This window comes from Oenanthe melanoleuca, chromosome 1 (genome assembly GCF_029582105.1).
Source record: "Oenanthe melanoleuca isolate GR-GAL-2019-014 chromosome 1, OMel1.0, whole genome shotgun sequence".
NCBI classification, from domain to species: domain Eukaryota; kingdom Metazoa; phylum Chordata; class Aves; order Passeriformes; family Muscicapidae; genus Oenanthe; species Oenanthe melanoleuca.
In genome coordinates, this window is record NC_079333.1 from 20661275 (window position 1) to 20949632 (window position 288358).

At 41.1% G+C, this 288358-nt stretch overlaps 10 protein-coding genes across 23 annotated transcripts; 3 read left to right on the plus strand and 7 right to left on the minus strand.

The window, feature by feature from the left end:
• Positions 1 to 6215: 6215 nt before the first annotated feature.
• On the minus strand, positions 6216 to 7978 carry LOC130248241 (collagen alpha-1(I) chain-like). The gene is made up of 2 exons (XM_056481848.1): positions 6622 to 7978; positions 6216 to 6423 (listed from the first exon to the last, which is right to left on the minus strand). Exon 1 carries the CDS (start codon positions 7976 to 7978, stop codon positions 6749 to 6751), a length of 1230 nt encoding a protein of 409 aa, XP_056337823.1. The 3' UTR covers positions 6216 to 6423; positions 6622 to 6748.
• ATP1B1 (ATPase Na+/K+ transporting subunit beta 1) lies at positions 7375 to 21592 on the plus strand. The gene is made up of 6 exons (XM_056501271.1): positions 7375 to 7712; positions 10151 to 10279; positions 16788 to 16943; positions 17449 to 17633; positions 19490 to 19570; positions 20179 to 21592. Exons 1-6 carry the CDS (start codon positions 7613 to 7615, stop codon positions 20443 to 20445), a joined length of 918 nt encoding a protein of 305 aa, XP_056357246.1. The 5' UTR covers positions 7375 to 7612; the 3' UTR covers positions 20446 to 21592.
• Positions 21405 to 108436, minus strand: NME7 (NME/NM23 family member 7). The gene is made up of 12 exons (XM_056501258.1): positions 108309 to 108436; positions 91007 to 91114; positions 87486 to 87652; positions 82341 to 82451; positions 78614 to 78664; positions 76031 to 76238; positions 72619 to 72724; positions 59789 to 59853; positions 58925 to 58993; positions 55240 to 55341; positions 35074 to 35181; positions 21405 to 21668 (listed from the first exon to the last, which is right to left on the minus strand). The coding sequence occupies exons 1-12, from the start codon at positions 108309 to 108311 to the stop codon at positions 21636 to 21638; spliced, it is 1131 nt and encodes a 376-aa protein (XP_056357233.1). The 5' UTR covers positions 108312 to 108436; the 3' UTR covers positions 21405 to 21635.
• BLZF1 (basic leucine zipper nuclear factor 1) lies at positions 108401 to 116597 on the plus strand. Of its 2 annotated transcripts, XM_056501244.1 has the most exons (8): positions 108515 to 108584; positions 108769 to 108898; positions 109937 to 109993; positions 111297 to 111736; positions 112349 to 112548; positions 114086 to 114214; positions 114809 to 115025; positions 115206 to 116597. In XM_056501244.1, exons 3-8 carry the CDS (start codon positions 109975 to 109977, stop codon positions 115389 to 115391), a joined length of 1191 nt encoding a protein of 396 aa, XP_056357219.1. In that variant the 5' UTR covers positions 108515 to 108584; positions 108769 to 108898; positions 109937 to 109974; the 3' UTR covers positions 115392 to 116597. The 2 variants fall into 2 exon arrangements, with proteins under 2 accessions (XP_056357214.1, XP_056357219.1); XM_056501239.1 differs by lacking the exon at positions 108769 to 108898 and having other exon boundaries at positions 108401 to 108584.
• Positions 116598 to 117228: 631 nt separating this feature from the next.
• On the minus strand, positions 117229 to 130549 carry CCDC181 (coiled-coil domain containing 181). 3 transcript variants are annotated; one of them, XM_056501226.1, is made up of 6 exons: positions 130461 to 130549; positions 122926 to 123074; positions 121551 to 122420; positions 119416 to 119562; positions 118634 to 118788; positions 117229 to 118086 (listed from the first exon to the last, which is right to left on the minus strand). In XM_056501226.1, exons 2-6 carry the CDS (start codon positions 123049 to 123051, stop codon positions 117966 to 117968), a joined length of 1419 nt encoding a protein of 472 aa, XP_056357201.1. In that variant the 5' UTR covers positions 123052 to 123074; positions 130461 to 130549; the 3' UTR covers positions 117229 to 117965. The 3 variants fall into 3 exon arrangements, with proteins under 3 accessions (XP_056357201.1, XP_056357192.1, XP_056357182.1); XM_056501217.1 differs by lacking the exon at positions 130461 to 130549 and adding an exon at positions 127139 to 128066; XM_056501207.1 differs by lacking the exon at positions 130461 to 130549 and adding an exon at positions 124308 to 124481.
• On the minus strand, positions 128154 to 139571 carry SLC19A2 (solute carrier family 19 member 2). Its single transcript, XM_056501195.1, has 6 exons — positions 139311 to 139571; positions 138576 to 139181; positions 135431 to 135662; positions 131817 to 132009; positions 130863 to 131004; positions 128154 to 130629 (listed from the first exon to the last, which is right to left on the minus strand). The coding sequence occupies exons 1-6, from the start codon at positions 139494 to 139496 to the stop codon at positions 130504 to 130506; spliced, it is 1485 nt and encodes a 494-aa protein (XP_056357170.1). The 5' UTR covers positions 139497 to 139571; the 3' UTR covers positions 128154 to 130503.
• Positions 139572 to 145814: 6243 nt separating this feature from the next.
• On the minus strand, positions 145815 to 178766 carry F5 (coagulation factor V). Its single transcript, XM_056500078.1, has 25 exons — positions 178510 to 178766; positions 175386 to 175477; positions 174265 to 174387; positions 173031 to 173243; positions 170079 to 170222; positions 168949 to 169170; positions 168252 to 168417; positions 167280 to 167457; positions 166064 to 166166; positions 165484 to 165695; positions 164589 to 164739; positions 163705 to 163917; positions 160108 to 162010; positions 157910 to 158075; positions 156537 to 156773; positions 155855 to 156065; positions 154877 to 155056; positions 153706 to 153822; positions 153154 to 153225; positions 151996 to 152087; positions 150559 to 150714; positions 149589 to 149733; positions 149291 to 149439; positions 148354 to 148536; positions 145815 to 147585 (listed from the first exon to the last, which is right to left on the minus strand). The coding sequence occupies exons 1-25, from the start codon at positions 178668 to 178670 to the stop codon at positions 147397 to 147399; spliced, it is 5778 nt and encodes a 1925-aa protein (XP_056356053.1). The 5' UTR covers positions 178671 to 178766; the 3' UTR covers positions 145815 to 147396.
• Positions 178767 to 185483: 6717 nt separating this feature from the next.
• ATG3 (autophagy related 3) lies at positions 185484 to 206959 on the minus strand. Its single transcript, XM_056500094.1, has 12 exons — positions 206783 to 206959; positions 204031 to 204072; positions 200862 to 200911; positions 199582 to 199652; positions 197762 to 197869; positions 196119 to 196168; positions 194201 to 194282; positions 193655 to 193689; positions 192767 to 192922; positions 192007 to 192134; positions 187422 to 187490; positions 185484 to 185763 (listed from the first exon to the last, which is right to left on the minus strand). The coding sequence occupies exons 1-12, from the start codon at positions 206852 to 206854 to the stop codon at positions 185682 to 185684; spliced, it is 945 nt and encodes a 314-aa protein (XP_056356069.1). The 5' UTR covers positions 206855 to 206959; the 3' UTR covers positions 185484 to 185681.
• Positions 206960 to 207109: 150 nt separating this feature from the next.
• On the plus strand, positions 207110 to 217800 carry SLC35A5 (solute carrier family 35 member A5). Of its 10 annotated transcripts, none has more exons than XM_056500196.1 (7): positions 207110 to 207222; positions 208433 to 208631; positions 209362 to 209460; positions 210619 to 210755; positions 213940 to 214007; positions 215360 to 216023; positions 217428 to 217800. In XM_056500196.1, the coding sequence occupies exons 2-7, from the start codon at positions 208502 to 208504 to the stop codon at positions 217494 to 217496; spliced, it is 1167 nt and encodes a 388-aa protein (XP_056356171.1). In that variant the 5' UTR covers positions 207110 to 207222; positions 208433 to 208501; the 3' UTR covers positions 217497 to 217800. The 10 variants fall into 10 exon arrangements, with proteins under 10 accessions (XP_056356171.1, XP_056356190.1, XP_056356152.1 ...); XM_056500215.1 differs by having other exon boundaries at positions 208480 to 208631; XM_056500177.1 differs by having other exon boundaries at positions 207111 to 207227; positions 208480 to 208631; positions 215228 to 216023.
• A 4409-nt stretch (positions 217801 to 222209) lies between these two features.
• CCDC80 (coiled-coil domain containing 80) lies at positions 222210 to 242321 on the minus strand. 2 transcript variants are annotated; one of them, XM_056500116.1, is made up of 8 exons: positions 241631 to 242321; positions 239342 to 241242; positions 235055 to 235211; positions 231006 to 231142; positions 230219 to 230367; positions 226929 to 227032; positions 225262 to 225342; positions 222210 to 223256 (listed from the first exon to the last, which is right to left on the minus strand). In XM_056500116.1, exons 2-8 carry the CDS (start codon positions 241232 to 241234, stop codon positions 222910 to 222912), a joined length of 2868 nt encoding a protein of 955 aa, XP_056356091.1. In that variant the 5' UTR covers positions 241235 to 241242; positions 241631 to 242321; the 3' UTR covers positions 222210 to 222909. The 2 variants fall into 2 exon arrangements, with proteins under 2 accessions (XP_056356091.1, XP_056356081.1); XM_056500106.1 differs by having other exon boundaries at positions 239342 to 241247; positions 241631 to 242270.
• Between the last annotated feature and the right edge of the window lie 46037 nt (positions 242322 to 288358).

The window sequence follows — 288358 nt, forward strand, 5'->3', positions numbered from 1 at the left end:
TGGTAGTGACCACAGGTGGAGAAGACACACTGGATTAAATGGACTTCTGTTGTGTTCCAGGTGTTGTCAGTCTCATGTGCTTCCAGTCGCCAAAACTAGCTTGTAACAAAACTGGTTAGCTAAGACCATTTTGGTAAGGAGTGTTCATTTCTGAAGTGCTTTGAGTATCAGACAGTGTAGCTAATATTTGAATACCAATAGTGACTGCTTTTGCAAAAGGAAATATGGGTGGGGAGAAAAAGAAAATTCTATTCAGTTCCTGGTCCTGGTTGCCTGGGGAATTCTTTTAACATGCAGAAGAACAGATTTGCATGTTGGTATTTTGGGGTTGTTTCCCGTGAGAGAAAAAGTGCAACTCAAAAGTAGCTGACTTACAGGTCTTGTCACAATTATATCCTCCACGAATTTGTGTTATTCAGCTGATAAATAGGGTTTAAATGAGGGAAAAGCAAAGGTGTCGCCTTGTGTCAACAACAGCAGCATCACAGCACACGACCTGTCCTGCTGCTAGGGCAGGCACCGTGGAGCTGTTTGCTCATGGTGTTCACTTGCCTGTGGCCCTCACTTGTATCTTATTTAGCCAGCATTGAGAGTTTCTGAGAAATGCCTGAATCAGTTTGTGGGCACCAGAGACACAAGCGCCCAGATCCTGTCACAGTGTTGCAGGATGAATTCACATTGAAACAGTTCTGGGTGTCAAATATGTCCTGTGGCTATCTGAGCACAAAGACAAAGCAGATTTCCCAAGGTATACAAACATCTGAAAACATACACTGAGGCTCATCCAGCTTTTTTATCATTCACACAGTCAGGTTCTTAACTCCTACTAATTATAATAAAAAGTTATATGAGAATTATAATGAGAGAATTGCTTTTTAAGCACCTATTGGATGTGTCTGCTCCCTTTAGTCTTCATGATGATGCCTCTCAGGCTGTGTAGTGTGCTGCAGTCCACAGGACTGGCTAAAAGAGAAAAGGGAATTTCAGACTCCAAAGTGGTACCACAGCACCAAATTCACATGAGGGAAATTAAGGCAGACAGCTTCCATCACAGCTGCATGATATCTTTGGTCACAACTGTATGTTCAGGACTGTAGAGGGGTTCTCCAGTGAAAACATGTTTGTTCTTACATATCATGTGTCACTTCAAGTGAGGGTGCAGGGCTGGTCACTGCAGGATGTCCCTGTGGAACCAGACAATCCAAGCCAAATCAAAGTCCACCAAGAAGCCCACAGTGGGCAGCAGACTCTGCTTTGCAGAGACAGCCTCCTTCAGCTGGTAAGAAATCTTAGTGTGGACAGTGCTGGAGTTATCTTTAAAATTACCACATACATCTGTGAATAGTTTCAGGGAAAAGACCTCCCATGAGGAGGAGAAGAAAGGCAGGCATTGTAAATCATGTACCATCCCACTGATGTTTAGGAACAAGTAGAATCTTAATTTACCATTCCCATTGCCAGCTCCTGTGTGGTGCTGCTTAGATAAGTCTTGCTCCTGATGGCTAAAAATAGAAATGTTTTTCCACTCTGATTTTGTTTTTCTTTTTAGAAATTTTGTTTTTCTTTTTCTTTTCGAGAAGTCCTCAGAATAGTTTTGGAGTTTATTTAGTCCTCATTCTTTGCCTTGGTTTCCTGCTGGATGTCCTGGGCTGCTGGAGACAGCAGAACTCTAACTGGAGCAGACAAGGAGGCTGATGCCCAAACACAACCTCCATCAGAAAGCCCATACAGGGCTGATGGTCAGGACAAAGTGGAGAATGAGGTCCTGTGATCTTACTGCCTGAACCAAAAAGTGCTGGCAGCCTATTGTGATGCTGCACAGTGCTTTTATATCCAGTAGAGCCAAGTGGGGACAATTTTTTTTTTTACCAGCAGGGGTGAAGCCTTGCTGCATCAAGAGCTCATGTAGCTGCTGCCTGAGCTTGGTGGCTGCATACCAGGAAGCTGGCTACTGCTCCAATGTGGTTCCAGGTGCCCATTATCACAACACATTGCTCTTGATAGCTTCATAGCTAGTTCCTGGCTAATGCTGCTTCCCTGTGTAGTAATCACTTCCAGATATTCCAAGGACAACAAGGTAGATTTCATGCAAGGCAATATTTTTGTATTATTTTGTGTGATATCAGAGTAATTTTTTCTGTATCAGCCAAAAAGCAAAATTCTGGCAATATGATGTGACTTCTACTGCCTTCCCAAGTTGTCTTTGTCTCCATCATAGCAGTGTTGGCAGCCAGCAGTTTTCACTGTAGCCATCACCAGAAATCTATACTGTCCACTAGAAATATTTATCCCAGTTATCAAACACCAGGCACACATCACATTGTCTCTATTGCATCCCCCTTTTCTGTCTTCACCTGCCATCCAGTCCACCCCAAAAACCTTCCTTTGATCTGCACACAGACATCAGTTCAATGTGAAGTGAATCTTTTTCTTCTATCACTGAGCATTCAGGCCTTCTCCCACCAGGACTGACCAAAAGCCTGCACCAGCTGGTCATTGTGGCAAGGAAAAGTGGCTCAGCTCACCTGAGTTAAACCAAATCGGGACTGAAATGGTTCATTGATTTATTAAGGGCATGTAATTAATTGACAGTCCATTAACTATACATTCAGGGTCTATGTCAGCAGTTAAACCACTAGGTTAGACACTTAGAAAACACTTACAAATTCCTGCTGTTTGTTAAACACACTTTTGTAACTAACCCCAGACACATGGGCACCAACCCCTCTCTTGCTGGCACGGGGGTCACTTCTGGGAGCACAGTTCCCCCAATTATGTCCTGCTCCCACTGGAGCTGTGGCCACTCCAGCTCTGGAGGTGCCCACACTGCTCCCTACAATCAGCTGATGAACCTGCTGGAGGAAGGGACACCAGCAGGTCCCACCTGAGTGTGAGTCCTGCACCCCACGGGGTCAGGCCATGTGCTGGGTGCCTGCTGCTGGTGGTGTCACACGGACAGGGAACTGCTGCATCTGATCCCAGCAGAGGCTGTGATGTGCCAGACTGGATTCTGACAGTCTGAGGCCTCTCCCTGCTCTGTTACTGGCTTTAATTTTTCTTTTATTTCTTCTATTTTTCTTTTCTTTCCAACCAACTCATTCTTTGTCTCAAAATTGTCTTTGTCATTCCCTGGTTACCATTCAATCCAGCTGACAGATGCTGTCTTCTTCAGCATGATCAGCTGAGGTCTGGTATTTGTTTTCCTCTTCAGCAAAACAAGTTTGGGGCAAATGCCTCAGACACTTTTGGATTTTCCATCCATACATTTACTGTTTTATTGGCTGTTGTCTTACACCTCATTTTGCCAAGGGTGAGCTGTGGAAGCACCTCAACATAACTAAAACTGATATTAAGGAAAAGAATAATGTCATGTCTGAATTTGATGGAGATCATTTCTACATATATTTGCTCTCTCAGGGCCTACCAATTAATGGATCCTTGACCTTAGTTACCTCACCTTGCACAGCTATATGCAGTTAATGTGTTTACATTGTGCAGTCATTGTGCTCAGAGAACCAACTGCATATGTCTGTCAATCTAATCACTAGTGACCCCACACCTGAAAGAGGGACAAGGAAAGGAAGGAGGAAGACTTGAAAGACAGCTTTGTCCTGGGAGACAACATACCCTGCTTGAGCCAGCATTATGTGTAGCAGCCCCTGAGTGGGTATTTTTTCTCCTGAACCTCCCAGGCAGAAAATTGGAGGACAATCCCAAGGCAGCGTCCTGCAGGACCCAAAAGCTGGCGTGGGGACCAAACACAGGCACTGCTTTGCTGGGACCCTGAGGGCAGCTCTTGAGGGTCACTACTCTCCCCCTCAAGGCTCCCAGAGGACTATAAAATGGCTCTTTGCCACCTGGCATCTTGATGGCAGTCTGAGGGCTGTGTGCTGCTGTTCACTTCCCTGTCCTCTCTCACCTGTTGTGTGTGATGCAGGCTTGGTGCCAAGCAGTGGAGCAGCTGCCCTTTTCCAGCTCCTGGGCATGCCAGTCCAAGCAGGCCCATCCCCATGGGTTTGCAGTGGCTCATCACAGCACCATTCACAGCCACCTTCAGGGATGTTTCTGGATCACACATTGCCCAAAGTTTCTGTGTGTGACCATCAGCAACACTGTCACTTTTCCTCCCAGAAATGGCACTAAGGGGCAGAAATCAAGCCAGACAAATCCTTGCTTTGCTTTGCTCTGCACTGCCATTTCTCTTTTGCTGCTACATTAGAAATAATTGTCCACCCTCCCACACCATAGTGAGACACCTTTCCTCACTCTAGCTGCTTTCTTCCAGTCCCACAAGGCAGGAGATCAAATGGAAGCAGGAAATCTCTTGGATGGCTATGCTCAAGACAGTGAGATAAATGCTTAGCAACTTCTATCCTGTAGGTTCTTCCTTCCTAGGTGTCACTGCACAGCTTTCTCTAATCCTTCATCCTGCAGCTAATCTCCTGGACATGCATTGCTTTGCACATTTTGTTCTTGGCAGTTTCCAACATTGCCTCAGGCCCTTATCGCCTTAAAAAATCAGATCATACAGTGGTGGCCTTAGAGACTGCCTGATTGATATCTGAGCAGCCAAACAAACAGTAAATTTGAATAAAACTCGGCACCTCATTGCCTATTAGTTCTGCTGATCCTGAGAGGATGATTCACAGACATCGAGTAAAGTGCATGTCCTGAGCATGCACAGGACAGAATCCTCACTTCTGTACAAGGTGGGCAGGAATGGTTGGCCACCCTCACGAAGGGCATTTTGCCCATTCCACATCCTGCATGCCCCAGCCTGTGCAGTCACAGGGATTTGATGCTTCTGGCCACCACCAACCCAGCAGAACTTGTCTGTGTATGTATACAGAACTACAGATGCTTGCAGGAAGAGGAGAGAGTTTCCCAGTGATCCTTGAACAAACACTGATGAAGCCAGGAAGGAGCTCCTGTAGCTCAGCATCCACCAGCAGCACTGGAGCTCATAGAGATGGTGTGCATGTACTCAGAGCTACATCGTGGTTCTGCCTGGCCATTTATTGTGTAATTGTGATACAGTTCTTTAGATATTCTCTAGCTGCTTTCTCCAAACTCATTCTCTGTGGTCACAGGAAATAATGCTGTGGTAGAGAGTATCCCCATTCAAATCTTCCCTGATTTCAGTTTCACCTTGAGTCTCCCTGAATGTCCCACGCCTGTTTTGTTTTGGATGAAGGCAAGAAGGAGAGGGCTGCACTGCTGCTGCTGTATGTACCCTGAGCTAACTCATGTACTGTTTCCTCCACAGAGCAGATTAACTGGGTCCTGGCCCATGGATAACACGAGACACAGCATTGCAGGGCAGGCTGTCTGGTGAGCAGATTACATGCTTGGGTGACACAACCATGCACCCATACATAATTCCCAAACTGCTGTCCTTTGTAGGGCAGCATACCTGGGCTATAAATTGCACCAGGGCACTAGAAGGAAAGTTGGTTCAGTTCCTCAGTTGCCACTGCAGATTTGCAGCCCAGCAGATGAGAGGCACGACTATCTGGCAAGAGCAGCAACTGCACTGTGGTCTGGGGAGTCAAAAATGGGTGGTTTTCCTTCAGCAGTGCTTGTGTATTCATTGGATTGATTGTAATCACAGCTGCCTTAAGTTGTAACTGATACTGCCCTCCCTGCAGTGTAGATGATGTTCTCTTGGGTATCAGGTACTGCTGTCTGTGTTTGCTTTTGTTATCAACCACCATCACCAGGACTCTTTAAAAGACCAGCTCTGACCAGACACCAAGGAGAAAAGAGAGATTCCAATTATCCTCTTCCCTGTGGCTCTCCAGCTCTTTCCCATCACATAAACACCACTGGGAGCTGATTCTCCTAGCCCAGAAAATCTGTGTGGCACACCTGGCTCCCTTTGATCATGTATAATGTATCATGGTGCGTTCATCAAACCAGACACTCCCAATTAAACACACACAGAAGCTGTGTGCCTAGAAGACCGTGTATCTCTAACCCACAAGCCTCCATGGCTTTGAGAAGTCTGGTTGCACGTCTAAAGCTAAGGAAGCCATCCTCAGCCACTGCCATGAATGGTGGTGTGAGTTTGAGGGTATCCGGCCTGCCTGGACCTTGAGAGGCTCCAGCAAAGTGAGGCTGAGAGGCCTAAAAATCAGATCCCTCAGTTGCTTCAGGGACTGGTTCAGGGTTGTAGCCATGGATCACTTGGAGAAGAATGCCCCATTACAACTTGTCCCCTAAATGATAGCTTTAATGACTTAGGAAGGGTATTTGATGATGGTGGCCAGACCACTTCTTCTTGAGACCTGAGAAGAGCATATTGAGTTTGGGCATTCCTTGATTCCAGGCTAGGTCATTCTTGCAGGGAACCACCAGAATGTGCACCTGCTGCGTAGCACCGTGGAAAAGCTCATGTTATGTGCATTCCTCGTGATTCCAGACCTTAAGAAAAAAAAAAAAAAAATAGGAAGATGGAGGTAAAGTTCAGAGAATGTATCAGTGGTTTAAGGGTAAGAAAATCTGTAGAATACAATATTGCTGACAGGAAGTTCACAGGTAAACAAACCAAGTATGCTTGCCTGTACAGATTTAATTTAACTGTCCTTTAATGGTGCCGGAGGACCAAGGCACACTGGTTACCTGTGATCACAGAGGTGTCCCTGCAGAGAACCCCCAGCCCCAGTCGGCCTGGCCAGGGGTGCGCTGCCGGCTGCCGGGTGTCCCCCGACCCCGAGGCGGCAGCGGCGCTTGAGCAGCGCCCTGAAGGTCACCTCGCAAGGGCGGTGGCGGCGGTAGCGTGTGTGAGTCCCGTCCCTCCCGCCAGAGGGGCGGGCAGGGGCTCCCCGGGGGAAGCGGGACCTGCCGTCCCCCGGGGCGCGGGGCCGGGACGGGAGCGCGGTTCGCGCTCATTATTCCGCAGCCGCGTTACAGGGGAGCCCGCCGGGGCGCCAGGGGCAGGAGCAGGGGAGGGACCGCGCTCAGCAGCGCCCGGCCGATCGTCTCTGCTGGGGGGAGCGGGCGGGGCGGGAATACCGAGAATACCGGGAACGGGCGGGCACGTGTGCGGGCCGGCGCGCGCACAGGTGTGCGGGATCGCGCACGGCGCGCCCGCAGCTGCGGCCGGGCAAAGGACGCGCGCCCCCGCGGGCGGGCACACGCACGCACCTGCCCGGCCCGGCGGGTCTGAGCCCCGCCGAGCAGCGGGCAGCCCACACCGACCCAACCCAACCCTCGGGTGCCGGTGCCGGTGCCGGTGCCGGTGCCGCAGCCCCCCGCCCCCTCCCTCCCTGGCGCTACCGCCGCCGGCGCGCCCCCGCCCGCCCCGCCCCGCCCCGCAGCGCTCCCCGGCCCGCATTGGCGGCGGCGCGGCCGGGGCGGAGCCCGCGCTGTATATGAAGGGGCGCCGCGCGGGGAGCGCGGCTGCTCCGTGCCCCGTGCGCTCCGCCGCGCTCCCCCGCCGCTCCCGCGTCCCCCCGGCCGCTCCCCCGCTCTGCCCCGCCGGGCCGGCGCCGCCGGGGCGGGCGCACCCACCCGCACCTTCCGGGGCCGCTCCGCCCGGCCGGCTCCTGCCCGCTCCGCCCGCCCGGGGCTCTAGGTCTCCGCACGCCGCTCGCCCACCCCGCCGCTCGCCATGGCCCGCGGGAAGGCCAAGGACGGTGACGGCAACTGGAAGAAATTCATCTGGAACTCGGAGAAGAAGGAGCTGCTGGGCCGCACCGGGGGCAGCTGGTGTGAGTGCGGGGCCGGGGGGCGGCGATGCGGCGGGCGCTGCAGCACGGCCCCGGCGCTCCGCCTCCGCCGGCGGCGGGGGGGCTGGGGCCGGGGCGGGGGAGGCAGGGTCGGGGTCCCCCCGCTTTCTGCCCTCGGGGTCCGCGGGGGCCGCCGAGCGCGGCTCCAGGTGGGTCCGGGGGTGAGGCGGGGTCGGGCCGACCTTGTGGAGGGCGCCTCGTCCTTGGGTCTCCTTCCTTTCCCGGTGGCTGGACCGGCCCGGGAGCATCGCCGTCGGGGGATCTTGACCTCCTACCTCTCATCTGCCTTAGACCTTACAGAGGCTTTTTCTATTTTTCTGTTTTCTCTGGCTAAATGAAACTAAGCGAGTTTTACTCCGCTGAGAAAGAGCGATTGACTTTTAATATCTCCGCAAGAAGGAAATGGCTCTATGTGCATTCCTCATAAAAGCTTATGATATATTCATTGGGCGCTGTATTCATAGGATTTAGCTTGAAGAGGCTTTTAATTTCTTTACGCAAATAGACAGCCTTCCAGTTGCTGCCAACCACAGCTGGTGTTGCCACCCTTGCGATGTTGAATTCAGCTCCTATTGTAATGGATCGGCCGGAGTGCCACATCCAGAGCCGGCAGCTCTGGAAGGCGGACTAGAGCAGGCTTCTGCCGTATCTTTACGTGAGCAGAATGGGGTTGTGCGTGCGCATGGAGAGGTATTTTCTGCTCCTGAGGCACCAGGCAACTGCGCAGTGCTTCAAACGCGGAGGCTGAACCAGGTCCTTCTCCCAGAGTGCCCGTACCTATCTGCCTAGGACTGATTTCCATTTGCTGAGTCGATCTGCAGGCTGATGAGCACATTCTTCTGTTATAAGCCTACCTGTTGCAAGAAGCTTTTTCCTTCAACCCTGTGGTGCTCCATTTCTAGACCCACTGTGTATTTTCTGAGACCTTGGAGTGGTTTTGACCTTTAAGGTGTCTTTGGCGTTTAGAGCATCCTGGCTGGGAACCTGATTAAATAAGCTACCTCCCAGCGTTTGCCTTTTGATGTTAAAAAACTCAAAGGCATTACGCTGCAGACAACAGCATTAGTGTTTGGTTTGTTACAACAGCACCTCCCATGACCGTGCTCTGGAAAAAATTTCCACACGTCCCTGACGTCACAGCCATTTGCTTTACGCTGCCTGGATACCAAAGAGTGCTTTAACTCCTGGAGCACCAGTTACTGCACCCAGCTCTGCCCTCCAGCCCTGGCTCCCTCCGGTGCACACGAGGAGGAGGATGGAGCGCCTTTCTGACAGTGTCCCTCAGCCTCTGCTTCTCTGGGTGGCCCTTCTGTTTGCCTGTCTTTCATAGACTTAGAACAACCAGAACGGCCAGTTTTCATTGTGAGGCTTCTCTAATGATGTAGGTCGTTTTTTTTTTAATGATGGAGCTGGGGAGTGAGAAGGAATAATATTTCCACCCACTACTTACTCCCCTTCCCTGGTAGCTCCTCATTTCAAGTCCTTCAAATAAACTATGTCTGTCTAGTTTGCCATTAGGTGAGGACATTGTGAGATCAAGCAGGCTCGCTCTCAAGTTGTCTTTGGCCTCTGTGTGTCCCTGCAGCCCGACACGCAATACAGTTGCTTGGCATGGGCTGGGCTGGCCTACCCTTGTGGGTGGCCTGGTGGTGCATAGTACAGCATGTTACCCTGCAGTTAATCAGTTCAGATAATCCTTGCAAACTGGTAATACCCCGAGCTGGGCTGCATCTCCAGACTCTTCTCCATTCTTCTCACTCCCTCCACAAGGTTATTCAGGATGTTCCCTTTAATTGGTATGAGCAGTGCCAGAGTGCTTTGTAGGCACACAAAGCTGGTAAATGTGCAGTATTTTGACACCTTAGGAATACTTTCCTACATTTGAGATGGAGTACTTAAGTTCATTGGGCCTGAACTCTCTTGGTTTTCTTTTTTTGGAGGCGATGGCCTGGATTACTAGAAGAGATCAGGCTTTACAATGGCTTGTAAATGCGAATGAAACATTTACTGTTACTGCTCCTGGAAACAGCTTTGAGTCCCAGAGCTGTGTGGAATAGTATCCTTCAAGCACACATGCTGTGGGGTGCTTGGACCACTGACAGTGTCGAGTGTGAGGGGCTGGGGCAGCCAAGGGATCCTTGAAGGTGTGGGGGAGCGTGGTGTAGACTTATATTTTATAAGCCCAAACCCTGATTCAAGGATTTCTAAGTTTTCAGGGGTCATGTTTCCCTACCACCAAACAACTGGAGCGCCTTACATTTCCTATCTGCATCAGGGCATAATCTCACTGTTAAACAGATGTTGTTGCAACATCTGAATTTTCTATGCTGTGCTCTTCCTTGCAAGTGGCAAAGGTTGGAAGCATTGTCCTGAAACGTGAGGGCTTGATTTGATTCCTCTTTGTTTGTTTTCTCTTGCAGTTAAGATCCTCCTCTTCTATGTCATCTTCTACGGCTGCCTGGCAGGTATATTCATCGGGACCATCCAAGTGATGTTGCTCACTGTCAGTGAATTTGAGCCCAAATACCAGGATCGAGTGGCACCTCCAGGTAACTGAACAGGAGGCCCGTGTTTGACTTTGTGAAAGCTGTTCTGGGAAGGCGGGGTTGGTTACTCACCTCAACAAGGAGGATGAAATAAGCGTGTCGTTGCTGCAACACATATTTGCAGGGGGTGGGTATGTTCCCAGCCTTCTGCATTAACAGTACAGGGGCTTGAAGACAATCCTGCTAGAATTAAAGATTGCATCACACAAAAAATGTCTCCTCTCTGAGAGGAACTTGAACCTAGTTTGGTTTTCCCTTCCCCTAAGCTGAAGTGATTGGGTGAGGTCAAAAGGCTTCACTTCTGGGAACGGGCTGTGTGAGTAAGCTGGGTTCAGTTTTTCTTCAGAACCACTGTGTTCACATGGGTAAGTGAAGAGATAAAATGCTGGCTCTATCTGTGGAAGTGGCATGCACAAGAGGAAAGGGGACAGTGACCGAAGTACCCTGTACTCTAGAGCCACTGTGGCACTCGCTAGTGGGAATTGCAGCTGACTGGCGTGGGAGGTGAAGGGAGGGTGGCTCTGGTGTGTGAGCTGTCCTCCCAGGCAGAAGGGATCCCTGCTCAGCACGGTGGCTCGGCAGGAGCGAGCCGTGCCGCAGGTCGCGCTCCGCCTGCCCGGCTGCGCTATCCGCTCCCGGAGCGCTGGGGGAGCTGCGCCACTGCTGCTTCCCACATTGCCAGTGACCTTGAGGCTGCCTGGCACTGGGCATCCTAACGATCCGGCTCCAGTTGCTCTGTAAAACAGTTCAGAAGCTTTTAATAACAGTGATATTTAAGTGACAATTGTGAGGCTGATGGCTTGCAGCTACACAAGTTGGCCCTGGTGCTGCTCTGTGTCTTGCAGCCCCACTGTCTGTAATGCTGTGCTGTGAATCCCTGCCCTAAACACAGGCAATGTCACCGTCACCAAATGGTGTTACAGCTCAGCTAAATCACCTTTTCCAGATAACTCCTTTTCTACCAGCATGCTTTAAGCACAGAACAGAGGCTGGAACTGCTGTTAGTGTGTTCGGCTTCTTCATGTACCACCACCGTGGCTGGGGTAAATGCTGTCTTAAGCACTGAAAGCAGCAATTTTAGTCTCTGCAGTGGACCCTGACATTTGCAGGAAGGACTGTCACTGGTATTGCCCAGAACCATTGGCTGCATCTGAAAAGCCAACATGGCTAATGCTGGGGTAGCTGTTACTCAATAATGTGCTTTTCCCCTTCATGAAATAATTAGTGAAGGCGCTCATGGATCTGGGGTCTCACTCAGATAGTCCTGATGTTCAGCCAGATGTCACATAATTACCCATTCTAGATAAACTGTTTGCTTTCTATGAAACAGCAGTTTGATTCCAATTTCAAAGCAACTCTGGTAAAATTTCTGTGAGATATTTTAGCCTACAGAGGACTTATTAATATCTTAATTGCATACTGCACCAGGAATTTAATTTCAAGACACTCTTGTAGTGTGTACTGCAGAAATCAAAATGGAGGAACAATGAAAAGGTTGTCAGGATCTTTTGTAATGAGCTTTCAGGATGTGAACTGAAAACAAGGGGAACAAAATCCAACTCCATGAATGCTTGAAGTGGGGAGCCAGTAAACAAGCGTTTTGAACCAAACTGCAATGGCATATACATAAAACTTCAAAGAAATAATTAGTATATAGTGCTGGGTTCTTTGCAGAACATCACTTGACAGCTCTTCCTACAGATGTGGACAAGCTGGTGTAGGCTGGCACTTAGAACATTCCTTGTCCTCTAGCACAGCAGCCGTGAAACTAAGTCCAAAATAGCCCTTTAATGCAGGCTGCCAGAGACACTGACAGGTAGTGAGTGGCTGCACTTCTGTTTGGGGGGTCAGCAATCCCTGTGTTCCCTGGCTGTGCAGGATTCTCCCCAGTGCTGCAAGTACAGCTGCTCTTCTGGCAATGATCACATGTATGGTGAGCATCGAACTTTCTGTGATCTGAGACACCTGCAGATAATGAACCATATAAAATAGGATATTGGGCAATTCTAATTCCTGGTTCTTGTGGGAAAATTTGTGAGCCAAGCAAGTATACTAGCTGCTTGATAAAGCCCTGGATTTTCTAGGGAGTCAGAAAAGCTGGTTTTATTCTTGTTCCAGTGCTCTGTCCTTCTTGGGCAAGTCCCTGTTTTGTCAGCCTTGAATGTTTTGAGAAAGGGAAAACTAGACTTGCCTTCAGGATTTGCAAGAGCAAATGCTGTAGGGGCTGCTATAATATCGTTCTTGTTCTGAAATACAACAGATTTCATAACAGCAACAGAACCTACAGGGTGTTGTATTGAGTTATTGACATGGGTATAACATTGAAAGCCATAAAGTGCTATTTTTGTAGGCAAGTGTCATTAATATGGTAAATGGTTTCTGCATTGAACACAACAAGGAATGTTATACAGGGCTTCAGGGCAAGCTGAGTATTGTACCTTTCCATTACACTTTTTTTTTTTCTTTCTTTTGTCTTGTGGTGGGGGAAGGGACAGTGCAGTTCACCTGCCTGTCCAGCCCTGCCATTGCGACAGCCCCAGCTCCCAGTTCCACGTGTGCAGGCTCAGGCTCTGCTTTGAACACAGAGGACTTACCCTGCTAATAGGGAAGGATGAAGATATTGCCTCTTAAGAAGCATCCCTAAAAAATAATGCTTAATTCTGCCCCTCCCCACCCCAATACAAATTGGGCTGTGTATCCTGCCATCTTGTGGTGTGCATCCTGTGGAACAGCATTCTGTCAGGGCCTGGCTGAGGGGCAGAGCTCACTGCAGCCTGAGGCAAAGCCTTGCAAGTGGCTGCTGGAAGGAAGGATCCCTGCTCCAGCCAGGGGATTTCAGTCACTGCTGGGCAGTGAGTGCGTCATGGAAAAGGTTCTTTGGTGTGTGTTCCCCACTTGGACAGCAGCAGCAAGGTGGCAGGAGGCTTCAAAGGAGTGTGTGCTGTGAAGTTGCACTGCTTTGCTTCTCTCATCTCAGCAGCACCTGTGCTTGGGAAATCTCACTATCAGCCTCCAGGATGTTACAGCCAAGCAGCTTTTGCAGAAGATTTGCACCTGCTTTTTGCAATTTGGGGATGAGGTTGACTGGAAGCTTGGAAGGACATTGTTCAATATGGTGGCTTCTAAAATCTATCCTCATGTAGTGAGCTGGGGGAGGGTGTAGTGATCAATCAATTTGTTGTTTGTGTCACCTCAGGAGTGTTCATACTCATTTGGAACAAAGGTTACGTGGTACTTGGAAATGAGCATGGTGTGATGGAGTCAGGGTGGTTACTATGGCCTTATACAGCTGATCCTAATAACAGGCCTGACTTCCCACTTTTAGTTTCTTCCTCTTTACCCGTAGGACACTTCTCCTGAAGTCTTGCTATTGCAGCTTAGAGTGATAAAATCTTTGTGGAAAATTGTTTTTTAAATGAACTTGAATAAATGGGGATTTTAATCTGCAGTGGCATTTTGGAAGTGGAACTGTAGCTGAAAAAAATCCAAACCAAATGACTTTATGTGGGTCTTGTTGGTGTTTGATGTCCTTGTATAGTCACAGCCAACAGAAGGTGGTGTCCATTACCAACTTGAGGCATTGCTCATCATTTATATGGACAATGTCAGCCAAGTGAAGATGAGAGTCTTATTTCCTAACAAGGCATTCTGAAGTGCCTGTTGCAGCAATTTTCTAATTTGTCAGTATTTTAGCAATGAGTTACTTGATCCTTTCCTGTGAAAAGGACAGCATTGCCACGTGACACCATGGTGCATCACTGTTGTAATAGCTTGAGATGCAGAGCTGTGTCATACAGGTTATAGTCTGAGGATGGGGAGAGGGTTCTTAGACTGCTGGCTATGAAAGCACCTGTGGGTTTGTTTCTTTTCCCCCACAGGACTTGCTCATGAAGGGCCAGTCACACACTTCCTTGGGTGTCTAGCAATACATTCCAGGTAGTACTGCAAGGGCTCAGCTTTTAAACATTTTTCTTGTCCCTACTTAAGTTCCCAAGTGGGGATGAGAGAATGTTCCAGAAAGGTTAGTGTTCTGCAGAGGTTACCTTCTGCCATCCTACAACATGCTTGGTTTTCCACATGAGCTTGCTCAAGGTTTCAGTGGTAGTGCTGCTCTGCTAACAGCACTGCAGCTTTTAGTTTGGCTCTGGGATGTACAGAAGGAAATGAACAAAGTTTACATGGTACTTGGAAATGAGCATGATGTGATGGAGTAAGAGTGGTTACTATGGCCATACAACTGTTCCTAATAATAAGCCTGGTCTAATATGGTTCATCCAACCACCTGGAAGTGCTGCCAGTTAGGCAGAAAACAGCCCAGCTTTGGCCACAGGTTACCTGGCAGGAGCAGTGGTTCCTTTGTGCTGGCTGCTGGAACAGCTGCTTGGTGGTACTGCCTGGACTTTGTGGCAGTTCTGTGGAGATGGGCAAGGCAGGGATGCTTAGGGATGGGAGTCTGTTCTCAGCCAAGTCACTTGTCTGATGGGTGGAGGGTTGGCATTGGACTGTACCTGTCAGTGGCCAGGCTCTCTTAGAGAGAGAACAGGGATATCTTCTACTGGGTGGCTTTTACAAACCACTGGGTTTATTGCTGACCTTCATGTCACCTTTGCCAGGCCTGTGTGAGTGCTGCATGTTACCTTGGCCAAAACAAGAAACAGATGGGGAGGTCCTGAGCAAAACTGGCTTCACTTGCCTGACTGGAATTTAACAGGCCTGGCCATGTTTTCTTGATTTTTTTTTTTTTTTTTTTTTTTTTTTTTTGTATTTATTGAATGGCATTTGAATGGCACACCTGTAACTTGAACTCTGGAAAAGGCAGACCTAGGAGAGGACACAAGGCCTGGTCTGCTTCTGCTGCAATTCCAGACAGCCACTTCAGGTGACTGAGTCTATGCTTCCCAGCTGAGTGGTAACATGAGAAGAGCTTGGCAGGATGGGATTGGAGTCCCTTACTAAAATGGAAACTGGCATACTTATTCTATATATAACTGTTTGTGAAGCAAGAAAATGAGTAATTGCTCAGGTTGAAAGCCACTGACTTTGGAGGGTAGGATGCCATTCTGCTAGAGGAATAGCAAATTGCTTCTAAACTTGTAAATTCAACCCAGTCCATTTGTACCAGAGGGATTTTTGAGCAGTTGAAGCTGCTTCAGGAATAAAACTTGAAACACCCAAGCTCCTTTCTGGACTTCCCACAACCTTTGGTGACCAGGACCTGTGTTTAGGGGAACAAAGCTTATCTTTGTCCTAGGTTACAAATTCAAAGTTAGTGGGTAGTGGCAGGGGGATGGGGGAGTGGTGAGTTGGTTTGAGGAGGGACTGAGTAGAACCACTCAAGTGGCTTTGGAAAAATTGCTGGAGTCACAAGCTCTTGTGGTTTGGGGCCAGGCAGCTAAGCTGCCTGAGTTTTGCACCAGAGGAGCTTCTTGGCAATAGGCCTGTTCTGAAAGCTGTCAAAGCAAATGCTGCTCCCCTGCTCCTTTTCTTGATCTTGCTAAAATGAAGATGACAAGCTGAACTGAAGTCAAGACCTCAATAATTACAGTGGCTACCACAAAAGCAGCATGAACTCGGTTCCCATTACTTAAAAGAAAGTGTTAGTCATGCATCAATACTTTCAATTAAAATGTGACCTAAACATTTCATAGGAGCAACTATTTCCAAGTTCCACAACAAAGAGCAGAAGAGTCAGTGCTTTTCATTACCTGTAGGCATGTGTTGTTTATAGTCTTTTCTCTTCTCCATGCATTACTGTCATTATAGTCTAAATCTGAGCTGGTTATCACAGCCCAGAATCTGTAGAGTCTTTCAAACAACTCTTCTGTGTGGTGGCATTTCCTACTCACCTACTTGGTGATGAACTGCTGATAAGAGAGCTCAGAAGATGAGTTTTACAGTCAGAAATACCCAATTAGGCAGTGAAAAGAGAGGAGGCAGTGAGTGCTTAGGCAGCTGAATTTGCTAAGGGAGAAAATGTCTCCTGCCCTGCATCCTACAAGAGGGACACACAAAGGCCACGTGGATTCCAGCTGGCAGAGCATGACAGGACTTGGGAAACCTCTCTTGTCTTTTTTTGCAGGAGTTCACGAGTGGACAGCTGTGCTGTATCCTAAACACAGTGTTTGCAGACACTGAAGGCAGCCTGTTAGGGATACTTGTGTTCTATGTGGTTGGTCTCACACACAGCTTCCCTTCTGTCCGTGAGGAGGAGGCAGAAGTGCACAGTGGACCTGTGGCTGGCTGTTTTTCTTGAAGAAGCCTTGACTTGTAGTCTCACTTCTCCATTTTCTGATTTTTGTCTTTTTACCTGACACAAACACTGTGATAAATATTTAAGACTCTTGTTGGAAAGAGGAGAGCCTCTCCTCCAGTGAGCTTAAGCTGTTTTGTCAAAGTTAATAAGTCTGAAAAATAGAGATTATTATTATTAGGAGATATGTTCTTAGTATTGCCTGGAGGCTGTGCAGTTCTGAGGTGTACTTAGTGTTTTCTTCTGATTTGATTTTCTTAGGACTGACTCAAGTCCCCCAGGTTCAAAAGACAGAAATTGCCTTTACTGCCTCTGACCCCAGAAGTTATGAACCCTATGTGAGGAACCTTGATAATTTCTTAAGGGACTACAGTGCAGAGCAACAAACTGAGAACATCGTGTTTCAGGACTGTGGAGGTAAGTCTCAATTGTTTCCTACAGCTGAGGGCTCTGAGTGATGCCTGTCAGGTCCACCAGAAGCTGAGGTTGAGCAGTGGTGGTCTTGGCCTTCAGCTGTTCAGCAGCATGTTGGTTAACTAATTGCTCACTAATTCTGTTTGGGCCATATTTAGCAGCTTATTACTGTAGGGTTGGGAACCCCCACATTTCAGTTGGAGAACACTGCAGCTGAGTCTGAAGCTTATGGCACTGACCTTATTCTCTCTGAAAGCCACAGGGGTTTTACTGATAACTTTGCTAAAGCCAGTGCTGGTCCTCTTCATGCTATGCAGTCAAACATCTGGGAGGTGCTAACCTTTAATAGGTTATTTGTAATCATGTGAATGAGACTCTTGCCTCATAAAATCTCTGTATCAAACCTGAGGGGACCCTACTTGTAAAACTGTTCAGAAAAAATTAGTCTCTGAGCCAGGTGACTCTGGAAGAAATCTCATGGTTGTGTTTTCCTTCCCTGCCATGACAGACATACCTACTGAATACAAAGAGAGAGGACCATACAATGATGCCCAGGGCCAGAAGAAGGTCTGCAAATTCAAACGTGAATGGCTGGAAAATTGTTCTGGATTAAATGATCCCACCTATGGGTACAAGGATGGCAAACCATGCATCCTTGTCAAGCTCAACAGAATTATTGGCTTCAAACCTCAGGCAAGTATCTCTCTTCCCTTTCTAGCAGAAGCTGCTGATCAGGAGGAGGGGTTGGCTGCAGATTTGCTGTGCCTGTTTTTTGATCTCTGGAAAGAAATAAGTATTAAATCCTTTCTGCAGAGGATAAATTGTGAGACAGTTTGAACAATTTGCTTTAAAAATGCATTTGATTAAAAAGCAGTGAAAGTTGTGCACTGCAAATTGGTAACAAGTAGCAGTGAACCTCACAGTGCAACCTCCTGGTTATTTATCTGGTAGCTCCTGAGCCTGCTATTGGAGTTGCTATAAAGGGGTTTTTTCCAAATATAAATTCCATTTAAAATTCCTGTATGCTTCCATGGGACCATCCCAGACCAACTCTGTCTGTAGAAACATCAATACATTTTGTCATTCCCTGATCCACTCCATTTTTTATCTCAGGCAGTGTAGTCTTGTCTGCCTTGCTAAAACTGCTTAATTAAATGATGAAAGCTAATATTAAATACCAGAGTGAAACACAGGCTCTAAAGAGTAAACTACATTTGAAAGTCAGGCACAGCTGTAAGAAAGGTGAGGAGGTCTTTAGTTAATTTAATGTAATTTTCCAGAGGCTGTAGGATATCTCTGCCATCTGGTTGCTCTGTCCTTCACCCAAAAGCAAGTTTGTAGCAATGCTGAAGGGTGTTAATCTAGACATTCATGGTTTTTCCTTCTGTTTTTATCCCCAACACATGAAAATGCTAAAAATTTCTTTAAGAATTCAGTGGCAAAACACGTGCTGTTGAATAAGGTGATGTGCAAAACCTGCCACTCCATCTTGTGGATGGAGAGCAGTGCAAATGGTGTTCTATGCCACTTTCACTCCCATCTGCCAGGGCACTTGAGGATGAGAAATGGCACTAACAAGTCCTGAGGAATGCTTTCCTTCAAAGGGAGCTTGTCCTGTGCTAAAGAAATGAGCAAACTTTTGTTTTATCTGATGCGTGGTGGAAGCATTTTAGGAGAATATACTGTGGTGGCTGTGGGGTGACATGAGATGTGTGTGTTTGATGACTGGGAAAGAGAAGGGTTTGGTGTGTTCCTCCCTTTGTTTTGCCATGGAGCTCTGGAGACCTCCAGACTGCGTTAGACAGCAGGGTCTTGTCACGAAATGACTTTGCGTGTTTCATTTAGAAACAATGCATCCAGGCAGTATTTATTTTGGTTCCACACTCCAGCAGAGACCCCATGGTTCCTGCATTGGGAAAAGTGTTTGTAAAGCAGATCTGAAACTGCAATGTTGTCATGCAATACTGCTGCCCTTTAAAAGACCAAAGACCAGCTGGGTTAATGGTTGGACTATGAGAGTTGGCACTCACACCTTTCTCTGATATACCCAGAGCTTTTGTCCTTCCTTGTTGGTGGTGCTGAAGTTCAGCAGTGTCAGGGTGAGGCTGCCACATTTTGTTCTTCCCTGTGCATTTCCAGTCCTGATTGCACACACCTGGCAGGCAGGTGGCAAATCCTGCAACAGTGCAATCTTGCCACTGCCTGAGCTTGCAAAAACAAGTCCCACTAGCTACAGACACTCTGCCATGAAATGCTTTCCCCAGGGACACCATGGAACTAAACCCAGCCTGACCTGCTTGTATCCACAGCAGGTGAAGCTGAAGAACAGCCAGCAGTTCTGCTTGGGTCAAGTTCCCCTGCTTCCAGTTGTGTTACACTACTTGTCTGTCCCAAGAACCACTGAGAGCTGTTGCCTCTGATCTGTGCTTAGAAGGGATTCCAGTTAATGGTGTGTGTTCAGTACTGTTGATCTTTGTTGCTGCAAAGGTGCTCCAGTCTGCAGAGGAATGTCCAGTGTGTAACATCCCCTTGTTCTGCATCTCTTCTAGGCTCCAGTCAATGAAAGCCTCCCTCCTGAGGTTATGGCAAAATACAACCCAAATCTCATCCCCGTCCACTGCGTTGCCAAGGTAAGCTGAAATGCGACAGAGCAGAGTTGGGAAGCTGCAGGGGATGACTAAGCCTTTGTCCAGGTGTAGTTACCTCCCTGCCTGCCTTTGCATAGACAAATGGGGTAGTTCTTACTTGGGATATCTCACCCTCAGGAACAGAAGTTTCTCAAAGCCCCACTGATGATGAGTTAGTGCTGCTCTCACAGTGTGGGGTAAAACCAGGGCAAGATAGTTAAAGGTATCTTCAAAAGTAGCCACTTGGCTTCGAAGTGCTGTGCTGGAGCCAAAAAAAAAAAGGCCTCCAGGGAAGATATTTCATACTTGGCAGGTGTAAAGCAGCTGAGAAACAGCAAAGTTTTTGTAGCCAAAGTCTCTGCAACTGTACCACAGGAGGCTCTGGTGGTTTCTAACTGTGTAAAGTGGCTGAGGCTTTAAATGAAGCAGAGCCCTTGTCGTGGCTGGGAGATGCTGTTTGTGTGCTGACCAGGCAGCTCTTGTGCTGTCACGGTGGGGACCAGCGCTGAGCAAGCAGGAGGTCACCATCTGAAATCAGCTGCTGCTGCAGCCAAGGGCTGCCAAAGGCAGAGTTTGGTTGTCACTGGTTGTGCCTCCTGTTGCCCCTGCAGCGAGAGGAGGACGCAGACAAGATCGGCACGGTGGAGTACTATGGGATGGGCGGCTACCCCGGCTTCGGGCTGCAGTACTACCCCTACTACGGGAAGCTGCTGCAGCCGCGGTACCTGCAGCCGCTGGTGGCCGTGCAGTTCACCAACCTGACCTACGACATGGAGGTGCGCGTGGAGTGCAGGGCCTACGGGCAGAACATCGTCTACAGCGACAAGGACCGCTTCCAGGGACGCTTTGATATTAAATTCGACATAAAAAGCAGCTGATTGTAAGCACAACTCTCTTCCTCCCCCCTCCTCCTCCTAGCCATTTAAAAAGGTTAAAAAAAAAAAAAAAAGAACAAAAAAGAAAACCTACTAGTCTTGAACAAACTGTCATACGTATGGGACCTACACGTAATCTATATGCTTTACACTAGCTTTCTGCATTTACTAGGTTAGAATGTAAACAAAGTGTAGCAATAGCGACAAATATTTATTCTACTGTAAATGACAAAAGAAAACAAAATTGAGCCTTGGGACATGCCCATTTTTACTGTAAATTATGATTCCATAACTGACTTGTAGTAAGCAGTGTTTCTGGCCCCTAAGTATTGCTGCCTTGTGTATTTTATTTAGTGTACAGTACTATAGGTGCATACTCTGGTCATTTTTCAAGCCATGTATTGTATCTGTTTTCTACTTCTTGTGAGCAAAGACTTTTGCTGTCCAAGGTGTAAATACTCAATGGGACTAGAACTGGCATGAAACTTCTCATTATTTTGTTCCTTTTCAAAGAAAGGCCCACCTGTGAGACGATATTTAACAGCACTCCATAAGGCTTCTGGCTTTTCTGTGGTGTTAGGGTATTTTATTTGGAGGGGTGGCAGGGAAACTAACTTAAGTGAAGTTAAAGAGAATAGGTGATTGTGTACTGTGCTTTGTAGCGAATGCTGTCTCTCTCTCTCCACCTCTTCCCTTATCCTCCAGTATGTTGTGTGAGAGACTGGGTCAGGCTATCACTCTCCTCAGTGATAGGCATAACTCTTTGCTTTGTATATTTTCTTTTTTCTTTTTTTCTTTTTTTTTTTTTTTTTCCTGCTGAAGGCATCGCACACTGTGGTGCTAATGTCTTTATTGAATGTTTTAGCCATTTTCATGGTGGAAGAATTTTATATTTATGCAGTTGTACAATTTTATTTTTTCTGCAAGAAAGTGTAATGTATGAAATAAACCAAAGTCACATGTTTGAAAATAAATCTTTATTTTAAACTTTATAAAAGCAATGCAGTACCCCATAGAATGGTGTTAAATGTTGTCTAAAGTGCAAAACTCTATGTTCTAACATGTAATAATAGCCAGGAGTACAGTGCTCTTGTTGATCTTGTATTTCAGTCAGGTTGAAACATTGGACAAATAAATGAATGAACACACAGTTCTGTGTATGTGTTTGTTGCAGTGGGTGAGGATGGAGCCTGTTAATTGTCCAGAATCTTGAAGAAGTACTGCACCTATTACAAACAGAAAATGCATCTTTATCATTCTCAGACAATCTCAGCACAAGGGAGTTGAAACTCTTGAAGCATTTAAAATACAGAGCTGTTTGTTATCCATCAGTGCTGGTATCTATTAGTTATGTGTTTTCCCCTCTCCCTACCCCGGATGAGAGGCTGCTGCAGCAGCCAGAAAGCCACAAGAGTTTCAGGGCAGCCAGTTGCTCTGTGTTGCTGCTGGGCTGGTGGCCAGGGCAAAGGCTGGATAGGCTGAGCCTGCTGGGGCTGCTCAGATATGTCAAAACTGGCAGCTGGCTTTGTGCAGGAGTCAAGCTTGCTTTGTGCTGCACGAAGCAGATTACCAGGAAGAATTTCTCCATGTAAAGTGACAAAACAGGACTATTCTAGAGCAAGTGCATGATAAAGACTTCCTAATTGGAAAACACAATCCTGGAAAAGCAAGATGCTAAACCCTTTGCCATATGCTAGAAGGAAAAGTGTGGTTATGGTACACTGTGGTGGTTAGTGCACCCATTTAGCTGTTCCATTTTGTTCCCAAGGAGCAGGTGCCAGCAGAAATCACACCTTCAGCTCTTTGTTTTGCTGCTGTATGTTTATAGCAAAATTTAAAAAGCTGTGATAACAGCCCTAAAATACTCCCTAATAAAAGTTCCACCTGAAAAAAGAACTGCAGGAAAGTAGAGCCATTTTGGCTCCCAATTGATGGGTTCCTACTGCTACCATTTTGGGTGGGGAGTGGGGATGTTATTGCATGGCTCAAAGTTTGGTAGGATCAACTGCCCCTACAATTCAGTTCCTAGGTGAACAGTCTGACAATTTAAACAAACAAAACAACACAACAAGAACCCCAAACCAACCAACCAACAAACAAAAAAAATTCCCAATTTTTATTTGGATAAGACCCCACTACTGATTAGGTACTTCACCGCTTTTTAATTCTCTATGTGAGTGCAGAGTCCAAGCATGACCTATGAATAAGGATTCTGGCTTATTGCAGAGGTTGGGATGACCATTGTGGAAAACTTAAGGTGCTTGTGTTCGCTTCAGTGAGCAAAAGGGCTCATGTAACATACTCCTAGGAACTGCATATGAAATTAGACAAAACCAAACCTTTATCCAACATCCCCGCCCCACTCACTTTATCGTCCCACATCAATGAAAGCAGAATGGCTGCTCAGATCACTAATTAACCAGGCAGGAAGGGCAGTAGCTACCCCAGCCACATGCCCTGCAGCTGCCCACTGAAAAGACCCACCTGGTTCCAGGCTTCAGGACAACTCTGCTACCAAAGGACCACATCCCCACGCCCCCAAAAGAAACACCCTTCTCAAACGTGTCACCTTCCCCCATTAGAAATGCTGCTGTAATTTGTCAGACCTACTAGCAATACAGCACTAGAATTGCTAGAAGACTTCAGGATGGTTAAAAATATTCCCAAACAACAAAAGTCCAAGAAAACCTCACCCCACCCCACCACAAGTAGGTGTAGACTCTCGGCTGGGCATCCATTGGGCTCACCCAGTGGCACCAATGCTTTGGATACACAACTGCCTTGATATCAAAATGACCTTTCACAAGTGGCACTGACACAGCCTCACTGGGCTGGGGCTGGTCAACAGCCCTGGGGGAAGAGGGACTGCAGGCAGGGTAAGGGCCTCAAAACGTGACATTTCACCAACTCAAAAATGTGCACTGCCTTCAAGATTCTTTATTTTAATCTGTTCTATCCACTCTCCTCAGGAAGCCATCGCTTTCCTTACTGCCTAATAGGACATTACATTATAAACTGCCAGTCTGAACATGCTGTTCTTTCTGCCAGATTGACTCAGCATAGTTAAGTATAATTGTAGCCATTAAAGTGAATTTTACCTCCCTTCTTGTTATACGGGACACCTGCATTTCATAAGAGAGACACACAAAGCACTAGTGAAATAAAAAGCAGAGAGATACACACATATATTTAACAACACAAGCCTTTAAGGCTGTGTCTGCACAAACACTTGCACTAACACACACCAGCCATCGATTTTACAGCTCTGAGCACTGGCACTTCTGTTCCCAGCTTGGCCAGGTATCCAGCACAGGCCAGGCACAGCCCTCGGTGTGGGCAGGGAGCTGTGCCAAGAGCAAAGAAAAAGGCCAGGTGCAATGGAATCTGCTTCTTCCTAGATAATAACTCTGTGTCCAGCCTCAGCCTGGGGTGCTGATACAACTGCTGCCACCATAGGCCCCGTTTCCCTGCCATGGAGCAAGTCTAATTGAGCTGAGTCAACTCCCACCCCTGCCTGGGCTGCCTCAGCTGGAGCCCCATGGCCACCCCTGGGATTTAAGTACTGATCCACCCCTGCAGCACACACTGACACAGGTGAATGCTGGCCCTGCCCAATGCCTGCTCACTTGCCACTAGCAACAAAAGGATTTCTGCTATTTTAGTGTCCAAAGGCCCCTTGATTGTGTGCAACAAATTTTCCAGGCTGGGCTGAACAACCTCAGTTTACACATAACCTGTGCAAAACCTCCTCAATTAGCTTATATTGGATTGTTCAATATCCTCACATACTGTACTGGCAAGGCTCAGACATCAGAACAAGTACCACTACATTTCATATACACTGTGCAAAACCAGGTGCCTGTATGCTCTCTTTGTGTATAATTATCTTTATGTGGGTCAGCTGCACCCAGTTCCCAGTAAAACCAGTTAAGAGCTGGCATATCTGTGGTATGCAGACAAGATCCTTCTCTCTAAGAAGCTCACTCTCAGAAGCATGGCAGTGCTGGACAAGAACCACCAGAACTCAGTTACCCATCCCATGACCACAGGTATGGTGTTATGAGAAGAATCAAGACCTCAGAAGAATCAAGATTTCAGTACTACCAAGAGATTTTGGGCACCCCCACTTATGAGGAGACACCTTGAAGAACCCCCATTCTCAAAGCACCAGGTCCTTTCCCAGGGGGATGCAGGACTTGGTGACAACTTGCATCAAGCATCTGGATGAGGGTGAAATACTGCAAAATACTCTGTATTTTTGGAAATACAGTTCCTCTCTTTCCCAAGGTCTGATTATAGTCCAAAACACAGAAAGGGGAGCTGTGCCAGTACAAAACATTTGAACAAGCCTCACATTTGACCAAGGGCAAGGTCAGCCTCTCTGAACCAAGCACACCTCTGATCTTTAGAGGATCCAAGACAGAGCACAAATCTACACCGGGAGCTGATCTGAAACCAACCAAACACATTTCACATATGCCACCCAAATGCCTTTCTAATGATGCTAACATTCAGGTGCACTCACTGTCTCCCAGGGATGAGACAGATTTAATATAACATCAGTACTCCCCCTGCAGATCCCAGGAACCATCTACCTGCTTTGCAGCATGCAGCTCTGCCCTCCCTAGCTCCTGTTCAGGGACAAATAGCAATAATGCTCAGGAAGTAGCAACGGGTGAATAACTGTGACCTTCTGGCTCTGACCCCATAAACTGCTTCACTGAGGAGGAGCTGAGAGCTGCTTCAGTTTCATGAACTTTTGCTTCAGTCACACTCACTCCCCGTAAAACTCATGTTAATGAAGTTGGCTGCTCACTCTGAGCATTTCCACACATTACCACAAAGTTTCAGGAGCTAATACAGCAGGCAATAACAAAATCCAGTCTAATGCCCTGGCTGAGCAGAGGCAAGTGTCAGCTGAAAAAAGTGTGCCCTAAGAGCATGGAAAGGCCAGGCAAAATTGTAAAGAGGGAAGCAGATCAAGTGAGACAGCCAGTTTTTCAAGGGAGAGCAAAAGATCCTGGTATTAACAGAGGGCCCTGCGCAGGCACAAAGTGTGCTGAAGATTCCAAGTGTAAGGCACTTACAATTTAACATCCCTTCTCTCCAGAAAACACCACAAACAGCAGTGCTGATGGAAGGTGCCTGCTGAGCAGTTTTGGAGTCAGAGCTTTTGTCTACAGGCCAGACCCAGGCTCACCTTGGGCTGTAGCAGCGCTCCACACAGGTAGAACTACAGCCTCAAAGAGACCCTGGCTTTGAAAGGGTACCTCAACTCTCATTCCCCTTGCTCCACTGGGCTGGCAGATTTTGGTGAGACTCTGTTAGTCTCTTTCATGGCAGAAGCCAGGGGGCTGACAGGTGACACACTAGCAAGATAAGGGCTGGGTTCACAGATTCACTTCTCATCCATCACCAGAAAAGTGACAGTAATTTTCAGTCCTTCCTCATCTCTGCAGAACCAAAACTAGCAGTTGAGAGATGGAAGCCTTTCCCATCCCTGTATCCACTTAGAGCCTGTCAAGAATCTTGGTGCCCTCCACGCAGTTAGACAGACACTCACCAGCACCCTCTCCCCAAAACCACCACAACACTACTTCTACTTCTTATTTAGTTCTACTTCTTATTTAGTAGCATCTTTGGTCACCAACAGAACACATCAATGGCTTGGTAGAGCTACTGGAATGAAATAAAGTGTAAGATCCCATCCCCCATCAGATGTGATAAGCTCCAATATGATACTGCTTTTCTGAGGATTGCAAGCAACTCACTGTCTCTGCACTTCACACTTATCTTGAGGGACACTTGCTTGCCTGCCTCACAGACAGGAGTTGCTGTGGAGGTCTTGCAGGATGCCCTTGAAGCAGCAAGCTGAGGTGAGACAAGACACCATAAGCGCACCACAGGGGTCAGTGCAAGCTGCAAACATCACAAGCACAGGATAAAAACACTGGAAAGGGTCCCTGCTGCTCGTACCTGCAGTATCTGAGTAAAGCAGGTTTGGATGTGTTCATACAAGCCACAGGCCTTGCCAATGCTGAGCAAAGTCTCTCCAGCCTGCTCATGGAGCACTGACAGTCATGGTCCTCACGAGCTACAGGTTATGGCCAAGAGGGGAAGAAGTGATCATAGAAACAAGAACATGATTTCCAGCCCCATTATAGATTAAAGCGAGGATGGTAGCAGCAAACAAATAAATAAAGTAGAAGGCACCCAGCATTTAAAGGCATTCCTGAGCAACCCTGATGTTCAGCAGATTATTTGTGCAGGAGACCCAGTAGGCTACATATGGCAAGTGTTAAAATTACAAAGATGAGGGAGCAACAAAATATCCTAAAAGAAACTACCAATCAAAGGCACCACTAGCAAGGTGCGCTGACAGGAAACATTCCACCAAATTAATGGCAAAAATTCCCCAAGCCTAGTGCTCAAAGAACTTTCTGAGAGATGTCACTGAATCTAGAAAGCCTCATTTCCCTGTGGAATGGATCAGTGTTAAAGGGCCAAGAGTTTGTTTCAAGTCTCATCAGCTTTCAGTGATTTCAACACTGCTGCTGAGCACCGAACCATGTCCTGCCATGGCAGGACTGGACTCAACACCTCAGTGACCAAGTTACTGTTCAATGGCTGGACTAAGGCTGAGGAAGCCCACAGTTCCCAGTTTGTGGCTGGGGAGTCTTGGCACACTATCTCTCCCCAGCAGAACAGAAGTGGTACTAATATAGAAGGAAACTTGCCCACTTAGCAACTCTGAATACTTCAGAGAGAATTGCTTCTTGCTCAGAGACCTGCTGACATATGTGAGGGTATCTCAGGAATAGCTGTGGATGCATCATTTCTGTCAGTGCACTTAGGGGCTAAAGAATGCAGCTCTTACTGAAACCAGGAGATGCTGGGTGACTTCAAGGAGCCCTAGACTACAGCCAACGTCCTTTCAGGTGACCACTGCCATCCTGTTTTGTGTTTGTACAGCTGCAGCACAGGATAACACAGTGTCTAAGCCCACAGCTCTACAACAGCACAAAACCAGTAGTGGGATGAGACTATTAGCTATTATTAATCACGAAAGAAGAAGTAGTTTCTAGAGCTTGACAAACTCAATATATCCCATAGACAGGAAACATTATTCACATTTTTCTATCCATATTAACACATTTGGCTTTTTCCTCCCATGTTCCACATACATGAAAATATCTTTCTTAAATTCTCCTCTTAATCACTGCTGGTTGATGGTAGTCAGTGAAGGAAGCTGCACTGAGAAGGGAAGGGGTAAACCCTACATAGGAAGGGCCAGCAGAGCTAATGATTTATTTGACCTCTGAGAGAGAGGTGGGAGGTGCAACTGGCTGAGGTCAGTAACAGGAAACCACATAAAAATTTATGTGCATCTCACAGCATGTGTGTTACAGAACAACAGTACTTCTCCTATGCCCCAAAAAAGGTACAGGGCCCCTTGCTCCAGAAATGAAGGATATTCTGAGCTTCTATGTGGCTGTAAAATTACAGCATGCCCTTACTGATCTTGCTGTATAAGCTGTCCCCCTGGGCTTTTTTGTCTTCTTTGCTGTAGTTTGCCCGTGGTGCAGCTGAGTTGCAGCCCAACTGCTGCTCTGCTTCAGCTGGAGGAAAAGGAGAAATGGAAAAAGGACCTGGGCTTTTTTGGTTAAAAATGAGAGCGTGCTGAGGGTAAGAAAGAAGGCAGCAGCCTCAAAGACACAAACTGGGCCTCAGATGAGTTATCAAGAAATGTCACGCCTTCCCTCCACCTTGACCTCCCCTCCACAAAATTACTTTGCTCAGCGCAACACAAACACGTGCCAAAAGCCAGGCTCTGTTTATCACATAGGTTACCTTCAGGATCAGGTGAAACTTAAAGAGCTTTGGCAGCTGCTTGGTTCACACTCATTAACTTCTTCTCTCTGGCACTTATAAACCCCAGACTTGGCAGAACAAGGGGTTACTGGACATCGGATTTTACCCAGAAGTGGAAGCACAAGAGGCGAACTATTTCACAACTGTTTAAACAAGTTCCTGGTTTAGTTTGCCTGTCTAGCCCACAAGCATAATAATTATACAACCTGTGCACGAAATGAGGCTGCATGTGACTAATAATACAATAATCTTTAAAAGAGAAATCACCAATGTCTCCAATATCCATCCATCTATTACTGCTATTTTTAACTCTTAATTTCCTTCAGATAGGCCTAGGTGAAAGGATTACTCAGTTCTCTGTACAAGTCTATATACAGCATCAGGAAACATTGCAAGACAGCATTCCAGTGCTGGCTAACATGTTCTGATATGCGAAATCACCACCAAGTAAGATTAAGTTTTCCTACACTCCAAATTCTTTCCAACTTGTTCCCACAGCTGTTGGATAAAAAGTCTCAGAAAGTTTAAATGGAGAAGCACTTGAATCATTATCTGATAGATCTCCCCAGAAATCATCTTGTACCAGGAGAGACTGAAATTTCCAACTGACAGACAAAAATAGCTACTGCTTGGATGAAAACTTGAGAGAAAAAAGCGCTAAAGCCAACCTCACCCAAACCACTCAATTTTTATTACTTTTCACTGGAAGTGGTGAAAAGCATTTCACCCTGGATTAAGCAGCTCAGTATGGGCCTCTAATAAAATACTTTGCAAAATTGCTGTATGACTGAGTGAAACAATGGCTTCTCTATTACAGTACTTTAAAGACTCCTGAGGGAAATGCAGACGGCTGAAATGCCCTCAGTGAAAGGTTCATTGCCATGCTATGCACTTCTGCTGTGTAATGTTTTACAAACTGGGCTGCTCTGTGAATGGGGAGAGGTAGCTCTCGGCTGGCAGAGGCAGCTTGCCTAATACCAGTCAAGTTAATTGGTAACAAGCAATGCAGGAGACCTTTGTTCCAAGTGTGACACACACAAATTCCACACTAAGCACATTGACGCTTCTGAGAGTTACTCATTGACATGCTTTATTAAATTGCTTGGACTATACCTCAATGCACCAAAAAAGACTACTTTAAGAGAGCTACATCCTTCTGATGCCTTCTGTCCTAAACTGCTGCACTTTAATCTCAGCCCAGAGATCAGCTCATTTCTGTTACAGAAGCATTTCCAGGGTGGATGACAGTGAGCACCTTGCAGCACACCCACAGGTGCAGACAATGGCAGTGGGCAGCCAAGGAGGCAGCACACAGGAAAGGGCAAGTTGGCAGCAGAGTGCTTCTGTAACAGGAAGTGGTTATGGAAGCATGTGTTATTTTCCCCCCTTCAAAGTGAGTGCTCCCCTGTCTACTCTGAACAGCTTGCTAAAACACCACCCTTTCCTCAGCCTCCCTGAATAAATGGAAAGGGAAAGGAGACATAAGACATGCTTCTCCTGGCAGGATCTGGAATGCCAGACCAAGGACAGCTGGCCTCTAGCAGGTGGAATACACACTGCACCAAAAGCTTAGGAGTAGCACAGCTCTTAACACTCAGCAGAGCATTCAGTTTATACCAAGTCTGAGGAAAACAATCACGGTTTTCATTATCCACAGCACCAGCCTGGACAAAACACTTCTACTGAACTCGACCATCTGGTCACTGCTTACTGTAAGTATCACCTCCCATCTCCCCAAGGCTGGATTCAGGCAGCTGAACTTCCAGTGCCAGAGCTGTGGGAGCCTCTGTCCAGCAGATCACCATAGCTGATCTGACCCTAGGTGATTATTACTTGTTTGCCTTAACGCCCTAGGAGCAGTAAGCCAGTCTCACTGGTGCAAGGCTGAGCAAAGGAGCAAAGAGCCTCCAGCAGTCTGTTGCACAGTCTGCCAGTCCCCAGCCCTACACTTGAATACCACTGCACAGCAGAAATTCAAATAAGTGATAGGGAAAAAGCCAATCATCATGACAGCTCTCTCAGAAGACAGATGAAACCCCCACTTCTTTGATAACAGCAAAGTCATCCCCCTTTGATAGGTTATTTTCATGTCTGTGAGTGCCACAAATAGCTCTGAGGCAAGGGAGAAGGCCAGCAAACGATACTCGAGGAGGTCGTCGCTCCTGCCTGTCTGGAAAGCTGCCCATGCCGCTGAAAACTGACACGGCTCTCCGCGGTGCCGATGCCCAAGGGGGAGCCTGATGCACCCGGCAGCCATGCGGTGGCACACGCGGCGCCAGCGCTGGAGCGCCCCTGGGGACACAAGCCTGGGAACGCAGGTGGCACATCCCCCACTCGCACCAAATCTTGAGAGATCACCCCCCTCTGCAGCTCCACTCGTAGCCCGGCAGGCACACAAAGGCACGGGTGAGCACACACCCGCAGTAATTGTCACGATATTGTCCAAGGATTAGTCACCGTATTAACAGCGTCACCCACGGCAACATGGAGAGCAGCAGTTTCACCCAGAACTCAAGTTTTATCCATCCCACAGCAAATCCTTTTTCATGCATATCTCGCTGAGGGCAGCATGCTCTTGCTCTGTGTCTAAGCACACACACACAAACACATGTATGACTATTACGGACTTGGTAATCGTGCAAAGAAACCCCATGAGACAGACAGACTGCACCAACACCATGGCACAGGAACACAAAGCCAGAGTGGGTGGCTCAGCAGGCTGCACTGCAAGGGAGACCTTTCAGGTTCCCCCAGATGTGTGCATTCTATCATATCCAGAGTGATTTTCTGCACTGCCCTCATTGGTCATCCTGCCCTCACGGAACTGCTCTCATAAAAAAACAAAACCAAAACCTTGAACCGAACACTGTGAGCAACAAATTATAGGCAGAGTGTGACAAATCACAGAAATTCTGCTTTTGTCTACTTTTTAGGCTACCAGTGATTTTCTTTTTTTAATTATGTGGTTTCCTGCACAATCTGAAAGGTACTGAGCCACTTGAGACTCGGGGAACTGAGGTGTGTGTACAGCACCACCTCCTGTGGGAAGTTTTACTCACTGTAGTTTCAGTGATGTGAATAAGGCCTTCATGTCATTTGACTTCACTTCTTTAAAGAGGGACACACTGTGAAGTCTGGTAGCCACAATATCTTGCATCACTACTTTGTTTAAGACCTATTCCAGGAATGATCAATTTGAAGGAAACTTCCTTTGTCTAGAGAATGATGATTCATCAGATCCAATGGTTTTCAAGCTTCTATTTCAACAAGATATTTATCAGAAAAGTTCCTCAGGTCAAAGATGGTGAGTTGAGAAATAGAATCATCTTTCACCACATGTACATGACACATCTCTAGTCTGCTAAACAGAGCAGTTCCTTGGCATATAAAATATGCATGTTCCAGTCCTGGCTCTACCTGACTCAGAAGGAACATGAAAGCAGGTAAGTACTGTAATTACTTTCTCCAAATAGTACCTGCTTTATACAAAACCAAAAAAAACCAAACTTGACAAGAGGTAGAGCTGTACCTCCTTAGGATGTGGGAAACAAATGCAACTGCTTGCTCTGAATGAATGTGGTACACAACATCAGCAGCTGGTTGAACCTTCAATCATCAAACTGCATCATGTCACAAATACTCCATTGCTAAAAGTCTCCTTTCTCTACTCTTCCTCCTTTCTTTCCTCTTCTCATTAAAATGAGAAACTGATGACAAGGCTGAGGAAACAGACTGTTCTGAGCTATTTGTGTCTATCCATTGTCACTTGTAAAAATACATTTTGTACTGATAAGAGGACACACAAGTCTATGAAGTGAATAAATAAGTGCCTGACCCAGTAAGTCAAACAACTCATCTAAGAGATTGCAGGGCAATATTCACACTCCTGTATCACTAAACTAGGAATAAAAAGAGCACTGACAGCTCTACAAATAAAAACACACTGATTTTTTTACTGTGACCAGTCGCATTTAAGGCTCAACTGCATCTCCCCTCCCTTCTTGAGGCAAAGTGAGTTATTCATTAATTCTGATATTCTTTAGTCACTGCCTAAAATGTGAAGTAGTTTGTAGAACAAAGACAGGAGTTAAGGGTCATAGTGGTGGGAGCAATTGCTCGTATTTGCTCTTGGGGTTGGTTTGTTTGAGGGGGTTTTAAGATTAAAAGTGAACTTTCCTTTTTTCAGATCCATGGAAAAGAGGTCTAAGAGGAAAACATTGAAAAACTGTTGTACTACATTATTTAAGTATACTAAATATATACTTATTCTATAGTATAGTATAGTATAGTATAGTATAGTATACTATACTATACTATACTATACTATACTATACTATACTATATTCTAAACGAGGTGCACAAGTAGACCCTTAATTAGTCCTTGTCCAAGACAGTGTTGTCCTGTCTCCTTTCACCAAGTACTCCTTAGTCATGATTTCTGGGAGAAAGGTCATTTCTCTTCCTAGTGATAGTTGATTAAGTGCAAAACACCAAAGCCACCTAGAGCTTGGCTATTAACTTCAGGAAGCATTTTATCTAATCCTCAATTACCTATCTCATCTCCTCTAAGAAGTCTCCATTTGTGGACAATGAGACAGCAGCTGCCATTGCAAATGCCTCAAATTTCAGCTAGATCCTTAACTGGGTGATGAAAACTGCAGAGAAGGATGGAGAAATCTTAAGATAGTGGCAGTGTCTGGCACTGAAACACCAGAGTTCTCAGGAAGGCACCAGTATCTTCCCTTCTACAAGGGAACATGCTTCTGTTGAGCTTCCATAAACACTACGCATTTAAGGCCCATCATAGAATACTTGGTCAACCAGGGATCCGCCTTCCCATCTCCATTTAGTTCTGAAAGTTCAAAAGTCACAAAACAACACACAAACCAACCTATTCAGCTTTCTATACACAATGTCAACAGTAGCAGTTCCTCCACGTTTCCTCCAGGATCCCTCAGGCACTGCAGGCCCTGCGCACAGGACAAGCAGCCACAGCAGGAGTCAGGACTGTGGAAGGAACACCTAATAAGCTGCTTTAGCATTAGCTGTGTAAATACTCCACACACCAACCAACAAGTACAGCCAAGGCTTCCTTTGTACAAACCCACTGTGCTCAATTCAAAACATTCACTGCTTTATTTACTCACTAAACAACACTGAGCGATGTCCTTTACAACTGCTGCCTCAACCTGGGCTGTTACAGAAGAAACTACAGATTGATGAAGTCATATTCTGCACACAATTATGCCTACAGTAAAAAAAGATCTTAGATCCCTTTCCCAAAAAAATACAATCAATACATAATTGTTAAAATGATCAGACTACACCAGGAACTGCAAGGTGTGTACTCAGAGTAATACTAGATCAACAATTTCGGTTATGACTGAGCTACAGGATTCAAAGGACAAACACATGTAATGGAAACCCTTAAGAAAGAATGCCAGCCTCAATTTTTGTTTTGGAGAAGCAATTCTTGCCTCACTTATAGTAGCTCCAAACTAAATTTAAACAACCAGAAAAATCTGATTTGGACCAATGTGGAAATTCTGATGGAGTACTAAAATGTTCTTTAAGGTTTGGCCTGTTTAATTTTTCCCTTACAGGCTATGCCTTTTGTTCTGCTGCCATTGGAAAGCAATGGCTGAGGAACTTCAGGCATGCGGTGAAAAATACCTGTCTGCTTGTATAAGCCCTAAGGGAACAAACTAAAATTTGTCAATTTTCAGTGACATCTTGAAAACACTCAAGTTTATACTGGTTGCCACTCTCAGTGCTGAATTTCACTAGTCTGTGATAAACTAGATGGGATTTCCTAGCAAAAGCACTTTAACCACAGGTTATTTCATGGAAGGAGATGCTGATGAAGTTAGCTCTTCCTCACTCTCCCATGAAACCACCGTTTTGGCAATGTAAAATTATCTAAGTAGGACAACACCCGCTGCTTCATGATTCTGCTATACCTGACAGCAAAGCACTCACAGATACATACAGACAGCAAAAAATAAGCTGTGCATACACTGGAAAAGCATCTCCATTGACACACAGATCCATCCAAGATTACTCACCACTTCAATCCCTTCTATGGACCTTAGTTTTGAGGCACAGAATTAAGTGAATGAGCTTGTTCTGGTTTTCATAGTAAGTATTTCTGTCTTTACAAATTTCCTTAATTTAACATTTTCTAATTTTACTGGACTTTAATGAAGGCATACAAAACCAAAATCAGATAATAATTAGTAAGTGAATATAAAACACAGGAAATATCAACTGATGTGCGTAAGTATGACTGTCTACAAATAAAACTATAATAAATAAAATCCTTCCTATGTGGAGGATTTGAATCCCTAGTGCCTGTAATATTCCAAGCTCTATACAAGCTCACTCTAGTGACAATCTAGATCAGGAGTCAGGGTGATCATCCAAGAAAGGGCTAAGAAAGTGTGTGCAAAAGCACTGTCGGGTACTGATATTCAGACCCAAGGTACTGACATTCAATCTAAGAGAAGACTCTTGAGTTCCATTACATTGAATACTTCACTGTGCTATTTTCACTCAAGAAAACTGCAAGGATGAGTTTTTTTACAATATCAAAATTAACTGAGTCAAATGCCTTTAATAAACTCTCTTTGTGTCTAGTTGGTCTACAACACAGCTACTCCACATAGAAAACACTTACTGGCTTAAAAGAGTGTCAAGAGAAGCATTTCACTGTACAGCTTCCTGTGATACATGAGAATATGTTTGTCTAGCAAGCCTTACCTCTAAAAGTCCATCTTCAGGCAGGTCTGTGCAGTGAACAGCATTCTGAATCTTGTCCTTCCCAAAGACAGCACGCAGAGTTCCAGGTCGGAGGTGACGGGCTAATGCCTATTGAACACAAGCAAATCAGAAGGCCTTTGTGAACCACACTGTTTGTATCATGGATGCAAGAGAATCTTACAAAGTAAAATATTATTATGCTATTAAAATAGATGTAGTATATTAAAATATGTGTAGTACACTATAAAAGAAAACACAGATTGAAAGCAGGCCTCAGGAGAAGGACTTGGGGGTGTTAGATGACAAGGTTGACATGACCCAGCAACATGCCAATTGTATCCTGGGCTGCATCAAAAACAGCACAGCCAGCAGGGCAAGGAAGTGGATTCTCCTCCCCTGCTCCACTCTGGTGAGACCCCATCTGGAGTCCTGCATCCAGCTCTGAGGCCCCCAACAGAAGAAGAGCATGGACCTGTCGGAGTGAGTCCAGAGGAGGGCCATGAATGAAGCACCTCTCCTGTGAGACAGGCTGAGAGAGTTGGGGTTGTTCAGAAGGAAGTCTCCAGGGAAACCTTAGAGCAGCCTTCTGGTACCTAAAGGGGGCTACAACAGAGCTGGAGAGTGACCCTATTAGGACAGGTAGTGGTAGGGCAAGGGTGAATGGCTTTAAACTGAGAGCAGGTTTAGAAAAACATTAGGAAAGAATTCTTCATTTTGAGAATGGTGAGACACTGAGATAGGTTGCCCAGAGAATTTGTGGATGCCCCATTCTCAGAGGTGTTCAAGGACAGGTTAGATGGGGCTCTGAGCAACCTGGTCAAGTGGAAGATATCCCTGGCTATGGCAGTAGGGTTTGGAACTACTTGATCCTGAAAAATCTCTTCCAATCCAAACCATTCTATGATTCTAAAAAGAGAGAAATTCCAACCTGTACTACACACACAGACAACTGCTGAAAAAACATGACCAAGACTATGAATACTGGCTGGAAATTGGGTCAATCAAGCCATGTTGTATGGCATACAGGACCCTTCATATTGCAGATACACCTTATCTTGTATTAACAGTTAGCTCATGTTCAGACCTTTGCAGCTCTCAAGCTCAAGATGCTGTCTGTGAGCAGACACAAATGTGCTGCTTTGCAGATTGCATCCCTTAACATGGAGCTACTTGCTTCAGAACCTGACATTTGTTTGTGAAGTCCAGCTGCTGAACAACCTCTCAGTCTTCTCCTTTGACACTGACTAGTGCCAACATCTGATCCCCTCTAAGGATCAGTCCAGACTCTACATCTTCCTTTGTTCTTTGAAATTAACATTTCAATACTCTTCATCTACAATGCCAAATACCTCTTAGGACTCTGAGAGGCCTTTTTACTACAGCAGATATTCAGGTCCTGAGATAACATTCCTCCCCAACATCTTTACTGTGGTATTTCTATCATACCCCCGAGGACTGCCTTCATTGGCTCTCCCCTCCATTATACTCTTTCTTTCAAGCCACAATGAAGTGCTGCTGAACTCATCTGCACTATCACCTTGCACTGTTGTCTTTTAACCCCTTTCCTATGCCACCCATGCACTTGGCCTCTCTTCCTAACACCCCGGAGGCTCTTCTCCAAGATCTAGCTCATGCACAGGGAATCAACCCAGTTTTCCCTTCTTAAAACCCTTTCCCAGTTCTCCCACGAGTGCCTGTGAGGGGACAGATGGATGACAAGCTCACACTACAGCTACTGAACAAAGAAAAGAACTCCTTCCTTGCCAACAAAGCCTTCATCGGCCCCTCTCTGAACAGGCACTGGGTACATTAGGGTGTAATCGCTTTGGAAGTGGCCAGTGCAGTTTCACTGAGCCACTCCCGGATGTTTGTTTCAGTGTCACAGCTGGAGGTTACTGTTCCCACAACTGAGTCATCAAACTGGATTGTCCAAGGATTTCTTAACTTCCAGAGTCAAATGAGTTTGAATTGACTTATCAGTAGCTCTTAGCTGACCTGGAAAACCTTGTACAGGTACCAATGAGAACCAGTCCATGATGCACAGTCTCTTCTGGGATAGCAGTGAATATTTTAAGCGAGTCCCAAAAGACCTCACAAGAGCATTATCTGACTACAACATCCTTTGTCCACTTTTCAGCTTCATCCATTGTTTATGTCTCATTACCAAACTAAGACAATTGGACTTTAAGGGCAAGAACTTCTTATAGCTCAGCAAGTCCTAGATATTGTCCTGTCATAACAATTAACAATTATTATGACCTGTTACCCACCTGGAAGACAATTAAACTGCTTTAATGCTTGGAGTGTGTATAACCAAAACATGATATGAGGAGAAGTTTCAGTTCCTCATTGTTACTGTGTGTACATCACAGGTTATAAAAGATCTTTTGATAGCAATGTCAAGGACATTTGAATAAGACACACTCAACATCAAACGAATTTTGCTTCAGAGCAAAGTTCAAGAGTTTCACTTAAAAAAAAAAAAAAAAAAAACCCAAGGAGAAAAAAAAACCCTTTCTACATGGTCCTCATTAAAGGCTTGAGATAAGGAAGTCTGCTGGAGAAACAAAAGTCACATGCCAGTATAACTATGTGACACTTTAATCAAGCCTTCCTTCAAGCAGCTGTTGATTGCAGTAACAACTAGCTGTCAGGAAGCTGGTAATAGCACTAGAGCTTTCAATCATTTTAATGAAAGTTTGGGAATACTAGAAAAATTATTATGGCTATGAAACCTTTGGAAACAATTTAGAAACAACTCAAGTCTAAAAAGCTAAAGCCTGGTATTTTATATTCTGTTTACTTCCTATCTATCAAAAACCCTTTTGCTCAAAGTGTTCTGTCCTCCAACAGGTCCAGAAATGCTGCTTCTTATGAAAATTCCACAAGATTTTCCTTGACTCATCTTCTTCATCAAACCCTCTTTTTTTTTTCTTCACTCCTCTATCTGTTTTTCAAGAGCAGCTATCGTCTTCTGACTTACCATTTGTCCTAAGCAGTCATTTCTACTTCACAACTTCATGACAAAGATGTCATGTTTCATCCTGTGAACTCTCTCTCTCACTAACGTGGGCAAAAGCTCCTGCTGTTGCAGTGTGCAATCTCCTGTTCTTCCTTCCATTTTTCAATGCAGGTTGTTACACATTCTAGTGCCCTCCTGAAACTCAAAAGAGGGATGCATTCTGTTCTGCCCATGACTGCACTGGGCCAGAAATGCTCAAAGGTAGGTCCTTCAGCACTTTACACTGCTAGCACCTGATTAATAAGAATCTAAATAAGCCTTTCTTGCAATTAATTAACAAACAGGATGAGACAGTCTCTGCTTACATTTACAAAGCCAAAAAAACTACAATAATTGTCAATTCCGAGACAGTCTCTGCTTACATTTACAAAGCCAAAAAAACTACAATAATTGTCAATTCCAAAGTTTTACTATTCCACCGCTTTCTTATTACATTACTGAGGAATCATGAAGAAACAAGACCTCTATAAATGATGGAGATACAAAGAGCTGTACAGCTCATATATTGTGTACTTGTGTAATATAGCTGGAAATCTTAGGCATGTTTCAGGGACGAAGAGAGCTCATTATGGAACTTATTGCTCATATCAGGTATTAATACACACTCTTCTGGTCCATGACAGGAAGCTCACCAATCATTTTATTTATAAAGCCTCCTCTCTCACAACAGGGAGATACAAACAGTGGGCTTTGAGTTGGCTTCCCCATGCCCCATCCATCCCCTTTAAACCTTTTTCCTAAGCTTCTGGCTGAGCCTAGTTTCTGGAGGACACTTTTTCTGCAATGTTTTTGCAATGGAAAGGAGTTGAGAGTGGGATGATGGAGGAGTTAAGAGCAGCTACAGCTCTACGATATGCATGAGAGAAGACTGATGTGTGTGTGCTGGAGCTTTGTGTGCATGTGCAAACAGGGATGACACAAAACTGGCACCCCATACAAGAAGACACTGCCCATGGCAAAACAAACCAGGGCTTCTGTACCAAAAGGCTTCATCCTCTCTGGTTTTATTCAGCAGGTTATTTGATCACCCCTTACAGCTGGGCTTTGATCTACAGATAGCCCTTTGAAGATCCTTATCCCATGCAAGATACAGAAGCATAAATTTCATGTTTCTCTTTATCATGTAACTGTGTCCAATGCAACACTGCCTGCACGAAGTACTTAGCACATTTCTAATTTTTTCTATTTCTACATAAGTGAAAGGAAACAAAAGTGTCACCAATGCCAATAAAATGTCAAAATCAAACTGAAAAAATCATAAACATATTCATAAGCAAAGCTCATTAACTGCCTTTCCTCCAAAATTCTGGAGTTTTTTAATGGGCTGGATGGAAGTTATATAGAATAGTAACATGTATTCAAGCCAAAACTGCAGATTTCATGAAAATTTAGATAAACTGCAAATTTCAAGAAAATTTGGTCAGCTTTTTTTAAAGCTCTGTCCTGAATATTTAATTGGGTACTTAGAAAGGCCACTGAATGCATCGAAACTACAAAAAGGAATCTTTACAGCTTGAAATTTTGTTCTTCTTAAGCATGAACTAGAATGATGGAACCTTGAAAATTTACCAGCCCTCTTGAAGCAGAATAAAAGTAAGAGTTGATCAAACCCTCTCTAGCCACAGTGTGCTCACTGGGCAGGTTCCTTCTTTTAGTTTTGCTTTCAGATCAGCAGCATTCAGAGGAACTCTTAGGCTGCAACATACTGCACAGATTCCTCTACACCCTCAGTAAAACTGTTTTCCTATTCTAGCTGAGCCCTGGCTGTGTGCCTGCTCCTTGGTCTTCTTGGCACTGCTCATTCATCACTTTCTGAAGGCTTTGTGTTGACTTGGTCTCACCACCTCTGCCTTCCCCACCCTGCGCTCATGAAGCTTTTCCCTTCTGCAGCTCTCCATGCTCTGCTGCTGTCAGGAATGAGGTGGCCCCTCTCTCCCCTTGAGGGTGCCACCTAATCCAGAAGGCAGAGCCAGCCTCAGGCAAACATGCAAGTGCCTTTCTCCTTCTAAGGACCAGCTATGCCCTTGTCAAGAGAACAAAACACACATTAACTTTGAACAAATAAAATAATGTAAATTCCACCACTCACCTTGGAGTTTGTCTGGCTGACCTTTAGGTATTGGAAAAATTACTGCCTCATCCAAGCAAGGCACCTGAGCTTTCTCTGTAGTGCATAAAAACCACCTAAAACAACATCTGCAGCACAGCAATTATGGAAGCTAAGGAAGGGTAAGTGCCTCTCTCTCTATGCATCATCATAGCTCTTCAGGTGACTTTTATTTTCAGGGAATTTAGCACCAGTCATATCAAACACTGATGGCTGCAGTAGGGAGCTGGACAAAACACTCATTCCTACAAGCCATCAGCAAGAGGTAATACAATAAAAGCAGTACAGTCTTTTTCATACAAAAGAGGATACTAGATGAGCACCTCCTGCAATGATGATCAAAGCTACAAACTTAATTTAATATCTAGCATTTAATACTACTGTTACTGTGAGAACAACCTCAGATCAGTCCAAGAGATTCTTCACAAAAGTTCTCATCCAAAGACAAATGCTTAAGTGCCAAAGTGGAATCTGTGGTCACAGGTGACCTTGTGCACAATACCAAGAGAGCCAGCTTGCCTTAGCTTGCTTCACATGTTTTCTTTGCAGTTCATACTCCCTTCAAACTCTAGCCAACCACCTGTGACGTGTGTGCTCCCCAATTTGTTACCTCAGCTCTGCCCTGGCTTATGTTGCTCAGTTTCATGCAATAGGTCGCTTGGAAATCAACATCAGCTGCTGCAGAACAATTTTCTACCTCTCCAGCAATTCAAGGTCCAGTTCATCACCCCTAAATGCAGTACAAACCCTTATGTCTCTATTACAGAGAAAAATTACATAAGATGGTGTTGTTACCACTGTAAACTTCCTTTAACTGAGGAAGGGTTTTGCCTTGAAACCTGGGGACTGCCTGTAGAAAGGAACTTCATAAAACTTCTAAATACAAAATCAGCTCCATCTGAAAGAGCATGTAAGGGGCTTCCTTCACCTTATATTTCACAAACAGAAGTCACTTGTTGACAGTGACACACCTACTCTTTGCGTTCCCCAAGAGCTGCAGCAATGTCATGTACAAATACAGAGTCAGAATCAAAGGCCTTACACAGACTTTAAGGGAGTCAATGGTACCTGAAAGTGCTTTTGTACTTTCCATGTATCACCAAAAAACAAAACAAAAAACAAACAAAAAAACCAAAACAAAACAAAAAAAAAAAAAACAAAACAAAACAAAACAAAACAAAACAAAACAAAACAAAAAAAATCCAAAAAAACCCCAAAAAACTCCCAAAAAAACCCCAAAAAACAAACAAACAAACACAAAAAAACAACCCCCCAAAAAAAAATCAAGCCAAAACAATCCCCTTTAAACACACACATTAATCTCCCCTCACCTTTTAATCTTTATCACAAGACAAACTCAAGAACCCGGAAAAGCTGTATTCAAAGTCTTTATAATATTTAGCCTAACCATCTCTCCTCTTAACACTGTGTGCTTCACTTAGACTTCCAGGCTGTCTTCTTGCTGATGGCAGAATAGATCACTTGTCCATTCTGACAAGGTTCTCATACTTTTAACTGAGCCAAGTCTGTATGCACATAGTTCTGTACATGAAAGAGTGTGGCTGTAAAGGTTTGTTCAGCAAATGAATTGATCTGATCCAGGCAACAGCAGTCAAACTTCCAGTTGCAAGGCCTATAAAAAGTGCATCTGAGGCAGAACTCCTTCCAAAATCAAACAGTTTTGCAACAGTAGCAGCAACTTCTCAAACCACAGTTTATTGTATCAGGTAAGCTTACTCTTGTCTGAGTAAGCAATAATCCATTTTAAAGTCAGCCAAGCTCTGAACCACCAGTCTGAAGCCCTGTATCTTTAGAAGTTTTGTTAATGGACCTAAAATTATATTCCACACTCCAGCGCTGGCAGTTTTCCAGAAGCTCACAAGTCTGCACAAGTTGTTACACTGTCTCCTCCTCACCCTCCATCCCCTCAGGCACTTTGATTCTCTCTGTTTCACTCCCACACGTTCCCTTACCACTCCTCCTCCAAGGCAGCCCGAAGGTTCTGCACCAGCTCGCTGGGGGTTCTCTGCTGTGGGCAGCATGCGTGGCACATTTGCCAGCCTGAGATAGTATTTTCACTGGTCTTGGTGCTTCTGGTTGATGTTTAAGTGATTCTAATAAGTGCCCTGCTCAGAAAGTTTGTGTGCCATTGCCAATATGCTGAACTTGGGCAGCCACACGCCTAAGTGAAGTGTAAATTAGACTGGATGGTGAAACCTTGAAGATAATTGAGATACCAAATACAAGCTGGTCACAAAACAGCAATAAAGATAAAATATTCAGCTTGTCCCATTATCTTGTCCCATTTTCGGGGTGCAATAAGGGATATTTACATTACTTGACAAGCTGGAAAAAGGAAGCATTTAACAACTGAAAACCAACTAACCCCATAAAACATCAGAACATGCAGTGTAACTGTAAATTTCATTATTAAGTGCTTTAAGTTTTAAAGGTGAGATTGTCCTATTGATGCTTTTCAAGTGCCTCCCAAGGCACCCAGAATACTATGCATTTATTAATTCACCTGCAAAAGAAGGACAAAAACACACTAGGCTGCAAAAGATATTTTGGAATCGTATTAATTCAGATTAGCAAAATATGTGAAGAGCCTCCAGTAAAAGTCACTATGAAGCTGCAAGACATTACTTTTCATCTGCAGATATTTTGGCTCATTTTTCCCTAGTAAGAACCGGAATAATTACAAATTATCTTTTCCTCTGAATTTTTTTTAGATTAAATTCTACATTTGTGAAGAAGTCCAGGTATCGGAGCTTTACACTTTGCAAAGCAGAAAAAAATGCTTTGAAATTCCACTGAGACTTCTCAAGCTGAACCAATTTTGGACCATCCACTTCAACAGAAGATGGAGATGGATTGAAAGATAAAATTCAATGCTGCAAATCCCCAGAGATCCTTCTCATTTGATTCTTAGCATGGGAGAGACCTTCCCCTTCCCTAAAGCCTCTCCAGAGCAACCTTGGAGGCAGCAGTGCTGCCATCTTCCCACACAGTTGTGAGCAGCCCTGTTCTGATGGAAGGAATCACCCATTATTTGTGTTACAACTGTGTTTTAAAAGCTCCTCTGCTCTGTTCAGGACCACCTGTATTAGCTAATACATACTAACAGATAGTTCTTGGCCTGGAAAACTTACAGGAAGAGACATAAAGAACAGAAAATAGCAGAAAGGACCCTACTTTCTGGAGTGGGAAACCAAGACAGTGAGACAGTAATTTTCCAGGGGCACAAAAAAATATACATATTTCACAAGAATCAAAAGTTCAATGTCTAACTTTCAGCTCAGATCTTTAAAATCTCAGGTCAGTTCCTCAACTATTCTCTCTCCTTGATGTAATGCCTTGTAATTCCTGGGTAGCACTCTGACGATAAGCCACAGTCTGCCGAACTCAGACCATACCAGTCACCTGTGGGAACTTGAGAACTGCCATGTGAATATGAAGAACTACTGCCCACCCACCTTCCACCCTGACCACATTCTAGTCCTTTGATGTGGGAAGTCAGTTGAAGCAGAGAAAGGAAAAACTTATTAGGAATACTCAGGTGAAGTCCCACGCGCAAAGAAGCTGATAAAAATTCCGCTCAGGTGGCCCTGCAGCAGAACAGAAAATGTCAGCCTGAATTAAACAGACCAGCAAGCAGCACCCCAAATTATTCAGCAAGTTCTCAGAAATTGAATTAATAATATTATATCCAGCTTCTAAAATGCTTTTGTTTAGTTAACAGTGTCCCTAGGCAATGAGACCAGTGATACATACTGAAAACTATTGCTGGAGTTTTTCTCACAACTATGCTACGGCTGTCAGCAGTTGATGAGAGAAGGAAGAATAATAACAGTAATAACAACAATACCCATCATCATTATAAATGTGAAACCAGAGTACTTCTTTTTGTTACAGAAGAGAAAGCTTAGGACACAGTATTTGTTTTCATCCACTTTGAAGCCTTCATTAATGTAGTTCAAGCAGAAAGTAACTGCAGATAGAGAATGATAGAATAAGCAGTCTGGGAAGGGTACAAAAAAGATTGTTAATCCAAGTCCCAGACTGGCATAGGACACTCCAAGACACACCATGTGTCCAAAATCATTGCTCAAATGCTTCTTGAACTCTGCCAGGCTTGATGCTGTGACTACTTCCCTGGGGAGCCTGTTCCAGTGCCCAGCCAATCCCTGTGTGAAGAAAACTTTTTTCTAATACTTAACCTAAATGTCCACTGACACAACTTTAGGCCACTCCCTCAATTCCTGTCACTGATCACTGCAGAGATCAGTGCCCCTGCTCTCACCCTCACAAGAAGCTGTAACTGCACTGAGCTCTCCCCTCAGTCTCCTCCAGGCTGAACAGACCAAGTGCCCCCAGCCCCTCCTCACACGGCTCCCCCTCAAGGCCCTTCTCCATCTTCTATTGTGGCCCCAGAGCTGCCCCCAGCACTGGAGGTGAGGCTGCCCCAGCTCACAGCAGGGCAGGACAATCCCCTCCCTTGCCTGGCTGTGATGCTGTGCCTGATGCCCCCAGGACAGGGTTGGCCCTCCTGGCTCCAGGGCACTGCTGACTCAGGTTCAACTTCCTATCCACCAGGACCCCCATGTCCCTTTCCATGGTGCTGCTTTCCAGCATCTCATTCCCCAGTCTGTCTCTACATCCAGGGTTGCTCCATCCCAGGTGCAGAATCCAGCAGTTTCCCTTGTTGAACTTCATACAGCTGGTGATTGCCTAGCCTTCTCATTTATCAAGGTCTCTTTGTGGGGCTTCTGCCTTTGAGGGTGTCAACAGCTCCTCCCAGTTTTGCAGTATCTGCAGACTTGTTCAGTATCCCTTCCAGCCCTGCATCCATTTATGAAGATGTTGAAGAGCAGAGGGCCAAGGACGAAGCCTTGCAGAGCCTCATAAGTGACAGGCCACCATTCTGATGTCACTCACTGTAACCCTTTGTGTCCGACCTGTGAGCCAGCTGCTCACCCATCCCATTATATTTATCCAGCTACATGCTGGTCGCCTTGTCCAGAAGGAGAGAGACAGTGCCAAAAACTCAACCAAATCCAAAAAGATTACATCAACTGGCTTCCCTTGATCAACAGAGTGAGTCATAAAAAGAAATCAGGTTTGAGAAGTAGGACTTTCCTCTCACAAAGTCGTGCTAGTTGTGACCAATGACTGCATTGTCTTTCAGGTGTTTTTCAGTACCTCCAAGAATAATCTTCTCAGTAACTCCAATTTCTCTCATGTAACAGTTTATCATCAAGAGTCATGCACTTCTAGGAATTGACTAACCATTCATAGTCTGCTGACTGAAAAACATGAAACCTTCTGGGACAGTTGCAGCCAACTTCAGTATACTCACGATCACAATGTCATCATGGTTGTGTGGAGAAGTTAACTGTTCTACTGCCATTTTTCTACATGGTCATAACTTTCTCTATTGTACAATTTCATCAAGCAGCTTTGTGTGTTGACTCTTGCTTACTGCCGTTTACAGAGCTCTAGAAAAAGCTCCTGCAGCCTGTTCTACAACATTCTACCTTGATTTTCTTAAAAATTCTACCTTTATTATTTTCTTAATTTTTTAAAAATGAAATATCACTTTCATTACCTTACAACTTGAACTATTTGCAACAGCACAGCATAACCAACATGTTCCAACCAGAGGCTGGGACAAATTCTAGTGAAGGACAAGGTATCTACAGTTGACAAAAACCCAAATCAAGCATGTAAGCAAACATTCTTAATCTATTCAAATCAAAGATTCTACAAACACACAAGGTCACCGTGACCAGAATGCTAAGAAACTAAAGGAGAAAATAGTTGTTTAGTGCAGTAATAGTATAATTTTCTTTCCCAGACAGTGTGACCTCAGAACTTGTGATATCTTTTGGAAACACTGCTCCCTTTTCCAAGGAATAACTGAAGCTATAAGCAGTTTTTTGGATTTCTTTGTTATGAATATCTCTTTTCTGGTATTTTATATATTCAAAAACATAGCTGTTCAAGGTAAAAGAGTGATTTGCTGTCTGCTGTAACCAAACAGAACACAAGGGAAGCAAAGAAAACAACCACATAGACTGAAATTAACCCAGTGCCATCATATTCTCAGAGAGGCTCTTACCTTGCCTTTATGGACTGAATATATTAATTAATCTATTCTCAGAAACCTCAGCAGCTACAGCAGAACCTTAAATATAACAGTCCGAAGGAAAAAGAAGGGAGATAAAAATACTAAAAAAAATTGAAATAAAGGGAATCACCAACAAAGACAGACATCCTCTGACTGCATGAGGACACTACAACCCGAAAGTTCTAATGATCAGCTGTTTGTATAGCTGATAAAGACTGTTTTCATGAGGGGGTATACTCTTGTTTTTAACTGGTATTAAAACCCTCCCTCAGGCCAGGTAAATCACATTGTAATCCAGTGCAGCTGTGGGAAAGAAGCCCTGGAGAGAACCCTGCAGCCTGCCTTTGATCAACCTAACAGTGCAAAATTACATTGTATATTTGTCTATACTAGGCTGGTATCCACCATCAGCTGCTATGTTAAAAGCCTCCCTGTCTTAGGTTGCAATGCAAGATGTAACCAGAAGTATGTATTCCATCACCATCTCTGGAAACCAGATGGAGCAGTGATTCTTATCTCTTCCATGACCCATCCCTCATAACTCTGGGGGGATATCCTCTGTTAATGGGCCAGCTGTTAAAACCAGGTGGGGCAGTTTTTTTATCTTTTCCATGACCCATCCTCTGTTCAGGGAGATATCTTATGTTAATGGGCCATTGAGTCCCACTGCAAAATTCCCAGTCCCACTGATAAAATTACATCATCCCATTGTGAGATGCCCCACCCAGGCAGAGGAGCCAAGCATTTCTCACCTAGCTAAAACCTGAGATTTGGAACATCAGAGCAGCCTTTTTTCACTGGATTCCCAGAGGCCTATCTTCATTATCACTGGACCTTCGGAGGAAAACTACACCCTTCTACAGGGTGTGCTTCAACAGAACCACATCTGCCACTATAGGAGAACTGCAGCCACCATTTAGTGGGATTGCTACCAACACCCCGACTGATGGGGTGTCAGGTTGTATTCTGACCCTGTCAGTGTTTTGGTTTTTTGTATTACAGTATTTTTATTTTAATTTTCCTAGTAAATAACTGTTATTCCTATTCCCATATCTTTGCCTGAGAGCTCCTTAGTTTCAAAGTGATAATAATTTGGAGGGAGGGGGTTTACATTTTCCACTTCAAGAGAAGCTCCTGCCTTCCTTAGCAGACACCTGTCTTTCAAACCAAGAACAACCTCTTTTTCTACAGTAGTGGGAATCAAAACTTTTCCCTTTAATCCATCTAAGATACCTAAGCAGAAATACAATGAAGATACGATATTTGAAATGTATTGATTTTGTATTATTTAGACGCAAACCAAGCAAATGACAAAAGAAACTAGGTAAGCACTTCTAAAATTTTGTGTGGTCACTTTTAAAATAAAACACGAGCCATCAGTATGAGATACCAAATCTGGAACACCACCCTGAAGCATGGCATTTATTCAAAGCTTGGAGAGAACATTACCAGGAAGACGTGGAAGCATTCATTTTGCAGAACAAGACCTGCAGATGGACAGTTATTACCAAAACTCTGCACAGACAGAAAAACCTACCTCTTCAAGGCTGAATAGACAAATTTATGTAATTCACAGCATATATGAGAATCTTGTGTTCATCACAGCTGCTTAAAATAAACACTTCTTTAATAATATACACCTACTACTTTGGGATGCACTCAGTCTGAGTGCAAAGGGAGCCTTTATGATTTCTAAGCCAGTCTTTCAGTCTTCATTCCCACCTACCTACAGATACAATTAGTCTTTGTGATTTCAGATCAGATTAAATGTCATCATGTGTCTGCAGAGCTGAACAGTACCAAGTCCTTGACCAAAAAAGTTGATTTTTCTTAAAAAGTAAATACACTAGGTGCAGCTTAAACCCTTACCAAAACAGCTAGCCCTGTGACACTTTGCAGGGAAAGGCCCAAACATCCAGCTCCAGTTTATCCTAGTACATTAGCCATTCTGGAGAGTAACTAGGAGGTCTCCATGGTAGCTCAGCAAGTCAAGGAAGATCAGTAACCAGTGCTGTAAATGCTTTGTGGCACAGCCCTGCTTTCCTTTATTCTCTGGGCTCATGTTAAGCCTCACTCCTATTGCTAAAATAGGGCAAGTTATTCCAGCCTGGAACCAGGTGAGAGGTACCCTGAAAGAAACATTTCAAAATCAGAGACAGATTGACATAAGGGAAACGCAGGAATGCAGATGGGAATCCTGAAGCTTCTGAAGCTGATGCTACTTTCCAGGAGGAATACAGAATACTTGACAAAATACTGCTAACTTCCTGCAAATTTCCAGAAATCACAGTTAAAAACATGTCCTGTCATCAGGGGATACTAAAATACCATAGTGTCAGGTAGCAGAGGAAACTCCAAAAAACCCCTTACTACATAGGCTAGAGGTGCTTTGGTAGTCAATTAATTATAAGGAAAAGGCAGTGCAGCAACTGGAAATGAGATGCAAATCTATTTCAGTCCTCTCCTAGAGGGCACAAGCACCTTCTCCCCAGAGAATTTAAGCAGCAGACTCTCCAGTATCATGCCTCTGTGGTGGCAGTAGGCCTGCTAATAGACAATGCAGTATCTTTCATTAATTATTTTACCAAATTACTCGAATTTGGGACCACTGAACTCCAGCCCAGTGACCTCACATCCAGGATGTGTTTAGGCAGCAACAGTTGCATTGATAACACATTTAAGTTCAGTAGCTCTGGAGCTGCAGACAAGGAGCGGCAGATAAAAGCATGTTTTTTCCAACTGCAACTTTGCCAACATGCCTCAATCACACTGGATTTAAAGCAGAGTTAGGTCTTGAGGGCTCTGCCAATATTTAGTCTCCTGATGGAGGCTGTCAGTCACCACTAATAACAGCAAATTTTAATCAAGCCATCAAGAATCAAAGTGAGCCTACAAGCTCCAGCTCCACATGACACTAAACAGCCATCATTTGACAGCAACCTTGTGGCAACAAGAAGCCACATCTAAAGCAAGCCACTTGCAAGCAAAAGGCTCCTCCACTACAAAGCACACACACGTGATCAAAGCAAACAGGGCAGCAGGGTTAGGGTGGATGTCAAGGCCTGCCAGACTTCTGCAGTACTTATTCAGAAGCAAAAAAGACTTTAGGAGAACTTACTATGAACACTGAATTCATGCCTGTAAAAATTACTTCTTGTAATCTTGACTCTCAGCTGCTTCCAGGGCTACACAGAGCTTTGAGAGGAAGAACAATTATCAGTTTTGTCCCTGGTGCAGCCAGAGCAGACTCCATGTATTTTAAACCAGGGAAAGCAACTCACTGCCACAGGTGTGTTTGGCATCCACAGAGACACAGGCTTGTCTCTGACAAGAATTGTAATACTGTCAGAGGTAAATTTCAAATCATACACCAACATACCAACAGTCTAAAACAGTGGTGACAACTCCTAGTTGCAGTCACATTGCAGCTGTGGGTCATTAGAGCACAACTATCTTAGCACTTCCTTTCTTCTAGATCCCCTGCCTGTGCACAGACAGGTGACATGGAACAAGGCAGGAGAAGTCCTGAACCTACAAATACCTCGGGCTTTATGAATCAGCAGTGCCAGCTCAGAAAAAGGGGGCTGCACTAGAGGGAAGAATCCACCTCCACAGACAAAAACTATCCTGTCTCCCAACCAAGAGGCCTTGGCTGTGTCTAGAATACTTTTTCATTAGACCTGCAGAGACTAACACAGAAATTAAAAACTGAAAGGACAGAGTCAGATGATTGACCTCAAATAACATCTAAGCAATACAATCATGTCTTTCCCATTGCTGGCTCAGACAGCAGGATATTGCAACTGGTATTGATTGGTCTGCTTCCTACTCTAGCTGATAACAGTCTGCATCTGAAAGTTTTTATTTTTAAGACATGACTCAGACTATCTGAGCAGATAATCAATTATATTAAAATCTTCTTTGTTAAAGACTTAGATTAAAAATATCTTACTTCTCTTGAATGACATTATGTACTTTGTTGTCAACACTCTTATTAGGACTCACTAGGCTATAGGGAGAATCCACACTGAAATAGCTAGAAAGGTATTACCAGAAAACAAGTACTTGGAAGCTCAAAAATTGCCTTTATATTCCTTTACATCTTCCACTGAACTACTCTTTATATGATGCAATATGAAAATATTGTGCTGATAATGCAGCTCTGGGAATCAACATGAACATTTTAAGCCTCATATATACCTATTTTTCAGTGCCAGAGATTCACAGGAGGTCTATAAAAACAAAAATCTTACAGCAACAGTGCTCTTTGGCTCATACTGTTATCCTCATTTAACTGATGTGATTAACTGAGGCAGAAAGATATTGAACTTTTTGCCCAAGGTCACATAGTGAGGTCAGAAATGGAGCTAAAGCAGACTCCAGCTCTTCCAGTTCACTGCTTTGTTTTAAACCATCTAATCTCTCTTTCAGCTCTTTCTCGAAAAAGACTTGATACACTGTTACACCTAAAAGTGCAAATCCCCAGTGTAAAAAGAATGTAGGTTAGGATTTAAAGCAAGCCTATGAAAATGCCCTTTCAGGCCACAGGATGTAGAAATATTGCAGTACATCCCACCTTTAATAATATCTCACAACAGAAGGGACTTGAGTCACGTTTAGCGTACAGCCAATTCCAAATAAAAGCTCTTAGGATTTTTAAAAGTAATGCAGTCAGCCAGGAATATGTAGCTGACGTAGTAGACACCTGGAATCATGTATTATAACCAACTTTTTAATGTGCATGTGAGCAAAGTTAAAAAAAACCAAACCAAACCAACTAACCAAACAAAAAACCAACAACAAAAAAACCCACCCTAATTTCTACCGCATTTTTCAACCGTTTTATGGATACTAAGTAATCATCTTGACAACTCCGTGACAAATGTTAGCAAGCAGTTATTTCAACATAGAAGCTGCACAAAGATATGAAAACTAAAGCTGCAGCTTCAGACCTAAGTAATAACAAAAAGCCTCCAACTGCTTCAGAAGTCAAAAATATACAAACATTAGTGAAATTAAATATCATTGTCAGCAAAGTCAAGAAGTGACAGGATTCCCTGGCCACCATCCCCTTGTTCCAAGGTTTTCCATTACAGATTTTACATCCTGGTCCCTGATAAAGAAAGCCAAATCAATGCAGAATAGGTTGCTTTCATTTTCTTCCTTACTGAACTTACTTAAACAAGACTTTTCATTTCTTACAATGAAGGAGAAACACAACTTCATTTCTGTCAGACTTGTTGCAGTTAGTAACTTTTACTTCCAAGTAATAGTGTGTACTGAAAGTTCAAAAGACACATGTTCTGTAAGAATCAGATTTAGTTAATTTTTAAGTCCTCCTCCTAGCTTTGTAGAACAGTTACCTCTTTGCCATAGGTGTAATTTTTTCTTTCAATTTTTTGTCTTTTTTTCTTTCCTTTTTTTTTTCTTCTCTTTCTTTTCAACTGCACCAGTAGAAATAGAGTGAAATAGCACCAAGCAAAAAATGTGTAATTTAACAACCTACATAGCAAGATTTGATAGCATATTTTTAAAAAGGGCTTAAATGATTCAGACACACCAGAAAACCAGTGGGACCTGAAGTAATTTCAGAAACCCCATTCTTATTTGTAATTTTAATATCTGAACAAAAGTTTTCAGCTGCTCATATGTCAGATGTCACCATTTCAAACCTTATTGTTTTGTGTGCATAGCAGAGCCTGAGGATGCCTCCCCTCCCTGAAATGCTGCAGTCTTTTGTGACATTCAGAGACCTTTTTAACACTGCAAAGAAACATTTTCAAGATGGGCATCAGTATGACTGCTGGCCTTTTATAGAGGTGCTGCAAAAATAAGTAAACAGCTATTCATTTCAGTAGATGTGGAAAGAACCTTCCACTTCCAAGGCCCACATATTAGCCACAGAGGCAAACCAGGACAGAGAGGAAGAGACCCAGAGGGACACCAAGAGCAAGGCATACAAGTAGTCTGGGACCTGGCTAGACACTGACACTGGAAGACAAGAACAAGCATCACAACTGGAGTACAGAAAGGCCTGAGGTGAGACCACTAAGGACACAAAAGAATGAGCTGCACTCCAGGAGCTGAAGCCAAGTGTGATTAAAGAGGCTGACAGCTCACCAAGAGTACAGTGAGCCAGCCAGACACTGGGTAGAAAAGTGCCAGCGTACAAGAAGGATGCAAGGAGCAGGAAGACCTGCAGAATGGCATATATCCTACTGCATGTACCATCTACTGGGCACAAGTGTTCCATAAGCCAGAAATCTGCCACACTGAGCCCTTCAATCAGACCACAGTAAATTTGGGAACGAGCACGTTCAGCACAGCTCCTTCCAGAGAAGTATCTTTATCCCACCACCTGCTTTCCACATCTGATAGGGCTCTTCATAAATTACTACAAAGAGATTCAAACCAGGCTTTTGTTTAGTTGTCTTCCCTACTATCACAGAGGAGGTTTCAATAAAGTATTTATAAGCTGGTTTATCATGAAGGGTATTTTTGGCAGAGAGCTTTACTGACCTGAAGTGCTAACAAAAAATTACCCATTTATAGACAATAGCCCAAAGTTCCATTTCATTTTTAGCATTACACACTTGCTATAAATTGTTATCTTATTAAAGTCTAATCCTCAAAATAGAAGAATTCTAGTTCTTTCTTCAGCCCTAAATATCCTGCAAAACCAAGAACAGACTGAAAGGGCTGCTAATATTCACACCCAGTTTAGGTATCTGACATGCCACAAAGTAATTATTATATTTGTTATGTATTTAGGATGTAATTAACAGCACAGGTGATTGGGAAAGATCCTTTATATAAGTCAAATTCCAACACCCTTACTCACTTCAAATAGCACTTTGAAGCAATGACAGTGATTTCAATGGCAGATAGGGTGCCAATGTGACCCAAATGGGTCCATTTTTGTAGTGAACTTGGTCTTCTCCTGTGTTTATGAACAGACTGCACACACATCAGGATCTAGCACAAGTAAACAGACAATCTACAAAGAGATCCAGATCTCTCAATGATAATGCACTATTTGCATGACACTTAGATATTCCTTAACAACCAGAATATCAAGAACAAATTATCTTCATGGTCTGCATATAAACTCTTTAGCTAATGAAACTGTTGTTATGGTTTCTGCTACTCCTATTTCAAATATTGCAATGACAAAGTGAAGTTGTAAGCTTCTCTGACAATTCCAGTTGGGAATAACAAAAGCCAAGATACCTTAGCCCCTTTATCCTCCAGGACAAGCTACAAGTAGTACAAAGAGACAGACTAATTTCAGGCAATGATTCATCTTGAGAACAGCTGCAGTTACTGTACATAGGCTTTATGTGCTTGGAGAATCAATTAATTTGCATTTTTTACAGAAAACAGTGCACAGAAATATAATACAGGTGCCTGTCTTCCAAACATACCATTAGTGGAGCTGCTCTGAAGTCAGTGTCCACAACTTACAGCCTCTGCTTCCACTAGAAGCAGGCAGGTACTCATTTTCACTTCACAACTCAGACAGTTAACCATTACCAGGGAAACACAAACAGCATCACTAGGTCACTGAGGAGCAAGAGATCTGGCAGACAGGAAATTAGTTCCCTCCTTTGTGGTTTTCTTCTGTTACTCAGAAAAACCATCAGTTTATACATCCCTCAGCTCATCGACAGCTGCTTACACAAAGTGTGATAGTTATGACTGTTTTTCACGAGAGTAAGGAAAACCAATGAAATTCCCCTTATATAGGAACAGTTGTCTTTCATAAGGAAAAGCCACTGTGATGTTTGCAAGCACAGCTTGATTTCAATGTATCAGGTATTAAACAAGCAGACACATGAAAAGGATGTAATAAGCCCAAATAAAATTATGGCATCTTTGAATGTTTTAAAGACCAGAAACCTTAAACACTGAATTTGAAACAAAACTGAAACCACTGTACTGTGTACATTACTACTGATATACCATCCTGTAGTTAAAACTAAGTAAACAAGATGCTAGGCCAGTAAAGAAAAATTTGAATGTTACCAAACAAAACAGGCAATAAAGATTTAGATAATGCCTTTAACCTGCACTTTCTATAATGGAAACTCTGGATCTGAAGAAAAATATATCCTGAATAACTTGTTCTCTTCTTCAAACATTCATCTGTGTGATTCTTTTCCATGAAGACTGGTGAATTTCCCTCAAGTCTGCAACTAAAACATTAAATTATAACAAGGAAAACATACAAACCCTGACTTCAATGCCCGCATCTTGATATTTCACCTCTTTGTTCTTGTCTGTAGAGCAGCCTCCACTGTTTAACAAAAATCTGCAAACTTTCTGAGACAGCACTTATGCCAGTCTTCAAATGGCACACAGTATCACACGTGTAATTATCCACCTCAAGAAATGAAAAATTAAAGCTAGAAGTAAATAGAGAAGTATGAGTTCTCAGGTATGAGAACTTTGACACCCTTTTCTGCTTGTTTCCTTCTGAAAATCAAAGGAACCTATTCTCCTTTCAGTTTTATCCTAAGAAGATGTCACAGGCTGCAATGAATTAACATTTGATTACACTGGCACCCACCAGCATGATGAATAGTTAACACTTAACAGTTCCAGGGCTCTGAAGCCTTGTATTACTATATTTGTGATCTTTAATAGAGATTTTTGCCTAGATTTCGTTCCTTTCACATAAATGTCACCAGAGTACTTTATCATCTGGTTTAGGTAAGATCAGAAGGGTTGCTAAAGGATTTGCAAATTGGTCCACCAAGGCTGGCATCAGACCTCTGTAGTAAGGTAATACTGATATGTTTCTAATGAATGCAGCAGGCATGTGTCAGTCATACCACACTTTGACATTTTAATTCACTTAATACATCAACTTTTTAAGCTCTATTTATCACTCAAGAAAGTACTTACAGGGTCAGAAGGACCACAGAAGTCTCTGAACACTTTTGAAGGATCGAATTGTCTAATCTCCATTGCTATGCAAGGGCCTGAACACAACTCTGAAACCATCTCCTGGAAGAGAAAGAAAACAGAAAAAAAGTTGAACTCTTTGGGCTTTAGCAAGGGTTGTATTTCTCCCTGAAACTAGGCCCAAACTTACAGGACAAGAACAATTAAGAAATATTGTTGCATTTAGGAAAGTAAGGACACTATTGAAACAATTAGGATTCATCATTAAAAAATGTTTTCCATTGAGCTACTTGGTTTAGAAGGTGGAAATAGAGAAAAATTGGATATTCAGCTTCAACAGTATACTGAATAGCATATAACAGCATCCACAATACTTTAAATTCTTTTGTAGGTACATCCTTATTGATCTGTACCTAGATTTCATGGCAGTATCCCATAACTTGTCAAACTAGACTGAATCTCTGGAATGCACTTTGCTGGGTTTTCAGCCTGGAAAATCACACTATGTTCAGCCAGTTCCACAGGCAGCAATGTTCTTTGCAGAAGCAAAAGAACCCTACCAGAAGCACAGTACACAGCCTATATATATTTCCAAATATACACCCATTCAATGGCTTTAAGTCATTAAAACATCTCCTGGGCTTTTGGTTCTCACTGTCTTTTCCTATTACAGAAGCTGAAACACACAAGCCAACAGAATCTGTGCCTGTGGTACAACCTGTTAGGGAAAGGGTCTGGCAATATTCTTGTGATGTACTAATACCAGGATCTCAGTTACAGTGAAATCATCTGTTTCCCTGGAGTCTTCAGGAGAGTAAAGAGACATTGTGACTTCCATGTGGGTGATGAAGATGGGTTTTAGTTTTCATAGGCTTAAATTAACTCTGGGCATTAGGGCCAATTTGGAGTTTGTTAATTAGAGGTATAGGTTTCACAAGCAGAAAGAATCTATTTTGATGTTCTAGTCTGACTTCCTTTTTTAAATCATGCCCTTATAATTGCATACTTGTCTAGAAATCTGGGCAGACAAGTTTTAAAGAAATCAAGACAATTAAAAGAATCAAAACCAATAAAGAAAGATAAAAGGACAAAACATGCACAGAAAGTAAGGGAGGACAGGTAAGCACTAGCAAGGTTCTGTAATCATGCCCACCAGCCACAGGCAGATCAAAGATGAACCATGGAAAAGCATACAGAGTGGATGAAAGAGCAGAAGGAAAAGAAGAACTATGTCCTTCTCTTCCTTCTATGAATTGTGACAGAAAACAAATACACAATGACTCCGAGTCAATCAGCACTGTTCCAAAAAGCTGCTCCCACTGGCTTCCATACAGAGAACACGTGCCTAAGTTCCCCTCTGTGTATTTTATCCAGTGCCTTTATCATCAACTAGATCCTAGGAAATTCAGGTAGTAGTATTCCTTAAGGACCTGAAAAGAGTGTAGACTAGCCTCATGCTCTACAACATAAATAAGCATTTTAATTCCAAAAACTGTATTATCACCAACAGACCCTCTGTTCAAAACAGGTCAAAGAGCCACGTATTTAATTCTGCTAAGAAACAGTAAATTGCCACAAAGTCACTACTCTGAAGAATTTAATTAAATTCTGTCATCTAAACAACTGTTAACAAGAAAACAGAGGAAAAAATGGGCTTTTAACTTGAATCAAGTCTGCAATTCCTGCAAACTGTGGTTATTCTTGTTCCTCCCTGTTTTATTTTTTCTGTCTCAGCATGGACATCCCAGCAGCAACAGGGAACAACATGACAAAGTTACTACTGATGTCTTCATTACTGCACAGAGCTGGGACCTGAAGTCCAGCTGCCATCAGGTACAGCACAGAGGCAGGTGGTTCTGTGTCAGATAAGCCTGATCTACTTACACAGCCTCATCAAGTCCAGAGCTGAGTCTAAGTAGCAGATAGTGTTTGTCTGCTGAGCATGAAAATTAAGCAACAGTATGTAAAATCCCATGTCCGAGATAGCAACAAAACTAAAATTTTGGGCAGTTGTACAGCTTTCTCTTTTCACAAAGTACTTTATATACAATTTTAAAGTCAAACCTTTATCTGACTGACAAGGAATAACCAGAAGAAATGGATGTACAATTTTTTTAAAAGGATTTCTGGATGCCAGTATCTTCTGTGCTGAGTTATTTTGGAATGATAAATAAAATTTAGATCAAAACAGATGGTTCTGAGTCACATATAGAAGAGGTCATATTCTTTCCCCAATATCCTATTTCGTAACATACTTTACTGTTTGGACTGCACTGACAATATCTGTTGCTGTTCCCATGTGTAACTTCTCTAGAACCCTTCACCATCATGATTAACGTTTCCATGTTTCCTGTTTCTCAGATATCCTGAGTGCATGAAAATATTAATTTGATTTCTTTTCAACTGAGTCAATCCAGCACATATAACTTGCAGGACAGAGCCCTAGATTCTCACTTTACTTGACATCACCTAAATGTATTTTATTTATTGACTTGCCTTGTTTAAATGTCAACTTCCCTTCTGAGTAACTCTCCAATTAAATTATATAATTATAATTTGAGACTTGTTAGAGGGTTAGAGATCAAGAGCTGCAGAAAATGGTAGAGAATTTCCCATTTTGTTCAAACCAGAGACTTTTGCAGCACTACAGGACTCCCGAGGCCCTGAAATACTGGTCAGATACTACTATTTTTAAAATCTGCCACATACCTACAAGTATGCCTGTCCAATCTCCCTTTGGTACTCATCAAAAATGATGTTCAGAGGAGGCCTTGTGAGTATTCCCCAATTTAAGAGTGAACTAACAGTACTTCTAACCCATTTAAAGACAAATCTACAAACCCAGTTGAAGTAAGTTAGACTGAACAATCAAAAAGGAGGAAAAAAAGAATAAAAATTTCATTTTCAGAGTAATATTAGTAAATATTTAGAAAACTAACAATAATGTAACCATTTAAAAATTAAGGATAATTTGCAACATAATGGCATGGCAGTAAAGCTAAACTCATTACTATGAATAAATTACATAGCAAAGTAAAAATTAGTATGATTAAAATGAACCAAAATCCTCTGAGAGAAGGTGATCCAGAAATACAAGCTCATCTTCATGTATTCCCATTGTTCTATATGCAGTCAGGAAGTTTTATGTGACAGTACAACAAAGCACTATACTGTAGAGAGTCTCAGATGTCCACTGGGATTACAGTATATCTTAAACTTTTTCAATTTTCTGAATATTAACAAAAGTAAGATGAATAAACTCTAGAATAGTTCAAGATGTCACTAGGAAAGCCTCCAATACAGCAGCTTCATTGTAAAAAAAGACAGAAATCTTTATTTTGGTCCAAGCCTCAACTGTAATATCCAATCAAAGGAAGATGCAGGTGTGATACATTCTCATAGACCAACATCAACAAAATAACTTCTCTGGGGGAAGCTGGGGACACAACTCTGTTGAATTTTACAAATTCCTTGGCTGAACAATTTTCATGAAAGGCTCTCCTCTATTATGACACACATAATGCAATTCTCACAATTAATTAATTTATTTGAAAATAAAACAGAACTATTCAATACCAGGTTCATAAAAGAAACCACATCACAATCCCAGCAATAAGAAATGTGGTAATTTCCTCACTTGAGCATATTTCATTTTCAAACAGATTCTTGTTAAATTCATGCTTACCAGGTATTCAGGAACGACACCTTTGTAAATCTCATAAAATTCTTCCACATTTGTACGCTCCATGTTGAACTAAGAAAACCAAAAACCAGTCTGAATTAAACAACAGGAATACACAGACATCCCTTCTTAACCAGCAAACATTCAGAATCCACTAAGTTTTACAAGGTAAAAGGAATGGCTTCACTCCTGCAATATGAAGCTTGTCAGCAGCTTAGTCAGTGACACTGGCAACATAGCACACAGTATCTTTTTCCAGATCAAATACAAGTAGACAATGCAGTGTTGGCTGATCCCACTAAGAAAGGTGCTATTCTTCATTTGTGATGGGGATTTGAGTGATAGGACAATGTCAGATCTTGAGATTTCCACCAGAATTGAAGGGCAGGAATCTTGAGAACAATCTCTGTGCCAAATCCCTTTAACTGCTGAGGGTGTTCAGGGTGTCAAAATCCCTTAAGTACCTTTAAAAGCATTCCCTATAATTAATACTAAATATATATTTTTAAAAAAATAAGGAAGAATACTAACAATAGTTTCATTAATCTTAGCTAGTACATCTTGTAAAGATATCTCAAATTGCTTCAGAAGAGGCAGATACCATTATCTCTCCTCCTAACTACAGGGAAACTCAGATACAGGCAAGTGAAGTGTCTTGGCTCAGGGTCACCAAGCAAACAGAAACAGATTAGCTGATCAATCAGATACTAAAACACAAATGTCAAAAGGAAAATGCTGATCCCAAAACATTGTTACAGTCTGCACAAGGGTTTTATACTGCAGGAGGACATCTGTGCACTGCTACGATGTGCATACAGCACTACTCCAACTACTATTTATCACAAAAACACACAAAAGGAAACCTACCATCTGCAATGCTGAGATCTCAAATCCTTCCTTGAGGATGGTTTTTATAATCTTTCCAGCAAGCCCTGAAGAAACATGGAAAATAAAGTATTCAATTTTAAAAAGCAGTATTTACAAGTGAAAAAAAGGTATCATGCCAATATACTGCTTATTCTCAAACTGAAAAAACAGTGTTTGTGTAATGCAGTTAGAGGAAGCAGAAAGCAGAGTTCACACACACTATGTGTTCTATATGAGGTTACATGTTGATTGTTTCAAGTAACTAAATTCCATGCAGCTGTTGAAAATTATTTCTACCAAAAAAAGGTAACTAGTGAAGCCTTTCCTTTTCTCAGATCAACTGCAAAACACCCAGTTGCTGCAAGACCAAGATTTATATTTTTAATGAAGACCCACTGGCAATACTGATGCTTAATCAGTCATCAATTCAGAGCATCAGCTGTCTTTTTCTTTTTGCAGGTCCTACTTTAAGCCAGAAACAATGCAGAGTGATAACAAATGTTGCCAATAAAATAATACAGGAGTTCATGTTTTCTATAGGGAAAAAAAAACAAAACAACAGTGCAAAATAATATACTTCTTTGAAGTTTACAGCTCACAAATATGCTATTACTGATGATACTGCTTGCTTATTCTCTTCTGAACACATCATCAGAAACTGAATTCAGAACTGTTTGTAAAACAAAACACTGAACTTCAGAAAAAAAGAACCACTGATTTTTCACTGAATATTTTAGATTTGCCTGTCAGGCCATTCTGAAGATTATGTCAGCCAAGTACAGTACTCTGTGTGAGTGAATTTCACAGAATCATTGTTTTTTATAGAACACAAATGCCTTTCCTCTAGTACAATTTGTGAGAAACCACAAATTTCTGGACATTTATCAAGAAAATAATTTATCATAGAAGAATACCCTGTAATGAATGACCACAGCAGGATGTGACTCCTGGCCATTAGAACCTTTTATTAAGTAGTTTTTAAATTTAGGATATTTAGCACTACATAAATTTAGGAGATAAGATAAAACAAAGCTAGTATGGAAGTTATAGCATGCTTGAGACACAACCTACTAATATCTGTGGAACAGGTACCACATTAAAAGGTCAATGGAAGCTCTGGGTAAATGAGACTGACAGTTGCTTTCAAAAATTGCGCTTACAAATGAAAATTAAAAAACCATGTCCCTGAAGTATTTTCTACCATATTTTCACACTAAAGTTTATGTAGAAAAGCCTTCCTTCTATAAAACACTGCATATTTCTTCCAAAAACCTTCCACCTACTAAAGGGAAAAACTTGAGATTTGGATGCATACTTAGTCCATGCAGCTCTTTGCGTTTACAGAACAGAGAAACAAGCGGAGGCAAATACAGTTCCTGTCCCACTATGATGTTCCACCATGTTTTGGTGAAAGTTTCCATTTAACACTGCTGTGAATCCGGGGAAAAAAAAAATCCCCATTTTTTAAGATAAAAAAAAAAAATATTGCAACAGCAAAATGAAGGGACTTGGACAGGTTTTCCCAGGAAATGCAAGACCACATCAGAGAGAGAAACCAGAGCTCTGGTTTCTTTTTGTCCAACCTGCTGGAAAGGCTGAGCAGCTCATATGCTTCCACACAGGTTCCACTGAGGCAGTGAGCCTTTAGTCTTGTTTTCAAAGATGAATGGGCAGCTTGTAAAGAGATCAAGTGACAGCCTGAGAATCTTTCAGGAAATGAATAAGTAAATGGAAGAAATAAATGAATTTGATTAATTAACTAATTACACATGTGACACAGCATAAACGTTTCCTCATTCTCAATCTTCAAAGACAACATTCTGGTCAACTGCTTCACCAGAAACCAGCAAAGATGAAGAAAGGGCATGGCAGATAAATGGTTACTGTCACTTACAGGGAAAAAGCTATGAGAAAGGTAAGGGACAGCTGCTTTGCCTGACAGATGTCCATTTTACAACTTTATCAATCAAGAATGAGCTACTTGCATAGGCACTCTTAGCCAGCAAGCACTTAATTAAAATACATCAAGTTATGGGGTATTATGGAAATCTTTTGTCTTCAGCAGTTTTACAACCTACAAGCAAAATCCATGTTTTAGAGAAGCAAAATGGGACTCTATTCAGCTTTCTGGGCTGTTTCTCTATTGAAGTCACTAAGACCTATCTTTTCTGCAGAGAGGAGATAGTCTCCTTTAATGACAGAAATTCAAGTAGGAAGGTATTTTGCATAAAGGACTTTAATGCAAGGCTCCTTTAATAATTGTGATAAATCTATCAAGATTTTCCTCTACATTGTATTTCTGAGTTCACTTTCACTCATCAGAGCAGTAGAGCACATAATTGTTCCAGACAGACTGCCAATGTCTGCAACACCCAAAAGGCTTAACCAAAGGATTTACTGGCACCATTCAGACAGACAGACACCTCATCCACAAAATTCAAAGTGCCTTGAGGAAGAAGGGCCATGAGATTTAACTTGTGTTTGAAACGCAGGATGTTAACTCTACTTCCCAGATGTGGGAATTGAGGCAGAGGAGCATATGCAAGTTGCCAGTGGTGGTGCAGATCCACAGATCCAGTGACTTGCCCTCCCTTGTCCCAGTTTAGGTAATACACGTATCATTTCTCCTAGGGATACTTTCCTTCCAAATTCTACCTGAACCAAAATAGAAACAAAAAAGCACAAAAGCAATCCCCAAGCAACAGAAGAGTGGAAGCTCAAGGCTCAGTTTGGGATATGTTTGAGGCTTTCAGGCAGTTGCATGACTGAACTGGGACATATCCTCTTCTTTGGGGGCAATAAGGCTCAGGAAAAGATGAACTCATTAGAGTGCCATTTTAGCAGTTTTCAACAATGCTTTTCAACTTTAAAATCCAAATCTGTAGTGAAAAAACAACTTTCTAAGGACTCTTCAAAAAGGGTCAGTGAATGTTTAAAATGTGATTACAGTAAGAACCTAAATCAAAGTCGCAGATTAGGCACCAGTTATGACGAATTTTCAGTCACAAAGCACAAAAGAATCCCAAGCATTACTAATACAACCAAGCGATTTAACACTAATCCAAGCAAAAAGAGTGAAACAAAGGGAGCACAGGCATAAATTTTATGTCTGCTGGGCAGCCTTTTGTTACTACATACCTAGTACAGGACATGATACTTTTTCAATATAGACAGAGATAATTTTCCAATATATTTTAAGCATAAAATGATAAAGTACCACAACTTCCTCAGTTCATTAATATTATATGACTTGTTGCTTTACAACATACATTATTTGAAAATTGTCCTTCATTAAGAAACAGAAAGTAGCAGGGAAGACATCAGACTGAAAAATCCAACAACTGTTTGCAGAATCAGGCATTGGGATAAAATAAAACAGTTTAATGAAAGTCACTTTTAACCTAATAGTACTTTAATCAATGAGCCATAGCAACTGTGCTACTGGGACCTTTCAGTCCCAGCGCACTACAAACCACCAGCCCTAAGAATAGGAATGTTACATTCTCTTCCCTTCCTTCTTGGCCTGTTTCCTAATTTAACCATTCCTCTGTTAAAAGCTCATTAGGCAAGATAGCAGACTGCTTGAAAAGCAAGGCAAGAACTAGATTCCTCATCTCAGCCTCCATATGCTATTTTTTAAATCCTTCCAATAATTAAAAATAATTCCTCTTAAACAACAGGGGTTTTTTTGACAGGAATACAAAAACTGCCATGACTGATCAGATTGATGATCCATCTCATCCAGTAACATATTTCTAAAAGCAACCTGCACTGGGTGCTTAACATATCACTAACTATAAGTAGCAATTTAATTTCATGTCTTTTTCTGACATTTTGAAATGCAATTTTACTCCATAGTATAATGAAATAATCTGATTCTTTACTGCCAAGTGATAAGGTCCTATTTCAAAACTCCAGATAATCACAATCAGACCTGACTCCAAGCAAAGTCTTTTTTGAACTCTAGAAGATGGAAAAGTAGGATTCAGAGTTGGGTCCTCCTACAATGTTTTTCAGTTGAAGTTCTTGCTAATCTTTGTTTCAGACAACATTGAAAAACACTGGGCAGTAAATGACCGATGTCCTTCTCAAAAAGTGTACTTCCTCCTATCAGTTGGTCAACCTATACCCTGAAGAACAAGGTTTCTCTCTCTCTTCTTTTTCTACTTAGGAATAACACAATTCTAGGCATTTTACTGTGCAGCATAAATACACCATTTCTAGACTCCCCGAAAGTTTGGTCATGGTGATAATCTATAAATACTGGTCTCCCAGCCCCACTGTGTACTGTATGAAAAAGGCTATGGAGCCATTTTTGCACCTGTGCTCTGGCACAGCGAGGGAATGACAGAGGGTCTCCTGAGGGACGACCTGGGCCAGCAAAGGAGAGGGGGACCTCAAAAGTCACCCAGGCTAGTGATGAGGAAAAGAAAAGACCAGTGGATACTGATGGGAGAGAGAGGAGTATGTGAGGAGTATAGTGAAAGAGTCCAGGATTTTCCATTATTCCTCATTTCTGTCTAGGTACTGTAGTAAAAGGAGAACCTTGAGAAGTTTGAAGGGCAGCTTTATAGACATTTATTGAGAGACAAAAGATATCATGGCTTACTGGAAAATAGAAGTCAGGATTGTACTAGCACAAGAAAAATTATGCAGATAGTAAATCTCAGGGGGCCTTGGAACCAAAATGACCGAGTGTGTGACACAGCTGAGAACGGGAACTGACAGATTCAAAGGGGGTGAAAGGTTCAAAGGCTTAATTCCAGCTGCAACTTTCTGAACTGCTATGAACAAGGCAAGACCACACATGTGAATGCCAGGCAGGGCATTAGAAGCACAGAATGATTAAAATCCAAAGGGAAAAAAAGGTATTCTGGGAATTCTAGCATGGGAACAGATGGGAAGAGTCACACTTAGCATTCGGATACAAAGGCCCATAGAGAAATTCAAGGCAAAGATCACGGCCAGCAATTTGGGTGGGAGTATGAGCCATTGGAGAAGAGAATTTGAAGAAAGCAATATTATGAAGAAAGATCAATATCTGTCCAACAGCTATACTGAACTCAAACTGATGGCTGCATATCTACAGAAAAACCCCAAAACACATAAAATCTTTGTTTTCTTTCTTTATTCTTGTGTTAAGAGAAAGCTTTAAAAGAAATAGGCAGTTAGCTTTGCTCTTTCTTTCAAGACATTCATTACTTTGTACTCCTTTACCATATCCACTCAGATTTTATTTTTCTTTCAACTTAAGAAGACTATGGTCAATCATTCTGGCTAGTAAAATGTTTCTATGGCTACAATGTGTTTCATTTATTTTTGTTTATTTCTTAAGTGTGAACAAAACTAAATACAATATTTTAGCTGAGGCCGTACCACTGGATTATATGAAGGCACTCAGTATTGTAATTCAAACCATTCACAAGCTTAGTAATATTTGTTTCCTTTTTTCTGGTTATCCCTGCTGAACACTGTGCATGGGACTTCTCATGAATGGTTACAGCTACAGAGAGAAAGTGGTTAAAATTATTCCTTGGAATGTGCATTAGCCTATAATTATAAACAATAACTTTAATATACTTTCACTGTCAATTATATTACTTCTGGAGGTTAAAACCTTCAAGAAATCCCCTACAATCTGGAAGGTTCACCAACTCACTGTCCTAGAACAATAGTAAAGATCTGTAAGCTCTATAATTAATTTTCAGCTTGGCAAAAGACTATCATATATTCCTACATTCTGTGCCTTGGCTGTTTTCAGATCCAGTATCTTGCCTTTCTCCTTACCCTGATTTGAAAACAGCAGTAAAAGAATAAACTTCAATATATTTACCTTTTGCTCCAAGGTACGGTGAGTTAGATTAAGCATGGCCACATTTTTTTCATTTTTCTAAAATGTTCTCAAAAATTTCTTGTAACTTCAGGTTCTGTTACATCACTAAATATCAGGCCAGCGATACACTATAAAGTTTTCCTTAATTACATTAACTCTTCTTTCATCTAATTTAGAAAATATGTTCATCTTTTGTAAATGTACTTCTAGAAAGCTGTATATCCCTGTCTTACCCATCTCAGGTTAAATAAATCAAGTTTTCTTTGGCTAAATCTCTTATTCTTTTGCTCCTTTTTTCTGTTATTGTTGAAACAGAGTGCCCAGAAACTGGACATGATACACAAGCTGGATTCTCTTAAGCATTCAGGAGAACTAGTGGGTACATAGTGCACACTGATTCTGCCTTTTTCATCATTACACCAACCATTTATGTACAAACTTTTCATTGATACCCTGACAGTTCTTCTCTATTTTATATCTGTGCATTTATTTTCCCTTCTCCAGCTAGTGCTATGCAGTTTATATTCAGTTTAATCATCTTTGCATCACATAATTTCTGCAGTTCCTCAGGAATGTTCTGTTCACATCCTTCAGAATTTCAGAAGGCACTTGGTACCATGTGTGAATATTGCAAGCATGCTCTGTCCTCACCCATCCAAGCCATTAATGATAATATGGATTAGAACTGGCCCCAGGATGCCTGACAAGACTTCATTTGCAAAGCCCTTTTAATTTGATGTGCTCATGTCCAACATTCAGGAGAACATTTAAAGCTATGCAGATGCCTATGCTGTAAAGATCTAAACATACAACTTACTTCACTAATGGAAAATTCTTAACAGCAAAGAACTTTCTCAAAGGCATTGATAACCAAGTGAATTAGGGTACCTTGCACTGTTTTACCTTGCTTTGGAGAAAACATACTTGGAGAATTCAGAGTTTAACATAGTATATTTTCCTTCACAAATGACATGCTGGCAAATGTCCATCATATGTCCATCAACCACTGAGTGATTTCAATGAAAATATACACTGCTGATTCATCAGTTTCCTTGGTATGAAAGAAGTTTCACTATCCTGAAATTCCCTGGTCCACTCTTACAACTGACTTTTCTCCTACCCTTTACAAGTGAAAATTCTGAATGCAGTAGTAAACACTCATTTCTAAGGTCTCTTTTCTTAACGTTAATACCATCATCCCTGCACAGAGATGACTTCCAGTAACATCAACACCACCAATATACATCTACTAAACACAGGAGCAAATACATTTTTTCCAGTTGGAGGATACTGAGCTTCAGAAAGGATTAGCTGTGCCATTTGTCTCAAACTGTCAGGAAGGATTTTCAAATTCAGTTCACCTCCTCCCCTACTGAAATCTATTAGAATGTAAAATATATTCTTCATACCTAAAAAAAATACATGTCACTTCCCCATTAGCTATTGAAATCCAGAATCAGTCTAAGCTGGGAAGCCAATGCCAAGGTGCTAAAACTTTAGGCAGAAATAAACGAGAAACACTATGGGCTTGATTTCAAAACCAAACACCCCAGGCAAGGAATATCCATCATTACTACTACAGCAAAGAATTAAAAACACAGATGGAAGCGTATGGATAACTGATCTCATAAAAGCTAAATTTTTTTTATTCTAAATATGGTGATGAAGTGGCAAAGTAGGTTGTTTTCATTTTAATCATTTTCTCCTAGCTTCTCTAGAGAAAAAAACCCAACCAACCAAAAAAAACCCCAGCAGCACCAGACACCACCAAATGCTTCAACACCCTATATATTATTTATATTCAAGGAAAGCATTAAGAAACAAACTGCATTTAATTTGACATAAATACATCTCCTCCCTGGGCAATTCTGTCTACAAAAGAATGCCTGCAGCAGAAAGTACAGTGTTTTACTAGTTAGTCCTCACATGACTGCAGCACTAAGATTGCCATATTTCATGTGGGAATGCACTGAGGTCACATTTCAAACTATCCATTCTGAAGTATCTGCAAAGATTTGTGTTCATTCCATGATTTTTTTTTTTCACTTTCAGATTCTATCTGCAAATAATTCCTTCTAGACTTCAAATTGTTAAGTCCCTCAAGGTTGGCACGCAGTCTTGTAGACAAAATCCAGAGAAAGGTTCTGGCTACAATGAGGTAAACTCCACAGCATCTGCACTTCACCTTTCTATTATCTGCACATTTACCACAGACAGAAGATGTACTTTCAGATTACATATGAGAAAACTGCACTCCTCATTTTTTCTCAAACCAGTTTCTGAAAACCCTGTTCTAATTCTAGGTCTCCTGAAAATAAAAATACTTAATTACTCAAACTTATGCCAAAAAGGGTAAAAAAAGGGAAACAATTTCCAAAGTTTTTGTATCTAATAAACACAAATAGTCTTGAGAAAAAACTATGAAATAGATAAGTAGTACTGAGAGTGGTAATAGATTTGTATCTCTACTATACCATCCTCTTTTTTTCCCCCCAGCTTATTTAATTTCCTAACTACACACATGTAAGTATACTTAGCATTATATAGAGGTGAATGGACATTTTCATAGTGATGCCTCCTCTCTTTCAAAGAGCAACAAGTGCATTGTGTATCAGGACAGTTCTTCAGTTGTCTGCACTCAGATAATTCACTACAATGTTGGGAATCTACAGTCTTCTCCTCACTCTCTTATACAATAAATTCACTTGAGATTCTACATAAGTAAACCTTCTTTCTGTACCTGCCTGAGACTGCACTGCCATCCTCAGTATTCTTTTTGTCATGGTTTGTCTTTGGAGCTACAAACTACTCTCTCAATTGGAATTTTTCTACCTTTGCATAAAGGAGGAAATATTATTCTTATGACTTCCTGTCATGCAATGTTTTGTTAATCAATGTAAATTTCTACAACTTTCTAAAGCTGTCTGCTAGCTACTAAGTTAATATAGAAGAGCTCTATAAGTTTTATCATCCACTCAGAACAGGTGTAAAACCATGATTCTACACAGTATCTTTTCCATGTAGCAAGAAGGTACTCCTGCCCCTTCTATTTTCTATGAGGTTTAAATTTTCTTTAGTTGAAGAATATTGTGTAAGACAGCTCTGTATTTTTTTAATTAAGAGGAAAAAGGATTTTACTTACTAGAAATGTTAGAACAAAATCTCAAGCTTAACACATACAAGGAGAGCAAACCTATCTGGGTAGTTAGTTTCATGCCTAGGACCTCTCAAAAACATAGAGGCTTCCTTGCCTTTCAGTTTGCATATTATACACTTCTGACCTTAACCTTTGCAGCCTGATCATTGCTGTTTTAAAATTTTCCCCTGCTAATTTCTCCAAGGAAGAGGCTAAAGGCCACATCAAAGAAACTTTAAATGAGTCATGAAATACCAAAGTCTACTTCTTACAGTAAACATGACTAAACTGTTACACATAAAAATATTAAAAGTTAACCCCACCCAGTGTGATCTATAGGGTGTTATTTCTGCTCACAAAACAGTCAAATCATAACTGTCCTAAGGGCATTAAACTGATGTTTATCCATTCTGGTGAATTTATAAATTTGGCTTCTGAGCACTAGTGCAAATATCTCCAGATCTACTAACACGAAGGGATTTACAAAAAGAGAATGCCTAAGTGATGGCAACTATGATTTTTGTATCTCAAGTATCAGAAGCACAAGAAGCAGAAGGATTACAGAACACAGACCCACACTAAAAATTTCAAATTATTAAACAATTTGAGCATACAATCTTAGAGCTGTGCTTACTAGTTACCATCCTCCTTGACTGAAAACTGGTCTCAGGAGGAGAAAACTGAAAGACAGTGAGAAGTGTAAAAGATTCTAGACAGAATAAATCACATCATGTCTCCCTGATGCAACCCTGGTAAGAACAAATCTGCCTGGAGTAGTATCAGGCTGCTTCTGCATTCTTCTAGTTCTTAGTGAAGAGGAATTGGACTGATCTTGCAAATCCTCTTCAAAATTAAAATACAACCACCTGACTGCTGCCAGCCAGGGAAGCTTTCCATCTCCACTGGGAGCAGCCACCAGTGAGCTAAAGCTGTCTATTCCAGAGCTCTGGGCTACATTGCCTTCCATGGCCTACCCATTTCTGACCCTCCACAGAAGGTGTTATGCTGACACCAGAGTGACAAAATAGCTATGGCCTTACTTAAGAGACGTGCATGGCACACATGCCTAGAGGGCGAGCGATGCCAGCACTCCAGCATTACCAGCACTCCTGACAGCAGAGGTTAAACTTCACCTTAGTCCCTCAACACCCCTTATCAGGCCTCAGGGTTCCCTGCAGCCTGGCAGACATGCTGACACTCCTGCTTACAGGAATCCTCAGGTGCCTGGGCACTGCACCAGGTCCAGCTGTGCTTGGCTGGACTGGGCTGCCCTGTGGTGGCTGCCTAAGACCAGACACTTCTGTATGTCCCTCAGAAGAGAGGCAGCAAGGCCAGAGATAAAACCAACAGTGATTTTCCTCTACTTTATCACTGGATAAGAACCAGCTGTGGCAATCAAAGTCACTCCCTAAGTGAGTATTCTGCCCAAGAATTAACCAGTATAAACTAGAGATTATATCCAGCCTTATGTCAGCAAGTTAAACTCACTGAAAAGCACCCCAGTTTAGAGCTGCCATTAAAGCAAATCATCTTCCAGGACAGAAAACCATGAAAATTTTTCCTTCTAGGAATTAGTTATGGAACAGACTCTGGAGGAAAAACCAACACTGCAGAAAAGGGCCAGAACACAAAATTCAAATCATTAATTCAGTCAAATGTCTCTACAGAAATAAAGACTAAATCTCTGTATAAACTCAAGTACGTAAGTGAAACTTCATGTAACTGTAAATATGTAATGAGCAGCTTATATTCATGGTAATTAGATAGCCAAGTTCAAAGCCTCAGCAGTGCATAGGAAATTGCAAAAAGGTTTATTTTTAGATACTCAATACTGAAAATTTGTAGAGCACAAATCAAAACTCCAACGCAAAAGAGCCTCTGCTGCTATGACCCACATGATTTTCTCTCCATGCCTCTGGCTTTGCCAAACCACCTTTTCCCACTGAAGGCCACACAGGATTCCCTTTCCTCTCCAGCATGTTTCCACTCACCTGATTGATTGTGTGTGCAGCTTTTGCTTTACTTATTAAGTTGTCCTTATCTTAACCCATGAGCTTCTTCACTTTTACTCCTCTGATTCTCTCCCCAGTCCCAGAGAAGCAAGCGAGACCACAACAAAGCATTAAAATACTTTGCTGACTTAGAAAAGTTGGTTCTGATTTCTTCATTCTGTTGAGAGTAGTAATAACAGCTGCATGGAGGGATAATGCTCACACATTTTGTCTTTCAAATTTTAGTTGCTTTTTGGCAGCTGTCCTCTGGCTTTCCAGCCCTCTGTGATGTCAGAAAAAGGACTATATAGAGGACACAAAGACCTCAGGCTCTGTAAGACCTCAGGACTATACAGGGGACATTAAAACCAGCACTCATATTGCAAAGCTAGATGTGCACATATATTTTTTGTTTACCTACATCCATATCCCCTCTTCTCTCCTCACCACCCTCACCCTCTTACAGGCACTCATTTCCACAGGGATGTGCAAATAGGGTCACAATTTGTCTTCTGGCAACTTACAAAAATTCAAAGAAGTTAAAGAAAAAGAAAGAATGGACAGGACACTATGAAATCTACAGAGATGAGTAAGATTAAAAATAGGAAGAGAAAGCCTGAGCTCACTAAGATAAGAGTCTGTGTCTCTATATGTAATAGAAATTTTATCTTAAGTCTAAAAACAAACAGTCCAAGCCATCCACTTTGCTATTTTTAGACTCAAATGAAGGGCCCTAACAATTCTGCCACAGAAAAGTCTGTCCTCTGCAAACATGCAGCTAGGTAAAATCACAGTCCCAGCTGCTGCCCATATTTCTGTAAAAGGAACATCGCAGCGTCTTTGCTGCATGGCAGACTTATCAGTAGCAGATACCATGCAGGGTCTGGAAGAGATAACAGGCACATTATCAGTAGCAACCACGAAACTCCGTCTTGTGAAAGTCTTTTTTTTTTATTTCAGCAAGCTCTCCAGACATCCCACTTGAGGTCTGAAAGGCCTGGAAACTGCTCCAGCCACTTCTGCTGTTTCCATTTAAGCTATCCACAAAGAAGTGATTAAAATGTTGCAGTGTGCTCTGCATCTTACTAAGAAAAAACTCGATGCTCTCACATAGTGATATTTATTCTGCATTCAAAAATACTGTTTCAGTGCCTGAGTCAAAATATTTTACTGCGCTCACTGCTCCTACACATGCTCCTGGATCTAAGTACAGGACACACAAGCAAGGCTATTTTTGCACAGTAACAGTAGAGCATTAAGCATTTCCAATACTCATATGGCAAACTCCCAGGGCATTCTCCAGCACAGAAAGCATCACAGAATCCACCAAATGCTTTAGGTCTTTGGCTCACTTTCATAAAGAAGCCTTTCCTACTTTCCATCTCCACTAAATTCAGCAGAACAAGATTCATAACAGCACAAATCTCCCTTTGTGAATTGTTTTAATCTGATGTGCTACTGCCTGAGTGGAGGGCCCTGGATCATGGCCAGGTGTACTGTCTTCACTCTGTTGGGAACATGCTAACCTCTTCCAGCAGGTGACCATGCTGGGCAGACATGGACATGGGAAGCTGTCACAGTAAGATATGTCAAACCTCATGTAGGTTTTAATCCTCCTTTTTTTCGCCTCTCCCTTCTTATTCTGAAGTGAAAAAGTATCTGCATAGAAAGCAGACCCACTCACTCTTCATTAAAATGAACTGCAGAAATATCAAATGTGCATGAAATGCAATGTATCTGCAAGCTTTGCATGAACTGTGAAATACACCCTGTGCTCAGGCAGTCTCATTCTCCCCAAAAGTGGGCTCAGGAATGATCCTGGATACAATGGACACACACTGCTTTGTCCTCTGCTATCTGCATTGCTTACCTTCATTAACAGCATGAGGCTTAATAATGCAACAAGTACAGTTTGTGAATTTTGCACTGCTGACTGGTCCACGACCTCCACTGGAGGGAAAGAACAACTCCAGCTCCTGAAAACAATTGTAATTAAACACATTTTAGATTGATCTAGCTGCACACACCAGCTTTTATCATAAGTAACAACATCTGAAGTATCCATAATCATAGAAGATAACCCTTTAGAGCAGAATTTTTTTTCTAGAAATACTTCTTCCCAAAAATATTATGTCAAATGTATCTTTTCCCCTCTGCATCATTGCTACAATCATAAAAACAGGATTGGAGTATTTCTTGCAATATCTTCCTTTTCAGCTCTGCAATGCAATTGTTCACAGTCAGAGCATTGAAAATGCTGATGCAGCCATCATTTGGTAGAGGTGCTCCCAGTTTTACTAATGCTCTCTCTCTTTCCTCAATATCTTTCCAAATCCAGTCCCTTATACACATATCTTATTTTTCCATTTTTTCAAATAATCTTTTTCACTATATAAGCAAAAATACAACTACTATCCATTTCTCAGTATTGTTTTCTTTCCATATACATAACGGACCTCCTTCCAAATCGCTTACATTTTTTCCTTTCTTCTTCAATAATTAAACTTTGTCTAAAATTGCTGAGTCACTTCTCATGCCTTATTGGCACTATAATTTTTTAAAAAGTCTTATTGAATTGAACTTGATTAACTTAATTGCTTTGATTTCTCAAATCAAAGGAACCTTTTTGCCTTCAATCTCTCTCTTCTCACCATCATTATTTAGGCATCAGATACCTTGGGTCTTAGTCCATACTGGGGTGAACTTGGCAGTCAGGTTTCTTTCCTCAGTGATATTTTTTCACTGTTCACTGCCAGCTTCACACTTTTTCTATACCATTTATTCACATATGTTAGACAATCTGCCAATTAACAAATGCGCTAAACACAGGTTCCATTTCACACCTATTGGTCAAATTCAGCAAGAGAATTGATACATTTCTATTTAGGAGAAAAAAATACATCCAAGAAATACTACTACCAAATGTATTTGATTTTTTCATGTATAACAGCAGCAATACTGAAGGCTATTTCCTGGAATTGTCTCCCTTAATTTACTAGCTCAACTTAAGTGCAAGAGACTCATATTTAGCTCATGGCACTTCAACAATTTCTGTAATCCCTTCTTGAAGAATTCCACAACTCAAACTTGTCAATGTTTGGATCTTGGACAATGGATCTTTCAAAAGAAGGGAAAAGGGCCTTTATTTTTCTGCTGGCAAATAATCCATATTTTCAGTGGCACATCTGAGACAACAGGGTCCATTCCTTACATCCTTCTACTGATAAAATGCTGCATGATTCAAGGAACTTGTCCCACTCTCTTAATTGCTATTTACTCTAAAAGAAACAGCCAGAAAAAGGCAGTAAAATATATATAATATTTTACACTCAGTTTTATTCATCAAAATTCATAAAATAAATTTATCTCAATAATGCCGAAGGACTGGCATAATGAAAAGCCAAACTCTAATCTTGTGGAGCATTAAAAAAAAGAAATATTATTTTCCTTACCCTTTATTCCTGATCTAAAGAAATTACAAAATTTGGCCTGCAGAGAGACAGCTTAGAGTGTATCAGAGACATACTTTCACTTGTCATTTAGCCATCAAAAGAACAATGCAGCTTTCCACTCTAAGTGTTCAGCTGACAATATTTCATCAAATGTTGTTGAGACTTCAGTTTTTTGTCAGGAGAGTTCATTTAGGTCCCTTTATCTTATATTTCTTTATTTTCAGCAAATTTTCTGCAGGCACAGCCAACTAGTTTCCATAGCAACTGCTACACAGCCATGTAATACTAGACCTACTAAATTAATAAAGGCACAGGGGCACTAAATTCACAATTTTGCTTGATTTATTAAAGATAGGTATCAGTAACACCACAAAGATGCACACACCTACAGACGGTTCAGCAAATTAATTCCAGTGTCATAAAAAAGCTACAGATGAACAGGGTCTTCAGACAGCATTTCAAAAATAATGAAATGCAACAAGAACAACAAACTAAAACCTAAGCACATACTTATGCTTCTAACCAAGAATTTATGCTAATAGATACTCTTTCCTATACTCTCAGTTCAGAAGCTGGCACAGTTGTCATGGCAGTACACAGGAAAAAAGAGAAACTTTCACCCTTATATTTTAAGACATCTATTTAACCAGAATTCCAAAGTCTTTGCTGACTATAACTCTCCTTCATCAGAAAAGATCACTTTTATCCAAACTCTTTCTGAGTCTGCAATATGTTCATCAATTCAGAAAGCAGAAAAAGTACTTGATGCCCAACATGCGATTTCTTGCCAAAACCTGAAGGCACAGGGAGAGGATCCAGCAGCTCAGGCACAGTGCAGAGCAGCAAGGTGAGTGCTTGGGCACAAGAAAACTGCCTGTGCTTTGCAGGCAGCCTGCTGTACCTCACAGCCTAACAGTTCCAGAAGGGGAGGATGCCCAACTCTGCCCTCACCACCAGGGTATGATCTCTGTGCACGTTTTCTAAAATACACTGCTTGGCAGCTCATTAGGTATTCTGAGGCAGGTCTCTCTCCAGCTGTGCTACTGCAGCTGTTCCAATTTAAACAGAGGGAAGACTAAAATCAAGGAAGCAGCAACTGGTATCTTTCCCCAGCTAAATTGGTCTACAGCTGAGACACCACAGCAACACATCAATCAACCATGAGTTAAACTTTACTCCTGCCATCATTTATTAGCGTATCTATCCCAAAACAATGCACAAAAAAGTCACCTTAATTCTACAGAAATGGTAATACCAATTACCCAGTCCAAGGGCTTCTTCTTAGCACTGAGAAAAGAAACACTGCAGAGAAAGCAAAATAGAACCAAACTCCTCAAAGCCACGTCCACAGTGTTACCTCTCAAAGCACAAAAGCACTACAAAGTGGCCTGGTCTTTAATTTTTCATTCTGAACAATAACAGCAAAGTAGGCTGCAAGCAGAGCACTAGTGAGAACTGTGAACGAGAGCAAATATGTGAAACACAAGAGGGCATGAAAGTATTTGTTTAATCCTTTTCTTTTTATGACCAGCATTGGTAGACTATAGGTAGATTACATAGACCATGCAATTAAGTCACTGTTTGTGATGTACAGGAAACATTAAAAATGACTAGGCATGCTCTCCTGATCAAAGCACCCAGATTCACCTTTGTGATAAACAAGATCTCTGTTTTCAGACAGTTTATTTTTCCATGCTAAAAAGGAGCCATGAAAAATATGTAAACTAGTTCTGAAACTTAAGTGTGGAAACAAAATGACAAATTCCTAATCTGGTTATTAGCAGATAAAAGTAAAAATAGACCTTAGTCAAGAAAGAATCAAAAACTTACTTTAGCAGCTGAAGCAACTGAATCAGGGCCATGAGCTGCATCTCTTAGGCCAGAAAGTCCAAAGCTCTCTGAGATGCTGTCCAGTGTATCACTCTCAGTCTCTGTAGGGTTTGCTGGCCCCACTATTGCTCTCCATTTACTCACTGCATCATCTCCTAAGAGCTCCATAGCAAGGATGGGGCCACTCATTATTAACTGGAGAAGTTCACTGCAAAATGGAAACAGCACATGTGATCCATGCTACAAATTAAAACCAACAAAAACATGATCCAGTGGAGATGCTCAGAACTCAACTTGATAAGACCACGAGGAACCTGATCTAACTTTGAAGTTGACTCTGTTTTGAGGAAGAGGTTATATTAGGTCATGTGCAGACATTCCCTAATAATGGTTGTTGAAAAAAACCAACATGTAGATAACTCAAGCTCACTGAAGCTACTCTGTAGAGTCTTACATTTCAAAATAATTTTTAAAGGATCAGTACTGGTGTCCTGTTAACAATGAAAGAGAGACCCTTGGTAACCACTTGTCTGACAGGAATGATTCCTAAGCTTTCCTCTTCTGCACAGCAGCATTTCAAAACTCATAAATGATGTGGATGTGTACCCCACTGACAGAACATCAGCACTGCTTTCAAGCTGAATTTTCACTGCCCCAAGATCTCTCCCATGGATTTTGCCCAGCCAAAGTCTAAAGTGGGAGAGAAGGGAAAGGGCTGAAAAGTTTGCATGGGATAAAAGACTTACTCACAAAGTGAGTTATTATATCTTGGCATAACCCAAGTGATTTTAATGGGATGAATCTAAGTCAGGAGAAGAGGTTGTCAGGAGCAGCCTGTCTCCTGTCCTGACCACCTCACAATAGAAAACAACCACCCAAAATTGGTAACCCAAACATTCAATTTAAAAACTAAACAGAACACCGTAACTATAACTCAGTATCTTCACAAAACATGCATACCAATAAGCCTATCTTTTCACTGTTTAGTCTGGATAGAACCAAAGGCAAACATTGACTCTGGTTTTTGTATTACTTTGTTTAAAAGAAGAGCTTTACACAATTATAATTGTGGATGTGCATGCTTCTCCAACTACCTTCTTCCTAATGATCACTGGTCAAGAGAAATCCTAGTAGTTTTTTAAAAAAGAAACAATATTAAAACCATGAGAAGTTACATAAAGAAACAACACAATAAAAAGCTATTGGAAGACATGTTCTGCTGGTCAGAGTTTGCTTGTTTTGGACAGTTAAATAGTGCACATACATCTAAGAAAAAAGCAATTTCTACAACACTATTTACTGTGCAGACTAATCAAATATTCTTTTTTAAAATTTATTCTTTAATATGAAAACCATTATTTTCCAAACAATAGAGTTGTTACTTTTCCTTACTATTCATTAGATTTACATTGACTAGTGAGTTTGCAAACTAAATCTGAATTTAAAGACAAGATACAACATCAAATATAAATGAGTTGCAGATTTCACACATTATTGCCTTGAAGTTTCTTGTTTCTATTTGATTTGGAATGCTCTAGAGCTATTTATTTCTAATTTAGAGAAAAATTCTATACAAAAAATGTAGCCAATAGGACTGTAGGATGGGAGACAGGCACACCACAGTGGACAAAGGCTACAGTTCCTCAGACAATTAGCATTAATATAGATACATATCTGTGAAATAAGACTGCAGGCAAAATTCTTGATTATTTATCAACATATTCCAGCAGGCTTACTCAGCAAAGAAAAGGCAATTCCAAATCATCCATTCTCTGACCTGCAACATGGTCAGACATAGCCTGGGGCCATGTCTCTCTGAAGGGCTTCAAGTTTGGACCCACAACAAATCAGCTGCTGTTGCTGGAGAGCAGCTGGCAGTACTAAATCTCAAGCACTTCTGACAGTACTGAAACCAGGTCTTTCAACCACATCAGTGCAGACCCAGGCATCATCATGGCTGAAAAACACAAGGCATCTTCTTTCTAAAAGAAGCAGAATGCCCAATGGAGGAAAAGAAAGTTGCTGGCACTCTCAGGGAAAGTAGAAATTACTCAGTCTCTGGGTCATAAGCATCCATCTGGTCAGTTATGGAAAGACCAAGGTTTCTCACGTTAGGTGGAACAGTCTAGCATCGTGGAATTTTGACATTTGTCCAAGGGTAGCAGTACAGTAAAAGCTGCCCCATGCCCTATCCTTTCAGTTATTTATGATGTGGGGTACTTGTTACCAAATCAATTCTTACAACTAAGTCTTCCCCCTAATTCTCATTATTTGCAAGCTCCACCCTGATCCTGAAGATACCCTTTCTCTTAGCTTTGAAATTTTGCCCTGCTAGGAGCATTTTCACTTCTAAGGGACAAATTACATTCCCCTGATACCACTGGGCTGTAAAAAGTGTGAGTTAAAACCCTGAATTGCTGAAATAAGGATCTCTCCCTGGAGGAAGAAGAAAAGATGCATGCTTTGTCAACTAAGACAAGCTCTGATTTTCCCACAGTCCTGTTGGTATAAAAAATGGTAAATGAATTTCATGCATTCAGTAAGTAAGCTTAATACATGTCAAGCTAAAATTGATATACCTACTGATAAAAAGGTTTTGCTCGATAATCAGCATAGAAATCAGCTGCTTCTTTTCTGGAAAAGTAAAAAGACAGATATAGCTATATATATTTTTATATACATATATTTATACACACACAGATATATACACACAGATATATATATATATATATAGCCCACCCCACAAAAACCACAATTCTCATTTGTTCAAATATCATTCATAAACATGTTTCTACAGGCAATGTCTTCCTAAGTTGGACAAGTTGCTGGGTGTTCATGCCCAATAACAGAAACTACATCTAAATTTCTGTCACATTTAGTGTGGCTACCAGTATAGCTGACAATTCCTTATGCTCCTGCTCTGAGAAGGAATTACTAAAGCCCATTTCAGGGTCATTGATGGTCCCCACACCCCACATTCCCAGGCTGGGAAATAAATGCAGCAGAGTCACCTTCTTGCCAAGCCATTTGCTGTTATCTTGTTCATCATTCATCAGTTTGAGTGGGGATATTTGGTTAATGAAGTTTGGTTTTAAAGTATAAACAAACAATTTATCTGCTCCACTGGAATACTTTATCAAGGCTAGTGTTTGATTAAACTGGTGCTTAACAAAATACTGCATAACCTGGTTTCTATTCAGTGTCCTCAAATCACACAATTTGTATAGGCAGCACAATGCTCTCCACACTTGCACACTTCATAACTCAGTTTGGTCCTGCATGTCTCCTCAGGGAACACAGCAGTGGCTACACAATGACATTGCTTTCTTCCAAAGCAATGGGGTTTCTGCAGTGAGGGGTCTCCTTACACTACTGCCAGGCAAATAAAAGCTACCAGGCAAACCCAGTGTGTCTGCAGCACAGCTGTTTGGTACTCAGGCTTTCCTCAGGTGCTGGAAGCAAAAAGACCTCCTTTTCAGACAAGGTGGTGGCCCTTCCCAAGCTCTACATTGCCACGGCCATGCTCCTACCAGCACTGGGCTCAGCTACCCAACTACACAGGTCTTGGGGACCACCACAGCGCAGAGCTACCAACCCATCCACTGATGGACACACCATTTTGTGGCTTTTCACCTCATCAGCCCCTGCCACCAGCGAATCTACTCTCTTCCTTGTCTTTTTCCCCAGCTGCTTCTCATGTTTTGCTTATTGAACTGCTTTTTCTGCATGGCAACAGCTAGAAAAATCCATAGAGTTTTTCAGCTCTAAACCTGCTATTTTGCAGCTTCAGAATTCCTGTGGAGAGCACAGGCTCAGTATTGGCTTGCTCCAAATCCTTGTGTGTGCCACTTTTTGAAGCTGGAATTTGTAGAGAAGGACAAGCTCTTCAAGAGGATTGACAGGTGAAAGAAAGCAATATTGCTGACCTCTGCTCTGGGTACAAAGTTCATAATCAAAGCAGTGCTGTAGGGTGACTAAGAGATTCCAAATCGGAAAGTTGTTTTTACCTGCAGCACAGTCTTCTGATTTCTTCTGGTCTTCGTGAGTTTGCTCATTTTGAGCAGGTCTCTTTACTGACAGAAATTGCCTGCATATTTTTCAAATAACAGATTCCAAGAACAAAGGCAGAGCTCTGTCACCTGAAATGGAACTTTTGATGCCTCTCATCCATTTGCAGTCCAGACTTAAACCAAATATTGCCAAAGGAAGAAATAACATCATGAAGAACCTAAGAAGAATTTAATTTTCTTAACATTTATCAATGTTTGAACAGTCACATTTTTCTCCAGCTTTTTTTACCAAAATGACCTGAGTAATTCCTGGTTTGTTGCTTTTAGTTCAGTATAAGTATGAGCCATTCAAAATCCAAAATATTTTTATTAACCACACAGTAAATTTGCTTCCCTTCCATTTCACACTAAGGCAGAAGCATGGTGTAAAAATTATGCTAGACACAGGAACTCTGGCAATTTCACGCTTCAAGCCTACACTCTGCAAAAGGTTTGCCTACAATTAATTATTTCACCAGAAAATCCTCTTCTGAAAGTAATTCACCAAATAATTTTGGAAAGCAAAAAAATGGTATGTGAAGAGATTAAGTATTACCATTTCTGGTTGCAAATAAATTTTGAGAGGTCTGTTTCTGAGCTGTACTACTTAGTTAACAATACTCACTGAAATAAATATCAAAATGCAATTGTGTTGTATAATTTAGTTCCTTTTTAAATTTCATTATCATTCTCTGTTTTCAAATAATGGAAAACAGTGTTCACCTATGTATAATAGACTGAACTGACACAGGATTAAAGGAAGAGACTGAAGAAGCAAGTGCCTGCCCACACTTTCATATCTTGGCTACAACTTTTACAGAAGGCATGAATCTACTTAACAGTGATTGATAGACAAATGTTGTTAATAATTCCTTTAAAGAAAGCAGTAGATGATGATGATGTGAACAAGCAAGCCTTCAGAAATCTAAGGGTAGAAGATTTTGGCAAAGCCATAGTTTTATCATTTTAAAATGGCACAGTCCCAAGAAACAGAATAGATAGCATGCAGAGAAACCACAAAATACTCCAGACACTATTTAAATACATTCAGTATCACAGCCCTGTCTAGTGCTTATTAATAATTACTTTCAATTATATGAGACAACCAGAAATTTTTATATTGCAGTAGGCAATATAAAAATAAAAGCTCAAGTCTCCATTTCTTGCCTTCCGTGTGAGTCAACTCTAAAGCACATGACTTGGCTCAATAGTTTGACTTCTCAGACAGACAATCAAATAAAGTACCACCCAAAACAACACTTCAGGATCAAATCTCTCAGATTGCAAGAGAGAGGAAGCACAAAAAAGCTAGTTTGAAAGACATTATGAACTGTAAAGAAACATTAGAAACCTGTTTGAACTCATGATTTAGAGTTCTTGGATGGAGGATCTGGGACCAGAACCATCAGATATTGCAGCAGGTGCGTGCAGAGACAAGAGAAGGAAGTCTTACAGTTATTTTATCAAAATTTCAGAAAGCCATAAAGGTCCTGAAGTGAAGGAAAATTGTTCTTGACCTCACACATAAGCAATAAGAACACATGAAAATGGTATTAGGTAAGATAGATCGCTTTTCTTTCCAAAAACATGTTGCATACGAATACGTTTAGCAAAGCAGCATTGGAGAAATAATGCAGTAACTTTGGGAAAGTCTTCAAGGTAAATTAATTATGTTCTCTTTCCACTGAAGCTCGCCTTCTTTTAAATCTTTGGGCTCAATAAGAAGTGGAGAACACTGAAGGCTGGGGATTAGGAAGATGCATGAGCAAAACCTGTCCAACCCTGCACCATCAGAAGATCATTTGCTTTGCCTAGGACTTCCAGTGATTAAAAAGTACAAATCTGAGAGCACAAATTAAGACAACAGATTTACTGAGAGCAAGCAAACCAAATACTTTAAAGACAATATTATTATAACCAGCAATACTGTCTGTATGAGGAAGCCTTGAGGTGAGGACACACAGCATGTCAGTAGTAAACACTGCTGGATTGCTAAAGCTATGGTAGCCACCCTGGGCTCATACAGACATGACATATTTCATCACCATACTCATTTGCACAACACTTTTTAATACTTAGCTTAAATCTCTAAATACTTTCAGAAACCTGCAGAATTATGAAACTGATGAGTTTCATGAGTTACCTCTCTTACTCACTGGAATGGATCTGACACGTGAACAACACAGAATAACAGCGTTAGAGAATATTCTTAATTGCAAAAATACTTACTTACAATAGAGCTAACCTTAAAAATCCCTTACCTTGAAAGCAGCATCATTTTGGCCTTAGTTATTGTCAGTCCTGCAGTAATAATGATATCAAATAATTCTCCAATCTTACGCATTCCATCAGGTTTAATCAAAGCCAGTGTTCTGGGGAGAAAATAAAAATTGTAGAGAGATACAGCCAACATGACTTTCCTCAGAGCATTTGGTGTGCATGTAGAGTTCACATTCAGACAACAACCAGCACATCAAAGAGCCAAATTTTGTCACAGTCACATATTCACTATCCCAGTGTCTCATCAATTTCCATGCTGTTCTTGAATGCCTATGCAACACATTATTCTGATAAGAACAAGCTTTGCACATTATAATTTTCTTGGCTTTCTAATCCAAGTCAGTTCACAGTGTTCCACCAGCAGTTATTCTTTACCAACCTCTCCCTCTGCTCTCAGAGCATACAAATTGACCACTTCTTCCTCAGCTAATTGGTGTCTCGACAGCTCCTCACTCTGGGTTAGAACACAACTGAATTGTTAATCTCTCTGTGTGTTTGCTCAGCTGCCTTTTTTCCTAACATTAAACATACATATAAAATTGAAGCTGTTAAAATTGCCTGTTTAAAAATATTACTTAAACATGTGCCTTTTCCATAAAACTCAAACAATTGTTTTATTAATATAAATAAATATTTAAATATTTGAAGTCTACAGTGAGAAGATCCTCTTGTGCTTGGTACAGTATAAAAACTTCATGCTATAGAATGTGGATGCCAAATAGCTGACACTGTTAATAGGCACAATAAAAGGATGGCAGAGATTGCATCTCTTATGCTGACTGACAGCTATATTCTATACTCTATGGGACATCAATCCACAAATCTCTATGCTCTCCCCCAGATCTTTGTTTCCAAGTACATCCTGTCATCTAGGTAATTATCTTTTTACACTGTACATCCCCAGGGCCAGGACTGTTTTATTAGTGAGCTTTGCATAGCACCAAGAACACCATCAGCACTAAACGTATTATTAATCAAAAACAATAAGCACAAAAAGAAGGTCTGTAAAACTGCATTTTCTATTTGCATTCATCTTGCAGTGAGTCAGCTTCAAATGTGCTTGGCTTACAAACCAACAGATTTACTCAACCCTGTATCTCAGAAACACCATGGCTCTGACAATTCGAAAGAGCAGTTTCCATCTTTTACAGTTTCCAATAAAGAAGACTTTCCAAGATGGAATTTTTTATTGCAGTACTTCCCTGAATGAAAGACAAATAATTGGAAATTTCCTATTTTATATACCAGCATAGCATGGAAAGCAGCCCTTAGGTTAGCAGCAATATATTCCAGCCAGTGCAAACATGCTGAGATTATAGGAGATGGATGAACTTCCACTACATTTACTCTGAACCTTAAGTGACCCCAGATTGACAGATGCTTTGGCAAGAGACAGACTATTTCACAGCAAATGTGAAGCAAGGGAGGTGTTAGGACCAGGAAATGTAACCAGGAAGATTTGAACATATGCGACATTTTATCTGTAAATAAGGGAGAGGCGCAGATGACCTTCAGAGCCCAGAAACAAACAGATTTCCTCAAGCACCATGAAGCTCCTATACACAGAGCACCTCAGGCTCAGACCCATAGGGAAGTATGATACAGAAAGACTGATGGACTAAGGCTGCAGACAGAAACTGCATGAAAGCATCAACCAAAACTGTGCTTCAGTCCACTGCAGTGCAGGCTAAAGTTGGTTTAGCCCCATCTTCAGATCAGGAAAGGCTGACCCCTCACCAACACTGAGGACAGTTTGCCAGTATACTCTATGCAGCCTTACAGCCTGTCCCACTCTTCCCCAAGGATTTCACAGCTCCACCTCATTTTGTGATATTATTTATCACATCACAGAGTGTATGGTGTGAATTAAGGCCCATGAGGAGAAGCAGCTGCATGTTTGACCAATGAGAATCACACACTGCACGCCTGCATCCTGGCACAGGAGGTACTCAACACTGTCATTTCCCATGAACAATAAGGATCAAACCTCTGGAGTGGGATCTCCAGCACCATTTGCATTTCCTCAAGGAACACTTCTTTGAATTTATGTTATTAAACAATTGCTTGAAATAGACTGGTAATGCTAGAAATAAATTGTCCCTTTTTTAATTTCAAGGGTTTTAGTAATGGTGTCATTCCTACAAATCTGCAAAGAAATATTGCATTGCAAAGCAATTTACCTAGAAGAAATTAATACAAAGTGCAATGAGCAACCCTTGTAATATCTTTTGTCTAACACTGGTATTTTAAATTTTAACATTTCAGTGTGAGCTTTTCAGAAGGAAGCAGGATACAAAAAGCATACTTCAGGATGCTGAAGACTGTTCCTGAGATCAGATTTTGATATTTTTAGTTTTAGTTAGGAATATGTTTCATGGAGTTCAGCATGATGCAGTCTGCAGAGTAGATTTGAAAACAGTTTCATGTCTAGGAACCAAGAAGGAAAATTAAGCTCGCTCATATTATCAGAAGCACTGTGTGACAGTAGAGTACAAAGAGTACTGAAACAACAGAAAATGAGAACTGATCAAAGGAACAATGCACAAAGCATGCTGTGACTATGCTTTTGAGACCTACTTTCTTCTAATAATAGGACTTCTGCATGTACAGTAGCTTATGTCTTGTAGGGGAAGAAATGCTGACTATATCAATCTGTGGAAGCATACAAATAACATATCCCTATCACAACACAACCTAAGTATTTCTGGGTGACACACAAGTCTTCTAACGTCATTTTTCAATACCAATGATACTGACTCTAAGGAAAGCCTGCTTTACTTTACTACTTTACTGCAGGACACACCGGTAAGACAAATGTTCACCTCAGATTACAACCATCCAGGATCACAAGTGAAAGGCTGCAGAAACAGAAAGCCCTGTCCCTATGCTAGTGATTCCTTATGTGGCACACTGTAAGTAAGCACATTCTCACTTATGATACACTGGGAGGGGAAAAGAAATGCAGAACACTTAAATACAACAATATTTAAAAACTGAGCCAAGACTTAAGAAAAGTAGGTATAGAAACTGAAATAGAACGGTCTTAATAATTCTAGCCTAATTCTAGAAAGAGTCTGTGCAAATCTAGCCTTTTTCTACACAACTGTTTTGTATCTCATGTACCTAGGGTCACAGTCACTTGTTTTTCTGACAAAAATAAAGGTTCTTAACTCAAAACGTTCAAGATTTTTTTTTTTAATATTCACTCCACAGATTCTCTCAAGGGCTTTTACTGAGCCTGTCTGAGCACACATTAAGTGACCAAAGAATGTATTTCCAAAGTCAAACTGATCTGCCAGTAGTCCTGTGCAGTTCAACAGAAAAAAAAAAAAAAAAAAAACAAACCAGAGAAATATTCTGCTTCATCCAGCAACCTTAAAATTATTAATATAACTCCAACTGTAGATTATTTATTGTCATGCACTGCAAAAATTTATTATATCTAATAACTGTTGTAAAACCGGCTAGGAACAGGCCAAAAAGACAACTTATATTTCCTTGGGCAACTGTTTTGCCCAAGACAACTCTTTTAATATGACCCTATTTACTCAGTGAAAGCTTCTGTGAAGAAACTGGGTTTTGAGAATCCCTTGCCTGAGTAAGGCACCTTTCACTATGTTCCCTCAGGCTATTCTGCATATGTAACACCACTTGAATATCTAGGCTATCTTTCAGCCAACATTCCTAAAATGTTTTCCAAACAGCTGACGTGTCATAAATGCCTTTTCTTCCTTTTGTAGAGCAGTACAAAAATTTGCCTCCTCCCAAGACCAATCACTTCATTGCCACAATTACAGTGTTGTCGTGTAGACTGCAACGTCTCCTACAAGAAGAAAATGTCATTTTATCTTAAGCTGTCTTTTCCTGGTATAAGTGCATGAGCACTGCAAGAGCACAAGGGATTATGCTAGTTTAGGCAGAGCAGGAAATACAACAATGTACAACTTTACATTGATATAAAGATGTAATCTATCCAAAGCTGCACTGAGGAACAAAAAAAGTAGCAACATATACAGAATCCATCCCCTTGTGTGCTCTACCTCCTTTGCTGCTCTTTCACCATTCTCAACCCCAGCTTGGAGAAGTACTAGAACTCTGGAAAGATATTACAGCAGGCATTTTCACAGCAATTTTTCTCTGCAGTTAAGATAAAGGTGTGTTAAAACATGCAGCTCTTCCTCAGTGTCTGGTTATGTACAACTCTCCAAAAAGAGTTCAAAACAAGTCCATTTACTGGGAGGGAGCAAGACAGCAAATTATTAAGGCTCACTAAGAAAATGTTCTGTGCTCTTTTCAAAAAGGCTGGAGGAAATTATAAAAAATGTATTGATTTGCAAGTTCGGAGATTACCTGCACTGGCATTAAACCAGATCTAAATTTCTTGTACCTTAGTGTCCTCATATTCTTAGTCCTGATATTTTTTTATCAGATGGCTTCTTAAAGTCTTTTCCAAAGCAAGTCTTTAAATCAAAAATATGAGTCTTAACCTCATCTATGATAAACAAACTAAAAACAAGCCTGTAATTTTTACTGACATTCTCACACTGTACTTTCTGTCCTCATGCATACAGAGCTTAAGAGAAGCTGAAAAAAATTCTCAGAAAAAATCTCCATAGTGAGGAAAAACAACAGAGAATGGGAATAGTCCTCCAGCTCTTTCTTTTATTACTAACAGAGAATAGATCAGACTGGTGAGGCATTAGGCTTCTGCACAGATCCCAGAATGACAGCTGCAACTTCATAAGGTCCAGGCCTTTCAAGCCCAGTACACATCAGTTACCATATCAATTGTGCCCCAGGAGAATCCACAAATCACAAGAACCCTACCTCTGCCTGCCCTGGCTGAGTAACAAAGCTGAATAGGACCAAATTTCCTCCTTCTCCTCTTCTCTCCCAAGATACCTAGAGGAGCCAGCAGCTGACACCATAGAGAAGCTGGCCTTGTAGTGGTACCACAAGCAGGTACCACTCTGCTTCTCTGCAGCCATCAAAAACCAGATCCCTTCAAAATGCATGCAAACATGCAGCCATCTCCTCCTCTGCCCACATTAGTACAGAATCCTCATTTCTAGCCAACATCTACTGCGAAACCCCAACCACAAGAGTCCAAAGTCTTCCCTCCTCACCTCTCCTTGCGGCTGCCGAGCTTGCGGGAGGTGTACAGATTGCCATAGTCCACGATGGTGAGGTGCCGGGAGAAAACCGTGACTTTGCTGCCCACATAGAGATCCTCCAGGTGCAGGCTCTCGTACTTGGTGCGCCTCAGAAACGTGCGACGGTTCTTCACATCGTACTGCAGCAAAAACAAGAGCAAAATCTACCTTAGAAAGAGATTCAGTTGTGGGCAAACTCAGTCTTTACTCTACTGTCAGAAATTTCCACAGTTTGTGGGATTGAATCTGTTCACTTAATCAATTTAATTCCAAGCCCTTTGAACTTACAGGTGTACCAAGAAAGCTTAGAAGACTAAACCACAATTACAAATTTATTCCATTTAAATTGTCTCAGGCCAAAAGCTATCTTTGTTTTTTTTGTGTTGGTTTGTAATTTGCTTGTTCTAATTCAAGCTGTGATAAAAGGTTGAGGTGCCTGGTGGATGCCTCTGCCCAGTCTCACTGAGAGCTCCCGCAGCACATCCATGCTGTTTCACAGCTCAGTGGCTCACACCAGAATGATCAGGATACACACACTGGCAGGTCTCCTCTTCAGGGCATCATTCCAGGGATATTATGCTCTATTTGACTGCGTAAGACTCGGCATTAGAGACAGAGAGATGATTGCAACACTTGGATGAGATGTTCTCACTGCCTAGAGCTGCAAGCTCAAAAGCCTGTCAGGACAATTCAGCTTTATGTATCATCATTCCAAGCAAGTAGCCAGATATTAATGTGCAGTTTTCTGGGTGGGCTGGCAAAGCACAGAAGTCAACCTGCTGAACAGTTTCTTCACTGCAAGTAGATATTACAGATGCCTTCCATTTCCTGGGGAAGTGGAAGCCTGTGAAAGGAAGAGCTTTGTCCTCTGCAGGACAAACTTCCCCTTCTGTCTCAATCTACAGGTGCTCTCCTCCACTGCAATGGTGTATCCACTACAATAGCATTAAAAGAAAGAACATCATTCCCACAAATTTTGGAGAGGAAAAAAAATTTAAGAGCAAAATTCCATGCTCCAAAACATGTGAATACAGCCAAGGCTAGAAGAGTTGTAATTGTCTTCAGGATAGCCAAAATTTTGCAGATTAAAGAATTACAAATTATTTTGATACTTCCTTCTGCTTATGATTGTAAGGAAAAATCTTTCCGTGCTGAAACATCCTTAGCCCCTCACACATGCTCCTACTAAGTGTTCAGTATTCAAGCACAGTAGAGAATGAAATAACAACACAGTAAAAAAAAAAAGAAAAATAAAAGAAACCAGCTTGAATTTAGCTACTTGTTTTCTCCTGGACTTTGCCAGGAAGCCTATTAACTGCCTCAACCATAAGCAAATTCTTCAATATCTTGACAAAAATCTGAGTATTTCCTTGGTTATTTCGCTAATGGTTGCTAGAAAGACACCTCGAGATGCTTCTCTCTTCTCAAGAAGAAAGGACCTACCTGTGGTAAGGATTCCTCTTTAGAGTGGACTTTTGTATCTCTTTAAAAGACATTTTTATAAAGTGAATGATAAGTCACAGCAGAAGAAATATAAAACTATTTGGACTGTTCCACTCCTGCCCACGTACACACAGAAGTAAGTTACCCAAAACAAAATAGCTCTCTGCTAAGAATCTGCCCTTTTCGAAGATTTATTCTCTCTTTTAGGACATCTTTTGTAGAAAGAAAAGTTATTAAGGCTTTAAGAATTCCCACAGTTATTAACTATGGAAAACTCACAGAACAGGGCCTCTCTGTAAAGAGATCCAGTTTGACTGAAAGAACTGCTTGCTATCCTTGGACAAAAATCTATGTTACCTTCTTACAGCCGCAAAGCAAGCTGCAAACTTCTCTCATTATTCCCACTGTCATTCTACTTCACCAACCAAGACATGAAAGGCAGAAAGAAAAGAAGCTCAGGGTTTCATTTAACACAAGCCTTCAAGAGCTCTGCTCCACCCTCAGGTGAGGTGTGTGACAAGGAAGAACTGTTGTCAGGGATGGGGGGGGGGAAGGGGATGAAACATCCTCCTCATATGTGGGGAAAAGCTGGCTCATATCCATCACCTCCCTTCTCCCAGATATGTCAGAGGTAAGAGCAGTTGTCATCTCTTCAGGAAAGTACTAAAAGATGCAGAAGATTTAGGCAACAATAAAAAAAAAAATCACCAAATTCAGCAGAAATTAAAAAAAGAATCCAGAAAAGAATTCTAAATGCAGTATCTGTCCACAAACTCACTCCCAAAAGGGATTTTGAGATATTCTTCCTCTGAGGGTGTTCACTTACATTTTTGTTCTTTTAATTCCTGTCCTGCTTACATGCGGTCTATGGTTGTGTACACACCATGCTACTTTAACCTAAGAGTACCCCAACAAAATGCAAAAGTCTGCCAAGACATAGATACTGCATTAAGAAGCTCAAGAACACCTTGGAAGCTCTTGGTTTTGAGACGTGTAGGTGAAATGAACAACAATTTTGCCAGCCTACACATGGTTGTGTAGGAAGATTATTACAGTTCCTGACTGATCAGCTAAACTGTCTCTGGGAAATAAAAATTAGAAACCTCACATTTTGAAACTGTGCACATTCAGACATCGTACAAAGAACTAACTTTGTAATCAGTGCAAAGTGCATCTTCGCACACAACTGGGTATTATTGCTCCAGTGAGGAGCAGGTTGGGTAGGAAAAGGCAAATTCCACTAGATTTCTTATTTCTGCAGTTGGTTTTTATAGCACAAAAGTTAAAATTTGATAATGAATATTCAAATATCCATAGTGAATATCCAAATCTAGGCTATTCTTAGACTCTTCACTAAGAATCAGAACAGACTAGCTCATGCCACTTACTTGTTCCTAAACGGAAGCACAAAGCATTGGTTGGCATGAGGATTATCTTTACAGTATTTATTATATTTTTATTTACATGCCTGTCACTGCAAAATGCTGGTTTTCACTGCTATCAATAAGCAATTGGATTAGTTGTATGAGCCACAAATCAGAAAGCTCTGTGCAAGCACCACTGATGGAAAAATTTGGATCCCACTGTCTGAAATGTTCTATCTCTCATTAAAACAAATTTACCATTTCCTCTACTTTAACAAGACTCTTTTACATTTCACTCTTCAGAGACTTCTGGAATTCCTGCTGAAGCTTGTTCTCCTGCTTGGAAATAGCTTCAGCTTGCTCTTCTCAAGCAGCAGGCCAGTGTTGCTGAGTTTCAATTCTGAAACCCAAGTAGAGATTGAATGAAAACAGATTTGTGAAAATTAATCTATCCACACCAAAGCAAGCTTTAAGAAAGAAAAAAAACCAAAAATGTGCAAGCTATTCCATATGCTTCAGTGTGAACTCATATTTTTGCTTTTCCTTTTATAAACAGAGCAAGATACACGTTAAATTAAATTTTCTTACTTGGATGATTAATAGGCATAGGCAGTGCCTTGCCATTTTATGAACTGTTTAACTGGATATCACATTTATGACAACAAATTTTTTTTCTTACATCCTTACCATTTCAATTGATGAATCTTTTGGATAATACAGAAGTTCATAACGCCGAAGGAGTGAAGCACTTGGGTCATACCATTCAGCAATGAAAGCATATCTCTCATCTTGACTCTGGAAAAAGAAAAGGGCAAAACTGGCTCTTACAGAAAGCATACATAATCTGTATGTAAAAATACACAACTAAAAAACTTTCTTCACTCATTATCAGAAAAGTAAAAAACCAAAAAAAATCGCTTGTAAACGGACTTGAACACTGCATATTATCTCCTGCCTACCACTGGTGACATCTTTTCACTTGTTAGCTATCATCTTTTAAATAGAATGGAACTTGGATCATGGCAGTTTTCAGTCAATCTCATAACTTACCCTGATTTCGTCAGTCATGAAGCACGGACTACTGTTGAAGTTGTTGTTAGATTTCTCAACTTAGTCAAAGTATTTAATTTACTTTCTTTTGTTAAAAAATATATGTGTTCACCCACAATTAAGTTACAGATTCTTAACAAATTTTCTACACATCCTACAAGGAAACACTTTCCTCTTCCTTAACAGTCATATCTAAAGTTCTCTTAATGATGAGATAAACATATTCAAGTTAAGGACAGTATTAATTTGACTCACTACTTAACTTTCTGAAATTTACATAAAGCATAAATAGCCCAACCTCATTTACAGCTCATTTTCTGCCCCTAAGGAGTGCAGATAAGGAAGATGGATTGCAGTAATTCTAGAAGTGTAACCACATGAGTAGCTTCTCTCCATGCCTCATCCTCAGAGGATAACAGCCCCCAGCAAAGTAAGCACAAAGGCAAGGCATAGAATTGGACATGCAATTCTCGTTCCTCTTAGTGGCACATGTTTGTTAGTTACTGATGCAATATCAGTTATTTGATAGCTAGAATAGTTGGAGCTCCAAATTTCTAATTCCCGTATCTCCTCTAAATCTGATTGCTACACTTAAAGATCAGCACAGTCTTATCACAGACTTCCACATTTACACATATCTGTACTCTTCTCATACACTTTAAATATTGAGGAACCACTAGGAATTTAACTTAAAGCCATATGGATCTTTTCAGTACTTCAGATTTCAGAAAAGGACAGCATTTCAATTGTTACAAAAACTACTCAATAAGCAAAAAGACAGAGTACTTGTAAGCTTCCATGACTATTCTAAAACACCAGCAGGAAAAGAATCACAGTTTTCCAGCATCTTCAGCTTACCACTGATTTAGGACTAAGTGCTTTTGCAGATTGAAGTCCTAACAGAAGCAGCAGAAGGAAAGAATGAGCTAATGAAGAACAAATTCAGAATTTTACAATGTGATGAATACTAGTTCCTCTCCAATTAAGAGCATCATGGCAAATGCCCCACCCTCCTGTTAGCTGTTATGGTACTACCTACACTGCAAATAAAGTATGCTTGTACTGCAGAAACACTCATGCCATGGGGGCAGCACAGTGCCCTGAGAAGGACAGAAAGTTTCCATTTCTCTCAGTAGAAGTCTGTGCAGCACTGAAAAACTTATTAGCATCAGCTACTCCAACTTCTGTATTATCTGCATAGCACACGCTGCAGTCTGTAAGAGAGTTAAGCTCATCTTCTACGAGCAGCATCCAGCATGAAAATTCCCCAGGGACTTAGCCTGGTTTCTGGCCCTTGCTTTAGCTGGTTGTGTTTGCGTCATTGCTGCTACTGCCATCATTCTGGAGATGTGCAAATCAGAATAAACTGTATTATGACAAAAAACACTCCTGGTTTTTCTATATAGGCAATAAGCAGTAATAAGGGTTGGCAGAATGATTTTTTGATCTTACATTCATACCACTGGACAACAAGATTGGTTTGACTGACCATCATCTTGTCAAGAATGGATTTTATAGAGAAGCAGTTCTCTGCCAAAGAGGCAAAACTTTCTTTTCTATAAAGAAAAACAGTCTGGTTTCCTAAAACCATAGAATGGTCTGGCTTGGAAGGGCCCTTAAGATCATACAGTTCCAACCCCCCCTGCCACAGCAGAGGTACCTTTCACTAGACCAGGTTGCTCAAAGCCCCATCCAACCTTGAACACTTCCAGAGATGGGGCATTTCTCAAGTATTTCCTCCAGAAAATGACTAATGACAGATGAAATAAAATAGATGCACTATCTTTAATCAATGCCTTTTCATAACATGAAGACACATAATTGCATTACTACATGCTACTTTTTCATGTTATAGCATTGCTTTCAACTGTATTTTCCAGGTAGCAGTTGCCACAGCAGTTACCTGCTTCCATTTAAGTAAAACTTGCAAAATTTGTAAATGCTTACTTGTCTCAGGGAAGTAATGCATTTATGTGAACAAAGAAAGCACCATTAGATTTTTTACTTAGTCACCAGTATCAATCATCAGCACCTTCATGTTTACAGTGAGAGACTGCATTGTGTGCCTTGTGTGGTAAGGAATTGGTCTGCCGTTTGTTTTGTTGTTTTTTTTTTCTTTTAACACAACCTTGGTTTTAAGGATTTGAAATTAATTTTATAAGATTTTATTCAATGTGTGAGCTATTAGTATTTGTTATTCAGCAAGCTCTGCTGGCCACTGAATAGCAGAAATCGCCATTCTTCTTCTTCTGGCATTGTAAGCAAAGGCAAGGTAACAAACACTACTTAGACTCAAGAAAAACTGCAGAGCTAATCCCCAAACACCCAGAAAATGCTATCAGTAAGCAGGAGAGCTTGAATCCGTTACTGTTATATATCCAGAAAATATGGAGACCTAATATTTTTCTAAAATGACCAAAACAAAGTCTCTAAGCTTTTCCTAAGCCATAACTAGAATTTTCTCTGCTGTATGAACATAGAATTATTACAATAAATATTTATACCTGCAGAGAACAGTATCAGAAAAAAGTTCAAAGCTTACGGGAAACACTCTAAAAATAGCTGGAAACATTGTATTTGTGAACATGTCAACTGTTTCGGAGGCACACATTGCAAAGTGAAGAAATTCAACACTGAAAGCAAACTGAAGACCCTTCCAAACAAGCACCTAAAACACAACAGGACTCCGATCTTACTACTGCAGATTCATGAAAATAGTCTTGAAACAGATAAAAGACAATCCAGAATACAGTCTTGATATGGTGAACTTATTCTGGGAAGCCCTTGCCAGGTATTGCTATGAAACTGTCACCCCAAGTCACCAAGCAATTTTAAGATGTAAGTTTTTAAAAGTGAGTACATATTAAGTTCACAATATGTTTTTAAATGAGAACAGAAACTTTTATTGACTTATTTAATGGAGTAGGATTTTGAAGGCAAAAAACCAAACACAAAAAACTATCCACTTGCCATCATATACTGTAAGGTCTGCAATAAATGTTTAAGCCTTCACAGGCCTACAATCCTAATTTCTGAAAATTTATTTTCCATCACTTTACTACTCAGCCAACAGAACTGGAATGGCAAACAACTTTCTTACACACCCCTTCACTAGCATGCCCTGATTGCAAAGAGAGGAGTCTCAAGGATGAGGAAGTACTATGGGAGGCAAGCTGAGTTTCATTTGTTAGCTTCTGTCCATCCTCCTAACAAAGTAAACTCGGAAAATAACTCTCCAAAGAAGAGTGATTAGAGAACAGTGATGACCTGTCAGGTGGTAGCATGTTCAATGCACCACACTGCTCCAGGCCTGGAGTCCTGAAAGGGGAGTATTTCACAGTCTTGACCAGAGAGCACCTCATTCCCCCAGGAAATGGGGCATGTTAGTCACCACTGAAATCACATTCCTTTGAACAGCTCAAGTAATAACAAATCAAGTGAATCTATGAGTATATTATAACTCAGAAAATTCTTGCTTTAAAGAATGAATTTCCATTCATTTCTGTAGCATTCCCTCATTAAAATCACACATAGCCTCTGCTCTCATGACTAAGCAATTAAACGAGCAATACCTAATGGGGGAGAAATATTTTTCATAAATGTTCACATTAGTGGAAAAATAAAAATCCCACCAGCGATCATGCACTTCACATTTATATACAGATACTTCCAGAACAGCTGTCTTGAGCCCAGAATTTACATCTCCTTTCCATTGTAAAATCTAGAACTGAGATCAGCAATGTCAAAAGCTCACCTACTGTGAAGATGGATAGTTTTTTTTTCCCTCTTCCTTCTGTAAGTTGCCCAGAAAAACATTTAAATGCATGTGGGTTTGCTACCTTTTGCTTTCTGTTCATATTGGCATGTGTGAATATACAGTAGGATGGCTCTGTGCACATGAGAAACACTTATTGAAGTACAGCTGAATTAAAAACTCTAAATTTTGTACTTCTGAAAGTGATGAGGGAAGCAGTCATTCTTAGCCAGCATGGGACTAAGTTCTAGAAGCTAAATCCAGGCATTCATCAAAGAACTGTGCTCCCTCCAAGAGAAAACTCTGTGCAGAGGGAAATGATGTGTTTGGAACCAAACTGCCACAGACACTCAAAACCAAATATCAAAATTCTTAACAAGCTGGACAGGACACAATATCTTGTCCTTAAAACCTTCTAGACTTCCAAAAGTCCTCTGTCCATGGGAAAATAAAAGGAGATCTTCCAAATGTTTTCATCAGAAGCAACAGTGGTAGAAGAGCAGCTCAAGGACTAAGGAACTCCATGGAAAGGAGGAGAAACAACTTTATCCCTCTGGTCTGACCTATGAAGGACACAGATCTGGATTTGCTTTTCCAAACGCTTCATGGTGCCACCTGACAGATACACTACTGTACTATTCTGGGGTGGGTACTTCTGTTCTCCTCTTCCTCTGGTTTTGACTAGAAATTTCATACTAGAGTTTGTCTTACAATGGGGAACGCAGGGAATCAAGAGCTGCTGAGGTGTTTTTTTATCAGCTCAAGAGAACTTGAGACAGTACCAAAACACTTCTTAAAATTAGAAAACCCTGAGGTATATAGAAAGTGCATCTTTACATGCTATTAGCAATCTGGTCTCTATGAGGTTATACAGGCTGTCAGGAACTTCAGGATGCATGACATTATCTGACACAGGCTCATGTATTACAGCTTTAGGAGTCATGCAGAGTCTTCTACATTTAAAGTGTGCAGCTTTGTTGTCTGCTGCTCCTTCGATTTTTCTCAGTGACTCAGTGACTCTGAAATCAGACCAAAGAGAAAAAGAATTAAAGGATTTGAATCATCTCCTAATGAAGCAATAAAAAGACTGCACAAACCTCGGTAAAAGCTGAATCTGAACCATCCTGATATCTGTGTTCTACATTTTGTAAAACTCTGATATCATGGGGGAAATCTCCAGTAATGAACAGACCAAGCTGTTTCTATGAAAATCACTAGGAACAGGACGGAACAGCAGACAGGAATTATTCTCACACCAAATGGCTATTTCTCTTAATACTCAATTTCTCTCAAAACTGTCTTCTGGAAGGGTTGCTCTGAAGCTTCCTAAAATTCTTAAAATATACAATTTTAAGGGAATATTGTTTCACAACCTGCTCCCCCCTCAAATCAAGTTGGTGGCACTCACAAAAATACTTTGGAAGAAGGTAGTCTGCTTATGCATTAACAGGTCACAAAAAAAATCACAAATGTGTAAGAGCTTGGCAACAAAAAAAAAAAAAAAAAAAAAAAAAAAAAGCAGCTGAAATGGCCAGTGAAGAGGTAGCTTTATCTTTCCTCTTTTTAGTTTCTACAAAAACCCACCAACTATTGCCATATAGTACTGGTGAATTCTTTAGACAGATGTTGGCCTTGTGGTCTTCAGACAGGGTGAAGTGGAGGACCTTCACCAAGAACATTAATTCACCAGCTGCCTTCACCAAGAACATTAATTTCAGAACAGGCCTAGAAACTGTTGTTATAAACATATAATCAACCTCTGGACTACTGCTATAAATGTATGATCAGCCTCTAACTGCAGGTATCTAAGTCCTCTTATGAATTACTTGAAACAGTGCCTCAAAGCTCATAAATCTCCAATCACTGTTCCAGACCAATCCCCACTTCAGATTTAAAGCTACTTCCAAGTCCTGAAGAGGACTTCAGCACATCTGAAAAGCAGTAACTGGCAAACTCCTGGTCTGAGAGCAAGAGCCAAGAATTTCAGCCAGAAGCAGCCACTCACTCACAGGGTTATACTCCCCCCGCAGGCCAGTGACAGAAGCACGGTCACAGCAGCACCTGCTTTCTCAAGAGCCCCAGAAACAGACTGCTTTACATGGTTGACTTGTTAGCTTACCTGTCCTCCCATTTTAACATCTGGCAAGCCTGCTTTATTTTCAGCTGAATGCTTTTAGGTGTAGGCCCTGCACGATGCTGAACTTACCACATAGCACAGAGTGGTCACAAATTCAGACCACCACACCAAAAAAATGTAACTTCAATTAGCTTAAAAGACAGTCTTAACCAGTGGATTAAGAATGCTACTCCTTCACAGAAGGACATCTTAAATATGACAATCCTCTGCAGACACAAAGCTAGAAAAGAAAAATTTAAAACAATTGAAATCTCTAAAAAATCTCTTTTAAAAAATCAAGTACTTCTGCCAGTATGAGAAATAATGAGGCCTGGTTCTCTATATTTCTGTTTCTCATCCCTGACTGCTGTGACCAGAGCCTCTCTTCAGCTCAGGTGTTTAATAAAAGCCCATACCCACCTGGATTCTCTGATGTCTAACTGTGGTTGAGCTCACACTGAAGTCTAACATTCTGCATGGCAGAAAGTGCTCTAATTTTCAGCATTGTAGTGCACCTTAAATTCCAACATGAATTCTCATCAATGCATGCTTATTAAGCTGTGTTATTCAAGCCATCTTCTGCCTTCACAGTTTATGTAATACAGGATATTTTCCAGGCATAACTTAAATCCACAACACAGTGTAGATAGAGCACTCAATTAGCTCTGTCTCTTAAAACTCATTTTCCTCCTCCTCTTCTATTCTGACACACGAGCTATAATAATTTTTAGAACTCAAATTTTGCAGCCCCCTCACTGCTGTTGCACCTCCCACTACTTTCTCAACAGGCTTTTCTTTAGTGCAAAAGGAATATCAAAAGATCACTTTTCAAAAGGAAAAACATCTGGCAACAGCAATTTCCATGACAATGTCTTGACTACAGACAGTTCTCAACCTAAGCCTTGTATTCAAAGCTCACTGATGAATTTTGTAAGCTTATCTCTTTTTATCCTCTCTTTGTAGAAAGCAAAGCCTACCTAGTGAAAATTTCACACAAATTCTAGATTATTTCAAATTAAGCAAATATTGGATAACATTAACATTCTTAATCATATTTGAAATCTATTGAGTCAAACACTCTAATGCATTTGTGTTTACCTTCCTCCAACTGGTGCTTCATCTTTTGGATCCACAGACCTCCAATATTACTGGTCCCTAGGCTTCTCAGGTGCCTTTTGGACTGGGTATGTTCATATGGCTATTGCTGCTTGGACCATCTGTTGCCAAGTAGCATGGGGATACTTCTGCCCTTGTAGCATTAACCAAGGGAATCTTCCTCTTCAGCTGGGATTTCAGTTTAGTATATCATCCCCTCATGCTCAAGGGTTGTGATAAACACAGCTCTAGAAGGTTGAAGGCCTCAAATTTTCTTTTCAGATTTAGGAATCTGTAATTTCATGCCACATCAGCAAAATTATCTGGCTGTTCTATTGATTATCTAAGCATGAAATCTGCTTTTACAACTAGATTGCATACATTATGTAAGCTTCCTATGAAGCATGTAGGCATGATTAGTATAACCTAACCTTATTACCCCCTGGTCTCTCATATAAAATAATCATGAATTAAAATTCTCAACCAATAACTTCAATGTTCTGCAACTATATGTCATACTTAAGTACTTAGTTACAGGATTCATATTATTTTTCTAATGGAAAACAATTTCTCTAAAACACAAAGGATGCCATACTGTTCCTCACTGCTCTGTTCAGACAGCTTTAGCTTTAGAAGACCAGCTACACCTTGTCTTTAGGAGAACATGTGGTCATTTAATACACATTTATAAAGCTGCAGATGATAAGGTCATATATTATTGCACTTGTAATTACAAGATCACAGGTAATTCCTCTCAGAGCAGTCAGTAGTGCTCAGCACGTGCCTGTCTGCCTCCACTAACTCCAGCAGCAGAGCCTGACAGTGATTTAAGCAAAAGCAGAGCTGTTCCCTGACTCAGAGCACGATTTGCAACGCAGGTCATCCCACATAATCACATCTGAGCACAAAGTTTAGGTGCTTTGCACTTAATCAGCCAGTAGTGGCAGAACTAATGCTGCCATGGTCAGCTGCTGAACACTGTGTCTCCACTTTCCAACCAGGAGATTAATGCCTCCATGTGATGCCAGGAAGAGAAACACTGAGCTACCTGTGCACACCCTGTTGTATGATCCAGCCAACATTGTACTTACAAGAAAAACATTCCTGAAAGGCTCAAAATTTGCCCTAACATTAAAGCTGATGTCAATACTCAAAGAAAGTTTTCTTTTATAGAAAACTATTCCTCTGCCAAACTTCCAGCTTTCAATTTCCAGTATTTTGAGAACTAAAGCTTTTCAGAGGAACACTGATTTTTTTAGTATTTTTATTAGGATTCTGAAACATTTTCAAATTTTGTCCCCACACATTTCTATGCAGGTATTCCATTTAATTTTCAACCACTTGTAGAATCAATCTATTTTTCACACAGAGTGGTTAAAATTGGAGAAAGTTACAAGCAGCTGGAAGTAGAGCTTTGAAAGGAAACACCTACAAATCCTAAACTAAAGCTGTCAATGGCACTTCAAAGCAGTATAATGCCTACAGCATCTTCAGATTATCTCAGCTCATAATAATCTTCTGAAAAGCTTTTCTAACAAGAACTAGTTGGTTGCCTTGGAATCACAGCTATGGGAGAGCAGGTCCTTCAGCCAGCCAATACCATGAGCAATTAGCACCCAGGAGTTTGTGTGAATGCTCTGAAGACCACACATGCTGCATCCACCTGGAACTGTCAGAGCTTGTCATGTCCTAGTAACAAGTTATGGTCCTGTGAAGCTGCCAACTCTGCTGACACGTTTTTCATTCACTACTGTGGACACTTTAAGCAAGTATTATTTTGTCTGCACTACTGCTTAACCAAATGCTGGCTTTACTTTTCGTCATATTGTGTCAAATTCTAAGGTAGTTGGACTAAATCCAGATTTCAGCTAGTACAGATGTCATGGTCATAATTTATTCTGAAGTCGGACTAATGACAAGTTACAGGCAAACAGATCATCTCATTAGATTATCTCATGATAAAAGCTGTTCAACAATTTCTCATTAGTAAAGTAAGAAATGAAAAACTTCTGTGGGGTACACAAAGCAAAGTGGGTGAGTATAATCATATTCCCAAACTCTGCCAATCCTAACAGACTTTTACAAGTCCACTTTATGAAGACTGCTTCTACAATTCACAGACTACTTCTCTCCCAAAGCACAGGACTTCTGTCATCAGATTTGCTCAACTAATCTATGTTATTCCCCTGAGATGCAAATATCTCTGCTGGATGAAGACGTGACTGAGAGATTCCAATCCCATACATAGTTTGAATAAGATTACCTAGTTCCACCTACACAGCTGCCCCCTGCATTAGTGCATTTGATATTCAGTACCTTTTCAAAAAGGAGGCTATTTTCCCCACTTCTGTAAAATCAGAATAATCATCACCATCACTCCTTTCATGGAAGGATACCAAGATTTAAGGGCTAAAATATTTGTACTATTTAGGCTTCATAAATCCCCCTTCATTTTGACAAAAACAGAGCAGAGGCAGGTTAGTCAGTTCATCCTGATTTCCTGCTTCCACAGACCCTTCACTTCAGCACAGGAACCAGGCACCTGTGGAAAGAAGTCAGAAAGGGAAAATGTTGCTCAGCCCACTGCCCTTGCATCTGCCTCCAGGAAACACTGCTACTCCAGAATGTCAGTAGCTGCAAGGACCGGATGCAGACCCCAGTTCCTCTACTCCATCCCAGTGATTTGAGAGTCTTCAGACTTAAAACACCACAGTTCAGTTATCAAAGAGTGTATTGTAAAAGAGACCACGGGACAGGGTGAGGACAGCATTGCTCCTATGTAACTAGAAAACATACAGCATGGTACAGTCCCTACAGTAGGAGAAGGAAGAAAAGGAAAGGCTAAAAATAGGAGTACTAAATTAAGTGAGGGATCACGCTTAAATGTGCAGTGTGTGGAAGAGCAGGTACACAGGCTTAAGTATGTCTACCCACCTCTCTGCACTTCCCATGTGTAGCCCTCTCTTATAAGTGCCTCCCCTTCCAAGTGCGTTGGAGTATTCTGCGGAAAAAGTGTGATTTTTTAAAAAGAAATAATGAAGGTAGTTACAATTGCTGAAGGATGCCATGCAAACAAAGATCATGTAACAGGCTCTCAGGAACACATCTCGGGAGGGAGCCACTTTTTTGCAAAGGCACGGGCACCCCCTGGTGCCCACGGACAGGCTGAGCACCTTATTCAAACCTCAAGAATTCACTTCTGACAGATCAGTTAGAAGCCATTGCTATCTCTTCCTAGTACACTTAGAGCTTCAAAATTAGTAACCTTGTAAGAGGAGGTAGAAATGACTAAATGATAAAGCACAGATCACAACAGCCAGGATGATGAAGTCCTTTCACACAGGAAAACTGAGACACACAGGCAAGTGGCCTTCCTCAATGCTCAGCCTCCCAATACCAATTCCACAGCCTCCCAAAAATCCCAATACCACAGTTTTTAAACTAGTATCAGAGCTGTTCACTCCAGGACAACTCATAAAAGCACCTCACAGAGTTTATCTCATAATTCTAATAGGCACAGTGTGAGGAAAAAAAAAATAGTAACTTCTACCTCTTGTATGTGCTCATCTGATCTGAGACATGCTCATTATACATGAAAATACTTGCTAAGCTGTCATTCTTAGTATTAAACTGTTCCAAAGCCCTGCCACACACAATTTATTCCCTTTATCAAACCTCATGCTGTTTTTTTCATTCTCTTTTGCTAACTGGGAGAGAACTACAGGGTTCCACCCACACAACACTATTGAGTCACCCTGGTGTGTTGCTCTGAAACCAGGGCCTCTGGTTTCCATCTCTATAAGGACAAAGGGGAACACAAAATTGTTTGGATGCATTAGGCCAAGCACGGTGCTTACTCTCAAGAAATAGCAATTTTGGTGATTATTCCTGGCAGCTACAACTATAGTTAAAAGTCAGTGTTCATGGAAAAGCCCTCTTCAGATTTAGAGCAATAGGTGCTTCCTACAACCATTGTTTCTTACCAGTCAGTTCATGATTAATAGAGTATCCCACCTGGATATACTGGATCCCCATAGGATTCTAGAAACTGACACTAAAATGGGAAACTGAACAACCAAGCCCGCTTTTTGGAGGGTCACTACTCCCTTGGCTTAAAGGAAACAGACACCATCACACAGAAAAACCTAAAAGGCTCCATTTTTAGTGCTTAGCCATTGGCCACCAAGGCAGCCAGGATCTGGAGAACAGACACAGGAGAGGAGGCTGGGAGAGCAGAGCCTACTCAGATTAGAGAAGGCTGAGGGTGATCTTACTGCTGCCTACAACTTCCTAACTAAAATACACCAAAAAAATGGATCCAGACTTTTCCTGAAGTTGCACAGTGAGAGCAAAAAATGCAAAGGACACATGTGGAAACAAAGAACATTCCAGTCACATACCAGAAAAACAAAGAATTACCAAGAGGGTGGTCAAGCACTGGCACAGGATGCCCAGAGGAAGTGTGAAATCTCCATCTTGGGAGGTGTTCAGGACTTGCCAGGACACAGCCTAGAACACCTGGTCTGGTTAGACCTGTTTTGAGCAGGCTGGAGGTCTCTTCCAACCTAAATGATGATTCTGTGATTCTAATTATAGCTTGATGTCTCTTTGCCCAAAGGTAATGCTCGTACTTCCAAGCTGCTCCAGATCTGACACAGGCCAGCTGGGTTCCTGTTTTAACAACAATCTAGATGTACCTTCAAAAAACACTGAGCTCTGACAGTTAAGTGTAAATTTTACCCACATCAAATCTGCCTGGAACATCTCTCTAAATAACTACTGTCTCTGCCATCAAATGCTATTATTTTTTACTGCTAACTGAAAGTTTACAAGTTTTCTTTACTCCTGGCACTGGTTCACTGAGTAATTCCTGAAATTCTGGAGTTTCTGACTATATATATTTTAAAAACCCAACATACCATTAGGACAGACATGTCAGTTATTAAGATACCCACAACTCAAAGGATCTGGATGGACAACTCTGGGTGACAAAGGGAAATTAGTATCAAACTTATCATCAGACAATGTTAGGTAACTTTGACTATATCAATGTCATGTTTGAGCCACCCCATCAAAAGAGCCATCAATTCATCTAAAATTACATTTGGAGAGATAGTAATCTTTGCACGCCAAAGCCAAGACTTGGCTACAGCAGGAGGTAATTTATCCTGTGGATTCTAAACCTGCCAACTTTGTATTTGTAGGGTAGTATTTTATAAAGCACATGATGTCATAAAGATGTCAGCATCAAATCCAAAATGAGCCCCTGGAACAAAGGAAACTTATGGGGGTTTTCAAACAGTTTTCACTTCTCTGACAAAGTGCCAAAGAATCTGTTATTTTATCAGCCACATATTCTGCACACAGCCTACCTGCTGAAGAAGTAAATTTCCTCTGTTTGGAATCACCAGTTCAAGACAAAACCATTACATCCTCCTGATGCTCAAAGGAAGGCTCACCATGCAATAAGTAGTTAGAGACTACCTGATAGCATTTTGCTTATTTTCTCCTCATGCTGCATACAAAATTTTTTTCCCCTGTGATGAAATGCTGCAAATGTGAGTTGGCCATTAAGTACAGAGACTTGTCTTTGTGATTGGTTCTCTCTTGCAAACTTTCAACTGACAGGATCAGGCCATCGTGCAGCTGAGAAAAATTCAATGTAATCTTCAGCTGTCACTCTAGTGAAACTGAGTCTTGTTTTATGACCAAAGAAGCAAAATTTCTCAAGCATTAGGAAAGTGTCTTTTGTGGAGATATTGCATCTTTCCCCAGAAGAGTTTAAAATGCCATTGTTTTATTTTTTTAATGGCAGCTGTTTTGCAACAGGAAGTAAGCAATTTGAAAATTACGAGAAGTCATTTCATAAACATGCACTCCATCAGGAAAGTCTGTTAGCAGGAAAGAGTTTAGTCTGTTTATATTATCATCTGAATGACAGATCTTCATCAGAATTATTCAATTTTACCAGCTCATCCAGTATGATTGAGATTGTCGGGGCCCAAGAGAAACTCCTGTAAACCAATACAGCCCCAGGAGCTGTTCTGCCTTTTTAAAGTCTTCAGCTGAAAATTTGAACACACTGTGAAAACCCAGGCCTCACTACTGGAAAATTCTAGAAATTCCTGATTCATTTCCTAAGACCCATTTCCCAAAAAGGAAATAAGTATTTTCCACTGATTAATCAAAGCACTTGAAAAAAATTCACATTTTTCTTCCCTGTCTTGTCTAAACTGATGATTTCCATGTTGATGTTCTCCAAGCTGTGGGTTTTACTAATGAACTGATGATAATAATAATTACAGCAAACATGTAGCACACAAGTTGTCAAATTTTATGTTGAAGTGAGCTGAACTGCTCATCCCTTGATATATATAAGATTTTTATCAAAATTACAAGACTGCAAGCTTTGGCAGGCAGGAGAACAAATTTCATATATATTTTCCCTAACTTTGCAAAAAGAACTAAGGTAGTTGGACACTTAAATTCCAGTAACCATGTACTTCTACATCCATAAGATCAAAAGCAGATGGCATCAATTACACAAGTCATCTGGCTTTTATGGGTCTTGATTTCTTAGTGCACAAGAAGGAAACAATATCTGTCCTGCTGTTCAAAGAGTCTCTGTAATGTAGAATGCATCTGTCAGACTGCAGGGGTAACAATAATTATTTCAAAGCATGGAAGGAAATCCTCTAACTGCACCTATGTGCAGAGTTTCCACTGCAATCAGGCTCTGTGTCTGTGCTGAACAGAGCTCATTGTTCTCTGGAAAATGCTGCACTTCCATATCTGGAACACTTTCAAGTGTCAAAGTGCACCAAACTCACGAATCAAAAGAAACTAATGTTGCTAACATCATGGACAAATACATCTCTGTATGTGATTACATGAAAGGTACCATTACAGAATAATAGAGCCAAGAGGGAGAGCACATCTTGGGTGGGAAAAAACAGGTTTCCCTCTGGCAATTTACTGGTCACTATCCACAGCAGCCAGGTCTCACACAATTACAAACCAGACACCAGAATGCACCAGAATTGATCTGAAATGCTGCCATTTGATGACAAGAAAAGCTGCTCTCCACTGATTAGCAGGCTGTAAAGCCAAAGTGCTGTTAGACAAATAACTGCAGGATATTTCAGAACATTTGTCCCTTCACCTCAGCCTCTGCCACCACAGCAATACGCCTGCCCAGTTTTACAATGCACACAACCACTTCCAGAGCACTGCCTGCTCTGTACTCCACATGAGCGGAGTACAAGCTGTTACACAAATACATTCCAAACTGATACCACTAAAATTATTACCTTTTTTTGTTACAAGCCAAGATATGACCTGTAACAGGTTTTTTTCTGAGTTACATGTTGAAACTTACTCAAGCTATATGATTAAGTGGAAGCAACATAGTACTAAAGATTGGTCAAGCTTTCTCACCCAAAATTGATTACTTTCAGAATCTAATTAAAGTCCAGCTTTCAGATCAGTATTAGAATCCACCAGAAGGCATCTCTCCTATTGATTTTGCTCCTGAGAAAAGATGTTCTGAAGAGTTATGATGGGTCAGATGCATAAAGTCATGGTATCCAACAGTGACATAACTTAGCCAGGATCCTGAGTCCATATGTAATTGACCAGCACCCATTCCCAAACATCTATTCTCCCATTATCTTCCAGTGGCCAAATTATTCTAAAAGCATTTTAGGAAACTGTCAGGATGAAGGGTACATGAGTGGAAAAATTAGTGGTTTTTTTAGTATAAAAGAAACAAGTAGGACTCTGTAACACTTGAAAGACCAGAGAAGAAAGGTCCCAGGGCACTGGAGAAGGGCAAGAGAGGCAGTGTTCGGGAAGATAATGGAACAGGTTATTAAGTACATGGTTATTGAACATCTAAGACAACAACACAATAATAAAAAGCAGACTATGTGAATTTGTCAAGAACAAATCCTTTTCTAACACAGTGATCAAGGGAGAAGCCACCATTACTACAAACAGGGAACTGATAAGGCTTTTAGTCTGTCACCTGCAAGTCTGACAAGCTGAGTAAAGTATAATGGCCTAAACTAAAGAGCACTTACATCTATTATATGAAGATGCAATTAAGAATACTTCCCTTGCCAACTGGGACAGTGTTCCACAATTATCTGCCATGCACCTGCTTTATTTTGGATTTTTCTTACTACAGTGAAAATGAAACTGAGAAAGCACCCAGAATCTGACAGCTAAGGTGTGGGAAAGATTGCAAGCATCTTAGAAGCAGAACTGCAAATGATAATCTGAAAATTCTATAGAAACAAATCCCAACTATTACAATAAAAATTCAAATACAAGGGGAGAAATTGGCTAGACAACAAAGCCACAGGAAATTGGATAGTTACAGTAGGTTGCAGTGAGAGTGCAAAACAGTTCAGGAAAAAAAATATGGTAAATTTGGCAATATGAAGATCTAAGACATAAGAAACAATTATTTTGCTCTGTTCAGCAGCAGTGGAACAAAATACAGCTGGGAAGAAACCTGCAGGGTTAAACACCACATTTAGAGAAAACTGCAGGCAGAGTGGAAAATGGCTAAATTGTAATATCAGCAGAAAAATATTAAGAGAACAAAATTTGTTTACTGAAGAAAAATGTGAAATGAGGAAAGGGCAAAGTTAAAAACTTCAAGTACTTCTACAAATAAAAGACAAAATGGAATATCTTTAACCCACAAAGAGCAGAACAAATAATCACTGGTATAATTTCCAGCACAGAATATAATAGGAAAAACTCAGTGACCTACAAAAATCCTCATGCAAATGGAATTGTGCCAACATATCATGTAGTTTCTATCACTGAAGTCTTTTCAAAAGAAATTAAACAAATATGTCATGAAACATTTTGTTAGAGGTTGCTGTAAGATTCTGCTCTAATGAAGTTGGTGTCACCTCAGAAATAAAGGGAGTTTAGAAACATGTCAAACTCAGTGACAATCAGCTAGAACAAAGCAAATGCTTTACCTAAGGTACAACTCAGAAAGCAGGACTTCTGCCAACATGAATAAATTCAACATGGGAACTGAAAATTACAGTTTTACCTGGATTAAACAGAACACTTACAACCCCTATATCTGAAAACAAACAGTGGCATTTCTACTTAAGTGGCAAATGCTTATCTTGAGTTTATGTTTCAAAAGCAAGGGGCAAAATAACCTGCTGGAGGGGCTGGGGAAAATTCGAGGTGCTGGAGACAGGTATTTAAGGGTGGACCCACCCACATGGTTACTGCATGTGTCTTGTATGTGAGTTTGAGTACAAAATGGAACTCAAAGCTGTTGATTTTTCAGTCAGTTCTACAGCACTGGGGTTTGCACACCATTTTGGCAAGGGGGCCTCAGTTGTGTTTCATTATAACCTCAGAATACGCTGTGATGGAAGGGAAGCTCAAGGACTGTCGAGCGGAACCCCAGGCCTTGCACATGGCACCTCGAGAGTCACACCTGTGCCGAGAGCATCGCCCAGACACTCCTTGAGCCCTGCCAGGCTTGGGGCTGAGACCACCTCCCTGGGCAGCCTGTTCCAGAGCCCAGCCACTCTCGGGGTGAAGAACCTTTCCCCGATATTAAAATGCAAACTGGGTTTTCTTTATTATTGCCCCTGCAATGACATCCCGTCGTCTGTCCTGCATTATTACACAGCACATCCAGTCAAGAATGAAGCCTGTGACAACTAAAACGCATTCTCTCCCCAAAATGCATCACCGCCTTCCCGCCAGGTCTCCCGAGCTCCAGGCCCAGCAGATCCCCGGCTGAGGGGCGGCAGCAGCAGCTTCCCAACAGCTGAGCGCCAACGAGCCCGAACGGCCCCGTCAGACAAGCCCCGGCTGCGCCCCTCAGCCGAGAGCCGGGCGGGGCCGGGCGCGGCCCTGAGGGGCCCTCGCTGAGGGCTCTGCCCCGCGGAGCCGCCGCTGCCCCCCGGCCCCGTGTCCCCGCTCACCATGGCGATGAGGGCGACGATGCCGATGACGGCCGCGATGGCGACGCCCAGCCCGCCGCTGCCCCGCCAACCGAAGCGCCGCCCCCGCGGCTGGGCCCGCGATTGGGCGGGAGCGGCCACGACACGCGCGGCGCCCCGCCCGCCGCCGGACGCGGAAACCGCGGCGGTGACAGCTGTGGGCGCCGCCACAGCGCTCTGCCGCCACAGCGCTGCGGCCCGGGCTGCCCTCCTGTGCGAGGCCCTGGATCCTGCAGGCTCGGCGTCCTGGGAGCTGCGGTGGGTACTGATGCAACCAGTGAGGGAGATGGAGGAGGAGGGGACATGGTGGGAGGCTTACACTATCCCCGCACGTAGCTGGCCAGGGCTGTAGCGTGAACTCTGAAGGAGCAGGTCGTGTCTGATGGACCCCAAATGCTCCTAATCAGTCTTTAGTTGACTGTTCTTGTCTCTTCTGGAGGAGCTGCGCTTTCATCCTCCTCGTTCTCATCGAGTAGAGATCCTCAACCAAAAGGAACGAACAGCAGTGGTGATTAACACCTAATGCTGTTAAATAAGCAAACACACAACTCCGGTTGTAGAAGCAACAGATGGTGAGACATCTCTGTATTGTAGTTAGAGAAAGCTCAAGGAGGAAAAGGTGTTTCTCTTCTGTTCATCACAGAGGATAACCCTTCCTGACACAAAACAAATCTTCAGAAACCCGAATGTAGCAGTGTGCTCATTGCAGCCATTTTCTTTTAGAGCAGAGAGCTGCTGCAATGGAAGTCAAAAAGCTGTAGCTAAACCTTTTCACTTAGTGATACAGTGAAAGGAAGCAAGGGCCCTGGTGATCTCCCTTGAATAATGGGGGGAACTCACAGAAAAAAAGCCAGCCAAACAAGGTAAGGGTATACTTACCTCAAACTAATGTAGTTAGACCGTAGAAAAAAAGTAATGAGTGACTTGAGAGTGGATGCTCCTGTGGGTGCAGGTGGTACTGTCCATACATTTGGTGGATAAGGGAGAAATTGGCCAGGATGGTGGATTGGGCCAAACTGGGGGTCAGCTTTTGTTATTAGAGTAAACTAACCATGGGCACTCACTCAGAGCACTGACTCCTTTTTTGACTGAGAATTGGGCCTATCAAAAAAGGTTGTTTCAGCAAGCAGGACTAAGGGAATTGTGCACTGTGCAGTTGCTATTGTTCCCTCCTCACCTCTTCATCTGCTCGAAGAAAAGTGTGAGATTTCCTTTTCTTGTGGTTCTGTGATTATTTTTGGTTATCCTGGCATGGTCATGCGGTTGTACTGTGGGAGTGTTACAGGTTTTTAAAGGGTAAGATGGGGGCTTACTGAAAAAAGGAGGGAGACCAGAAAAAAAGCATAGAGGAATGGAAACTAGAACAAGATGAGGTGCAGCTCTTGGTGAAAAAAAGACACAAGGGCCAGAAGCAGTCTTCTTCTAACTCTATGGGTTTTGGTATACTTTTTACCATTTTGTGGTTCTCCCTTTTATTTTGGTTAGGGTTTTTTCACTGTGCTACTGAACTGGAGTTTAGAGGTTGTACTAGAAAATGGGATAATCCAAGATTAACTGTCATCGTTACCTTGCTAAAGATTTTTTTTACCCCCTCCTTATTTCTTCCTCAGACTTACCTAGTTAGGAAAAGCTGACTGCTGAAGAGAAAATGACATCTCTAGAAAAAGGTAGGTTGTTCATATGACATCTAAGCAGACTGGATTAGAACTGGAATTCTAAACACCAGAGTTACACTGTATACCAGGCTCCTTTCATTTAAATTTACTCTTTTTATGTAGCTAAGAGGAAGTAGTTCTGTGACTTTGTTATTGCAGTGAAAACCAGAATTGCCTGAATGAAACAGCAATTGAATGTAGTTTTTCTAATCCAGCTCGTTATTGAAAAATAAGTTTGTCACTGGTAATGGGATCTGTCTGTACACTTTTCTGACTGTGTCCTCTGGTTTTTAGAACCTGTTGGTACTGATTTTGCAAACTTGTAAGTAAGGCAATATAATGGTGTTACTACAGCATTTTTGAAATTCATTAATATTTGGATAGAGGACACAGGTTCACATTACTGCCTTCCTTATGAGAAAAAAAGCAATATGTGTAGCCATGCCCTCAGAAACCTTGTATCTCTCACCCATTGTGAGGAAACTGTACTACAATAATAATTCATTCAGCTGAAAACTTAGTGGACTTAGATAAAATTAAATTTCAGTAAATATTGTGTATATTGGGGCTATGGAGCAGAATGCAGCATGACTGGGAATGGTGGAGTCTGTAGTTCAGTAATGGAGCAGAACTGGGTTGCTGGCTTTTCTTAAACCTTCACTTGGGCAACTAAAAGATGTTAGTACTTAAAAGTACCTAAGGTGTCAGTAGCTGTCTGGGTAATAGCTGTTTTTCATTTGCTTCTTGCTTTTAAAATGAAACTGCTCTGATTCTGCCAGCTCCCAAAACCTGATTTTGTTTTCAGCATATGAGTAATGTTGTCAAGATATTTTTTTTCCAGGAAAGCTTTTTTGTGTCTGCAATTAATCTTGTATGGCAGCAGGAAATTAAAATTAATGCAATTCAGATCAGTGTTTGTGTCTCGTACTGCTGTTGTTAATGAGCAATGCACATCAGAGTAAGAATTTACTTGAGTAAGGGCTTACTGGGAGGATGGTGAGACACTGGAACAGGTTCCCAGGGAAGCTGTGGGTCCCCCACCCTGAAGTATTCAAGAGCAGGTTGAATGGGGCCCTGAGCAACCTGGTCTAGTGGAGGGTGTTGCTGCCCACAGCAGGGGTGTCCCTTCCAGTCCAAACCATTCTATGGTTTCTGACTTGTGCTTGATAATCACTGCTGCAATCAACTATTTGACACATGCAGTGTATAATTAAAATCTCTAACTTTGATGTACAGAAATTAGGGGAAGATTTACAATGACACTGTAACCAAGTGAAAGGTGGTAAACTTTTCCTCCACAATTTCTGAATTTCAGTTGATGATGCCTCGGCACCCATTCGAGGACCTGGAGATGGCATGGAAACAGAGCAAACAGCTGGATCAGTGGAAGTAATCACTGGAGCTAACACTGCAAGCCATCACATCCACCACAGCCCCCGCAGAAAGACAGTCTCTTCCCTGAGTCCTGGAGTTCTGCAGCTCGGGAAAGTACATGCAGATAAATCAGTGGAGATTGAAGCTATTAGAATATTAGTCCCCAAAACAGCCATCACCCATGTTGTTCCAACTAAAAATGCTAAGGTAGCTAAATCTGTGGGACACAAAGGAGACACATGCCATCAGTCAGATGGTACCACAGATTCCAAGAAAGAACAAATAGAGCTGAAAAATGCAATTGAAAAGCTAAAGAATTCAGAAAAGCGGTTGTTGCAGGATAAAGAAGGTCTCTCTAATCAGCTGCGTATACAGACAGAGGTAAGAAATGTGTTTTCTCTCCCACAGCTGAACTGTTTTGGTTTGTATAAACAGTTTGTGAATGTGACCAAAGAGAACTGCTATGACACTCTAGCCTTGAAACAAATAGGTTCCCTTTTGAACTTATCAGCTAAGATAGAGTAGAAGTACATCAAAGTATTCCAGTGCTGCTTCTCTGACAACAGATGAAAGACTCAAAGACTTAGTTGGGAGAAACACACTAGATATCTGCAGGGAAATGAATCTTTCATGAGGAAAGACTTTGCTCCTTAATCACTAAGTGAAAAATGTTATGCCACAGAAGGGTTGATTATAACTTTCTATTTCATGCACCTGTGGATGTCTTGTCTAATCCTTTGTTACCTTACTAGTTGAATAGTACAGAAACTTTGTTTCCTGCAGCAGGCTTTCATTCTTTCACTTTAACTGTTAAAATTCAAACAGTAATGTTTTGGACATGCTTTAGGCTCAAATGTTTATGCTTGCCTGGAAACATCCCATTCAGGAAAGGGAAAGACAATTTACTGTTAGCAAATTGCAATAAGTTGCACTGCATTCTTAGGAGTGTTTATTCTCTATTGATAGTTACAGGAGAGTCTGGTCTAATTGCAGGTCAATCGGGAGTTGAAGAAATTACTTGTTGCTTCTGTTGGGGATGATCTGCAGTATCACTTTGAACGGATGGCTCGTGAGAAGAATCAGCTCATCCTAGAAAATGAAGTCCTGGGCCGAAATATGGCTCAGCTCTCTGAACAGCTGGAGCGCATGTCTATACAATGTGATGTGTGGAGAAGCAAATTCTTAGCAAGCAGGTATTCCTTCTCATGGAGCTGTCCTAACAGATTGCTCCTTCATCACAGTCTTTCATCCCATAAACTCATTGCAGTGTGCTTACATATGCAGAGGACATCCACAATAGCCATACTGATAACTACTATGAAATCTGAGAATACAGGAAAGGTACAAAGAAAGTAAGCTCCTTGTAAATCAGAATACTCCTGCTTTTCAGAGGTAATACAGTGAGTCTTAAACCTCCTTAAATCTCATACAGTTCTTGTCAGGAAAGCAAGAGAGGCTCTTAATTTTGGTAAAGCCGCATGCAGTTTTGGGTACAAAAATTTCTTCTAGGACAGCTGACTTTTCTTAAAGGTTATTAGTTATTTTCATCCCCAACTCCCCAGTATGATACAGTCATCAGTTTGAGAAGAAGCTGATTGTTTAAGAGCTCTGCTTATAGTGAGTCAGGGACCTACTATAGAAGAAAAAGTAGGGGGACTTCTTTATCAAATACTGGTTATGTTACTGCTCAGAACCCTACTATTATTTCTTTAACCATAAAAGCAGGTCTGAAAGTCAAAATCTTATTTGACAATGACTTTAAACTTGCTAAGTTTAGTTGTCTTACCAGATCTGTAAATAGTGTTCTAGGATTTTTAATTTTCTACTATACTTGGATATAACTGACTGAATTGTGATGCTTAATGCATATCACAAAAGACCTTACTGTTTGAAGGCAATAGAATACAGTCTCCTCCCTTTAATTTGCTGGTGTTAAGAAGTTACAGCATATGGGGTAAATGATAACTTGTGTAACATATGGGGTATAATGGTACTTGTAAGTCCTAGCTGAGCAAGAGCTACTATGCAAACTTGGGTTTTTTTAATGTTATGAGGAATTCTGAGATCAGGGCTGTAAGTCTCAGCAGCATGCTTCAAGTAGCACTCTTCAATATTGTAACATTCTGGTTCATTTTTATCTCCTATTTCTAACTGTTGGTTGTTTAAATGTCATTCTGGTTTTTGCATTTGGAATATCACAGGCATTTGAAATGCCTGCCGAAGGGGTCAGTGCCAAGCCTCATGGCATAGCAAAATGTGACAACAGCTGTCTCCATATCTGGCATCTGGTGATTGCCCCTGAGAAGGGCAGAGAGGTAAATGAATGCAGTCTGTAGCCACAGCTTCCATTTATAGAGATGGGAGAACAGGTGTGATTACAGCATACTTGTGAGAATTGTTAGTAAAAGAAAAATTTATTTAGCTTTTTCTTTCGCAGGATCCTTGTCAACCATGTACACTTTTCCAAGGTATTTTGAAATGTCTGTTACTAGATCTGTATTAAATGACCTAAGATTATTTAAACTCAGTCAAAACATAATCTTGCACTGGTGTTGACTGTAGTTGAACAGAAATTATTCTTAATTGAATTAATATAGGCTCTGCATGGGTGAGGAAACAGAGAACAGCAGCTTAATACTCAAGGTTGAGCAGACAAATGATGGTCTGTAGTAGAAAAAAGTGACTTTCAAACTGTTCACTTTCCCTACTGACTGGAGATTTCCTCTGCAGGGTGATGGCTGATGAGCTGACCAATACCAGAGCAATTCTTCAGCGCCAAACCAGGGATGCACAAAGTGCAATCCAGGACTTGTTGAATGAACGCGATCAGTTCCGTCAGGAGATGATTGACACACACAAGTATGATTTCTCTAATGCAGACTACCTCTGTGCAAACTTCATTTTTGTCAATTTATTTTAGGCTAGAGGAGAATCAAATAACTTTCGCCTCTTCCAGTGATATTCAACAAAAATCAATTATGCTGATGTATAGTATGGTCACTTTTCAGTCTTACAGCTGAAAGAGCAAAAGTAATAGAATACTTTTTTCATTCCCAGAGGTCTGAGGTCTTAAGGGTAATAAACTGTGGAACTGACATCCCTCACATCCTCAGGCTTTCTCTCTTTAATCACTTCCTGTTTTGACTTCAAGTCTTCCCTGTTTCCTTCCAAAATATCAAAGAGTTCTTCTACCTACATGGACTTTACAGTGCTTATTCTGCCCGGTGCCAAGTAAGTGTTCCCAGTATTAATGTCCTGTGTTGTGAGGCCTTGCCTTGGAGAATAGCCCATTTGTCTCCATGTTCCTAAACACTGTTTTTGTCCCTTTCTTTGGTTTAAGATTTAGCTTATGCAGTAAGCCTTGGGAAGAGATGGTTCCTCTGAAGTGTGCTGAGTGCTGATTATACAGCATAAAATACAAACCCCACTAACAGTTCTTTTTTTTCTTCACAGGCTGCTGGAGGAACTCATGGTCTCTCTTCAGTGGGGGAGACAACAGACATACTATCCTAGTGCCCAGCCTTACACTACAACAGAGCTAGCAGCTGTGAATTGTAAGCTATCCAAAGCTGTAAGCTCACATCTTCTAGGAAATGTTGGCACTAACAGTCCAAAGAAGACTTCATCTGTGGAGTTTTGCAATACTCCTGCTGAGAAAATGGCTGAAATGGTAAGAACTCTTGATACACGTTAATCTTTATATTAAGGTTCTGGGTAAACACGTTTCATTTTCAACTTGGAAAAAGATGAAAAATGGCTTTTGAGTAGAAATCCTTCCTAGCTCTTAGAGAAGGAAAAAGCCCATTAAACTGCATAAAAATATTTTCAGTGTCAATTTTTCCATCCTTAGATGCTACGTGTACTGGATCCAGCTGCACATCCAGAAACATCAACAGAAGTTTCTTTTTCTGAGACATCTCCATCTTCTTTCCTTTCCACAAAGAAAAGTATTGGAAGGTTTCACCCATATACAAGATATGAAGATGTCACCTTCAATTGTTGCAATCACTGTCAAGGAGAGCTAATAGCCCTTTAAAAGCCCAGCCAAGGCAGCTGGGCTCTTTCTGAAGAATTACACTAGTTGATATTCAGCAGGCTTCCCTTTGTCCTTTTTCTGTAATGGGTGGGTTTGGCATTGGAAATTATGAAGTTTCTGCTTCTCTACCTCTTGAAGTTAGGGATTGACAGGATTTCCATAGTCTCTGGGATACTTCTACTACTTCTCAATAAGGAAAGCTACTTATTTTCTTATACCAGACAAAAACACATTATCCTGGTCCAATTTATAGAGCACAGAGATGACTATTTAACATTTATAGGCTTATTAGCAAATCTTAATGAATTTCCCTTTAGAGGGAGACAGAAGTGTAACTGTACCTAAGCAAATGAAGTGCTGATCAGTTATGTCTAAATTTAAAAATAATGTTAAGTGGTCAGTTACATGATTTTTTTTTTTTTTTAATTTTAGCCAAGGTGATGAACTGGCCCCAAGTCTACGTTCTACATTTTAAATTTAGTTATAAAAAGGAGTATGTGCAATGATTCTTCATAGCTGTAAGTTCTGAAAGCAAGAGTATGTCATGCAATGTCACCTCTCCTGTCAAGAAGGAGATGAAGCCTGAATGAACTCTAGAGCTATAATATATGAGTAGTAACTTCTTTCAAGTGGATTCTAGAAAACTCTGTGGGGTGAGATTATTCTTGTGTTTCCATAGAGCTGAAGAAATTGCTTTTCCATTGTGTCAGCTTCTAGAGTGAAGCTGCTGCCTAGCTAATCCTCAGAAAAGGCAGACTGACATGCTTCCTTTAGTACATAGCACTGAATCCTGGCCTGGCATTAGGACCAAGTCCTTGCCCAAGGTCTTCCTGGATATTATAGGAAGATGAAAATAAGCACTAAGTTTGCACAGGTACTGTTAGAAAAAAAGTATTTTTTTACTTGTATGGTTTTATAATCTTGATGTAGATTTAAAGTTCTTGACATAGGTTTGAAGAGAACTTTTAGGAGACAATCTGCTAAATCCAAAGAAGCCTATTTAAGTTTCTTAGTTTGACCCCCAAATTTATCATATGAAGCTGTCTAGTTTAGGGAAAATGTTTCTGAAATGGTTGCTTTTACCCAATTTTCCTTTGAGTCTCATACCTATGATCAGAATGTGTAAGCTGTAAGTTCTAGCTGTTGCTGGCTCTGCTTTGGTTTACATGAAGAAAGCTACAATAAACTTCTTTTGCTTGCTTTCGAGTTGCAATTTTGGATTTAATGAAGTCACATTTCTGACCCTATTTCCTCTGTAGCATAAAGGAACATATATGACACTGCACTGTATAACCCTTCATTCTGCTGGTGTGAGACAATGAACAGACAATCTCTCTTGTAGTTTTCTACGATTAGGGAGATGGTGTGTGTGAACCATTGCAAACATTCCCCCTTGATTTGCTTGCTAGACACTCTTCTTGCTCTTCTTGCCTTTGGTGTCAGGGGAAGGTACTGGAAGGAGGAAGGCACCTGTTACTTACGTGCCCCATTAGCATGAGCAGTTTTCATTTTGTGTCCATGCTCGTTCTCTATGCTGTCAACAGAGCAGCCTCCAATCCAACACCAGTGCTCTCAATATGCTTGTAACTAGCTCCAAAAATAACCAAGAAAAATACTACCAGAAAATCTGCTTTGCATCTACTACACTTCTGTCTGCTGCAGTACTCCCAGAAAACAGTGTGAATGTGGAAAAATTTAGGAGCAATGCCAGGATCATGAAATCTGTTGGGGCATACAGTTGGACAGAATGCTCCTCTTCTTTCACTAACTTTATGATTTCATGAGTGACTTTGGCATGTTCTCTATCAAGAGTTCACAATTTAGCTGGGTAAGGTGATGCAGTTAGGTAGATTTATTATATTAAACATTGACATTTATATAAGGAACCTATCTTCCTTACTATTGGAAAAGGTCATAATTTGCACAAGCTTTTAATTCTATGGAATAGAAAACTATTGAATATGACTCACAGAAATAAGTTTCAAAACCTGTTGCACAATCAGCTACACATTAGTCCTCAATGAACACTTTCCAGGAACCTAAAAGAACACAGTCCTCTGGTCTAGAGCTGGTCAATAGATCAACAGGAATTGGTACAAGAAACATCATTTTCCAACAACATAACACCTTGCACAGTCTTAATCACTAGCAGCATCAAACAGCAATATTAATCCACCAAAATTTCAACATTTTACACAGTAGCCTGCATCCAGGAATCCATGATGGAGATGAGTATAAAGTGCCTTTTAAAGAAGGGAATGTGTATTTGCTACCCTCATATATACATCTTGCACTCATTTAGATTTGGTTAAACCAAAAAGATCCCTGAGTTATCCATTAAAGCAGGCTTTTCAACTGGACTACAAATAAATAGATAGTAAAATCATTGTCAATGAAGGCAATTGTTAAACTTGCTTGAAAATTTTTAAAACACCACAAAAAGTCAGTAGCTGTAAAGGACAAAAACTCAAACATTAAAAATTAGGAAGATTGTCACCAAGAACTCTGTAGTTACATCAAATTTTAAACTGTAATGATCTATGAAGGGTCCAAAAAGAGGATTTTGGCTCTGAATTAAGTATAGTGGATGCTCCGCCTCTGTCTTGCTCTTCTGGCTTCTAATCTAATCTGCCTGGCTCTCTCTTTAGCAGCCAGTTCTGCTGCTTGTTTCTCTTCTCTCTTCCTTCTCAGCCAGCTGTGGAGAGGGAAAGAGGACCAGAAGTATTGGCAGTTGTAATTTCAAGTTTCACATCATCCATTCAAAGGATATTTGTCCCCCCCTTAACTGGAGGCCACCCTCTCTTGTAGAGTGAAGTTGGGTGTCATGGCTGAGACAGTCTAAAAGCCTGCCACACCCAAATACAGGAAGCACAACTTTTCCACCTCAATTCCCCTGCTTCTGCATCCACCTTTACCTTCCCCTTTTGTTAAAATGGATTAACTTTACGCTCCTTGCATCAACCCAAGCTTGCTCCAGAACAGGCAAGGGTTTGAGGAGAACCCTTTTTTAGCAAAAGGGCTGGGGTTCTGACAAATAACTTCATAGCAGTGAACAAACAACAACAAGGAACTGATGTATTTTTGTTAGGGTATAAGTTTAAAAGGGCATGTTCATGCAAAAAAAAACCCCTCCCAGACAATGAGGACTTCAACAGCAAAGATGTACCATAAGATAGCTACAGTTTCAAAATGATAGACTACAAAAGTTCCAAGTGTGGTCCCTTAGGAATGATCCTACTTACTCTTTAAAAGCTTTGTCACATTCCTCTCTCCTTGGAATAAAGGGCACTTCCTCAGCTTGACGTCTCAAAAATTCAATCCGTCTTTCTTTCGCATATTGTTGGTGCTTTTTTTTAAGCCATAACCTGTAGGCTTCTTCAGGATCTCTGATCACCTCCTAGTTAACAAAAAAGACATGTATACATAAGGGTTATCATACATAAAGGTTACCTTTATACTAATCACATTATAATAGGGTTTTTTTGTATTCAGCTGGCATCTCCCCTCCGTGAAACATACTTTATAAACACACTAGAGCATATGCTAATCTGGCATAGAATATACACATGAGCAAGCATTCAAAGCACTGTGTTTAAAAAGAGCACTGAATTTAGCTTTTCAAGCACATCACTTTAAGGCAGAAGAGCTTTAGAACACCATCTGAATCTCCAGGTTTTGATCAGGTCATGTGCATTAACTGCTTGCTAACAAGTTGTGACGGTAAGGAACACACTCCAAAGAATCTTCTGGCTGCTTGTTCACTGCAGGGCTGCATCAAGTCCTTTTCCTGGTATATGGGAGCATCAGTGTATCCCCTGTGATAGTTAAATTCATGTATGCTGTTTCTACATTGCAAGCCACTCTGCCAAGCAGATCAATCCTAAACCTGCAAGTTTAGCTCTTCATTGAAAACAATGTAACAAGAACATTTCCCATTGCTGTAAATTTTCATACATTTAGCTAAGAACACAGGTTTAGAATTTGGTTTTCCTATTTAACAAGTTCCACATTAGGGAGACCTTACTTTCATTCTCATCTCTTCCAGCTGCTTTGCACGACGAATTCGCTTTTCTTCTTGTATCTGTACTTTCTTCTTCTGTAACCAAGCTCTAAAAACTAATTCATTCTCTTGTCTCTTCAGGTCTTCTAGTTCCCTTTGCTTGTCTTCTTCCTTAAGTGGAAATAAAAGTGAATGCACCTAGTTGTTAAATGAATTATCTTAATCTGCAAAGACTGCTGCAAGCAATAAATAAGCCATTCGAATTGCATGACAGATGCTAAAATACAGATGAAACAGAAATACGCAAAGACTGCATCACAGCTGATACAACATATGGGAAGAAATTGCTAGGAGCACTTCTGTGGTTTGTGATACATTCAGACATTTTCACTCCACTCCTTTTTGTGATTTACTCCATTTCCATGACACCTCTTGACTCACAGACATTTAAATAGCATAAGGCAAAAACTCTTAAAATTAAGTCTGCCCAATATCTCTGGTTAGTTTAGAATCACTTTAAATGGACACATTTTAAAAATAAATGCAGCTCTCATCCTTGATGGACCACTAAACCCTAAAGGATATTTAACAACACATGGATTGCAGGCACTACCTTACTTATAAGGACCTTTTCTTGGACATGAAGTTGCAGTGTATTTACTTAAGTAGTATTAATAGCTTCAGGCTTTTTTCTAGTATGCAAAATGAACTGATATTTACAAAATTGAGAAAAGTTTATTTTACTTATTAATTACATTTTAGCTACTGATAAGTATCTACAAGGAGGAGAAAAAGTTTCAGTTAAAGCTTCAGAAAGTTGACAAGGACATTTTTACCAGGATTTACTCTCTTTGATGCAAAAGCTACAATCCCTACTCATTTCAACACTTCGAGAAATCTAATCTTCTTGCAGATAGATGATGTTGCTCCCACCTACACACAACTTTCAGATATACTCCAAACTTACCATTTCTAATTTACTGGAATGAACAAAAGTCCACCAAAATGAAGGAGATGGAGTCTAGTAATGTCAAGAAATGTTTTATGCCTGTGAAATCCATCACAAAATGGCAAGAATTCCATTCCAGAATGAAGAAATAAGGTAGCACATCCTAATCTTTTCATAAGTCAGCCAACAAAAGAAATTTAGCACACATTGTTAGGAAAATAATCTCCCTTCCCCTCACTACCCTACCTTTTACTTTAAATACACAGAGCATGGTTTCAAGAGATTCTAGTCTTCTGCACACAAAGAAAACACTTCAATTGCTCATCAGATTTTATACCCCTGATTACTAAGCTGAGGCTCAGCCACCTCTTCAAATAAAGCAGGCTAGAGCTCTTTCCACAGATAGATAGTAACCTTAGAAGCTACTTAGCCAGCTTAATTAATAAATCATGGCACAGAAGAATGGCAGATGCTTCATGCTCTTTTTATAGAGCAACACACATAGCAAGTTACCTTTTTTGTAATTGTATCATCATAATGCAAAAAGAAGAAAAACATCAACATTTTTTAACTCTCTGGTAAAGATTTCTGAAGTCCCCATTACAGCTGTCAGACACAGCTGTATATTGACTCTCTAGTAAATATATTTTTTTTCTGTGTAAGGAGCTGAGAAGGAATTAAAACAATTCTTACAGTCACTCTGCTGTGTAAATGTTATATTATGACTGAACACTCTCCCATATGATAACTGCCTAATCTATACCTCTTGAGTACCCAAATGTGCCCCAGCCTTACTGTGGTTAATGTAAACTTCCTGCACTGCAGTACAGTATGTGCAGATGTGACACTGCACGTTACGTTCCATAAATTCTGTGACTGTAACAGAACCTACATATAGAGAGAGTCAAGAAGCAAAAGCAGTAAGAAAAACATAACAGAAGGCCTATTTATGAAGGATATATTAAATAAATACTTCATTTCTCCTTTGAGCAAGGCATGATTCTATATCACTCTGGGAAAGGAGCTTTGAGAGATTCTATATAAACCCCAGAGAATTACTGTTATTATTGCTGTTGCTATTATTACCACTACAACTATTATTGCTGCCTCTTTTATCAAGGAAAAATGGAGTAAATACCCTGAGCACATGGTCTTTGTGGAGCAGAGGAATAGGATGGTCACTGTGATTTACTTTTCTCTATCTATTTACCTCTCTCCTCAGTCTTTCATTCCTTATTTCTCTCTGCTTCCTTAATTCTTTTTGTCTGGGAGTAAGAGTGTAAGTGGAGTTTTTCATGGATGCGTTTGCAGACTCAGTCTTCTGTTTTTCCAGATCTCTTGTATCATTCAAAGCAGAATCTGGCTGCTCCTTAGAGTCAGATGATGGCAATTCTTTAATTTGAAGGGTAGGGGGCGAAGAATTGGAGAGTGGATCTCCAGTATCCGGAATATAAACATTTACAGGGAGCAACATTCCCTGGCTTTCAATATCAGATAAACTTAAGAGTTCAAACTTTCCACCTTTTTCCACTAGGACTCTATCATCTGTCACTTCCACAGCTGAGCCAGCACGTTCTGAGAGTGATGTGCCTTTCTGTCCTGTGTCACCAGAAATATGCATCGCAGACAGCCCAACTGAAAGATCATCTCCTCTTGCAAGGTCAGTTTTACCAACTTCAGCATCTTCTGGAGGAGGAGCCTGAGGAGCTGCCTCGTCCTTAAATTTTAATTTCCGTTCTCTGTTTTCAGCCACAAGAGCCTGATTTTCCAGCTCTTTGTCGGCGCCTTCAATCTTCTCCAAGACATAATGCTTCATTTCTTCATCCTCTCCATCATCCAGTTTCTGCTCATTTTCCAGCTTGGATTCCTGGATAGACCTTTCTCTCTCAGTACCAGATTCATGGTGCTCCTGTTCAGAATCTCCCCTGGATTCCAAATGTTCCTCATCAGAGTATGTAACTTTTGCATCTGCCTCTGAAGGCTGATCTAGTTTTTCTTCCATTTCCTTATTGCCTTCCTGAAAGCTGTCTGCAGCTTTAGGAACTTGTGCTTCAACATCCTCTTCCCTTTCTTCAGGTTTCTAGAAAAATTAAAATAAACTAGTCTCTTCTCTCAACAAAAGAACAGTTATCAAAGAAAGAAAAAAGAAACAATGGGAGAGAAGAACAGTGCAAACTACCTGCATATCAGTGCATGTCATAACTAATGACAGATTTTTTAGCACTAACAAGTCTCTTCATCTTCTTCACGTTCACATTCACACAAAGTTTAACTAGCCAGTAAAGTCATTAGTAACAGCATAAAACCCTAATAAGTGTTGCACAAACACTTAAGGAAATCAGAAGTACTTTTGAAAAAAATGTTTCATTTTCAATGAACACTGAATTTTCTGCTTTACAGATATTATAACCAAACTAACCAGTTTGCTGAAATGTTTTTCACTACAATTCCAAATAACCTTTATTTTCAAGATTCAGTGAATGCACCTACACATTTCAAGAAATACTGGATTTGTGCTTATGATTCCAAATATTACTCAATCTTGTCTTCTAAATAACACAACTAGCATTTAATGCAACAAATACCTCTTCTTCAGGGTTTTGTTTTTCTTCTTCATCAGTTAGGCATTCTGTGTCTTTTTCAAAATCATCCTCATATTCTGCATTTACTGTTGAATCACCCACATCTGCTTGATCTTCCTTTTCACTCATTTTGGTGATGTGTTAAAGTAACACTACAAAAAGGAGAGAGAATAAAATGTTTTCAAACTCTAGTGACACACAAACACTGATATCTCCTGTGACACACACATCAAACTTGTGAGCAGTATCAATACAAGCGTGTTAAACAGTGCCACAGCACCTCAGGACTAAGGATGACTGGATGGCTCAGAAACATGAATGGTTTTGGCCTTTCCAGCTCTGGGTACTGGGAGGTTTGAGTTAAAGCAAATCAAGGTGATTAAAGGTCTCTGTCAGAGTTTAAACTAGAACTCTTGATCTTTTAACAGTTAGCTTTGTGCTTGGACAAAGAGACTAATATTTTATGTTAGTTAGCCAGAAGTGCTACAAACCTCTTGCTTGTATCTTACCTTGTTTGTATCTTATCTTGTTTAAATGCAGTGTAACTTTAATCTCTCATTAATCTATTAATTGGGATGGATATAGTCATGCTCATGACAAAACCGAAGATGAGCCACTATAAGAACTGCATCTTTTAAAAAATTCTTTGTACCACGGGCAGGAACATCTCCCACTAGACCAGGTTGCTCAAAGCCCCATCCAGCCTGGCCTTGAACACTTTCCAGGAATGGGGCATCCACCATCTCCCTGGGCAATCCGTTCCAGTGTTTCAACACCCTCACTGTGAAGAATTTATTCCTAATTTGTAACGAAACTTCCCCTTTTTCAGTCTGTACCCATTTTCCTGTCCTGCCACTGCAGTTCCTGACAAGGAGCCCCTTTCTGGCTTCCCTGTGGGCCCCTTCAGATACTGTAAGGTTGGAATGAGGTTTCCACACAACCTCCTCTTCTCCAGGCTGAACAGCCCCAGCCTTCTCAGCCTGTCTCCATAGGGGAGGTGCTCCTGTCCTCTCACCAACCTCGTGGCCTCCTCTGGACCTGCTCCAACAGCTCCATGTCCTTCTTACATTGGGGGCACCAGAAAAATCCCAAATCTCCAATTCTATTTTGGATATTATGAAGTGATTCAGCACTAAGAGGGACGGAAAGTATTCAGAAGATCTCAAACCTTCATTTTCACCTGCTTCTGTTGTACTTGGGGTGTGTCTGTGACCATTTGTTCTGCACAGCTCAGTAACACCTCTACGCGGTTACACTCGGGCACAGCCACAACAAAAAGCGGGACAGAGCGACGGATTTCTGTCGCTTTGTCCTTCTGCACTAAAACACACAGACAGCCACCCAGGAACCCGAACCCCACGCGGGGCGGTGGGGAACGTCCTCACCAGCATTCCCTGCTCCCCTGCGACAGGCCGGGCCCCGCCGCTCGCTGCCGGGACGAGGAGGCGCCGCCGCCGGGCGTTGCGGTTGCCGTGACAGCGGCGGGGCCGCCCCGCGCGCCACGGCGGCTCCCGAGGGACAAACGCCGCCACCCGCGGGACGAGCGCCGCCTCCCGCCGGGCCCCGGGCGGGCTGGGCCGCACCGCCCCGTTGCCGTGGAGACGGGCCGGGCCTCCGTGCCGCTTTCCGTGGGGCACAATTCCACCTGCGGCCTGGAAACTGTCGGGAGCAGAGGGCTGAGGGGAACTGGGGCACGCACACCCCGCTGGGAGAGGGGCGGGAGTGCGGCAGGCGGCTCTCCCTGTGCAGCCGAAAGCGCTTCTTTGATGCTGTTAAATTATGCACTCCTCAGGGAGCAGCCTCGGTTTGCGTGTTGTATTATTCATCGTGCTCCGGCTGCCAGTGAGCAATCGGATCAGCCCCAGAGGCAGCAGTGTCAGAATCTGGGCTTTTGTTATTCACAGAATCATAGAATTGCTTGTGTTGGAACGGGATCTTGAAGCTCAACCTCCCTACCCTGGGCAGGGACACCTTCCCCAAGACCAAGGTGCTGAGAGTCCCAGCCTGGCCTTGAACTCCTCCGGGGATGGGATAGCCACAGCTTCTCTGGACAGCCTGCTCCAGTGTCTCACCACTAATGAAGACAGCGCTGAATATCCAGACCTCTCTGAATATACACCTCTCTGTGTTAACCACACACTGCTCCTTGAACTTGGAAATGGGAAAACAAACAAACAAACAAAAACACACACACCACAAAAAAAAAAAACAAAAACAAAAAAAAAAACAGGAAAACACCCTGAATTAATTCCCATCTAGGAAACAACAAAAAGACCAAAAAACCCTGATTTGCCTGCAGGGCCAGTGGAGCTGGCAGTGAGAAGGATCAGACTCCTCAGTGCAGCTGGAGAAAGTGGCAGGTTGCAGTTTCTTCTGGGGAGGACCGAACACCCCACAGGCAGTGGATGCTGTGCCCCGGAACCAGCAGGTCCCCAAAGAGCTGTGTGAGCACTAGGCTCCCCACAGAGCACACACAGAGCTCACTGCAAGGGCCAGCAGCTGCCAGCAGCCATCCAGGGTGATAAAGTTCACTCAGCATCACAAGATGCTTCCCAGCACTGCATTTTGGGGGATGACCCTCCTCAGCCTTCCTACCAGCCTGGGCTGCAGTAGCAGGGACCCCTCTGGGGGAAAGAGAGAGGGAGGCAGTTCTCCTCACTGCAGCACTGACATGGTGCCCATCACACTGTCCCTCACATGGCCGTGGCCCCAAGTTGTGAATATGCTGACCTGGCAAAGCAAAGGATGACTGTCTACAAGGCCACACACCTCAGAGGGCAGCACCTCCCCTGTACTAAAGGGCTAATGCTAATGAAAGAAAATACAGGCAGAAAACAGCCATGAAGCCAGTTTGATAACTCAGAGTAACTCAAGCAGGGTCACCCTTTCACTGAAAGTCACACAGGATAGGAAAGCTGAACCTCTTCAAAGGGTGGTTCACGAGTTCTCTGAAGACATCTGTCATTAGAGGCCACATGCTATAGGAAAAGGCTGGACTCCATGACCTCAGAGTTTCCACTTATCCTACACCATACAGTGAAAAAGAAAACCAGGTTTTGACATTGGCTCTAGAGGGCTGGAAGGGCTGCCTTACACTTACCAGAGATAATGCCCAGTTACCTGTTAGGCAATGGTTCCTGCTGTACCTGGTGAACTTCAACCAGTGACCTCACCAGGCCATGCAATTATCCCACCCTTGAAGGCAATATACCGAATTTCTGATCTTCCACATTTCATTTTGACAAGTTCATAGCAGACTAAAATACAGAGAACAGTACCAAGGCCTTCTGCTCTGCTTTTATTGTAAGACTACCCTTCATCTTAAAGCCAGTGCTATCCTTTTCATTTCCAATAAATGCTTTATGTGACTAATTACAAAGCAGCGTGATTAAGACAAGGATTAGACCCCATTGTTAGGATGTCAAGCTGTGATGTTTAATAACAATAACTTAATGATTAAAGGTCAATTGAAATTCATCAATGCATTTATTAACCCACACATCATTAAATGTAAGTTTTCAGATGTTCCCATCATGTGTAAGGAAGCTGGTTATGAAAAATGCAACGAAAACAACAGCAACAGCAGGACTCCAAGGACAGACCCTGACATGTTGGCTGCTGTTTTCCATGTCACTAATGCATGAGATACTGTCCAGGGAACAGATTCATGTAGAGTGAGTGTGCTTCACAGAGAAAGGCTGTGTAACACCTCCAGAGACACATCAAACAAGCACCTTGACAGCTTTTTTTATGCAGTGAAGAAAACAGTTATGCTGTCAACAGCCACTGGGAACAGGATTCAGAGCATCCAGTCTCCTGCCCTTTCCATAGCCAAAGTCCTGCTTTCCTTCCCAGTACTCGGCTACAATCGCACCGATAGAGAAGAAAACACAACCGCTTCCACACAGAGCCCTTCCCCTTCCCTGAGAGCACTGCCAGAGCAGCCGCTGTGTCACACATGCACTCAGCCTCAGCAGGGCTTGAGTGCAACCCTGCCTTGCCCTGGCAGGCTCTCACAGCCACCGATAGCCCAGGGGGACAGCAGTGGCTGCTGCTCCTGAAACAGCAGCTCTGGCAGCTCTTACTATTCCTTGCCTTTCGGACAGAAGCCCAGCACCCAATCTCTCTCTGTAGCAGTGACCTCTAGAACCACACCTCATCCTGCCAGCATCGTAGCAAGCCCAGTGCAGGACAGAGATTCAGTTGTATCACTCACCTCCAGCAGCCCCCAGCATCAACGGGAACAAAGAAACGCACGGCATCCCAGGCAGGCAGCCGCGTGTGGTGTTTATCTCGTTCCCACACTGATAGAGCTGTGTGCTCTATCTCCAGCGCAGAAATTCCGCTCCTTCGCAGCAGCTGCGTGCCCCTCTCAGCTCTCCCAGCTGTGGCAGAATGCGATGGGAGGAGCAAGGATTGACGCAGTTCACGTGGACTGGCTTTACTTGCAGGAGAGCGCAGCCTTTCACCAGCACCAGATGAGAAACACTTGAACCCACCTTAAGCGTAATGCTATACCTGTATTATATTCCTGACATATGCAAGCAGAGATTTTAATCCCCCACACTGTCAAGAAACTCATCCCTCCACAGCTGACTCCTGTATTCACCCAGGGAAGGCAGATGAATGACATTCAGAAAAGACCTGACATACCAGCAGTCCTATCCTTCAGCAAGAAAGCCCTGAAGAAAGCCTCCCCTCCCCCTTTCCTCCCCAGAACATCCTTTTCTCTTGTTTTTGGTGCTGTGCAGGGGGCTTTTTGGGCTACTACCCACACAAACCCCTGTGCCCTCCAGGCTAGCCTTTACTATGAGGTACAGCATTTCTCCTTTAAGGCCTCAGTTTTGTAATTACATCAATGTAAGTATAAAGGTCCTCCTGCATGACAAATCTACACCTGCTTTCCCTTACTGTCACCCCAGTTAGACCAGAGTATCCTGACCAGTGCCACCCTGCATCAGTGAGTGATGATCTCCCTCACCAGACCAGCCTGCACTGGAATTAGAGTGGTGCTTCTGGACTGCTAGCACTTAAGAATCCCCAATACAAGACACTTGCACAGAGTTATGCAAACCTACACAAGCCAGGTTCTTGAAGCCTTGCTTCTTTTGCATGTTTTGTCCTAAATTGTTTTCCTCTTTGTTACAAAGATGCTCAGAACATCCTGCAGCAGCAGTGCTGTGGATTAGCGGGCTATCAAAATAGAAAAAAAAACCACTGTCCACACAGGATATCTCAGAGTATTTTTATTTAACAAAAATAGCTGTTTAATTAGAAACCAACAATGTCCACATGGCTACAGATTTTCACAGGCATCATGAACTCTGTTTACAGCTCCAATCAGGCTCTACAGTCACCTCATCACCACAGCAACAGCACAGCTCAGAACCTGAACAACATCCAGGTGTGGCTTCCATACATTGTGGGCCTGAAGACATACACAGCATAGCAAATCTTTCTATTGTAGTTGCCACAGTTTCATTACTTTGGTACAAAAATCACTGATATTGCTGTAAGACATAAGTTAATTTGTGACTTTTAAAATAGTTGGGCTGTTCCCCATCAAAGATTTGATCTCTGTATGGAAAGTATGATTAAAATTGAGCTGCTCCTTTGGTCACTTGACAGAAGTGCTGTACATCCACTCCCCCTGCCTTGCTCCAACTGCCATCAGACCAAGGAACTCAAAGGACAGACTATCCCTGTCCCAGGAAAACTCATCAGCTAGCATTTCATGGCTTCTGATTTTATTATCTTTTTTAAACGAAAAACTATAGAGAAAGGAATATATACATGGGTGGCTTCAAGTTTCCATTTCAGGATAAGGCAGTTCAGTTTACATGTGTAAATGCCAGTGCAGCTGAGCCCCTCTTTAGGGGGCTGTTTCAGGCAGCAGCCTGCAGAAAGAAAAGCTTTGGGGAGAGAGCTCCCCTGAGCAGCCAGCCTGGAAGGGTCCCTGGATCCCAGGCAGCACATGCCAAACACATTAATCACGTGCCTTGTGTGGTAAAGGCTGAGGCTCACGGAAAGTGATGAGAAATGTCCCAGCCAGGGGGAAACACCTTCCCAACCCCAATACTGTGAAGTTTCCATGGCACTAAAAGCAGGTGAAGAACCAAAGCTGCTTCTTCAGCTGAAAGAAGAAAGGAACTCTAACGAAGACAGAGAGAAGGCAAGGAGGGAAAAGCTGCATTGCACCTTCCCCCTTGCCAGCTTTCCAGTATACTTAAACTCACCACAACCTGCACAGCAACAGGCACACTCTCCACAGGCATTTGTTGCTGTGCTGGTCATGCTGCCTGAGTATCCAAATGCCCAAGCCCAGGACAATTCTGTGCAATTCCTCCTCAGTGTTGAAGCAATTTGGAAAAAATAAATTATTTTAAAAAACAGATATGAGGCAAGTCCCAAATTGCATAAACTGGACATAACAAAAGAATTGCCATCCCAAACATTCATTGTTCTGCTTATGTGGAAAGAAGAGGTAGAACTAGTGGACAGAGACCCACCAGAAGCATAAAGGCATTTTAAAATGAAGGTGGAAAAATGATAGACCATAATCATCATTTTCCAAAGCCTCAGGCAGTCATTCTGCTAACTACCATAATTGAAGGTGTCAATTACATCACCAGTCACAACTCTCTAAGGGCACAAAGAATAGCTTAAAGTCCTGTGAGTTACCTTCCTTCTCAGTGCTATACTACCATACACCATCCCCTGAAACAGTCTAGCCCATGGGTTGTGAGGCAATGACTCCTGCAATCACAGGAACCTGCAGCCCTAAGGGACAATGGCAAAGTTATCCAAGGGTCCCTCGAATTAGCATTTTGCCTATTTCAACTTTCTCTAAGTTTCCCCTCCAGTTACAGTCTCTTGGGCACAGGCCTTCGTGGCACAAGTAGTGTTGCCAATGGCCCATCCACCAGTGCCACAAATTGCCCCAGGACACAGTTATGTTTTTGGGGAAGCACCATGATCAGCTAAGGTCAACCTCTGGCAGCAGGGATGACAGACAGAAACAGGAGAAACAATACAAGCTCCTCAAGGAAGCATGTGCGTATGCAGAAATGTAAGTGTACCAGTCCTCAAAACAGAGCACCCAGCATCACAGGGCAGCTTCAGTGAGAGTCACACTGCAGAGCACAGTCCTCAGGCCACCTCCTATCCCAGGCCTGGGGCTCTTCACAGGGAGGTCTGTTAGTGCCCTTATTTCTGCCCTGTAGCAGCACCTCATGACGGAGAGCAGCAATTGACCAGACAATCACAAAACTGCCTGCAGATGGATAGTGTTAAACTAAAACCTCCCAAGGTCCTCATTCTTTGAGAAAACTTACTGTTCTTTGCTGCACATCCCATACATGCAACAGAAGAACAAAAGGCATTTTAGAAAGAAGATATTTGTTCTTACTTATGTAAGAGCTAATACATTTACCTTCTAAAATGTGCTACTAATATAGTATAAATATGGATCATTTTTATGGATCAGGCACCATTAAGGTGACTGCCTTGGGAAGAAAAGGCAGAGATTAAAAACAGACCTATATCTTCATATGTAGTCCCCAAGAGTCTTTGCTTGGTGCACTACTGGCTTTCAGGAGATCTGCTTTGCACCTGCTGTTGTCTTCTGTAAGCTCTCACAATACTGCAGATGCCACTGACCAAAAACACCAGTGCAATGGCCGCAAAGTAAGAGGCGTAAATCATGAACTGCAGAGAACAGGAAAAGAAAAGAAAATGAAGTGGTTAAACCAAGCAACTATCAGATTCATAGGAATGCTAATAAAATAAATGAGTTCCCTTTCACTTCTAAAATATCAGGAGTAGGTGGTTATTTCTCTTTCAAATCCTTGACCCAGAAACAGGTAGCTGAGCTTTACAGCTTGGTTTATCGTCCTCTCTTCCCCACCTCCCATCAATAAAGGTAAGAGCATCTATCATACCTGGGTGAAGATGTCCAAGCCAAGCCCACTGGCATCCACAACAATCACAGTGAGCAGAGTCTGAAGTGCTAAGGCAATGAAAGTATTGACCCCAAACACCAGGGCATACCGCTCCACACTGAGATTTGTGGCAATCTGGAACCTAGAAAAAGCAACCACCAGAAACATAAGGGAAACAGCATGGGAATGCACAAATGGCAGGAACACTTCTGGACAGAACAACTATGCAACCCGAGGAGTTACACTGACTGATTTAATATTTTCCACAGCTAAATTACCTTGCACCAATAGTGTCCTTTTCTAAATAGGATCACGATGGACTGAGAAGCTAGAAGAGACCCACAGGCACATGCAACTCCTTTTTTAAAAAACAAACAACCAGCCAACCCAACCCACCGTGGGTTTCAGTGTTACTGAAGCAACCCTGCTGTCTGATGTTAAAGGTCTTGTCAAGTAGAAAAGATGTAATGCACTCTGCCCCCCTAGGGCTGTTGGCAATCTCAAAGCTTCAGTCTGTTGCTGTGTGGTCCATAACCTTTTGCATACTCCTAACCATCTTCTTGTGCTTGAGCTGTCTTAGAGTGATTTTGTGGTTCAAAACCAGCTATGCTTTCCTCCTCAAAGCGACAAATAACATTGAAGTAGTTTTCCTACAGGTTAGGGGAAGTTGATGCTTCAATCCAGGCAAGGCATTGTCCTTTCCTCATCTGTTAACACTTCACTCCAGCCACACTTATGAAAAACATCCCCCTAGCAATCAGCACTATCTAATATTTAGAAGTAGTGACTTCAGGCTGCCAAGTGTGCTTGGGCAATTTTAAGCTTGGGCACACTGCCAGCCAAATATATCTCTATGCCTCAGTTTCCAACTTGAATCACAACACAAACCCTTGCAACAGACTCTTGTCACACCACTGTAACCTTGAGAGCAGCTTACGTTACAGAGATACTCACGTTGCTATTGTGATTAGCATCATGTAGATAATTCTGAAGATGACATAGGATCCATAGCACACCCAGATGTTAGGAACAGTGTCCATGACATACACAGCAGCAGCAATAAGAAAGGAGAACAGGGCAAGTGCCACTTCACCCCACATTGCCCAGGATGTTTTTATGTGACCCACAACAACAACTGCAACAGCTCCTGTGAGGGGAAGGAAACCATAAATCTTAGTAATTACAGTTGGAACAATTTGGAGGTGGTGAATTGGGAGCTCTACAGCCCCTAACAGCAAAACATGAATGAAGTAGAGGACACGAATGGGAACACCTCAGCAGCTCTCCTTCCTCACCCCTCCCTCACCTGGAACTCTGCTGTAAACTCCCATTTACTTTTATAGAAACAGGAAAAAAAACCTACATAGGGCAATGCTGACTGCCTCTAAAGTCTCCTCTCTGGCTCAGAAGCACAATAGCCCCAGGCCTCAGACCACTGCCACTCAGTCTTCTGTGCTTGACCGTGGCAGCTCTGTAAATAATTGGGCAATTTCTGTTGAGAAATGCAAACCCTGGTTCTCAAAAGCAGTTACTTAATTATTTAGTGGTGCTTTAGCAGAGGGTAGGAGGGAGAAAGACACTACTGACTTTAATGCACAGCTGTTACAGCTCTCTCCCAGGAAGCAGAAAAACCTACATTTACTGTCATCTCCACACTGGGTTGTAAAAGCAAGATGAGGAGTCCAAATCCACATCTCCTGAGATGCAGCCTAATCACAGGGTATAATCATGCACTATTAATTGTGCAAGAACAATCCTTTACAACTCAGACAGGTTTGGAACTCTGGCTGGATTTTCTGAAGGGGGGTTGGGGTAATAGATAAATCATAAGGTAAGAAAGTATGTGGTATTTTGTGCAATTCAATGAGCAGACAAGGTGTGATTCAAGCACTGTCATAGCTGCAACTACTGAGAAGTTTAAATACATATTACAGTAGTAGAAAATTCCCATTCCAAGTAGGCCTTGTTCTGCAAAAGAGCCAAATAGCAACCAACAGCATAATGGCTGTACACAGCAAACCAGACAAAGAGCATACTGACAAAGGGAGTTTACAGGACATCTCTGAAAAACAGGATAGTGCTCAGCAGTAGACCACTGCACAGAAGTGCTACAGTGCAGTATCTAAGCTCTTTGTAGCCCTCAGCTGGCATGCTGTCTTAGAAAACCTTCAAACACACCAAGACTCCTTATGTACCACCAGTTTGCACAAGCCTGCAATCCTGTCAGACCTTACCTCAGTCTTGCAGACTGGTGAAGGAGGGCACTATGCCAAGGGAAAGGATTTATGTTCCCCCACTACAGTCTTCTTGGTGCCTGCTGTGACACGACCTGACTAACATCTTGTTCTCCCCCAGTAGCAAAACTTGAGATGCAAAAAGAAGCTAAGTCCTAGAGCATTCTTCCTACTGTCTCAGCAATTCTGAAATTTGGGAACAGGTATGAGGATCTCATGGCAATTCATGAACTTGTACTCTCCCTATGTGCCAAGGTTGTATCAGCCTGACACCTAATTGAGATACTCAGTCTCTCTCCTTCAATGAGACACATTCAGCTGATGCAGTGGTTTCACAACCCAACCTGATCCAGGATTGCCACACTGCAAAGAAGGTGCAGGGATGCAACCTAACAGTCAGCTGCTCTCCCTAGAAGGAATACTATTTCTCTTTCCCAGGACAGCTACATGAGTCACCATGCCAACTTAAACCCTTCTGCAGGGCAGAGATGGCAACAACACCCGGTGCAAAGGTTGCCAAACATTGCTCCTAACTGAGCACAGAATGACTAAGAGCAATGAAAATGGCAAATCACATCTGGGATGCAGCAGGAGAAGTATTTCTAGTACAGAGAGAAGAGTGAACAGCACATTCTTCTGTAAGTCTGAGGCCTCACTGAATAAAGCTGAATGCAATTCTGATTATCCACCTTGAAAAGAATGCAACTCAAACCAGGTTTGGTGCAAAGATGGGCAAGTAAGGAAGGGAACAAAGAGTTTAACTTTGGTAAAGAACAACTAGAAAAACCTGTCTTGTCTGGCCCAGAGCAAAGATTTTGTCCTAAAATGCAACCTTGGCATGACATCAGAGATAAATAAACAGCTCATTAATAAATTCAAACTGGAAATCAAAAGTTAAAGCATTTGCATTAGCACTAGGAAGTCAGGTCACAGCATGCTCATTCTTAACAGGTGTTAGGACTTCCAGTACACTTCAAGCTTTTAGTTGTGACTATTAGTTCATTCAACTTTGCTTCTTTCAAGCAATTGGTCTCCAGCAACTGGAAGGATTCTGCCTTTTGAGCAGTTAATGCTAATTTGCCTGAAAACACCATCCAAAATGATTCAATTATTTATACAAATGATACTTGAGAAAAAAAAATCAAAATGGGAAACTAAAAATTTCAGTCATACAAGAGTTTAGGTCCATTGTTCACAGGCCTTTTAAAAAAGGACCTTGTTATCAAATATGTTCAAGATAAGGTTGGAAGAATATCCTTCCCCTTTTTAAAATTTTTTTAAATTGTGCTGCCATTAGGCCACATTATGGGTCTTCTCTTCCTTGATACCAATTCTTCTCCTTCTGGGACAAAGGTAGGATGGCAGAGGAAGCCAATCCAAACAAGAAGTAAGAGTCACAGGCTCATACCAGAGTGGAGAAACAGTGTATGACAGCAAGCTATTTTAGGGTAGGTTTAGCACACCAAGGACTGAAGAGACAAAGTCATCAAGTGGCCAGCAGTTTCAAACCCAACTAATAATGGGCTGTGGACCAGCTTTTAGAACTATAAACCAGACACAGCTTCCTACTGAACTTCAAGAAGGGGCTGAGCACACCCAAGGCAACACTAATAATTTGTTTGTGTACCTTGGTTTCTTTTGCCCCCAAATAGGTGATGTCCACAGCAGATGATGGAACAATGACTCCATCAAAGAAAAGAGACATGCTGCAGGAACATCTAGAAAACCTCTGTAAGGGCATGTTAGCTATTTTAAAAAGGTATTGTCCTAGTTCTGGTAATGAAACAGTATTAAACAACTTCATAAACAAATGCTTGTGTTGACTGACCTACCTGTCCCTTTCAAGTGAGCCAACTTCTTTCATCTTAATAGCTTCTGCTCCTAACAGTGCTGCAATGACTAACCATGGCTCACTGCATGCTGTGTGTGTACAGGAAACCTTCACAGGCTCCTGGAGGAAAATCAAACACACAGGACCCTATGTCTGACTCTGAGTGGCTAAAACAAACACAACCCCACTGTCATGGTGACAGCCAAGAACATCCAGTCAGCCACATGCCTGGAGCCTTCTGCCAGGTATTTCAGAATGAAGATTGGCTTGGGAGTTTCCTCTAAACACCTACGTACTGGATTACAAGAATCAGGGCTGCTTCAGCGACTAACTCACACTGAGCACCCTACCTGTGCGTGTCAGGGAAGACTCACCCCACATGCCAGGGTTTACCTCTCCTGCATACCTGGGGGAATGCATGGCACTTCCAAATCATGCTCTGGTGACCTTGAGGCAAACAAGACATTTCTGACAGCAGAGCAGGAGCCAAGGCAGAAGCTTACCCAGGAGTGTTGAAGCTGCCTCCACAGCACCATTGTAGACGTCCGCCCCGTGAGAAGGCAGCACCATCTCCCACAGGCCCTGAGCATAGTTGATGACCTGAAAGTAGCCACAGGTGGACAGTGCCCACCACACAGACCAGCAGATCATGGTCCTGGAAGAGTAGCACTGCAGGAAGTCCTGCCAGAGATCTCTGAGCACCTTTACGATGTCTACTTTCTGCTTCTGCATTGACTGGAGAAGGAAAGGGAGAGAAATGTTAAGTCTTTGTTTATGAATTCACACTGCTCCACAGAATTGCCCCTTTCAGGTGGTCTGATCACTGGTGAGTGACAGCACCATTCTTGGACACAACCCTCCCACAGAGTGATGAATAGAAAGCTTTCCCATCCCACAGTCTCTGTGCCAAACAGGGCCACATCCTTACATGCACAGGAGGGGTTCAGTCCCAAACACTCCCCCATCTCTGGCTGTCCCCAGCAGAGACCAGGGACTGCCACACATTATGAGAGCAAGTGAAGGGTACCACAAAAGAAACACCAGAGAACAGGACACAATATCCAATTTGACAAGACAGGATCAGAAGCCAGCCATTTACATCATAAAGGCAAAAAGTATCACTGACACTTTTCAGTCCTGATTCAAATTAACCAAATTTTGTAGCACAGAGAACTGTATCTGTCCCCAGATAAGTTGATTTTCTTTACAACAGGCATTGGGAGTTTATAAATACTCAAAGAAGCCATCTCATTACCACACACTCTATCCCTGTTAAAGCTCACCAAGGCTTCAAGAAGGTGAGAGATGTCACCTGGGGATCTAAAAGGAAGCAGAAGCCACTTCCACCAGACACTTGCAAATGGCAGCTCCTGCACATACAAGTGCCCTGACAAATGGCATGAGATAAAAAATGAAGCTTTCAACTCCAAATATTTCTAGAAAGAATATGAAAGGGGTCAGACCCTTAAAAATAATTGAAAATAGATCAATTCTAGCAACAGGAGATGGCAACCATCAAAATTGCTTTTTACATACAGACTGTTACAGTCCTCTTCTTTACCACTTTATGTCAACAGCAGCAGGGGAAAAGAGCATGTCTTTACTTTGTAGACAAAAGTTCCTGGTTACATTTTCTGCATGCACAGATGTACGGATATAGTGTAGACTCTGTAGGTCGAGACCCTTCTAGTCTGAGTCAGAGGAGCAGTTACTTCATGCGAGACTGGGCAGAGCCCCAAGGCCCACCCAGCACCTCAGGCCCCTGTGAACTTGGATTCCCTGCAGGGAAACACACAGCATTGTCACAGGACTGAGCTATTGCTCGTAACATTGTGCTGTCACATGTCCAGTTTCAGAGTGGTTTCCAGACAGCAGCAGCAACTTTGAGCTCTTGGCATCATGCCCTTTCCCTGGGGGAATCATGCAGTGTGTGTCTGGGAAAGACTATTTTCCATGAGCAATAAAATTAATTTCAAAAGATTTTTTACTGAAACCCCAAAAGACCACAGCCTGAAACCTGTCCTGAACTTCCTTTCTTCCACTCCTTCAAATGTCACTGATTTCTAAGCATTGGTGTTATTAAACACCATACAGTCCCATCAGTGCCTTGCCAATGGCATAACTCTTGTTCTGCATGTGGACCCCCTTCCTCCAAAACACAACAGAACAGCTTGGGAAGAGGTGAGCTTGTGGCAATGGGACTTTAGCACGTAATTCTCACAGAGATGATTTCACACAAAGTTCAAATTTAGGTGCAGGAAAACAAGAGAAGGGAATGGTCATACACAATGCAAAAACTGATTTGGCTGTTCAGCCCCAAGCATGTGTCTGGTAAGGTAGAAAGGCCCAGCTGCCCTGCCCTGGCAGTGCTTCTCCAGGACAATTATTCCTACAGCCATCCATGTTTGTGAAAGTGGTCGCTGTTACCTCAGTAAGAAGGACAATCATCATGCTCCAGTGCTCCTCAGCCTTCAGCACTGGTGTAAGTCACCTCTGGGGAGTTCTCCTTTTCTAAACTTTTCTCCACTACTTTGGTACTACATGTACTCTCACAAGAGAGGAGTAAGGCAAACAAAAGGGATGGATAAGTTATATACCCTTCAGCACGCAAGCATAACTCGGGTAAAAATATCCTTGCTCACACATGATTGTGCTGGATGGGGCAGGATTAAGTCCCTGGAATGTTAATACCTTTAATTCCCAGCTGTAGTTGGAGAAGCAGAAAGCTGCCCTGGATGCTGCCTCCCCCAAACCAGCAAACTGTGGCTTACTTGCTAAGAAATACTCACTGCTGACTAACCCAGCAGCTCCTGGCTTTCCTCAGAATGAGCACAGCCTCCTTCTGTCCAAGGAGCAAGGCTGGCCTCTCCCCAGAGCCTCAAATCCCCCTGCCAGGAATCTCCACATGTTTGCATTCCCTGGAGCAGTGTGGCCAGCAGGCAACTACACACTCACACTGGGCCTCAAAACTGGAGGCTGCTCACCCACGGTGAGGCCCAGCACATCCCTCCACAAAGCAAGGGTCCCTGCACTTGTTTCATACAAATGACTTTGCCAAGTTATGCAGCCCACAAAAGCCACAAGCCAGGGCACTACCTTGGCACTCTCAGGGGCTGCATTAAGCTGATACCACGCAAATGTGCCTCCTGTAATATATCCACATTCTGACCTTCTATAACCAATCAATGTCTGCTTCCAAGTGCCCTCAACAACTACTGCAGTTTTCTTCCTAGACCAGTTTCTTTCCAGGATCATACAATAACATATTACACAGCATATTACAGCACAGCTCTCACAACAGCTGGAGTAACAATGTCAAAATCTGAGTACAAGAAGAATTGCTTCTTTTCTGCAAGTCACTGGGTGCATCCAGAAGCACACAGTTTGGACATATGCCCACAGCATTCAAACTGCAGCCTTCTGAGACATGAAGAGCAATTTCAGAAAAACTAAGGAGCAGCCTACCATGCTCAAACACCAAAAGGATGTAATAATTCTTCCTGTGCCATAAACAAGGAAGTGGGATAAGTAAAGGGATACTTTTTTGCTGTTAGATATTACATCTCTACTGCTACATACATAAATGCATGTGTGACAACCACGTCAGTATGGCATCTTCTACTCATGTAAACTCAGGGCACAACTCACCTGTTTCTCTGCTGAATGATTCTCCCCATTTAAGGGAACTTTTGTCTCATCCTCCCAGCCAGGTGTTCTCTGCACATCAGGATGATCTTGGACAGCCGCTCCATTTTTACAGTCCATGACCTTCATTTCACAACCAAGCTGCTGACTTGACTGGTGGTGAAAGAAAAGGCTTTTTCGTGGCATGGGCAGGAACCACGCGGTGCCAAAGGCAATGGATATGCTGGTTAAGGAGACAACGTTCAAGCTGAAGAGGGACCATCCCGCCACGGACACAAGCACCTGCCCAGACACCGAGCCCACCGTGTAGCCCATCAGGGTGGCACTTCGGCAGTAACTGGTGACCTTCTGGTACAGGTTGATATCGACGACACTGTAGATGTAGGAATAATAGGCGATGTCGGTGGCAGTCCCCATCCCGTAGAAGAACTCGAGGAACTGGATGGCCCACAGCCCCTGGGCGTACAGCAGCATGAACCAGGTGACGATGAGGCTCAGGCCCTGCAGCAGGACCACAGGCTTGTAGCGCAGGTAGTCCGTGGCCAGGAACACGGGGAAGAGCAGCGCCAGGTAGGAGTAAGTCCAGACCGGGTAAATCTCGTTGAACACCTGCGGGAGGGAAAAGACGGCTGTGACCGCCAGCACTCACGTACCGCGAACACACAGACACACAGACACACAGACAGACGAACACCCCGCTGGGGGCCGGAGGGAGGAAGGCACGCGGGGCCGCGGTACCTGGGTCTCGGAGAGGTTCTTGTCCGGCCCCAGCAGGTACCGGGTGAGGAAGGGCTCCGACGGCCGCACGCTGCAGAAGAAGCCGTAGGCGCAGAGCAGCGCCGTGGGCAGCGCCCAGCAGCACGTGCCGCCGCCGGCAGCCCGTGGGGAGCGCCGGGCCGGCCGCCCGCCGTGCGAGTCCGCCATGCCGGGCCGGGCCGGGCCGGGCCGGGCCGAGGCGCTCCCGGGCCGAGGCGCCGCTGCGGGCGCGTCCCGGTCACCTCCCGCGAGGCCGCTCCGGCCCGGCCCGCGGCGCTGCGCCCCGCGCGGATTGGCCGGCGCTCGGGGGCGGGGCCGCGCACCGCGCTCGGATTGGGCGGGTCCGCCCGTGGGCGGGGCCAGCGGCCGCGCGCGGGAGGGGCGGGGCAGGGCCGGTCCCCGCGGGTCGCTCGCCGCCGGAGCCGCTCCTGCCCCGCTCCAGCGGGACAGGTATCGGCCTTCCCTGGAAACCCGCTCGGCCAGGGATCCTGCCGGCCGGGCCGGGCTTGTGCGGGCTTTCGGCCGCTGGCCTCTGCCGCTTTCTTCCCTTTCGTGAATAAGAGCTCGAATCACTTCTGTGGTTTAATAAAGCAGCACCTTGCTTTCCAACCGGAAGAAATATTAGACAGGCAGGGGAAACAAAACTATTACAGTCGAAGTCATTATCTAAAGTTTCGCCCAGGATTACTGTTCCTAGAGCTTTGCCAATCTTCTGAACTATTTGCTGTTTTTCTTCTCTATCTATTCCTTTCTATCTAGGTGATTTGCCTTTCCCTTTGCTCCACTTCCTTGATCTCCATGACCTTGCTACCGCTGCTAGGGCTTCCTACTTTATGCCTACGGTTTGTTCTCCAAACTGGCCGATGCCAGAGAGAATTCACACCAGGGCTTAGGCCTCCCACCTGTGCAATTGCATATCCTGCCTCCTAGGCATGTGCATATACGGAGTTGGGTGGAAAAAAACAAGTTCTTCTCAGTGCCAGAACAGATTCCTTGTAGTGTGGAATTTTACTACTATCCATTACTATTATATATTTATTACTATTTTATTACTGTAATCACCATAATCATACCTTAGCTACATACATAGCTACAAAGAGGATTTGGGCCATAAGATTACTTAGCTGTCTGTAAAACACAGTTAAATATTTTGGTCTTGATCGTGTGGCATCAGTTGTTTACTGCTTTCTGACAATCTTCTATGTCTAGCAAAATTTTGTTTCTATTATTCTCCACGTTCTCTTCTGTAGAAAACCTGTAAGGTTTATTAGGGGGAAAAAATGATATTGCCATATATCTACCCTTTGGCTTGAAGCAAAACTCTACATACAAATTAGTTCCTGTTGATATTGGCTTCCATTTCAGCCACCGGCAAGGAACGGCTGATCTTTTCAAACAGCACGGTCCGAGTGAAATGAGCCGAAAAGAAGGAGTGATAAGCGCGTAGCCAGGGTTCCGTGTCACTTGGCAGCGCCTCTGTCCCACTGGCGTGTGGCCCAGGAGCAGGTGATGGAGGGATGTGGCTGTCAGCAGTGTTGGGCACCCTCCAACCGGGGCCGCGGCTTCGTGCCGAGCAGGCGGGAGCAGAGAACAAACCCTGGGAGCTCTCGGTGTGCCCTGCCTGGCGACAGCTCCCACAGCTTCCAGGCTGCCCACAGGATCTCATGGGCGGCCTTGCTCTTTCCCAAAACAACAATCCTCAGAGTTGTGCCACTGGAGCTCAGCTGCTGTTTCCAGCAGATTAGAATGCATTACATCAGTTCAGCCCTTTTCCATAAAAAAATACACATTCGGTCAGGCAGCCTAGATTTCTCCTCCAAAAACTGGAGCAGAAAAAGAAAATGCAAAATTTTGATTTAAGTACTCCATGTTTTCTCAGGATTTCAGTTTTGTTCTCAAAAGAACTCACCTTGTTTTATTTTTATGGAATATTTTCAGCCTTTGAGAACAAGAAAAAATTTTATTCCCTCATTTTTTACTTCTATCTTTTCTTTCTTAGCCTTCTTTCACATTTTCTCTTTCCATCTCCCCACTCTACTAGAAAAAGTAAGGAAAGGTTAAACATTTGATAGTAAAAACCTCAACACTTCCAATATTTTTTTCTAAGATGGAAAACGTAAGCTGTGAAAAGTGGGGTTTCTTACACTTTCCTTAATCTTACCTACTTCCTTCTTCTCTTTTGTGGAAGAATTAATAAAATATATGTGCATGAAAAGTTCTCCTAAAGTCTTGCCAAGTCATTTAGAGAAAATCTTCTGTACATTAAAAACTTTAAAAACTGCACTCTTGTGAAGCTGTTGTTCAGAATGCTTCCTCAGTATGTGATGGTACAAATATTTCAGAAACTATTCAGAAGGAGAGAATAAAACAATTTGTCCTTTGCTGAGCACAGAAATGTGACAAAAAGCAGCAACCACTTTCTTTTATTTTATTATTTTGACCACCGTAACTAATCTGGGGAAGTAGACTCCATTAACCAGTATCTATGTTGGAATGAAACAGAATTAGCAAGAACAAAAATCCAAGGTTTTTTTTTGAAATGCAAGATTAGTTTAGATCAAAGCCTACAGATTATAGCTTTTTGTTAGAACAGTAGACTGGATAAAACTTTGAAGGCCTGTGTCTTCCACTTCCAACCCCCAGTTGATCCTTAGATAATCTGGGGACTTTCAACAGGAAACTCATAAATATTTTGCAGCCATAAAGTGTCAATTTAAAACCCCTGTGCATGAGGGAAAAACACAGCATTGTAGTTCACTGGAACACAGCTGATACAGAAGCCAGTCTAAAATCCAAGCTTCCAAGACCTGCAGAAGCATAAGAACAAACAGCCATCTCTCCAAAATACAGATGTCATTAGGAGACAGGTTGCTATCAAAAGCCTCTGGCAGAAGATTTCCCTTCTGCCCTGTACACCACAGCAGGCTCTGCATTGTCTAATGCAGACTGACGCAGAGAGCTGTTAGAGATGAGGCATTCAGGGCTGAACTTGAGGAATTACTTACCACAGGATGTCAGAATAACTCCTGGGCTAAGATGGGTCATGTTGTACAGCACTATACATTTCCATTATGGATATAACAGTTTAAAATATTTTGCAGTCAGCTACATGAGGAAAAAATGGAAAAGCCACGAAAGTCTACTACAAACAGTAGAAAAATATTCATGGAAAGTGCAAAAAGATAGTACAATAGTGGTGTTATAAAGAAATAACAGCACTTAGAAGAAACATACCCTGTACTTTTATTAAATGAAGAATGAAATAGTTTGCATTACTTAATGCTTGGTGTGTGTAGGTCACAGTGGGCTTAACACAGTTTTGCTCCCACTAGGAATGGTGTCACAGATGTGCCCAGGAACTCTGAGAATGATCCCATGGCCTGTTTTGGAGAGTGCTGTACAAACATTCAAGAAGATGGAGTCTCTACCTGGAGGAGATTGTAATTAAACATGATTCAAGCACTGGGTGTAACAAACAAATGGACAACGGGGCACAGTAATGATAGGAAAGTGTAGGTGGATAAACTGGTTATGATGCAGATCTGGCATGAATAAACACATCAAGAAGAGGAATATTTTACTCTGATTAAGAGGAGTAACTGACTCATACAAAACAGCAGTTGGTCCACATGGGACAGTGCTGCATCTCATTTCTGTGGTGTTTCATAGTAACATTGATAAACAGTCTTCCCCAGCACATATGTGGGCATGGGCAGAGTCTTTATCTTCCTCTCTTAGGTATGTGCCAAAAAAGTCTTCTCCTGACATGAAAGACACCTCATGAGTGTCTTGTGAGTGCCTGTGAAGCTGCAAGCCCTCCTTTTGTCCCTGAGCACCATCTTAAAATTCATATCAACACACCAGTGTTCATGGCCACTTCAGGGGTTGCTGGAGGATGCTCAAAAGGTTGGTTTTTTGTCTGGAGTCCTGACCACATTCCCATTTGATGCTTTTTCTGCAGAGTTCTCCTGGCACTTCACTCAGACATACTCTTGCCATGCACTCTCACGGACTTCTCTAATATAAGAAGAGCCCCAAAGCCCAGATTCACCTTTGTGTCTGTGCTGATGCACAGTTTGGGTTTCTGAGTGGATGCAGAAACAGGATCTGCACTGGGACTGAGCCATGGGTAATGTTGCAGCTTTGTGTCTCCACCATGCTTTGCTATGCCAGCGGTGTGGAGGGAACCATCCAGTTTGCAGATTCCTGGGAACCTTGGTGAAGGCGAGCTGGCCCAGCTTCAGTTCAGGTGTTAGATTCAGAACTACCACCAGAAAAACTGGCAAAAATTGAGGTCACATCTCCTCCAAAACAGAGCAGAGATGTCTGTACCCATCTACATGAGACTGTCTGCATCAACCTCAGACTGTACAGGGCACTCTGTACAAACCTGTCTGAATACTGGACTACTGTATCAGGCTCTGAAGAAACTACTGTGGTGCTGCTGTCAGTATCTATTTCAGAGCTGCTCAGCTCTCTTCACACATACTTCTAACTCCTTTCCAATCCAAGTGCAGACACAACCAGTTTCAGTGTCTGTGTGAGGGAGCCACCACCTCTGGAAAGAAAATGGAAACACTTGGTTGTACCTAGTAAAGGTGGTTGTGAGTAAAGCACAAGGCTTCCAGCACAGCCATCCATCCATGTGCTGTTGTCACCTGCAGATGGTCAACTTTGGACACCCTGCAGCCTCTTGGAAGCTGGAATGAACATTAGAGGGCAGCAACTTCATTGTGACACAGTTTGAGGCCAAAAGCAGTTAACTTTGGACCTTGGCTCAAAAGGCCAGTGTGAAGGCATCTAGCCAGATTTGTGAAGAAATTATTTGCTGCATTACTCTGAACTTTGGCACTACATTTCTCCCTCAGTCCAAAAGAGCTTTGCTAACCTTCATGCTGTCACATGCATCTTTAGTCTCTGAGAAAACTGCAGGAATTCCTGCTCTCCTTGTGTTTTTCGTTATATTATTTTTCAAATAATCTCAACATACACAGAATTTCATTCCAAAGTGTGTAAAAGGCTGTGAAGGACTGACTGTTTTAACTACAGATTTTCAAAAGCCTTGGCAAATTCAATCTAAGATGGCTGCTTAATAAAATTAAAATACTTTGTGAATGTTGTCTAGCTAGGACAGAGTTAATTTTCTTCACAGCAGCCTGTATAGTGCTGTACTTTGGTTTTTTGACTAAACTAGCACTGATAACACACATTGTTTTAGCTGGTACTGGCAGTGTTTGCTCACTTCAAGGTCTTTTCTTTTCCCCACCCAGCCCCACTGGAGGAAGCTGGAGCTGCACATGAGGCTGGAAGAGGACACAGCTGAGCCAGGGGATGTAATATCCCAGACCCTGTGACATTGTGCTCAGCAAGAAATGCAGGGGGAAAGGAGAAGGATGAAGGGGGAGTGTTCAGACCTATGGTGTTTGTCTTCCCAAGCAACTGTCAGGCGTGTCAAGGCCCTGCTTTCCGGGAAGCAGCTGAACACGTGCCTGTTGATAAGTGGCAAATGAATTCCTTATTTCGATTTTCTTGCACATGCAGCTTTGATTTGCTTATTGAACTGCTTTTATATCAACCCACAAGTTTCCTTTCTTTTGCTCTTCCAAGCCTCTCCCTCTGCCTGCCAGCCATCAGTGGCTGAGCGAGGACATAGCTGCCAGCTGGGGCCAAACCTACTGCAGTTCTTTTTGGTGTGCAATGTGGGGCCAGAGGATTTTGAGATAACATCCCTGATCAGAGTGTGCTAGGTAGAATTTATCGCTGTTACTGGCAGGGGTTCATACTTCTTGCCTTACTGCATATTAGAGTTTGGCACATTAGTGACTGGTTTGGACTTCTGCTGTTTAGTGTAGCACTTATCATCTTACTCTGCTGTGCAAGGGAACATTGTGTGACCAACAATGGCCTCGTGGCTGGGCTGGCACGGGGACCACACATCCCTGCTCTACTGGGCAGGCTGGAACACCACGGGAATGGGGTTAATTCCCATCACAGTTGCCCATAGGGTGTTGTGGCTTAGATTTGTGACTAGGGCAGTGTTAACAACTCAGGGTTATTTCAGGTGGCACTTAACAGTGTTTGCACAGTGTCAAGGCCTTTGCTTTTTACCTCTCTGGCCTGCCAGTGAGTATGCTGGGCATGGACAAGGGGCTGGGGAGGAAATGCAAGCAGGACAGTTGACCCAGTTAATCAAAGTACTGCTCATTAGTAAGTAGAAGCAGAATCTTCAACTTGTAAAACTGATGCAGATGTACTGAGCCATGCTCCTGCAATCAGTTTTGAATTTATGTAACTTTACAAAGAATTATATGTGTGTGTGTATATATATATTTATATAAAGAACTAATTACTTATTTAGGACATTAAAGATCACTGCCTCCTAAAAAAAGAAATTATTTCAGTTATCACATAAAAACCTGGTTCTGCTGAAGTTAGAAAGCATTTATTGACTGTTTTCTGGGGTAAAACCTCATTCCAAAGTCCACATTTCTTTTTTTTTTTTCCAGTGAATATGGCTTGTGTTGCAATTTCATGGAGGTGTCAAACAAAAATAAATTAAGCACCATTACAAAATACTAAGAAATCAACTTTTAAAGATGAAGCAATTATTCATATGTTTCACCATTTGAAATCTAATTAGTGCTGAAAATTTTACTTTCCTGTTGCAAAATTTTACTGTTACTAAAGCTACTACTGTAGAGGCAAATATACAAAATAAAAAGTTGATGCCTTTCATGCTACAATATTAGCTTTATTTCCCAGTGGAAAATTACAAGTTTGTGACATAGTAAAAAAAAAGAATAATAAAAAAATTGTTTAGGTTTTACACTTTTTTTCACTCCTGTTTTATACCTTCTCTTTAAAATGCATGTTCTAGAAGAGAAAGAAATTAAAAACTACTGAAATAAAACTGGCTAACACCATCCAAAGTTCAAAGACAAACTACTTTAAAAATCCAGTCTGCTGAATGGTACCTAGTGTGATAAATGAAATGCTGCAAATCAACAACTTACAGGATAGAAGCCCAGAACACTACAGAACTCTTAGCTAAAATTCTGCTGGAATAATGAGTTCATGGACTGTGTATCTATTTTCAGATGTAGTCGTCCTGGTAAATCCATGTTAAATCTATGCACAAGAGTATTTCCATTAGTGAAAACACTGTTAAATTGTAAGAGAAGATGCAGGTGTTTCTGTTACCCAGTTTCATCTAATCCTCTTCTGCCACCCCCAGGCTGTACTGTCACTGAACAGCTGCAGTTCTCAAAGCTTTCCTCAGCAAGCAAGCTCCTTGTCCCAGCAGTCTAAAAGTGTATATGGGACTAAGCATCAGGAGTTCTGAATTCTCATTTTGGTTCTCCCATTGCTGTTCTATGATCTGCCAGATTAAATCACTTCCCTTCTCATTTCTGGGATGGAAAGGTACTGCTGACCCCCTTTTCCCTTCCAGGGCACTGAAGATTAATTATGTGAAATCCACAGCATTCAGGTGTTCTGGGTATGCAAGAACCAAACCAACAATGCCAACACACATTCTCTGAGAAGGGGTTGCACATATCCCAGTGCTGAGACATGTCCTGCCTTTGCCACAGTGTAGGTGAAAGACACATGGAGAAGAGGCCACCCCTACAATCATTTCTCACCAAGACACTGCTGGAATGCTGCACCACAGCTCCAGACCAGCACTGGTTTCCCCTCTCAGACTTACCTAAGAAGAACATCCACCCGCTATAGCTTTCTATTCCTCATCTGTGCTGCAAAAGCATTACAAAATGGAGATTATCAGGGCTCAGGATCAAGGCCAGAGTCTCCATTCCTAGGGATTTAGGACTTAAAATTAAGTAAAAAGTAAGACAGAGTACTGGTTATAATGAAGAAGTGATAATACTAATCAGAAGGGACTACAATTTCTTCCCAGAGCTCTGAAGCTGTTTTCTAAAGTGTGCATTTGCAGGAATGAAATACCTGCCAGTGTTTCTTTGATGAAGCACACATCCAAACTACTAAGCATGACTGTTTTAAGGGTTTCTTGACAAACATGTTGTTCTACATGATGACTGCTGGCAGGTTAAGAGCTCCCAGACTCGTCAGTCCTTTTCACAGCCAGACCCACACCAAAATCACAGCCATAGAGTTCTACCCGAAGGGCAATCCCACGGTACCATGTTTTTGGAACAATGCGGATGAACCTGGACAGGATGGGTGGGTTAAAAAAATTCTTGACGTGCCCATTGCTGTTTGCATTACCCAAGAAAACCTGCAAATACACAAACACAATTAGTTAAAAGGTGATACTTGAAAAAAACCCTGCATTTTCTCTTTACCACAGTTCCAAGCTGTTGCATTAGTCACACCCAGAGGAGATGGACTGGCTCATTTCTGGTTTAAACAAGACCACAACAGGTCTTTTCCTAACATGCTGGGTTTAAAGTGGTTCAGGCCAGCAATAGCTGAGTCTGAATGGATTAAATAGCCTCTTTTTATCCACACCAGAAAATATTACATTCTAGTTTCTAATGGACCAAACCCCCAAACTTCCCTTGTTTTACCACTGCTAATAGCCCTTGTGGGTTAGGTTGGTGTAAGGTAATATAGGAAAAAATACAAACTACTGCTCTGTGGGTACCTGAAGTTCCCCAGCTCTGCTATAGCAATAGTATATAGTATAGCTCACTAACATTAATTTCACTTAAAAAATCAGGGCAGAAATAAAAAAAAATGAACTGAAAGAGACCCTGGGGAATCCATTGTTCAGTCAAACTAAATGTCCTCCTCTACAAACAGTGTCAGCTCTTTTTATCACAATGTTGGCTGCATGCTCTGCAGATACAGTACTTGTTCCTTTTATTAATTATGATCACTAAAATCAGATGGATACTATGACATTATCTGCAGTAACTCCAGCTCCCTACCACTTTACAGTCCAGTGAGAATATCAATTGGCTGGGCATTCTGCCTTGAGCCTTGACTGTGTCCAGCACCTAAAACCAAACAACAATTCAATTGCCTGGGCTGACAGTGATACCTTTGGAACTGAGCTTGAACCCTCTGTGTAGGTTTTCCACTCAGAGCCTTCGTTGCTGTACAGAAGAACATAAGTTTTCACAAAGTTTTCAGCTGACATGGATGTGACCCCCTGCGTAGCAATAGCAGTGATCTTCTTAACTGTGAGGAGATCAATTTGCAGCCACTGTTGGTTGTTGTTCGACTACAGTTAATATAAAAGTTTGTGTATTAGCAAACATGTCTGTCTGTATTTGCTTAAGTGAAAAATCTTATTTACAGGTAGTTAAAACTGTATCAAAATGCATCAAAACTGTATCAAAGAAGTCCAGAAGAGTAAAGCTGAGTCAAGTCACAAGCATTCTTAGTGACCTATATAATTAACTCCATCACTGCAGGTAGTGTATTTGGAGTCTTAAGATTTACACTTTAATTTCCAATACATAATGAAATATGAGATTTACCTCCAGTATTAAAACATAACACTAATACCAAATGCTTATACAAGAGAGCAGCTTCCAGCAAATCTCAAGGTGCTTTGTGAACAAATGCAACTCCATTTCAAAGATGGAGAAGCTCACATACCTTGTTGAAGGCCACCCACCCCCAGATCCACTAGGCTGCACTACCTATAAGCGAACCCAGAGTGGGTTTCTTTAACCCTTTTGAGACAAATATTCAAGCTGGACTCATGCCCTGAAATGAAACAGGCTATTCCCACAGGGAAGTTCTGCAGACTGTAACCCAGAGGAGACCATCCATCTCTCAAAGTATTTGACTGCTGCTGCCAGAAGCTCAAGAAGTTTTCTGTTGAAGAGTTGAGCAGTGCTCTTCCCAAAGGATGGTTGTGAAGTGACCCTATCACCGGACAGAGCATGCAGGAAGCACCAGGACCACACAAGCAGCATGAATTTATTAACCAGCTGTCCCTGCTGCCTTCCATGCTTTTGTCTTGTTACCTTGGCTCGCCAGGCATTCATCTTTCCAATCTGATTGAGACGGGCAAGTGAAGCATCCCATTTGTTAAACCAGGATGTCATAGTAGATGAGGCTGTTATCTGGGTATTCTTGATCTCTCCACTTTCCATTCCAAGTGGCAAAGAGCAACCTGTTGAGAGGAGCACTCTGTTATCTCCAGTACACCCAAGTAGCCACAGTGGAAGCAACAATGGAGAAGACCCACAGTTTTAGCTTCACTTAAAGTACTAGATAAAAAATTTGTCACAATGGAAGCACTAGCACCTGAGCAATTCTTACCATCTACTTCACAGCCCAGAAGCTCCATGCGAAGAGTAGGCCTGTTGTAGACCTCAGTGGGGTAGAGTCTGATGTACCTAGCAACAATGGGCGGATCAATGATGTTCTCTTTTATGTCATACGCATTGGAATTACCTTCGAAAATCTGTTTAAAGAAAAAAAAAAAAAAACCAAAAAAAAACCAAAAAAACTTTATTTAATGCAAACACAGGCTCGGATGCTGAAAGCCTGCTCTGTTACAAATGTAGCCTTTTGTGCTGTATGCCCTTAGCCCCATCCACAGTGATAGCACACCCTATGCTGCATGGCCACTTGAAACATCTCATGGTCCCATATTATTGCAAGTGTCTGAAGGCCTCAGCTTAAATAAGCAACCTTTTTTATGTAACTCTATAAGAATACATGAGCAAAGAGACACAAGGAGAGGTAAAAGAACAGGCTTTCAGTTTGGGAGTTGTACCACAGAAACCTCAGTGTAAATTGAAGGGAGCTGTAACAGGTAGAGTTGGAGCAGCTGGGCATAAGATGAACCTCTTTCAGTGTACAACCACACTCACCACACAGGCCTTCTGCAGGCAAATCAGACAGTTCAACATTCAACTGGGACAGATCAAAGGAAGGGATGAGAAGCAGAATGTAATCCCAAATGAGGTAAGAGTCTGATTTTCAGTTCAACTTCCTGTTTCCTTCAAAAAAGCTGCTATGGGCTTAGGAAATAGTAGGGAGAGATGCCTGTGAGAAAGCCAGACTCCACACAGTCAAGGTCACAAGGCCAATCCAAACCCCAGCCCAGGTAGCTTCTCACCATACAATTTGTCTACTAATCTGAATTTCATTAGTTTGGTAAATGCCCTTTGGGGCTTCAAGCTGAACCTGTTAAGGCTCTAAAGGCCATCATTTTTTTCCACTCTTTCTTAACATTAAACAAGACTCACTCTAGTTTGTTGCAACCCCCATGGCACAGACTGACCTTTCCTGTTGGTGAGCTGTCTCCTTTGAAGGTGTTCCATGTCCGTTTGTCTTTGCTGTAAACAAGAAAATACTTCTGGATGTACAAGGACTTAAAGAACTGCTTGGCTCCCTGTGTTTGTATCCCAGTAAGCAAAACTTGTCTTCGAAAGTCCACCTAGGAACAGCAAAGAGCATTTATAAAGTCAATAATGTACAGCAAAACCCATCTAATTCTTTGGCATTTATACAGAAGCTTTGAGCCCTGCATTTTAACATGCACAACACTCTCTAAATGCACATGCACATTCTCTAAAGGAATAATAGATACCAGAGTCCAAATTAATGTTCTCTCATTTCATTAACGTATTTGCATGTTCATTTAATTTCAGAGGCCATTTTACAGGGTTCAGCACTGCACCACAAAGGCACCTCAAAAGTATCTGTGTGTCTGTGGTAGGCACAACTCCCTCCACTCCATTTTAGGTCAAAGGAGCACAGAGAAATTAAAGGCTCACACTTTTAGAAGCCACCTCTAATTTTGGATACCTAGGCTGCAGAAAGGCATATGACATTGTGAAGTGCTGAAAAGCCACCATTCCTGCTGATATCATATCTAAGCACTCAGCACATAGTAAAAACAAATCTGGAAGGTGTGCCTATGAGCAGGGAAACTCATTCTTTGGGACATGCCCTCCACACCTCTGCATGCTTCACTGCAGTAACCTCAACTTCTCACTACCACAGCCTCCTGTTAAATTATTTCTCTTCCCAATGCTATTTCCAGTTCCACATCAGAACTCCCAACCTTCTCTCCCTACTTCATTTCCACTAACTTGCTAGTATGTCAGATGCTAGCAAGCCAAACACAAAGCCACCTGCCGAACTTCAATCTTTCTTGTCTTCCAACCAATTTTAATGAGATTTATAAGAAATCAACTATTCTCCCCAAATTTGGGTGCAAACGGGATATGTAGTGCAAAAGTCACTGGGATGGAAAAACCACAGAAGTGAAGTGATTGAATGATGCAGTGCTTGAAGTCATAATTATAAGCTTAGTTTCCCTGTGAAGACAGCTGAGCTTTGTCAAGTGGGACAGCAGCATACAAACCAAGCAAAAAACTATCTGAAGCAAGGCTTGAGGATATTCCAGATCAAATGATCACTCAACAAACACATACATACAAATATGTACTGTTAGGCAGACAAAGGAAAAAGAAAGTAGTAGGAAGAATAACTCCATTTGCCTACAAAATGGTTACAATCTAAATTGTGAGGGTAACTGTCCAGCCAATGAGCCTCAACAACAGCAGAGACTGGGTTACCCCAGGGAAGAACAGCTCATGGCATCACCAATCTTGCCACATGTTTTCAGTTTCCCCCTCCAGTCTTCTCAGTGACAAGAGCAGTGTGACTTCTAAAACAAGGAAAATCATAACTTAATGATGTTGTGCCTTACCTGGATCCAAGGGAGCTCTTCCTCCATTGTAGCACTCCAGGCATTGTACGTTCCATAATTATTTAATCGGGCTAATTTAGGTTCCCAATAGTCTAGACAGAAAATATTAATAAAGTAAGAATTTTAAGAGGCATTGAAAAAATGTAAACTGAGGTGGTAATTAGCTTTGAGTGCTTCATTTCCCACCCCCAACCCAAAAGATACCAAAAAAATAAAAAATAAAAAAAAAAACAAACAAGAGACTCTAAAACCATTATCTAGGATAATTTGGGCATGGTCAGCAACTGAAAGTCATCTGTACTCTGCAAAGCCTTAGAGTTTGCAAAATGACAAAAACAACAGTCTTTTATGTAATATCTTGTCTGCTAATTTGGAATCAGGGTCTAGAGTTTGCTAAACAAGTTTTGGCCCCCAGCAGGATCAGACACAAAATGTGCTCTACATCTTCTGCATGACAAGTTTTCCAAGTTAAAAACTAGTATAAAATATATATTACAAAACAGCTTTTAAGCCTCTATAACACTCTATGAGGAAACAAAGAAAAAAATTAGGTTTTACAAAGTAATTAATTTATTTTTTATTTCAAGGTAAAGGATGGGCATTCCTGCATGTGTGCATAACTGTACACCTTGATTTGATACCGTCCATGTAAAATTCTAAGAAAATTCTCTTTGTAATGATCCCATTTTTTGTACCACAGATAAACTTGACAAATTAACTTGACTCTGTAATTGCTCTGGATGCCAGGGTTCCCAAGTCTTTCATAACAGATATATTTTGTCCTTTCACATCTCATTCTACATGCAAATTTCAAAAGCTTTCTGAATGCTTGGTCTTCATTTTCAAGCAGGGAATCCAAGGACAAAAAGAATGCTGGATTTGTTCCTGATCATCCAGAAGGCCACAGACAGAGCACTCCCTGACTTTCAATCTTGTGATACTGATAGTACACCTGTGACACTTAAAATACAATGATGATGGTTACCTAACAGAGCTCCCAGTCTCTGCTTGCAGCACTGGAGAGACTTTTAGCCTGACAGCTGATTCACTGCTGAAATGATCTTGAAAGACATAGAAGATGCCAAAAGAAGACAGAACTGCAACACTTTGCTGGGGGTGTTCAGGAGCATGCACAAACCTTTTCAGGGACAAACTCACCTATGTGATGTGAAGCATCGATCTGTGAATCGAGTATAACTCCGCTTGCCAGGCCCATTGGAATCCTGCACTCTGAAGGGAGCATAGTACATTTGTTGTTAAAGAAAATTAGGGCTATTGCAATATATGTTCTGATGAAATCTAAGACATCACCACTCAGAACAATTTTTAAGAATTTAATTGAATTTAATAATTTAATTGAATTTAATAATTCAACTTAATAATTTAATAACAGCACTCTCTTCCCAGAGAAGTCTAAATGATTTTCTGCAATTCCTCTCAACAGATTAACCCACTGGTCACTGTAGGGAAGCCTCAAATTCAAAGCTAGCATGCTAAAGGAATAAAGGTAGTGTGCTAAATAATTCAAAGCTAGCATTGCTGGAAGCTAAAATGTTTTTCTTCTAGAACAAATTTACAATAACCACTCTACCATGTCCTTGCGGATAACTTTTGCAGAACAATGTCCCAAGTTTATTTTCAGTGATCCTAAAAGGATAGAGAAGACTTCATAACTTGACTTTCCAGGCCAAAAACCACTGTAGTTCATACCTTTCTCTATAACCAAATAGGATGCCTGCATTCCTGCTTGCTGGTATTCCCCCACTTCAGTGTCTAAAAGCCACCAGCCAGGTCTCTGTGGTTTCATTTCAATTGTTCTAAATGAGCCTTGAAAAAAGAAAATGAAATGTATCAGAAACATTGGCATTACAAGGCTGATGTCAATGAGGCTAAATTTTAAACCAAAAACCTTCCTATGACCTAATCCAGAAAATCTAAACACATTGCAGTGAGAACAGTAACTTCTACCATCTCAGTGACTGTTTTTCTTAGCAAGACAGTTCTAGCTGGAGACTCAGGAATCAAGTAGCCAAAACCCAACCTTTTCTGATGGTGCAAAGTGCAAAACCTTGTCTGCCTATATGTAACAACAGATATCTGCATGCTAACTACAGCGCTGAGCAGTGTAGTGAACAGTGTTAATTACATAATGCAGGGATGTTAATTCTGTGGTGCTGGTTATGATTCTTACTCCTGCTGTGCCAGTGTGTTGTTCCAGTAGTGAAATGGATGGATGTAAAGAAGCCAGAAGTAGAAGTGGGAAAATTAGAAATATGGGCCCTCCCCTCACTTTCTGCATGCCCTAGGAGTGCCAAGGATTGAACAGGAAGCAGATATGGTTTCAGCTGCTTGCTGCACTTTTTAGAAAGCACAGGACATGTTCTCATTGCTTTTCTTAAGCTCCTCGTTACTGCAGACAATTCTTCAAGTACTTCCAGCTAATTCTGGTTCCCATTTAAACAAAAACATGTCGATTTCACAGTGAAAAGCACTATCTTAAAAATAATTAAATAAAACAGTGAATAAACTACCCCTAATGTTCATTAGAACTCCTAATATTCCAAGCCTGTCCCATTCTTTTGATCTCCTTGTTGTCTTTTTTTTTTTTTCCTTGAGCTCTTGTAGCTGGCAATACAGACTGGTACTGCTGAGAGTGATTGGACAAAGGAATTAATCCTGTAGTCTAATGAATACTTATAGCCTATTTCTCCCTGGAGAGAGAAAATAAGAATTCTCCTAGGCTTCAATGTTGTTCTTTCTGTTCTGTATCACTTACTCAGACTTAAAACCCTCAAATTCTCACCATATGGAGACCTTTAAATTGGTGTGGTGATGATAGACAGAGGTTACCCCTTAGAATGTACTCTGCTCTGATGCTTACCTGGGAGGAGAGTGTATGCTCCAAGCTGATGCTCTGGCTGTCCTTGTTCTATGAAAGTCTGTCCATGAAAATGAACAACATGAATGTCTTTTGGCCCACCCATATTCAGCAAGTGCCATCGGACTGTTTCACCTTCATACATCCTTAAGCCTTGCAAATTGTAGGTAATCCCATTAATGGCTGAGGAAAAAGGATTGTTAGTCAGGAAAACTGCTCACATGACTGATCACAAAGTGCTATAAAGTAATTCTTGAAATTAGCAAAGTATTTAATGAAGTAATGCACTTGAGAAAAAAACATTTTTTTTTCAATTTAAAGTGCAACACATTTTATGGTCTATATACATCAATTCAGAAAATCCAGAGACCTTACCAGAAAAGTTGAGCACAGCTTGCTAGCAACACATGGCAGCCAAGAGAACATAAAGATTTAAATGTAAGATGGCAATATCAGGCCCAAAAGAAAGGACATCTGTCTAAAATTCTTTCTGCAGCTCCCATTTCCACAGGCACAGAGTCACAACTGACATACCACATATCCACAGAGATATGAAAGGCTGTTCTAGAGCTGCTTCAAATTCCTCAATAGAACTTTTTGACCTGATTTGTCGAATTATTAAAATATTTTTAAATTTCTTGCAAGAAGTCGTCAGCATACTATTTTCTTACTGGAAAGCAGACTTTTTTTGTTTCTTTTTTTCTTTTAATATGGGGGGGAATATGTATGTGAATGCAAGAGAAGTTTTCTGTTGAAAGTTTCAGTCTAATATGTCTTTTCTTCATTTTAATAGCAAATTTCTGATCATTGCTAATTTTTACATGACTATTATGGGTACAATGGATAACAACAACAAAAAAAATCACATTACTAATGTGTGAGATTTATGCATGTTTAAAAGGACTATGATCTGAGATACTTCCCCTGACATCTTTCCCTCTATCCCAATAAACTGCATATTTGGCAAAATGAAATAAGTACCATAGAATTTGTGGCAGTGTTGCATTTCTTGTGTCTTCTCATTACAAGGCCTTCCAGAATGTTTGTCAAAGTACCAGCTTTTCTCTTCATCAAAGACCATAAAAAGCAAGAAAAAGTCTCGGGTATATATCCTGCTGCTGTCTGATTTGTTGAAGGCTCCTTTCTCACAGATCAGTATTGGCCCAATCAAACCAGATTGAATGTCTTTCTCCTAGAAGGTAGTAAACTCAGAGGTAAAAGTGGATTTCCCAAAAGATGTAAAAAAAGCCAATAGCAATCTGCAGGAATGCATCAGCCCCCAAAATCTAAAGCAGGTCCCAGAATTACTGCTCCCTTCTATCTTTACTCTCCCCTACTCAGTCTCCCAGAGTTGCCCAATTCAAATTCTTCCATACCTTATGTCCTGTTTTAACTGAGTGCAAGAGTAAATGTCAGGTGGGAATATCAAACCCAAAAGAAAGGACAGTTATCAAAATTCTGCAGCTTGCACTTCTACAGCCATACATCATTCAGGGATATTCAAACTCCAACTGAATGTTGGTCCTGAAAAACTATTCCAGATGACCCTGCTTGAGCTGCAGTGTGGACTGGATGATCTCTAGTCATGCCTTCCAACACAAGTGTTTCTGTGATTCTGTGATCAACCCCAGCAACAGCACCACTCCTGTTTTCATTCTCTTACCAGGTTTAAATCAGAGTAGTAGATCCAGGACCGACAAGCTGCTCCTGACTGCTCTGGGCCTGATCGCCTGCTTGCATACCATACATATATGTAGCTGTTATTTGGCTGAACTTCATCATCTTCCTTAAACCAAGCAGTAGATTCATCATCATAAACACTTCCCTCAGAGGACTTTTCATAGAGGACTCCATGAGCATGGAGGGAATATGGTCTGGATGCCAGATTCTTAAAATGAACCTAAAAAACCAAAATAGATTCTGTTCAGCGAACTCAAGCCTAAACCAAGTCCCCACACACTACATTCCCATGACCTCAAGCAAGGGTCAAGATTTGCATAAAGATTACAGGCTATTGTACATGGAAAAGCCAGCAGAGAGAGCTTCTGACATCTCCATTCAGAATCTCCACCTTTGATGCAGGTAGTTAAAAAAAAAAAAAAAATCAGAAAGCACGAGTCTAGCTCTCTGTCTTACCACCAAGTTGAGGCCCCCCAGGATGTTTACTGCTGCCTCTCATACCTGGACCTGCTTGGCTACTGCCAGCAGGGAAATGGAGAGTTTCTACCTCTTATGCTTTGCTGCAGTCATTACAATATAGTAACTCTAGACCTCAGTTTGTATCATTCTTGCTGAAATCAGTGCTTACCGCTTGTCCAGAGAATCACCAAGATAGTGGGACTACATATTTACCTCTCCTTAGAGACTAACGCTCCCAAGCTACAAAATCTTTTTCCTCTCTTACTCATATTTTAAACATAGCTTAGTGTGTTCCTGCTACACATCACTCCTACTGAAATAAGCAGAAAGCACCTAGATAAATTCTCCCTAAGTCCATCCCTGTGTGTTGTAAGACTGGATGAAGAAGGATGAGAGGAAAGAAATTTTACAGCACCGTGTTTCCTAGGGCAAATATACCACAGTGTCACCAGGATATGGTTCCCCTTCATCCTTGTTGACCTAATAAAATCCTGTACATATACATAGCAAAACTTTTTAGAGGAAATTATATATTTTCCCAAAAGTTTATATTAATCTTGAACACATACATACTAATTTTTGAGTTTAGAAAACTTATTTTTCATTAACATGAAACCTAAATCTTATTTTACAGTAGACCAATGAGCCAGTGTTTAATGGTGGGAAACATATGAAAGAAAAACAGAATTTAATTTGCTGTGGACAGGAGAAAAAAACATAAGTGTTTCAAAGAAACACATCACAGTGCTTACATGCCCACAGTGCAATTTCTAGTTTGAAAATGGTTTCTCCTTCATTGGCTTTTAAAAACTTGTGGTATTTTTAGATGCGTTCTGTCACACTCCAAGATCACTGTAAGAATTTTATCCTGGCCACACAATCACAACATTGACCTACTAGGATAACATCGTCCACTTCAGCCCGAATAACTGGTCCCAGGATGCCAAGGTGTTCTGTATATTCATCTTCATCCTGAAGAGTCGAAAAGGTGCTGTCTGTATAGCTCTGGAAAACCACCTTACGTCTGCTGCCATCTTTACAGGTTTTGTCATTCCTCATTGTACTGAAAGGAAAACCCCAATTAAAATCCTACACACTAAATCAGAAATAATAGCTTTGATGAAACCTGAGAACTCATACAGCAGGAACATTTTAGAATTCTGTGAATATAAACACTCAAATGGTGTCAAACTGTGCCAGGGGAGTTTAGATTGGACATTAGGAGAAATTTCTTAACCAGAAGGGTTGCCCAGGGAAGTGGTGGAGTCTTGATCCCTGGAAGTGTTTAGAAGACATACAGATGTGTTTCTGAGGGACATGGTTTAGTGGTGAACCTGGCAGTGCTGGGTTAAAGGTTGGACTCAGTGGTCTTAAACATGTTTTCCAACCTTCTGTGAATCCACAAAATAAATGTCAGATGATCCTGAAAATCATGGCTTGCAATGTTTAAGGAATTCTAGTTCTACATTTGGATAACAGATCCCTCAACCATTTGGTCAACTATCACTGAAAAACTCCAAGAAGTCTCTCAAAACCCATCTAAGTTCCATTTTCCTTTATTTTCTTAGCCTTAATAATCTGAATTGGAGTTTGTCTGAGTGCAGTGAGTCTATCACCTACATCCTACTGTCTCACAGATCTTTACATTTGATGATATCTGCATTTTGCATCCCAGAGCTGGTGTGGTAAAATAAGCTTTTAGACATTCAAACTCTTCTGATCTTAAATAGAAGCACTGAAATGCTATTATAATTCCCTACAAATCTTGCTTTATTATAAGTTCTGCAAAATCCAGAAACTGAATGTAAGTTACATAGGAGAAAGGCTGGGTTTTAGCTTTCCAACACACTGAGACAGCATATGCCATGTGCTCTGTTAAATTCACTGGAACTATGCAGCTCACACCAGCTGAGGATGAACATTTCTGGAGAGACCTATACAGAGGTCTAAGCAAAAAAGAGTTCTTGATTTTGCAAGTGCCCAAAGATACTGCCTTGCTTCTGCTATTTTTGCAAGTGCTCTTTATGTGGACTGAGATGATGCAGGAGTAAACCTAGAGAATACTGAAAAAGTTTTATTTTTATTTCCATCACATTTAATGGAAATTCATTTTGAGAAATAATCTATGTTTGGAGATTCATTTTGCATAATGAAAATTTTCTCACTTCAGTTTTGGCTGCTTTTGATAAAAATTCAAAGTTGTGCAAGTTTTGGTTCAGCTTTTTGATGAAAAGTGACAAGGAATTCTACACCTTGTTGGGTGAGCACTGATCCTAACTTGTATTAATTAAGAGAGTGAACTTTTAGTACGGTGTTTCTCTCAGTATATTCTCACATACTCTTTGCTGTGGCACAGTAGCCAGTCTTCCCTGTCAAAATGTAAGAAAATCCCTCAACATTAGGGTTGGTGATCTAGTCACCTTCTGATTTCTCTAAACAGCAAGAACAACACTTTATGTTGCTTTGTTTTCACTCTTAATATAAGGCAGTCACTAGTGTGGTTAAACACTTTGCAGCTTCCTATACTTTTCAATATTGCAGCCTTGTAAAGTTGGAAAGTGCCGTTATTCAATTTTCCAACAGAGAACTGAGACACCAGCATAATTTCCTGCTAGTGCTAGAAACTGATTTCATCTGCCTATAAGCACATCACATTCTAGATTTCAGCAGTTAGTCCATCAAATTCCTAGAAGGACTTTGCACAAGGAGGTCTCTGTGCTGTGTACAGGTACCAAGAACTGAAGCACAAACTAAAACAGGTCATTCAAGTATACCAAAACAAGCTCCAAGATTTCCTCTTGACCTCTTACAGTGAGTTTTCTAACTGATGTATTAAAGACTGGTTCTTGTGAGGCTACAAAAGGGGGTTAAGAAAAAAAAGAAAAGAGTTCTTAGCTATGTTGTCCTTGATTATAGTAATCTCACTCTGACATTTCTAAGGGGTGTGTCTCCTGTGGAAAACTGTTATGGCTCTGCCACTGAAATGTCAGAAATCAGATGGCACATTACAGTTCTTTTTTTTATCAGCATGCAAATCAACATTCTGCAAGATTTCAGGATGGTGTGCCAAACGAAAGCAAATGATTTAGGCAAACCTTTTCTTATATCCTGCATAGTTCCAGCAGACCTCTTTAGCTGCAATGTAGTATCTCCTCTCATTGCCTCTGCTGCGCAGGTAGTGCTCAGCAATGCCATCAGGGTTCCGCTGCCTGCTGATGTTCACCTTGGGGTCTGTCATGTAGGGGTCATCAAAGCTCACGTAATGGTACTCGTACTCCCCACCCGAGCTTTCGTCGCTGTAGGACTCTCCTATCACATACTCGTAGTCCCCATCAGCTCGGGGAAGGCCGATGGTGATGGATGGCCGGAACTGCCGCGGGGTGAGGCTGCCATTCAGCGACCCTCCGTGCCTGGCTCTGCTCACACCCACCCTCGGGCTCTCACTGGCTGCCTTGGTGGCATCTGCTGTGTGGTTGGTCCCACCTGGAAACAATGCCACAGAACTACTGAGCTTTTTGGGGTTTCTACTCCTTGGGCTCAGCAAGTAGGTAATTTTTGCATCTTCTTTCTTTCTCCTTCGAATTTTGATGAAGGTTCCAGATGAAGTCAAGGTATCATTGTTGTTTCCCTCCTTTCCTTTCTGAGCTTGGTGCATGTGGCTCCCTTTCTGGTTTTCCCCCATTAGATGTGAGAACCCTTGATACTTCTTCATATCCTCCCTATTTATGGATGCTGTACCATTTCTGCCATGATGATTTAACTTCCCACCAGCAGATTTATCTAAGCTTGCCTCTAATCCCAGATTCATCTTTGCAGACACCAAATTCCATTCTTCACTAGTCATTTTAGATGAATATTTCCCAGTCCTAGGCAATGATGTTTCTAGTAAGTTCTTCACTAGAGCAGGGCTGGAATTAGGGCTTATATTGTCTAACATATACTCTAAAGAAAAAACATCTGCTGGCTTATCTTTGGATATCCTGGGTTCAGAAAGGCTGGATGCATTAGACCCTACTATGGGGTCCAAATCCAGTGTCAAGTTAACTGTGTGCATGGCATTTTCCATGTTCTTTTCCTCCTCTTCCAGATCATCATCATATTCATTTGGCAGCTTGCCAGTTCCCACCACGGCTTCATTGGATGTGTCCTCTGTATGATGCACAGAATGAGGTGCACCAGTCTTGTCAGAAAATGAGACATTTTTATTTCGGACATGATTTAGAAGGGCATTCATCTTTTGGACAGCGTAAAACTTAATGGCCAGTGAGCTTCGCCTTTTCCTTTTCTTGTTAGAGGTATAATCTCCTCTTCCTGTGCTTTGCTCTTGATGTTTTTCTGGAAAAGACTTACTGTCCTTTCCATCAGCTGGAAGCTCTTCTGCAACATTCCCTGGGTGCTCCCCGTTGCTCAGCACGTGTTCACCTGCAGACATGTTACCATGAGCTATTTCATAGTTGCTTTGGCTTCTATTCTCAAATACCAAGTCAGCTTCTCCATCACGTGTTGAAGTTAAAAATAAATCCTCTTCTGCTGTGATTGATGTGTGATTTGACTGGAATGTTTCGGCCTTGACTGGGGGAAGAGGAGTGATACGAGTTTCTAAGAACTTAGAGTTGTTTGTTGTTCCACTACTATTTATAGCTGTCAGACCTGAGCCAGCTGCCACTTCAGAACTCATAGCATCAGTGTCTTCATACTGCTCCCAGGCCAGTGCTGTAAGATTTTGTTTTTCTTCATCACCTGCTGCCTTTCTTGAGCTTCGAATGGAGTAAAAAGAAGCCAGGTAATCCTGATAATCCGATTCCTCCTTGTCTTCCTCATTTTCTTGCAAATCTACCTCAGCTGAGGTGGGAACAGCCTTTCTTTCAGTCTTGACAGGAGTTAAATCCACAACATCAAATGTTTCATCTTCCTCATAGTCACATTTAGCATCCCTGAATCTCAGCCTCATGCCATAACTCCTTCCAGGAGAGCCCCAGGATGCCAAAAGCCAAGTACCTGCAATTGAAATAAAAGTGTTATTTGAGTGGACATTGTCTATCATGTAAGTGGCCAAGGGAAATAGTTGGGGCTGCTTCTACAGCACCTGCTATAGCAGACTGCTAATCTTTATATGGGATATTCATGAGCTCTCATTGCAATGAAAAATAATAATTAATTGTAGACAAATAAGAGCACATATAGAGAGATGGAACTCTTCTCCTTAGATTAAGCTGTAACTGGAACCTGAATCCAAAAATAACCCATGAAACAGATGGATATGAAAAAGAAAGAAACGAATTAAAGGATTCTATGTTTAGATCTAGATCTAAGAGTGAGACCTCTTAAGATAAAGTTTCAATTTCATTCTGTCCTTACTAGTGCATGCATTGCTACATAGGTAGAACATTCTGAGCAGAGCAAATACATTCTGAGGCAATGTTGGCAAACATCTGACAAACACAGTATTTTAAAAGCTTTTGAATTAATAATGGATGACCTTTAATAAGTATAATAAGAATAAAGGAATTTGGATTTCCAATCTGACACAAGCTATTAAGGTATCTCAAATTAATTTAAAAGTGTTAATAATTCCTCCAAAACCTAGTCACAACATAAGTTCTCTATTGGAAACTAGGATCTTCAGAGAAGAAAATAGAATCGGTTTCCCTAAACAACATGAAATCAAGTTCTTTGCTTGTTACACCTTGCTTTTGGAACTCTGAAATGACAAAATAGACAGAATTAATACCCTGAGAAACAGAGGTTTTTTATTAAAAAGGTCACATACAATTCTTCCTGTATTGATCACCTTGAAGTAATCTGCACAGCTTTCCTGATTTCTAACAAAGAAAATATGCCCTATATGGAAAGAATAGATTGCATACCAAAATCAAGCAAAAATATAACTTTATTACTGGGGAGGTTTCCATAAAATCTAATAGAGTTTTAATGATTCCCTAGTCTTGAGCAATACAAGCCACTTATACATTTTTAAGGTCTTGATGCTGTACAATACATAAAATATAGATTTTTTTAAAAAGAGGTATTTTTAATGGGATAAGGACACTTAAACCTTGAGGGATTTTAGAATGATCACTCAAAGTGCACAGACTTCGATGACAAAGAATCTGTCCTTTTGGAAGTAATGCCTTAAATGTGGACTATGTGGGTTCTCATGTCCCTTCTTCCAAGTCATGGTGTTAATTCTAGTAAGACATTGAGATGCATCCCACAAACCAGTGATCTGGTTCAGACAGGCAGACTTTACTGCTGCTGAATGACCACAAGTTTAAGGTCAGGTGTAGCCATTTTACCCAGAAATGACGAGCAGAATTTGAGCCCATTTTACACTGCTCAAGATACACAAGATTGTGGCAAACCTGGAAATCATACAAGGGAGTTGATACCAGTTTCCAAGAAGAATCTTGCCTTAAAATTATCATGACTAACCCCAGCATTAATTGTGAAGTGAAAAAAAAAATTAAAAAATTACAAGATGACCAACAAAAAGAGCCTCAGTAGAGCACACAGTTATGCTAAGTCAGTGTTGCCAGCAAGACTCCATGCATATCACTTGCACTGCAGAATGATTAAATGTTTTCTAGCACTGTATTTATCAGAAGAGATTTCTTTCCTATTTAGTAAGTCCTTATACACTGGTGATTTAAAAATATCTTAGAAGAGCTGTTAAACACAGTTCCACCACTTACCACCATTGTCCATTTCCACCGTGACCGATTCTCCGCTCATTGGGAAAAGGCTCAATGTATCCTCGTATTTCCCTTGGTACAGAAAAGAGTGCCCAGCAAGGCGGACAGAGACAATCTCATCATGAGTACCGACACTGGAAAAGTGCCACTGAACCACAGTATCCCGACAAAATCCAAGGATTTCACTGCTGTCAGACACATAGCCATTTATTGCTAAAAGGAAAGCAAAGTAAAAGTGGTTTCACTATTCTGATTTTAAAACTTCCTGTTCTTTGGTGTCAGTCCACCAGACTCACATTTCCACTGGAAAGAGACTGGCACAGGGCTAAAACCACGGTATTTTCCATCTCTGAAATATTATCTCTAAGGCAGCAGGGTGCTGCATCAAAATTTAGTTAGGTCTTGTCTTTGCTTCAGGGTCCAGAGCCAGCCTAGCTACTAGTGGCAAGGTGTGGGTAGGCCTTTTCTCCCTGGACGCTAGAAAGAAACAAGGGGAAATGACCTCAGGGTGCTCCAGGGGAGGTTCAGATTGGTTATTAGGAAAAATTTCTTCACTGAATGTTTACCCATTGCAACAGACTCCCAAAGGAAATGGCAGAGCCGTCATCTCTGGAAGCATTCAAAAAAAAGTGAATGTAGCACTCTGCAATATGTTTTAGTAGGCATGCTGCTATTAGGTCAGAGGTTGGACTTGATCTTAGGGGTCTTTTCCAACCTTTCTAATTCTATGATATTTCCTATTTCTTAGTCCAGTGCCACCTGGCATGGTTAGAAGTTCACTGACACTCTGGAGGATTCCCTGATCACAGGACTGAGAACAAGGAATCACTGAGTGCTCAGGTTCATATAAGCTTTCCTATTATTCATCTCAGAATCCCACTCACTGTGCATTATGTTTGAGTTATAGAACTTGGGATCATCCCTTTTAACAGTGGCTGGGTTGCTGCAGTACTCCTTGATGTTATCCTCTAGGTACCAGCTCTTATTTTCATCGAACACAGCAAACACTGCCTGTTGCTCCTCGTCTGCCTTTTTCTGAAAGAGAATCAACACAGCAGTTACATTTTATCAGCAGACACATGTATTAAGGACTCAATCCTACAATCTCTTTCTAACTACGTAAGCAACATAAGCTTCACCAGAATCCTGGTAAGTGTGATCCAAAGGGAAGGGAGTAGAGGTTCCAGACCTCAATCCTACTACTGCAACCAACCTGTGGTGGAATACTGAGCAAGATTCTAGCACTACTAGTACAGAGGTTTATGACTGGGCTCTTTGTAACAGGACCAGACTTCTGGTTTGACCTGACAAAGTTTCTGACATTTATTTCTCTCAAGTGATGCTTAAATCTTTGCCAAGCAAGATTTCAGTAACTGGTAAAGGGATGTCCTCTTCCAGAACTCTCCCATGATATTTTGGTTGTTCTAGATTCATTGTGCCTGAGATTGTCAGACGCTGTGGAATTGTCTCTTTTACAGAAAGGGACAAGGTCAAGTCTGAATATCTTCAGAGTATGAAAATATAATAGTAGCAGGAAAATTTATTATCAAGTCTAGAAACAGACTTCCAAGTCAGGCTGACCTTTTGTTGACCTTTCTTAGCTCTTGATAAGAAACACATAACATAATTCCTTCACTGCTGTGGACAGTTAGGGGACTGTTTTTTCAGGAGCCTATTGGTTTAACTGCTCTCTACATAACAGTTCTCTAAGGGAAGTAAAGCTAAATTCCATGTAGACCAAATAATTTTATTCGAGCAAAATCTGCCCAGGTTAGTTACCTGCACACCCTTTTGCGTCAGGGCTTCACTTTTACAGATCAGAAGTGGGCCAATCAGTCCAGAGGCTATATCTCTCTCAGTATTTACAGCACTGTGATACAACCTTGTAATACATTGTGCATCCTGTGCAGTGGGTTGGTCTGTTTTAGTAATTTTCCACTCATATGTATATGTTTTCCCTGGTTCAACTCCTCTACTCTGGGTGCCATTGCCTAAAGAAAAACAAGAACAGCAATGATACAAACTTAGAGCCAGATCTTAATATCAAGCTGCACCTTCTAATGACATTGGTGCATATTAGCTATTAAAAGCTACCTTGAGATAACTGAAGTTCAGCAAGAACTTTTGTCTCTTTAAAATCACAAACAAGAACAAAAAACTAAGACAACAAAGAGAGGGTATTTGTCTCTGCTTTGCTGATAATACCTTAGTTTCTCTATAAGGCAACACAACAGGTTAGCAGAGGCAGAGCACAGAACTGAGGTCTCCCAGTCATGCACAGTCACAGCACCTCCTTCAAAGCAACAAAACCATCCATAATATTCAGTGATATGAAAAATATATTTCATAAATTTTTTACTTGTGGGATCCAGAGGATAATCAGCTCCTTCTGCATTCTTTGCAAATGTCACTCCATGGAAATAAATGCTGTAGGGTCGACTGGCCTTATTTTTGAATACAATCTACATTGATAGGCAAATGGAAAAAAAAAATTAGGATTCAACAAATCCTTGTCTGAATAAATAATGAAGTTACCACTACATTAGAATTTGTCTAGGTTTAACCCAGAAAATGCCAGAAAGGCAAAAGGGTGTCTTAAATATTGTTTGATATATAAACCCAAAGAATAAATGCTGTTACTCTTCTGCTGGACTTTGCAGGCCTCACTGAGTGAAGTTCAGCTGCTTACAGCTGAGCTCTAGAAGGTCTAAAAATAACACTTGTTCTTCCAGCTACTAGGCACACACTATCTCTGGAAATATGAAGTTACTGACTGAAGTTCTTAAAAACCTTCAGTACAGGAGAAAAAAAAATTTTAAACCAAAGCTTGTCCCAGATTCTAAGACCCAGAAGGGATACGTAAGGAAAAGGCAAAATTTCCCGCCTATTTTTGACAAAATCAGGATTAAAAAAAAAAAAAAAAAGAGAGAGAGAGAAAAAAGAAAAAAGGAACATACTAAGCTCAAATTCAGAACCACAGAGTCATGGTGGAAATTATAGAAGTTACAGGTCACAGAACTTTGTGATGCATCATTAAATGAAAAGAGAAAGACAAGTGGATGTTGCAGCAGCACAAGCTTGTAATGCAAATGTTTTGTAGTTTCGTGGTATAACCTCATGAAATACCTGAATATATACCTCATGAATATAACCTCATGAAATTTGATTATGGAAACTGAGTACCTTTGTCTAAAACAGCCAGAAAAAAATTATCAGCATAAGAAACAAGAAGCTCATGAAGTTCAGCTTCACATACAAATCCCTTCAAAAGTCCCCCCAGGTGCAGGGTTTTTTTTCCTATTTTGGACCACTGTCAAGATATATTTTACAAAGTCTAACTGAAGCATGTTTATGTTGTAAAATAAAGCACAATCATGGAAACCATAGAAGGAATATTGAAAAATGCAAGCTGCAAATGCACTGTTACTTGTGATCATATTTTTTAACAGGGACAATATTTGGAACATTAGCTATATTATTTGAAAGACAACACAAATCCAACAAGTTCCTTTTTATCTCTGCCTCAATGAAAAACATGATACAGTATTAATAATCTCTGTATTTATGTTACTTACTTTGACTTTATCATTGATTTGAGCTCTGATAATAGGGCCCAAGATTCCAGTTTCCTTGGGACGAGGACCTTCCAGACGTTTAGTAAAGCTGGCATCAGTATATTGCCTAAAAACAGCCTTTTTATACCTTTTACCTATGAGATTGGAGAAGTTGTCCAAGTGTTGTGATTTATAGTGCCTTAAAAATAAAGGGAAAGAAAAATGATCAACAAAACTTGAATTAGTAACATATATTAAAATACAAAATTAGTATTCAAGCAACTGGTAGAAATCTCACTTCTTGAAAAAAAAAAACAAACCCTAAACTAACCTAATGTTTTTCATTCCAAATTCTAACCTAAATTAAGTAAGAAGAATCATGGATGATTACTTAAGGATTATTTATTTCAGCAGAATTGATGCTGAAAAGTATTTCAGAAAATACTTTGGACAATTCCTAAGTAATTTTGTTATTTTGGGCTCCCTGTGAGAGGCAAAAGAAGGTGTCCACTGTTGGGCTTCTTGGCAAAGAAAGTCACTGACACTGGTGAGAGGCCAGTGAAGGGCCACCATGGTGATCAGAGAGCCAGAGCACTTGGCATAGAAGCAAAATTCCAGTTTCCTCAGTCATGCAAAGACATAGCTACGGGAATATCTTATCTTTAACCTCAACTATCAAATTGACATTATAGAGAAAGCAGGACCCCATGCTTCTCAGAGCTGCATGGTGAAGAGATGAGACACAATGGACACAGGTGCAACATGAGAAAGAATTTTTAGATATAAGGAAAAACTTTTTCACTGGGAAGTTGCAAAGATGCCAAGAGAAGCTGAGGGGTTCCTGTACTTGGAAACAATAAAATTGCAACTGCATAAGGTCAAGGGCAACTGGATCCAACTTTGTTGTTGGATACCAAGAGGTTCTTTCCAACAACAATTATCCTGTGATTTCATGTCAACATTCCCTATTATACTGATAAAGTATTATTTTACCTATCAAGGGTGTCTGGAATACTTGGGGCATAATCCCAGGTAACTTCTTCTGCAGCAATGAAATAGTCCCAGGTTTTGACCATAAGACGTTCTCTGTAGGAGAGACGACTCTTCTTCACCTCTTTGTCCCCACAGTCCCTTACACTCAGGTAACCATGCATTCCAGCTAATTGAGAGGAAACAGGACCATAGTGATTTTCCATTTGAGGAACTCTTACCACTTCAGCTGGTTTTTATCCCCAAAAGATATCTCCAGCTCTTATAGGAGAGATAATGTTCTTATTCTTTTAAACAGATGTCTGATAATTGCTGAAAGATATCACTTTCAAATGATGAACAGGAAATATTTTCATCACATTTAAATACCCTTAGCTGAAAGTACTCCACTTCTCAAGAAACAGGTGTTTTCTTACTAATTTTATAGTGGTGCTTATCTGAACAGCTCACAGAGACTTAGACGGTGGAGTACTGAATCACTGTTGCTCTGTGATGTGGACACTGCAGTAAAGCTGCAGATAAGAACATCTTTCAGCTCACCATGCACCTCAAACAGAATGCCCTGTTCTTGGTCAGTTTCTTAGTGAAATGACAAAATCACCTGAAACAGATTAACTGTACTGTTGCAAAACAGTAGGAGCCATTTGGGACATAGAGAAGAACAGCTTTACAGGTGCCTAATAACTAGATGTTTCCTTGCCTTGCATGTGCTTTTGGACAAGAGAAGATATGAGCCACCTTCCCTCCTCAGTCACTGTCATGTTTACGGTGCTTGAGGCTCCTCCCACCAAGTTAACAGCAGAAACTCGGCGATGTTTTTGCTCCATGGACTGGCCATTGATATGAATGGAGAAGATTTCTGGCTTAGAACTCATTCCTATCAAGTGCCAGCTAATGTTGTCATATGCACAAGCCTCTAAATCTGAAAGAGACATGAGATTAGGGTTCAGAATACAGGCAAATCATGTAAGTTCCCCATGCACTCTAGGTTTGAAGTGAACCTTCACTGAAAACATTTAAAAAATTGCTGTGATTGACGTTTGCAACAAGAGAAAGTTTCAGAAGTGTGTAAATGGAACAGATATCAACATCCTGTATATAGGTGTTTAAATTTTACCTGCAAGTGACAAACGAGCTGGTGAAAAAAGGAAAAACACTTTCTTTTGGAAAGCTGACCTGTCCTTGCTTGGGGAGTGAGGGGAAAGCAGGACAGGAAAGACAAAGAGCAAAGGAAGGATCTGAGCTGAAAACAGATGGGCTACCTAGTGACAGTAACTACCCTGTCTAATATTTTCTTTAAAAAATCCCCACTTAAAACAGTCTTTTGTATTTGCACAATGGATGGGAGAGAGAGAGGAAAGTTTTTTCTTAGGAGAACAACAGAAAAGCAGCAGCAACAGAATAGCCCCACTACCACCTTCCACTTAATTGAGTCCTTTAATGATAACTGACTTTCCACTTTCAGGAAGTCCTGCACCAAGGATGTTCTATATGCTGCAGAACCAACAATTCACTTAATCAAATCACTCTCTCACCATCAGCTTGTTACAAAAAAGCAAGGAGCTTATTAAATATTTTTATTAAGGTAGTAATCCTTTTCTTCAAGTAGAATTCTTCTCAGAAGTAACCTCAGTGCTCCTATCAGTAATATGGCACGTCTTCCTTTCAGCAGCACAGCTTTTCTTCCAGAATTTAGATGCTCACAGACACATTCTAAAAAAGGCTGTATCCCATATCTCCACATTCCCATTCCTGTGCATGAGAAGCAACTGAAGGTAATATTCAGTGTACATAAATGCTAGTTTCATTTCACATAAGCCTGAACAGTACCTGGTAACGTTCCATCAGTATAGCCATTAATTGTATACTTGACTGATGCTGATCTTTGCCAACTCTTGTTTTCATCAAACACACCAAACATAAGCACATATTCCCTGTCAAAATGTTTCTGTGACCCATCCTCATTTAGACTTCCTGTGAAGGAGAAACAACAGGTCTCAATTTGAAGCAGAAATAATGCAGATTTCAGATGCATATTTATAATGTATATTTAATGAGCTTGTTTTACCTGTTAGCATGTACTGGCTGAGCCTGATCAAAACAAGGCCTTAGGAATGCTCATAATGTGCTTTTATTCCTGAAAGTACTTTTGGATTGGGTAATCACAAAATCAAAAGTCTGAAGTATTCCAGAGAAGATAAACATCATGCAGTGAATTGTCTCAGACAATTTCTGGCAATGTGTTGCAGAGATCACCTTAATGGAGGGAATTGTCAAACACCTTCAGTTCAGAATCGGGTGCTGCCCTCTCTATTCAGAATGTGAGGTAAGGAGAAGAGTGATGGCAGAGTCCCCAGTAGTGTAAACAGCACCTTTTCCAGCACTGAGGTCATCAGTACCTTTAAAAAGCTTAAAACCAGCCACTAAGCAAACAATATTTGCAAACAAAAGACTTTAGCAGACACTGCTGTGCTGGATCGGTTACAAGAAACTGTCTCGGTTGACTTTGTGATACAAATGTAATTTCTGTCAAGAAGTAGAATTCATTCTGGACATGCCATACAGAACTGATGTGATATTTACTGATTCTTTCTGTAGATTGCTCACATCAAAAACTTCCACTTGTTACTTTCAAAACATAATCTGGCCCCTCTGGACTGCAAGAATTAAAAATTTGCAAACTTGTTGATTCCTCTGCCTAGGAAAAGAGGCAGTGGAAGATATTATCTTGAATATTTATTTTTTTAAATTTATGAGAAGCTACAAAGTTCTGTTTTTCTTCACAAAAGAGGCCTCAGATCAACAGAGGAATTTATCTACTTGCCACGCAAAGAACATCCAGGCAGTGCTTCAACTCAAAAGTTCACTTATTATAACCTTACCACCTCTTAAACGTGTCAGACTGTGGGGAGTTGACCCCAACCAGCAGCCAAACACCCACTCCAATGCCTCCCCATCCCCAACAGGATAGGAGAGAGATCAGGAAGAACAAAAATGAGAAAACTCATGGGTGGTTCAAAGGTGAAGGAAAGAGGACAAAACAACAAGCAACACAGAAGAAATCACTCATCATCTCCCACAAGCTGACTGATGCTCAGTCAGTCTCTCAAAAACAGTAACCTTGGAAGTCAACACTCCTCATTCTCCCCACACTGTTACTTCCTCCTCTGCCTCCAGTTTGCATTGCAGAATGATGTTAATGGTGGAAAATAACCCTTTGACCAATCTGTTTCATCTATCCAGATGGGTCCCCTCCCAACCTCTTGTTCACTCCTAGCCCACTATTTGGGAGGTCTGAGCAGGAAAAAGAGAAAGCCTTGACACTGTGCAAGCACTGTTCAGCAACAGCTCAAACATGGGTGGGTGTATTATCAATGCTAATAAGCCACAAATCCAAAGCACAGCAACATATGAGCTGCTGTGAAGAAACAAAACTCCATGCCAGACAGAATAAATACACAGACACATTGCACATCTACCAGACACAGCGCCCAGTAAAAAAACTGTGTTCAGAAATCTTAAAAATATGCATAGTGAGCTGTTTGCCTTTGTTCTAGCCCAAAAGATACACCCAAATTTTCTAAAAGGTAGTAGTCACACCAGTCCATCTCAAATTCATATCCTACTCAAGTCCAGAGTGCATGAATTTGAGAAGCCTGAGAAGGAAGTAGTTTTAAAGTATTTACCCAGATTAGCTCAACCAGTATGCCACAAAATGTGCATATACACAGAAACTGAGAGAAAAAATTGCCAAGAAAATCAGGAAAAAAACCCAAGTCCTAGATTATACTAAAAGCACCAATCATTAAAAAAAAAAAAAAAAATCAGGAGGAACATAATTAATACTAATGCCACTCCTTTGAGATGATAAGAGTAGATGTGTTCTGCATTAAAATGGGCATCTATGGGTGAGGAAATGTCCTTGTGCAACCTACACTGAACCAGTGCTCTGTTTGCTTTCAGGGAAGCTTTGAGGTCCAAGTCCATGCAGTCTATAGTCTACACAAAATTTTTGACTCAAACTAAATCAAGCTAAATAACTCACAGCACATTCACCACAAGAAGGATATATAATTTTGAAAAACCTTGGATTTAAGGGATCAGTAAAAAGTGTAAGTACTTTACACAATGACATATTGTTTCAATTCTCCCCTAAACCAGGGATATGTATCTAGAAGCTATTTAAAGTGCTACAAACCCCACTTCTTATTAGTGGTGATGGAATTCAATGATTGAGACTGAAGTCTCTGATTGCATGCAAAAACAATTATAAGACTTATAATCTGCTCAAATTTGGCCATATCTTCAAATGACTAGCAAAAGACACACTGTTCTGCAATTTTAAACCCTTGTTACAAAAGAGAGAGTGTTCCAGTTTCTTGATCAAGACAGCCTTTAAAAGACATTGGGTAAAACAATTACTTCCTGCCTTATTCTCTGAAATGGCCAAACCATTTTGAATGAAGTTTTAAAAAATATTTATTCTAAGATGGAAAATTTGAGGTCATACATTTAGCAGTTAATCAACTGAAAATGCAACCAGTATCGACAAATATATCTATTTATTAATGGTTTTTGCCCATCCTACAATTATAGGATGAAACTTCATGAAAACTAGCATTTAAAAACTTTAACATCTAAAAGAACGATGTTAAAAAACATTTGTTTTACACTGCATGTAAAGATGTGGAAAAGAAAATAATGCATCTTCTCTCATTATTATCATCTTTGTTAAGAAATGAAAATGTATTACTTTATAGTAGTCTTACAGCATTTCATTACCTTTTTTACAGATCAGCAATGCTCCAATCAGACCAGAGTTAAAATCCATTGCCATGTTCTCATGAGAATAGTAAGCATAAGTAAGACAAGGAAGGTCAGCTTCTCTTGGACCAACTTCTTCTGATATATCCCACACATATGTGTAAAGCTGGCCTGGAAGTACAGCATCATCTCGTTTTTCTGCAGGTGATGTTCTGTCATCATACAGGGAGCCTGCCAAGAAGAGAGTCAATAGGGAGGCATGAAGAAAAAGAGCAATTAAAATGCCCAGAATATCTTTGTACAATCAGTTCCAAAAGTTTGGTTTGATCTTGCTTATAAGATACTTCAGCTTCAAAGAGATAACTCATGATTCCACTCACACGTTGTTGGAGAGCAGCTATTCCACCATCATCCTGTTTCTTACAGATTAAAGATTTCCTAGAAGTATCACCAGTGCCAAAGGGTTGGGCTCTTCATCAGTCTGTCTAGGGTTAGGATGGGATGAAGCCCAGCCTCTGCTCACTGATGCTCTGCAGAGGGATGCTGTCCACTCTGTCACCTTTCTAACTGTCTCTTCTAAAGCCACTGCATGGGCTGGCACTGCCTTGCTGCCTTAAGCCTTTTGTACACTGCACATCCACATATTGAGCAGTAACAGCTCATGTCTGTGCCTGCCACATCCAACAGATCTATAATATGACAAAAGGGAGACACAGAATCGAAATCTGAAGTGCATAAGGTACATTAATTAATAAAACAGTCAAACAGAATTGCCCATCACTTCCAATGAGATGTTCTGTTCAATGCCATGAGATGTAGTTGCAAAACTCCTTTTGCACCCACACAACAAACAAAGCCTTGCATGAATTTATTTTTAAACTCTGGGTCAGAGCTCTGGCATGAGCAACCAAACTCACTTTGTGCTGGTACAGACATGTTACTGTCCATTTGGTCATAGTTTATCATCTCTTTTTGCTGGTCTCAAGAGGGTATGGAGCAAAGCACCATAAAGCTGAGCATTACATGCTGAGTATCAGAACAGCATGTCAGGAAACTGTGCTCATAACACTCATATTCCTTGTGTTACACTGATAAACAAGAAAGGAGCTAACAATGGGTGTGAAGTTGCAATCCAGGATCAACAGATATTTATGTTACATATAGCCTCAAACATTGATCTGGACCCCTCTCAACATTTCACACAGTAGTCTCTAAGTAAATGAGCAAAACATGTAGTTTTCACAGTAATTACCTTCTTCATTTTTGCTGTAAACTAGACCCTGAGGATGAATACTGACTGGCTTGTCAGCCATATTTTTAAGGTGAACCACTAAAGTATCTCCCACTTCAGCACGCAGGGTTGGTCCCAGAAGTCCTGTAGTTATTCAAGATAAAGAAAGAGGAAAATATTAATAAAACAGTATATTCAGTGAAACAAAGAATTCTCTCCCCCTTTAGAAAATATTAGCTCTCAAAGTACAAGTTCCAAAATTAATGCAGAGAATGTAATAACACTGCAGTGAAGATTTACCCATAAAAAGACATATGGGTACGCAAAGCCTGTAGTGCACATTCTGAAATGTTATGAATTATGTATCTGGCAACTAGCCCTTAAAAATCACAGGAAAATAGTAAATTTAGGTGAAAAAATGTTATTTACAGATACAGAAACTTTATCAAAAGATTCATCTTGAGGTTCATTGAAAATTTCTAGGCATCTTTCACATACAATTTAATGAAATAGTTTTAGAAAATAAACATTTTATAGTTCAAGAGTTTAGAGAAAGGCATTCAAACACACTACTTTAAGTAGCACTCTGAATGTCAGAAGTAAAAGAACAGAGAGATCTTTCAATTCCCAAAAGTTATCCAAGTAAATAATCAGTTCCACACTGCAAATTTCTTGAGGCATTTCCTACAAAAGATTTCAAGAGCTTCTATCCCTACTCCCCATGTTGCAAAAATAAGCAATTGAAAAAGCTGCTAAGACAACTTTTGGCTTGTCAGTCTCTTTCTGTAAGCTATTTTGTGTATATTTAGTTTCAGGCCTTAGGCTCCTTCCTTCCTAGGAATTCATAGTGCCATTGCTGTGGCTGTGCCAAATCTAAACATATGTGGTAAATCTCATCAGATGCTGAAAACCAAGTGAACAACTTGGTATGGTGCAACTGATTTGCAGACAGCCAGATCTTCTGAAAGCCCAACCTCGCTGTGGCCTTTGGAAGCCTAGTCCTGCACTGCAGAGACCTCATCCCCTGTGCCTATTTGGTTTATGTGCAAATAATGACACAAAAATAAAAGTTTGCTTAGGCTGCCACTGGCTTTAAAACAAGCAACAAATGAAAATACTCGGAACATTTCATTCCTGTTTACCTGAAAATGTATTTGCTGGTTTTTCTTTTTTAAAATCCACTTCATATTCTCTGTAAGAAATTTTCTTAAATACAGGATCTGAATGTTCCAATCTGAAACCAAAAATTACAAAAAATATTGAAAGGACAAAGATTCTCAGACATGCCATTGCTGTTTAATGGATATCTCAAGAAGTGAATCTTGGAAATACATTTAATCATTTGCACACTTTGCTGAAGGCAAAGCACACAGTCCAACTCTTTGTAGTGTATTCCCTTCTCCCTCTTACTCTGTTGAATTGATGATATTCCTGATCATCCAATATCCATACCTAGAACAGTTCACCTCTGATTTTACTGGTGGTTTTTATGGGTCCTTTTGATTCTGGGGTAAGATGCCTTTATTTTGTCCAAGACACAGAAGAAGATGTCTCAACCATACTTAACCTAGAAAGTATCTGACAAAACACAGTGAAAGAAATCTGAATTTCTGTTTAATTAGCCCTGTGTTGAACTTTAAGACCCACCAGAAGGTTTTTACAATAGCATTAACAGCAAGCTCCTGTCATAGGAAGGACTCTGGAGGCAAGCACAAAGCTGTTCTCTTGACAACAATTTAGAATTTCACAGCAAGTTAGAAAATGAGAAACACTGCAAGTGCCCTTAGTCTTGTTACATAAACAATTTGGCACCCAGGAGACCACACAATGTTTTCTTAGAAAATATTTAGGCAAGCAGAAGGAAACCAGCACACGACACTTCTGCAATGGAAATAATGACGAGAAGAGGGCTGAAAGGATAACAGCCCTTCACATTTATTGGCTGATTTACTATATTATGTATAATGACTGAATCCAACAGTAAGTCCACCTGTTTTCTTCGTAATGGCCTTTCAGGCACATTTGACAGTGAGGAGCTGATGGGCTGCTCAAGCATGGGGAGGCCGAGCACAGAGAGCAGAGAGAGAACCCACTTCAGTGACACCCAGAGTCCGTAAGGGGGAGATCTCTTGGAAGAGATCTCTTGTAAATTCCTCTGCAACCCTCTCTCACCACAGCAGTCAGGCACAAGCAACTCGTGTTTCAATTCATTCCCCTCTCCTTAAAGTCATTTATAAAATTTTGTTTAACTTTTTAGGGGCAAGGATGGGATCTTCATTGACAAGAGCTGTCCTAATGTGGCAATGTTAAAGAGAATATGCACTTAAGACTGTAGGGTAGAAGAGGAAATTTATCAGTGCCAGTTGCATAGTGAGGAGGAATAAAATACCTAGAGCACTAACAGAAATATCGCACTATGCAAGCAGGTTTAGTTATATAACTTTTAGGAACTGTAGCAGCAACACTGCAAGATGCACAGATAATGCATTTTCACTTTGTGCTGAAATGCCTGATAGATAAATAGCACTTGTACATGGTAACAAACCTCTGCCAAAATAAGACCGACACTCAGAGATGTTAGGTATCCTTTTCTAGCCTCTATGATCGGAAAATTAAGGAAATAGTTCAGGAAGAATCAATTTTCCTTCTAGTCTCTCTTTAGTTATTTAGAAAGAAAAGTGCCAAAGTATCAGATTCTTACATTGCATTTAGACATTCAGCTTCTACTGAAATCAGCACAAGTTACATACTCCAATACCTTTAGGATCCAAGCCATTAACTCTTCCTCAGTGAGTATATTTGTGTTGAGGTGTGAGTTGTTTTGTTTTGGTTTTTTTAGCAGGTAGTTTTGTTGGGTTTTGTTTGCTTGTTTGTTTGTTTTGGTTTTCTATTTGGGTTTTAAATTTCTATAAGCTCTACAAAATTCATTAGACCCATCTGGGATGTGACTTGCTCTAAATACTTAGGCAAGGTAACTCAATAGACATAAAATAACTCAATGCACATAAAATACTGCTCGGTTATCTCAGAGAACTTCATCGATGTTTTAGACAGTCTTGTGAGACTCAACTGCATGAAAACACTCAATCCACAATGTGAATTTAACCAAACAGCAGTTGATGCTTACACTGATGTACCCAGTGCAGAAGAGAATAAAGTTCTAAGTAAAAATTCACGTCCACGTCAATACTTAAATGGCATCTGGCTTCATGTTCCCATATGAAAATCCTATTTTCTTCTGTCTTGCCAATTCAACATTATGCTTATACCAGCTATATTAAACTTTCAAGGGGGTTTTAGAAATCACAGAAACTTTGTTATAATTAAATCTTGGAAAAAAAAATAGAAAGTCATGATCTAAACTGGAAGTATCTTTTCCATATTATTCTGAAATGCAATATATGTTTAGGAGAAAAAAAAATCTAAACTAAAAAAAGCAAGTTATCCACCTACATATATATATATATATATATATATATATATATATAACCAGCAATATCCAAAAACAGTTTTAATGTAGGAGGACAAGTAATTTCAAATTAATTTTAATGTTTAATTTTTAGTAACTTGACTCCCTAATTTAAACAGAATTCAAAATTACATCCAAGTTCTGTAATCTGTAGCACTGCACTTGCAGTGTTTATAATCCTAAGGATAGTGGTAGTAATAAAAATAACATATTTTATATTCTTGATTGGTGGATGCAGGTAGGCTGGCCACTTTACAATGCTATCTGAAAAAAATGAAATCAATATTCTCACTTAATGAAGCAGAGCAATGCTTGATCTAACAACCTGTACTCATCAGAACTCAGAATTTATATTTCATAAAACTCCTGAACAACTCAAACTGTACAGCTAGTTCCAAAGTTCATCTGGTTCTGATTTAAGTGAAAGTGATAGCATCAAAACTGGAGCAGAATTATTCCTTCAGCAAATTCTAAAGTCTTAAAGTTGTTGAAATCTTACCAAACCATGGCTCAACTTAATGTTGCTCAACATCCATGCACCTAAAATAAATACATTAAAATACCCCAAGCAACCAACATTAACCTATGCAAAAATGACAAAAGCAAGTCCGGAGCTTTTAATATGTCACTGGCTCTAGTTCAGATCATGCTGTTTAAGGTCAACCAAGTTCCTCTGAAAATCAACAGACTGGGCTCCAAAATTCCCCTGGGCTCTACAATTCCACAAGAGATGAGACACAAATCTCTTTTCAGTCACAAGGGAGGACTAATTTCATCCTTCTCCTGTGCTTTGTTACCTGGACTTTTCCTCAGGTTCCGGTTTGTAGGTCCAGCTAGTGATCTGTGCAGCTATATAGTGCTCCCTGACCTTCACAGCTCCCGCCACATGCTGCTCCGAGTCTGGCCACCATGAACCAAGCAGAAGTAAGAGAAAAAGCTGCAAGCAGTGCAGTGTCATGGTAGAGATGCCTGTTGATGCTGCTCTGGAAAACAAGGCAGAAACCACTGCTTTTATTGCTGTTGCTGCTTCTGACTTCCCCTCAGATATGAAATAATTATGATGCAACAGGGTAACAACATTTGCTCTGCTCAGGTCATTGCTCTTCACCTCCGCCTCCCGTTACTGACAGGGATCCAATAGAGATAAAAAACTGTTTAAACTACCTTCCTTCCCCTCCTCCACACCACCTCTAGCAAGAGACAAGCACCAAGGAGAAGCAGCTTCAGCCCCACTAGGTGGTTGGGTCATTGTGTACTGAAGCAGCAGGATATCAGAGGCAGAAGATTATTTAGATTACTTCAATTACAGGATGTTTGATTTAAGTGGTTAGGAAGAAGGGGGGCATATTTTCTATCTTCCCAGAAAACAGAAACCCAGCACATGGCTGGCACTGATGGAAATTTCCCAGCTAGATGCTACAGTACCTAAGAAATCATTCCCAGATTAAAAGCAAAATACTGAAGGATTAGGTGCAGGGACTAGTACTGGGTGCAGAGCTAAAATCTAGTTCAGATCACTGTGTACTGCATGCTGGTAACAGTAAGGCAGCCGCCTTTCTAAACGTTGCCAGCTTCAGTTTGATTCCCACTACACTCCCAAATACCTCAGGTAATAGGTAACCAATAGGCTTCTCAGTGGCAGCTGCCAAGTCAGACTGGAGACTTTTAATCTAGTCTTGACTAGGGTCTGTTGACATTTATCTAACAAGAAATTATTAGGAAAATACCTTCTGATATGATAATTATCAATGTCAACTGTATTACCAAAAATTTATTACCCTGCTTTTGCCAGTGCTAAGAAGCTGGTCAAAACAACAAGTAAATTGTTGATCATATTTCCCATACACTCAATTACTAGAAAAACTAAAAATCCTAACTATTTTTTTTTTTTTGTGGCCAGAAAACGAAAGCAACATTTTCAATAATGTTTTGCTAATATTTTAATGAAAATATTACATAAACCCCTAAATCAAAATAACTCCACTTCAGAACTAGATAGAAAGGACATTTCATTTTGGATTACTTCAAAAGAAAAGCTGATCAATTCTAGGTTTGATACATTTTTTAACAGCAGAATGGCCTAACTGGAAGCTCGGTTAATTCTACCCAAACTATATGGTACCATAAAGCCTTAGAAGAAATAGGGAAAATGGCTGAGAAAAAAATTGATGAAGACCAACAGCTAAATGCTCACTACCAAACTTCAGGATCATTTGGTGCATAAACATGAAAACAATCATGCTCATTTAGACAGCACATGATTACCAACATCATGGTATATTTCTTTGAACAAATCTTCCTGGGATTCTGTTTAATGAACTAAGTGTTTGTGTTTGAAATTTCCATTATAAGTAGGCTTCTAATAATTTTTCTTTTTTAATAAAAAGCTAAAATATTGCAGGCTAAAAATTAATACCCAGATGATGTTATTAATACCCCCCATTTTGTGTCATTAAACCTGACATCAATTGGTTACTTCCTTTTAATCCATTTTGAGGAATTTGAGAGCTCTGCTTTTGAAATTTCTTAGTCAACAGATTATGCAGTATTCGCTCTAAAGGTAAGAATTTCTTTCATAAATGCAGTTGATCATATTGATAGTTTTTTAAAACAGTATCAAATTGCACTAGAGATACTTTCCATAAGCTACATTGATTACCATGTTACCCTTCTTTAACCCTTTACAAACAATAAATCCAACACTGTCTGCTTGCTTCTTATTTTGTACTCTTCTCACATTTTAAGTATCAATGTAAAATTGACCTACCTGAAATCATCTGCATCAGCCTTAGGCTTTTTTTTTCCTTTTATTTAAGCTATTCCATCACAACCATATCCTCTAGGCTTTATGAAGTTTCAGTGTTCTGAAAATCATTATTAATAATCTAAAGATATTGTTCCCTTCCGCCTGATCTTTAATTTCTAGTATCTGCAATTATATCCTGTCTGATGTTGCGAAAGTCTAATACATGTATATAATATTTTTTAAATTAACACTGTTTGCCTGCAGACTATTATTATTAGTCCATGAGAAGTGACTACAGAATATTTTCTTTCAGGCTGACTCTTTCAAGACTATGCAACTTTATTGGGCATTCATATATTTAGCTGTGATCTTTTTTTCTACTTCACAACACTGCACTTGCTGCTAACTTCATATTTTATCCTCGCCGCTTAGCCACATGTTCAAGTGTAAATTACAAGTCAATAACAATATAAAAAAATCATGTGGTCAAAAGCCATGCACAGAGGAATGTGGGTCCAGTGCAGGCTGGCAAGACAATCTCTGCAGCACAATGAACAAGGCTATTCCCAAAACAAGTAGTAGCTTTGGGATGTACTGATACTGAAACGCCAGATGAAAACCAAGAAAGGAAAGAGCAGGTCTGCATCTTCCAACTGGACAAGATTATTGTCTATTCTAACACCCAGTAATCAGAGTCCTGATTTCTTGTTATGCTACATGTGAAAACATACTAAGGGTATACTTGCAGTCCTGCTCTAAAAGCTGACCTGGAAAATTAACCAGCAGTGCCAGTTTTCCACCTAGGCTGGGTGAAATAGCCTAGGCTGATTCTGAGTGATCAACAACAGATCTTTAAAAAGAGATGTAAAGTGGCGATATACAACTTGCTGCTAACAGCAAATTAGGATCCACAACAAAGTTGGTTCTACTTCATCAAAAAATATCCTACGTGCCAGCAGGCAGTTATGTCCTGAGGCCTGCCATCAGCTTTCACAACTGGTGACAGAGGAGGAGCTAGTACAAAGAAAAAGTTGTACAACAATTGCAGAATTGTTTGCTATAATGCCCTAAGAGAGATCTCTCTCTCATTCAAACACACCAACCAATGTGCAGCAGCCCAGCAGTGTACTTTGTTTAGTGCAGGGTGAACAGGCTTCATGGGCAAACAAGGAGTTAATTATTGAATCAGTAGTGAGCACGTAGTTCTGAAGCAGGTAAAAGACAGAGGGAGCACTTACCAAATCTGCCAGGCACAACCAGGAACAGAGACCATCAGCCAAATACCTTCACTTTTGCAAGAGGGCTTAAAGCCAAGAAAGGTTAACCTGTGAAACAGCTCAGTTAAGAAGCTGAAAGTAGGTGTGCTATGCAAAAAAAACAACCCCAACATACAAGCAGGCAAAAAGAAAAGATGGCAAAGAAACAGGCTTTCTTTCAGAGAACAAGTTACACAAAAGAAGATGTAAGTGTTTTGCTGACAGCCTGACAAGAACACATTGTGTACAGTGTTAAGGGAAGGCAGGCTGTGTGACTTCTGTGGTCATAAACAAACTAAAAGGCAGTAAGAACACAGAAGGGCATTTTCAGTTTGCCCTGGCACTTCAGAAGACAAACAATCATGTTAATTTAAACCTAAATACATTCACGTTTCAAACTTGTAATTTTTTTTAGCAGACAAGCAAATGCACCTTGTTAGAACTGGGTGTTTCTCCAGTTGGTGTTTGCCAAAACCAATTATTTAGCAGGATGTAAAACTATTTGTACAGAGATGCTGAATTCAGTAAAGCTACAGGAGAAAAAAAATAAACATGTTTATTTTCTAAACGCTGTAAAACCTCATTTCAATGCTTTAATGAATTTGTCTAAAACCACTGGCTTGTGGTCTGAAAAGAATCATTTTAAGGAACAAACAAGGATAGACAAGCTTCCTCTCTTCAAAAACTGCGTTAATGATATCTCACTTAAAATTCTGGACTGACTCAAGTGAAGTCCATTTTTTTCTTGTCATGTGTTTAATTTTTGCCAGAAAAATTTCAGCTTGACTCAACAAAGGATTTTGCTCCTACTCTTTGTTTGTGTTCTCTGTGTTCCAGTTTGTCTTCTTTACTAAGAGATTTCTGTATTTGCCCAAGTCTACAACTGATATGCACCATAGGAGCAGCTGGCCTCATGCTGTCAGTCTAGCAGCATATTCATCTTGGATTTCTTTCTGTAGAGAACAACAGTAAGGATACCAGCGCAAGAGTTCACAGCAAGGAAGTATCTTCTCATCATAAATCAGTTGCAACTGAAACTGGACTATCAAAAAAGAGAATGCCTCTTATCAAGTTGTACACACCTACTTCCAACAATAAGGATAATATTCTGAATTAATTAAAATTTTCATCTCTTATACACTGAATTTTCTACATCCAGATATTCATTTTTCCAAATAATAGACTTAAAACAGATCTTGCAAGTTACTGGGATAAAAGGCTATTTTCCGCTAGAAAAGCAGAAAGGCATGTTTCAGAAAGAAACATGAAATGAGTAAGCTTTTAGCATAATAAATCCCTAAATTATAAGTGTTCCCTACAGACTTCACAACACAGACAAATTCAAAGTATTCTAATTCTCTAGCAATGGTTCCAGGCTGTTAGTTAGCAAGCTGGTTAAACAAACTACTTTCCCACACTTAAAAATGCTGCCACAGAAGGACGAAGTTGAAATTGTCCTGTGTGTTTAACACTATTTCCATTCTTCATTACTCGCAGTTTAGGCTTTGATTAGACTTATAAAATACTAAATACAGAACTGCACTTCCCACAGTTACTGCTTTGATTTTTATTTTTCACATTTAGTTTTTTCCACATTTATTTTTCATCGAAAGCCACTATTTATTGGTATTTTAATTTTTTTTACTATTATTATAGCATTTTTACATTTCATGTAAATTGAAGACTAGATATCTGAAGTTTGACAATAGGCTGTGATGGTCATTATTTTACATCTCCATGAGGTTATTCCCTTTGCATTATAACTCATTCATTGTGCATAATCGTTAGATTCAGTAAAATCAAAAATTACACTGCATGCAGCACCTGTAAATGAGAATGTACCTAAAGTCCAAGATCAAGAAACAGAAGGCAAGCAAAGAGTCACAAGGACCATAAGGTGTGTAGTAGGAAAGTGAACAGAGCAGATCTTCTCAGAAGCTCTTCTGATGCAGACACAAAATTCAAGTAATTAATAATCATGTAGGATTTGACAGAAGCTTTAACTGAAGTTACTACGCTTGCATGTTTATAGTAGTTCCTACAGCAGCAATCTTTGGTTCTTTCAGGAATTTTAAACATTAATCCCAAAGGAAGAGGAGGATTAAAGTAAAGTACAACTGCTGCAAGTGCATCCAGGTCAAATTTGCTTGCAGGTACAGGCACTTTGATAAGCAGCCAAGCAGAGCACATCTTAGTCACCAAGGACTGGTTTTTGTGACACCAGACAGTGCAGGGCGAAAAATGCCACAAGGTATTTAATATCATGGTGATATTAGAAGCCATTGGCAAATTCTCTTCAATTCTGCTATGCCTCTTTTTCTGTTAGGGTCAGAGAAAAAAGCCTTTTTTGGGTTATACATTAAAGAAAAAAAAAAATCATGTCACTTGTTTTCATCAAAAGCCTGACAAGAAAGAATGTGGTATTTTATACCTTAATTTACTGGAGACTTTTGAAACTAATTCACCTTCTTAAAGGAGGAGAACAGATGCCTTTTAGGGAAAAGGATGTTTCAAAAGATTCTGATGCATCAAAGGAAAAACATACACATCACTACTGGTTATTTTAAGTCATACTCCCTCTCTTTGCCCCCCTCCAAGCCCCTCCATTTATTGCATGGAAGACAGCTGCTTCCTGTTACCAGAAAGCCCAAAACATCTTTGAGATTAGTCTCATAGGCAAATCCCTATGGCATGACTCAGTGGGTGTGGTTAACTTTTTAACAGCTTTCAGCCAGCATTAGTCTTCACTTACATAGACATTGCTTAAGATACTGCCCAAAAAAAGAGGAAGTGAAGACAGATATCAAGAGGAAAAGTCATTTTTAGCATAGAACACAGAATGTGATTACGTGTTCACATGTAAGTAAGAACACGGCACACACGATAGGCCAAAACAGGGACGAGCTCTGCCCAGCTCTGGGACCAATCTTCCTACCCAACAGTAAATTCAGTCCATTGCAGACATCCAACTTCTGATTACCTTGCAGAATGCAAGATGGATATTTTTGAGACAAAAGTGTTTTCCTGAAAGCCAGTTTAAGTGAATCTAATGACTATAAATATATGCACAAATATACATACAGGGACACAATGGTCCTTTCCTCCAACCTTCATTAATAAAAACCTTACATTTTACACGGCAGAAAGTGGCTGCTGAAGCCTGGATGCCTCTGCAATATGTGAATCCACAAACAACTCCATGTGTGTTCATCCCAAGGAGGAAGTCATGCTATTAGACTGGCAATTAGTATAGCTGAGGCAGACAAATAATCAAGACTGAACCTTGCTCTGCCACAGCAATCTTTTCCCTTTACCCTCAAGATGTATTTTTGCCAGTAAGACTGTTCTTTACTACAAGATAAACAGACTATATCCCTCCTTTGTCTCCCCAGCTAGTTCATCTTCAGTCTTGCTCAAGTGTAAATCACCTTTCAAAGACTGGTTAGTTAGTTAATTATTTAAGCTGTAGTCAAATTTTCCTAACAAGACAATCGCTTATTGTTTTCATCTTTTAAAATCTTCCTCCAGCTAGAGGAAATATAACCATTCATAGCTAGAAAAAAAACCCCTCCACAAAGGTCTCAAGGGAATTTAAATGGGAGGGGGAAAAATAAAAAATGCACACTTTTAGGAATCAGCAAAAAAGCAAAAACTATTAGGCTTCTACTACAAAAGTAGATTTCAGTTTCTAACATACATGAAAATCATCTCATGGAAGGAAATTAGAGGAATCATGGAGAAAAAAAATCCCAGCTCTTACTGCAGCATCTGTACTGGAATGAAGGTGATTTATTTATATTACACACAGAGATTTTTATTAAAAAGGCTGGTAATGGAACATTTTATTTTAATGCATCAAGTCGATAAAAGATTAGTTACAGAAATTGTGTATAATGTTGTATAAGTCACATGGATGGGTTATTTAAAAAAAGATTTAATAATCAGAGGAACACATCTCTTATTTTAGTTACATCGTAAAGTGCCTTGTGTAGTCATACTCTATCGTTGGAATGACCGCCTGTACAAATTTCAAGAAAATAAGAAGGTACCTGAGTTTCTTATTAAGGAAAATGTACAATAGCTAGAAATCCTGCAAAAGCAGAGGTCACATTCAATGGTCTGCTCAGCAGTATTTCTTGCTAATAGGAAAATAACACCTAGGTACTTTAGAGTTAAGAGACTGGGAGATTAATATTGCAGAATTCCAGAAATAACATCCAATGCTTGACCAAAAATAGACCTTCCCGGTTTAAGTTAATGCAGGGAACCTGGAATTATTTTCAATGTATCTTGCAGACACCATAGAAACATTACCAACTCCATTTATATTCTTAGTATTTGTTAACAAACACCAAGGTGAATTGTACCCAGTGAGGCTAATCCCTAGTTACTTTCCTGTAGTTGCAGGGAAAGCAGGTTCCTCTCCTCACTGTTTCAGGAGCTCAGAAAAAGAAATCAGCTCCTATTCTGAGCCATCCTTTGAAAGAGCTCCTGCATGTTCACAAGGGAAAATACAGAGATTAGCTTTACCAAGCTGAACAGTCTGCCTTTGCAGAGAAGAGCCCCCATGTATGTATCACCTGAAAATGCATGTTGGGCCTGAATTTGCAGTCTGGAGTATACTGAATAATTATAATCTAAAGTCTCTGTGGGAAAGAGACAGGGAACCGAAAAATTAATAGAAATAATTACTTTCAACTGACTATTAAGTTACATTGGTACTGGATGTAAGTAAACTCAACTGTTTTGACATAACAGTCTCACAGCCCATTTCTTCACAACGGAAGATAAATGAAAATAAGTAAAGAAATATTAAAAATGCCCCAATTTGTTAGGTAATTAAAAAAAAGAGGAAAAAAAAAAAAAAAAGAAAAAGAAAAAAACTACTTGCAACTATTGAGGACTAGGAGGCTTGAACAACTGTGACAGACTGGTTATTTTCCAGTTCAGTTCCAGCTGCTTGTTGCACAAATTGAGCAAGTCTCAACTCATACATTAAATGAGGATTTCACTGATTCAGGATCTTTAGCTGCTCAGTGTTTCCTGCTTATTTGCCTTACAGCAGCAAGAAAACTATTTTGAAAGGATACACTTGCTTTTATCATGGAGGTTGCTTTAGAAAGTATACTATTGACTACTATAAAGCATAACTACAATCACTCAGGTTCCTGAAAGAAAATTCTAATTGTGAGGCATGTCAGAGTGGTTTAAGTGATTTTCATTGCTTTTTGTCAGCGAAGTTGTTTTACCAAGATACTGCTCACATGCAAAATAGAGAATAGTGGGACCTCTACAACTTTCAGAAATTAATTTCAGATGAAAAATCTAATACAAAAGTTGCTCTGCTAAGCAGTGATTACACTCTGGATGGAGCCTCTGAACCTTCAGTTTCACCCTCATATACTGCCACGTCTGTTTCATGCTCACAGCTACCTCCTTCACACCCTTACAAACAAGGGCTGGATCTGTTCCTTCAAACCTACCCGCTTTCCCCATTGCTCCTGCTGTACATCACCTCATGTTCCCCCAAAAACTTAATGGAGTCAGTTTGCACAAAGGAGCTCATCCCAGAACTCCAGCAAGTGCTACCCCAAGCTGCTGTTCACTGCTTTCACACACAATTGTGTTACAGTTTATGAACCTTGAGGTAATAGACCTTACAGTGCAAGAAGACTCCAAGAATCGGTGTAATAATGAAAAAGGATACATATGAACTCCAAGTTCTCCTCCACCTTCTGCAACAGTTTCAATTATTTTCTTCATTACTTCTGCATGCCTGAAAAACAGATTAGAAACCAAATATTTTAAGGAAGAGGCAACTCCCTCTTCATCAGCAAGAATAGGTTTTGTGCAAATTAAATAATTTTGGACCATTAGCTTCAGAAGCAGCAAGAGGAAATTTTCAGTTTACTGAGAAAGTAAAATAGCAACATGTAGCTGAAAATTAACATTAAGTTATAACTGCAACATTATTTAACAGCTCCTTACATTCCCACAGAAAGCAAAAAATGTTGTATGCCACAATGTAGACCGAGTGCCATGAGACTGAATGCATACTGCTTGATACCAGTGTAGCTTTTAATTGCTAATGCCAACAAAGCCCCCAGTTAAGTCCCCAGAAGGCAATACTGACCAGCAGCCAGCCACCAGAAGTTCCCAGATGTCCCCTGAAGATAAAGTCTAGAAACTGCTGTAACATTTTTAGCTGCCTCTAACTTGTAAAGCTTGAAGAGGTTTAAAACACTAAAAGAATTCACAGTTTTCCAGAAAAGGCAGATTAAATCAACCCTGCATAAATTCAGAACTATTGTTCCAGGACTGGTTAGGGTCTAGAAACTTTCTCTGTTTGTAACTTGGGTTCTATGGCAAATAAGCAATTTCTAAGCTACTTTCTTCTTTCTTGCAACTCTGTTATTGTAAAGCACTACAGGGAAGGATAAGCATTTCCTCATGTCACTGAGTTTTTACATTCTCATCAGTAACATCCCAGACTTACTATGAACCACATAATAATTGTGTACAAAGCCTGTCCTGAGAATGCAACACAAAATTAAAGAATAGACAGGGCTGGAAGAGACTGGTCACCATCTGATCTAAAACCCTAATTTCTCAACAAGCAGTCAACTAGAACCTTATCTGCTGTAGTTTGGAATAACCTTAATCATAAAGACTTCAAATCTTTTAATGATCAGTAACAATTTGGAAGTTATGTTCTTGTGTTCAAAGCAGTTCTTCTATCCCATAAACTAAGGGATGAAGAACATATCAAATCAGAGTGGAGAACTACTGTATGTTAAATTGTGTTTCATTTATGTACCTTTAACACAAACTCCCAGGTTGTATAATAAATCTTACTTTTATTTACACTTCAATTTTGTTTTAAATAGATGATTCTGTAGATACCCACATAACACAGGGCTATGGGCATCTGTCTACACAGCACTGCAGAAGTACTTTAAAATACCAATCCCAAAACAACCAAAGAGCCAACTGAGAACAAGGATGAGTGGGAAGCAGACTTTGCATAACTTTCTGACGATGCCTTGATACCAGTACGTCAATCTAAATAACTGACCAGCAACTGGCATTTAGTAGTTACCTACGAAGTTAAGCGACTGCAAATAAGGAAGGAAGCTGTTGCAAAGTTACCAAGACACAATGTAAACAGGAACATGCAAGTCTGGGGAAATATTAAAGGTCAGCATTTGTCATTTAATGTTGGTCTTTGCAAGTCAACTAACCCTCAGAGCTGATTCCAATTCTGGATCCTCCACGATGGCCTGCAGAACACATGCCATTTCAGGTGCCAAGGCCAGCTGCTTCTCCGTAGGAACCTGGCCACTGCCAAAACTTAAGTTTTGACCTTACGCATAACTGTGGATGATTTTCTTTACTGGTACAAAATACAGGTCACCATGCAGCTATTAGAAGTCTTTAACAGCATACTGGCTCAACTTCATGTATCTTAATAACATTTGCTCTTTTCTGTATTCTAAGAACTACTCAGATACCTCAAATTCTATAATGGCCACAGAGTAACGGTCATTCTCACTGTCATACAGTTACTCATGAAAAGCTTTAAGGGGGCTTTATAAACTTTGTTTTCAGTCTCCTTCTGTAAGAAAACTTGGAGGAATGAATACAAAATATATAAATACACTACAAAGGAGATAAATAACTTTTGAAGAAATGTAAGCTAAAATATCTTACTAGCTAGAAATCTTTCTCTGCAGATATTTAGAGGAGATTAGAAGCAAAAAGAGTTCGGAAGCCTATCACTATTCTGAAATGGAGAAAAATAAGTCCTCGGAATTAGTGCAAGTAATTATGGTTTAACTGTATATATGTTTAGTAGTTAACTTGTTTGATAGTCCCTTCATAACACCCACAGAAAAAGCAGAGAATCGTGACTAAAGCAGTTTACAGCAATTAATGAGGAAGTTGACTATGTTCCTTCCAGTACCATAAAAATGCTGACAAGAACTACAACTTACAGAAGAGCTGTAAGATGAACATTTTCACTAACTACTCAAAATAGAAGCAATCTCGAGCAGCTGACAGTGGAATCTGACTGCCATTTCTTTCCTTTCTCTAATGCCTGAGGATACTCACGTCACAAGAAAAATGTCTGGAATCATACAAATATCCTACATTACACAATTTCTGTAACATGATGGGAAGCAACAGCAGCAGACATAACTAAACACTCAAAATGAACTCATAGTTCTTAGCTGAATTAAAAACAAAGCAATAGTTTGGCTATTAGTTTTTATTCAGAAGCCCAGACTTCCTAAGCTGTTAGCCTTACCAATCTGAAAAAACAGAATAGTGGAGAGTACGAAAATGTACTTAAAACCTCCATTTTAGATATGCTGTTAGCCTCCTTCTTCACAGCCTCAACATTGCCATTTAAACTCTTTCCAGTGTTAAGCAGTTGCAGACTGCTTTTGTGTGAAGGGACACTTTTTGTGAAGGGCTACAGTTTTCTCCACTTTTAAGATCAGCAATAAACCTCTCTCACTTCACTATTAATCATCTCTTTCATGCTTAAAGCTGAAACAAGTCTCATGGTACAAACCATTCCTTCAAGCTAAGTCTAGATTACATAACAAAGGAACAGGCACTTCACTGGGTGCAGAGGAAGAAGTGAAAATATGACCACAGGGCTCTCATCTGTGAAGAGACTCAACCCAAATTCACAGATTAGTAGTGCACTGCTAGCACCTCTGCAGAGTAATAACTAAAATTAAGCAGGTAACACTGCAATCACAGCCCACAGTATAAACCCCACAGTTCTACCTAGTCAGTGAGGGCTGTCACGCCCAAACATCTCTGCATCTTCGCGTGTTCTGAGTGCCCTCCAAATATGCACCAACAGGAGCTTCTTACCAATTTACTAGCAAGGCTTCCAGCAAACATAAAGTAAATTAATTTTGGCTTCAGAATTTTTTTCCTTCTTTTCTCCTATTAAGCATCTTCCCAGCCAGTCTGTTAAGACCTCCTGCATTCCTCCCACTTCACACTCCTTCAAGAATACTAGTTGCACAAAAAACCTGCATCCGTTTTTTGCCAAAAATCCTTCAGACAGCAAACAGTAAGACAGTCAAAATCACTAACACGTTGAGATTAAAAGTGATATGTCCATACAAGGTAAAAGAACACCCTGCTGGATGAAACCAAAGATCTACCTGGTTCTGCTTTCCATCTTATAGTACACGCTCAATAAAAAGGCTGGAACAAGCACCTCATAAATGCTCTGTCCAAAGCACTACTAATTTCCAGCAGTATGCTGGAAATTATCCAACGACTTTCTTATTCTGAACCCTTCTAGTAACTACACTTCTAATAACCTTGACAAATTTCTATTTCATTAACGTACTATTGCTTAAATAATTAGTTTAGTTAGGTGGTATGTGCAGAAATTAATCTGACACTCAGCATGTGACATAGATATCCAAAGTGTTTAAGTCAAAGGAAAAAAAAATCTGAACTCCAAATTTTTTTCTTTAAACATATGCAAGCACACAAAGAGTATCTTTTCCTAAAAGATAGAAGACCAAACTTGTATCTCTAGGAACTTCATACTTTCAAGAGGAATTACACTGTTTCAGATACTGGCTCTGTATCACTGAGACACCTAAAAGGATGTTAGCACCTACATCTAAGACAAGATGCACCTTCCAAAGACCTATAAAAAATTTCTGTGCAGCAAGTCAAACTACGGGATCCCTATGTCTTGGGTAAGAAATGTGGAAAATGGACCAGAAAATACCCAAAAAACCAAGTGTGTTTTGTAGCTGTGCACAACAAATATTTTGGCGTGACAATTATAGGATCTCTATTTATCAGTGCAAAATTTAAAGGTGAGAAGGAGGTAGTTAACATAAAATAAGAAACTGCTATTTAATGTTCAAACACCTTTTTCTGCTGTCAAAGTATACCCGGTACTTCCATCCTCCTCAAAAAGTAGACAAAAGGATAAAAGTTTATTTCATGGAGTTCTGGTAGTCTGCCATCTTCTGGAGGAAAACCAGCACAATAGGGAAACTGAGTTAAAAAAGCAAGTTGATCAGAGAAGACAGTGATAACTGCAGAACACACTTGCTGCAGTGAGCACTGGAATGAATTCAGAGAATTGCTGATCCCTTCCCTTCATACTGCCTCAGAAGCTAACAGACCCCTACAGCAGCCAATTGTAGAAATACATCCAGAAAACCTGAACAAAATTCTTAACAAGAGCAGTGAAGTGTCTTGTATCTGAAGGTTGTGTCAGACCAGAAACAAAGACTTACCTGCAGGGATGAACTGAGCACATGGGAGGTGGAGGAAGATGAGGATGGTTTTCAATGGTCACTGTTTTCTTGACGTGATCTTGACTAATATCTTCATACATATGCTCTACTGTTAAAGGCTGCCGCTGCTATAGAGGAACAAGGAACGTGATAACAAAAGTGTTACTAACAAAGAATCCTGCTTCTTTTAAACATCAGCAACAGATGATGCTCCCAAAATTACAAGCATCTAAAATACAAAAGTTCTGAAGTTACAATGAAAAAAGGTGTGTTAATATCCATATGGTATAGAAATAGAACTACATAGATTTTCCTTTGAGTGATGAAGTGAGCGTATTTGACAAACAACTAGGTTCCCACCTCAGTATTTGCACAGTGGGCCCTAACCAGCTTTAACTCAAAAAACCTAGTGATTAAAGGGAAGAACTATTTATATATTCCTTTACTTCTGAAGGTGATGAAAACACGTACCTGCTTACTTGACTGAGTTTACTGGGGTAATTACCAGTTCTACAGTGTTAACAAAGACACCAGCGGCTTCCTTCAAAATGTGCTCAGTTATCATCTGCAGTTTTCAGTGAAATTGTTCCAACTTGCTGCAAATACAATAAAAGTCCTGCCTACAAGCCTATTTTGTTTCAGTTTTCTCAGCATTTTTTCCTTTAGATTTCTATTGCGAATAAGCAACATAATAGCCTTTCTATTTGACACAGTGAGTCTAATTTCACAGAAGTAGGAAAAAGCTCCAACATAGATATACCTCATCATATCCAAATAACCACAGCCTTGGAGTTTGGTAATATTTGTCATAAGTGATGTAGAGGTCATAGGTTCTAGTCTGTAGAATAGCATCTTCCCCTCCAACATCAACTTTCGTTTTGTTAGCTTCGACAATCTGTCTTGTGTCAAGTGTTGCCTGGTTAAAAGGTAAAAATAACAAGATTAGTATAATTTTTCTTGGGATCCCCCCCTTTCCCATCCTAAATAGTCATGCAAAACCAAAAAATTTTTAATAATGCTCTTCAGTGGGCACAAAACCCCCCAACATATGTTTCATTTTTATTTCTATATTAGGAGTATCAGTTTCTCCCCCAACAGGTACTTCTGGGGGTTTTTATGGTGGTTTTCTTTACTTTTCAAAAAAGGTCCGATTTCTTAAGGAAGTAGGCAGTTATGTTGTTACACCTCCTATCTTCTTTCACAAATAACAGAAAATTCCAATGAAATTCAGAAGGCAAAGGTCTCAGTTTGTGCAGGTTCATTAAGAGCTTGGCATAGTATAAATATTGAGGCTGCTTTCACTCATAAAAGTCAGATGGATTGGTGTAATCTACTGAACCTACAGGCCACCCATCCTCCCTGTGTAAGGCCCAAGAACCACCACTGCATTTTTTAACTTCTTGTGAATACAGTGCTGTGTGTACAAGCAGAGCGGATTAGGAAAACCAAGGAAAATTTCTGTAGGCAAAATCTTTGAGGACCCAAGGGTTCAAGTTAGTGCAGTAGATTGGCAGGAGATAAATCCATAGGAATCCAAGCTCAGTAACCCTACTACTCATAAGCTCGTTATTTCAGGCATTTGTTATCATTATTTTTACTTTGCTTGTGTTTATATTGTAACAGGCAAGATAGAGAACTGTTCACTCACATCATCTGTCTCCAACAGCCCACTTTCTTCATACTCTGAAAAGAAGACCCATAAAATTCTGTGTTCAGCTTGTAGCCAGTCATTATATTTGTCATTCATAAACAACTACTTTAAATAAATCTATACATCTCTAAAGAAGTTTTATTCAGGCAAACTTCCCAATCCCCAAACCGGATTATCCCTTTTTAAACACAAATTTGACCAAGACTACAGTAAGTAGGTGAGGAGCAATATTTCAGTGATTTTACTTAGGCAGATTGAGTTTAAGTGTAGGTACAAAGCTGGAAGGAAACTGTGCCAAATCCCTAATTTATACTTTCTTAGATCCGTTCTGCTACACAATTTTCCAATCACTAACATTGACTCAGGTTTTTGGCACACAAGTTAAACATGCATTAATAAAACCATATAGAAGACACTAAAGAGCACAGGCCCACTGAAATTTTTCAGCATGAATTTGTCGCAAAGAATGAGTGATGTTTTAGAGTGTACTGCTTTAGTTGGAGACCTGAAATAAAATATGTCCTGCACAATTTAAGGAAATACCTTCCATGTCTGCAGCTTCTCCTTCATCTTCCTCATCATCATCTTCACAAGATGCTGAACACTCTGGTATTTTTATATTATCCTTTAGAAGTTGAAATGAAAATACTTCTTTAATGACTATTACATCTACATAGCCTAACAGACCCAAAAAATTTAAGGTGTTAAGTCCAGTCAACAGATTCAGTGACCCAGAAAGATAATTTCTGAAATATTAAGAACTAAACTGGACATAAATATTTGCTTAATAACTCATCCTAGGTTCAAAGCCCTAGTATGACATTAAAAATCCATTTAAAATGTTTTCCTTTGACTTGGCAATCTGAAATTATTATATTCCTAAACAAAGAAAAATGACCATGTTAAACAATCAAAAGATCCATCTATTTCAAATGAAAGGTAATGACTAAACAGCTAAGACTAAAGATGTAGGTTAACATTTTTTTAAGTTCTAACCCACAGCCAACTGTGTAGCAGTTATCATAAAATATCTCAAGGAAGGGACTCATAAGGATGATTGAGTCCAAGCCCCTCTTCTTTGTGGGACTACATAAAACTCTATCATATGACTAAAGTGTCACCCAATTTCACACACTATGAGCCCTGTCCAGTTCCATAATTGTTTTAGAACACAAGAGAGTCACAAAAGGTATCACATTTTGATATAATTCTGCAAGGAAACATAGTCAAACAGAAACAAATACAGCACAAACCCACAGTCAACTTTTGGGCCTTGCATAGCATTAGAATCCAATGGACAATTCCAATGAAATTCAAAGAAAGAAAAGGTCTCAATTTACAGAGATTTCATAAAAGATTTTAGGAGAATAATCCAAATAAGTACTACAGTTAGAAGCTCCTCTAATTCTGAGCATCAGGTGGTTGATTTTTCATTTAAAAAACCCAAACCACCAAAGCCAATAAGAAACTGAAAAGAAACCAAGTTACAAAGTGCATTGTCAAGCAGAACATCAGCAGGTAAGAGTTGTCCTCAACTGGACCTACAAGCAAGTTTTTCCACATAGAAAAGAAATTAAATCCAATGCAAAACACACAACAGCAGTTATGAATCACAGTAATATTCTGAAAGTATTGTGTATTGCAGGAAAAGTGATCAACTTTAGTTATTCCTTGAGTATTTCTTCCATTCTCATGTTACTGACTTGTAAAAAAAGCAATATTTTTACTATACTCAGCAAAATAATTTGGAAGACCTGCACTTCACAGCTCATCAAATCAATAGCATTTTGAGCTAGAATTAGAACTGAGTTTAGAATTATGCAGTGGCATGGAGCAGCCCATTTTCTTTCCCCCTAGTTTTTAGAAACCAAAGCTTCTTGGATGGTTTAAACTCTCACAGCACACAGACAGAATTCCTCTTACAAACTCACATTTAGAAGTATTTTGTGTCTCAGTGACTTTTTCCATGTTTCTTAAACATGTATACGCTTAAACTGGTATATTTCTTCTAAACCGAAGGGCATAAACCTGTCAAACTGGACCCATCTGCTAGAAGTCTGCTTGCTGCAGTTGAAGATCACAAAGAAATACTTTACATTCCCACATAACTTTTCCACATAAAACTTTCTTTACACTGGATTTCCAAACACTAATGTCTTGAACACAAATGTGTGTTATCAGTGTAAAGAGAATTTCATTTTCACTTTGTAGAAGCCTGGCACAGGAGCACACTGGCTAAAGACATTTCAAAAAGACAAGTGCCTCAGTCAACACACCAATAAGGAGATGAACATGCTTAGATTAATATCACGGGCCCTGAGGGTCTATGTTTTACATCTGCAAAACAATTAGTGATGAAGTATAATTTAATCTTTCACAGGGAGTACTAGATTGCCACTGATACAAATACTATTACTTTCAGGTCTGTAATAAAGCAACAGAAAAGTTCAGAAACAAGTACCTTACTGTCTAGTGTGATCTCCTTAATTGCTTCTGTTGCGCCCACTATACCTGTAAATTGAACAAGAAGTTTGTGTTAAAAAAAGCTTGGCTCTTGGTTAGAGAACAGCATAGAAAGACTTTGCAAAGATTTCAGAAAGCAGTGTCTCATCTTTCCAAGTCACATCTCACAACAACCTTGATATGTAAGAGGATGTTCATCTGGTATTGGTGACAAGGTCAGTGCTGGACATCCCTAAGCAAACCGTACCAGTAACACAGAGCACCACAGCACAAATGAGCCATATCTTAAAAAGCCCATGACGGAACTCAGCAAATTTGGACTTTCATTTTAAGGTATTTTTGCATAAAAGTGAGTTCAGGCACTCACATCACAATAATGAAACTCAACTTCATGAAAAAGGCAAGCATTTGTGAATATTTCTGAGCTTCCTGAAAGCAATGGCAAAACAAAATGTAGCAGAGCACTCAATGCTTTTAGCTGAGAGGAAGTGGGGGTATAAAATCACCCCAAATCATAGTAATGTCCACTCTTGAGTTCCTCCCTATTAGCTTTCTAGTTTTATTGCAGTTCTCACACAGTAGCTTTTGGGATACGTGCCAAGATCCTGCTTTGACAGAGCACATTTATCTGATTAATTCTTCAGCCGTGGAAACAGATTTTATCTTATCTGACAGCATTCATAGACCTGGCAGGGTTTTGTCAGGGTGTTACAGCTGTGCTGTACTGTATGGTGCCCAACTCAGCCAACTCTAAAAGTAAAAAACCTCGCAGAGGAGTCTATTCACAGCAGGGATGGATACTGTACACTTTATTCAAAGACACGACAAAGTTATTTCAAATTATTTCTTTGGTGTGGGGATATTTGATTATGAACAATGATGCTTTTAAGAATTGCCAATGATAAAAAATGTATGTCTACAGGAAAGAAAAAGCATAATCTCCAACCCTTTTTCTCCCCACCCTGGCAAACTACTCAGAGAACTTTCTACACATTACAGCAAGAAAAGTTTACAAAGAAAGTAAAAACTGATAGGAGTACTTTTGGAAATGGTGGAGAAAACATCATTGAAGGACAGAAGTATATTAACATGATAGAACATCAAGAAACAGACTAAAACTAACATAATTGCCAATCAGAAAAAATCTGGAAGTATTTATACAACACTGAGCTAGAAAAGCAGTCAGATAGGTTCATGTAAGCAGTATTTTTTAGATTTCTTTGTAAACACAAGCTCATTTAAGGGCTTATTGTAAAAAAGGACCATATCCCTCACTCATCTCTGTACTTAACATCTTTTTTTTTTTAGTAGAGCATCCATAATTTAAACTAACAAATCTTCACAGGATTTCCTTACTAAGGAATGTATACTGCTCATATTTTAAAATAACTTCCTAGAACTTTAGTAAGACAATACTTAAATAATTGCCATAATCTCTGAAAAAGAGCCTGTTTCAAGCATATACAGGCAGGCAGTAAAACTTCATGTACCAATCAGGTGGGTAGCTGACAATGCAACTTATTTCCTCCAGACTACATATTGGTACATAGACATGTATATATAAGAAAGATTTTACTTTCTAAGAGTGGAAACTGAAAACTAGATTACCAAATGCAAAGCCTGAACCAAGACCTTGAATACCTGCATTGTGAAAAGTGTCTACCCATCCCCCATCACCATCATCTTCTTCTATAATTGCCTCCTGCTCATCTGAGTATTCCATCTGCTTACACCTTTTATAGCACGGCACTACAAAAGTGGGAAAACAAAAAGAATACAGTCAGTCATTCTTATACAAAACCAGACTGGAGCATGATATTGTCCTACAAGGCCTTCTTAAATGTGGCAATCTTTCATTTATCCCTATTTAAGGAATCCTAAGGCTGCATTTCAAATGCAGAAGTATGAACTTACAAAATATATTGATGTGCTGTACCAGATATTTTACTTCATGCAAATAATGATTGCTGTAGCCTTAGAAATTAATCTTTCTATTAAGCATTAGAGCAGTTTCATCCATTCTCTTAAGGATTAGAAAAGAATGAATTTCTCATTTGCTAACAACTGGAGAGAACCTGTAAGTTTTCTTCACATTAGTAAACAACTAAGGACAACTTTGCTATCTTCACCAGTTTCTCAAAATCATTTGGCTTTAGAATTCTGCTAAAAGTTTGCATCAGCTATTTATGCAATACATATTTAATTAAAATATAACATCTAGAAGTTTAGAAGGTCAGAATCGACGTGATATTAAGAGTAACTCCTGTCATATGCATTACAGAGCCATTCAAATAGACATTTAGATTATGTTTTCAGAAAATAGTCAAAGAATGACTGAATATCTGATTAAGGCAAAGCAGGCATTTTCCAACACTGTAAATAAGGACTATGTACAAAATGCTGCTTCCTTTTCTATTAATGTGGAGAAAACCAAATCTGCTGCATGAAGTGCAGCATTTGAAAACTGCTCTTTAACCTTTCAGAGAGTGACTAAAGAGGTGTGAAAGTCAAAGTGAAGTCATCCAAAGACTTCCAAATTGAGGTCTGTAGGCTGGCTCCCAGTCTCAACTACAGCCCACAACTTTTACTCAGGTGGGAGGCCAATGAGACACCAGCAGCAGGAAACACATTATTTTGGAATGTGATCAAGAAGGATCAGAGCAAATCAAGGAACTTCAGTAGCAGCTGGAAAAGAAACAAAGCAGATTGGCTGGCCATGAAACCATGAGGTCCATCTCAGGAAAATGTCCAATGCTACTGTAGTAATTTTCACATGCTAGTGCACTGCAAGACTCCAAAAGCCAGCAAGGAAAATCCAAGCATATAATACAACCCTCTGCAGGCAAAAATCTCCTCAGGCTTTCTTAGTGCTAATGCTTCATCTAATAGCTTTGACACATTTTGATATAAGATCTTTTGAATTTCCCCATAGTTGTGCCAAAATGTTATCCTTCATATCCATTAAAAAGTTAGTCACCATACATAGTACATAAACACAACTGTGAAGCTGGTAAAAAATTAATTCAAGATAGTATTTATATGATTCTAATTGGCACGGATATTGACATTAACTACATATTTGAATTAGAAGTATCAGTGTCACTGAAAAACATTTTGAAAACCCTTTAATAGCCTGAGTTTGCCAAGGAAAGAGGAAAATAAACATGTTTTCATTTTAGACACTGAACATGAGTTGAAGCAAAGACAGACAAAGAAGTTAATAATGTTTAAAGTTCATTTATACTTCATCAAGGCAGGTTTTATGTCTCATATACAGCTCTACTATAAAGTGGTCTATGAAAAAGAATTTAGGAGTGCAGGAAAAACTTCTTTAATATTGCAAAGCCAGAGCATCCGAAGTATGAGGTATTAGCTTCCCCTAATAATACAATCAGTAGAGTTGACAGCCCAGTCAACCATGCTATCAATTCTAAGAATTTATATTTAAATTTCAGCCTTACCATTTTTAGTTACCAAAAACTGTTTGTCTGTTGGCAGATAAGCTTTGACTTTTAGTTCTTCTCCTGAAGCCCTGTAAAATGAAGAGCACCATTTGAGAATTTCATTTGAGAATTTGCAAACCAAAGAACTCTTCTATTTTCATATTATCAGAAACATTTTATAGAATCCTCTTGGCCTGTTCTCAGAATTGGTTTGCTATGACTTTTCTCTACATACGTTTGGTATAGCATTAGAAAGCTTAGCCACCTCTAACTGTTCTGAGATCAAAACCATTTTATGCCTCAAAAAATGCTTTCACCTTGAGATGGCCAAGCAAAAACGACAGAATAATCTGTTCTATATAAAATTTTCTAGGATCAGCAACAACAAAGTAGTAAATGCCTGAAGAAAGCAACTTCAGAAAAGCAAGAAATATATCTCTATAAATACAAAACCTGTCCATAGTCACTAGTGCATAAGTACTCTTAATTTCACATTACTCAAGCATTTGCTTCAACTTTAGTGGTTTTTGGTTTGAAATAAGAGTAACATTCCAAATAGCCCATTCCAAACTGGTGCCAGACACAACATCATGTTTTCTCTGAAGGAGGCAGCAAAGGGGCACGGAAACTGATTAAAACATAGTAACTTTTCCTTCAGCAATGCAAGTCTTAGCACAGTGCCAAGACCCTGATAATACCAACTGCACAGACGATGCTCATTTAGAAGCAGATTAGTTTCACAATGCAAGACACCAGTAAAACATAAGGAAGACACCAGTAATGCATAAGGAAGCACCTTATTTGCACCCTTACTGTACACAAAACAGAAGGGATTTCCAAGGGCAATCACTGCACAAAGTGAACTGCTGTGGGCTAACTTGAGTTACATTTAACATTTATTAACAAATGCTTGTCAAAATACACCATTTACAACTACTGCCTAGCAATTCCAGTTGCACATGGCCTTTGCTTTTTTAATCACCAAGACAAACCCAGGGAGACATGCTGCTACTGCAGCTAAGCACTAAAAAGCATTCCCAGTATCTAACAGATTATTTCTCCTAAAACCTTAGGAAAAAAAAAAAAAAAAAAAAAAAATCACAAGCAGATCCTCATCTCAGCTACCGCCATACAGCAATTAGTAAGCCCTGCCTAACTTTAAATATAGAGCCATCATAAAAGTTTTACTGGAAAAGTCCATTTACTGCTCTGAAATGAGACAACTGTATGGCTAAATCCAATGGAAACACACAAAGCACAGGTAGGAAGTTTTCTACAATTCTTTCAATTTTACTTACCATTGCCAAGTAGGACAGTGGTGAACTAAGTGATCTCCGGCTGCAACAAACTGTTAAGGCAGGAAAAAGAAATTACTGTTAAATATGGCTGAAGGAAACAATCTCCAATTTTTTCTCAGCGTTAGTATTTCAGTTCTACATTCCTTTGATCAACTAACTGTGTAATTAACAAATGTTTCAATCAGCTGAGTGCTTTATTTTAACCCCATTTCTCAGCTAACCATGAAAATGCAAAGATTAAACCACTTTCACTCAAAATGCTTACTAAGCACCATAGCAAAGTCATCGTTTCAAAAGCTGTGATACTACCTGCCAGTCTAGTAAGAACCAGAAAAGCATCTGGACCTAGACTAAGACTGCTTACTTTGTAATAACGAAATTAATTTTATTTACCACTATTCAAACTTTCACAAAGACAACAAAGAGCCTAATATAAAAAAAATGTTTCTCTTTTTTTGTTCAAAAGAATTTTGGAATAAGAAAAGCGAGACCATCAATCTGCTGAATCAGTGAGAACTGCAACAAAGAAAAAAACAGCACAGATTTTATATAATGACCAGCACTATAACAGTCGATCACTGAAGTTAACTAAAAATGGATTGCCACTTAATACACTAAAAATCTTATTGGTAACTTTGTTTTGAAGAAATAGTTTTTAAAAATACACACTCTACTTGTTCTTAGTATCAAAGATGAAGCCTTTTATAAAATTGCCATTACTATCTCAAAGTGATACTGTCATGTTAAATTTGCCAGCAATGTTGCACTAGACTTGCGGACAAACTCAAAATTCACAGGGCAAAGTCTAACCCTCCTAGGCTTGTTTTTTGTATACATACACTGAGGAAGGCAAACCTGCACGCAAGTGATTTCTGCGGACTTTGCAGCAGTCCCCTTGCAATATGCACAGCTATGGAGGTGCACAGCCATTGCTACAGGTGCTTTCTTGTCTTGAAGTGCCAGTTTATAGCAGCAGCCTCCCCAGCTGCCCAGAAGCTGCTGCAGTGTGACATAACAGGCTCGTGGCGGGTCACAGCCATTTCCTCACCGCGTCCTCCAAAGGGAGGCGGATCAGCGCAGCAGAAAACACCACAGTGTGCACTGCACACGGATTAGCAGCTTAATCTCTGCAAAAGTGCTTCCCTTTCACCTATTTTCAACAGAAGCCTCTAGAAAAATGGAATCCTTTAAAAAAACCCGGAAAACTCTCCCAATACACAGGACAATTTTAAAGCTCATTAACTCTTACAAAGTAAACACAAATGAAACTCCAGAATTATTTCAAATTCTCTGTTTAAGGAATTGGAACTCTGTTCGTGACAGCAATGCTGAAACGCAATACTAAAAAAAACAGTGTCGTTTGTGGGTCTGACTGATACACAGCCCTAAGACAGCATTTGAAATTTCATCTACTTTTTTTTCACCTTAGGCAGCAAAACTGTCCAGCTGGTTTCACTTTCTATTTCTCAAGCACTGATACTGCCTCATATCTGAATCAGTACTGCAAAATGGAAGGAGATAAATTTCAGGACATCTTATTTCTAGTCCTGAAGAGAACGATTTTAAGAATTTCCCTGTATTTACATACATAATTAAAACAGGTGTTATCTTTTGGAGGTATTAAGTAGTAAGAACTCATGACAGGCAAGAATTTTTAAAATTAAATCAAGGACACAGATAAGTGAAAAGAGGGAGTAGGTGTTGAATTTGATTAATGAGTCATCTTTAGTCTTAATTTATTCATCCTTAGAGGCAAGCCACAGGAACCCCACAAAAATCTATACACCAATTAGTGTCTCAGACTAAAATACAGCTTAAATTACTCTAGCAATCATTCTTATACAAAGACTGTCAAAGGGCCAATCAGCAGATCCATGCTCCAGATACATTTAAATTTACCAAAAATTTAATCTTGCTGTATAACCAGTTCCCTTGACTACTGTTTTGAAGGATCCAAATTATTCATCCCAGCAGCATCTCACTTGACACAGAGAACACAGACTACTCACATTCATAGTGATGTTTAAATGCTGCAAACTGTTTAATGTAAGAGTGTAGTTCTTGTTATGTTCTATAGAAGGTGCCTTTTCTTATAATACTACTGCAAATTCTTCTCCGATAAATCATGAAGGGATTAAGTACTGTTAGAACATTTGTCCAGACTTTCTCTGTTATTCTAGTTTATATACAGTAAAGATCATGTATTATAGCTTAACATATATGAATATTTATACACACACATACATATGGTTATCAGAACAGAACACCATGTTGCTAAGCCTGTTTTTCTGTGTGGTACTTCTGTGTCAGAGGGAGAGAATGAGTGTTTGTTTGCCAGACAACACAGTAGAAAAATACAGGCAACAATATCAGGAAAAATATTTCTGTTCACATTATTTACCAACATCAGTCATCATTTGTTCAATTTTTTTCCATCTCATCGTTACATTTTTTTGACTGTTTTTCTTTCATTCTACCTACCAGTCTTAACATTGTTTTATTATGCCTCTGTAAAGACAAAGTGTTAACAGATCAGTAGCACTTCAATATGAGAAAAAGTGTAATGGAGAAATTAAAATAGCATAATACAGTCAGTGTTTTTACTAATCCAGAAAAAAAATCCTGTTTGTTGCTCTTTGCACTGGATTTCATAAAAAAACACATCTGTTTGGCAGCAATTCAAAATACAACCAGCCTAAAGCAGCCTATATAGAAAGTGGAAAAATAATAATCATACTTGGTGTGAACAAATATATGTAATGATCTTCACAGAGCCTTGGAAGGAACCAAAACAGAGGCAAGCAGAGACTGTTTAAAGATAAAAGCTCCCCTTTGAGTTGATCAGAGGAAAGACTTTAAAAATCAATACATTCCTGCATCAGTCCTGAACTCCCATGACAAATGGAGCTATTGACCCAGCTTCTTTACAATCTTTTCACAGCGTAATAGAAGAAAGAAGCATCCCACATTCAGATGCCTAATGCCATCTCAGGAGAAATTATGTTGATCTACTTAAATCTGTAGAGTACAAAAGGCAACTTAGAAATTTCACTATGTGAAATTTCAATAAGTAATAATGGACAAAGACATGATCTGTTTAACACGGTCATCTTGCACTAAAAAAATGCATCATTACTTTAAAAATAAATTTAAGTTTCTAAATACTTACTTCTTCTGGTGTAATTACTCCAGTTTCTTTAAACTTGGACTCCTGCAAGAAAAAAAGCATAAAAATTTTGAGAAATGCTGACAAACCAACACATTCCACTTCACTGGAAAGACAAACATATTCTTTACTTTCGTTTTGCAACTCGTTCTGTCCAAAGATCCAAGAATCAGCCTGGAGGCAACTTCTGTCACGACTGATAGGCATCTCACATTAGAAAATAAGGAAGTAAGGCTCCCAAAAATTACTTGTTGCAAAATATGAGGTATTATGAAAAATGATCACCTATATAAAATAATTTTTTTTGCTGCTGCCAATTATAGCAATAATAAAGAAAAGATGACTGGCACTCAGTATTACATTTGCCAGTAAGAAACAGAAAATCAGTTGGAATCAGTGATTCTAGCTGTTAAGGACTCCAGAGTTCTAGGCATTGAACAGCACTGCATTGCATCAATATGAGGTTTTGCAGTTCAGAAAAGTCCTGAATGAAAGACCAAACCAAGTCTTCTCTGGGGCAGAAAAAGTTAAATACAAAGACTTAGTAATACACTCTCTTTTAAAGCTCATTTCTGTGCCTTCATCATGCACCCCACGGAAACAGCTTCAGTTTTTGCATATTGTAGTGGGGAGTTTTGTGGATGAAAGAATAGATGGCAAGCAGACACCAGACCTACTCTGCATGGAGAAATGAAGTACTTCGGCATTAAAGGCAACATTTATGAAGCTTAAGGATAACATGTCTTGTTTTATATTCAAATCTAGGCTAAGTGTATTATGTTTTGACTTTTGGTTGTTTATTTAGAAAAGCCTCAAGTACCAAGATATTGTATCAGAACTATTCAAAACCGGCTTTTGAAAAAGAACACAATTTCAACCATGGCATAGCTGACTTCTTGCCCTAGGGAACCTATTTTTTTTTTTTCTATCAGGACTAAAAGCACCAACTGAAAATATCTTGCTTCCAGCCACAACTTCACCATACTCAGTCAGTCATAAAACACTGAAGAAAAGCAGCCCCAGTAAAACTTGGTTGTTCTTGTTCCTTCCCCAATGCGTGCTATCACCTGTGCTACAGAAAATGAAAGGAGCACACCTGTTTCATATGGTACTGATTACTGCCTTTCTGCCCCAGTTCTAAGGAAGATACACTTAAGAACAAGATAAGAAAAACAGCAGCTGTGCAAACATTGTAACTTTATTATATGTCAGCTGACTGAAATCAAAGTAATTTTAATCACTATAAGACTCAGAATCCTCAATAAAACATTGTGTGAAACCACCATGGAGACAACTTACTGGTTCCCCTCAAAATGAACCATAAGCTGCAGGGAACATGCACAAACTTGTGTCTCTGGAATTACAGCAAGAAAACATGTAAAATATCCATCCTCTGTTCCCTGAGGGTAAATAGTTTATTTTTCCACCTATGTAAATTCTTCAATTGTGAGAGACACAGGTCTAGTTTCTTTCGAAAGTAACCAAGTTGGAGTATTTATTTCCCCCTTGTAAAGGGAACATATACAAACAATATCAGCATCTTCCATTTCTGGAAGGTTCTACTCCTGCCTGCTCCCAATAATCCATCTGGACACAAACAGTGAATTTGTCACTATTACACCAGCTGTGCAACAACAACTGTACTATCCTAAACAACTCACTTCATCTTGCCATGCCACAATTTCACTGCAACCCGTACATTTCACGTTGGTGGGCAACTCCAGGAAGATCCACTATCCAAACAAGAGCATCCCACATACTACAGAGGGACAAGTTCAATTAATAATTGACTGCCACTGCAATCTGCCCAGAGATGTAAGCTGCAGGGTGAAAAGTACATTAAAGGTCAAACCACAAAGCCACAGGCAAGAGACTTGTCATAAACAACTGCTTTTTTGAGAGCATGCCGAAGTATCAAAATCAGTAGAGTGAAGAAACTACTGCCAAGTTAAACACTCATATACAAAGTTGGGGTTTACATAAAAATTATTTGCAAATAAGAGTCAGAGAATGGGATGTAGTCTAACAACTGCTGAAAACTCTAATTTGTTTCTACCTAAATATGCAGTGACAGGAACTATAACGGATGTGCTGCCTACATTTATAATGATCCAACGGCTCATTTCTGCTATTCTCAGCTACGTTGGTGCACAGAGGCTTATATTAATACTGTAATTCTGACACAGGAATAAACTGTGCTATGTAAAACTTGCTCACATAACAAAAGTGTGGCTAATTTTGCTGGTTTGGTTTGGATTTTTTAATGTCAGCTGAAAAAGTTGCCTTTTACCCAAAATAATCATTGCAACGCAATTCTTGAAACCAGGCTCAAGCCTGTCTGTACGTTCAGATTTCAATTCCTGGACGCACAACCAGGTAAAAGTTCCGTGACTTTAACAGAAAACGGCAACAACGCTTATGTCATTCCTCGAGAAGCAGGAGCAGCAACACCTGTTCCTCGAAGGGCCCGCCCCTCCCAGGTGGATGTCCCCCCTCCCTGCGGGATGTGAGCGCCGGCCGGGATTCCCGCATCCCCCCCGGCCCGGCGCGGGATGAGGGCCGATGGCTGTGCCGGCACGCCCAGCACTGCGCCCTTCGAGACCCGCAGCTCCTCGGGCCCGGCAGGCAAGGGCACCGACAGCAGGGTGCCGGGCAAGCGGAGGGGCTCCCGGGGCTCGGCAGGGAAGCGCGCCCGCAGGCGGGGGCGGCCGTGGGTGTCCCTCCTCCCATCTCGGCTCCCGCGCAGGACCGGCACCTTGAGCACGGGCGTGAGGTACTCGGCCACCTCCAGGGCCTTCCCCTTCACCGTGTTGATGACGTTCTGCATTGCGGCGGTCAGACGGACGGGCGGACAGACGGACAGCAGCCACCCCCCCGCCCTCGGCACGGCGCTCCCGCGGCCGCCCCTCACGTTCCCCCCGCCCCTCACGCTCCCCCCGCCCCACCGTCGCACGCGCGTGACGACACACGGTGCGCGCGCGCAAGGCGGAAAGGCGGGGGGGGAACGGGGCCGCCGCTCACGCGGCCGCCGGGGGGCGCGCGCGAGCTGCGGAGGGGGCGGAGCTCCCCTGTTCTCCGGAGTCAGGGGGCGGGGCCTGGCCGGAGCTGCCGACCTGAGGGAGGAGGGCGCGCGCGTGCCCGCGCGGGGCGGGGCAAGGCAAGGCGGGGCGCGCGCGTGCGGCCCCGCCCCGCCAGGTGAGGTCGGGGAGGGGGGGTGAGCCGGGAGCGGTGGGGGGGGGGGAAGCGCTGAAGGGGCTTCGTTCGGAACTCCGGGCGGGGCTGGGGTGAGCGTGGCCCGGGCGGTGGGGATGAGCGAGGGGCACCGAGCTGCTGCAGCCTCCCGGGACCCGGCGCGCCTGGCCGCGGCATCCGAGCGCCGAGCGCTGCTGCCTCGGAGCCCCGCTCGCCCCGCGCGGCCGCCGCCCCGCCGCTCGCGGCTGCAGCTCGGAGCAGCGACGTGGCAGGAGGCGGTCGGCAAAGCCCGGCGGGTGTTCCTCCTCCGCCGCGGTGGAGGTGGCGAGGTGCGTGTCCCCCCGGTGCTGTTCGCCGCGCTCCGGCCGCCCTGCCGGCGTGGGACGGAGCCCAGCCCCGTTGGCCCTGAGGGGCTCTCCGTCCCCGCTCCTCCCTCGGCCGCTGTTGGGCCCCGGGGCCGTTAACGGATCGGGCGAGTAACGGCGGCGCTGGAGGCGGAGGACGCGGCTCCGGTGCTCGGCTCCGGCTGCCCTGCGCCTGCCCCGCCGCTGGGAACGAGCCGGCCCCAGGTCAGCTCTACGGGGTTGGTCTCGCTCCGTTACTGTAGCGCTTCTCCTTGCTGGGATTAGGAGCGAGAGCTCCTTAAAAAATATTAAAGAAAAATAAGCGTGTGAAATATTTAATCCTTTTAGCTAATCTGTATGCCGTAGTTGCAGACTTCTCAGGAACCAGCCTCCTTGTACCACCTTCAGAGTCCCTATGTATACATCGTTTATCCCGCTTTGACGGTCTTTGTAACGTATCCTTCTCCCAGGTGTTCTCTACCTGAAAGGAGGCTGTAGCTTAGTGGGGGTCAGCCTCTTCTCCCAGGCAACCGGCAACAGGACAAGAGGACACTGTCTTAAGCTGTGCCACGGGAGGTTTAGGTTGGACATCAGGAAGAATTTCTTCACAGAAATGATGATTGTATATTGAAATTGGAGGTGATGGAGTCACCATCCCTGAAGGTGTTTTAAGGAAAGACTGGACGTGGCACTTTGTTCCATAGTCTAATTGACATGGCAGTGTTTGGTCATAGGTTGAACTCAATTTTTTTTTTTTTTTTAATGAGAAAGCAATAGTTGTAGAACAAGATAATTGTTTGTTCTATGATGTAAGCATCTTTATGTAACACAAAGCAGTAAAATACACTTATTTTGTCTTGTGTAACCAGTTTCTGGAAGTAATGTTTATAGTGGATTTTTATCCTGCCATCCGAAGGCACTGACAGTGAGGCAGAAGAATGAAGTTGGAGTGCAGTAGTCGATTTGCCTTTTGCTCCAAGACAACCAGCCAGACCCTTCTGCTTGCAGGAGTGTTCATTACATTGGGCTCAAGTCGAATCCTCCTGATGAAGTATTCTGCCAATGAAGGTACTGTTGGGCAATACCCATGATGTACCTTGAATAAGAAAGTGTTGATGTTTGGGCTATAACATATCCAAAAAACCTACCTCTCCACCTGCAGAGTTCTTTACATAAACATTCTATTATCTTTATAGAGACTTGTGTTTCTGCACTGGAAAATTTCTGTCTAGCCAGTGGTCTACCATAAGGGTATAACTTGTGTTGCAAGGTGTATGATGTACCTTTAAAAGGTACAGGTGATTTATTTTGTAGCTAACTCTTCAAGAACAAGATTGTTTGTAAGCACTATTGGCGCACATGATTTGATTGAAATAGCTTTCTTGCAACAGGCTTAGGAGAGTGGTATCCTGGTGGGTGTGATAAAGCTGGCTGGTATTGCCAGTCCTTAGAGAAGGTTATGTCATCCTGGAAGCCATTTTTTTGTGAGGGTTAAAAAAGACCATATTGGTCCTTGGGGAAAACCTTCCCATTTTAATTTTTTTTAAAAAACAGCCATGTTCTGGAGTTCTTCTAAAAAAGTTCTGCTGTAAGCTGGGACCAAATGAGGAAAGATTTAAACTCAGAAAAGAGGCTATTCAGAAAGTTGTATATCATAAACTTTGAAACATTTATAACGGAAGTTCTGACTTTTGTGACTAAAATTGTGATTGGAATAGTTAAAATAGATTCTTGCTCTAATTATGGATGCAGGAGACAGAAACTGATTGTGTACTCTCTGATTTGCTGGATCCCACAGATAACAAGTATGATTATCTTCCTGCAACAGTGAACATGTGTTCTGAAGTAGTAAAACTGGTCCTATGTGTAGTGTTGGCACTCTGGAAAAGGAAAAAAGGTAAGTACCTATGTTTTAAATAAATAAAATGTGTTGACATTTTAAGATTTGCTGTCCTAAAACTTTTTTTTTAACAGCAGATGACACTCTCCACAGGCTTTGCATTGCAGGTGATTTTTGTCTTTTCCTTCTTTTCTGTCCCAATGTAAAAACTATGAGAGATTAATTTCTTAGCGTTTCAAAATGGTACAGAACAAATATTTAAATTGGAAATGGGTGTCAGGTACTGCAGGTTCATGTTAAATTGAACTGTTGGTTTTGTCTACTTCTTCAGGAAACAGTCATGACTCTGGCAAGCTAGTAAAATTTTCACCTTCACCATTTAGTACAGACTTACCTAAGACAGTAAATATATTCAATCAGTGTTTGCCATCATTGCCTACTGCTGATTGCATGTTTTCTGGTTTTCTTTCTTTTTTTTTTAATCCAGATGTCTAAGTTTTGCTGAGCTCAATGTGTTGGTGCTTCAGGAGAGGATTAGATATCATTGGGTAGTTTAAAATTTGTGCTAATAAAGTACTTTTGGCACCAGCTCTGTAGTAGTCTAAAGTTTATCACAGTCTTCCTCCTAACGTTTGTGTCCTGAATACCTAAATAAATGTTATTTTTTGTGCTTTGTCCTTTCTTTCTTCTTTTCTTCATATATGTTCTCTTTACACTCAGATCCTGTGCTGTGGTCTGCAAATACTGAGTTCTGGTTTATTTTGCGCTTCTGACTTTACTGGCTGACCTTTGGGTAGTCTATGAAGGAATCCACTGTCTGTGTCATTGTTCCTGTTGTAGATTTGATCAATAATCAACAGGAAGTTACACCCAGTAAGGATGTCACTACTGTGCAGGGACTCTGGGATACTTTTTGGCCCTCCAAGAAAGATTGACAATGGAATTTTTGTTCCCAGTGGACAAATGCTGTGATGGATGTAACAGGTTCTGTGATGTTTCTCTGCTGAAGCAAGGAGGTGAACACCATACAGGGCTGCTGCTCCAGCTTTGTGTTCTGCCCTGGAACACAGGTCCCTGTGTTGCCAGAGAACTGTGGAACCCAAGTATTTTCATCTAATGGTGTTCCTCAGAAGAGAGCAGTGGTACCTATTCTGTTACAAGGGAATGGGCTTACAATAATAGGATGTCTTTCTTACTGATTTCTTTCCCTTTCAGAAAAGGGTTGTATGGATAATCTCTCTGAATGTTTTTCCTGGAAGAATGTATGTAATTCCATGAAGTGGTCAATTCCTGCCTTTCTTTACTTTTTGGATAACTTGATTGTCTTCTATGTACTGTCCTACCTCCAGCCAGTAAGTATACTTATACTGGGTAAGGTGACTTCTAATGTCTTAGTGGGTAATGCTGCTCTTAGGCTATCTGCCATGGTTATTAATACTGGCAAGGCAACATGTAACTGAGGCTGTCTGCTGTTTTAACACTGGCAGGTGCAAGAATAATCTGTTATCTTTCCATTCTCTTGCTCACTGGTCAGTGTTGTCCAGCTTTCAGCAGAGAAGAGTCTGTATTTTCTCAGTCCAAAGTGATTAAGGGGATAGGGTAAAGTGCTTAAGAAGTTGGAAGGGGGTTTTGTACTTTTCTTCCTTTGCCTTCTTCAACTCTGTATTTCTCTTTCAATCCATTTGTTTCTCTTGCTGTTATTTGAACTGTACTTTTCTATGGGGCTTTTACCACTCATTGTATGTGACATAAAGTGAGTAAACATAATCTCACAAAGGGAGTAAGTGTAACAGAAACTGAGGAGGGGATGAAGAAAACTGACTTAATTTTTGCATTTTTTGTTGGTTATGTTTAGGTACAAAATTTAGTTGGTACTTTCTTCTAGCTACCCTCATCCTTTTGGATGAACCTGCATACGCTCAGGAAATTGTACAGGTTTTGTGCTTGCTTTTATTTTTGTATCATGATACTTTTTGGTTCAGAATCTATGTTTGCAGTAAGATGGAACCAGATGGTTTGTGCATGATATAAAATACTGTGGCTGTCCCTCTTGAACATTAAAAATAAACAGTTTTCTCCCTTCTCTGTCAGAATTTCTCTTTAAAATTTTGTTCTCTTAGGTGTATATTTCTGCCAGGGACAGTCCAGTCCAGAGTCTAGAACAGGACTCAGCTGAAAAAACCTAATAAAAGCAAGAGTCAGATATTCTAAAATAACATGCACAGCTGCTTGGTTCTGTGGTTTCTTGTATGGGGGTTTTTTATTGATGGGATTTTTTTGGTGGTAGTGGTGAGAATGATTTTTGTTGGTTTGTGTTGGATATGGTTTTTTGGTTGGTTTGTTTGTTTGTGGGTTGTTTTGGTTTGTTTTGGTTTTTAGTTTTAGGAAGGAAATACGGCTATAATATTAGTAGAAGCAAAGCCTGATGTGTAGGAGGTTACATAAATGCTATTTTTCTCTTAAGCAATTTCATTTGGTTTAGTTAAGGTAATCCTTTGTAATGCGCACAGCTTTTGTTTTGCATACACACACACACACATGTACATACAGAAATACCTTGTCTCCTCTCAGAACATGTGCTCTAAGATTCCTCTTCTTAGAACTTTTAGCATCTTTTAATTAGAGAAATTCTATTATGATTAGATGAAACTGTAACATTATTATGATAAAGAAGTATTAAAAGAGAAAACTAAATATCTTGAAGACAGAATTACTTGGTAGTCTACAAGACCATGAATGTGGAATGTGAGGATGCTTAAAAGGAAGATGGCCATACCTGACTGAACCTCATAATGTGACTTTAAATACAAAGTAGTTTTGGGCACAAGTAGTACCTGGGTGAGCAGTTGCTGTTATTAAAGAGTTCCTTTATTGATATTTTTCTGCTTGAAACTTTAGCTGTAACTGTTGATACTTTTAGTGGCTGAATTTCCCAAGGACTTACCTTTTGAGATTTTGCTTGTGGTGTGCAGATTAGTAGCATGGGGAACTTTGATATTCATATTCCTTTTTATCTAGGACAGAGGTCTCTTGAGGTTTCGGAGAACAGAGTTACTCAAAATTAATTTTTTAAACTGTCCTTCTAAAGATCCTGCTCATAATATTACCAGACATGTTGGATGTGGGGCATTGACTGTAAAGCAAAACCAGAGTGTTTGTGGAACACTTCAACTTTTTGCTTAAAGGCTCTTTTTTTCCAGAGTGATTTCTTCCAGATTTCCTTGTTTATTTTTTTTCTCCTTCCACAGTGTTCACGTAACATGAATATTTACTGAGTTTTAATTTTGCAAAATGGGAAATGAAGATGTGTTTTCTTAGGCAGGTGTCTCATAGTCAGTAAGTCTTCAGCTTACTTGAGAGCCTGTGTTGTGCTGTTTCATTAGAATTGTTTTTCAGTAGACAGTATGTTGGGATAAAGTGGAATGAAGATAATGAGGAAAGAGTCTGTGCTTTTCCTCTGGGTGAATGAAAAAGACACTATAGCAGAATTGGGAATAATGAGAAAATTCAATAAAAGGTCTGTGTTTGTACTCTTGAATCCATATATGCTTTTGTGTAAAATTATCTAAAAAGGTGAGTTCATTCTGAGGCTCAGTTGGACCAAAAGCTTCAGTTGCTTGGATCTTTTGTACATGTACTGATTATACAGGGCAATCTGGAATAATAGCCAGTTTGCAAAACACCCCCACCCTCAAAAAGAGGATTTTTTTTTTTTTCCTACTAGTGCTGGTGGATTCTGATCTTTACTGGTAACTGGAGTGCTTAAAAGAGCCTCTTCTCGGTCTGATGTCCCAGTATGCAGTGTCTAATGCAGACACAAAACAGACAATCATTGCCACAAGGTGTTTGCGGCTTGGGATCGTGGCCATAGATTAGAGCACTGAAGTTATTATATATAGTTATTCCCAAATTAAACAGAAGCTTTAATGTTGTCTTCAGTTGTACTTTGAAATAGATGACAGTTGCAGTCTTGAAAATTCAAGCCAAGCACCTCTTTATCTTTGATAAACTTACAGCGAAAGCACTTGACATACAAGAAGTTTGTTTTCTACAAGTGCCTTATCCAAGTCTGGAATTTCATAAACACCGCAAATGGCAGCCAGGAGTAGCCTCACCTTGCTTTATTCTTTGCTTATTCTCATTTTGGAGCAACTTCCTCCTTTGTGCCAACACAGCTGTTTTTGCAGCTGACTGGTCAGCCCAGCTGGGGAACTGGTCCGACTGAAAACTAGACTGTTCTCTGTTAAGTTAGTTTTCTGTTGCATTGGTTTCCTCACATCTTCATTTCAGTATAGCTTTCCCCATTGCAGTGGAGTCTGAGCTCTGTGGTTTTCCTGAGACTTTGAAATGGGACTTGAGTATCATTTTACAGGTGTGTTATTATACCATTTGGGTGAGGAAGAAAGTTCAGAACCAGTGCTTTTTCACTCTGGCACCTTGCAGGAAGATGAACACTTGAAGTCTGTAGGCTTTTGGTGTCCACAGTGTGTCTGTATATGTCAGAGTATAACTTTGTTCCTCTCCTTCTCTTTCAAGGCAATGGCTGTACTCTTCTCAAATTTTGTCATTATAACAACAGCTCTTCTCTTCAGGATAGTGCTAAAGTAAGTAGTATTTGCTAAAGTAAATGAAATTTAAATCTTCCTAGCTTTGATGAAGTTAAGCTACGTTTTTTTCTCTTGTCTGATGGGAACAGTAATTCTCTTTTCTTGCGGCTACACCAGCTTGGAGAAGTGGTTTTACTTTCTACGCCTTAAGGTGTAGGAAATAATATGTTATTAGGAGCCCCTTCATATGTCTACACATTTGGTCAACTCCAGTTGAAAACAGTTGAAATAATGATTATATAGTCATTGAATGGTAAAAAGAAAGCTTTTATTTATACATTAAATATTTTATTATTGCCAGTACTTCTTACCAGTCTGTTGCAGTTCTTAATTGAGTGTAAACATGGTCTAGTAAGAGGAAATGAGATACAGAAGAGTGAAAGATAGAGGTGTGTTTGGGTCATTATTCCTGTGACAAAAGCCAGACTATGTTCTGCTTTGCTGAATTTGTGCTCTTTGTAGTATGATTTAGATTCAAAAAAGGCTGTCAGGGAAATGGGTATTAACTTTACACTCTAAAAGTTTCTTGTGCTAAATATGGCATAAACAAGCATTTCCTGTAGGTGTTAATATGGCAAAACAGTGCCGGATGGTCTGACTAGAAATGCTTTTTCTCAATTTAGTTTTGTGTCTCTTGTGATGTCACAGTTCACTTAATCTTCCAAATTTTTGATTTTCACGAGGATAAACAGGCTTTGTTTGAGCAGAAAAGCAGTATAAATTATTGTAATAGTCTCATGAATTACATTTGTAGATTTATAAGAGTTGCCACCATAAAATACTAAAAAAGGGCTCCAAATTGTGGGATAAAAGAGCAGTATAGTGAATGTTTTCCAAAGAAAGATGGTAATTATTTGGATGTTTGTGCTTTTTTTACTTTATTCATCAGACCTTTGTTGCCATGGAGACAAGAGTAGCTTTTAAGTTGTTAGGCAATCAGTATCAAGAAATAACGTGATCTTGAACGGCCTTCCTTTTCCTTATTTCTTCAGAATACTTCATTTTGTACATCTTTGATTGCCAGATTCGGCCCCCTTTGCCCTAGAAAAGCATGTTGCATTTTGGCATATTACTGTATTCTGAAAAGATTTTTCTTCACACCTGTCTGTCTCCTTATCTGTGGCATGATGTCTTTTATATGTTTTATAGATCTGGATGTTCTGTCATTTAATTTATGCCACTGTGTTTCTAAATTTAGTGGCTTTTTTGTGTACCAGGCGAAGACTCTCTTGGGTACAGTGGGCGTCTCTGGTGATTTTATTCCTGTCCATCGTTGCCCTGACTCGAGGAACTGGAGGCCATCAGCACAGCTTGACTGCACATGGATTTCATCACAATGTGTTTTTTAGGCCATCTAACCACTGCCTTCTTGCTACTGGACCTGAGGAAACATGCGTGGAAAAGGGCAACTGCGCAGCACCAAGTTTCCTTCGTGGCTTCCAGTGGAATGTGACCAGTACCATGGCAGGAGCATTGAAGCCTCTTCGCCTCAGCCTGGGCCATCTGCTTATTCTAGTGCAATGTTTTGTGTCTGCCCTGGCTAACATCTACAACGAAAAGATGCTGAAAGATGTGGATCAACTTGGGGAAAGCATCTTCACACAGAACAGCAAACTCTATGCCTTTGGGGTGCTGTTCAATGGGCTCATGCTGGCATTGCAGGCTAAGGACCGGAGGCAGATAGGGAACTGTGGCTTCTTTTATGGGCACAACACCTTCTCCGTGGCTCTTATATTTGTCACAGCTTTCCTGGGGCTGGCTGTAGCCTTCATCTTGAAGTTCCGAGACAACATGTTCCATGTAATGACTGCTCAGATCAACACTGTCATCATCACTGCTGTGTCTTTCATCATCTTTGACTTCAGGCCTTCTGTAGAGTTCTTTTTGGAAGCTCCTGTAGTGCTTCTCTCCATATTCATTTATAATGCCTGTAAAGCAAGAGGTCTGGAATATGCCACTCTGCGGGAAAGGGGAAAACTCATCAAAGGAGATGCATGGGAGAGGTCAAGTGGGGTAAGGCATTTCAGTACTTGTCTCCTTTGGTTTCTCTTCTGTTTTACCTCCCTTTATGCTATGAAATGTTTGAAAGAACCAACTTGTGTGTGACTAGACTCATCCCTTAACACCACAGTTCTGCAGTATCTCTTAAAGTCTTGCGTATTGCTTTCCATATGCCACTTTTTGAAATGGTGAAACCTAGGTAAGAATTGTTTTCCTGCTGTGACTGTAGACAGTCTTGTGAGCAACTTCAGCTTTATACAAATCTTCTTTTGAAAGCTTTTTAACCAAGAGAATTTACTTACCCAGGGCATTCAGAAATTGGAATTGATGCTGGGAAATAATTTTATCTAAGAACTGGTAAGTCTGTGTAGCTTAGGCCACATAATGAGAAAGTTAACACATTTGATGTTAAGGTTCTTTCTACAATAGCAGTCAAAGATAGCTGAAGACAAAAAGGCAGTCTTTAAATACAGAGTTCTAACATGGTTTGGGGCTTTTCTTCCAGGCCTGCTAGCATTGTTTGTTCTGATTTGAACAGTGATCTAGTTACGTAGAAGGTGTTGGTGGAGGGCTTGCTCTTAGAGCTGTCATTCAGCTGAGCTGAGCAGTCGCCTGATGGGAGGGTTCATGCTTGCATGCATCAGCCCGCAGGTACGGGCGGGCTGTGGATGCTCATTGGAACCAGCAGGGAGCGCTGTCCCCACTGCCTGCCAGCAAACATTAAACTTGGAGATGTTTTTCAGAAATTCCACATGATGCCTTTTTAGGTTGTTGTTAAATGAGAAATGAATAACACAAATTCATGTATTTTTGGTATGCCAGGTGTCATCTATTTTAGCACTTAAGAGATAAGCAACTGTTATAGGAACAAATAGCACTATGTAAGCATGCAAAGGCAGCTGTGTCTTGGGCTGCATCCAAAGCAGCATGACCAACAGGTCAAGGTAGGTGATTCTGACCCTCTGCTCTTGTGAGAACCCAGCTGTATTACTGTGTTTAGGTCTGCTGGAGCGAGTCCAGGGCAAGGTGATTGGAGGGCTGGAGCACCTCTCCAGTGAAGACAGGCTGAAAGAGTTGGGGATGTCCATCCTGGAGAAGAGAAGGCTCCAGGGAGACCTTCTAGCATCCTTCCAGTACCTTCCAACCTAAACTATTTTATGACTGTATGGAAGAATGAGCTACAAGCTGTTTTAGGCAGCAAGTCACTAAAAAGTGTTAAAGATGCAGGGAATGTTTTTTATGAGTATGTATTTTCTAAACATTTTAACACACTAGTAAAAGATTTAAATTACAGAATCTTGATTTTGCTTTAAGTGATACTTTCAGAATAAGCCTTACTCTTCCCTTTTTTTCCATGGTATTAATAACAAGATGACTTTTGCTCACATTGTCCTCTTTTACTTCTGGTTCCCGTAGGATGGAGAAGAATTTGAGAGGTTGAACAAACCAAGCAGTGACATTGATACAGATGAAGATTCCCTCTAGCATGAGGCTGGCTTGGAGGAGTGCTATTGCTCACAGTGAGAGTTAATCCCTTGTCAACATAGGGAAGGCTTGTTTTTCCCCACTAACAGACTATTTGGAACTGTTTTGGGGCTGGATGTCAAACGTGGATGAGGACAATATTCAAGCTGTTTATATGGAGAGTTGTATTCCTTTGTGCCTGTCTCCTAGTGTCCGGGGAAATGGAAATCTGGAATGCCATTGTAGCAGCTGGTGAATTTTACATGCAGCTTACGTGGCCTAACTTTGAAAGAGCTTGAATAAAACAAAAGTTTGTTAAACAGTATGAATGCATCATCTTTTTTATGTGTGTGTTTAGAAAGGCTTTGTGTAGAGGCTTAGTTTGCACTGAGCCCACTACTGAAAACAAATATTATGCAGCTACAGTTATGCCCTTCAACATCTAGAGCACTGAGCAAGAGAGTGCAGGTGGTAATATCATCTGGTGGTGTTCTACCCTGGCAGCCTGATAAGGTCTTGCATTCATTTTGTAGAGAGAGAAGTCATTCTGCAGAGTGCCAGGCATAGTGATCTCAGAATTTCTGTTGAGGCATCTGCTGGACTTTGACTGAGATGAAAAATAGGTTCCAAATTATTCAGAGAATTTAGAAACAGGCAAGGGAACAGGGATGCCGATAAGGGATTCCTGGTATGTTTCTAAAGCCTCTCAGAGCAGTGGAAAAGATCATGGTTTATAATTTCCTCCCTTCAAAAATGTGTCTTTCATAGTTGAAAGATACTGTCAGAAGAATTCTTAAGATAAGCAATGAGTTCAGTGTCAGAGCCTCATACCAGAGTGTATAGTAAGCAGTAAGTGATGCATTTCTCTGGACTGAAGACAGTCCTGCCTTTGTTCCCCTCTGCCATCCTGTCCAGGCTCTGTGTATAAAGCTTATTGTACTGTATTGATGGCTTATTGCTATATTAACATACCTCCTGTCATTGATCCATCAAGAGGGGCAGTCTGTTTTCATATGTGGCCCATGGTTTATAACTATCAAGTTATAAACTATGAACCTAAAATTTCTATTATTTTTTCTGCATTTTTTAGAGTATATATTAAGAATAACTGTACAAAATTAAATTAATGTAGTGTTGTTGTTGAGAAATTTTTTTGCATCTAATTTAATTGTGCTTGTATGGCAGGCTATTTCAACATAAGAAATACTAGTTGTTTGCATCTGTACAGAATGAATAGAAGGCATATTTCAGTGTAAATTCTGGAAACTCTGTTGCTGTCACTATGATGTTGTATTTTGGGAAATGAAACTTAAAAAAATCCTCAAACTGTTAAAGGCTAAGTGGCAATAAGACTTTTTTTTTAATTTCATACAACCTTGCAATATATACCTGAGTTTGTTGCCTTTTTCAGTCACAGCTATGAGCTTCAGCAGGTACTTTCAAAAAAGAGTGAAAGTACTGTTAACTTTAGATTGCTTTGCATTTATGTGAGCAGTAACTTTTTACATGAAGATCCAAAGACCTTTGCCGTGCATTGAGTGAAAACAGAAATCAGCCATGATCGTACTTTTAAAGACAGCATCAAACTGAACATGAATGTCTTAGAAAACACTGTTGACCTTTGTACCTGAAATACCTGCATTAAGAGACAGGAAATATGGAAATGACTGATCTTCAGCTATTATAAAGTGCATTTAGTTCGTGCTGTCAACTTTTGTCCTGCTTAATGATTTTCCTTTTTGTAAATTTCTCTAGTGCTATCATGCTTATTTGCCAAAGTCTAGACTGCACAGAGGTACTGGTTATACAGCTGTTGATCCAGGTTTTTATTCATGCTACAGATTTTGTTCTATCTAACACATAGAAATCTTCCTGTTGTCTTCAGGTTGGAGGCCTCAGAGATTGTGTTGGATGGCCAGGCAGGTTTCTTGTTATAATGAAGGAGAACTGTATATCCCCTTTGCAGCAACAAGAATGCTTACTGATGTCTAAAAATGGGTAAGGATTTGCATCCACCTAGCAGTAACATAGGGTAAATAGTAACCCAAAGCATAAGGTGCAAATCTTTGCAGCTGTGCTATCCATGGCAATGGGTAAAATGTAGTGTGTAAGTGAGATTTGTTAGAAGAAGTCACTGTGAGCAATTGTCAGCTGGAGAGCAGCCCTGGTGAGCAATGGGGAGCAATTCTATAGAGATACATGTTTCAGATCATATGAATTCCACTTGATTAAGTAGTTCTGCTATATGGAAACTACTCCATGTTGGAAAGCTTAACTTATATTCACTCAAAATTGCAATAAGGAAATTTATGAGGATGTTTTTAGAGAGCAGCATTAGTTTGGCTTGTAGTCTTTCATGAATACACTGGGCAGAGTACTCATGCTAAGGTTTGATTTAGAGCCCAGATTCAAAGACATTTGAACTTAATTGCTGCTGAGGGTATTATGTTCCTCCCTCCAGGTTTGAGGAAATAGTTCACAAAACATCCCAGGAAGAAAGATGTGTTTGTGTTTCTCTTGCTTGTAACAAGTCAATTAAAGAAGTATTTATTTTGGTTAATTCATCTATTTTGTGGATGACATACTATGGATGAAAACAGCCATCTTGGAGCTGAATCAAATGCCATAAATACATATAAGAAAAAAAATTTTCTTTATCATGTAGAATCTTCCCACTAAGGTATGTTGAAATAGGACCTTAATCTGAGTAAGTCTGTCTTCTGAGTGATGCTATAGGGACAGATCCAGCGATCTGGATTTGATTTTTTTTTGCCAACTGAAGTCTTCATTTGGAGAAATGTAACTGCTGAATGCTTATAGCCTGCTAGATAACTACATGTTGCTGTTGAAAGGATATTTTGGCTTTCCTTCTGGTGTTCCTTTGTTCCTTTTGGTTCTTTCCTTTGGTGTTCCTTCAGGCTTTGCTTTTAGGTTTTCATAGGGAATAGTAGGTTGCAAAAGCAGGATTTTAAATAATAGCTAAAAATTTCTGGTGATTTAGAGTCATTTTGTACTGAAGGCAGAAAAAGTACCAGAATGTAGGATACAGAATCTTCTACAACTTCTGTGTATAGTTGGATGTGTAGTTTTGTTTAAGAGCCCATCCCCACCTCCCTTGATAAGTGGATAACTTGTTTTGAGTTTTCTTTTAAATGTAACCCCCCTGAATGCCTAGGCTGGGTACTTGACCAGTTTGACTTTGGATTTCAGACAGGGTTATTAAAAAAAAGGCCGTTTGGATCAGGTGCTGCACTCTTTTTGTTGTAAGTTAACCCTCCCAGCACAGGACGTTTAATTTACGTGATTTGTAGTGTGAGTTAAAAGGGCTTTCATTTAAAGACTTTACATGAAAACAAGATTACAGGAAAGTTTAAATGAACACCTGAAAGAAAATGCCCCGAGGGCGTTTTTCTTTCTGTCTTCAGGAGGCGCCTGTTAGGTGTCTGGTATACTTTCCTCTGATTTTGCTTTAGGCAAGGAAAGTTAGGCAGCTGACCTTGATGCAGTGAGCTCTTGTTTTCTGAAAGGGAGCTACAGGACAGTCCATTTTCTTCTAGAAACCCTTCCATCCTTTGATTCTTTTTGGTTTTTTGAATTTATCTATCCACTGCTTTCTGCTGTGGAAGTGCTATCATCACTGAGAGCTCAGAAGCTCTCTGCAGGCAGCAGTCCTCTCAAAACCAGTCAAATGCCTTCCCCTAGTTAGCTCCAGTCACCTGAGAAAGGTAAGTCACAGCTGTATCCTGCACAGCTACCTTGTGATAGGGAGGGCAGCCTGCCCCAGAGAGTGACCAGGTTTGCAAAGCTAAGGCCTTGTGATCATCTGTCTGCCTTTCTGACATTCAGAAGGGCAAGTAATGCCTGGCCTCTTGTGACTTATGCTTCTAAAAAAGCATCTGGTTTTGAGTGAACATGTTGCTTTAGCTGGTTTTGTTTTCATGTGGCAGGGAAAAAAAAATCAGGAAAATGCCAGAAATCAAAATGCAGAGCATGCTCTGGCCAGCTTAGAGCTCTCGCTTCTCCCTGTTCTGTGCTACTTCTGTGATGGCAGTACCCAGCTTGAGTGTCCTGTTGTGTGCATCTATATGTGATGTGCACCCACATCATAGATTATGAAAAGAAATGTGACTGGTCAGGCACACCTTTGATATCAGAAGTGACCAATGTGCCACTATAAAGGCTGACATGGTATTTTCACTTAAAGATATTCCACAATCTTTCTGCTGCATGTTTAATATTTAGAAATCTAACCCACATGGTGTTGGAACCATGGCTGTGCATGCAGTTCTGCCACTGGTTTCTGTAGGGTAGGATGATGCTGTAGCTCCAATACCCAAAGACATCAATGAGAAGGGAGAAAAAAGAAACATTTCTGAAAGTGTGGCAGAAATAGAGATGATTTAGCAGATTAAATTAATCTCAAATACTTCTATAAACATTTAATCCAGATCACTTTTATAGGGGAGGGTATGAGAAGAAGAGGTAAAAGAAAATTTGAAATTTAGAGTAACAGTTTAATTAAAAGCATTATTGTAGAGAGCTAGTTACAACTCATTGAAAATATATTTGAATAAGATTTATTTTTCTGATAAAAATAATGCTTTTCAGATTTCTGTATTTAAGTCAGTGCTAACCCTGGTAGCTCTCATTAACTTAGATTTAACAGTGAGATGGGCCGGACCTAAGAGAACAGGGACCCCAACTGAAAGAATAAATAGCCATGCAGTAAGCATCGTAGTTAAGAACTTTGCATTGTATTGTATTGGAACAAGTCTGCTATAGCCATAAATCTTATTTTCATTCATAAAGTCAGCTAATTACAATGGTAATGCACTGTAGAAGGGATGCTATCTTTTAAAACATGATGTTCCAAAAATATTTTATTACTTTTGTTGTTATTACTAAAGAGCATGCCCCATGCTTCTTTCTTAAATTTTCCTTTTCTGGGAGAGACCCAAAGTGTGGTTCTTTTTCTCTTTATATGCTTAATGAAATCTCACTTTCCAATAAATATACTTTTTTTTTTTTTTTTTCTCCTTAGAAAAAGTAGTAAAAAGCACATTGTTGGACAGTTTTTCTCATGTCTTACTGTAGTGCCCATGGATTGGGGCTGTGAGGGTTTTTTTTTTTTGTTTGTTTGTTTGTTTTTGTTTTAATACAAACAGCACCTGCTAATGGCCTTTGTTTATAAAGGTTTAAAAATATAAAGGAGTCTTTATTGTTTAAAGCTTCAATACTACTGGTTTGAATTGCTTCATTGTAAAGGCTTCTGCATTTTTTGAGAAGGCAAATGACCAAAGTCCCTTGATTGAACAGCAGAAGAACAAGGCATGGCTATCTAGGTGGCCTGGGAAGATTTTCTGCAAGTGGCCACCCATTGCTTGGATAGTTATTGGAAGAGAGGCACGGGGCAGCCAGCGCCAAGTCGCTCTGTTCAGTATGGATATCCATGGTGGTAACTCCCGTGGTGACGGTAGTCATCTTGGTAACCCTCCTGGTAGCCCTGGTGGTAGCTGTGGTAGCCATACCCACCATACTCATCATCGGGGCACTGCATGCCCAGCGACTGCTGAATTGTCATTTCCTGGCGCCGGAGCTGCATGGAATCAATCAGGTCGTACACAATCGCCATAGACCACATTGGAGAAGGATACCAGGATTTGACATTGCCGTCTTTCCCCACTAGAAGCATGGAGAAATATTCTGGGCTAATTTGGAAATAATTCCGAATGTCTTTCACCAAATTAGCTGGGATGTCTTCTCGGTCTACGGTTGAGCTTCCTAGAAAGTGATAACGTAAAATCAGCATTAATATTTTGTTTAGGCCATGAGGGTTTCTAGGTAAAAAAATTAGCAACAGGAGATAGGATACAGCCCACTATTTGGCAATATAAGATTCTTTATAATTTCCAAGTTCAGATCCATTTCCTGGATCTGAAATGAAATTACTATGAACTACGGATGTATTTTTAACAGCTTTTTAAAGTTTAGTAAACGTGTCCTTATTCTCTAGCCTGAAGCTACCTACTGTAGTGTGGTACATCTTTTTGTCACCCAAAATCCATGAACTTCTTTGATGTCTTTGCAGCTTGGGTCACCAGTTTATGTATTGCAGAAGACGTGTGAAAAACAGTAACAGTGAAAGAAATGAGAAGAATTTAAGTGTGATAGAAGAATTGCAGGATATAGAGCCTATAGAGCCTCACTCTTGAACTGTCATAATATGTGAGGTATGGAATGGGGTAGATGTCATTTCCTCTTTAATGTATATGTTCTGTGGTAAATCTGGTGAACTCTAGGCTTTTAAGTCTGAAGTCTGTGTTGGGTAAATGAGTAGAAATTGTAAGACAACTGAGATCAGTGGGCACATATATACATAGTTGGCTTGGCAACAGGACTCTTACAAGGTGGCACCCTGCCTTATAGACTTGAGGTTCTCTGAAAGAAGTCAGCAAGCAGGGGGTTAAGGGTGGCCTGGCTGATAAAGGCTATGTGAATTTTCAGAAGGCTTCAAAAGGTCCTTTGATAGCATGGTTGAAGCAGAAGAAAAGTGGGAGTGAATGTCAGTTTTACTGCAGGGATGGATAGGGATTAAATGTGTACCTTTTTCCCACACACAAGAAATAAGGGGAATCAAACAAAGGTATAGGGGCCAAATAAAAGGTCCTTCTCTAGAAGTTCTCACAGAATATGTTCTAGAGGCCAACATCAATTCAAGGGGAGATCAGACAAAGATCTGTTGATCTTAACAAATAAAAGCTATAAACAAAGTCGTGAAGCCTCCAGTAAAAAATCAGTGGAGGCTGCAAGAGTGTTGATGGAAGAAGTCTGACATCAACTTCCTCTGTTTATTTTTACTCATACATGGACTTAATGTTTCTGTGCTGTAGAAGGACTAGAATGCTTTCATGCACAAAGCAGTTGAAGCACAGATGGGATTAATAAGCTTCTTTCTGTCTTTGTTCCTCCACTGATGGAGGCAGTTGTTTGGATTATGTAGTAGAGGAACCTGCAGCATTTGACAATGGGACTCTCTTAAGGATCTACTAGAAGAGCCTGCTGGGAGGCAAGTGGAATACTAAAGAGAGCTTATAAGAAAGATGGAGAAAGACTTTTTACCAGGGCCCAGAGACTGAGCTAGGAGTATTAATTTTACGTAGAGGGTAAATTTAGATTAGATAAAAAGAAGAGGGTTTTTTGGGATACGGGTGGTGTGGCCCAGAAACAGGTATGGATGCTCTCTCTCTGGAAGTGTTCAAAGTTAGATGGGGCTTTGAGCAACCCGATGAAGTGAAAGATGTCCCAGCCCATGGCAGGGGGTTGGAAAAAGATCATCTTTAAGAGGTTCTATTCATTGCAAGCCATTCTATAAGTGTATAAATGAGGGATCCATAGATGACAATCTGCTGAGTGTGTGTCCTATTAGCCCTGCAAGCTCTTAAACATGAAAAAAAGGCAGACATCCCTGGCTTTGTCAGTAAGGCTGGCAGAAGAGTGTACTGAGGAGACTGTAAGCTTAGGCGGGAAATCAAAATGAGAGATGGATTTCAGATATTTGTTCTTTCCTTTCCTTAAGAACTTATATAATATTTAGCACAGAAACACCAAGAAAGCTTTTTGTTTGCTTTTTGTTATCTCATTTCTTAAAAGAGATGAGATCAAAAGAGGAAACAAAAGAGGAAAAAAATCTTGCTCATCCCTCTAAAGAAATTACAGCAAATAAGTACTCAGCACTGTATAATGCCCTTCATGGCTAGTACTGAAGAAACTGGAAACAGTCACTTACCATTAATTGGATACAACTCTAAGACACCTCCAATATCTTCTCCAACTCCCAGCAATTTGAGGATAGTTATGTGGCGTAGACCTGTGGAGGAAATGAAGAAAGTTTTGGGGTCAGCCCAGATCTTTGTGCTTATCTTTGGGCATTTTTTAGTTTAATCAGCTGGGTCTGTGCTTGCTAAATTAAGGCCCAGTCTCAGCCAGCCCTCCAGGAGAGTTACTTATTTCTATGGAGTCCCTGCCAGTCACATCACCTGTCCCAAACATAAGGAAAAAGGTGATGTATTGAGTAAATGTGCTATCTGTTGCATAAAGCTGTCCAAGGACAGCAGCATGGTGATGTGGTTCTGTAGCATAGGGATACAAGCATCAGATACGCCAGTAAAATGCAGAGGTCATTCTTCAACTCCAGAATCTTTCTGCTCTGTTTTCTTCACTAGTAAAGCTTTTACTTATCATACACAGAGCAAAAAATTACTTAGAGACAATATCACCTATGCCAGTTAAACTCTGAATCACTGAAGGGAATAGTTTATGACAGTCACTTCTTCTGCTTGTTGTGTGCAGAGGCTTGGGCTGTTGCCTCTGCTTTAAAGACAGACCTTAGGGACAGCAGAAACTCTTCATGTGACATGAGTCAAACAAAATCTTTGATGTAACTGCTTTTATAACTTGGAGGTAAGATACTTGGAAACATATCACTTAGTTAAAACACTCATTGACAGATGCTTTAGAAACTCACTGGATCATGTTTAAGCTGTCCCTACCAGAGGGTGGGGATACTTAACTGTTTTGACTACATTTTATTCTTCAGAAAGCATTTTGCAGTGGCCCGTGTCACAGTTTACTTTGGTGCTTTCCAAATGAGGTGATGTTGAGGCTCTGAATGAAAGCCAGGTGATTATGAATAAACAATCATACTGTGCAGATCTCCCTTCTGGTGCAATTGAAATACATTGAAATGGCAGCTGATGAAAGGGGCCTGTTTCATTCTGTTGCAGGAATAAATTCTAGACCCTGTATTGCTAGGAACTTAAGGAGTAAGTCTCTCTGCACTTCATGACAAAAAGACAGAAGAGTGCCTCTAGGTCTTGCTCTTAGTTGTCTCATGGAGGAGCCCCTCTCTCTCCACTGACTATGTAGGTGAATTTTGATGTATCTAGTTATGTCTGGGAGAGCCTTTATTGGATTAAAATTGCTTCCATTAATATTTTTACAGATTTGGGAAATGAAGAAGTAAGGAAAAAAAAACCCAACCCTGATGTCCATGCATCTCCCTGATGCCTGGCCCAGTTCTCAGTTGGATCTTAAAGGATCTGCCCTTACCAAAGCCTTTTCCTTGTGTTTTTAAGTTTTGTGGTACAAAAAAATGCCCGAAACGACTATTAGTCTCCTGAAGTACAGTCCTGAAGACAAGCTTTGGAGTGCTAGCATTTTCTGCTACATTAGTGTAATGTTTCAGAAATTATTCCAGAGAACATTGTTTAGTTGTCTTAGCTGCCACTGTGCTGTACTACCTGCTTAGCACAATCTTCCATTTGGATCTGGAGGAAAGTTTCCAGTTGTCGGGTTCCTCAGACTGTCCAGGTTCAAACTTGAGCAAAGGAATCCATCACATCACCAGGAAGGATGTGGTTTAGGGGAGCAAGAATATAATTCCTTTAGACTCACCAAAATTGCAGGCTTGTCCACTGAGAGCAGCAAGCTGCTGGGAATAAGCCCAATCTTCATCACTGGGAGCAGAGATCACCACCAGCCGCCTTCTCCATCGGAACCTGAAAAGAGAGCGTGGCCAGGCACGGTCATGACATGTGACTCAAGTCCTCCCAGCATTTCTGTTCTCTGCAGGCTGAGATATGTCATATCTCTCACAACTTCTAACTAACAGCTGGGTGGGAAATCTTCCCAGTTCTGTTCCATCACTGTGAGAGGATAAAGCTTGTTTTGAATTTTACAGCTCCAAAACTTTCAAAGAAACACCTGCAGTGCTGCTGCTTCACCAAACAAACACTGCAAAGTTTATGATCTTTGCTCAAAGCCCCTTCAGTAGTTACAGCAGTGCTGAGAAGTGTATATTCAAGAGAGAAGGATTCCTGTGGAATTCCTCACTAGGCATTTAGCTTTTACGTCATTCACCACTGCTGGAACTGCACAGTTATTTTGCAGTCCAAGGGCTGTCTGAGAATTAGGGTGTATCTTCATTTCAGACATAACTCATACTTCTGTTTAAATAATCACTGACCTCTTTTTTCTTTCCTGCACCACATTTGCTCAAAATACCTTCAACATGGCTTTAAATGTGAGCTTGCTTCTAAGTGTGTTGTTGTGTTAGCCTGTGGCTGTATAAGGCATGCATGGGGCAATAGGATAAATCTTGGAATCTTTCTTTAATAGGGATTACACCACCTATCCAAGATTGTGCACAAGGATCTCCTTCCTTTTCTGTCAAGGAAAGGCAGTGCCATAAGGACACTTGAAATCTTTAAGAATTCTAACTCTAGAGGTTTTTAATACTTTCTCAACAAATTGTTTTTTGAATATAAGTAGTTACCCACTTAAACTAAATAAATCAGATTTATAGGAATTTGCAAAGCTGCAGAGATATTTTTACAGCAGGAAATGATCTTTTAAATGGATGCAGATGTTACTCAATTATAATAATAGCCTGCTTTTCTGCTGTACCATGTGAAAATCTCAAAATGAAGGCTAATGCAAAGGGTCAATTCTGCTTCCTTTAAGAGAAGCTGAAGATATGGTGGGACTTGCTCAAAGTCAGAGAAGACTTTTAGAAGAGCAGGGCATGCTGATGTCGTTGCTTGTTGATTGGTACAGATTTTTTTTTTACAATTAGAAAAGTAAATCCTTGAAAAGCAGACTACAATTTTCAACTTTCTCAGGAAGAACAGTAGAGACATGAATGTGTGTTGTGTACAGTTAAGTGAATGGGAATGAGAAGCATTAAGGATCACATATGTTACGTGAAGAAAAGGAGGAAAAATTTGTGTCATTATTCTAAAAATGGGAAAAAAAATCTTTGTGCTATTTTGTATAGAAAAGCACCTGGTTATATGGACAGTGAGTGAGAATGTGGTCATTGGATCATATTTTGCCTGGGGAAAAACTGTGAGTCACTTTAAGATACTTATATATTTATTTCTGTTTTTTTTTTTTAATATCTCCTTTGGAGTTACACCCAGCTGGAAAGTGTTGAAAGCCTTTGAAAAAGCTTGTTTATTCCCCTTCCCCAGCACTTGGTGTGCTTATCTGGGACTACATCTTAGAAATTAGTTCAGTTGGTCCTTCACAGCTGTTAGCTTGCCAACACCAATGTACAGATTTCTGCTTTATTTCTGACATCAGAAGTCATGGACCAATACTCTTGACAAATCTACCAGACCCTTCCCTGTGTGGATCCTTTCTTCTTCCTCTACCTTTTTTGCATCCTGTTCCGATGTGTGATCCCAGAAAGCAGCACAGCCTGTATCTAAGTCTTAGAAGGGGACTCACCCCCATACTCAAGGTTTTCTTCCTTCCGCATGTGGCTTTTAAGCATTAGTCTAGCTGGCTCTGGCTCTCATGGTCTCCTTTCACACCAGGCAGGTTTGCTAAGAACAATATTGGCTTTATTATAACTGAGCTTTTCAAGGAGCAACACCAGGGAGATGACGCCAGGGCTCTTGTTCAACTGGGAACAGGATACTGGACAAAGCTGGAATTAATTTTACTGGGAATCTGACCAGTTAATGTGGCTAGAGAAGTTCACCCAATATTTAAAGCCTGGTGCTTAATTCACAGACAATAAATGCATTCTGTGCAGCAGCAATTCTGTTTATAGATGCAACATTCTGCATTTTTCGTGCCCAGTTTTCTAATGTGTGTTTATTACTAGGGCTGTTTTCAAGCAAAGAAGGATTTGTGGCCTGTCCCTTTCCAGTATACAAGCTCTTTCTTGTGCTGATCAGCTGTTTCCAAACTGTGGTTCTTCTTGGTGGTCTCAAGGATGAATCACTGGGACCTAAACAGGAGGTGGTCAGGTGGGGGGGGTGGATCTTGTTAAAGGTTCTGTTTCTGTTGAAGTGGATGTTGAATTTTAAAATGTTTATGAACCAAAAGCCTATTCATTTACTTGATGCTCCTTTTCCTCCTTGTCATAATCCATCATGCTGCCTCAGTTATTTTTAAAGCTGTCTGACATTAACAGTGTATTCTCATGGATTCTCTCAGTAGGTGAGGAGGATGCAGTTGTAACAGGTAAGGTGTAGAATCATGGGGTAGCCCTAATTTCATCTCAATTATCCTGTGATAATTGAGAGAGCTCTTCTGTGCCCACAGTCCAGACACATTTATAGCCTGGAATTTAGGTGTCAAGGTAGAGTAATAAACCAGCATGTAGAGATTGCATAAACAAAACTGTCTTTCTGCAGAAGGTCTTCCAACATTTTGCAAAAGACATCTGCAAGACCTTTAATAATATGCATGACTAATATTGGCAAAGACAAACTGTTATCTCAAGCAGGATAAGAAGGAAGTTAGAGAGAATTAATTACTGATTTGAACTACATGGAAGGGATTAGAATGGGATTAATGAGATTGGGATGGTTGATGATCAAAACACATAAACACTGTGCTTCATACATTCAAAACGTTGAACTAACATATGTGAATTAATCCTTATTTACTCTTCTAATGAAAATCAGTTTTATTATATCCATGTCATGATGGAGAAACTAAGGTACTGAAAATCAGTGTCCAAGGAAGGTTTAGTTAGTAAGGAAACATGCTTCCTGTCTTCCAGGTTCTATACAAGACTGCATTCAGCTCTGGCTGCATCTCTGTATTTGCTTAACATTGTAAATCCTGAGAAATCTGTATTTTAAAATCCTGGAAATAGTTACATGGGTATTTTTCCAGTACAATGATAATTAGTAGAACTAGCAGCAGATAAGAACAGAAGGTGATACCTGGATAAGAAGCTCTCAAGGGATTGCTTCTTATCTTCTTTGCAGACAATGCCTTCTTTTTTCTGTCTTTCCATGTCTTTAATTCGTGATTGGAAGGTGTCAATCAAATCAAACACAGACTTCATTGCTATGGGTACTTCATAGTATTGCTGTTAAGAAAAAATAAACAAGATAGGTGGGTATAAGGATGCTCATATTAGCAGCCTTTCTGCATGTATCACAGCACTGTAGGATATTTAGAGATCCAAGTATTCTAATTTGCATGCAAGCAGCAAGGCCTAAAACAGATCAGAAACAATGGAAAATATAATTGTTTTTTTCAGTCAGGCTGCCCTTTGGAAGTGGCATATTTTCACTATTTGCCCAAAGTGATGAGGCCAGGACATTGCAGTTATTATATTCTTATCTAATGCCATTCAACTAGAGGATTGTCCTTATGCAATGTGCTGTCATCCCGCTGAGCAGCCAAACTGTGTTTTAGAATGCCAGGTACTACATTAAAACCCTGTCAGGTATGGAGAGGTTTTGTTTCTCATCATTCCTGCAGAAACACACAATTCTTAAGATCACCTAAGTGCAGAATATGAAGATAGCTACCTAAGTTCTGAAAATTTTACTTACTGTTCTTTTGCTTGTCCTGCAGCAATAACCAGGTCCTGCTTCAGTATCTTATGTGCCTCACATACACAAGTGTAGTGTAATTTTCTAAATTTTTCAATTTTTTTTAAATACGTTTCCAATGCATTTTCATTCAAGAGACCTGAGTTAAAAGAGTTGAAACCCTCACCTTGACCTTCATGTCAGTGTCTGTCAGCACCATGAAGAAATCATTGTAAGTCATCCCATACTCTTTCCTCAACTCACTGATGAGCTGTTGGTCCACAAGATCTTCATCTTCTATCACTTTCATGGGCTTTTCGTTATCTTAATGTCAGGCAAAGGAGAAACAAAAATAGTCATGGAATCACACAGCCCTCTGCCTTTAATTTTGCCTCAAAAGAAAAGGGAGATTTTTTTTCTCAGGAGCTCTCTTCCTGCTGCATATTCAATGTATTACAAACCATGTGTGTGAACTTTTCATTCATATGACTTTAACTGTCTAGTTTTCCATCCCAGTAGTCTTTGAAAATCAGTCAATCCTAGGGCTCATGCACTTCAGTATTTATCATTTGTACATTCTTTTGAAAATTTTTCCTTTTTTCTGGAAAGATCTTTGGGATTTTTTAACATGCTCATACATGTATATGCATGTACTAATCATTTCACCCACTCCTGAAATGTAGCCACTTCTGCAATTGAAAGTAGATATTTTGACAATACGTTCCATGTGGAAATGAAACAGCATAGGTGATTTGGGTCAGTAAAATATAGCTAGAACAACTTGCAGTTGGCCAGGACAGTAGAGTTAACCTTGCCAGTCTTAAAAATTTACATGTAGTGACTATAAGAAACCAGAAACTGTTTAACATGCCTTGAATGCAATGCTGGCAGTATACCTCTCTAGATACTCCACTTGGGCATTCCTTCCTCCTTCTGCTTGCTGATTCTAGCAGCCTGACAGGCAAAAACTTAGTTTTGAATATGACTTGTACCTACTCAATGGTCCAGTCTAAGAAAACATTCTGAAACCATGAGAAAAGGACTTCTGAAGGCAGAGATTTGAAGACAAGCCTGTGGAGGTACTGAGGTTCCTTACATGTGGAACCAGGGTGCATTGCAGTCAAGTCCTGAAAGTCTCCATGTCATCAGCACAGCCTCAGCTGCAGCATCCAGCACAGCCCTGTACAACTGCAACAGTGCTGAAACAAGGCTCCATATGCAATTGGAAAGCTAAGGACAGGCTGAGCCACACACCAGGTGAATGTTACCTGGGCACCAAGAGCTCCCTGCAAACACTGCTTGCCTATGCCCTGTGACACCACTATGAATGTTATATTCATATCCTCACTTAGAAATCACAGCCATGGCTTAATGACCTGCCTGAAGTCAGAAGCACAGCAAGTCATCAAGAGGTAGAATCCAGGGGTACAACTTTTCAGTCCCTTGCTCCATAATTATTTGTCAGCAAATAGAGACGTGATTAATTGATCCAAGTTAAGCACATAGCAACAAGAAAGATTTGAGTCATTGTACAGCAAAGCATTTGAAATAATTTTGCAAACGTACGTGACTTTTAAGGACTTTTTGATCTGATTCAAATTTTGCAGTAGGTGCATCCTTTTTATAGAATGAATGAAACTACTGAATTAAAATTTTGGGAAAATATCTGAATGAGAATCTGATCTTTAGGCTTCACATCTTGAACCCACTGCTTACAAAAAATAGCAAAGTCAGCAAGTATTAAAATTTAGTTATACTTATCATGCTATATATCTAATTTATATGATTTTTCATTGTTATATGTACCTCAGTTTAAATTTTTTTAAAGAATGAACAAGCAATATTATTAACTTTTGATTGGATGGATTGCTAGATGTGCAAATTGGTTATGCTTCATAAATATATGTAAATCCTGCATCAGGTGCTTCATGAGTGAGGTTTATGTACTATTAGTGGCAAATATGACCATTAAAACATAGACCAAAAGTTCATGTATAAAAGCAAATACTATCTCATTGGCTTAGATGGAGATAGAAAAATGCAAAAGTTGTTATTGTGAAATATGATGGAAAGCTGCTCATGTACAGGAATATCTTAGACCAACTGACCTATGGCACCCTTCTGCTTTAAACTCTAGATATCAATATGAAGTTAGCCCTTTAGAGTTTCTTTTTAAAGAGATTTTCTTCCAAAACTTAAAATGAAAAGAAGAAAATTAAGTTACAGAGTGATGCAGAAAAATTCTGTATCAAGGAAAAATATAATGCCACAAAGGCTGACCTGCCTTTCAAACTTGGAAGTTATTTCTATGGAGAAAAAAAGAAGTTAATCTATTTACCTCTTTCCAAGTCACTATTTGTCCTTGACCTCTGCCTCATAAAGGACATCTGGGATCTGCATGAAGATCCACAAGAGCTGAGACTATGCTGCTACCTGCAAAGTCCGTTCTCTCTTTGCTTTTTCTCTGAAAGAATGGAGAAATATTTCTCCATACATCTTTGGCAGCTAGACAGGCTGGGAAGATGAGTTATCTTGAGAAATAATTCCAGTGAGTTTACAAAGAAGGCCAGCAGGTTGTTTTAGCAGGACAGTGGCCAAATAGATTAGGTACTTGCTTTGATTATTGGATGGGTAGAGAGGGGCTGATATTTAGTTGATTAAAGTCCTGTTTCCCATAGGGAAAAGAGACCACATTTGCTAACTTGGGCTGAAGAGCAGACCTCTGCAGTGACACTCAGCTTTTGTGTCATTCCAGTGGGAAAGTGGGAAATACTCTCTGGTTTTACTATGAGCTAATCTTGACCAGTGTCACTGAGCTCTTTCATTCACCACTTCTAAATGTGTTTGAAATTTCAAGTGAAAAGTCTTCTGTTGACTTTTCTGCTGTTGTCTTTTGTATTTCAGTCCCAAGACGCAGCACTCAAATTAGACCTCATCGTGCTGGGTGCTCAAGCTTCTCACTACAGAAACATACTGTGTACAAAATGTTTCTTAGGAGCCTTTGCTGCCTCTGATGCTCACAGTGAGTGAGCCTTGAAGAGGCCATACAAATAGGAAGGGTGGAGGAGAAGGGGATGTAAAACAGAAAGATATTTGTATTATTTATATGTATTGTATGTATTTCTATACAGCTCAGGATTTGGTGTTTTGGGCAATATTATAAGGTGAATTTCATGTAAGGTTTAACCTATACCCTTCTAAATCTCCTGTTTTTCTTCAACAATTTAATTCCTCCTGTGAGAACTCAGCTGTTGTATACACTTATGTGGTTTGGTAAAATTTGGATGTAGGTTAAGTTTGGAACAGGCTGAAAGAGTATGGTCTATGTCAAAGTGAATATCTGAATATTAGCCAGACTAGAGCTAAATATAATCCTAAACAGGCTTTGCTGTTAGGCAAATTGACAGGCAGATGGATCTAGGTACACAAAAAGTGACCTTGAGTAACCTTGGCCTGATGTGGAAAATCCTGTACTGCTGCAGATTTGCTAAGGAGGTACACAAATGGACAGTCTGGCAGGATTTGTGACTCACAGTCATTCAGACACACAAGGCTAGATCCTGCCCCTCTGAGAGTAGCAGAGGCACAACTGGAAGCCAGACATAAATCTGTGATCTTCTGGCCATTTATATGCCAGACCTGAAACACCCTGGAGCTGGTCAGGTCCTGAGCTTTCTGTTCCATCACATGTCTTTTCCCAAGGTTTGGTAAAACCAGATGAACTTCGAGGGGAAAGATGTGGTGGACTTGTAAGCAAAATTAGAAGCTTTTATTCTATTTGCAGTATAGAATTGTAGAATATTTGTATTTCTTTGGATTCATCCACCAAAACACTCACAGTGATGTTAACCTTTAGATGCAGACAGAAACAAGACAGTTCTATGATTCAAGAGATAACTAAGCTTAAGTGCTTTGCTGGACTGCAACCTGAAGTCTTTGTCCAACCGCTATTGTTACAAAAGGACAGGTTTTCACTGGCTTTGGTGGGTACTTCCCCAGGACCTGAACATTGACAGTAGCTGTTTCAAAGCTACCTAAGAGAAATGGATGTCCAGTATCTATCACCTATCTACATGGAAACTCCGAATGTGAAGAAGGTGGCAATAAATATGTCTAAATTAGCTATTTTTCAGGTCCTGCATAGTCTTAGATTTTGACCCAAGCTGGGGTGATTTTTCCCTTTGCTGTCTGTATTGTGCCCATGAGATGGAAATAAAGTATTAGAAGAAAAAGAACCTAGCTGGAAGTGGTCTATTTTCATGCTGCTGTTGTTCATGGTGCCGAAAATGGTGATGACTGAGATCTTCCTCGTTGCCATCTTGCAGAAGCTCTCTAGGTACTCATCTCGCTGCTGTACGTACATGGTGTTGTCCGCCTTGGGGGTTGTGATCAGCTGGTTGGTGGCAGAGACAAAAGAGTTTGTTTAGTACAAGGGATGAAGCAGGTGATTATTTTACTAAAGGAGAACTAGTTGCTGTCTGCAAACTGGGCTCTCTTTCCCATAAAACTGTTATTAATTTCTGTTTGGAGTGTACCTTAATGGCCAGGCCTGACCCAGAGACATTCAGGCAGCTAGAGGAAAACCTTCAGAAGCATGTACAGCTGGTTGCACCAGCTCCTCTGCTGCTTCTAGTGCTGGTAGAAGAAACATCACTATATTTTACTGAAATCCACATGCTCTCCTTTTACCCTTTGCCCTGCCAGTCCCACCAGGTCTGCCTCACAGCCCTCAGTGGTGCTGTAATTCACAGTGGGAGCCCTGGGAACACTGCAGGCGCTCTGCCCTCATCCCATCGTCCAGGCAGGGCTCCCTTGGCTGTTTTGACTGCCAAGGGGTGAGTGCAACTAGGTCTATATGAGTACTTATATAACTGATGGCCATCTAAGAAGACCTTGAAGACTTGCTGAGGCCACTGTGACCTCATCTGAAAATGACTGATTCTGCTTTTCTTTGTTCTAAGCCATGTTGATATCTTATGGGACCTACACTTGCTCAAAGGCACAGCTCTGGGCAAAAAGAGGAACAATTACAACAACAAAAGTATAAAAAGCTCTGCATTCTACAGTACTTACTTCGAAGCCTTCTAAGGATTGCAAAGATTTAATTTTTATAACTTGAGAGCACACGATTCAGATCTTCATCAGTGACTGAGATGAAAATATTCCAGGAAATGGGTGTGTGTAACAACATTCAGTGATTCTATGCAGCAGTTTCCAGCAGAAGATGCCTAGGAATGTGGCAGATTTACCAATGTAATCATTCTAACTGGCAGCACTGATCTTCAATCAAGCACCTGCCACTGATCCCCCAAAGGGAGCTGGAATATGGACTCAAGTGTTCTGATTTAAGGTCACAAATTATCACCAAAATCCTTCAGTTACAAATTTATGCTTTAATCTATAACAGGAATAACAATTTTCTGTCTGCCTTCTGAAGTTTGTGGGGCCTGAAGGCTAATTTTTGCTGTACACTCTTTATAAATCCAGTTCATTAATGTAAAAACATTTCCGGGTTTATAAAATCTGCCTCTCATTTATGCAAAGGCCCCTGGCATAACTGCAGCTTTGGGACATGAAGGTGAATGAGGCTGACAGACACAAAAAGGATTTGGTTTCTGGGTTACAGTATGTAACACATTGCTTTTAAGTTGCATATTAAAATGCTTCAAATGAAAAAAAAAGAATCATGAGAAGGGTCTAAGGACTGAGATGAAAAACAGACCATTGGTTTGTATTGTCTCCTCCTAGTTTTAGAGGTCATAAGCTGGAAAGCAGAGTCAAGCCCGAATCTGATCCGCTTCATCAAACCTTGTAGAACAAAGCAAATTTCCAATCAAAGCTTTGTGCCAGGTCTGTTTTAACCCAGGCTGTGTATGCTTTATCACTGTTTGCACCACAGAATCACAGGATGGTTTGGGTGAGAAGGGACCTTCAAGATCATCTTGTTCCAACCCTTCTGCCCAGAGTAGGGACACCTTCCACTAGACCAGATTGTTCAAAGCCCCATCCAGCCTGGCCTTGGACACTTACAGGGATAGAACATCCACAACTATCACTCTCTCTCTTTTTTATAACCTCTCTTTAGGTACAGGAAGGCTCCTATAAAGTCTCCCTGGAGCCTTTTCTTCTCCAGAAGAACAACCCTTTCACCCAACTCTTTCACCCTGCTTCCATAGGAGAGGTGTTGCAATTCTCTGGTTATCTTCTTGTTCCTCGTTTGGATGCATGCATATGTGTGTGTGCATATGCATATACATGCATATGGATATATATGGAGTATTACAAATAAACTGTCAGTTGGCATTTCATCACCACAAAGAAATAAACAACTCAAAATCACAAGGCCAAAATTTCTCAACATTTTTAAGACTGCAATAAAAGCCTTACTACAGAGAGGTGAGACTGTTGGACTCAAAAACCACTTTTTCAGTTTCTGCACCTGGGACTTACATTTGTCATGAATTGAGCTTAACCCAGAATAGACTTCAAAATCCCAGATATTTGAAATTCACTCTGAAATCTGAAATTGTTAATGAGGTAGAACTTTAAACCCTATGTCCTTCTCAAAAGGTGTTTGGAAAAGGACTGAAACAATGTCCTTGGAAGCAAGTTGGAAAGACAAAAGTACAGCAAAGCAATGGGGAACAGCTCGGGTTGAGCTGCTTCTGCAGAATGTGGGCAAATTCTCTAGAGAGGGAGTTTCAAGACTCATAATTGACAGATGTAATTGTAAGGATTGTTCCCCTAAGGGAACTGAACAGTTTGATTGGAAGGAATGCAAATAGGCACGTGTGTGGATTCAAAGAAGCTTGAGAAGTTCTGTGCTGTGAATGCTGTGTGTGGCAATGAGAAAATATAGAGTTCAGCCACTGCTTTTACTGATAACCAAACCAAACCTACTCTTCAGGCAGCGTCAGAGTAAGCAGGCTGAGGATGTTATTAGATTCTGAAAAAGTGAGGTACAGCATGGCATAATCATTTGTCTGCAGTGAGTTCTGGCCTGATAACCTGAGATTGTGCAACTCTTCTCTCAGAGGTCCAGCTGTGAGGTGGCCCAGTATCAGAAGGTTCAAATTTCAGACAGTTCTTTAAGTTGCCAGGACTGTGGTGGTGTTATGAATTAGCAGCCTGACATCTGTGAGCTTTACTTTTGGCTCTTTTATTTTCAAGTTTGTTTATATTTGTCCTGACACTACATATATTCTATAACATTGAGACCAAATTTCAAGGATCCTGACTTCTGCATAGTTTCTCTCTCTGAGCTTTTGTTTTGGCTAAATATTAGCTAACAAGTAACTAAAAGGCTAATAATATTTGCAAAGTTCAGTGAAGTTCAATTTTTTTCAAATATATGCCTTTTTTCCACTTCTAGTGCTAGCTTTGCAAGGTCCCCACATCTTGAAGAACGGGGAGGGGGAGAAGAAAGTTGCCTTGTTTTCAGGCCCATGAATCATCAGCAGAATGATTCATTACATTCCAATGGTTGAAATCTTAACTTGGCATCTTAGCGTGGCACCTTAGCTATTTGTACTGGAATATGGAGCATGAAAGTCAAAGGCATTTGTGACAATGGCTATTGGACAATAACTGTGAAACAGACCAGCTTGCAGCAGGATAATTGCAAGAAACCAGCTCCCACAATAATATTTTAAAGAACTGTTTTCCAAAGTGTACCCTTCAGGATATGTGTCATCTGCCAGAAAAAACATTTGTACTACAACTAAAACTGTTTCCTGTCCCAGGTGAAGTGATTTTCATAAGTAGTTGGAAAAACATGCAGCACTATAAAACCTGGGGGCAAGTAACTCCAGACCATGCTGAAGTTCTCAGGCTTGAAAACTTACCAGATTGTTACAGTTTAATACAAACAGCAGGAGAAAAACCCAAACCAAAATAAAGTTTGCGCAGGATCTCTGAAGATGTCTAGGAGATCTGAATGCCAAATTCTCATCAGATCTTAATCCCAAATTCTCCATCCCTCAGGGCATCTGATCACAAGGCTTTGTGCATATCCTCAGTCAGACATGCACTAGTATTGCCAAGCCATCTGGCTTGCTTCCAGCTTTAGGACACCAGCACCAATATGAAGAAGGTGTGCCAGCTGGCAGGACATGCAGAGCACTGAAACGTGGTAACTTTGGCAAGTACCCCAAGGTGACAAATGGATGTAATACACACTGGAACCTCATTCTATTGATCTTAATGATACAGATCCTGACACCTACATATCCACTGGAAGCAAGATAATCTGATGGCTATATGGTGACTTATGGAAGTGGCTGGGAACAGGTTTTTATCCTAATATCTGGACGACTGATTTTTATACTGCATGTAAGATTTCCAATATGAGGCTGTGAAACATGTTGAAAACAATAATTTGGGTCTATAAATTTTACCCCTTAAGACAAAAACTTCAAAAAAGCGTAATACAAGCCACCATAAACTTATAGTTCCACATGTTCCTACTATGAGGGAGATGTGACTTCATTTAGGTAATAAAATTCAGATGAATGAATTACTTACAATGAGCCTCCTCTTGCCTTCAAAATATTCCAGGAGGTTAGTTACTGATTTCCTGGGAGGCTGTAGGAAAGTCTTCTTGTTGGGCTTAGGAAAATCCTCATTCTCAGTCCTGCTTCCCTTCTTCTTCTTACTGCGGTCTTTGTCCTGCTTGCTCTTTTTTTCAGCTTTGACCTTCTTAGACTGCTTCTCACTCTTCTGCTGCTTGTCAGGTCTGTCCTTCTTCTTCTTCTTCTCAGGTTTATCCATTCGGTCATGCTTCTTTGATTCTTTTCCTTTCTTTGGGGGAATATTTCCTGCTACAAACTGTTCCTCTAAATGGGAAGTAGCAGGCTTGCTCGGGTCATATTTATCTTCATACTCATTACTGAGTATCTTTTCTTGGGTCTTCTTTTTTGGTAGTTTAGTCTTTGTTGGTTTGTGTTGCCCAGGTGTGACATTCAGGTCCCTGTGGTTGAAGTCCTTTCTGTCAGTTCTGTTATCTTTAAATCTACCCACGTTTGCCTTTGTATAGTGTGCTGAGGGAGCTGTTGGGAGTTCTGTGGAGGTGTCATAGCGGGCAGCCTTGTTTGGTTTCCGTGTGGCTGCCACTTGTTTCTCTTGGTGGCTTTGCTGCCGGTCCCTGCGGTTTGTCTTCCACACAGGAGAGTAGAAGTCCTCCGAGGCTGTGACTCGTGGTGTGGTGGCATCAGGGGCTACTGGCAGCCTGTGGTACTCTGTGGTGGGATGCAACTTCATGGTCCAGGTCCTCTGTGTGCTGGGGAGGGGTGTAGTTGTTGTTGTAGACCGGCTGGCTGTTGTCACTGCATGGGTGGTGGCACGAGTAGTTGTGGTGGTGGGAGGGAGGGTAGTGGTCCTTACTGTAGGCAGAGGAGTGGCCACTGTGGTTGTCATTGGTTTCCTCACTGTTTTGGTCCTTGTTGGCTGATTATTGCTCTTCCTTGGATCTTCCTTCCTTGCTGACACCTGGACATGTTCACTGCCAGGGGTAGGCTGCATGCTGCCCCCATTATTGCCTTCCTCAACCACTTGCCCCTCCACCCCAGCTGCTTTGCATGTCTGGATAAAGCCCTTCTGTCTCATCTTCTCAATTTTTCTGATGGGGTTCTGATCAATGACTTCATACATGGCCTCTAGCCTGACTGGATAAGGATACCTTTCCTCCACTTGCAGGGTTTTCTTCAACAGTACCATGCCAAATTTCCCTTTCTCTAGTTTCAGAAAGCTCATGAGCTTAGGGATGAGGGCAGGATCTAGTGGCTGTTCCAGGATTTTTCCTTCATTGGTTATCCTTCTAACTTTCCCCCCTTCTTCCCCTTCTTCATGGAACAACACAATCTGCTGGATGTGCCTCTCAGCCAATTCACAGTAAACGTCATTTTTCAGCAGGCTCATCATGAGCCGGTAGTAGCCCTCAGAGGCATGGGGGGCAGAAATGACCCATACCCGATTTTTCCCTGCAAAGCTGGCCAGGACATTGGGAGAACTTGACCCTGAAGGAAAACGTACCACTCGTGACTGGGTGGCAGAGGATATCCCTTCATCCTTTATCATCCCGGATTTGGGGTATTTGGCTGCAGCTGTGAGTCTCTGTACCAACCTCATTCTGGTCCCCGTGCCCCTGGCCTGGGAACGTGCTTCCCCTTGTAGGAGATTGGCAGGTGGCTTTGGAGGTGCTGAAGAATCCCTCTTGGTGACAGGGTGTTGAGGATTTGGGCTTGAATTCCTCAGAGATGCTCCAGACCTTCTCAGGAGGCTGCTTGAAGCCCTGTAAGCCAGGGGCACTTTCCTAACTCCATGGCTCCCTCTTTCCACTAGCCTCTCTGTCTTCTCAGAGCCACACACTAACCACGCTGCCCAGAGCAGGGCTAAGCTGAGAGCTGGCCTCCAGTTCATTGTGCAATCTGTGCTGGGGGGGGAGGAGAATGAGAAAAATTAGATGTTAACTGTATGATGATATCTTGCACAAGTGATTAAAAATGCAAAGCATAGGCTGGCTTGTTTTGTGTGATTTATAAGTGCTTGATTACACCTCAGTTCTGCCCTAGTGGCTTTGTAAGTTTTACAGTTATTTTTGGAAAAACACAGAATGGATCACTTTATGAAAAAATGAGATCATCCTTCTGTAACATGATACTGTCTATCTAAAACGACACCGTGATCTGCATCCTTCTCTCTCTCTCTCAGTCTCCCCGTTTCTGTCCACACTCTCACTACACACACATGCAAAGACACACAGCGTAGGGGTCCTGTACATATAGCAGAAAGACAAGAATGTGACTTGAAACTTACACTCTCAGGGAAGTTCCCCTGCCAGAGACGAGTTTTCACGTCTTTTTCCTTTAAAAGGAGACCAGTGCCATACAGCTTTACTGTTGTTCAGTGATTTATCTTTATGCAGCCCAACAGGTCGCAGAGCCTGTTGTGTGTCTCTCAACTTTCTTCTTCACCTTCTTGACAGGCGGGACGAGGTTAGCGGAAATTTCCTTTGTGATCTCTGCTTCTCCATTTACCTGCAGGTCTGGATTTTTGCTGTACCGATTACCCACACAGGCGGGGATTTCATTTAAGAAAAGGGAACTTCTGTCGGCTCCAAGTCTCTCTCTTTTAAACTTCCCAAAACTCCTTCCCACTCCTTGCTTCCTCAGTCCCGTTTAGCTCCTTTGTTTCCAGAGAGGAAAGCACCAGCACTAATATATTTTCCAGGCTGAAGAAAAACACAGGAATGTGATGCTGGAAAAAAAAAAAAAAAAAAAAAAAAAAATCAGAAAGGACGCTTCCCTTTCCCCTTTCTCCACACTTCGACAAAAGCAAATTGTAAAACACTCGTCTTTTTTTTCTTCTTGGCTGGCCGCGGTCCCAGAAATGTCAGGGCAACCCCAGCCCTGCTCCGAACCAGCCTCAGACAACGGTGGCCACTGGAAATGGGGGAAACTTCACTCAGGATTTAACAGCTCAGCAGAACCCGCCTCCTCCCCACTCCGACACAGGGAGGGAGGAGGAGGAAGGCTCTGGGGGCTGAAACACTGCACAGCATCACAGAGCACTTCAGAGAGGGTGACTCCAGCCTTAACTCTTTCCTTCACTCCTCCCAGCTCTCTGCTGTTCTCCGACCTCAGCCTTTTCTTTCCTCCCACCAAGCAGACACTGTCTGGATAAAAAAGTATGTTTCTCCTTCAGTCTCAATAGCAGCTCTGGTGTTTGAGAATTATTATTTTAAACCTCATTAATTCTGCTTTGCCTTTGTGCTCTCTTTGTTTTTTATTGTTTTCTGGGAATTCCTCAGTGAAATCAAATTTTTCTTCACTTTCCAACCAGTTTCTCTTTCAGGTCCTCGTGTATGTCAGTATATTCTTTCCTCAAGCATCATATGGGCATGACTGTTGGTAAATCTGTAGTTTTTAAGGAGATCAGGTTGTTTACTATTGTACTAAAATTAGAGTCATATCTATTTCCCATGAATATGCCCCAGCAATGGAAAAAAAAAAGAGAAAAGATACAAAAATACCTACAGAGACAAGGGTAAAGGCAGGGTCATGTCCTTTGCTCTCCCTTCATGGTGTAAATGACACCATTCTATTGAGCTGACGTAAGCTGGCATAGCTCTGCTGGCAACACCTGGTCTTCAGCTGATTCACACTGGCTTCAGTGTGCTGAGCACCTTCAGTGTAAAACACCACTGAACTGTAGCTGATGGTAACACCTAAAAATATCCAAGACTTAATACTACTTTAACTGTTTCCCAAGATTTTTCTTATTGACAGGGTTGTTTTACGTGTCTGTGATAACGCACTGGATTTGATCCCAGTTATATTGTCTGGACGTGAACATGCACCTTCTACATTCCTTGATATTAATATTTCAAAGAAAAAAAAATTCCTTTCTTTTTATCTTATTTTCTTAGTTTTTATTAAATTTTCAAATGCACTGATAAACATTAGTAGTGGTTTTGCCAATATGCATTCAGTTTGTGGTTTGCCCTGGATACAGGGAGAATGCTGAATGCCTGTGCTTATATTAACACAAGGGCAAAAATGCTCAACCTTTCCCAAAATATCACATCCTACATTCATTGGGAGGTAAGAGGACTTTACCTCTCACAAGAATCACAAACCTGGCATTCTGTGGTGTAAGGGTGGGTAACATTTTCCACTTCAGTTAGTGTCAAGCCTGCTGGTTTATTTATCTTGACAAGGAAAAAATGTCATTAAAAATTACCTTGTTTCATGATGACATTTTAAACAGACTGTAAATAAAAATGAGGTTTTAGTTTCAATGTTTCATCTAGTTTCATCACAAAGATTTTAAAAAGAAGTGACCCTACAGTGCTGAAGCCAAGTATTTGATTTGGGGTAAATCAGTTTAAAAATATAAACTTCCTCAATTTTCTTGGTTCGGTAATAATTTGAAACCACACAGAGGCAAAACATAACTCATCTGCACAAGTCTAATGAAGCCAAGGAAAATATGTTCAGTCCATGACAGCAGAGGAAAGAAACAGATTTCCATTTTAGCTTTGCTGTCTATCCTATACAATTATAAAATGCTGAAGAACTTCTGGGAGGACTTTCCTTCACTTTCCAAACCTGACTGAAGAAGTAGCATGCTACAGAATCTGCCCTAAGTGTATTAAAGAGTGGCAGATCAGTGAAAATTATAGGTTGTAATGCAGGTGTAGGGAGGATCTAGCACACAAGAAAATATGCAACATGGGGATTATTCTCAAGGCTGATGTTTGACAGTACCTTTGTCAAAGGCGAGGAATAAACTTGAAATGACTGCTGGAAATATTTGACATCAAAATTTCTTAGAAAGTAAATAATTTATACAGGCCAACAGGGGACTCCTAGTAAAGTGAAAACATATTTTAAAGGGCCAGTGCAAGGTTTTACAGCAAGAAGAAAAAATAAAGACATAAAACATTCATAACTAACAGAACAATACTCTTGAAGGCAGCTATTCAGTAGAAGACTTAAAGGTCACTGTATATATGCCCCTGGAAATAGGCTTTTGGTGTGATATTGCAGCAAGGAGAAAGCCTTCCAGCAGCCCAATGAGAAGTTGGAAAGTCATGTATAGTGTCAATAACAATGATTTATGCTTTACACATCAGGCTTTTCAAAAGGATTGCAAAGGGTTCAAAAAGTGATGTGCTAGCTGGATATGATTTTACTGAAAGGGAGGTGGGGAATTAACTATGTGGAAGGCACAGCCACACATTGTTCATGATCTTCTCATGCATACACAGGCAAGAGACATCTGCAAATAAATTGCTTTTTAATCCAGCAGAGGAAGGCAGAAGGATCACCAATGATTAGGAATTAAATCTTGCTAGATGCAGACTTGAAGTAATTGCAATTACTTAAATTTTTTACTAATTATTTTACCCGTGGGATAATTTGCTCAAGAATGTAGCTGTTTTCTCTGGCTTAGTCTTCAAATCAAGGCTTTAAGAGACCTTCTTGGCTAGACTGGAAGTAATCACAGAAAGATGGAATGAAATCTCCGGGGACACCTCTACAAGGAAAATCTGAGGTCAAAATGACAGCCACCCCTGAAAAGTACAGTTCCCTGGAGGCTTATGGAAATTAATTCTGTATCCCACTGAACTGAAATGAGCAGTCTGAGAAAGGTGCAAAACCTGTGTCCCTTGGAGTGCTTTTATAAGGAACTGAAAGTTAATGTTATGTCCACAAAGGGAAACTACATATCTATTTGAGGGTGGCAGTACTGTGAGTCTTTTTATACTTTGCTTTAGGTATCAAATATATCAAATGTGTCAAGGGGTGTGCACACAACTACACTATTTCAGCTGCTAAAGAATTAATAGGAAAGGCAACTATCCCATGAACTAGGATTCTTTCTCAGTCCTTCAAAACCTGGAGAAATAAGGTAGCAGCAAGAAGGAGACAGCCAGAGGGCCAACTTTCCTTTAAGTAGACTTCAAGTCAATCCTCCAGAGAGTGTGGGAGAAACAGCTCCCAAGGAAGGTTGGAAAGGAGGCAAGTGGCTTAGGAAAACTGGCATGGTGTGCTTTGTGCAGTGCTGGGAAGCTGGGAGCCAGATAAGCAGGTGTAGGTTCCCCTGCTGATGCCAGTGGGGGGTTATTAGAGTGGAGAGCACCAGAGCCTGAATCCTGTGAAGCCAGACATTGTTGATGCTCCAAGAAGGGACAGGTTTCTTGAACCCTGCTGAGTCCTCACTTTCCTGAGGGGGGAAGAGGCTATTATTAGTAATCTGACTGGGGTCATAACCCAGCCAGCAGCTGGAGAAATAACAACTGGTAGTGTAAACAGGGGAACTGCACTTCAGCCCCCTGTATGTGAGCAGGAAAGGGAGTCAGTACAGGGAGGCTTGCAAATGCAGTGACCCATGATGAAAAGAGCAGTGCCTGGTTAGTCAGATCAAGCTCCTAAAATAGAAAGGAGCTTTTGATAAATAGGTTGGCTTGGCCTCATTTGAATCTTCACTTTTTAAATATGCATTTTTCTGTGGAGTCCTCAAGAATCTTGCTTAGAAACTGGTGATGCAATACGACACTCAAACTTTAAAAATAAATATTACAAACTATAACATTAAATGTTTTGAACCAAGGCTAAGCTTCCTAGATACTGATAGGGTTGCAGCCCCAAAAGTTCCAGCTATAGTTGAGATTCAGGGAAGTTCTGATGCCTGAATGTTATTACTGGCCTGTGCTCAATCTGACCTTGACTTTAGCACCTCTGCTTGTCCACTTCACAGAGCTTCCTGGCAAGAGGAAGGCTCTCACATAGACCCATTTCTTGCTCTACATCTGGTTGACATCTGGGATGGAAACATCAGCCAGGGAGAACAAAATATCTTCTGGACAGGACTGACACAAGTTCTACACCAAACTGACTGATGCAACTGGTGTTATGTTTGCTAAGATCAAAGTGTTGTACAGAGAGCAAATGAACACAAAGATTGCCATCTGCTGGCCTTGCAGCTGGTATCACCCAGCCCCAGGCTGGGGGGAGTGCTAAAGCCACTGCAGCATGCTGCAAGTGGTCTCTTGACAATACATCTGCTGAGGTGAAGCACTCAGGAAACCAGAGGAGCAGTCTCAGAATAGTTACAGACAGACAGAGAGATGATAAGGAAAGCAAGGCTTAAATTAGCTGAAATTGTCAGTGGGTGAGGCCAGCATCCCTCTGTTACAGTGATATAATCCCACTGTGCTACAGGCATCTCATAATGCTGATGTTGAAGACCTTCTCACAAAATGCTATTAGTTACAGCTCCCAAGGCTCATGCCTGCACAACTAAATGAATTTTGGCCACAGCAGTGAAGTCACCAGCTGCAAGGTCTTGGATTCCCATCTCAATTTCACACTCTGAGCAGAGGGCTTTATGCTAGTCCAGGTCTGAACACTGATCCATGCCACATCCTTTCTCTGGTGTGCTTCCTTTGTCCTTCTCCTTTGTCTGATGTTGAGGCTTTCTGAACAAGAGGGGAGATTGTCTCAGGGCTCTCACATCCCCAATTTTTTTGATACAAAGCAGATTCAAGCAGGACAGAAACTGGTGCTTATGCAACTTCTCTCTGAACAAATACTTGGTTTCCTAATGCAGAGCTCCCAGGCCTGATCTCTTTGACAGCTGTTTTGCTCAAATATAATCACTTATGGCTTTGCACACTTGGAATAAGATCAAGTAGAAATTGTCCTGCAAAACAATCAGTTCATTCACTTACCAGGAAAGACTCAGTTCTCCTCTCCACTGGTGAGGAACTTCAATGAGATTCTGCCAAAAAACAGAGCCCACTGATTCAGGAGGGATTGCTTCTTATGTATTTGTGGGAATCATTATCTATCCTAAAATATCCTGCCTTGCAAATTTTTTCTTGCACCCTTTAATTTAAATTTTTAAAATGTTGGTTTGTTTGTTTGGGTTTTATTAAAGACTTGTTTTGATTATGAAATTGAAGGGGTAGGAATAGAGGAGTATCACGTTTTAAAAAACAGACTGTGCCACAGTTCATCTGTAGAAGTCTTCCAAAACAGGGCTGTGCACAGTGACTACTCTCAGGGATTACATGTCAGAATGCCTTGGGGATGAAGATAAAAAATTACTAGTTATGTGGCTGCACATATTCTTGACTAACATTCGTTGGTAGTCAGTGAAGAAGATTCAAATTCTCTGATGGGTTTAAGTCAGAAAAGCAATTAAGCATATACTGAAGTGCCACCTCACTTTGCTGCTTGCATGGCTCAGCAGAGGGAAGGCAAGGCAAGGCAAAAGACAACTAGAATGAGAATTTAACATTTATGTCCTGACTGAAGACAGTTCAAGCCTGAAAGTGACAGCAGGAAATACCATGTGTGGATAATGCCCCATTCTTCTTTTCAGGCTGCTCATGCTCACTTGCAAGCACCCATGGCCTTGGTCTTTATGAGTTATCAGGTACATCATGGCATTTAATCTTCAGTGGAGCCACTCTTTTCTCTTTCCTTCGTGTAAATAGGCATTCCTGTGTCTCAGTGGCAACCTTTGGCCCTCCCTCATCTCCTCTGGCTGGAACCAGATAGTATCTACCAGACATTTTTGGATTCTTTCCTTGATGGGTGGCAGAGAAGGGGGGCACCCACTGCAGGGGATGCTCTGTCAGGTGCTCCACAGGCCAGGTGTCTGTGGGTGGAATTAAAAATTGGGGAAAAGGAGTACAAGTAGTTGGAAACTCAGGGCTCTTTAGTTCTTTTTTGAAGTAGTTTTCAGCAGCAGTGTCCACTACTGTCCCGTGTCCACCGGGAGACAGGGAAGAAGGGGACAAGTACTGGCTTAAACACGAGTATTTATAAAATCAAGTCAGTAGCTATCTCATTTAGAGGGAGAAAAAGATCCATGTCCTCCTTCCAGGGGTTTCATATGCTTCAGGAAGGCCCATGCCAGCCTCCTGATACTCTCTTTGGTTGGTGAATACAGTTATTCCTATTTCCTTACTGATTTTTTTTCCCTTCTGTGGCTATGTAGGGGCAGAACTACTCACCTGGGAGAGGGGGAGAATGGCTAACCTGGAAAGTGTCATCATTCCACAGACAGGGACATGAACCCTGTGACCTCCCTGTGCTACTTCTGGAAGTAGAAGCATGCACAGGACAATGTTGGTAGCTGGTTCTTAAACCATAATTCATGAAATGTTGGCAAGTGGTCAGCAGCTGCCAACTGAGCAATGCTGACTACTCTGGTGCTTGCAGCTGGTAACACAGGAAGAGGGTGAAAAATAGTGTGAGAAGTTATGAGGTTGGCCCAAAGGTTGGGAATTAGGAGTTCTCCTGTCTGGTTTTTTTTAAGCCTTTGACATAATCTCAGCTCAGGTTGGAACTGAACCCTGGTGTCATGTGGATAGATTCCCACCAGGCCAAAACCTAACAATACAGTTGAATCCTAATGGTTTCTGTAGCAGAAAAAAGCAAAGAATAAAAAAGACTCATCTCTGATAGAGTGTCTCACACTAAGGAGATGTACATTTGCATGTCTTTGCTGGTTGGTAATACTAGTAATATTTTTTAATCAAACAATAATAAAAAAATTCTATTTTTTTGATGCTGTTGGTGTAGTTACTTCACAGGCAATAAATTCACATAAACAAAATTGGTGCAGAAGGGATTAAGATATACAGCAGAGGTAGGGAGTGGTCTCTGCCAGGCACAATCAGTGTCAGTATTTTCATTCAAGATAAAATACTTTTAAAGGGTGGAAGAACTTATGCACATAAATTCCACAGCTCAATTTTGCACTGCAGAGTAAGAGACATTTTTCACAGTTATTGACAAAGGACATTCCAGCAACTAGTGAGATCTGGATTTCATTATGTATTTTGGGCTACAGTGCAAAAGTACTATCTGCCAGAAGAAATGTGGTTGAAGCATGTTTTATTAATATATTGCTGCTGTTCTTGGATTATACCCCTGTAGAGACTCACATCTGAAATGACACATCTGATAGTCTATATATTAGATAGCATTTCAAGGTCTATTTTTTGGATGAGTTTCCCTTACAATATACAGGGGCCATGCATGTTGCTATTTTTAAGGATTCAGAGAAAAACCCTCAGTGCCCTTCTCCAAAAGATCATTATGGAGCATATTAGTATAACTACAGTGCAGCTATTCTTACCATCAAGTTTGGTACCTCTGTATGTATTTTATGATTAAAGAATGACTTTCTAGCCCAGGCAGGACTAGATATTCTGTCTAAATACATGGAATAAAGCAGTTCAGTGCTGCCAACATTTCTGTCCAGTGAATGGGCTGAGTCACTGGAAGTGTCAGAAGGCCCAAGAAGACCTGGAAGACTGTCACCTCAATGTCACCTCACCTTAGAGAGTTATGTTACTGAAAAAAACTCCCTGGCAATTCACAATATCCAAAAATAACAAAAAAAGAGAGGGAAATCTGTATAACAGATTTCTTCAGAGCAATACACAGTAAGGATTGGTATTTCCATTGCTGGTTTTGCTCTCTTATCTTCATGTTAAAGGCAGCCTTGTATGTAAAGCCACACATTTTCCTGATATATGGAACCCAGCTGGCTTGAAATCAGTGGCAAGATATTGTGTTCAGTGAAGACTCTTGGATTTTGCTCCTATTTATAGGATACAATTAAGCTGAAGAGAGACCATAGCCTTCCAAAAATTAAAGAGGAGAGAGAAAAAAATGAGAAAGAAAATATGTGGTGAAAGAGATCCCAGGTGAAATAATTGGTCCAAGTTTTCATGTCTGGATGTTGTTATTTTTTCCATAATTACTATAACAAACTCCTGCTTCCACCGAGGGGAGGTGACCTGGGATTTTTCCAGTAGCAATGGAAATTTAACACACTAATGACCACAACTGTTAAAGCTTTTTTACTCATGTTAGCACTGGGAGATTCAAGATATAGCCTACATCATTTAGTCAAAAGCAAAATTTTGTGAGTGTGCTTGTGTGTCTATGCACTCAAAATGGAGAACAAGGAACCAAAAACCTGGATCTACCAAGAGGAGGTTGTCTTAAGTACCAAGTAATGCACAGTAATGTAGGCATGGGTAAAACATGATTTAGATATCCTATTTCTTTCACTTATCTTTGAAAGTCACCTGGTTGGAGTAAGGAAGTGCAAATGACACTGATACCACCTTCAGCTCATACTACACCTCTGCTGCTATTGGAAATGCCACTGCATTTGGAGCTGCAGTTCTCTTCAGTGTTCTTTCTAAAGAAGTGACTTATGTAACAGTAGCCAACTCACTTCACCTCCCATAATGGATGACTTTCTAATCTCCAGAAGCATAAGCATATATCCATGCTCTCCAAAACCATTTGGGATCTGATCATCTCTGCTTGATACAAAGGAGATGATGAGAGACCCAGCCCATTTAATGCCTTTACTGTTAACTGCTATGAATTCCTGTGAGGAGTTTATGGTTTCATCCATAGTGGCTATTAGTAGCCTGGCTGTGGCCATGGTTCTACTTTACCTGCAGTCTAAAACCTAGGACATGAAGAAAATCCCCTCTTCAGGGAGATTATAATCTCTGTTGAGACAATGTGGAGAGATGGATGCAGGGCTCAAGGGACAATGAGAGTTGGAGGCAGGAGTGTCAGGCTGTTGTAGTAGGGAACTACTGGCCAAAATTTTGTCAATTAACTCACTGGCAGTGGTGTGGGGTAATTTTAGCTAAGAAGAGATTTTAGGGATTTTTAAGGAACAATGTGAAGGAGAAGAATGAGCACTGTTTTCCCCAAATGTAAGTGGTAAAATGTGATGTTATCCATCAACAGCAAAAAGGAAAGGGAGCCCAGTATAGAACTAGCCTTTCATTACTTAGTTCATTTAAGGCAAGATCTCAAGTTTTTGTGTTAGAGAAATATTTCTTTATTGCTGTACTGGTAGCCAAAAATGTCTGACATCTGCATGACTAACATCTGCATGCCATCATGCACAGCCAGATGGTGGACTATAAAATGTCAAGAAATTTTGGTAATGGAAAGATCAGCAGCAGACTGAAACACACACCAGGGCTATTTATAGAGGGAGAGATTTAATTTTCTTTGAGAAGAAAAAAGCACAAGTGATTGAGACACTGAGAGACTGGCTTAGGAGGTAGTGAAAAAGTAGGTATGTTGAGCTTGGGCAAATGATCAGCCACCAGCCTGTGATATCAGAGAGGAGGAGATTTCTTGCTGGGGAGCCTAGGGTGATGGGATCACTGGTCAAAAACTAGTCCAGGGTGAAGCTTTGGAGGCTAAGGAGGAGTTGTACTAAGACTTTGCAAGTAACTTTCCAAAGGAGATAGCAAGAGTTCATTGTGAGTCACATAAATCTGACCTGGCCAGAGCACTAGAGGATCTCTTGTTGGCAGGGGATTAAGTTCCAGATAACTGTATTGGCCTTTTGTGTCTGCTCCCTCTCAATCTGGCATTCCAGTCCTGGAGAGTGCTGGGTACATACACACATCCAGTGCAGAAAGAAGAAGGAAAATAGGAAGTGCCCACCCAAGCTAACAGGTGTGATTTGACCTTTTGTGAACATGACTGCAGAGCAGGCACACTTCTCAGCAAGGGAGCTGGGCTGTGCCAGGCTCACACATCATCAGCAAACTCTTCAGCTAAACAGTACAGCCTCAACCAAATTTCCCTCCCTTTTAATATCTGTCAAATCTAATGCCTCCAGTGCAGCTACACAGCTGCAACTGAGCACAGACCTCAGAGGCAAGTGGCAGTGAGGTGGTAATTTGGAGGTAAATTCAGCTGACAGTCCTGGTCCGGGTGAAGTGGGAGATGGGAATACTGACTTGATTGCCAAAGCTCCCAGCATAGTGGCAAGCTAACCCCTAGCTTTTATTTTTCATATTGTCAGGGTTCCACGAGCTATTCTTAAGTGTTTGCAGACATATGACCTCTCCATATAATTTTTGGAAAATCCGCTATGCCACAAGTTTAAGGAAAGGCGGGGACTGAATTGGCTGCTTGACACTAGAAATGTTCCTGACAAATTCTCCAAGTGAGGGCTATATTCAGTATGGAAACAGCCCCAAGTTTGCCACTGTCCCTGGTTTCAGTGGATTAGCTTGGTATGAGTGTGTGACTACTTTTGCAGGAGCAGCGTGTAGGGTCTCTGGTAGAGAAAGAAAATGGACGTTTTCTATAGTTGATTCTTCCCATTTATTCACGTGTGAGTTAAACATGCTTAAAAGAGATAGGAGCTGGTACCCAAGCACGTTTGATGTAAAGAGGTTCCCACACAGAAGTTTCCCAGCGCTGCAGTTTGCCCCTGAAGTCACCATCACTGTTTTGTATCGCCATCTAGTGCCACACGGATTCTCAGAGCTCAGGATACTGCTGCTCCTGGTTGTGCTGCACCCACCTGAACAGCCAATGGCTTTGCAAGAAGGTGGGTTTGCATCTAACAGCAGTGACAATTAAACAACAGATAGGAGAGGAGCATTTGATCCATAGGATTTGAGCTGTTAGTTTATTCTAAATGGGGAAAAAATTGGGTACTGAAGCAATAAGCACTTCCCAGGCAATACTCAGAGTCCTACCCCAGCTTCAGGTCTTGGTTTGCTTTAACTATCAATATAAAATCAATATAAAAATATCAATATAAAAAAACTGCATCCATGTATATTCCATGGGAAAAGAGACCCCAAAAAAGCATAGTATGTAAATTATGCTGGTGTTCTTTTAGAGCAAAACAAAATACCCTTCACTTAATTATAGGCCTATTAAAATAGAAGCCTTGCTGAGAAGTTACTGGTGAGTTGCCCACTTGATGAACCTGCTACATAGCAAGCTTCCAAGATTTATAAATCTCTGAGGAATGAGAGGGGGAAAGAGTGATACAGTACCAGAAAAACCAATAATCTCCTTCTATAATCTTTAGCTGTCTAGAAAGCAACAAACTGTTTTTCCCCTCTACTTTTTAAAACTTTAGTATTTTGGAAAGTGTGGGATTATTGCTGGATTATTTTTTTTAACTGATATTTTTTTCTCAATTTATTTTGAAAAAAGGATTAATGAAAACCTCATGCTTAAAAAAAATGCAGTGATTTGGAGGAATTGTGAAGCTCTTTTTATCCTGTAACAAGTTCATAACTGAATTCTCTTTCTAATGGCAATTCTTACTCTGGTTCTCCATTTGCCATTCTTGGACAGAACATAATGAGAAGTTACTTTGCATCTGCTAAATTCTTCCCGTCCCTTTTGAAGGGTTCTGGCCATTTCACAGCACAAATGTTTGGTGGTGTGTTTTTTGCATTGAACAGAAAGTTTTGGAACAATCCCTTAATCTAAACCAGACATCTATTCCCTCATCCTTCTCTCTAGCTGACTCTCTAGCCAGAGGGCTGTGTGATTAAGGGATCTGCTCTTCTCTCAGCAGCACCCAGCACAGGCCAAACTCACTTGTAGGGGGGAAAATGGTACTTAAAACTTTATACTCCATGTGTGTGGGGAAAAACTGAGTACATTCTGCCCAGGGGAATTCTCCATCATCTGTGCTGAGTACTGGGTGCCCTCTAGAAGGCAGCCTGTAGTTTGAGCAGAACACATACACTGAGGGTGCATGTGATGCAGTGATAACCAGAAGCTGCATTTGTGTGATAAACCTGTTTTACTTATAAAAATCTCTGCCCACAGATCCATGTCTGCAGGAGGTAAGTTTCCTTGCTGTTATTCCAGGAAGCAAGTGTAATAACACGCTATGTAACAGGTCAGAAATACATGTGTCTAGGCATTGCTAAGTGTTTTTATTAGAATCAAGTGAGACAATGCTGAACAATGCCATGGTGCCTTCATTTAGTACATTCACTGACCCATCTCAGGCCAGTGTTTTTATGTGGATCTGCACAGACTCATATAAATACAAGCCTCAGTCCCTGTCTCGCCATTCACAAAGGAGATATTATGGCAGTGCTTTGGGTTTTTTCCTGTCTCACACATTGTGGCCTATCTTGGAGGATAATGTTGTCTATATCTATTATTTCCTATTTGAGTTCCTAATTTAGAAGCTGGAATTTAGCAATATGTAAGCCTCTGCAAGGCACTTTTGAAATCCAGCCTTTGCCTCATGACAGCCTTTCTGTCAGCCACACCATAAATACACAAACAAAGACTAAGAAATTCAGAGTTTTTCTCTTCCTTCTATTTAGAATAGACTTCAACAATGTCAGCTCCTACTCCATTTTAGCCTGCACAGGACATGGACTCAGACCTGCTGCTCTTGAAAGTGAGTTTATCTCTCCTCATCACTTCTAGTCAATAAAACTATGCTGAAGAGGGGAGAAAGTACATGAACAAACATGTGGATAATCCTTCATTCTTATGTAATTCTTGAAAAGCTTCCTAAGGATATGACACAAGTCCCATCATTCTAGTTTGGAAATGTATGGCCTATAAATGTCCTGTTAAAGGAGCCAGTCTTAAAATGCATATTTTTAACTCTGGAATGTATGATTCATTTTTTAAAATATATTTTTTCTGTTGCTGCTACTGGTGGGCCTCTCATCACCTCCCCTGTGTACTTCTGCCTTTTCTGTTCTTAGTGACAAAAGATAGGATTCCCAATAACACAGCTTTTCCATCCCATAAAGTGCTACAGTGTCAGCTGCTGGTTTGTTGAAACACCCCCAAGTGTCCTGCTGCCTTTTACTGGGTGTGTTGCATGGGTAGCAATGACTGTGCAGCCCTGATGTCAAGGAAGGTTTTTACAGTTTAGAGAGCTTGGCAGGCAGCTGTGCATGTAAAAGAAAACCTAAAAAGGATGGAGACCCAAAATCACACTAGGAGGGCAGCAAGTGGAGTATAGGGCAGGCTTCAAAGCCAAGCAGCAACTTTTAGGCTCACCCAGGCCAAGTGGACTGAGAAAGCATGGCCTTTCCTACCAGAGCATGAACACTGATGGACTGGATGGAGGCTATAAATTGCAACTCACCACTAATTCTCTCTGCTCAGCACCTTCTCTTCTACCCTGATCATGGCTGGGAAGCATTTTCCTTTGGTTTTTAAAATAGCTCTCTATGCACTACTGTCCTAGCTTTTCACACATGCCACTATTTCTGAATGTGTTGTCATCTCTCTCTTTCTTCCATAGGATATGACCCCCTTCTCCCTTTCTCTCCTCCTCCCCTGGCTGGGAGGGGGTTAAACCTGGTTATGAATGACTTGCTTATTATTGCTGCTCTTTGTCCATTTCATTTGCACTTTTGCAGTGGCCAGGTCTTAAATCATTCCCTTCAGCACCCAATATCAGCATGACAAATCTGAGATGGCAGTGACAGTCCTGGATGTGAGAAGACTGACCCTTCAAGTCCAGAGTTTGAGTCTCAGCTCAGATAGAAAACTGTCATTCTAATGGGGAAGAGGAGAAGGAGCACATTGGAGAGCTGGCCTAAGCAATGGACTTCAGAAAGAGCTCAGATTTGTTTGGACCAGGTCTTGGACCTTGGAGCCTGCCTTAATCTTCATGGAAATTTCATAGGTCCAGAGAAGGACTGGAGTCAAGGATGAGGACATGAGGACATGGACTGCATAGTGCACTATGTGAACTCCAGCTGTAAGTGAAGAAGTTAAACACAGTGTTCCTCTCGAGCTCAGACATCCCAGGTGTGTTCCTGCAGAGCAGGCATAGCATGCTGTGTTGCTGGTGTCCTCTGCACAGCAACAGCTTGGTCTATTTTCCTTACTTTCTGAACATTGTGCAGGGAACCTGTTACTCCACAGAATGCTGTAACATCTGTAAGATACTGGGATGAGTCCTGTCAATCTCTATGAAGCTTTCTGGTCCCAGATGGTTTGAGAGGAGAGAATTTTGTTTTGTCCTCAAAACCAGAGCAGGGATAAGGAATCTGTAGGTACATTATGTTACAATATGCAGTCTTGGTGGCCACAGATACATTTTCAGACATAGTGATTCTCTAATTAAAGGGAAGGTGGTTTGAGGATTATGTGATTCCAGCTTATTTGAAAGACTGTGAGAGAACAAAGATAGCCATTAAAAAAAAAAAAAAAAAATCACCAAGATGCTAACATGAGTAGAACTGTTCAGGGGAGGGAGCAAAAAATATTAGTAGATGTTTGAGTAGGTATTTGTAATCAGCCACTGCACTGGTTCATGCTGAAGGAAGGGAGAAGGAAATGGAAAGCCTGTAAGGAATAGTCCTGCATTTCTTGAAATATGGGCTATTGCAACCTATAAACAGTGAGGTAAACTGAGAATCTTCACTGAGCTAACACTGAATCTAGCATAATTCATTACTGATGATGGGAAATACAGTTACTCAATTTACCAGGAACAAAAGAAGTGAAAGTGCTCTGTGATGTTTTCACTGGGTTGAGATTGCCTGTGTCAGAATTTGCAGATGCCAGTTAGGAGAAATGCTTATGGACATCATTTACCTCCAGTGCTATTCCTCTCTCAGTTGAACCAGGTGCTAGAGGCATTCCCAAGCATTCATAAGACTGTTCATAAAGAGATTGTAAGAGGCAAATGGGAAGGCTGCAGAATACCAGTAACCAATAATCCAAGAGGATTCTGTGGCTCTTCTTTGAAAGAATATTTTGAGATCTTCTTCCCTTTGGAGGAACCACTAAAGATACATATTCACAGCCCAAATCTCCTAGTTTGGGACAGCCTCAATTAGCTCCTTGTGCAATGGTAGTGAAAATAAGCAAGAGGAGAGTAGGTACTCGTGTTGTGCACTGTCCAGTTCAACTGGCTGGCTGAAACAACTCAGACATATTTCAGAACCTTTCATTTTACTCATTCTTTTCAGAACAAGGGTGAGTTGTGGAGGAAATGGAACCGTGTTGAATCATGACATCTGATGGAAAATCCAGAAATCCAGCCATTTTCTTGGTTTACTACCTGGGTAAAAAATTTATTTATATGAAATGCTGGATTGCTTTGCAAACTACTCCAACAGCTCAAGCCAAGCAGGTCTTCCAGCACCATGAATTTATGTCCTTGCTGTGGCTTCCTGCCAGCATCCTCTCCATTGAACTGTATTTACATTAGCTCTGTAAAACATTACTTCATTCAAGTGTCTGAAGAGAAGCACTCACTAACTCTTTGCCCTTTGTCCTTGACTGCTGCCAGCTGGTGAGAAGGTAGCTGGTTGCCTTTCCCAGCTGGGCCCTGCCATTCTGAATGTAATGAGAATTAAAGCCACAGATTCACTGGAGCTGCTCAGGTTCCAGTTCTGCATTAGGTTGTCTTAGCTAGTACAAATGCAAAATATTGGACAATTAATTTCTTCAACTAAGATTGGAAGGTAAATCCTTTGTTTGAAAAATAATTGCCTTCAGCAGGCATTGCCTTTGGCATCAGATCTTGGCATCCTTCAGTTCATATACTGGTAAACTAATCTGCTTGATGGTTCACTGCATTTCAGCTTATTTTTTTTTTTTCTTCTGTAACTTTCAGAGCTCATTACAAAGTAGAAGGGTTTTCATTTTACAGAAAGCAGAAATGGTGGGAGGAAGAGTTAGATCATATTGCCTAACCTAGTATAGATCCTCATGTGAAGCATCTTGAATTTGATGAATCAATGGGATGGTCCCAAGGTCTCTTACTGACAGAACTAAGACAACTACTGTAGGAATGAAAGATAAAGGAGGTTTGACTCTTTCTGATGTGCTCTGGTACATAAATGTTAATAATGGAATTAAAGTCAGAAGTTTTTATACGTGTTCCAAAAGGGCTTTCTGGAAGCCAAGATTTTCTCTTTATATTTCAAGAAAAGATTTGAATTAGGATTTTTCATTTTTGCATTTGTTAAATAGTTTGGAAATGAGATTTCTCAGGGAAGTGTCCCTGTTTTGGAACCTGTAACTATTTCAGTGTTAATATGCAGACTGGGGTATAGCAAAATTTTCTGATCTAAAACATAGATCTGCATGTCAGGAGATTTCATTTCACTTTCTGGCTTAGTGCTCCTTCCTTTGAAAAGGACAATAGCACTTACCATTCAACACCAGGGTGTCAGGGCTGTGTGAAGAGCCTGAAGATGCTTGGATACAAGCTTTGAAGGAGCTAGTAAATACTGCTGTGTTTCTTAGTATTATTGTTTCCATTTTATTCCTTCCTCATTCTTAACTTGCTCAGATTTTATCTTCAATCTGTGGAAACCACAAGCAGAGAATAAGGAAATGTCTTCTTGGTTTTGTGGGTGGCAAGTACAGGAAATTTGTTGTAGAGCTGTAAGGATGGTCAGCAATGAGAACTACAGAGAACTACACATCCTTCTTCCTTATGGGTATAAAAATCCCAAGCAAACAGAAGTAAATTTCTTCATTACTGCTATGGTACCTACCAGTGGAGCATTGATATTCATCAGGTCATCTGTGTAACACCTTCAGGACTTGAAAGAAAAATTAAGATAAATTAATGAAAAATTGTTTGTTTAAATTTGCTATACAGGTGTTTGCATCTCCTTGGGAAGCAACCATTTCCACAAGCCAAAACAACTGTAGAACTGCAGTTTTCATGGAGGAAGCTCATCTCTCCCTCCTGGGCATACAGGCAGCTGCTGACCTTTCTCATATCCAAAGAGTTTCCAAATGTTGTGAGCCTGGGATATCTTTGAAGCAGGTCTCTCTTTCTGAATCTTAAATGTACCAGCTCTCCTACCCTGGCTGAAAATATATCCTGCCTTCCATGTTAACTGAAACACCCTGGAAGGATTCTCTTGGAGAAGGTGCAGATGATACCAGTGAAGATGCATTTGAATTTTCCTGGGAATTTGGTCATATTTTAATGAAGAATATATTGACTACTTTCATCTATGGGGTCATGGCTGGTCAGCAATGAAGGAACTTAAAACACTCTGGAAGCCCTCTTTGGACCTGTCAAAGAGCACTGTGAGCACTCATGTTTATTTATTCTCCCCTCCCTTCTCTTTGGTGTAGATTAGAGGTAAAACTCTCCAGAGAGTGGATTCCTCATTAAGATTCCCGATACCTCCCAGTCTGCAGGGGCTGGGATTACCACATGAAGAGCATCCTGCTATTTTTGCCTCTGGTCCAGGCCCTTTGAAGGGACCCTGGAACATTTACAATAGCACAGATTTATGAGCACTGTGCACCCTGCCAGAGCCTTTCTGAGATACTCCTGAAAACTAATTATGGGAAACTGCCCCAGGCTTCCATCATTAAAAATACATTCTTAGCATTTCATGAACAAAGCCTAGTTTCCTCCTTCTGTTCCTATAGGATATGATCTGTTTCCTGACAGATGTTTATTCTAAAACATCAAGTGATTGTTGCTGAGGAAAGTAAGTGAAAAATAGCGTGTCACCTATCATGAGTCACAATATGAATCCTGAAATCCCAGCATGATTTTAACTTCTCCAATGCCCAAGGAAATTGCTTTTTAAGATTTTTACCATGTTTACATTCATCTAATGAGAGACTGAACACTTGGAGGTCTGCAGTTTGTCGTCAAGCCTTCCTTTTCAGCACTGTCTTAGCATGGCTTTTGACCAAAAGCCATTACCCACCCACTGGTAACTTGGGCACCCGAACAAAATGAGTTTATCCATCCAACTGCTTGTGCCTTGCTGGCTCTTGGATGCTACCTGCAGGGTGGCAGGAAAGGCAGACAGGTGCAGAAGACCAAGAGTGGCTGCTGGCAGGAGTGGAGAGCTGGCTCAGGAGGGCAGGAGACAGGGGAGTTTTGGCTGGATGGCGCACGGGGCGGGCAGGTGTGCCTGCACACAGCTCTGCATGCTGGCCATGTGTCCAGCACAAACACTGCCCTGGGAGACACTTGTTCCCTGCATAGGCAAGAGCACAGGGGCAAGGTGGAATAGAGCACCAAATTCAATTTATCCCCATGGAGAAGACTGGGGCACCTTCTGGTTCAGACAGGTGGTGAGGTTACCACCACTTACCTGGTTATCTAAAGCCAACTGAACGGCCAGGACAGGGTGTGCTTCAGACTGCCAAGCCTGTAATTACTGTATCAGTAATTACTTTCATTACCTCAGTGAAAGGCCTGACACTTGTCAAGTCCTGAGCTATAATTTAAACTTACATTTTGCCCTTGAGCAGGGCACTTGTAAGCACTTCAGCTTGCTGCTGTTGCATGTGGAGGATATCAACTGGCATCCTAATTCCTGTTAAGACCTGAACTCCTCGTGTGTGTTTTAGATAACATGTGCATGTGCACAGCACTCACACAGATCTTGATTTTAAAGGAGCTGAAAAGTCCAGGGTGGAGTTCTTCCCAAGGCTTTCAGCTGGTGTATAGGTCAAATGCCAGATGATCTGCTACAGCACAAGGCTTTGAACTGATCCCTGAAATTCTACATCCATCTTCCTGCTAGAAGGTTTTGAGCTGCCAAGTAAAGTGCACTGGGAAAAATAATATGCAGAAGGACGTCCATATTTTCCATCTGTAAATTCTTAAGACCAAAGATTCCAAAAGAACAGATATATCTGTTTTGGGGTAATATTATTACTGAAGTTCTGATTCAAATTAGCCCCCATGAAGTTCTGATTTAAATTAGTCCTCTCTTCATCTCTCTCATTAGTTTTTAGTGGGGTTATTTTTTCTTGATTTGTTAATTTTGATTTTTTTGGGGGCTTTTTGTGGGTGTGGTGTTTTGCTTTGTTTTGCTTTTTTATTTTTAATCTCTCACAAGGCATCTAAGTTAGTAATGCAGGTTGGCCACAACAGGATGTTCACAATGCAGTCTTCTGCTGTGCAGATAATTCTTCCCCCTGCAAGTGATGGGTCTGGAATTCTTTCTCAGAGTGAGATAGAAGCAGGAAGACCATCTGAAATCACCCTTCTCCCCCTGCCACACATGCATAGAAGAGGAAACACTGAGCAGGCTTTCTGTGGTAGGAAGATTTTAGGGGGCAGAAGGGCCCTTACCGTGCTGCTGGAGATGACAGTAGCTGCAGAGAAGTCAGTGAAGAAAAGGGTATTGGGAGATGAGGTGAAGACACATGCAGGAAAGTGCTGGTACATGCCTAGAGAAGCTGATGTGTGTTAGAGAGGAATTGCAGAGCTCTCTTTCTGTATTTCATCCCATGAAGAGGAGTGCAGGCAGGGAGAGTCCCTTGCTAGTGGATGGTTGTTAAATGATTCCCATTAGCTGAAGCTCTGTCTCTTGACCTTATAGTTTTCCACTCATTCTTGACAGTGGTGTAAATTATTTTAAAAAATGGGGGATCAGAGAAACAGGCTGTGAGCCCCTGGGAACACTGGAGAAGCAGAACAGCACAACCTCCAGTTTGAAGTGGCTGTAGGTGAGGCAGTAATTGATGTGTACAGGGTGGGGAATTATCAAGCAAAGAATTGGTGGACTTAGCTGTCTATGCATGTGACTCTTCTGATTATTTTTCCTTTTCTCAGCAGCATGTTTTGGAACTAAGCCTATTCCAGGCAACCTTAACTTTGCCCTTCCTTATTTCCCATAGTAAAGCTTAAAAAAAATCAAATTGTCGGCTCAAACTTTCCTTTAGGACTTAGAGGGAAAATTCCCTCCCTTCCCTCCCCACTCAATTTCCAACACTCTTCCATCCTGTTTTGGAAAGATTCTCAGTCTTTCCTCCTGAAAGCTGATGTTGGTAGATGGGTCCAGCAATGGAGACAGAGAATTCCCCCAGAAGAATGGGGCAGCAGTGTGTGCATCCCTGTGATTCTTCTGGAAGGGGAAAATGAGGGAGGCAGGGTAGGCTGCTTTGCAGCTGAGGTCCACCACAGTGTGACACAGTGCCAAACAAAAATCTCAGCTTTGAGCCCAGAAAAAAATAAGGGATTTGGATGGCTTTTGGACTGGCTTGCAAATGTGCTGCAGGAGCTTCATTCTGCTACAAGGCTTTTAACTAACCCTACCCCCAAACCCATCACCTGCAGTACAACAGGACTGCCTCCTGCTCCAGAGCCAGCAGACACCAGCTTGAAGGGCATTTCCACTGTGCTGCTTTGCACAGCATGGACAGGCTCTTCTGCTGTACCCTTGCTTCACAGGGTGTCTGTGTGTCTGTGATCTGATACCATCATGCTCCTGTTCCAGCAGCAGGAGAAAAATACATTTTAGTGCCACGAAAGCTCATGAACCACAGTCTCCTCCACTCCAGCTTTTCCACTGATAGGGACTGACTGTATCCAGGCACAGGGAAAGAGCTGTCTTATTAATGACTTTTTTTTTGTGAAAGTGTGAGTTGATACAGCCCTGGCTGTTTCAGCTTTTTCCATCTATTTCCACTCCAGAAGAAACCAAAGGTAGAAGCAATATATTTGGTCTCACCTAAACAATCTCTGGCAATATGGAATAATGCTGATATTTTGTGTATTTCTAACAGAGTAAGTGCTCTCCCTTCCTTTTAAGTCCATTCCACACCCTGCCAGATTTCTGTATCTTATGTCAGTAAAAAAGAGTCACTTCTGGAGCTAAAAGAGTGATAAGAGGATTAGAGAACATGAACTGGGAGTAAAGATTGAGAGAGTCAGTTTTGTTTAGTCTGGGAAAAAGAACATGGCAGGAGCAGAGGTGGGAAATATGATAGTGCTTGAATATTTTCAGAGGTGTTACACAGTGATCAATTCAGCAGGTCAAGATGGGGTACAGCAAGGAGAAATCAGCCTAAGTTCAGCAAAGAAGACTTACATTAGATATTTAAGAAAGGTAGAAAAAAACCCAAAAAAATATTTGTAGCTGTAAGGGTAGTTAAGTAATGGCTATCTAGGGACTTGTAGAATTATTCCTCTTACAAGGTTCATGGGAAGGCTGGATAGGTGAAAACTGAAGAAGCAGGATCCCAAAATTTCACTACATTTCCACAGTAACCTTTGTGGATCATCACCAATCAAATTTTGTTTAGTTGTGACTAATTTCAGCTCCTTGCTATACCTGTCTTTTCACTTTCTCTCCCCACCTTCCCACATATAGGTGTTTTCCTGTATCCTGTATTCCTCTTGAGCCATTTCATATTGCCAGATGAAAACACTGAGTGATTTTAGTGATTCTGTAATTTCTAAACATCGAATTTGGACATTATCACTGTAGAGTAGCAAAGCTCAGCATTTAGCAGTTGTTTTGTATGGCTTCTAGCATAGCAAGATTTTTGTGTTTTCTGTAACTGAAACCCCAAATGATCATAGAATCAATGATTCTAGAATCATAGAATATCCTGAGTTGGAAGGGACCCACAAGGATCATCAAAGTTCCTGTACACCATGTGTCTGATAAAATTGTCCAAACACTTCTTGAACTCTGTCAGGCTTGGTGCTGTGAGCACTTCCCTGGGGAGCCTGTTCCAGTGCCCAGCCACCCTCTGGGGGAAGAACCTTTTCCTGGTGTCCAGCTAAACTTCCCCTGACACAACTTCAGGGTTCTGTCACTGATCATTGCAGAGAACAGATCATACCTGTGCCTCCACTCACCCTCACAAGAAGCTGTAACTGCAGTGAAGTCTGTCCTGGGCCTCTCTCCTCCAGGCTGAACAGACCAAGTGCTCTCAGCCCCTCCTCATACAGCTCCCCCTCAAGGCATGGCACTATCTTCATAGCTCTTCTTTGCACACTCTCTAATAGCTTTATATTTCTTATAATTGTGGTGCCAAAAACTGCTAACAGGATCCAAGGTGAGGCCGCCTCAGTGCAGAGCAGAGTGGGAAAATGCTACAGGAGAATTATTATTATTATTGCTATTATTATTATTATTCACTATTATCACTCTTCTACAAATAACTCAGTTCTGTCTTTGGCTGCAGTTAAGCATTAAAGGGAGCCTGGGATGTTTGTTGTGTTGAGCTGGATGAAATCTTGCCTCTTGGCTTTGGCAGGATAACTGCACTGTGGAAGGTACAGTATGTTTCAATCGAAAGGTCCGTGACTGATCATGTAAAGCTGCATGAGAAACACATTTGCTGTTTTGTAAGTATTCACCAGAGAGCAGCAGGTCAGCAGTAAGATCTCATGCTTTGGAGGGATACACTGTGTTACATGCATTTTTAAGCTAGTGTAACCATTTTTTTTAAAGAAATCCACTGAAGGCATGTGATGCAATCAGACCTCATGCATCAGCTGCCCATGTTAGCTGCCCAGTGAGTCAGGACCAGCACTGTAAGTTTATGTGTGATCAGACCCAGACCCTGACTGTGAACAAAACAGATTGGAGGCAAAAGGAGAAGTGAGGGTTAAGTCATATGTCCTGCTTAGCTACTCAGTTTCTTTGAGCAAACCACAATTATCCTGTGCTTGACTTTTCAGAAGCACTACTGTCCCTAATGAGGAAGAAGAGGCTTAGTTCCTCCTCTACCTGCATAGGACCACATGCTGCTTCTGCATTAGCATCCAAACTTGCAGTCCAAGCAGTGCCATGCAGCACAGCAGAAAACACAGCTAAGGTTTCCTGTGGGAAAGCTGGCAGCCCTCAGGAACCTCCAGCAGGTCCACCTTGCTCCCTGCCTGTAGCTCAGAGTCCCCTGACAGCCCCCCAGTCCTTAGCCTGGTGGCCCTCCCATCGCCCTGGGCACTGGCTGTCCTGGAGCTGCAGCCCTTGTGGGAGCTCTGCAGCCCAGCAGGCACTGAGACAATCCCTTCAGCAGAGCAGTGTCTGTGCTGAGCTCCTGAGACACCTCTGTGTTCAAAGCCAATATCCTTAAGCTGAGGCAATCAGAAGTTCAGGGCTGCTGGTGAAGGTTGAATTGTGACATTTTAAAGGAGGGACTCATTCAGTGCATGCTTTGGCAGTGTGTCCAGCCTGTTGCAAGCATGTTGATTGTGCTAGTGGCCAAAGACCAGGGAAAAAATCAGCCCTCTTAACCCAATGTATTCTAATGACATCTTCTGGAGGTCACAGGGAGTCAGGACCAGTGACTGACACACAGATTTCCATGGGAGAGTATCTGGCATTAGGTGAAGGCTGCTCCACTTGGATTGAACTGCCTCTGCCCAAGTTGTGCCATTTTGTAAGAACAATGGTCGAGATTTGGTGGAGTATTTGGTTTTGAGGCTGATGTCTAGATAATGTGGGGAACATGCCCTTTTTAAAGTGGCCTTTTTGCTCTCCCTGCTTTCCAGAGTCCCCTAGAGGTGCAAACCTTTCAATGGTGCTTCCTCCACCACCGAGGTACTTACCAGCTGTGCTTCTCAGGCTTTTTAGTCAGTGAGGCAAGAAGAAGAATTGCAATTGAAACTAGCCCATGGGATGTTGATGGCATTTCCCTCTACTACATTTTAGACCATGCTAGCTCAAGCCACCTTGGATCTATGCAAAGTTAGTGCAGACAAGGCGAGCTTTGATCTTTCCAAAAGTGCAGTAGTGTACGTCTGCTGTAATGTGATGTCTCTTCTATTATTGCTGAGCCTGGAACACAATAACATCTTATAGAGGGCTTTGGAGTTTAGTCTACAGCACATTTATTTATTTTGCTGGAGCAGTGTCCCATAAGGAAAATCCTAGGCTGGGTTTAAAGAGCCAGACAATGGAGCAGCCGTCACATTTAGATGTTGCTTTTGAAACAATACCCTAATGCTACATCACTTTGCTCTGCTGGGTTCTGCTTCTACTTGCCAATGGCAGAAATCACAAGATCAGAATGAGTGAAAGGGCTTTAGTGATGTTTAGTGCAAAGCATGTTGAAAACGAAAACACCAACTCAACTCTGCTGAAAAAGCAGCTCTCTGGTTCCTAGGTTTCTTCTCAATCAGTGGATAGAGGCATTACCTCACACCCACTATGGAGTCAGGCAATGAGTTGTGTGTCTCAAACTTTTGCAAGAAAATAGTAACATTATGCTTACAGTAAATATTAATAGTGCCAAATGTATGTCAAAAATTTAGACCATCTATTACCATGGAAAGGGGCTTGAGACTCCAGTATTTATAGAAAAGGAAAAGAGACATGTCTAGTCTTACTGTCTGTGAAAAGAATCTTAAAACATTTTTTGAGTCTACAGATAGCCTAAAATAATAGCTTAAAATGGTTTGACTTGCTGTATTTACTGTCTATGGATTTTTAATGATAAAATGAAAAAAGAGCTTTATTTTCTACCAATATACTCTGTTAGAATTTTTTAAAAATAGACCTGATTTTAGTGAAGAATTTTAATATCGTTTTGCTTGCTGTATTTGCCAAGGTTTTCCTCCTGCTCATGGTTTAAAAAAATACAAAAATATAAATAAACAGGTAAAAGCAACTGCATATTGCAAAGGGAATTGGGGTGAATAATTTTTTCATTTATTAAAAAAATATGGAAACCACAACTGACATTGGTAAACAAAAACCTGAAAAAACATTGGAAAGCAAACACTTGAAATTTATTCTGTAAAGTGAGCTTTCAATTCTCATTAGCTTGAGTAGAGAAATTTATCTAAGAGTTCTGTTGTTGGCTTCCTCATGATATTAGACACCTCTTACAAATTGCTGAATATCCTAAGCATCTAAAAGGATTACATGGCACTTAAGCACCTCTGTTGAACTTCTAAATCTTACTTGCTGTCTTAAAATCAGTGTTTTCTACAATGCAATTGCATGAAATTGTGTGAAATTTAGGGTTAGTTTGACATGGATTGCATGCATTTCTGCTAGTAATTACAGGAACTGCACATTTGGCTAGCTGTCCTTTGACAGGGGTACAAGTATGGCAGGTCAAGCAGGGTGACAGAAATTACTGGGAGCAGCTCTTTCAGCCAAGTTTGGTTTTTAAAGGACCAAGTCAGCAGTAACAGACCAAACTAAAAGTCTAAGTCTAAACCAGAACAGCCAAGACTTTGTGTGATACTCCACCTAATTGCTTAAATCTAACTGATTACCACTTTCTGTGTTTATTATTAGTACAGAGCTTCTGAGCTCTTGCTCTGAATATGGACCCACAGCTCTGCATATGTGCAACTGTTAAGACCCATTTAAACTTAGTTTGTGCAAAGGAATATTCTGTCAGATAAACTGAGAAATACCAGGTGATGACAGAGTTGAAAACATAACATGTGCTCAGGGACAAGGCAAAGGCTGTGGACCCAACTGGAAGGCTGAAATGACTAACTTCTGTATGACTAACTATGTGATCTTTGAAAAGCCTGCACTGCAGGAGATTAATGTCTTTGAGATTTTTGTGAGATACCAAGGGTGTGGGTCTATGTGGCCTTTTTGCAGAATGATTCAAAGCCTTACCTTAGAAACCTTACCTTAGAAACCTTACCTTAGGGGTAGAGATATAAGAGGCTTAATCTATTCATTTTAGCAAAGAGAAGGTGAAGAGGTGGCTTGGTCAGAACCCACAAGACTTTAGTGTGGTAGAAGGTTTCTGTGAACAAAGAACTCTTTTATGCAGCAAAGAGAGGCATAATAAACCCTGTGTCTGGAAGCTGCAGCTCAGTTTATACAGATGGGAACTGAGGTGCAAAATCATGGGCTTGAGGCAGGAATCACTGGCAGAAATTCTATGCCTGGTGTTACACTGCGGATCAGACTAGGTCATCACAACCAGCTCTCTTGGCTTTGAAATCTGTGTGCCTATGATTAACGTGATTCCCACATTATATGCACACATCAGCATTGCATTTAGTCACTGAAGAAGAGAGAGAATGTATTCAATTAGCTCTGGGCTTTCTGCCTAAAAGGGGAAAATGAAGTGAGATTTTGTTTAAGGACAACCCTGGTAACACTGAAAAACACCATGGAATTATTAGCATTTGGGCAGATTGGACAGGTTTTCAAGGCCCAGCACAAAAGACCCTGCAGAAAGATCTCTGTTCAGTGAGCTGCACAGAAAGAAGGCCAGAGCAGAGGCATGGAAAGGGACCTGGGGGTCCTGGTGGATAGAAAGTTGAACCTGAGTCAGCAGTGCCCTGGAGCCAGGAGGGCCAGCCCTGTCCTGGGGGCATCAGGCACAGCATGACAGCCAGGCAAGGGAGGGGATTTTCCTGCTCTGCTCTGAGCTGGGGCAGCCTCACCTTGAATATTGTGTATAGTTTTGGTCACAACACAGAAAGGATATAAAGCTATTAGAGTGTCCAAAGTAGGGTAATGAAGATGGAGAAGGGCCTTGAGGGGGAGCCGTGTGAGGAGGGGCTGAGGGCACTTGGTCTGTTCAGCCAGGAGAAGAGTAAGGGGAGTTTTCTCCCAAGGGGACCTACAGGGGAAGGAACCAGTCTCTTCTCTGTGGTGACCAGTGACAGAACCTGAGGGAGTGGCCTGAAGTTGTGTCAGGGGAGGTTTAGGTTGGATATTTGGAAAAGTTTCTTCCCCCAGAGGGTGGTTGGGCACTGGAACAGGCTCCCCAGGGAAGTAGTCACAGCACCAGCCTGGCAGAGTTCAAGAAGTGCTTGGAAAAATGCTCTCAGGCACAGGGTGTGACTCTTGGGGTGTCCTGAGTAAGGGCCAGGAGTTGGCCTTTGATGATCCTTGAGGGTCCCTTCCAACTCAGGATATTCTGTGACTGTGATACCACACTTGGTATCACACTTGGGGCTTGGTTGTGGCCCTAGAAAGCATATGACATGCTTAGAAAAACAAATCAGAGGTAGACAGGGCTATTTCACTTTATTTCACTCAGATCTGCTTAAATAGAAAGGGCAATAAACTTTTATCTGAGGATGGTCTTATTTGTAAAGGGTGGTATGGATTATAATGGTGATGATGGGAAGGAACTGCATTTTTTTCAGAGCAGCCCTGGTTTAAAAGTTTTGGTTTGATGGAAAACCCCTAAGTTCTTGTAAGAACTTGAAGAGAGGGACTTTAAAGTGTTCCTGACTCACATTACAGGAATTCATTGCATTGAAAATGCAATTTTCAAGACTAAAAATACGATTTCTGAACATGAAGTAACTTGTCTTTGAAATTTTTAACCTGCACTTTCAAATCTCATTGAAGTACTTAGAGAGTATTAAAACGAAAATTTTTGGTGATTCTGAGAGAAAAAGTTTTAACAATAATTATGGTGCATGAATAGTGTTCAATCCTTTGACAGTTTATTAAGATTGGAAGTACATAGAGGTTGTTTATCTCAAAATCACAGGCTGGGTAAGTTTGGAAGGCTCCACAATGGATCATCTGGTCCAGCCTCCTTGCTCAAGCAGGGTCATCCCAGAGCTCATGGCACAAGATTGCATCCAGACAGGTCTGGAATCTCCAGTGAAGGAGACTCCACAACCTCTCTGACACCTGCACAGTAGAGAAGCTCTTCCTCATGTTCAGGTAGAATTTCCTGTGTGTCAGTTTCTTTTCATTGTCTCTTTTCCTTTTGCATGGCAACACCCAGCAGAGCCTGGATCCACCCTCTTGACACCCTCTTTTAATGTGCTGGACCTTGCATTTGCCTTTGTTGAATTTCAGGAGGTCCCTCTGTGCCCTCCAGGCCCTTCTGAAGGGCTGCACAGCCCACTGGGCACAGCCCTCTGGCCACTCCTTCCACTTTGGGTCATCAGTGAACCTGCAGGGGAGGCATCTTCCCCTTCACCCAGGGTGTTGATGAATGGGACAAGAAAATCCCTTTCTATACAGTCTTAATTTCTGCTGCCATGGGGTGCTAAGGCATCTGTAGTTGTCACCCACTTATGTCAGAGAGCCTTTTCAATGCAGCTGTTTATTTTTCTTTTCCATTCTTTCCATCAGAGTGGTGAGTTACTGCAGACCAGCACTTGTATTTGTTGAACATTTCCTATCATCCACCTCCAAGATCCTCTGTTTAAGCAGCACAGTTAAGGCATGGATAATCGGAGTCACTCATATGGGAGCTTGGGGTCTTGTTGCCTTCTCTCCTCTCTTGCAAACTGTCATTTTAAAAGATCACAGTTGTTTTTGCCAAGTGGTGTAATGTGGTCTTGGGTTTTCTCATTCTGTTTTCCAGTCACCTTGCAAAGGAAGTATCCTGTGGAGTCATGCTTTTGATCTCACCTAGGATGCTGGGTCTGCACTATGCATGTCTGAAATAGCTGGTTTAGACCCTTTTCATTTTCTTGTAGCTTTTGGCAGGGAAAAATTGTTCAAAAGTAAGAGAATTTGTTCCTGTCCAATTTGAAAACTGAATGGCTCCTTGTTTGGCTTTTTTCTTTTCAAAAGTCCTTTACATGAGCCTGTTTTTTGAGGGCTTGTGATCGTGCAAGTAGTTTGCTTTCTGTCTAGCCACAGAAGTTTACCAATTAAAAGAGTCTTTCAGCACCTGACCCTATATTCAGGGCAAGATCTGCAACCTTTAATTGTTTAATTATCTGATCCTAGCTTAAAAATATTTAACAGTGCTTTCTCAGGTAACTCAGCTATTTTAGGAAGCATCCCCACAAAATATTTTCATTCCCTTGCCTCTGCTGTTTTACCCAGTAAAAGGAAGCAAAGGTGATCTCTGGCAGGGATCAGCTCATCTTCAAAGTACAAAGACCTTGTACCTTTTCATTGCTTCTTTGTTTAGTGGTGAGTGGGAAATCCTTTCATCTGAAAACTTGTGTGTTCTCTTTTTCTCCTTGAAAGGGTGGAGGCAAATATAACACCAAGCTGGGTATGATGGTACTTTAAATACAGTGGCAAACTACACAGAACAGACTGCTTGTCCTGACTTCCACTGTCAAAAAAGAAAAAAACAAAAAAAACCCCAAAAAACAAAACAAAACAAAACAAAACAAAACAAAACAAAATAAAACAAACAAGCAAGTAAAAAAAGGTGATGAGTAAAGGTGAAAGGCAGTGCTTCTAAAACTGCTTGAAATGCACTCTTTTAACATCAGTTAACTGCGGAAGGTGGCACGGACATAAATGAAATTTTATGGGTTTGCAGATTTTGACATGATGGAGAGAAAATTGAGCTACTGAGTTGTTTTTCTTCTTTTAGTGACATGTTTTTCTTCTTCTTTTAGTGGCATTCATCCACCCCTGCTAGAGGAAGATGAGTCAGCTTTTCTTTGCCACCTTTATCAGGCTGTCAACTAATCTCTCCTAGTTTATTTCTTGTAGAATTTCCAATATTTTTAATGCTATGATGCTGGAAACTAAAAGATTAAGAATAAGCCCTTTCAACCTTTATCTTGTCTGTTAAACAAGAGTGAACATGAACTACATCAGTAGCACTTTCATGGAGCCACTTTTTAGACTATAACTTGCTTTTAAAGTCAGCATTGCACTTGGCTCAAATGATGAGATACTGGCATTAAATGCTACTCAGGCAGAGCCAGTGTTAATATTTTCAATGCCTTATTAAAAAGGCAACAATGTAAACTAATTCTACTTCTGTTGTGATGAAGTTCCTTCATAACATCTGGGCAAAATCAAAGCTGTTTGAGCACTTACACAAAATATAATTTTTTTGCTGGTTATTTGGTCCATTGAGAGGAGAGGGAACAATTTTTAAAATGCTTACTGAGAGTAAACTAATTTTCCTCATCCCTGTTAGGAAGTTTCCAAAAAAAGAGCATGAAGAAATCAGGTTGACTCCCATGGTCAAGAGCAGCTGATTCTAATGAATACATGTACTGTTGGTTAGTGAAACTCATTATCCCTGTGTGCCAAAACAGGCACAATGGAGACAAAACCCACAGCCTTTCAACTCCAAATATATCACTGGCCAAACTTGCCTGACAGGACTAAGAAAATGATAGATCTAAAAGAATTACAATGCAAGAAAACCCCAACTCCTCCATCCCCAAGCTTGTCCCTCCAGCATCTGGTCAGTCAACAGGACACTCACTGGCTGCTGTCATTTAGCTGCAGGAAAGACAAAATTTCTGCACCAGCTGCCCACTAATGCATTAATTCTGGTAACCCCACTGCAAAGCACCATTGTGTTAATCTGTCCATTTTGCAGATGAAGAAAAGGGTGGCACTTTCACTTCAGCATTAATTTGATCTGCCTTGAGTCCTACCCATGTCTATATATATCAATTCTAGCAGGCTCATTTGCCAAATCCTGCTTTATAGCCCGAGCTGATCTGACTCCTCCACTCTGTGCTGCTGCAGCCCTACCCTGTGCAGTTCACACCTTAGCTCACAGTGTGATCACTGTGGTCACCCTCTGTCCTAGCTTCTAGCCATAGCCAGCTCTGGGCTACCAAACACTGGGGACACTGCACTGTATCCAAAAAAGGCTCCTCCTGTGAAAATCTGGAATGAAGAATGCTGACTGGGAAGCAAGAACCAAACCATCTGAGAGCTATCTGTTGTGAAACAGGATAAACCAGTTATCATTCCATTATCACAATTTATAATCTGCAGTCTTTCTGTATCTTATAGTGACAGATCTTATGAATGACAACTCCTTCCCAAATGCTCCACAAAAAAATATTGGCCCTAGCTGGTGCTAAATAACATGAATAAGTTTAAGCAAAATTAGGCAGCCCAGTGCTTTGCATTCTGCAGAAGTTAATGTTTCTTGCAGTTCTCTTTTTACTCTTTGGATGGCTTTGGATAATACTTCCTGGAGGGTGGATAAGGATATGAAGTCTGTGAGGGTAAAGTGGTAATTCTTACTGTGACTTATATGAGAGAAAGAAAGTTGAAAAAGCCTGTGAAATAGAACCAATGGGATATATAGGGATTTCATGCTTCTTGTCACAGTATGCTGACTGGATAACTCTGTGTCATGACCCAAGATTATGCCTGGTACCAGCTTAGCTGTATCTCAGCCAGGTCAACCACTGAAGAGAGGTAGACTTTAGGAATTTATTCTATTCTGTTTCCAAGTGTGAGGAGAAAGTTCAGTTTCCTGGTGCTGCCACAGCTGAGGAAAGGGTATAATAAACAGACATGTTAAGCAGGGATGGACACCAAAGGAGAGTTATGGTGAATAACTCTGGCATTAGGAAGATATTTGTCTTGGAAGAAACATAGAGGTAGTTTTCACTATTTCTCTCCCCACTTAAACAGGACCTATGCAAGTAAAAGAGTTGCACTAAGCAATACCTTGATCTGTGCTCCTAACTCCTTCAACAGAAATCTAACTAGGTCCAAAGATTCACCAAACCTGATACTGCAGAGAGACAAAAGCAGTAAAGATGTGAGGAAAAAAAAACCTAATTTCAGTAGTTTTTAAGCTGCTGCCTTTCACATTCAGTGTAGTCTACTCAATCTCTGTTACAGTGAGAAAGAGATGTGATTGCCCCACCCTGAACATCACAGTCTAATCTGCTCTTTTTATTTAACTGCTCTCTTAGTTGAACAGCCAATTGTATGTTCATACAAATTCTCAGTTTAAAATCTTTCTTATGCCCAGGGAACTTTTGCTGCCAGCCTCAAGGGTCAATCTATCTGTCTGTGCTACAAATTTGTGTCAGTTTAGAGCAGTTGCACATGGCCAGACTGCAGTGCCCTTGCCTGTGATAAACTGAGCTTTGCTACACAAACAGTCCTGCTCTCATAAGGGATTGTGCTCAGAAGAGGAGGCTTGAGCTAGCTGCAGGAAAATTTATTGCCTTGATACAAAAGTCTGCTGTGTGATAAGAATCTTCCTGATTTGGATGATTAAAATCTGTTTTTCCTTCCTTTTGCCGAGCATGTTGGGCCCTACAGATGTAAACCTGTCCATGTATGCTAAACATGAGTATTTATAGGCATTTCTGTGGTGGCCTGTGTCAACAGTGAGAGAACCTGTCAGGAAGTAGAGAAATTATCTTTGAGAAGCTGGAGATACTTTTTTAAGAGCTGGAGGGAATGTCAAAACGAAAATTCTGCCAGGGCACAAATTTTTACAACATTTGGTCCAATGATTTTCTAGTTGTTACATCTATTTGTTGAAATCTGTGTTTTAGAAATCATTGCACTATATTTAGGTGAATATTTATAGAAAATTTAAGCCCTGCTCCTAGAGCTTGTCTCCACTTTTCTCTTTTTTAAAGCTTGTTATTCACATCATCTAACCATAGGAAAGCATGGGTTTCAAGACTGTGGCTGACCAAAGTCCTGAGGGCCTGCCACACGAAAGATGACTTTTCCACTGGTTAAAACCCATCAAAAACAACTTTTCCACTGGATAGGCTGGGAAGTATCTCACTGAATAAGGCAGCTTTTCTAAAGAGGATACAGTTTTGTGGCATAATTCTGCTGACTGCACTGAACTTCTGCCTCAGAAGGATTTTGCCCCTTGCCTCTTGCCTTTGTTTTAAAATCTTCATAGCATTTGCTATTATAAACTTTGCTGTTATAAACTCCTCTGCTTTTAATGAATAATTGAGTCTTGGTGTGTTTCTTCAGAGTAAGCTTGCACCGAGGTAATACTGCAGCAGGATTTTGTACATTGCAGCAAATCATAAAGAATAAATAACTAGAGTATTTTTTTTAGAAGCAAAGCAAAGAAAAACCTTATCATACTCTCTATTGCTTGATATTCTTGATAAGTTTAATGTAAAAACCAGAGACTGTATAGCTTTCAGTTCAGAACATCAGAAATGCAGATCCTCAAGTTCTTTTTGACAAGCTCTACCACTTCAGTTGCAAAAATTAGCATCATTTAAGGTAAAAGGCCATTGTCAGTTTAATCTGTGTTTTATAAACAGAAATTATCTAAAATTGGAATGCTACCATCTTACCCATCCAACCACTGAGGTTTAGTCATAAAGGAACATTGGTATGAGCCATCCCATGCCTGAAGTAGCAGAACAAAACCAAAATAGATGAGGTTTTCTGACATCAAACTAAACCTACCTCTCACAGCAGAGATAAGAATAAACTGAAACCTTTTATCTGAATCCCAAATTGTGGTGGTTTAGATGAGTAGGGACTTGAGGCCAGGCTACCCACAGAAGGTGGAATGCAGCTACCCAGGTCAGAGTCTGGTGCCAGCAGCAGAGGAGATTTCTTGCAGTTTCTAAGAGAACTGGAATATCTCTCACCATAGAAGGCTGTCTTTACTCAGAGAAGCCCCAAGTGTTGGCACTGTGATGCCAAGCTGCTGCCATTCTGCAGAACAAGCTCTCTCCTTTGCCAGTCACAGCAGGGCACTGTAGCTAGCTGTTTGTGGAAGCAATAGCCTCATCCAGAATTAGTGGCTGGATGGCTACACATGTAAAATATTCTGGTAATAGTCTCTCCTTGCATAAGTTCTCTTGCTGCAGAAACAAGGATAAGTGACCTTCAGGTTTCATTTGGATTTATTGGTCTTATGACCAGCTGTGGCCTCAGAATGACACTTGGCACATATGTGGCCATTTGATGACATCACTGTTTACTCAAGTGGTCTTGTATTTTCATCATTTTTCATCTCCATATTCAAGGTAAATTTGCTTAGCCTCCATTAAAAATTATGTTTTATTCAGGATTTAGATAATCTTTACCAGCCCACCAAGCTTCATCTCTCTCTCTGCTCATCTTTCAGCTATCTGGAACTCTTTTTTCTCTAGTACATAAGTAGTTATCTTACAGAAGAAATGAGGAAATATCTCTGTAAAAAGGGTAAATGTAAGAAAAACAAGGAAACAAGATTGATTCAGTCCCCCAAGCTCTTGTTTAGTTTAGGGTCTCCTAGCCAAATGAGGTATCTACCACACTTGAGGTTGTGGAAAAATAGATGACTAAAAGCACATGTGTTCTTGCAGAAAATCTGACTCTATAAAAATGATGAAATTTGCATTTATGGTGTTTATGTAAGATAGAGTTTTTGACTGACCTTTGTCCAAAGCACCTTGGAATGCTTTGTGTCAGCTGTCTCTCTCTAGCAGCAGTGCTCTGCCCTTTTCTAATTAAGTCTGTGCAACTGTTCACATTGGAATTAAAACTCAGCAAAAGGTTGCAGGGTCCTGTGTCTTCATTATCTATTTTTCTCATCTCATGGCTCATGCTGAGTTGCATTCTGCTTAAACAAAGCAATATGGTTCATACTGTTGAGAGCACAGGACTGCAAACAGCAAGCTAGTCCATGCCTGTGCTGTTGTTTTGTGCAGTACCAGCTGTTTTTTATTGAGGAAACTGTACTATGTAGTTGAATAATTTTGGTTTCTACAGTCCTTGTTGTTCTGTTTTGGAAGGGGTGAAAAAGAAAGTATTAAATCCTTTGAAGAGCTAGGAACCGACAGTAACTGGAAGAGTATGTACTGCACAGCTGATGAAAAACCAAATGATCTTTCTCTTTTTTTTTTTTTTTTTTTTTTTTTTCCTGAAGGTACTGACTGACCTATGATGGGTTTACTGAGAAAAAAAAAAGCAAGAATTTTCTTCTATTTTCCTTCTTCTAGTTTCAAAACTATTAGAACATAACACTGCTCTTCCAAAAATCCACCAGATTTTTCTTCTCAGAACTGTCCCACTCTATTGCTGCCTAAATTGATCCCCACATTTGTATCAACCCAGCATGCATCAGCTTCCTCCTCTGTAAAATATCTTGAGCTCTGAGAAATAATTCCCTTTCTCTTAAGTTTATGACTTCCAAACTTAGAGATCTGAGGTTGAGAAAGACGAAGGTTGCACTGTAACCGCTCAGCAAACTGATCATGGGGCTTCAGTTATGACACTAATGCTGACAGATGTCAGTGAGACAGATACTTTATTTCTTTTGCATATGCATTTCTGTACCCTGTACTGTACCCTGAGGACCCTAATTTTTTGCTCTGTTGAGTGATGAATCTTCCACTGAAAAAAGGTCTTTTGCACACATTAGTAGAGATTTGGGCCAGTGCACTCAGTGAAATTTGTTGCTCTGCTCCTATCTACTCTTAGGTACAGCATGCAGGTTGGAAATTCTCTCAGCCATGTTCTGTGACATCTTTTGACAGCAGCCATGAGTTGAATGGACTTTGGGCTGCACCTCCCTATGATGTGGGATCCTTCTTTGAGTCAGGTCAGAGGGAGAGCTCAGCCTCGGATGTGGCAGAGGTATGAAATAACTCCTTCTTCTCTGCCACGTGAGTTTCTTGGGAGCATATCCCAAAGCAACAAATGGTATGAGATCAGAGCACAGCTCTAGGCTTCATCACCCAGTTTGCTAGTGTGCTTGTGCCAAAGCAGAAGGTTTGGCTTGCTGGAAAGGAACATCCTTGTGGAATGGGGACGCGTCTTTTAAATTAATGCGGTTGGATGAGGAGCAGTGGGAAGAACTGAGTGCAGAATTTATCCTGGTTAACATTTTGCATGATGAAATTTCCCTTGCTAAAGCAAACCAAGAAAAAAAAAAAAGAAAAGAAAAAAGAAAAAGAAAAGGAACAGAAAGAATGGAGGGTTTTTTTGTGGTAGAGCTGTGCATCACGTGCTGTGTTATGAAATGAATCCAAGTGTATGCAGCAGACTTTAATTATCTTTTTATTAGGAGGAAAAGCAATCAGCTCAACAATATAGAAGACTATTTAAAAAATGAAGTATCTTGGCTATTTTTGATCCCAAATGCTTAAAGGAACCAGACTACAGTACATTCCAGTGGCTTGAAATATTTTGATTGGAATAAAGGAGTGTAGCTAGTTTTGAGTCATACAGGAACACATCGCCACATCCTTAGGTTTTATTACCTTTACTTGCACTGAAATAAATAAAAATCATTTGTTTTGAAATCATGAAGAGATTACAGAACTAAGAATGGCATCTTCACAGTGAATTTCTGCTTTGGTTGAACCATTTAGAGCTAAATTTCTAATCGCTTCAAAAAGTCTTTAGCTGAATGAGACAAATCTGTCTCAGGATGTATGCTGATTTTGAGCTTAATATCAGCAGTGTATATGTCCATATCAGAAATTTGATAAATAAACCAGGATGAATGTGGAGGCTGTCATCTTCTTGTTCTCACTGCTTAAACAATGGTTAAGTTGCTTTTAACCTGCATTCACTCTATCTTTTTCTGGCAAAAATTCTTGAGTATAAAGTTTTCCTAATATGAAGTACAAGTAGGTTGATATTTTTTTTTTTTCAGCTGAGTTGGTAGTCTGTCTTTCCTAACCCTGGCTTCCATCTTCGCCAAGTAAACTTTTGAACCTGATGGAAATCTCAAAGATAATTATTTTCCTACAAGTTTCATGCAACTAAGAAGAGAAAAAGGTCCAAAGTAATGACTTTAAAAGGGAGAGACAGAAGGCAAGCAGGCTTTATTTGTTTCACCAGCAATGTTATCTCTTATGCAGGAGTTTGCACAAGTTTCCACTTTCTTAGAGTGGAAATTAGCTTCACCAAAGTGGGAGAAAGCAGGGGGAAAGAGCCTTACGAAGTCATTTTACCAAGTAACTATTTTTCTTAGGCAAAGTGAAATTTTTAGGCAAAGTGAATGAAACTATATTGTAAAAATGCTAACACCTTCTCCTGCCCCAAGGAAAGGTAGAGTATAGCATTTACCTAGTCCTTGTCTTGAGAGTTGCATGCTTCTGTCTCAGAACTGACAGAATAAATTTTGTTCAAATTCAGCTATTTTTTAGATTTGCAGAAAGAATAATAAATAAATAAATCAAATTCATTCAATTAATCAGAAAAACATTTGCAGGGATCTCTAAAGAGGTAAATTGGACCTAATTTCTTTCAGCTCTCAAAGAAACACAGCAAATGATTTGACATCCAGGATCCAGAGAGCAAAAATTTATAAGCCAGTTTACGCCTATCTTCTCTAAAATTCAATTATTCCTGAAGCTGAAGTATATTATATAATGGCAAATTTGTCTTTTTGAAATCTGCTACTTCTGGGTAACTTTTATTAAGAAATAAGATTCTGAGAGCCATCTTAACTCTTCCTTAATGAAGCCTAGAGGACGACTCTGGGAAAAAATTTCTTTAAAAAATAAGCATTTCCATTAGGATCACAGAACATTCTGAGTTGGAAGGGACCCACAATGATAATCAAGTCTAGCTCTTAAATTAATTGTTCATAGAGAGATCGAACTCACAATCTTGGCCATAGCAGGACTATGCTCTAACCAACTAATCTCAAGGGGGTAGGGGGTTGCCCAATATTAATAATTTGTTGTCATATCATATTATTTAAGGATTTTTGTCCAGAATAAACCATAAATTGATGAAGTGCAGAACAGAATTCAAAAGTATTTGGATTCTGTGGAACCAACATGGTTCCACATGCCCCTCCATTAGCAACTTCATCGCTTCTAAAACACAGAATGCATACTTTCTTCCCCAAACCCCCTCCCCATAAACAAACATTTTGTGTCAGTGTTAGAATACACATTGCATGAATCTCTCCAGTCCTCCCTGATGTAATGTAGATATAAATATCTAATACTTTTACAGTAAAATACTGCATCAGAATATAGGAAATATTAGGCCATAAAAATAGAAAGGGTCCACAGCTAAGGCATTAAAAAGCTTCTCCTTTTCAGTTTCAAAGTTTAATACTTTAAATTTGGGGAGTCCATGAATGCTTAGAGTGGAACAGGAGAACATGCTTTGGTGGAGCGTGGAAATGTTCCGTGGCTGCCCACTTTGGGAGACAAATCCCACCGAGGGGGGGCATGTTCCCAAAGCAAGACACAGCCTCTGCTGTGAGGAGCACACAGCCCGAGGCAAGGGGCTGTCCCCAGGGCCCCTGGCAGGGCTGGCTGACAAAGAGAGGCTGCGTGATTTCCCAGCAGGTCAGGACTTCCTCACTGTCACTGCTGTGACAAAGGCTGGGGCCGGCGGGATAAACCCAACTGAGAAAAAGGGAAACTGGAAGCTACTGGCATCCAGCCCAGGCTTCAAACCACACAGCTATCCTATGTATTTTTTTTGTGTATCTGAACAGGGGCTCTGTTTGAGGTCGTCTTTAACATCTGTGTATTCACCCAAAGACCAGTCCTATATATAGCACACTTGTTTATGTTGCCCTGCTGTGCCAGAATTTGTCATTGTTCTTTCTCAGCTCTTGCTGGTAAAGGCATAGTTGTTGCAAGCTGGTACTCTACTGAATTTGCAGTTCATTATATATCAAACAATTCTGAAAAGAATTTTCATTGTTTTTGATCTTTCCAGTAGCACCCAGTCTCCAGCTTTGTGCTCCTGTGTTATTGTCATTATAAAATAAAGTTGACTTGAAGAGATGGGGATTTCTTAAAAGAAAACCTGTGTGTGCAGGGAAACATGAAGGAAATGCCCCAGGAGTAGTTAATTGGGAGATAAATCTGAGACTAAGCCATTCAGAGTTGCTTCAAGCCATTTACAAGTTGCTTCATTTCCAAAACATTCAACTCTTACAACTCCTATGAGCTATTGCTCATCCCAGTCTAAAACTCCACGGTTTATGGTGACTTCCCAGTGATGGTTCATTGGTTACTGCAATATCTCCTGGCATACAGAAGTCACAGGTCTAAGCAATAGGGAATATAAGGATAATTCTGGTTTGAGGCAGGTGGATGGTTTCCATCCTGTGGTTTACTGTGATCCTCTATTCCTCTTCATCATCAGAAATTCTGTCTGGGTGGATGAAGGCAAGCCCGAGAAGTTGTGTGGCCACACTGGGGCTGCTCTGGACCTCAGGGTAAGGATGACACAGTATTTGAGTGGCAAAATAGCATGATGTTCACAGAGATGTCTGACACTGGTGTTATCAGTGTATCAACAGAGGCTGGGGGCCATCATTGCAATGAGGATGGCTTTACATGAAGAGCCTCAAGATAGGGAAGATTTTGTCCATCTGCTCCTCTGCTAGGGCTGCAGTACTACTTACAATTCTGGCACTACTGCATGACTGCTCCTCTGCACCTTTCTAAATCTGCCTTTTTGGGAAGAAAAAATTGGAGCTAAGCTGTCACAAAACAGTGGGTAATTACAGTATTTTGGCAGGGCAAGGAAAATCTGGCTCACCAGTATCAAAGGGGCTTCTCTGCCTTCCCTGTACAGTGCAGGAACATACATATCTATATCTGGTATCTAAGCTGCAGTCAAAGCTGTTTCCAGGTGCTTGAACTGGAAGGAACAGACACAGAAGGATCTCAACAGCATTACAGGATATTTCAGAAAGAGGAATGAAAAAAAAAAAGGCAGGTTTCTCCAGTAAGGAAGAGCAATTAAGGCAGGTAAAAAAGCCTGCTGCAAAGGTCTGCAGAGCAAAGTGGTTCTGTAGTGCACATTTGGGCAGAACAGATGGAAAAGCTGATGAATGCCTAAAGCTGTGAGGTTCAGGGCCTGCTAGAAACAAGCTGTTCCCATGCAGAAAGGTCCCTGGTGAAGTTGTCAAGTCCTGTTCTGTTATTCTGAACCAGAAAAGTCAGTGTTTGCTCATCCTGGCTCAGCTTCAGCAAAATCATCATAATAGTGTCCTGTGTGGTCTGAGATAAAAAAATAGCAGCTGAAAATGGTTTTCTATTCAGATTCAGTTCAGTACCCTCTCCAAAAGGCACTTTGGTCAGAGCATACTGTGTGCCTGGATGGTAGGGGGAAAGGGTTTAATTGCTCTGTGGACTTTGATCTCAGTTTTGCCTGTGCTTTGTTGCACCTACCATTGTGCAAATCTCTATGTCACTGCTCCCTGCTCACTCAGCACCTTCACTGGGATGACTGAGTGGGTCACAGCTTGATTCCTGGTAGGTGAAGACCTGTCTTTACAAAATCACTGCTGTGCTTGTACCTTCACAGAATGAAAGAGGCCAGTGGCTGACTAGGCCATGGAAATGAGCTTCTTGCCCTTGAAAAGAACCCTGGAGATTAGGTTTGCAGCACATCAGCATGTGCTGTTGGCAGTAGCCACTGCTATAGCTAATCTTTTAACACGTGGAAGATATCAGGCTCCAGGATCATCAATCATACATTCACTTGTTTTAATGAAAGGAAGGAATGAAGGCTCCAGTTTCTCTGGAAAAGGAGGAAGAAAAGCTTGACCTAATGCCAGACTAAAAATTATTGAAGGGAGACTGTCCCTTTCCCATTCTCTGCAGATAGTTGTGCTGTCAGTTCCTGGGCCCCAGACCCTGCACTCACTGGAGCAAAAGAGCCATCTTCTGTGCTGCTCTCTGTGCATCAAATGCAGTGTTTAGACCAAGGTCAGGCTGGCATTAGTGCTTTTCCCCTTGAGGGACATCTCTGCTGTATTATACCAGAGCCAGCCGGCACAGGGTGAAGTTCCTTTGCTGGATTATCCCTTCCCATCCTGTCTGCCTCCTTGCCCTGTGACCCTTAGCCTATTCACAGTGTCCTCAGGGTGCCTGCAGTGCTGGGATCCAGCTGGCAGCTTACCCACAGCTGCTCTGCTGAAGGTTTTGCTGGGCTGCTCTCTGCCTCACTCCCAGCCTAAAGCCACGTGCTTTCCTGCACACCACATATGGACCTGTACAACAATCTGCTTTATCAGTCTGGATGTTTTCATCCACTGAAGGTTTACACTCCCAGCTGCCATGGTTACAGCCTGACTTCACTGGCAAGGATTAGAGTACTGTATGGTCTCCTAAACTGTGAAGGCATTTGAAAGGCAGCTGCTTTGCAGTGAGCAAATTTGTTTTGTGCAAAAGGAGGCAAAATCTTATTTTGGGCCAAATATCCCCAAATTAAAGCCCTAAAAAAATCATTGTGCACATGCAACAAATGAGAGAATTTGGACCACAAAATTCAAGGCTGTTGCTATAGAGAGGGTGACAGAAGCTCTCTGGTTATGATGCAATGTACTATATAACAGTTACTTTCAGCTGTGTTTGGGCAGTAGAACACTGTTTTATTTTATAGTAAGGATTCCCCTTTGATTTACAGCTGAACTTGCTCCATTGCTGTCAGTGAGCTGTTCCAAAAGAGGCTTTATTTTCCCTTATGCATCCTGCAGTGACTCTTCCTTTTGCTGGTGAGGTTTGTAAAACATCTGCTGAGAAGTGTGACAAGAAACAAAGTTTGCTGGATGCATTTATTTTCCGTTCAGTCACCCCTGTACACAGGAAGAGAACAATAATATAATAACTGGTGTATCTGAACACTACCTGATTTCAACAATTATCACACTGTCTTTAATCTTAGCTCATTTTAATTCTTTCAAAATAACCTATGAAATTACAGGCAGTCCACTTGGGAAGTGAATTTCTCTCATTTGTTCTACTTCCTTTTGTTTCTACTTCCATTTGTTTCTATTTTCTTTTGTCTTCTCTAAGCAATTTTTATTTCTGAAACTTTAACAAATAACACATAGAATTAGTTCAACCTATTCTGATACTTTCTATCCATATATTACCCCTATTAATTGCTTCTGGAAAGCTGCTGCAGTATCACTAGTCAAGACTAAATACTGGCTGTCACTTGAAATTATGTCCTTCCTATTCCCCTCCATTGCTGAGGAATTAGCTGTGCCTAGCATAATATACCTCACAATACATTTTCTCACTCCCTCTGCATCTGTGTGGATTTTCTCCCCCTATGAAATTTTCAATTCCTTCCTGTATGCCACCAAATTCCTGGCTACAGTAGCTGCTTGGTTCCTCTTTTTTTCTCTCTGAGATGTGAACTCACCTTTTCAGTTTGATGTTAATCTGGGCCAAATTTCCCCCCTGCTTCAACATTCCTCAAAATCACTGCACACATGTGACAGCAATAGGATTAAGTCCATGGTACTCAAAACTGATGCTTCAGGTTTACATAGCCTCTGTGGCAATCATCCAATATTCAATAATAGTGTAATGGTTTTGGATAATTTCCTGATTTTTCTTAAACATCTTCATTCTGACCACAATAGTCTCATTCTCCCCTGTACAGAAAGTTTCTGTTCCTAGTCACATTTGTTACTTAACTCTGGTAAGTCCTCTGTGGCTCTTTTGGAGATGAATACAGTATTACAGACAAGTGTGTGCCATTGATTCATATAATGCTTCTATAAAGTTCAATGCATTATTTCTAATTCTGACATAATAAACACTTTTTTAGTCTTAGGAACTGAGCAGATAATGCAATACTTATGTCTTCTAGTCATCCATAACAGTAATTGTCATGCATTAAAAAAGCCCATTTTCTCATTTGCAGTTCATCCATTCTGCCCTTTTGTCCCATCAGAACTTTTGGTGTGTCTGTCATCCAGCCTTGGTGGCTTGTTTCTCTTTCATTTGCTCCTTCAGAGCTTCTAGTTTTTGACAGCACATTATCTTTATTGTCTGAAGAAGCTAACACCAGAGTCAACTTCTCAGTGCTGTTCATTTAGCCAAAGGCCAAGGTGATGAAGGTTTTCTGCAGCCAAGTCCCTTAGCCATGCTCCATTGGGAAAGTGGAAACATTGGAAACGTGCAGCTGTTTTCAGAAGTGCCGTGAAAAAACAGATTACTGGAGCATTTTGTAAAAAAGGAAGGAGACATGAGAGGAATTACTACTAACATAGGGAGCCTTTCAGCTGGAAGTTAGTAGTTCTAATCTGTGATAAACAAAACTTGGTTAGTCCTGAATCTCTTTGGTGGTTTTGTGCTCCCTCTCTTTGTAGTGAGCACCTGTATCATAACAAGCACTAACAGCTCCAACTGCAGCACTGCAACACTCCAACTCTGCAGTGAGGCACACTGTGGAATCTATGGATGACTGAACCCTAAAGCTAGTCTTAAAGTGGCACTGAGATGGATTTACACTGCTCCTGTGCAGCTTTCATAGTGGGGAAGAAGCATATGGAAAGCTGTTAAACTAGTGCTAAACAAAACCTTAAAGGAATGCACTTACTGCTCAGTGTGAATTCTTGTCCTAATGTAAACACTGGAAAAACTCCCCCTGAATTATTCTGGATTTAACCACAGGACCCTGGAATATTCATGTGAATAAAAATGGGATCTGTTAAGAAGGCTCCTGGCCAAGGTGATACAGGCCCCTGCCTTACAATGTGTCAGTTAGACAGGCTTTTCAAAGTGTTTGCTTTAGGTGTTTATTTTAATTTATATTCAAAATTGCTTGGGAGGGGAAAGTCAGGAAGAAGTAGACAGGCTTTCACCTTATCTGAGTTATAATCTGGACCTGATTGCTGTTCCACAGCTCCAATCACCAAGATTGACTTACCCTGATTAACAAGGAAACACTGCAGTGGAGTCTGTATCGTTGCCCTGACCTCAGCCAAAACCTCTCCCTGGGTATGAGCTCACATTTGCCTTTATGGTGCCTGCTCTGAATATTTGCAGGCAGGAACAGCAGCCTGAATTGCTCCCAAGTCAGAAGGGAGAGCCAAGGTGCATTACATCATACTTTTGTAATTCAACCAAGAGGCACTTCTACCATCACTCACTGAATTTCTCTTTTTGTTCTGGAAAGAAAGCAAATTTCTATAGTACCAAGTTCTAATCACATTTTGTGAACTTTTCAGGATTGCTCAAACAGCCTATTGGCCTAAGTGAGTTAAGGAATAAAGTATCATTTAAAAAGTAAAAATTAATCACAGAAGTCTAGTCAGAAGAGAGATATTTGATCAATATTTTCCTCAATACACTGCACACAAATGCTCCATCAATAGCTGTCAACCAGTGAGTTTCTATCTGTGTAAACAGAAGATTTGCAGAGAAACATCTATGATCATTACTTGTCTTCCATTCTATGTGGCCTAGGATTTCACAATAATCCTTAACTCTATTAGCTAGCACCTACCTTCAAGAAAATCTTCATGACTCAAAGTCTTCAGACAAGGAGAGACTACAACATATATTTGTTGCATATTATGTTTAAACTAAATTTGCCTCCGCATTGATTTCTGGTGCTGAGTTGCAATGAAGCAGCTGGGCTAGGATTAAGCACATACTGCTTTAGGCTGAAGCACATCATTACATGCAAGCCATAAATCTGGAATCTAACTCTGCCCACAAATTTTCCATGATGCAGTGCTTAACTGCTGAAAATGTTGCAAGGGATCCTGAAAGTAAGGAATGTGCCCCATAGATCCTGAGAGTACAGTGTCAGTGAGTGAATAAACCAAGCCTTTGCTTTGCCATAGCAGTGTCATTAGGGAAGGCTTCCTGGAAAGTAGTAGGAGACAGCATATGAAAAAGGGAGAGGTAGACACTTGCTCCAGCATCTGGCTGGCACCAGCCATTTGTTTATTTGTTTTGTGCAATGTAAGGTCTGGTCCTTTTCACTTTTTTAATCAGCAGCTATTATAAATTAATCCTGGTTTAGTGCTTGATATGTAGTGTACTGTAAAATTAGTATCTCTTTCCCTAGGAGACTAACATTCCCTGTGATTCAGTTTATCTTATTTTCATTTGTGCAGGAATGTCTTTCAGGACAAGGCATTTTAACACTGAGAGATGGGAGAGGTAGAGCTACTACCTGAATACTCCACAGCTAGGAGAGGAAGTGGATTCAATCTGGCTTTACATTTATTGTATTGCATTTACACTTCATGCTTAATCAAAGCACAGTTACATTCACATGGAGAAGAAAAGGTTCAAAATCTGAATGTGGAACAAAACTGTGTTAAGTCCCACTCAACATCAGGGATTTGCTTTTATCAAAGCTAATGGCTTACCCACTGACACTGACATGGAGAGTATCACTTTTCATTGTGTTTTTGTTGTTTTTAATGTTCTGGCCTCTTTGGAATATTTTAAGCTGAGACAGAGTGCTTTCCCAGATGAGCACATGCATTAACCATATGGAAAAACAAAAGTGCCTTTTTCACACCCCAGCCTTTCTATAATTATTCTGTGCACTCTATACATGCCAGGTGAATCAGACCCACTGAAGCTGTCTGCAGAGGCAGAGGCTTGCTTTGTTTGGTGTTCAACATAGAATGATTCACATTTTTATGGCAGCTTTTGAAATCTCTTACAGATCATCAGTGCTGGTGACTGATCCAGAATTTCTGGGACATGGCAGTAACACCTGAACTGCTGTTCTAGTACTGAGTCACTCATGCCTAAACCAAATGAGTGTAGAGGAAAAGAGGACCACAGTGATAGGCAAGAATTGCAGACTCTCTAAATCAGGGTTTTTTTATGTTATCCCCTAGTTTTTCACTCTTCATGAACTCATCAAACTCATCTTAAAACAGTTGTTTATGTAACTTTGTCAGCTCTAAAAGTGATTCATGACAACCCATTTTATTGACTTCTGTACAGCACTGCAACAATTAGGACAACTTGGAATCAATCCCCTCTTTCATATGTGGGGTCCTGTTATTCAGGTCCTGTTATTCCTACCTGGGTACTGTTAAAAGATGTACCTAAACTGAAATGAGTGCATTAATCAGTGAGTCTACCACTGTTGTTCAAGATATGAATGCACTTAGCACCTTGTTGAATTTATGCCCTTATTTTAGACATGCAAGCTCCCTTGTAACTAGTTCTGTAGGGTTTCTCAGAACATTATTAGCACTCCTAATGATTCCTGAAGGTAGTAAAGAAGTAGTAAAGGTAACAAAGAAGTTCTTCTGAGGTGACGGAAAAGGAGTGTAAACCCTTTGCAGTGTGTGAGATGGTTCTACACCTCAAACAGCAAGCTGAGTTGCCCATTCTGCATGGTTATATAATGAAAGACCCTATTGTAGCACTGTGATACACTCAGGGAGAAGGGGCTAGAGCTGTTCTGTGAGCCTTCAGTCTGAACTTCCTGATCTTTCTGCAATTAAAATTTCAGACAGCCTTGCATGTGTGCATTCTTTAGACACTGCATTCCCCGAGAGGGCGTCTGTTTGGATTTTGGGCAAGAGACTTGAAAACACTGTTGGATAAATAAATGTAAATCAGCTGCAGATGTCATTGTGTAACTGTCACTCCTCCCTAGAACTCCTGAAAATGTGAGACCTTTGTGAAATGAATGAGTGGTTTACATTAATAAGGTAATTTGAAAGGTGTTAGGGTGAGGGAAGGGAAAACAAAGCGAGGGATCATGAAGTGCTTGTGAACTCGAGTCTGTTTTTCCTTTCACTGGCAGCACAGCCAAGTGCTGCACAAAGCACACAGTTGTTGCCCTCTACTTTAACTTGTTTTCCTTCACCAATTCCAAGCAGGCCTAACACTTCTGAGTGCTAAGAACAGCCCTGTTCTTCTGGCTGTCCAGCAATTGCCTTTCCATCTGCAGCTCTCAGTCTCCTGTAATGTGTTAATTACATGCTGCATATCTGAATGTGCTGGGTAACTGTGTGATCATTCTGTGACTTAATACTTACAGAGTATAAGGTCCCTCATGCCCCCTCTGAGTTTGGACTGAATAACCCTATATGATTTCTGCCACAAAATGCACAGGCATGCCTCAAGAATAGTATTTTGGAGAGAGATGTGAGCCAGTCCCATGTGGAGTCACATCTCAGCAAGGTCAGT

Excerpts from the sequence above, each read along its gene's own strand:
- NME7 (XM_056501258.1), bottom strand. Across the intron at positions 55,342-58,924 it reads GTGTCGTTCCTGAATACCTG|GAGATGGTTTCAGAGTTGTG; the intron begins GTAAGCATGAAT and ends TTTCTCTTCCAG. Across the intron at positions 21,669-35,073 it reads CTGAAGATGGACTTTTAGAG|GTGCAGTACTTCTTCAAGAT; the intron begins GTAAGGCTTGCT and ends TGTTTGTAATAG.
- LOC130248241 (XM_056481848.1), bottom strand. The coding sequence starts at position 7,978 with ATGCTCCCGGGCCGGTCCAGCCACCGGGAAAGGAAGGAGACCCAAGGA.
- CCDC181 (XM_056501226.1), bottom strand. The coding sequence starts at position 123,051 with ATGAGTGAAAAGGAAGATCAAGCAGATGTGGGTGATTCAACAGTAAAT. Across the intron at positions 122,421-122,925 it reads AACAAAACCCTGAAGAAGAG|AAACCTGAAGAAAGGGAAGA; the intron begins GTATTTGTTGCA and ends TAATTTTTCTAG. Across the intron at positions 118,087-118,633 it reads TGTGACAAAGCTTTTAAAGA|CTGGCTGAGAAGGAAGAGAG; the intron begins GTAAGTAGGATC and ends CCCTCTCCACAG.
- CCDC80 (XM_056500116.1), bottom strand. The coding sequence starts at position 241,234 with ATGAACTGGAGGCCAGCTCTCAGCTTAGCCCTGCTCTGGGCAGCGTGG. Across the intron at positions 225,343-226,928 it reads TGGACAAGCCTGCAATTTTG|GTCTACGCCACATAACTATC; the intron begins GTGAGTCTAAAG and ends TTTCCTCCACAG. Across the intron at positions 223,257-225,261 it reads AGAGTTGTATCCAATTAATG|GAAGCTCAACCGTAGACCGA; the intron begins GTAAGTGACTGT and ends ATCACTTTCTAG.
- ATP1B1 (XM_056501271.1), top strand. The coding sequence starts at position 7,613 with ATGGCCCGCGGGAAGGCCAAGGACGGTGACGGCAACTGGAAGAAATTC. Across the intron at positions 7,713-10,150 it reads CCGCACCGGGGGCAGCTGGT|TTAAGATCCTCCTCTTCTAT; the intron begins GTGAGTGCGGGG and ends TTTCTCTTGCAG. Across the intron at positions 16,944-17,448 it reads CGTGTTTCAGGACTGTGGAG|ACATACCTACTGAATACAAA; the intron begins GTAAGTCTCAAT and ends CTGCCATGACAG.
- ATG3 (XM_056500094.1), bottom strand. The coding sequence starts at position 206,854 with ATGCAGAACGTCATCAACACGGTGAAGGGGAAGGCCCTGGAGGTGGCC. Across the intron at positions 199,653-200,861 it reads CACTGTCCTACTTGGCAATG|GGCTTCAGGAGAAGAACTAA; the intron begins GTAAGTAAAATT and ends TTCATTTTACAG. Across the intron at positions 197,870-199,581 it reads GTTTTTGGTAACTAAAAATG|TGCCGTGCTATAAAAGGTGT; the intron begins GTAAGGCTGAAA and ends CCACTTTTGTAG.
- SLC35A5 (XM_056500177.1), top strand. The coding sequence starts at position 208,502 with ATGAAGTTGGAGTGCAGTAGTCGATTTGCCTTTTGCTCCAAGACAACC. Across the intron at positions 208,632-209,361 it reads GAAGTATTCTGCCAATGAAG|ATAACAAGTATGATTATCTT; the intron begins GTACTGTTGGGC and ends TGGATCCCACAG. Across the intron at positions 214,008-215,227 it reads CTCTTCAGGATAGTGCTAAA|GCGAAGACTCTCTTGGGTAC; the intron begins GTAAGTAGTATT and ends TTTGTGTACCAG.
- F5 (XM_056500078.1), bottom strand. The coding sequence starts at position 178,670 with ATGACACTGCACTGCTTGCAGCTTTTTCTCTTACTTCTGCTTGGTTCA. Across the intron at positions 163,918-164,588 it reads TAACTCAAACATAATGCACA|CAATAAATGGCTATGTGTCT; the intron begins GTGAGTGGGATT and ends CTTTCCTTTTAG. Across the intron at positions 156,774-157,909 it reads AAGTGGACGATGTTATCCTA|GTTCATTTTAAGAATCTGGC; the intron begins GTAGGTCAATGT and ends TTGGTTTTTTAG.
- SLC19A2 (XM_056501195.1), bottom strand. The coding sequence starts at position 139,496 with ATGGCGGACTCGCACGGCGGGCGGCCGGCCCGGCGCTCCCCACGGGCT. Across the intron at positions 139,182-139,310 it reads AGAACCTCTCCGAGACCCAG|GTGTTCAACGAGATTTACCC; the intron begins GTACCGCGGCCC and ends TCCCTCCCGCAG. Across the intron at positions 130,630-130,862 it reads GCTTGGACATCTTCACCCAG|TTCATGATTTACGCCTCTTA; the intron begins GTATGATAGATG and ends TGTTCTCTGCAG.
- BLZF1 (XM_056501239.1), top strand. Across the intron at positions 112,549-114,085 it reads AGCAAATTCTTAGCAAGCAG|GGTGATGGCTGATGAGCTGA; the intron begins GTATTCCTTCTC and ends TTTCCTCTGCAG. Across the intron at positions 114,215-114,808 it reads GAGATGATTGACACACACAA|GCTGCTGGAGGAACTCATGG; the intron begins GTATGATTTCTC and ends TTTTCTTCACAG.